Consider the following 202,224-nt stretch of genomic DNA (forward strand, 5'->3'; position numbering starts at 1 on the left):
TGAAAGAACAAGAAATGCCAGGCGCATCCCTGTCCTTAAAACAGAACCTAAAGAGGCTTTGGAGTTAAACGGCCTTGGTGGTAAGTCCTGACACTTACCAGTCCTGTAACTTGGGGCAAGTGACTTAACATTGGCAAAGTGTCATTTCCTCATTTGTTAAGTGGGTATAATAATTGCCTCTTCGTGGGGCTGTTGGGAAGACACAAAGACTCTCAGCACAGTGGCCGGTTCTGTGGATTCTCCATAAATGGCAGTTCTTAGCCAGTGTGATGGCGGATATTATTTTAGGTGATGGAAAAAATCTACATTGTCCAGAAGATGAGTGCAAAGTCACTTTTAAACAAAGGCGGTATTCTCTCCATCTCAACAGCATCTCACATGTGTTGGAGAAACAGCCACATGTGATGGCACAGGGCACAGGACAGCCTCCAGTAGTCCTGCTGCAGAGATGGGTTTTCCCAGGCCTCTCTCAGCGGCTCTGTGGCTCCAGGTGGGGAGGACTCCCAGAGCAGGAAACTGGACCAGATGACCACGATGTCTGTTCCCAGCCTGGTGCTAGCAGCAGCCCCGTGTTCAGCTGGGAATACCTCCTTCTCACACAAGGTAAAATGTACCAAGTCAGTAATTGCCAGGTTCTGGGGATTGGAGAAGGAAAAGGTGGCGTTCAAGGAACAGAGGAGCCAGGAGCACCATACTCACTTCCTGGTCTTTCTTTCTTCTTCTTCTTCTTCTTCTTTTTTTTTTTTTTTCTTTTGGTTTTTCCATTGAGTAGCAGCCAGGGAAGCCACACAGCCTGGGGAATCCCAGCTCAGCTCTTCCACTCACTCCCGTCTCCCTTTCTAAAACCCAAGTAATTATAGGAACCATTCTCTGGACACCTCTGGGTGTCTGGGTGTCTGTCTGGACACGCTCATGGACTACCAACTTTCATCCTCACCTCCCCACCCATACCCCACCCCCCAGGTAGATGTTACCATGTCCGGTTTTCAGATGAGGGGGCCAAGGCATCCTTGGTTAAGAGAGATGGTTAAGTAGCTCTCCCAAGTTCACACAAGTAACAACAAACACACCTGAGTCCTTGGTTTCTCTCCTTTGCTCAATGTCCGGTGTCATACGCTGCCACCTTTCCTGGCTTGGGGAACTCTACTCAGTCCTACTTTCCCTAAGAACTGAAGCAGGGTGCTCACCCCCAAAGAAAGGCTACACTCTCCCTCTGACATTCTCTGATTTTTCCAGAGGCTGCCTATGGCCCCTTGAGGGGGCCAGGAGGGAGAAAGGCAAAAAACACAGGATTCGGCTCTGAGCTCTTTGATTATAAAACCTGGCACACACATGCCCCAGATTTGCCTAGCGTATCATTTTCAACGCCAGCAGTTTCTCTCCGGCCAAGAAGGGTAAACCTCTGAATCTGTGTCTCCACTGAACTGGAGAATATCAGATTGAGATGAAGGGTATTTTAGAGAACATCTGGTCCAAGCCCTCACTAAAGAAATAGGGAAACTGAGGCCAACAGAGCACACGTTTGCACATATAACCCTCTAATTGCTCCACTTGGTACTGGAGAAGCACGTGAGCACAAGCTGCCCCCAGAAATAATGAGAAATTATGAGCATGATGCCAATGATGACAAGCAATACTTCAATTGGAGGGCCACACAGACGCCTAGTGCTTTGCTTGGCAGACATTCCCAGCTGGTCAGGATAGATCTTGGCCTCACCTTTTAGTCAGGCCAAGTTGGCCTTGCAATGATGCTAAGAAGTCCCTCTGCCTTGGTATCGTCTTTCTTAAAAGAAAAAAAAAATTTATTTGAGGGAGAGAGTGTGAGAGAGAGATAGCAGGAGAGGGGGTAGCGTCAGAGGGAGAAGCAGGCTCCCCGCTGAGCAGGGAGCCCAATGCAGGACTCGATCCTGGGACTCCGGATCATGACCTGAGCCAAAGGCACAAGCTTAAGCGACTGAGCCACCCAGGTGCCCCTCTGCCTTGGTATCTTATTCTCATTTCTTTCTAGACTCCTACTTGCACTCCTGTCCCCACTGGCTGTAGGCATCAGTGAGGCCTTTTTTGCTCTAGATTCTCACCTTCGGAGTGAAGACCTTCTTGTTTTGGATAATAGGGATCTCCTCTCACGGAAGAACTTTGAGGTATCCTTTTGCCAGAAGACTGCCTCCCCCATCCTCCAGGAGTGGGGATGGGGGAAACAAAGGCCACAACCCAGGCTGTACAGTGGATAATTTGGAGCTGTTGCTCCCCTTTGAGAGGGGGAATGCCTCTCCCCATCCACTGGAGTGGCCCTCACTTGACATCTACATTTATATACTATCCACCCCACACCAAACACAGTTGATAGTATTAGGAGTAGACACCAGAACCAAGCAGGATTATCAGAATTTGGAAATAAAGTTTGGGATAGGGTGATTATGGTTAATTAACTGGGCCTGTGAGGGCTAGCCATCTCTGAAGGCTAAGACCGCCATTTTGAGATGACCACCTTCCACAGAGAAAGCCACTGAGACCCACATGAAAAGGCAGGATGGATGTGGGTAAATCAGCGTGGAGAAACTCAGAGAGGAGAAGGCTGGATTGTTCAGGGAAGAATTTGGGATCCACTAAGGCTCTTTTGCAGACCTCTCCTGATGCTAGCCTCAGAAAAGTAAATTATTAGGACAAGCATTTATTGAGCACTGAATGCTTTCTAGCAGGTTCCTAGAAGGAGAGCACAAGATCAGGACTTTGTGCAAGCGACTGACTGAAGAAGGTGCTCTTCGGGGATCCTGCAGTCTCCCAAAAAGACCTTAGGGCACGATGCAGCTGGGCCTCAGGGTCAGCCCGAATGTTGGCCTGAGCACGCAGAATACCTGGAAAGTGCTTTGACTCCATCGCCCGTCTGCCCATCTGCTTCATTGTTCTGCCTCAAATTGGACGAGCATCTCTGCTTTCCACAAAATGGCTTTTACCAGCAGGGAGCTGGAATCTTTGTCTGTGGCCCACAGGCTAACCTGGGTCACATGCCTACCCTTTATCCAGTGACTCCAGCCAGAGAGAAAGGCTCATATTGCACAAACCTGGCTGCTCCCACTGTAACCTGCAGATGGAGAGAAAGGGGGAGGGAGAGCCAGGCAGAGAAGACAGGATCACTAGACAGAGGACCCAGCTGGGCTTGAAAGGCTGGAAAGAGTTAAGACTGGAGGTAAGGAATGGGACGGAATCTTCTGCTCCGGGCACAGAATAAGCAAAGGTATGGCGGATGGAGGAAGACAAGCCTGGAAGAAGGAGAGGAGCCTGGGTCCCTCCAGTAATGTTCTAGAGCTAGCTTCAATCAGTTCCCTGAGCTGGCTGTTAAGGCTCCAGGAATTCTGACAGCTGGTTGTTAAATGCAGCCTGTCCACAGCTGCACACAGCTGGTCCGGTGACGGTGTCATAATAAAAATTAAAACTATAACTACCAGGTTTGGGGTGCTTACTGGTCACATTATGCCAATTTATTATGTCAGTTAAGCCTTATAACTACCTCCAAGTTAGGTATGATCTTCAATTTTTCAAATACATTAAACAGGCTCAGAAAAGATAAGCAATTTGCTTATGTTTCTACCGCTGGGTGAGTAGGTCTGGAATCCGAGTCCAGGTGTGTCCCCAAAGCCCAGGTTCTTTCTATAGCCAAAGAGAAGGTGGTCAGGGGGAAGGTGAGGCTTCTTCCAGGCTTCCCATTCAGGATCAGGAATTATTTAATTTCATCTTGATAAGATGCGGGCCTGATATTGGGCCCCTCCCTACAACACTTGGTATAATGCTTTATAACAACTCACTATTTCTATGGATGGTATCTGGAGTTGTTTAAGAAATGTAGATCTAGAAGAAGGATTATAAATGGCTGTGCTTCAGAAATAAGAAGTAATTCATAAAACCCCATACACACATACACTCACCCATACCAAAAAAAATCTTTGAGGCAGTGCTATTTTTGTATTCTTTTATGTACCCACAGAAGAAGTTCATGTCCTGTGTTTTTTCCTTACTTATTATTTACTTATTGCTTTTTTGAGTACAAGTTATGTGCCAAGCCCTGAGTTTAGGGCTAAGGGCATAGAGATGAATCAGCCATAGACTCAACCCTTACAGGGCCTGTGGCCAAGGAAACAGACAATTACAATAGGGTGTTATAGGAACTGTGATAGAGGAAGCTCCAATAGGGTTGGAAGGAGGCTGGGGGATGCAGACAGGGTCCAAGAAGACTGCAAATAAGGAGATGAGCCAGGCAACGCCTGGGTGGCTCAGTTGGCTAAGCGGCTGCCTTCAACTCAGGTCATGATCCCAGCGTCCTGGGATTGAGTCCCACGTCGGGCTTCTTGTTCAGCAGGGAGCCTGCTTCTCCCTCTGCCTCTGCCTGCCACTCTGTCTGCCTGTGCTCACTCTCTCTCACAAATAAATAAAATCTTTAAAAAAAAAAAAAAAAAAAGGAGAAGAGCCAGGCCTTGTAGGACACCTCCCAGGGCCTCAGCTTCTTCATCTGATAACTGAGCCCACCTTCAAGAGTTGTTGGAAAATGAAATTACCCATGTCCACCATTTGCTGCATAGAAAAGGCTCTGTAAACAGTAACTGGTATCGTTAGGGGAACCCCATAGTAAAGGCACAGAGATGCTTAGGATGAGTGAGCGTGGGCTAGTGTGTCTGGAACACAGGGTACTTTCTCTGAGTTCTAGAAGATGGAACCAGGCAGCAAGAAGACAGCAGCACTCACAGGTGCCTGCCCCAGGCATTCCCTCCTTGGACATTATCTGCAAATTCCTCAGATTGAAACTATTCTCATTCCCAGTTCTGAGAGGGAGAGATCGAGGCTCAGAGAGGTGAAGTCACTTATTCACGTAGCACAGCTGGGAAACGGCAGTGGTGGGATGAGAACTGAGATTTCACTCCAAAGCCAGTCTCCTGTGTGGGACTGACAGCGTGCCAGGCAGAAGGGACGGGGCACTGGGAAGCTGTCCGAGACTCTCATGCAGGAGACTGACATCGTTGGAGCCAGCTCAAGAAGAAGTTTCCACGGAAGGGGACAGGGGCCCACTGGCCCCACAGCCCGGGCTGGCCAGGGATTTAGCAGAAGAGCTGGCTTTTGTTCTAGATGAATCAGCCCAGCTGTTTCTGAAAGCCCAGCCCCACTCTTCTGGGCCCAGCGGACCAGAAGGCATTCAGCTGTCCCCGCAGGTCACCAGTGGGGTGGGAGGGGGCAGTACTCTGTCCGCTGGACTGCACCATTTACAGAGAGTTATATTATCACAACACGAAACAATGGGCTTTTTTTTTTTTTTTTTAATCGTGTGCTGCATCTCCGGCCACAAGTTGTAGTGGAAACACAATCAGGCCAGCAAAGCATTACCTTCTTTGGAACATGGAGAAGCTAAAAAAAAACAAAATAAAAACCACCCATAACAGCTTATTGGATTAAGGTTTTAGTCAAAAGCTGGCCTGGGTCCTCCACTCTGTGCCTCCTCCTTTCCCTTCTCCCTATTCTGTTTGTCTTTTTCTTCCCGGGGCCCCCTCTTCCTCCCTCTCCTCTTCTTTCTCACCACGATTACTGCACTGGCAGCACTTTGCTAGAATCCAAAGAGCATTGCCTGGCGAATTCAGACACCTGAGTTCACTCCCTGTCCTGCCTTCTTCTTGCAGAATGATCCAGGGCAAGTCACTCACTCCTCTGGGCCTCCATGATCCCATCTGCAAACGGGGATGGTAGAAGTAACAACCCCCATCCCAGGAGGGGTTAGACTTGGCTCACAAACCCAGGGATTTTTCAGCCCCTCCTTCTGCTGCACTGGCCCCCAGGAGAGCCAGAGGGCCTCCTAAGATCTGGTAAACTGTCCTTCAACAACATTAGACTTTAGGTCCAATCACTCTAGCTTGTCTCATCTCACATCTGCCATTTCTAGACATTCACATCTGACATTCAGACACTCACAGTACAAATGCAATCATTTCACTTCTTTGTTTTTCAAATCAAAGCCACAGACTTGAGAAACCCAAGACCTGATTAACAAGAACCTCAGTGTTTCCCTAATGGAGGTTTTCGCTCCTCTCGAATGTTCCCAGACTCCAAAGCTGAAGCGCCCCAACAGGGACAGGGTCAGCCCACGTCCACAGCAAGCAGCAGTCTGGAGTTCTGCTTGCTCCCTGGTGCACCGTCTTGCTGTTTCACCCCAACCTCAGACAAATGACCCTGCAGATCCAGGTCCCTGGGCAGGTGCTAAGGACCTCCATGAGCTGTCCCACTGCCTCACTGCTTAGCCCAGACGCACACTCAAGTTACTCTACAGCCATCCTACAAGGTCCTGGCCTGCCAGTCTCCATACCACAATCTGTCTGCAGACTCGCCCTTAGGGACTTCCAATGTCCCTCTTTTTTGTCTCCAAATGCCCTGCATGTCCCCCCTTCAAGGATGAGGGAGCAACCTTCAGGCAACTAAAGGTGAATTACCCCAAGAGGACTTTTAAGTTCCTTTTTCTCTAGAAATGAAAAAAGAAAAGCAGTTACATCTTCAGCAAGCAACTTATGAACCTCTTTTAAAGTATACAATGGAATCATGACATGAAATACAATGGGTTTGGTTTTCTGGAACCCATGAAGAGCTACAGGAATCTTATGTGGCAAGGGCCGTGGCTTGGAGAGCTTTACATTTTGTCCCCATCCAGACAAATACCAGCTTCGGCAGTCTGGTACTAGCGGCCACACAGACCTGGCCTTGCCTTGTCTCTCCAGCTTCATCTCATCTCCTCCCACCTCTGCCACTGAATCGCCTGCTGATCTCCCAGTCTGAGTGGATCCTACCTTCCCTCAGTGAAATCCCAGTTCTCTCTCTTGGGACTGCCCATCTCCACATTCCCCTCTTTGACTCTTTCCTACACGTGCAGACTCGGTTTGGAGGCCCTGCCTTGGCAAAGCCTTCCCTGACTGCTCTGGGCTGTATCATCTTAGCTGACCCTCCTGGCTCCCACAGTCTCCTGTGATGTGTCCACCAGAGCACAAACTGGAAAATCTATCCTGTTAGTCTTCATTCCAGAGCACTGCTTAATCCCCTTATAAATGATGGTTATTTTTAATTGTTTAACTACCAGATTGTTTACTATCTCCCCCATTAGACTGTGAGCTCCCTGAGGACAGGGCCAGACAGTTCATTCTCTTCTTGCCTGTGAAAGTGCCCAGCACAGCAACCTGGACAGAGCAGACCCTCACTACACACTCACCGGATTGAAGTGGATTGGCACTCACGACTCTGTGTAAAATTTCTAGCCCTACCAACAAACTCCTCATGGGCAGGGACCAGGTCTGGCTGGCCATTTGCTCTTTGTGCCCAGCACAGAACTTGGCACATGACAGGTTAGTAAATGTGGCATGAATGAATGAATAAATGAGTGAAATGAGCGAAATTAGTTAAAAAGACTAACATAAAGGCAGGGTGAACAAAAGATCAAATAAAGGAATTCCAAATAACTTTTCTGAAACAACCAATTGATAGCTGTTACTTTCACTTTCTGACATAAATATGTTTCCCCTCTTGATTCTGTTCACTGGTATTGTTGGGGGAAAAAATCATAATGGAGTCGGTCAAGGCTAACCTTTAAAAAACAATCACCACAGAAATCCAATGACTGGAGCAGCCTCTTAATGAATAGGCAAGACACTGATATCAATTTACATTAATTAGTAAGGCTAAGATGCCCTCTTAAAATGTCTGCTTGCTTAACCTTCTAGATTGGTATCAAATGTCACCCCTTAGCTTTTCCAAGTTTCATATTTAAAAGAAAAAAATTATTCCCTATAACAACACTGATATGTGTGTGTGGGGGGGGGGGGGTACTACTGTTTCTTCTCTACTATTCCCACAGAACTTCACTTCTGAAACCAAATGGGAGGGGGTTTCCCCACACTGACCAATTCTGTGATGCCAGGTGGGTGTCCTACAATTCGGTTCAGGTCTGACACTGTCTGGAGATAGCATCAGAGCCCACCCACAGGTTAGGGTTCGTTTCCACAAAACTGTCCCCACCCCACTTTGGATGCCAATTGCTAGCATAGGTCTCCAGGCTGTAAACTAAAGGTTCCTACCACCCCATTCTCAGGTTCGATAACTTACTAGACTGGCTCACAGAACTCAGGAACACGGTTGACTTACTAGGTTACCAGTTCCTTATAAAGGAGACAACTCAGGAGCACCCAGATAAAGGCTTGCATAGAGCCAAGTGTGGAGGAAGGAGCAAGGAGCATCCATGCTGTCCGGAAGCACTAAGCTCTCAGCACCTCTGTGTATTCTGCAAACTGTAAGCACCCCGAACCCCACAGTGCAGGGATTTTTATGGAGGCTTTATCATGTGAGTATGATCAATTATTAACTCAGTCTCTAATCCTTCTCTGTCCTTCAGGGGCTGGTGGGATGGGAATGAAAATTCCAAGTTTCTACTCATGCCTTGGTCTTTCTGGTGACCAACCCCTACCTGAGGCTCTCTAGGAACCCACCAAGAATCTCCTCCTTAGAAAAATAGATGCTCCTATGGACTGGGAAATTCCCAGGGACTTAGGAGCCCTGCATCAGAAACTGGGGTCAAAGAACAAATATTAGAACAAAAGATGTTCTTAACACCTTTATCACTTAGGAAATTACAAAGGTTTTTAGATCCCTGGTCAGAAACCAGGAACAAAGACCAAAATATATGTTACTTGTTATGTCCCCATATCACAGTGTTTGTTCCATAACCTATGTATATTTAAATGCTCATGATATTAAAAATACAGCAACGACTTAAAATGTCTTCAATATAGTCTTTAGTTTTGGGGCATCTGGGTGGCTCAGTCAGTGAAGTGGCCTGCTCATGATTTTGGCTCAGGTCATGATCTCAGGGTGGTGGATCAGAATCTGAGCTTAGCAAGGAGTCTGTTTGTCCCTCTCCCTCCCCCTCTGCTCCCCACTGCGACCCCCTGCCCCTGGCATGCACACACTCTCTCTCTTCTTTCTAAAATAGATAAATAGGGGCACCTGGGTGGGTCAGTTGGTTAAGCATCTGCCTTGGGCTCAGGTCATGATCTCAGGGTCCTGGGATTGAGCCCCCTGTTGGGCTCGTTGCTCAGCAGGGAGCCTGCTTCTCCTTCTGCCCTTCCCTTCCACTTTCTCTCTCTCTCTCTCTCTCTCAAATAAATAAATAAAATCTTTAAAAACAAATAAATAAGTAAATAAATAAATAAAATCTTAAAATATACATATAGTCTTCAGTTTTAAGTAAAGTAGCCGTATTTCCTCAGCCTTCCTAAGGTCAGAACACGGCAACTGGTCAGGACTGACAATAATCAGAAACATAAACTCAGGATGTTCTAGAATTTTCTAGATGGGAAGTCAGCACACCCACAGTTATTTCTCTTTTTACATAGCTGTGACCACCATCTCTAAATGATCATACGCACTGCTTTCTTCCGTCTCATAGATTATTTAGCAAATGTTTTCCCCTATTGTGATGTATTCTTAATTTTTCCTCTGAAAAAAATCACCTAACCTCCTCACCCTCACCTGTAATCAGCTGTAATCACTTTCTCTCTTACCACATCTCGCCAGGGCTCTGGAGAGTTCAGTGGATGGGAGGAGGCTTTCTGGCAGGTGAGAGGGAACACTCTGGAGTCACACCTTCATGGAACCCCGGCTCTGCCACTTCCTTGTTGTGCCACCTTGGGCAGGCTCCTTGTCATCTAGGATCCTCAGTGTTCTCATCTGTAAATCGGAAATAATAGTGCCTTATGCAGAGGTGGCGTAAGGATTGACTGGGTTTTAAAAAATGCATGTGCGATTCGTCGTCCAGTGCCTGGCACACGGTGGCTCTGAATAAGCAAGAGCTGCTGTCATTATTGCTATCACACTTCCTCTACTTTGCTTTTCCACAGAATTCATACACCATCATTACGTAACTGTCACCAAACGGTTTCCTGTTCTTTTCTCTTAGAGGTAAGGCTATCAGTACATCCTCAGGTAGACCACCTTTTTCTCACCAGCCCCCTCCTGCCCCCAACCCCGCAAATGATCTCTTCAGATTACAGTGCCAGGAAGAGCCAGCATGGCCGCCCAGCTGCTTCCTCTCTCTGCCTGGTGAGCTCCTGATTCTGTTCAAGCCTCACCTTCGCGAAGACTTCTCTGACCCTCGGAGGGTGAATCTCCCTGGCCCCACTTCACCTCAAACATACCACTTCTTCACAGGGCCTCTCCCTCCAACCCAATTTCCACCCCGCCCCAGAGGACTTTCCCAGGAAGACATGTCCAGCACTGCGTAGGAAAATAGAGTCTCTTAGTGGCTAGTGAGAGTGGAAACTAGCACAAGCCCATAGATGGGCAAGTGGAATAGCTATCATTCTCTTTGAGCCAGTGGTTCCACAGCCAGGAATTTCTTTTAATAGGTGTGCTCCAAAAATGTGCAAAATGGTGTATGTACAGGGTTATCAGGGCAGTGCTCCCTACAGTAGCAGAAAAACTCGAAATCAGCTACCCGTCCATCAGTTGAGGATTATGTAAATAAATTATGTAATATGCAGTCACTGGAATATCATTCCCAAACTATACCTTTAAGTGAAAAAAAAAAAAAACCATGGTGCAAATCAACACGTATGGAATGCCAGCACGTATGTGTGAAGAATAATAAGGAAGAGAAAGAACAGACAGAAGTGTTTGCTTGAACTTATATAAAATACTTTGTAAGTATGCACAAGAACCTGCTGACGTGGGTCGCCTCTGGGGAGAGTTCTGGTGGCTGATGGATGGGGCTTAGAGATTTTCTGCATACACCTATTGTGGCCTTTGAATTTCTTTCTTTTTTTTTTTAAGATTTTATTTATTTATTTGATAGAGATCACAAGTAGGCAGAGCGGCAAGCAGAGAGAGGAAAGGAAGCAGGCTCCCTGCTGAGCAGAGAGCCCGATGCGGGGCTCGATCCCAGGACCCTGGGATCATGACCTGAGCTGAAGGCAGAGGCTTTAAACCACTGAGCCACCCAGGTGCCCCGGGCCTTTGAATTTCTAAACCATGTAAATCATCATTTATTCAAAATAATAACAATAACAGAAAGAAAACACAGGTTGTGAGACACAAAAGTATTGCTAGATGAGCTTGTTACTAAAGAGATAGTAGAAGAATTCACCTCCTGCAGAAAATTGCTCTTATGTTGAGTAAAAAGCCTTGTAAGGGCCTTCCTGTTGTGCCCAGAGCCCAGTCTGGAGGGGAAAGGTTAAAATCATTAGATAGTAAAGGATGACTTCTTCGGGTGAAGAGGTAGTTCTGGTTTGAAGCATACCTTGACCCAAGGAAACTGGAGTCTGGGGGCACTGGGAACTGGGGGAGAGAAAAGGAAAGAAAAAGGTCTAAATAAGAAAAGAAATAAGAATGGACCCTCCAGGCTGAGATGGCTCCCTGTCATGGTGTGAGGTTGAAAGGCTTTAGGGCTAGTGACTCTTGTTTTACGGGGAGCCAAATCTTTCTCTTGTGTGACTGGCAGGATGGGAAAGCTCAGGCTGGCTTAGAACCAAGCCAGCAGGTAGCTGCCTCCCTTTCTTTGTCTATAACTATTTTCTCTCCTGTTATGCAGCTTCTATGTTGAGTCCTCCCCACCCTTAAGAATAGAGAAATCTTTTCCCTTTTTGGTCTGTTTGTATCAATTGCTGATGACCCAGGTTGTAGACTTAATAGATCATCCACTCTTCTGTTAAAGGACTAGACAACAGGAACAAGAACAGAGAAAGAAGGAAGTACTGTGGAGGAGACCAAAGGGAGAATGCAAGATCTAGAGATCAGAGGATTGGAGGAAGGGAAGAAAGTGACGGGGGAGTTTGCCACAAGTTCCCCACTGGTCTGGTTGCTGATCCGGGCCAGTTTACTAAAAAGGAGGAAGACGCAAAGATCAGTTGAGGCAGGTGAATGGAACTAGGAAGGAAGGCTTCAAGGGACGTTGTTTGAGCATCAGGGAGCAAGGCGAGCGCAGAGGTGTTGTCACAGATCACTCAGCTATGACCAGAGAGAGGACCTCCTGTTGCCCACACCAAACTGGTCTATGCACATTGTTTCCGTGTGGACAGCCAGTGGATGGATCACTCCCTTAGCATCGGTAACTCACTGGATGCTTGCCTACCCATACCATATGATTTCGGCATAAACCTGCTCCCTTACTCCAGGTGACAGATACTTACATCATGCCCCAGGACAAAATCTATAAGCCCAAAGCAAATAATGAGACCCTGGACTCAGTGATGTGGTAACAAGAAAGCTTTGGACATCTGTCCTAGGTGGTAGAAGGAGAAAAAGAAAAGTGGGAGCTGAACTGAATGAGCTCAAACCCTTCTGAGATGAGACAGCGGTTAATGACACTGTGGGCTCTTCATGAATGGGGATGATCTGGACAGCACTCTGGCAGATCTCACAATGCTACTCACTAGCCTATCAACTTTTAAGGGCTACCCTCTACCTCTAGGGTAAATTCCAAATTTCTCAGCCTGGTGTATCAGGATAGGAAAACTTCTGCTGCAGTCACAAATGAACCCCCAAATCCTAATGGCTTCACACAACAAAAGTTCATTTCTTGGTCATGGTACATATCCCATGCATGTGCCCCACACAATCCCTCAAGACTGATGGAGAAGCCACCATCCTACAGCTGCCCACTTGGAACAAATGGCCTTCCAGTCACTGTGGCAAGGCACGAAGGCTAAGGGAGAACATGCCTTTTTTTTTTTTTTTTTCAGTTTTTTTTTTTTTTAAGATTTTATTTATTTATTTGACAGAGAGTGAGATCACAAGTAGGCAGAGAGGCAGGCAGAAAGAGGTGTAAGGAGGCTCCCTGGAGCCCAATGCAGGGCTCTATCCCAGGACCCTGAGATCATGACCTGAGTTGAAGGCAGACACTTAACTGACTAAACCACTCAGACACCCCAAGATTATATTTATTTATTTGACAGTGAAAGAGAGAGAGGGAGAGAGAGAGAGAATGCACACAAGTACACAGAGCAGCAGCCAGAGGGAGAAGGAGAAGCAGGCTCCCCGCTGAGCAAGGAGCCTGATGTGGGGCTCGATACCAGGACCCTGGGATCATGACCCAAACCCAAGGCAGCTGCTTAACTGGCTGAGCCACCCAGGCACCCCAGAACTTGCTTTTTAAAATACTTTAGCCCAGAACTGCCATGTATGACTTCCATTTACAGCCCGCTGGTAAACCTGGTCATGTGGTTCCCTCCAAGTGCAAGAAGACCTGGAGATGTTGGGGTGGAATTTTCTCTCAGCTTCTCAGCCCGTACTTGAAGCACGCACCCCCATACCTTTGCTTATTATGCAGGTTCCTGAATATAAAATGCCGCTTTCCCATCTTCCCCATCTGCCAGCATTCTACTTCTCCTTTTCAGCCCAGCTCAAATGCTACCTTCTTCATTCCTGATCCCTCAGGAATACAGTTAATTGACCCTTTTCAGTTCTGCCACATCTATTTTTATATACTTCCCTTAGCACTTAGGGTCTGTGGGACGGACTTCCTGGCATGTTTTGCAGCGCCTGGTACATTACGGGCACAAGACAAATATTGGTTGAATAAATGCTTTGCGTTTAGAACTTTTCAGACAATAATTTAATTGTCTTTCTCCACACCCATCCACCCACTCACAATAGGTTGTGAACTCTGGTTGATACAGACTAAACTTAACTTTTTAAAATTTTTTATGTATTTTTTAAAGATTTTATTTATTTCAGAGAGAGAGAGAGTGAACACTAGAGAGAAAGAGCAAACACGAGGGGGCAGGCAGAGGGAGAGGGAGAAGCACGCTCCCCACTGAGCAGGGAACCCACTGTGGGGCTCCATCCCAGGACTCTGGGATTGTGACCTGAGCTAGAGGCAGACATTTAACCGACTGAGCCACCCAGGCGCCACACAGACTAAATTTAATTTATCTCCACTCCCCGTTACCTACCAACACTGGGAACGTTTCCAGCAAATGTTTTGGAGAGAATCGACCAATTTGTCCTACACTTAATTTTGAATAATGAATTAAAAAATAATTGCAAATAGGTCTTTTAAAAATGGGCATCTGCTATGTGTATGCTATCCTCCAATTAAAAAGGTTACTGTAAAAGAACAGTGGGGGTGCCTGGGTAGCTCAGTCAGTTGGGGTCTGACTGACTCTTGGTTTCAACTCAGGTCATGATCTCATCATGGTTGTGGGATGAGCCCTGAGTCCGGCTCTGAGCTCAGTGCAGAGTCAACTTCAGATTCTTTCTCCCTCTCCCACCCCTCTGACCTCCCCGTGATCCCTCTTTCTCTCTCTTCCTCTAAAAGAAATAAACAAAATCTTTAAAAAATAAAAAACAAACAACAGTGATGAGCAAAAAAAGGAAGTATTTAGAGAGTAAATTGCACACACACTTCCAGACACTTCCAGAAGGTTCGATCATTGTAACAGCATCTGTAGACAACAGTACTGAAGTCCCTTTGGGGACAGTAACATTGCCTGGAGCCAGCTAAAGCAAGAGGGAACCCAAGTGTAGAAAGATGCTTGTCTCAGGATCAAGCGCAGTCAGGTACCTGAGTGCTGGGGGAGCATGCACATCCCTCTTTCCTTCTTTCGTCTCTGCTTCTCTTTAGCATATACATCATTATTCCCACTCCCTAAAAATCAGCTTTTTCTCCTTCTCAGAAAACAGGCACTTGAACCATCAACCAAGAGCTAGCTACCTACTGGCCAACTCCTCCCCAAAAGGCAGGGGCTCCACCCAATTTCAAGTCTCTGGGGAAGGGCTCTGATTGGCCAAGCGTGATCACGTGCCCAGCTGGCCCAATCGCGTCCACAGCAGGGTGGAGAGTTCCCCACCATCCCCCCCTCCATTCCCGGGTCTATTTCACCCTGACCTTCTTCATAGAGTTACCAGGTACCCGAAAACCGGGCCTGGGAAGAAAAAACCGCTGCTGCCCACCTAAAATCAGGGAAAGGGAGAAGCATTCTTGAGAAATTTGTTTCACAGAGAGATAACAAAATAAATATAAATGTATAATCTGAAAAGAACGAATGAGAAGGACACATGATTGAGGAAGGAACTAAAATGGCAGGAACCACTTAGCTTAGAGTTGCTGGCAACCCCCAAATCTCTTGTGAAATAGCTCTCCCTCCCCCAGCTCCGTTGCCTCAGGTCTTATCTTATCATCTTGGGTCTGAACTGTTGCAACAGCTTAACTGTGCTCGGTGCCTCCAATCCCACTTCATCCTGATCATTCACCACACCAGCTTCCAAATGATTTTTCTTTAAATGACTTGGGATCCTGTCATTTCCCTGCTTAAAACCCTTTGGTGGCCCCCATCACCTTCCAAACCTCCTAGCACAGACTTCAAGGCCTTCCTTGGTCTAACACCTGCTTCACCCCGCTCTCCTTCCCTAGACACCACACTTCTCCCCATCACTCCTCACCAGCTCAGTGCTTTCCTATCTTCTCAAGCATACTCTCTCTGGTCCCTCTGCTCAGGGTGCCCTTCTCCTCACCATTACTTCTGCCTGGTGATGCTACTTACCCTCAGGGTCCAGTTAAATGTCTTCCCTCCCTCTGTGATGGTTCCACATTGTGTCTGTTTTTAGCTCTGGAGACATCTGTCTCCTCCACTCTGTTCTTTCAAAGCGCTAACCATGTCTCATTTATCTTCAAATCCCCAGTTCCAAGCCTAGAGCCTGAGTCATAGTAGAAATCAACACATACACATAGAAAGATGTGAGGAGAGAGGGAGGGAGAAGGGAAGGGAAGAGAAGGAAGGGAAAGGAAGGGAAGAGAAAGGGCTAGAGGAAGGACAGAGGGAGGGAGGGTGGAACAGAAGGAGGAAGGGAGAGGGGAAGAAGGATGGATGGAAGAAAAGGAGGGAGGAAGGGAGGAAGAAAAGAAGGATGAAGGAAGGATTAAGACCTTTTTTTTCTCCTCTATGACCTTGTTTTCTCCTCTATGACCAACTTGGACAGGTTAGGGTACTTCTCTGAGACTCCATTTCCTCCTTTATAAAATCACATCTATCCTACCTAACTCATGGGCTTATTGGAGATCAAGTAAGAAAAGAATGAGGAAGCACCTTATTTCTATGCAAACATTCATTCATTATTATTAATTGACTGTTGTGTAGTATTTATTTCCTAACTACCTAAAGACTCTAGTCTTAGTGGACCACCTTTGTTGGTCAGGGCTCCCTCACAGGGGTAGGAGTCAGGGGCAGTGAGGTAGATTTGGTTATGTTTTAGCAGTGACCTATTGCCAGAATCTTGTGAATCAAGTGGTGCTGACATTGTGATTCACTAGGATCACAATGTAACAAGTGAGTTAATTTGATGCCAGTATTCTATTTAGGATCACTTTCATACTTATTAAATCTTGGGTCCCGATTTTAATGAAAAACAAGGAATAGTGATAGCCACTGACCATTACTAATGATTTTAACTCAAACAAATCTCTACTTACTTCTCACTCAAGGTTCTGGATCAGTTTAGTTGGAAAGTGGCTTGAGCTGGATGCTGCAATGGGAGATGACGAAAAACTGCTTCAGTTTGCAACTACTTATCCGTGGGAATCAGGATTTTCTCAATACTGTGCAATCAGAATAGAAGGCAGGAGGAAATTAGAAGCTGCACAGATGGAAGGCTCCAGCTGTCATGCTGCAGTTGTCTAGTAGACCAGGTGGGGCCCCATAGTGTGGTAGGAAATAGAACAATGTGGGACAAATGTTGGATGGTGGTGTGGCGAGGCTTCTCTTAGGTGGGAGTGAATAGATACTTGAGTGCTAGTACAGCCCCTTCCCACCCCTGCTGCCCCAAGGTCATGGCTTGAGCACCTGTGGCCTGGCTGGTTCCTAACTCCTTGGGGACTGTACTGGCCATTGAACTTGAGCTGGCCTCTGTGAGTACCCAGGAGCAGCAGAAAGCCAAGTCTCCTCACTTGTATTCTTGTCACATGCTGTCTTCTGCTTTGCTAATTTGCTTTAGTCAACTGAAGTAAAGCCTGTCCAAGTCATCATTCTCACCCATCTCTATACCCCCTCTAAACTTCATGATCTGGCCTGACTCAACTAGATACCTTTTGTCTGTCTGCCCAGTTACTTCCCACCTCCACATCTCTGGGAATTGTTCTTGCCACTCCCCCTCCATTCATGGGAACACCACGGAAAAAACAGGATCAGCCATTCTGCACACATCTTGGACTCTGGCCATGATTAACCTAGAATTAGGTCCTTCCTCTTGGATAGGACACCCTCAGCTTCTGGACCAGTCAATCCCTTCCTCCAGAATTTTTGGAACAGGGTCCGGCGGCGTGGGGGTAGGGGGATCAGCCTCTATCTGGATAACTGAACTTGGGTGTATAAAACCAGAAACTATGAATGTGCATGTGTTCTATGGTGTTGACTGGAAAATGAAGAAAGCTGTTCTGTGACGTGATAGAGCAGTGAGATTTGAGATGGAGACAGAATACTGCCAGACTTTAGATTCTGAACTATGTTTCTCCTGCATTTCAGTGGCATTTCTGTGCTAGAATTCCATGAGATTGCCCTGGATCCAAAATAAATTTCCAAATCTTGCCTAAGCTAAGCCAAGTTTTCTATTAGTTGCAGACAAAGAAGTCTCTTGTATGTACATTGAGAAACTCCAATTTCAGTTTTCTTCCCTCAAAACTTCCTCATTTTCTCACTAACTAGCTTTATAATTAGCCAGTTTAACAAATTTGAATTTATGCAAATGAAATATCTATCAGTCAATTTGGATGCTTCTGACTTCAGGCTTGCGTGCTTATGGTCACAAGGTGGTCCTTTTTTAGTACGAAAAAAATTTTTTAAATCATTTAAAAATAGAAAGAGTAGTATAATGACTCCAACCTACTCATCACCCAGCACTCACAGCTATCACTACATAGTCACTCTGAATCATCTACACATTCACATGCCTTTCCCCTCCCCTCAGATTATCCTGAGGCAAGTCCTAGACATGGCATTATTTTTTCTGTAAGTATTTCAGCATATATCTCTAAAAGATACAAACTCTTTTTTTAAAAAGTAGTCTCCTAGCTTTGCACAGTGGCAGTATTGTAGCCAATGAGGTTTATCTGAGGTGTGATTATTGCTAATTAAAAAGTAGTCTCCACAATATCACAATCACAGCTGAAAATACTGACAATCATTTCCTAGTGCCACCAAATCTGCAAAAAGGTCCCTTTCCTGATTGTCTTAAAAATGTGTCATTTTGCTAATTTATATTATTTTTAGGGATTATAGCAAGGAAATGTATATTATTCTCTAAAGATAAAAGGCATAACATATTCATACTGATAATTCCAATTGAAATGGAGAACTACAGTTTTCATTCAACCTCACCAATCCTAATCTGTATTCATATGTCAAATATCTCACTTCTCAAGGATACGAACATACTTATTTTTAATCCCATAACATGTATATCTTTCCATCTTTGGATATATCCCTTTAGGGATACAGAGTCAACTGACAGTGATTTATAGTCACCCAAGGTCATTCTGTGTGGTGACATCATCCACTGAATGCACAAGTAGAATCATTTTTATTTCATTTTACTTTAAATTTCTAAGGATTTTTAATTTAACTTTGTCATAATTATATAAAAACTTACATGGCTCCCGAGTTAAATCTACAAAACAAGGTATATTTTTTTAAAGTCTGGGTTCTACTTTATCCTTTCCTCTCTAATCACTCTCTCTGCTATAATAGTGTTATATTAAACTTTTATAGCTTCTTCTTTTATTTGTAGTTAAATGATTACATACTCTATACTTTATTTTCTTACATTTCTCTTTTTACTTAAAAATATATCCTGGACATTACACCATAGTCATAGAGAATTTTCTTATTCCTTGGTACAGCTCCATAACACTCCATTTGGGGATTGTACCATAGTTCATTCAATTAGTCCTTTATTTCTTTCTTTTAAAAAAAATATATATATATACTTTTTAATTCTTAAGTTATCTCTACACCCAACGTGGGGCTCAAACTCACAACCTTGAGATTGAGTCTAATGTTCCTCCAACTGAGCCAGCCAGGTGCCCTCAATTAGTCTTCTATTGATGGACATTTGGGTTGTTTCCGGTCTCTTGCAACTACAAACAGAGCTGCATGGATAGCCTTGTACAAACATCTTTCTGCATTTTTTGTCAGGGCATCTCTGTGATAGATTTCTAGAAGTGGGATTGTTATATCGCTGCTCACCTATCAGAATGATGAAAAGTAAGAGAGAAAAAAATGTCATACTGAATGCTGATGAGGATGGGAAGCAACTGGAACTTTCCTACATGACTAATAGGAGTACGAAATGGTAAGGCCACCTTGAAAAACAGTTTGGTAGTCCCTTTGGAAGTTTAATATATATTTTTAATATGACCTAGCAATCCCTTTCTTATATATTGACTTGAGAGAAATAAAAATTTATATTCACACAAAACCTGTCAGTACCTGAACATTTATAGGGTCTTTATTCATAATTCCCAAAGACTGGTAGCAACTCAAGTGTCTTTCACCTGGTGGGTAAATTGGGATACATCTCTACAGTCGAACGCCACCCAGCAATAAAAGGAATAGACTACTGGTTCACCACAACATCAACGAATTTCAAATGTATTATTTTAAGGCAAAGAAGCCAGATCTCAAAAGCTACAAACCCCATGATTCCATTTATATGACAGTCTCTAAAAGGCGATACTAGAGGGACAGAAAATAGATCAGCGATTGCCAGGGGCTGAGGTGAGGGGATCGTTCGACCACTACGGGGCACCACGAAGGAATTTCTGAGGTTGAAGGAACTGCTGTGCATGTTGTCTGTGGTGGCAGTCACACAACTGTACGTGTCTGCAAAACTCACAGAATTGTACACTATAAGGAGTTAATTTTATGTGTAAATTATACCTCAATAAACTGAGGTTAAAAAAAAATAAATACGTGCACAGGTAATTTTGCTAATTAGTGCCAAAATCCCCACTGCGGTAGAATGACTAATGGCTCCCACGCATATTTCGGTCCTAATTCCAGTAATCTGTGGATGTTACCTTATAAGGCAAACGGGATTCCACAGACGTATTAAGAATCTTGAGATAGAGTATCCTGGCTTAATCAGGTAAGCCCTAAATGCAATCCTAAGTGTCCCCACAAAAGACAGGCAGAGGGAGGTTTCACCATGGCGAAGGCCGTGTGAAGACAGAGCGGAGATGTGCTAGATTGCTGGCCTTGAGGATGGAGGAAGGAGCGATGTGCCAAGGAATTCAAGGAATGAAACTCTGGAAGGTGGAAAAGACACGGAAACAGAATCTCCGCTGGACCCTCCAGAGGGAGCGGATCTCTGCTAACATCTTGGTTTCAGCCAGTGAGATTTCTGACCCCCAGAACTTTAAGAGGATAGTCTTGTTGCTATAAGTCACCAAGTTTGTGATAATTTGTTACCATGATAGTTGAAGGCTAATACCCTCCATAGTGATTATACTATTTTTGTAGCCCCACCAAGAGAGCAGGGACGTCCTTTATTTAAGAATGAGGGAAATTTTGGGGGCACCTGGGTGGCTCAGTGGATTAAAGCCTCTGCCTTCAGCTCAGGTCATGATACCAGGGTCCTGGGATCAAGCCCATATCGGGCTCTCTGCTCCGCACAGAGCCTGCTTCCTCCTCTCTCTCTGCCTGCCTCTCTGCCTGCTTGTGATCTCTGTCTGCCAAATAAATAAATAAAAAAATCTTAATTTAAAAAAAAAAAAAAAGGAGGGAAATTTTCCCAGAAACCCCAGAGCAGCCATGCCCAGACATCTCATTGGCCAGAATTGTGTCACATGGTCATTCCTAAACCAATCACTGGCAAGAATGATCAAACTTCCTCCTACCCCTTGGCATAAGGCTGCAGCATTCTCTCCTGAGCCTCACAGTTGCCTACTTCTGACCAACATCAGGGTTCTGCCCTCAAGGAAGGAGAGGGCTATAGCTTTGGGTTGGCCACCAATGGTACCTACCTCAAAAATCATTTGCGGAAGGGCAGCTGGCTGGTTCAGTCAGTAGTGAATATGACTCTTGAGATCAGGACTGTGAGTTCCAGCCTAATGTTGGGTGTAGAGATTACTTAAAAATAAAATCTTTAAAAAAATTTTTTTGCAGAAAAAGAAAATCCCTCAGTTCAATATATATTTTATAGAAAAAATTTTTTAAGTTTTCATTTATTTATTTGAGAGAGAAAGAGCGTGCTCACACACAAGGTGGGGAAGGGCTGAGGGGGAGGGAGAGGGAGAGAATCTTGGGCAGAATCCACGTGGAGCACAAGCCCAATGTAGGGCTTGATCCCATGACCCTGAGATCACAACCTGAGCCGAAACCAAGAGTTGGATGCTTAACCAACTGAGCCACCCAAGCGCCCCCATTTTATAAGAATTAAAAAATCTAACTGGAGTAGATTCTCTGAGGGGTTATTAGCTGCACCTGATGCCCTGGCCCAACCAGGGTTTTCCTCTGTTTGACACCATATGGCTTTGCTTTCCTCTCTCCCCTTTTTTCAGAGGGGGCAGGGCCCAGCTGAACTCTGGTTGTGAGTCACCAAGGTTATATAAGGCCCTGTGAACACAGCCTGTCTTCCAGAAAAATGTCCTACTTGCAATATCAACTCAAGTCCTATTAAGGGAATCTTCTGTTTGCTTCCTGTTTTAGCTTTTCTCTGATATAGTATCCTAGACTTTCAGAGCTGCAAATGCCCTTAGAGGTAGTAGTAGTAGTAGTAGTAGTAGTAGTAGTAGTAGTAGTAATAACAATAATAAGAATAATAATTGCAATTACAACAGCTACCAGTTATCAAGCATTTATTATGTTTTAAGCACTTTGTATTTATGATCACATTTAATCCTCAAGTCTTCTTGGTGAAATAGATATTATCATCCCCATCTAATAGATTTTGGAACCCAGGAAAAGAAAGGGTGAATTATTCGAAGCTAATGCTGGCACCAGGGTTCAAACTGAGATCTGTAAAGACTCCAAAGTTTTTTCTCTCAAACTCACAAAGTCCAAAGCCATCCATTCTACAGATGGGAAACGGACACTTGGGGTGAAAGGGTAAAGAAGAGGGAGGCACTGGGAGGCAAAGGCATCTTGTTTAGTTAATATGACCCAGGCTCACATTACCTTTTCTCACACTACCACAGGAACCAGTATTTACAAATCATCATGTAACAGAGTTTAATAAGAGAAAAGGTGTTTGTGGGTTTTTTTGCAAAATGAGACTAACTGTGATTGTCACATTGATCCAACATCATTGGAGGGTAAAAACATTTTTTTTAATCACAGTTATAACATGAAGAGTGCCTTACAGTTTATAAAACATGTTCAAATACTTTGTCTCACGTGATCCTTGCTACAGGTCTGTGGAGGAGGAAAATCTGATTATTCCACTTCACAGAGGAGGAAACTAAGAGATATGACTTGCCTGAAGTCTCCAAGATCATTCAGTGTTAGAGCCAGAATCAAAATTTGGGGCCTGTTCCTTGGGAGGGAGCTTGCTGGCAATGAGGGGCTGACATTTTCCTACAAATTTTAGACTCTTATTTTCAAGCATAAAAAAATAAAGATTTTGATTGGCTGAGTTGATTTTTTTTTTTTAGCTGAGATTTTTACACTGCATAAATCAACTTGGTGAGAAATGACATCTTTAAAATTTCAAGTCTTCCCATCCTTCATTTTTTATATCTCCGAGTAGAATCTAATGTTTTGGGTTTTTTTCCTCTTATTAGAGACCATTTGCACTTTTGCTGAGTTTTTCCTTTACAAACTGCCTTGGTAGCTGATTTGAATAACATCTTCAGTTCTGTTACACTTTTTTTTTAATTAATTATTTTTATTAACATATAATGTATTATTTGCCCCAGGGGTACAAGTCTGCGAATCGTCAGGCTTACACACTTCACAGCACTCACCATTTCACATATCCTCCCCAATGTCCATAACCCAACCACCCTCTCCATAGCCCCCTCCCCCCAGCAACCCTCAGTTTGTTTTGTGAGATTAAGAGTCTCTTATGGCTTGTCTCCCTCCCGATCCCACCTTGTTTCATTTTTTCCTTCCCTGCCCTCCAAACCCCCCACTCTGCCTCTCAAATTCCTCATATCAGGGAGATCATATGATAATTGTCTTTCTCCGATTGACTTATTTCACTCAGCATAATACCCTCTAGTTTCGGGGTGCTTAGGTGGCTCAGTGGGTGAAAGCCTCTGCCTTTGGCTCAGGTCATAATCCCAGGGTCCTGGGATTGAGCCCCACATCGGGCTCTCTGCTCAGTGGGGAGACTGCTTTAATCCTCTTTCTCTTACTGCCTCTCTGCCTACTTGTGATCCCTGTCTGTCAAATAAATAAATAAAATCTTTTTAAAAATACCCTCTAGTTTCATCCATGTCATCGCAAATGGCAAGATTTCATTTCTTTTGATGGCTGCATAGTATCCCATTGCATATATATACCACATCTTCTTATCCATTCATCTTTTGATAGACATCTAGGTTCTTTCCATAGTTTGGCTACTGTGGACAGTGCTGCTATAAATATTCAGGTGCATGTGCCCCTTTAGATCACTACATTTGTATCTTTAGGGTAAATACCCAGTAGTGCTATTGCTGGGTCATAGAGTAGCTCTATTTTCAACTTTTTGAGGAACCTCCATGCTGTTTTCCGGAGTGGTTGCACCAGCTTGCATTCCCACCAACAGTGTAGGAGGGTTCCCCTTTCTCCGCATCCTCACCAGCATCTGTCATTTCCTGACTTGTTAATTTTAGCCATTCTGACTGGTGTGAGGTGGTATCTCATCGCGGTTTTGATTTGTATTTCCCCAATGCTGAGTGATGTGGAGCACTTTTTCATGTGTCTGTTGGTCATCTGGATGTCTTCTTTGCAGAAATGTCTGTTCATGTTCTCTGTCCATTTCTTGATTGGATTATTTGTTCTTTGGGTGTTGAGTTTGATCAGTTCTTTATAGATTTTGGATACTAGGCCTTTATCTGATATGTCATTTGCAAATATCTTCTCCCATTCTGTCAGTTGTCTTTTGGTTTTGTCGACTCTTTCCTTTGCTATGTAAAAACTTTTGATCTTGATGACGTCCCAATAGTTGATTTTTGCCCTTGCTTCCCTTGTCTTTGGTGAAGTTTCTAGGAAGAACTTGCTATGGCTGAGATTGAAGAGGTTGCTGCCTGTATTCTCAAGGATTTTGGTGGATTCCTGTCTCACATTGAGGTCTTTCATCCATTTTGAGTCTATTTTTGTGTGTGGTGTAAGGAAATGGTTAAGTTTCATTTTTCTGCATGTGGCTGTCCAATTTTCACAGCACCATTTATTGAAGAGACTGTCTTTTTTCCATTGGACATTCTTTCCTGCTTTGTTGAAGATTAGTTGACCATAGAGTTGAGGGTATATTTCTGGGCTCCCTATTTTGTTCCATTGATCTATATGTTTTTGTGCCAGTTGTTATGCTTCTTTTCTAACTGATTTTTATTACATGATTTTTTTTTCTCATTTTATTTATTTTTTCAGTGTAACAGTATTCATTCTTTTTGCACAACACCCAGTGCTCCATGCAAAACGTGCCCTCCCCATTACCCACCACCTGTTCCCCCAACCTCCCACCCCTGACCCTTCAAAACCCTCAGGTTGCCCCAACCTCCCACCCCTGACCCTTCAAAACCCTCAGGTTGTTTTTCAGAGTACATAGTCTCTTATGGTTCGCCTCCCCTCCCCAATGTCCATAGCCCGCTCCCCCTCTCCCAATCCCATGATTTTTATTTCCATTTAGTAACTTGATACTTGGTTGAACATTCTTGTTTCTAAGAGCTTTTCTTGATCTTCACTTCTAAGGATAGAATTATTCCATCTGCAAATTATTAAAAAAAAAAACCACCAAAAAACCCAAAACCTGTTCTCCTGATTCCACCATGAGCACTCCTTTTATCACATGACACTGCATTTTTCCACAGCCCTGCATTTTCCAGATGACTAAATGGCTCCTTTAAGTGCCAAAATATTTAGAGATATAACTGCCTGAGCTGAAAAATCTTTCTCAAATGAGTTACAATGTGTAGCAAACAGCTGTGGTTTTGCCTGCACAACACATCATTTCCCCCATTTTTTAGAAGCTGCTCCTCTCTTTCTTTTGGGGAACAGTCCCTCCTGTAATCCATGGGGTCCTGCCAAGACTATCCATCACTCAGTCTAATTCACATGGCCCTAAAGAGGCCCTGCTTCCACCACAGGCTGACCCAACTGACTCATCTAAGAACTGGTATCTTGAGAGAAGGAACACCTGGCCTGAAGGCCGTTGGAACAAAGTCATTGAGAAGGCAGACCCTAAAGAGATGTTCATGAGTTTTTCCCTGGAGTTGTCCAGATTTCCATCCTTCCCAAACCCTGTTTGTTCAAGTTCTCCTTTGGTTCCAGGAGCTACCCAATATCCTTCCTGTACATTCTCTTTGTTTGCTTAAGTTTGCTTCTATTACAAATGGTACAGGTATGGGTGCCCAAGAATCCATTGCAGACAATCCTCCTGTTGTAGGTTGAATTGTGTCTCCCTGCCCACGCCCACCAGAAAGAAAGAAAGAGAGAAAGAAAGAACAAACGACCGGACATCTTAACAACAGTGTCTCCAAATGTGATCTTATTTGGAAATAGGGTCTCTACAGAGGCAATTAAGCTCAAAATAAGTTCAAAGAGTAGGCCCCAATCCAACATGGCTGGTGTCTCTAATAAGAGAAAATTGGAACACAGAGATAGGCACATGTAAAAGGAAGACACTATGGAGACACACAGGGAGCAGGCCATATCAAGACAGAGAATTGGAGTGATGTATCTCTAAGGCAAAACAAACAAACAAAACAACCCTCCTGGCAATGACCAGAAGCTAGGAAAGAGACATAAAGAATAGCTCCTTCCTAGCACCTTTAGAGGAAGTATGGCCCTACTGACAGGGTTGACTGCAGAGTTCTGGCCTCCAGAATGTGAGACCGTATTTCTCAAGTTTCTGGTACTTTGTCCTGGCAGACCTAGAAAACTAAAACTGATCCTCAAGGAAATATAGACTATTTCAAATGATGTATGGCAGATTGCTAGTTTTCACCAAAACCCTTTTCCCCTTTTTTGCCTGCAAGTAGCCTTATAGCCAGGCATATCACTGCCTCACTGGATCATCTTCCTTGTGGTCAGAGTGTCCTTGTATCTAACTTCTCCCCAGTGGGATGTAAGTGACAGTGATATGTGCCATTGCTGGGTCTGAGCTCTAAGATATCTACCAAGACTCCTTCACTCTTTTTTTTTTTAAGATCTTATTTATTTATTTGAGAGGGAGAGAGCGTGTGCAAGCAGGAGCAGAGCAGGAGGAAAAGGAGAGGGAAAGAATCTCAAGCAGACCCTGAACTGAGCCCAGAGCCTGACCTGGGGCTCCATCTCACAACCCTGATCATGACCTGAGCCAAAACCAAGAGCTGGATGCTCAACCAACTGAGCCACCCAGGCAGATCAAGACACCTCCACTCTTATGTCCTTTCTCGCCAATTAGAACCCAGATGCGAGGGGTGCCTGGGTGGCTCAGTGGGTTAAAGCCTCTGCCTTCAGCTCAGGTCATGATCCCAGCGTCCTGGGATCGAGCCCCACATCGGGCTCTCTGTTCAGTGGGGAGACTGCTTCCCCCTCTCTCTCTCTCTCTGCCCGCATCTCTGCGTACCTGTGATCTCTCTCTCTGTGCCAAATAATTAAATAAAATCTTAAAAAAAAAAAGAAGAAAGAAAAAAGAAAAGAAAGAACCCAGATGCAAGGGCTTCATCTGTGCAGAAGAAAACCCTGCCAACATGGAAGAGTGCATGGCAAAGAGGGAAGACTCCCAGTTGCTCTGGACCACTCACGTCAAGGGGAAATAGGCCTGCTCTACTTTTTCTTTTTAGTGGGAGCTTAGCTTTAGCTCTGATGGATCCATGGTTATGGAGCTGAGCTGACATGCAACGCTTTGGGAATCCTGCTCGTATTCCAGAACAGGAACTAGTGGTAGCTCATGGAACAGTGACCAAGCAAATAATCTCTTTTGGTCTCTTGGGATTTTTTTTTTAAGCGTGTGAGTCCATTTATATAAAATATCCAGACTTTTTTCTCTTGGGACTTTTTACAAGCTGAAGCCAAACTCTCAGCAACCTAAAAGGGAGATGCATGATACTAAAACCGGCAGGGTGTCTGCTTCCAAAGGCATTAGGTATCTTCAACTGAGAAAATGACAAGCTCAAGTCTTGAGATGTATGCCACATGGCACAAACTGACATTCGGAGCGTTTCTGCAGTCAAGTGAAAAATCTTTCATCAGAGCCATGGGCTTAAGACAGCTGGAAGCCAAACTCAGATTTTGGGAGTTGCTCAGTGTCAGTGTCAGCTGACCACGTGATTTTGCCAGGTTTCTTTCATGAAAAGATGCAGTTATCTGGAGGTCTCAGAGGACCCAGAGAATCCAAACCTACTAACTGTCCTGTCTGCAGTCTTTCCTATGTACTCCTCTTCTCCTGGAGAAGGAAACTAACACTTTCCCTCATGCCCGATGCCTGCCTGTTGCTCAGCCAATAACTAAATCCATCTGGAGCAATTGAATTGTTCTTACAGGAATATTTTACATTTATTTTTTATTTGGATTTGCTTTCCCAGTACTTTTTGGCTCTGCCAGCACCATAGCCAATGGGCTTCTGGAAAGCTTTTCACCCAGTCATGGTATGACACTGTCTCTTATTAAGGAATTCACTTCACAGCAAAAGTGGGAATGGCCTAATGCCCACAGGATTCATTGTCTGCCTAATGGATCCTGTCCATGACCCAGGACAGCTGACCTTAAACAACACTAGGATGGCTCACAGGATCCACTGAGAGATAACTGCTTGCCCTTCTGTGGAAGTGATCCATGCTCCAAGTCCTTATCCCATATGTGAGGCTGTTTCCCTGTGTCTCTCTCTTTCCAGGACACAGAGGGTGGGCAGGTACTGTTAATAGTCTCCCAGTAGACTATCTAATGTAGTACAACTGATACCTGGCTGCATGACCACCCAAAGTTAAGACATCTGCCAGCCTTTTTGATCACTTTCCCTCCCCACATCAAGCTCTCAACTGAATTGACTGGATGTCTGATACCCACTGAAGTTATGGGTTTGGGTTTTGGGTTACCTCCTCTTCTTCCCTCTTAGAAATAGTCAAAATAAAAGGCTTCTGCATAGTGAAGGAAACAGTCAACAAAACTAAAAGAATGGGAGAAGGTATTTACAAATGACCTATCTGATAAAGGATTAGTAGCCATAATAGATAAAGAATTTATACAACTCAACACCAAAAAGCCTAAATAATCCAGTTAACAGATGGGCAGAAGGCATGAACAGACACTTCTCCAAGGAAGACATACAGATGGCCAACAGACACATGAAAAGATGCTCAACAGCACTCATCATCAGGGAAATGCAAATTAAAACCACAGTGAGATACCCTCTCACACCTGTCAGAATGGCTAAAATCAAAAACACAAGAAACAACGTCAGTAAGGATGTAGAGAAAAAGCGACCCTCTTGCACTGTGGGTGGGAATGAAAACTGGGGCAGCCACTGTGGAAAACAGTACGGAGGGTCCTCAAAAAATTAAAAATAGAACTCCTACGTAATTGCACTATGGGTTATTCACCCAAGGAATACAAAACCACTAATTCCAAAGGATATATGCACCCATTATGTTTATTGCAGCATTATTTATAATAGCAAACTATGGAAGCAGCCCAAGTGTCCATCAAGAGATGAATGGATAAAGAAGATACAGTGTATATATACACACTGGAATATTATTTGGCCAGAAAAAAAGAATGTAATCTTGCCATTTGCAGCAATATAAATGGAGTTAGAGAGTACAATGCGAAGTGAAATAAGTCAGTCAGAGAAAGACAAATACCATGATTTCACTCGTGTGGAATTTAAGAAACAAAACAAAGAAAGGGGAAAGAAGAGAGAGGGAGAGACAAACCAAGAAACAGACGCTTAACTATAGAGAACAAACTAATGGTTGCCGGAGGGAAGGTGGATGGGTGGATCAGTGAACTAGGTGAAGGGGGTTAAGAGTACACTGGTCATGATGAGCACTGAGCAATGTATAGAATTGTTGAATCACCACATTGGACACCTGAAATTAATATAACACTGTATGTTAACTACATTGGAATTAAAACAAAAAATTAATAACATTCTGAAAAATAATTAAAATAAAATAAACAAACCAAAAAAAAAAAAAAAAAAAAACCCAGTGTCCCAGATAGACTACAGTTTCAAAGAGCTTATCTTATCAGCATTCTCAGTTGAGGTATTTGCTTTTGGGCTGGCTTGGATCTTGGCTACCTTCACCTAGTTATTGTTTCAAGTGTAGAAGTCTATGGTAGATAATGTCAGCCTAATACTCATAAATTATCTTGAGGATAGAAAAAAAGGCAAAAAAAAAAACAAAACAAACCCAAAAACCAAAGCTTCCTGCCCTCCTCCCAATGACCTTCTCCGTGGAAGGAATGTTATTGTGCTGTTGATCATGTTCTTTTCCCTTCATAGGGTCCTGCGGCTTTGCAGAATACTGTCATATTCTCACTTGCTCTTCTAAAAATCTGTGACCTAAAGGAAAGAGGACAGGCCTGAAGGTCTGGGAGAGCTGGATGGAATCCCTGCTTTGCTGCTCAGTGGCTCTGAACTGCCAATTAATCACGTGTTAAAGGAGGGGTACAACAACGTTTACCCTTTGCTTTTTTTTTTTTTTTTTTAAGATTTTACTTCCTTATTTGACAGACAGAGATCACAGGTAGGCAGAGAGAGAAGAGGAAGCAGACTCCCTGCTAAGCAGAGAGCCCGATGCAGGGCTTGATCCCAGGACCCTGGGATCATGACCTGAGCCAAAGGCAGAGGCTTTAAACCACTCAGCCACCCAGGTGCCCTTACCCTTTGCTTTTAACGCTGAGATTGTGATTATGCATGGTAAGTGCTCATGAAATCTGGTGAGTGATGCTGTGAAGTTTGCAGGGGAGGGATTATGAGCCCTGATTTACAAGTGAGGAAAATGAAATTCATCGAGGACAAGAGTTGTCCAAGGTCATAGAGCTGGAGTAGGATCTCCAAAATCCAAATCCAGATCCAAATCTATTGCTTTTTCTATCACCTTAACCTACTGAATAATAGAATTTTCTCAGAATAATAATGACAGCATTGTTGGTGAAGCTAGCTTTCATTTATTTAACATTAAATGTGTCAGACACTAGACCAAGCCATTCCTATGAATGAACCTATTTTACAGATGGAAGAGTCTGGGATTCAACAAGGTGAAGTAACTTGCCTAAAGACAAACACAAGGGCAGAATCTGCCTGGGTCTTAAAGGAAAACTTTGTTCTTTCTGACTCCAAAATCTATGCTCTTATTCCCCAAATTAGAACTTCCTCAATAAATAAAATACCCTTGGAATGTGTTGCTAAGTGTCTAAGTTCAAACGTATGATGCAAATGTTTTCATTTCATTAGGCAAGCTCTGCATGACGTCTGCTAAAGATTTAACTGGCTTTGGGATCATTTACATGCCTTGATAAAGTCTTTTCTGTGTTATAGGAATGGCTGGCCTATCAGGTAGCTACTTTCCTAGAAATTTGGAATGGAAAGTCCTGAGCTTGATTAGGATCTCACAAAACTGTGAGAAGGCAAGCCACTTCAACTCTCTGGGCCTTCTTTTCTTCCTATTTAAAAAAGGGTAGGGGCACTTGGGTGGCTCAGTGGGTTAGGCCTCTGCCCTCGGCTGGGGTCATGATCCTGGGGTCCTGGGATCAAGCCCCACATTGGGCTCCCTGCTCTGTGGAGAGCCGGCTTCCCCCCCTCCCCCGCCTGCCTCTCTGCCTGCTTGTGGTATCTCTCTGTCAAATAAATAAGAAAATTAAAAATTAAAAAAAATTAAAAATAAAAAATAAAATAAAATTTTATTATAAAATAAAAATAAATAAATATAAATAAATAAAGTAAATAAATATAAAATAAATATAAAATAAAATAAATAAAATAAAATAAAATTTGTGGCTTTGCCACAAAGCAAAGAAGTGCTAAAAGCTATTGGGACCTATCACAGCACACAGGAGCTGCCTCCATGCAGTTCCCCCTGGTCAAATCCGGGACAATTTGAACATCAAAATGAATAATGGTGATAAAGGATTGCTACACATTAAATAAAAAAGTAATCCATAAGTGCGTAACAACACTCTAATTAAAAAAAAGACAAAAGAACTCTCTCCATTTGAAAGGAGAGAGTTCTACTATATAGAAGATTGTCAGCTAATAAGTGTAAAAGAAATTACGAAATCATCATTTTGTAATCACCATAGTAATAATCATCCAGGTAAGATCATTCATGGATGTGAAAAACCATTGGTGAAAAATTGTTGGGGAATGGAGGAGTAGTCACATAGTCTTAAAGTATCTCCCCAGAAATCACTTATTAATTCCAGAAAGAAAATGCACCTTTACAATGAAAACCATCTGGTGGACACCACATTAACCAAGTTGTGTAAGAACAACTCAGCTGAGTCCCGTGTGTCTCCTTTATGACTCACACTGAACACTTCTCACGTTTTTGGCCACCCAATGGCGGGGTGGGGGGGCGGGGGGGTGGTTTCACACCAGGAAGTCTCTGTAACACTGGTTGGGTATCCTACAATTTAACTAGGATGAACTTCTGTCTGGGATGTGAGAATTGGAATTCTCGAGCTGGGAATGCTTCGCCCAGGCTTCAGTCACACTGGCCTTCCTTTGGTTTCTCCAGGTAACTCTGGTCCACCTTGTTCAGGCTGCTCCAGCGTTTTCCTCAGCTCCAACGAATCTACTCCCCCCATCCTTCAGATCCCTTCCCCAGAGGCCTTTCCTGAACATCCCCAAGGCTCCTGCTGCATTCTGGGGTTCTTTTCTCCAAAGCTCTGCTTCTGCCATAAAGAACTCATTTTTGCAAAATTATCTGTTCCGTGTTCAGTGTCACCGTTAGACTATAAACTCCAAGAGGACAGAAACTGCTTCTCTCACATTCACACTGGTCTCCCCGGCACCTGCACAGTGTCCAGCACGCACAGGGATGAAATAAACACTGTTGAATGAATGAATTGATGAGTCCAGGAAATCTCTGTCGGTTCTCAGAGAAGGAAATGGGAAGGGAACACACTTTTTTTTTAAAAAATTGTCTACTAAGTGCCAGGCTCTGTGTCAGGTCATCCACATCCATCATCTTATTGATTCCTCAGAGATACTCGGAGACGTGGTTATCACTAGCCCCATTTTACAAATGAAGAGATAAGGGATGTCACGCATCCTGCCAATGGACTGGCAAATGCCAGCAGAGACAGGATTCAAATCTAGTGTGTTTATTTGCAAAGATGCCCCCATAGCGCCCTTCATACCCACACCCTTGCCTGATGCTTTTCCACAGATTTGGACCGCATCACTGGAAATCAGAAAGATCAAGGAGGCAGTCCTAACAACCATGCCTACAGTGAGGAGAAATGCCTTTGTGCAAGCCACATTCACAGGCATTATCTTTTTAATTCTTATAACTGGTCTAACAGTTGGTGAATGCTTAAGTGATTTCTGATGTGCATTCTTTGTTTGTTTAAAAAAGTGGGATCTTGGGGCGCCTGGGTGGCTCAGTGGGTTAAAGCCTCTGCGTTTGGCTCAGGTCATGATCCCAGGAGCCTGGGATCGAGCAGCACATGGGGCTCTCTGCTCAGCAGGGAGCCTGCTTCCCCTCTCTCTCTGCCTGCCTCTCTGCCTACTTGTGATCTATCTCTATCAAATCAATAAATAAAATCTTTTTTAAAAAGTGGGATCTTGTGTACATTCTCCTTTTGTCTTTCAAACTCATTTGTGGTGGTTTGTTGTTGATTTTTGCCACACGGATGTTTTAAAGCGCTTAGTAGTCAAATTTGTTATACCTTTCTTTAGGATTTGTTTTTATAAATAATAGAACTAAAAAAAAATAAGCCATAGAACTAATTTATTCATATTTTTCTTATAGTGTCCTTAATGATTTTACCTTTTTCTTAAAAGATTTTATTTACTTATTTGAGAGACAGAGTACACACACGAGCCAGGGGGAGGGGCAGAGGGAGAAGGAGAAGCAGGGAGCTAGACTTGGGGTTCAGTCCCAGGACTCTGGGATCATGACTTGAGCCAAAGGCAGAGGCTTAACCAACTGAGCTGCCCAGGCGCCCCAGCTTCTTTTTTTTTCTACATTTAAGTGTTTGGTCCATTTGTGGTGAGGTAGGAATTCAGGTTTTCTGGGGTTTTTTTCCAAATGGTCTACCTAATTATATCATCTCCATTGACTGACTAACCCAAAGGACGTACTTCCGATGGGTCCCCATAATTCCCACTCGTATTCAGACGAAAACCAACATTGGTGTCAGGGAGGCTCATAAGAAAGGCTTTATTTATTTCTGAAAGAAATCAGAAATCCTGAGGGAGTCCCAGGGCCACTCCTGACTCACAGGATGGCCTTGGACAGGTCCTTTCCTCACTCTGAGTTCAAAGCTGTATGCTGGGGGAGGGGGATTGTCAAAGAGAGAGAGAATGCCAAGTGATCTCTGACACTGATCATTATCCATCTAAAAGAGTCCTGAAGAATTCTTGCCTTAAAAAGAAATGTCAATTAAAATAACACTAAGAAACTTTTTTCCTCCTTTTTTTTTTCCTAAACATCTATCAGACAGGCAGATACTAAAAAGATTGATGTACTTACTCCTTGTTGGCAAAGATGTAGGAAAATGCACTCTCCCAAGCTGGCTGCTAATGGGAGTGTAAATTGATTCCCCTTTTGGGAGGGCAATTTGGCCACAAAATGCACATATTCTTGAACCCAGCTATTCCACTTGGAGGAATTCTGAAAAGTAGAAAATGAGATAAAGATATTCACTGAAATATTCATCATTGAGGAAAAAAAACAACAACTGGAAACAACCCAAATGTCCATCAATCAGAAGTTGGATAAATGATAAAATACTGTCATAGTTAAGGGTGTTAAAAAGAAAACTGCACACCCAAAATAGTCAGTGATGCTAGGACATGTCACCAAACCAGGGCTTAGTACCTAAGCTCATTGCGGTCTTGACCTCCCCCAGAGATAGTCCTAACTGGTCAGTCAAGAATCATATGGTCAGGGGCGCCTGGGTGACTCAGTGGGTTAAGCCTCTGCCTTTGGCTCTGGTCATGATCCCAGGGTCCTGGGATTGAGCCCCGCATCGGGCTCTCTGCTCAGCAGGGAGCCTGCTTCCTCCTCTCTCTCTGCCTGCCTCTCTGCCTACTTGTGATCTCTCTCTGTCAAATAAATAAATAAAATCTTAAAAAAAAAAATCTCATGGTCAGCACCAATAAGGTAATCTGTCACATGGGCCCCTCCATCGCCCAAAACAAGAGATGAAGTAATCCACCTAATAAGACCCTTTTGTCCTCAAAGGAAGGTGACCTCACCCAAAATAATCCTTTCCTCTGTTTATGACTTCCTTGCCCTGCCTTTAATAACCTTTCCCTTTCTGTGGTCCTTTGGAGAGCCCTTCTACTTGCTAGATGTGAAGCTGCCCAATTCATGAATCAATTCAAAAAGCTAATTCAATCTTTAAAATTTACTTGGTTGAACTTTTGTTCTTTTTTTTTTTTTCAAGATTATTTATTTACTTATTTGACAGAGAGATCACAAGTAGGCAGAGAGGCAGGCAGAGAGAGAGGGGGAGGCAGGCTCACCGCTGAGCAGAGAGCCCGATATGGGGCTCAATCCCAGGACCCTGAGATCATGACCTGAGCTGAAGGCAGAGGATTTAACCCACTGAGCCACCTACGCATCCCTGAACTTTTGTTCTTTAACAGGGGTTTGAATTCTGGCTTCCCCACTTCCTAGCTGTGTGACATTGTGCAAATGACTTAACCTGTCTGTATCCGAGTTTTCTCATTAGTCAAAATGGAGTGGCAATAGAGTCTACCTCACAGTCTTGTTGTGAGGGTTAAATGAGGTAATACTATAGAGCCCTTACAACAGTGTCTGGCACATAGTGAGCATCCCCAACATATGAGCTATTATAACCATAATATATGTTTAGGTGAAAATTTTGGAAGTTTTTTGAGTGTTGTTTCCATGATATGTTGGGTGTTATCTTTGGGGGTTCCCTGACTTTACAGGGGTCTGAATCTTTCATTGTGTTTAACCAGACTATTTCACAACCCTGTAAGTTACAGAAAAGTGATGGTAATACAAATTATTCTTGCCCATGGAAACGCAAATTGATTTTGTCCTGTAAATGTACAATTTGAGAGACAATTCCACATACCACTTTATTGCCCTAAAGACAATAACTTTATTGCCCTAAAGATAATAACTAATGCAAAGTTATTATCTAAATCTATATATAGGTCTAGATCTAGATATATATGATTCTCCTTTGAACTGGTTTTAGTTTACTACTGGTTCTTTTATTAATTATTGAGTTAAATAAAATCTTTGACAAGTACTCCTTTTATATTTGTATGAGTCATAATATTGCCTTTAAAAAAATTGTAACAGTATTTCTAGTCTGATCCTCTCCTCATTATAAAGATACATGTCTTTTTATTTTTAGAGAAAGCCTGGAAGGATGAACACAAAAATGTTTATGTAGAATATCTCAGGGAGGGGGGCACCTGGCTGGCTCAGTGGAATGTACAAATCTGGAACTCAGGGTTGTGAGTTTGAGCCCCACGTTGGATGTCGAGCTTATTTAAAAATAAAATATTGGAAAAAAAAAAAAGAATGTCTCATACAGAGGTAGGTAAATAATATTTCAGTTGATTCCGAGTCTCTTCTTTATACATTCCTATAATGTCCAAACATTTCTATATTGTCCAAACATTTTCATGCAAACATCTGTTTTACAGCATGTTAAAAAAAATTCTTTTTAAAAGGCAAAACAGATAATTCTCCTGCTGGAACCAGTCATTTGGGATGGGAGGAGAGTTATAAGAGGTCAAGTGAGAACAGCTTCCTCACTGTAGGAGTGGTTATTGAGGTAAGGAAACCCCTTGGCAAGAGGAGAGGCCAGCTTGGTCCCCAGCAGACCAGTTTTTCCTGAGGTAGAACACTGTGGCCCCAAACCATCTGAAGTGGCAAAGGCTCAAAGTCTTCGTGGCTGGCCTGGGGGTGGTCAAGTCTGAGTCTTGGACCTCACTGCTGGCTCTTTCAGCCTCTTTGATCTTGAGCTGGTCCATTAACTCAGCCTCAAGCCACAGCCAACAGAAAATCAGCCCTGGAAGAGACTCTGACCCCTTCTTAACACTGATAGGAAAACAAGCCTGGGGAAAGGAGGGAAACAGCAGAGGTCACAAAACAAATTAGGGATCATTCTAGCACTAGGACCCCAGAATCCCAAGTCCTGGCCCAGTGAGCTTCTACCTCACCAGACTGGACTGATGGTGAAGGGACTCCAATGTTAAGCCAAGAAGACTGGCCCATGAAGAGTGGGCATGTTGAACAGAACAAGCCAGGGCCAAGGTCACCGCAAGGGCTGGGCTTTAGGAGGAGTATTCATTTAGAATTGGAGTTGGGAGTGGGGTGGGGTGTTAGCATACCCCTCCCCATCTGGGGGCTGGGCCAGGCAAGGGAGGCTACTCTTGTGATCTAAGACTTTGCAGACTTTAATAAATTGCCATTGCAAAGCTGCCTGCCATTTTAATTGCAGTCAGAGGGGAAAATTGGCTGCACTTCTTTGTTTGAGGAAAACAGTGTTAGGAGACTTTTGTTATGTGAAGAGAGATGGGGATCCCCCTTGAAATGGAGCCCTTTAGGATAATAAGGCAGCATAAAGGAAGGGCTGAGCTCCTGGTGGGTCTGGAGTATTGTGATGTCAAGGGGCTTTTCTTGGGGCTGGAGCTGGACTGGGGTAAGGGGCCTCTCTTCATGGTCTCTGCCAAGAACTGGGGAGAGAGGTGTCACCCCCCTGCACACCCCCCCACCTCCGGGACCAAGGAGGCCAGGTCAGACAGTGGACTCTGGCATCCAATCTTAAGTTCCTCATTATTATGTGCAGTGTTCCCCAGCCTTGAGGCCATAAATTGCACAATTTTGTCATTTCAGTGAACTACTTACACTACTATTTACTTGGTATTATTCTGTAAGTCTATTCACTTTTAATAACAAGGACATTTATATGGCAACGTGGATGCGAAATCAACATCATTTCCACAAAAACGAATAGAAAGAAAACAAAACAGTGTGATTAAATTCTAGCTACATACCGTTGCCTGCTTTCTCTTTGTTAAAAAGGGAGATTGGCACATGTTAGAGAAGTTTTACAAGGAAATCAGACACTATGAGACGCTCTCCTGAATTTAATCAAAAGGAATGGAAGATAATGGAAAATAGAGTAACTGCCTGACAATGTGGTTTTTATTTTTTTCAAAGATTTCCTTATTTATTTGAGAGAGAGAGAAAGAGAGAGAGAGAGAGAGAGAGAGAGAGAGTGTGTGTGTGTGTGTGTGTGTGTGTGTGTGTGCCCGCGCATGCACGCAGCAAGCACGTTGGAGGAGAAGGGGCAGAGAGAGAGGGAGACAAAATTTCCAGCAGAGTCCCCACTGAGCACAGAGCCCAATGTGGGGCTCAATGCCAACACCCTGAGATCATGTATGGTTCAGTTACTTAATGCCTTTGTGTAAAACATCTTCAGTGAGGTGTGGTTCTCCCACTATACTAGCCCTACTTTAGAAAATGTTGTGGACAGGACCCTGCTCTCCCACCAACCAGCTGAGTGACCTTGGGAAAGCTCCTCTACCTCTCTGGACCCCCAATTCCTCACCTGCAAAATGGCTATGTTGGTAGAAATGAATCCAGAGGCTTCTCTAAGAGATAATAGCGGTGATAATGACGCTCTCCGGGAGGCATTGGTAAAACTCCTTAAGCTAGTGTTCAGTGTGTTTTGGGGAACTGAGTTAGTAGTCTGGGTCTCTGCTTGAGCAAAAAAGTGCAAAGAGAAAAGCTGCAGGCCACTGGGTCCGCAGAAATGAACTACCCAGCAGGATGGATTTGTGGAAAATGGAAGTGCTCCCTGGGTTCTCAGAAATGTCAAGGAAGTGAAACTGAATAAGGATATTGGACTTCTGGTGGTCATGCGGAGTGGATGTTCGGACAGTACCAGCGGAGTACTAAGGCAAACTGCTAAATGCCAACCAGTGAGGAGCTAAGTATGATGACTGTCCATTTGACATACAAGGAAAATGAGGCGCCTATAATATTAGGCGACCGCCAGAAAATTCACAGCAGACCTATGCTCCAGGCCTTCATTCTTTTCAATATTCAACAAATGTTCTGAGCATGCTTAAGCCCTGGGTCAGGGCAGAGATGAGATAGTACACACATTAAAAAATAAAAGGAAGGGGCGCCTGGGTGGCTCAGTCGTTAAGCGTCTGCCTTCAGCTCAGCTTGGGATCCCGGGGTCCTGGGATTGAGCCCTGTATTAGGCTCCCTGTTTGGCAGGAAGCCTGTTTCTCCCTCTCCCACACCCCCTGCTTGTGTTTCCTCTTGTGCGCGCTCTCTCTCTCTGTCAAACAAATAAATAAATAAAATCTTTAAAAAAAGATGAGGATTTGCAAAACAAAGCAGAAAATATGAACTTATTTATGTAAAATAAAAAACAGTGAAGCTATATCTTCGTGACTATGCACCCACATATAAAGGCTTAGAAATAGATCAGGTAGGGACACCTGGGTTGCTCAGTCAGTTGAGCATCTGCCTTTGGCTTGGGTCATGATCCAGGGGTCCTGGGATCGAGCCCCACATCAGGCTCCTTGTTCAGTGGGAAGCCTGCTTCTCCCTCTGCCTGTCTCTCTCTCTCTCTCTCTGACAAGTAAATAAAATCTTCAAACAAAACAAAACAAAACAAAAAACAAATAAGAAATAGATCTGGTAGCAGTGTTAACCATTGGGTGGAGGCAGGTAGGGAAACAGGGAGTTTAGCTTTACCTGTATTGTTTGAGGTAGTATTATTATTAGTAGTAGTAGTAGTAGTAATAAATTTCTATATTATTTGGGTTACTAAAATTTTTTTTAAATGACAGTCATGGGCTGAATTGCGTCCTAGCCCCAATTCATATGTTGGAAGTCCTAACGTCAGTACCTCAGAATGTGGCTGGTTTTGGAGATAAGGTGTTTAAGAGGTAATTAAGCCAAAATGAGGTTATTGGGAAGGGCTCTAATCCAACATGACTAGTTTTCTTACAGGCAGAGGAGATCTGGGACACAGACACACACAGGGAAGAACATGTAAAGACACAGGGAGAAAATGACCATCTACGAACCAAGGAAAGAGGCCTCAGAAGAAACCAACCCCCTCAAACCTTGACCTCGAACTTCCAGTCCCCAGAATTGTGAGAAAATACATTTCTGATGTTTAAGCTACCCAGTCTGTGATGTTTGTTATGGCATATGCTAATGAAAAAAAATTCAATGACACCTGTTCACAATGGTAAGGCAGGTTTTTTCTGGACTATAGCGTTAGGTACAGGGGCTGTGATGGGAGTGGGAAAGAGAGATGGGCTCAACTCCAAGCATAGCATTGGCTACTAGGAATTTGTTGCCAGGGAGTAGCGGGGGTCAGGGGATGGAAAATTACTAAGAGGAAACATCAGGGATGGGGTGAGGGGTAGGTAGTGGCTAAATTGACCTAAGAGGATTTTAACTGAAGACAGACCTGGTGTTTGGACATGACTTGATGCATGGTGGAGGATAAGGAATCTGGTCAGACAGTCAGGGTGATCAGGTCTCAAGAGATGGGGGTTCTTGCTAAAATCATTAAGCAGGGTTCTTGCTAAAACTGGATTTTGTAAGAGAATGCACAGGTGGGTCTAGGAGAAGGTTCAAGAGGCTGACTAAAGTTTGCTCAAGCAAAGAATTTTTGTCACTGCCCCAGCAAACTAATACAACTACCAAGGTAAGTTCCTGACTTCCAGGAATTCCTAGCCTTGTGGTAGAAGCAGCTAATAGTACAACCCCACTACGATACCAGAAAACTGGAGAAGGTGCTACAAATGCAGAAGTAAGGTAGCACAGAACCCCAGGGTGGGAGGACGCTACTGGATCTGCAGGCTTTTAAGCTGGGCCTTGAATGATGAGTAGCAGAGAGAAGCCAGGGGTGGGTTGTTGTGGGTGGGGAACAGGAAAGATGGGGACTGTTTCTGGAGGAAACACATAGGCGAAGACCTGGTAGGGAAGGTTTGTTCTGGGTCAGGTTAAGACAGGGGAGCTACACCTGAGCACAGGTTTTCCAAGAAGACCACGGAGAAGTAGCCGGAAGTATTCTCTAGAAGGTGCCATTGTTGGCTATTGGCCTTCATGGAGGGAGTAATACCATCATATTTGCTTTGTAGGAAGACCACCCTGACAATCCATGAGCCAGGGATTGAAAAGTGATGGTCCGAGCACCTTCTGTGGAACACTTTCAATCAGGTCCACAGAAAAGTTTTGTTTGACTAAAACTGTTCTAATAGTCAACAGATTATAAATAATTAATTTGAACAAGTCAATCAATAATTTCTTAATATAATTTGAATGTATATATTTAAAATAATTAATATTACATTAATTATATATGAATGAATGAAATAAAATCTCATAATCACATTAATACGTTTATACGTAAATTATAGACGTCAATAAGTTGGAAGAGCTCATAAAATTTCAAATTTTTTGAAAATCTTTTAATAAATCGTGGGTTGAACCATGTTTGCACACAAGGTATGTTGCAGTCCTAACCTTTGGTTACTTGTGAATTTGACCTAATTTGGAGATACAGTCTTTGCAGATGCCATTAAGATGAGGTCACGCTGGAGCAGGAGAGGCCTTTAATCCAGAATGAACTGTGTCTTTATAAAAGAATAAGGGACACGGACACATCAGAGGGAGAATGCCATGTAGATGATGACAGAGGCAGAGATCGGAACGATGCAGCTTCAAGCCAAGGAAGAGCAAGGATTCATGGCCACCACCAGAAGCTGGAAGAGGCAAAGAAGGATTCAGCCCACTATTAGGGGGTGCAAGGCCCTGCCAACATCTTCATTTCAGATTCCTAATGCCCAGAACTGTGGGAGAACACATTTCTGCTGTTTTAAACTCCCCAGTGTGTGGTAGTTTGTGACAGTAGCTGTAGGAAAGATACAATAAGGAACCTGTGTGCTCTCCTAGCAACAGTTGGCTGGAATCCCCTCCAAGGTGTCATCACCCATTCCTCCTAAGGTGCAGACTCTGTAGCAACAGCTCAGGAGAGAGAAGAGGAGGCCTCAACTGATGCACTAGCAATGGGGGGTGAAAAGGTTTGTTCTTAGAAATGGCCATTCTTGGCCACCTGGGTGGCTCAGTGGGTTAAAGCCTCTGCCTTCGGCTCAAGTCATGGTCTCAGGGTCCTGGGATCGAGCCCTGCATCGGGCTCTCTGCTCAGTGGGGAGCCTGCTTCCTCCTCTCTCCCTGCCTACCTCTCTGACTACTTGTGATCTCTGTCTATCAAATAAATAAATAAAATCTTAAAAAAAAAGAAATGGCCATTCTTTACTTTGTGAAGGGGATAAAGTAATATTTATTATTATTATTACATACAATAGATTCTCTTTTATATCATTACCATGAGTCTGGTCGTATGGTGAGGGCTTTTTTTTTTTCTTTTTTAAGATTTTATTTATTTGAGTGAGAGGGTGCACAAGAAAGAGCATGAGCAGGTGGGGAGGGGCAAACGGAGAGGGAGAGGGAGAAGCAGGCTCCCTACGAAGCAGGGAGCCCAGTGCAGGTTTCCATCCTATGCCCTTGGAATCATGACCTGAGCTGAAGGCAGACACTTAACCAGGCAGACACTTAACTGACTGAACCCCCTAGGTGCCCCGCTGAGGGCTTTTATATGTTGTACCACTTAATTCTCCCCACAATATTATATAAAATCTCCGCTCTACAGATGAAAACACCAAGGCTTGGAAAGGTTACACAGCTAGAACTAACATTGCCTACTAGGTGCCAGACCCTGAACTGAGTCTTTTATGTGGGAGCTCACTGAATCTTCACAACACCCTTGGAGGTAGGTACCATTAGTGACTCCAACTATTCCCCTCTCCCCTGTTGAGATGAGGAAAGTGAGGTACAACAGGTCCAGTAACTTGCCCCAGTTAGTCACCACTGCAGCTGGATGATGGAGACAGCACTCCATGTTTCTCTCTGATCCATAGCTCTTGCTCTATAAGGGTGCAGACTTCCTGGTTGTCTTTCATTCATTTGCTCACTGATGAATGCTTTTATGTCTTACCCGTATTTGAAGGGGGCAGCTGGGTGTAGCCGAGAGAGCACAGGCTCAAGGGCTCAGAGACCTGGGTCCCGGTCTAGCCTGAGCTTCAGGTTCCCCATCTGTGAGATATGGGGATTCTACTGGTCAATCTTGAAGGTCCTTCTTGCACAAAGAGTCTATATTTCTGTGATTCCCCAGCTTTGGGAAGAAGTTACCCATCGTTAGTACAATGGCTGAGGATGCGAACTCATTTGCCAATGTCTCAGCAAAATGGCAGAGCCAGGATTTTAATCCAAGTGCACCTGACTTCAAAAGCCTCTCCACTTCCTCCTGGGTTTGGAAAAGAGAGGAACTAAAACAGAGAGAGGGGGCATACCGCTGCCCAACCAGATCCGTGTGAGCAACAGAACTGGGACCAATGTCCAAAGCCCAGGAGTTTTGATGGGGGAGCTGGCGCTGGCCTGGAGTGGGCCTGTTACACCCTCTTGTGGAGCTCGTCTGCAATGCTCTGGCCCGCCAGCTTTTTCCTTTGGATACCAGAATAGACGTAGGAATCCAGGAAGCAGGAAGTAGTCGTCCCAAGAGATCTGAGAACAAGTGACCCCAGCTATTCTCCTAAAACAAAGACTGAAGGCATCTGTCATTTAGTGAAGCCCAGATGCCCTGTGTTCATTTATTGATGAAGCAGATTATTTGCTGTTTCTATTTTTACGTCTTGTACATACTTTTATCAGGTACAAACAGTAATCCAAGAGAAATGGTACCTTTCGTCCTTAGCTCGGGGTAATGGGTGATTTAATCAAGGTGATTAAACCTATCAAACCCAGAATACATATGAAGGCAAGAAAGAATTCTTCCTTCATACACCCTTTTCTCTGCTTTCTCTCCAATATCTGGATGGGAAAAGAATCTTGGGCAAGATCAGAGAATGAGATAAAGACTTTTAAGCATAATCATTAAAATTATGTCTATCTGCCCTCAACAGTTACACATGTGTCACAGATATTGTGTTCTGGCGATTTTTTTAAAAAGATTTTATTTATTTATTTGACTGACAAAGACCACAAGTGGGCAGAGAAGCAGGCAAAGAGAGAGGGGGAAGCAGGCTCCCCTGATGTGAGGCTTGATCCCAGAGCTCTGAGATCATGACCCGAGCCTAAGGTGGAGGCTTGAACCACCGAGCCATCCAGGTGCCCCAGTTCTGGGGATTCTAAAATAAGTAAATCCTCACCTATGCTGAGGTGCAATGAGGAAGGGAATAGTGCCTCTCCCCCCAGTGAAGCCAGAGGCAGCGCCCAGAATTAGGCTTGAAGGCTGCAGGGATGTCCTCCAGGAGCGATCTGACACCCTGGCCACCCAAGAAGGGTGAGAAGGAGGGGAGCGGCTTATGGTGGAGAGGAATTTTAGATATATTTCTAACCTTCTTTACAATCCAATAAACTAGAGGCTACCATACCTATCATACAGATGAGGAAACTAAGGCCCAGAGAAATTAAGAAGTTTGCCTAAATCTGAGAGCTAATCGGCTGTGGAGTTGGGATCTAAATCTTGGCAAAGCGACAGATTAGCAATCCAGAGTCTGGTTTCTAGTCCCAGGTCTGAACCTGCTTGCTGAGTGACTGTTGTGCAAGTCAGTTAACATCTCAGATCTCTGTTTTCTCCTCTGTGTAATGGAGGCTTGACTAAAAAGGTGTCCATAGACCCCTCCTGGTCTGCCAATATAAGAGTCCAAGCAGAAAAACAGCAATGGGGCCCCAAGGAGCTCCGATGGATGGGAGGAGAGAGCAGCTCAAATCCAAGTGCAAGTTTTCCTCACTGTATTTAGTATTAGTCACTGAAGAGTGAATCACTGGTGAGTGAATGCCTTGTTAATTGTGATGTGGGATCACTCCCGAATGAATCTCACAGCTTTCTCAGTAAGAGGACACAGAACTTCTGGGACCTCAGATTTCCTTATGCAGCAGATTTTAAAGTTTTAAACAGAAGTACCATCCAGAAAAACCTTCCAAAAACTAACTGCTATGTGAGGTTTTTTGGAAGGAGGGGTTACTTAAAGAGGGGATTGCCAGGGGATAGAGCCTACCTCCTTGGACCTCAGAGTAGGCCAGGGAGGCTCAAATAGGTGGGCTCCACCCTCCCTCCATCCCCTCCCAAAATATGTGTGTTTGGGGTGGTACAGCAGGTATAGGAAAGGGAAGGCCCAACCCAGTTTGCCCTGGGCCCTACTCCAGTCAGTCTTTTGGACCAGCTGAGCCAGCAGCTGCCTGGTTCCCATTCTTTCCCTCTTCTTTCTCTCTCCCAATTATTCCTTATTATTCAGCAGAAACCCTTCTGATCTCCGTTGAATGCTATGAGAGCAGATAAAGGTTTTTCCTTGCCCAGTTTACATGGAGAAACTGTTCGAGGAGTTCTTCATTGGCCCTCAGACATCATACTGGCAGCTACAGTTTCCCGTGGGTTTATTCATTACCAAGCACTTGGCAAAGAGCTTTGCACGCTTTACCTCATTTTCTCTTCACAACTATCAGAGGAATTAGACACTCCTGTTTCCTCCTTTTGGAGGCAAGGAAATGAAGAATTAGAGACTTTGCGGAACCTGTCCAAAGACACAGAGCTCCTCAGAGGCTAGGTTGGGGCTCAGATCCAATTACAGTGTTGGATAATTTCCGACCTGTCAGTGTGGGTCTTTCGTATGTTTTTTGGCTGTGTTATGGTTGCTTCCTCCGTTATTTCTAAGCCCTGCTCTGTGTTCACTGTGGATGGTAGAGGGGAACCCCTTCTTCTCCAGTATGGGTTTCGATGGGGAAGGGTTTTTTCTAAGCACATTTCCTGCTTTCTCTCCCTGCTTCATGCATTCCTGGGTAGATGAGGAAGTGCCCCCTTTGGTCAATCTGAGAACACCTGGTTGTGCTCAACTCAGCATTGCCATCCTTCTTACTGGGAGGGAGTTGTTCCTGGGGCTCTGTCCCCTGTCAGCTGTGGGAGCTGTCCTGGTCCTTGCAGCCGGGTTCTGGGATTTACGATTCGTGGGGCCCTTCAGCTACCAGCCCTGAAAGTTTCTTCATCAACCTGGTTTACTGTCACTAGCAAAGGTGATCTTTATTGGCTCCCCTCTGCTTTTGTTTAATGTCCCAACTTGTTCAGAATGCAGGAAAGCAAATGGGATGCCATTTCCTCAGAGTCCCTCAGAGAGCCCAAAAGGGGCATCCTGGGGGCACTAAACTGATGGCAAAATTTCATGGTCTGCGGCTGGTTCCAATCCTTACCTTGGTTGACTTCAGAGTGTAACTCCAACTTCTCCAGGCCTTCGAGCTCTCATGACTGCCCCCTCTTAAGCAAAAGGTGGTGTGGCCGAAATGGCTAGTTGTTTCTCTGTATCTGTTCTTTTCTCCCTCTATTAATGATAAATTGATTCTAATTAATTCTCTCCAGCATCCCTTGCAGGCGAGGGATGGCCATGTGACTCATCAATGCGATGTGAGGAGACGTGGTGAGCACAACTTCTGGGTCATATATTAAAGGGAAAGTCCTTACTAATCACTTCTTTTCTTCCCTTCCGCTGGCTGGATGGGACATGATGGTGGCAGCTGAAGGAAGTATTTTGAACCATGAGAACCTTCAAGCTGCCATATCTGCCCCTGACTACCTCGCCAGACTTCTTTGTGAAAGAGCAGTAAACCTCTAACTGGTGAAAGCCTCTGTCATCTGAACCCACATATCTTAACTAACACAGGCAGGAACCCAAGAATTTGCTTCCCAATTTTGGGAAGGGGTGGAGGGACCTGGCACCTGATTCCCACGTATGAGGGAATCAATGAATGTGGGGGAGGATGGAAGGACTGGACATTTGTTGAATGCTTAGCGTATTCCAGATACCGTGCCTGACACTTTCAGCCACTTTCTCAGTCGATCTGCATAACAATTCCTTTGGGTTACATTTATTATTCCATTATGTAGTTGAGGCTCAGAGACGTGAAGTAACTTGACTATGATCACATAGCTAATAAAATGTTTGCTAGAAATGGAGCTAAAGTCACTGCGGTTCTCAAAACCGTATTCTTTCATCTACGGTATGCCCCTCACCCACCCTCCAAATGTAGCACAACACAATGCAATCTCATCCCCGTTGGAGGACAACCCTCCGTGGGTCTCTTCCCTTTCTGCACCTCTTGTGAGTAGAGGCACCGACTGTCCTTTGCCCCACACTGTTTTTTCAAGGGTGTTTGTTTAGCAAACAGCCTTCGAAGTTATAGTTTCCCTCCAGAGCAAAGCACAGAAATGCTTCCTCTCCACTATGAAGAGTTGGTTTCCTTAAGCCCAGAGTTCCTTTACTGTTGTGTGTCCAGACAGCAAGAACGGAGGCAAAAGCGTTGATGTTCATGCTGCACGCAGTGCTGTGGAGAATATTGCCCCTTGTCTCTGACCCAGAAGTTTCACGTCTTCTGCTTCTATCCACGAAACTGCATTAGGTTAAATTTTTAGCTTGCAGCTCAGGTAAAATCCCAGTTCTTGACAGCACCTGCCAAAATTTGTGGCACGGTGACAGTCACCGTCAGTTTGATACACTTGTGTCACATCACACATAACTTATGTTATTTCAACTAAATGTCAAGGTCAACAAAGCAACAAAGAAAATTTAAATACTACTCTGTATGTGACAAAAGAGCTGAAACTGTTATTTTCTTAGTAGATCTCAGTTTTCATGTAGACCTCACGGTGTGCTCATTTGGCCACAGTGAGTATGATTCTAAAGTTCAAAGATGCACATTTTTCCATGTAACGTGGTCTCTAATCCAAACCACCCACTTCTTCTGGCCGTCAGCTGAAGAGATGGCTATCAGATCTGACACTAGAGGAAACTTTTGGTTTAAATAAACATAAGAGATAGGTCTGAAAATAACTTCAAATTTTTAGCCTTTGGAAAAAGCTAAAGATAGGAAAACATCTATTTTTACAAAAGAAATTATAAATATAAATACAGGTGAAAATGTAACAAGAATGAGTAGATACGACAAAGCATCAGTACCTGGAGTGATCTCTTTCATTTACCTAGTAATTGATGACCCCTCATACAGTTGCTTTATCTTCCAGCTGACTGCCAGCTTGTGTCATTTATGACATTATGGCATTATGTCATTTATACCACATCCCGAGGATGAATGTCCCTTTGCTGCACTCCAATCTAGGACTGAGAAATGAAGGTATGTGTGGATTGGTGGGGCAGTTTCAGGTTTTCCCCTTCTAGAGCCCTCCACCATGCCATCCAAAGCCCCCTGCCATGTGGTCTCTCTCATGTTTTCCTTTGCCAAGGATACAATGGGGCAGAGCATATCAGTTAGTCCAATGCCCAAACAGATATGGCGGTGGAGGGGGGGTTGTCAGTCTCCTCTTTCTATAGGCACACCCAATCTTCACTAGTGATTCTCCTGGAGCCTCCTTCCTTGCCTCTAGGAAGCGATACAATCCCCCATTGAGGGAGAGGACGGGACAGAGTCTTTCTATGACATTGTTCTTTCCTAAAGCCTGACTTCCTTCTCAACTATCCATTCTCTCCACTGATCAGTGGTGATGGTTTGTCTGTGGGGAGAGGGGGTGGGAATGGCGGAGTGGAGGTAGAGGTTGGTGGAAGGGCTGGTTTCTCGAACAATGACTCCTAAATGTTCTCCTGGAAGATAGCTAGTTCCAGTCACTGGCAGTGGGTTCCTTATGGACTTTTAGGGTTTCAGAGTTGGGCCTCAGCAGCAGTTTCAGGACAGTAGGAAAAATCCCCCTCAATGTCCATTTCCACAAATATATATATTCTACCCCCCCCACCTCCATTCATAGTTTAATAAATGTTGGCATACTATTCACTTTTCTTCTTGTTGTTGTTTTCATTTGAAATATTTTAGATATTGTTCCATACCAAAACACACTCACGTGCCTCGGTCTTTAATTGCTGCACACATCCTAGAGTACAGATGTATTAAAATGTATTACAACAGCTCTCTAGTGATAGTTTGTGTCCAGTCTTCTACAAATAGTGCTGCACTCGATATTTTGTGTATCCATCTCTTTTCATATAAGTAGTCTTAAAAAAAAGTTAACTAGAATCCTGATAGGCATCCAATGGACAGTTCTAATTCTGCTGCAGTTGGTCACACACAATCTCTCCTTCAAAAATTCTGTGACTTATTATAAGAAGTGACAATTTCTGTAGTCTTCAACTGTACTGCTTAGCATGAATAGGCACTTCTCATGCACAACAATGTTTCTCTTCAACGCTGCATTCCAGGGTAATGTCTTCCACATAGACTTCAGTAACAATCAGGGATCTACACCTAAACTGCTACAAGTGGAAATAATTTGCATCTAATCCTTTAGATTAGAATGGTGTTTATGAATGCGTACTCTGAAGTCACATGTGCCTGAATTCGAGTCCCAGCACTGCCAATTTTTATGTCTTTTATAAAGTCTTTGGCCTATATGACATTTTTTTCTTATTCATAAAATGGGGCAAATACAGCATTGACTTCATGGGGGATGATATAGAGATTAAATAAGAAAGTATTCATCATTCTTAGGCCAGCTCCTGTTTCACAGTAGGTGTTCCATAAGCATTAGCTAGGTTTCAATTCAGGTGACAACTGGATATACAGGAACTTCCTAGCCAGACCTAAACTCAAAGCTGGGCAAATAATGGCAATTGGTTCACATCTTTCTTCTTTACTTGGCATGGGCAAATTTCTTGATTTCAGAGATGTTAAATTATGACCATAAACAAACTATACTTATTGGAATTAAAGGATATAGGAATAGAAGTATAGACCTATAGGGCTGGAAGGGATTTCAATTTAACCTTATATTGGATTATTATGTAATAGCCATCCCCATGTATTAAAAACTTATATGTCAAGCATTTTGTATATATAATCTCATTTAACTTTCACAAGGACCCATGTGAGATAGGTATCATTATCCTTATTTTGCAGAAAAGACTGTGGATCTGAGAAATCAAGTGACATGCCCAATGGTGAATCATTAGTAAGTTGAAGATCAGGGATTCACACCCAATTCTTTCTGAAAATAAGAGATTTGTAAACTGCCATACACTTTTCAAAGAAATCTCACTTAAATAAGGCAAAGCTAGTTTATGAAAGCTCTTCAGTGCGGAGAGAACGAGACTGAACTTCATTTTGGTGCACTGAGGGAGGGCAGTCCTATTCATTAGACACAACAAACACAGTCCCTGGGGCCCTGCAATACTTTTAGGGACCCACAAAAATGTTTTAAGTGCTTTTAAAGTCGGAAAAGAAAGATGAACGTATAGGTTAAAGAAAATGTTTTGCTGTATGACATTAATATATTCATCTCTATGCCAATTTAGTTGTAAAATATGAACTCTATGTGTATCAATATAAATATTAGATATATATAATCTTCACAAACACAAGGTCAAAGTGTCGAGGTTCCACGAAAGTCAAAGCTGCCTTGTGCTGAGGTGCACTAAACTTTCTGGGAAAATGCAACAGCAGACTGAGTTGGAAGAGCAGAGGACTGGTGGGAGGTGGTCAAATTGGGAAAAACGCGTTCACAATTTTTTCCTCCTATCAAAGAGAGGTTATAAAGGACAGAAATGAAACACTGTAAGTGCCACGTTCTAGCTGCATGATCTTGGACCCGTGACTGGATCAACATAAGCCTCAGTTTCGCCATCGATAAAATGGGGATAAGCACCTCCTGGGGTTGTTGGACAGAGACAGCGAGCCTTGTTCACTGCTGTGTACAAATCGCTCAAAACATCTGTTGAGTGAACGCAGTAAATGTGTGCTTAGCATTGTGGCCAGTGTAGCACAAGCGTCCAGTAAGTAGTACTTGCTGGCATTAAAAATAGTAAAAAGTCCACAAAGTAACAAGCCCAGCCCTTCAAGACCCAGTCGTACTTCTGCAGGCTCCACGCAAACCTGCGCAGTAACTTCCCTAGGCGGCGAGAGCACGCGACTGCGCTTGCGCATAGGCGCTCTCTCCGCCTCTACAGGCGCCACCGCCAGTGGGGCGGGCCTCGGTGGCTGCAAGTCGAGTCCAGAGGGAAGGGCTGAGGAAGGGGCGTGGCTAGCGGGCCGGGGCCCGGCCACCCTCTTCCGGGCTCCGCCAGCTGCGCGCGCATTCTCCTCCCCCCGCTTCTTTTGTGGTCCGGCCCATTGCGAGGGTGACAGGAAACCCTGTGCAGGGAGCGCCGCCATCTTGGACCTGCCCGAGGAAGATCCTGAGGGAGCCGCAGGAGCAGTCGCCGCTGCCACCGCTACTACCGCCAGTGCGTCTGCACCTCCTCGGCCAGCCCGCTACCTGCCGGGGCCTCGGCCGACCGTCCCCGCCCTTCTTCCGCTGCGCCCGCACTCCTCTTCCTCGTCCTGACGCCCCCCTCCCGCCCGGAAAGCTGCCCAGCCACCAGCAACCCCCCAGGTAAGCCGGGCCCTCTGCAGTGTCCGTCCGGCCGAGGCCTCCTCGTCCGACTCTCCGGGGGCCGGCGTGCGAACGACGGCGAGCTGGGAGGCGGGCGGGTGGCGCCGCAGGGCAGGCCCTGCCAGGCCGCGGGTCGGCGGTGGGCGCCGGGGCGCCCGGCCTGACGGGACTCCCGGCCTGACGGGACTCCCGTGCGGGGGCGGGGGTGTCCCCGCGCTGCGTTCGCCCGGCGGAGAGCCACGGGGCGTGCGGGGAAGGGTGTGTTCGGCCTCGCCTTCCCCGCCTCCTCGGCCGGGCTGGGCGGACAGACACCTCCCGCAGGCCCCTCTCCTCACTGCCGTTCTGGCGGCTGCAGACCACCCCCGCGGTATTTATCCACGCGAGGCGCGACGCCTCGCAGCCCACGAGCCCAGACGTGGCACTCCCCGTCCCGTAGGCCGCGTCTGCCCGGAGTACAAAAGGCAGCCCCTCGCTGCCTCGCCGGCATCTTGGAGGAGCTCCGGTGTCCTTGTCGCTGTGGGTAGACTGTGGACTTGGGCTGGCGAAAGGGTCCCTGCTGGCGAGGTTCTCTGCTTTGGGTGAGGCCCTGAGAGGCCTGTGACATCCTATAAGGCGTCGAGCTTAGGTAGCATGGAGAAGCAGTGAAGAAGACGGAAAGTTTTTTGGCATTTCTGGAATTTAAGAAAAGAAGGCAAAACAGGCGTTTGTTTTGATGGTTCGCACCTTGCCATGAGCCAGGCGCAGATTTGGCTGCCCTCACCGCGGTGCTTCCTGCGAAGCCTAGCCCTTGGTGATACGTAAAGTCACCTGCACTTTACCAGTGAGGAAACTGAGGCTTGAAGTTGCGATGTGACTGGCTAATGATGGTACGGACACGCTGGCCTCTCCCACACTTGCCTGGTGTTTCTCTGCTGCACTCAAGTTAGGCTAGTGTCACAGGCGTGACCACTTACACTGTACTTACAGCTTCATTCCTCTTTCCCTGTGTTTCCATGGGATGACAACTGGCGACTCCTTTGTAACTCAGAGTCTGTGTGTCAGCTGCTCCACTGCCAGTCCTCATTCGCACAGCCCCCGAGGGGAGATGGCAAGATTTTAATTTCCTTTTGGAAGAAGAAACTGGGGTTCCCAGAAGGCAAAGTGCTTTTCTGGTGGTCCCACAAAAGTGTTAGAGCCTACTTGAACTCTTGCAAAGTTTACTGTCACGATTGTCTTTTCTTATACGTGGTAATTGAACACAGACTTGACCCTGCAGAAATCTAGCTCCCATTCTCTCTTCCCCCAGCACTTCCCATAATTTGTCTTCAGAGTTCTGCTTGGGTCCTTTTGTTCATGCCTTAAGTCATGTGTGGTTAAGAGTTTTGGAGGGTTCCTACTCCAGTACTGCCACTTTCTAGTTGAATGACCTTAAAGCAAGTTACTTAGCCTCTCCGAGTTGGTGTCCTTATCTATACAGGGAATAATTGTACCTACATTTTAGAGTTGTTTTGAGGATTAAATGGGATTAAAAAACCCTTACAACGTAGCTTGGCATTTAGTTAAGTACCCCATTGTCTGTAACAGTGCCAGGCATGTCGTGGATGTTTAATTTTTTTTGAATAAAGAGGAGCATGGCTTCAGAGCCTTGGACAGTTAGACCTGGGCCTTAATCTTTTTCCCCTTGGTAGTGTGTGACTGCGGATATCTCAAGTCACCGAGTTGGTTTTCTTACCTGTAAAATGAGTGTTTACTATTAGAGATTTTTTATAAAGTACCTGGCAAATATTAGGCACTCAATAAATGTTAGTTGTTGTAAAGATGGAAGACCCTTTTAGATTCTAATAACCTAAAAAATTCCTTGAAATTAAAGCTACATTTTAAAAAGTTTTTGCTTTTTATATTGCATGTTAAACTTTATTGTGGCATACTTGAACTGTGCAATAGAATTTGGAGTGTTCGTAAAGCTAATCTTTATCAGTATTAAATATCTTTGCATAATCTTATTAAGATTTTGTACAGTTGGAGTAAACTTTTGGTTAAGGCAAATATGTTAAAATAGGACTACTGAGAGAAGTTTGTTTCTTTCTTTTAAAGCTCGAAACAGTTTTGTGTGGTTAAAAATAACAGGCATGGTTGGAGACAGCAGGGTACAAATAGAGGTATCAAAGATAGGGTACTTTTAAAACATTTTATGTTCTAGATAGTTTTGAACATATACAAAGTAGAGTGGTATAATGAGCCTTCATATACTCGTCAGCCGGTATCAACAGTGATCAGTCTTGTTCATCAATATACACCTTAACCCTTTCCACCAAATTATTTTAAAGCAAACTTTAGACATGATACTTCATCAGGAAAATTTTGATATTACTAACCTTTCAACTCTAGGAGTAAGTACAGGGTTGTGGTGTTTTGTTTCTTCCTTTAAGTACTTTCATTCTGTGAACAGAGGTGAAGTATTGGAGTACTACTTTTTCATAACATAACCATCATAATAGGGAAATTTTGTGTTTTTCTTTACATAGTAAGGAATCCAGTTCTTTTTCTTATATTAATTTATGTTAAAGTGTGACATTGAATGTCTTGTCAAAAGTGAGTTTTTTAAAGTGGGTGTCAGAAATGGATGGGTTATTTTCAGAGGTTGCATTTCTGTTGAGGAAATTGACCATTCATTTAGATTAGATTAGATTATTAGAATAACTAAGTTTTGTGTCCACTTGACTGACAAATCAAGTAGCAGTCCATGTGAGAGAGCTTGTAAGCAAATCAAAACTTTCTGTTCTTAAGTTTCAGGAAGACAGGAATAATGTGTTTTTTTATTATTATTATTTTTGATCATTACTATATTGTCAACGCCTAACCCAAGAATTTGTGCTTAGTAAATGCTCAACAAATATTTTTGTACCGGAATCGCAAAAGCAGTCTATCTTGATTCTGGTGTTTATAGCAAAATGTCTTACATGTAACAAAAACAAAAACCAAACTTACTAATTTTAACAATGAAGATCAGATTTTATATCACCTGGAATATTTTGTGGGTTGTTTTTGTCTTGTGTTGCCTTGAATAAGTTATGTAAAAATTACATGGAAATGTCATATGTCCTAAGGAGAAGAATAAAATAGCTGTAAAACAGTTGTGAAAGGATTAGTCAGACATAGTGCATAAGTTAACACAGTAAAAAGCCAAGCTCTAAAAGAAAAGGAAAAAATACTGTCAATTATTAGAGTGGTTTCTTGTTTTTTGTTTTTTTGGGTGTTTTTTTCTTTTTTTAGGCTGATCATATGATTAACTTCATATGATGTTCCCTGTTATTGTAAATGTGGAAGTAATGTTGAAAGTATTATGAATGGCATGAGCTTTTGGATTATTTCTTATTCTTTTTTTCTTTAAGATTTATTTATCGTAGAGAGCGTGCACAAACGCGGTATGGGAAAGGGCCAGAGGAGAGAATTCTCAAGCAGATTCCCTGTTGAGTGTGGAGCCCCACTCAGTGTTCGATCCCAAGACCCTGAGGTGACCTGAGCCAAAATCCAGAGTGGATGCTTAACTGACTGAGCCCCCCAGGCACTGCTTGTTTTTGTTTTCTTAGATTTGTTTGTATTAGAATTATATATAAAAATGCTTTAAAAATATTTAAGTTATTTTCTCTCCTTTGACTACTTTAGAAAATTAGCAGTGAATATAGTATATGCTTATACTGTTAGTGCAGGGTTATATAAACCTATCCTTTTTCTGCTCACAGTCCATGTATTCATTTTTCACAGTTTGGTGTGTCTCCTTCCATATTATCTGTATACAAGATTGAGAGAGAGAGACTGTGTATGTGTGTGTGTGTGTGTGTGTGTGTGTATTTAAAAATGAGAGAAACTATTGTATAAAATTCTGTCAACTTTTTTTTTCACTTAAAATCATGGATATATTTTTAGGTTAATACATCTATATCTAAATGGTTTTGAACTAAATGCATATTATTTCATCATACTAATAATAACTACCCAGATCCCCCGGTTTCTTCAGTTTTTACATGGACTTGGTGATAATAACTGCAGAGTTGGGAGAACTAAGTAAGAATTGTATGTAGGGAAAGTAGTGCTGATCATCATTCCAGTTATTAGTATTGAAAGCTCAATTTCTTCAGTCATTTCCCTGTTAGAGTGTAGATTGTTTTCCAGTTTTTGTTTTTTTGTGGACTTTTTGTTTTGTTTTGTTTTGTTTGAAAAATGCTGTATTATTAGATCACTTGGACCCCATAAGGTTATGGATTGAAGATTTTGTATCTGTGTGCTACTTCCTCGTCAGAGGGTGATTTGGATTATCTTACAGATTTTAAAATATATTGTTTACCTCCTAAAAATGTGGCAGTTCATAAGCAGATTGTATGAAAGTTCCTTAGCCTTCACCTCTGTCTGCACATTTCAAATCCAGTCATTTATTTGTCTGTATCTGTTTAACTGTGTGGAGACCATGCAGTTTTATTTTTGGGGCAACAGTGATTAGTATTTAATATGCATTTAGTAACCATGTAGAGCTCTGTGTATGGGTCTGCAAATAGGCCCATCATTTTGTTAAGTGTAAAACACAGTGCAGAATTTTATGTAGTAGCACACCCCATTTTTTAATTTATTCCTAACCTTGATGGTGGTGTGTTTCTTGTGCTCAAGAGTTAATGTTAATCTTGAAAAATCCTTTGTTAAGGCAATATTAGGCATAGTTAATATTTAAAGGGGCCACACAACAATCATCAGTGTTCAGTGTGCATTTAGTAATCATTTCTCTTGACAGCCAGGAAGTTTAGAGCTAAGGTTTACACATGCACATGTAAAACTATAACCCTAAATATTTAGTGTAATTATTCTCCATTTTCCTTCGATTTTGATTTTTTGGTCCTATTAGTCCACGTGTGTGTATCTGTCATTCTACATATATATGCCTTTGATAAGCTACCTTAGATAGAGAAAATCATGTTCTTTGGAATTGGACCTGGGTTCAAGTTCCAGCTCTGCCATTTACTATTTTGTAACCCAGGCCAAATTAATTTCTCCAAGCCTCAATTTGTTCACTTTTTTTGGCTTTTTAAAAGATTTATTCATTCATTCATTCATTCAAGAGAGAACGAGTGGGAGAACCAAGGAGAGGGAGTAGCAGAGGGAGAAGCAGGCTCCCCACTGAGCAGGGAGCCCAGTGTGGGGTTTGATCCCAGGACCCTAGGATCATGATCTGAGCTCAAGGCAAATGCTTAACCGACTGAACCACCCAGGTGCCCCTGTTTCTTCAGTTTTTTACGTGGACTTAATGATAATAACTCTGCAGAGTTGTGAGAATTAAGTAAGAATTGTATGTAGGGAAAAGTAGTGCTGATCAGCACATGGTTTACTCTCAACAGTGTTACCTTCAAAAACTTTTTTGTAAGTAGATATAATTTGAATTAGTGTAATCTTTATCCATATCTGTAAATCCGGATTACAATATATCATCTGAATATAATTTTTTAATACTACTTAGAGTATTAAATTAGAACAAGGTGAATGAACTGAAAAGATTTGTGTCCCTAAGTACCATTAAAGGATTTCACGGTGCATCTCAAAATTATGGGGGAGGCTGGATGGTATAGTGGATAAGAGGGATTCTCTGTAGTTAAAAGTCTTAGGTCCATTATAGACTTGACCACTTAGCTATGTGACCTGGGCATGGTTACTTACCTGTTGAGTCTTCATCTGTAAAATGAGGATTATACTCAATGTTTTATAAAGCTATAGTAGTAAGAATTAATTGAAATTGCATATGAAGTGTTTATTAGTACATTGCCTAGAGTATATTAAGTGCCCAATAAATGGTAACTGTAACAACTGTAACAATTGTTTGTTACTAGTTTACAGGTTATTCATCTTGTATTTAACGAAGCTAACTCTCTGAAGGTGGTACTCATAAGGAAATCAGAGGCATTGAATCTTAGCTGCCTATGAATTTTATTGTCATGCTTTTGGAACACACGGAGAGCACATTTTAATCACACCAGCAGTTGTGCACAAGTTACAGAATATTATTAAGGTTTTTTAATTAGTGGAGATGGTAGTGTTAGAATGGACTCATGTTTTCAGAGTGTTTGAACTATACCAACAGTTTTTGCCCCTGTTCACCCTTTTTTTGACTTTTGAGTACAGCAAAAGCATCCTTAAGTAATAAGGATTCCCCTTCCAAAGCTAAAAAGTACATTCCTCGCTTCAACAGTGGTGTGTTTCATTCATGTTCAAGAAATGATGTTGAGAAATTCTTTTTAGAACAATATTAAGCTTAGTTAATATTTTTTTTTAAGATTTTATTTATTTACTTGACAGAAAGAGATCACAAGTAGGCAGAGAGGCAGGCAGAGAGAGAAAGGGAAGCAGGCCTCCTGCTGAGCAGAGAGCCCGATGCGGGACTCGATCCTAGGACCCTGAGATCATGACCTGAGCCAAAGGCAGCGGCTTAACCCACTGAGCCACCTAGGCGCCTCAAGCTTAGTTAATATTTAAAAGGGGCAACTTGAGGGGTGTCTGGGTGGCTCAGTTGGTTGAGCAACTGCCTTCGACCCGGGTCGTGATCCTGGAATCCTGGGATGGAGTCCCGCATCAGGCTCCCTGCTCAACAGAGTCTGCTTCTCCCTCTATCTCTACCCCTTCTCATGCTCTCTCTCTCTCAATCTCAAATAAATAAATAGAATCTTTAAAAAAAAAATGGGCCACTTGAATATAGTTTTACTGCAAATACATAATTTTGAGTGAATGTAACCAATAAAGTCTGGGAGTATATTTAAACCTAGCTTCTTTCTAAGCTTATAAAAAGAGAGGGAGGACCTGTTGTGTTATGGCTACAGAGCTGGACACTTCTGCCTTCACTGTCTACTGAAATTAAGTTTGAGTAGCTTTCCTTTTTTTTTTTTAATTTAAAGATTGTATTTATTAGAGAGCGTGCAGGCACGTGCACGAGAAGGGGGGAGGGGAGAGGGAGAAGCAGATTCCCTGCTGAGCAAGGAGCCAGACCTGGGGCTCAGGGCTTGATCCCACAGACTTTGGGATCATGACCTGAGCGGAAGGCAGATGCTTAACCAATTGAACCACCTAGGTATCCCAGTAGCTTTCCTTTTTAACTTTGCTTTTAGGGTTCATTTTAAAGAAACTTGAACCAGAAAATTGTGTGGTGAGGTGAAGACAAGGCACTGTATTTATTCTGAGAAAGTGATCATTCTCTTTTATTTGGGAGTAGTTTATGCTAATTAATGCTTGGTAATTTAAAAAAAATGTTTTAAACTTAGTCATCTTGTAGATATTTAATGAGTGCTGTGTGATAATTAGCAAGTACACAAATTAATACAACTGGAATTGGCTTTTAATTTCATGATTAGCCTTTAGAGCATTTCAGTGAGAAGTTAGGATTGTTAGAGGCCTTGGTTTTATTTTTTAAATTATTTTTAAAGATTTTATTTTAGAGAGAAAGAGCAAGAGAGAGTGAGCCCGAGTAAGGGGGAGGTGCAAAGGGAGAGGGAGAAGCAGGCTCCCTACTGAGCAGAGAGCCTGATGTGGGTTTCCATCCTAGGACCCTGGTATCAGGACCTGAGCCAAAGCAGACATTTAACCAACTAAGCCACCCACGTGCCCTGTGGTTTTGGTTTTAACATAATAAAATGGAAGGAAGCAAAGTGTATATAGCTACAACTTTGAGTAAGAAGAGAGAAAGGAGGGCACCTGGGTAGCTCAGTGGGTTAAGCCGCTGCCTTCGGCTCAGGTCATGATCTCAGGTTCCTGGGATCGAGTCCCGCATCGGGCTCTCTGCTCAGCAGCGAGCCTGCTTCCCTCTCTCTCTCTGCCTGCCTCTCTGTCTACTTGTGATCTCTCTCTGTCAAATAAATAAATTTAAAAAAAAAAAAAAAAAAGAAGAGAGAAAGGAATGGGAAAGTCAGAAGGGGAAGAGTATGAAAGCAACAGTAATTTCAAGGTGATCAAACGATTACTTTCCCCCAAGTTTGAATGGGAAAAGAGAAGCTTAGAAAAGGAGATAAAAATTAATTATAGGGTTCTGGGAAGAATGCAGGTGAAGAATTTAATAATTTTTAATTTTTTTTTTTTTTTTTTTTTGACAGAGAGAAATCACAACTAGGCAGAGAGGCAGGCAGAAAGAGAGGAGGAAGCAGGCTCCCCGCAGAGCAGAGAGCCTGATCCGGGGCTCGATCCCAGGACCCTGGGATCGTGACCTGAGCTGCAGGCAGAGGCTTTAACCCCACTGAGCCACCCAGGCGCCCCAACTTTTAAATATTTTTATTGTGAAAGATTATTCTTTTCCTTGTGTTTAGGATCTGGTTTAGAGATTTGGTGAATAATCTACACCAATTTTAGCCTCGGGACCAAGTTTATTCTTTTTTTTTTTTTTTTTTTTTAGACTTTATTTATTTGACAGAGAGAGATCACAAGTAGGCCAGGTAGAGAGAGAGAGGGGGAAGCAGGCTCCCTGCCAAGCAGAGAGCCTGATGTGGGACTCGATCCCAGAACCCTGGGATCATGACCTGAGCTGAAGGCAAAGGCTTTAACCCACTGAGCCACCCAGGCGCCCCCAAGTTTATTCTTAATAATAAGTTTTGAGTCCCCAGTATCTGCAAAAAGGGAAACAAGTTATTACGATGTTCAGAATCAGTTAACTAGAAAAACTCCCTTCCTGAACGAACTGGTTAAGGGAGTTTTCAGTGATGTTGATGACTGATTATCAAAGTGCTGTAACACGTCAAGCTGAAATGGGTAGCAGGGCATCCACTTCAGTTAAATGTAATCCTTACAGTTAAGTGAGAAGACTATATTGTGTGAACAATTTTCTTTTCCCTGATAACAATAATTCACTTACTTTAAATACATACATTTTCTGTAGGTTAAATTTTATTTTATAGTAATTTTGTTAGTTTTAGTAAACAAATTTCTGCCATTGTTATCATATCTGGTTTGTATAATGTGACAATTGCCCAAAACAGTAAAAATCATATTTTAAAAATTGGAAACCAATTTTTTAAAAAATAGGTCAAATCTTTGTGTGTGAGCATGTGCACATGCATAATTTTTATCTTTCCTTAAACTGAAAACTGGTTTGATTAGAATAAATGTTACTTGAAGTTACTACCATTATTACATTTTATCTCTTGTTTCTCCTGCACCTAGCACAGTGTCTGACACATTCACAGCATTCATTTGAATAAATTGGAGAGGTGGTTTTTTTTTTTAGTTGTTAAAAGTAGAGAGAAATAAGAATTATTTAGGTTAAGTATACCCAAGGGCAAAGAATAGGCTAGGATCTTTCTAAATATCTTCTAATATATAAACTTGAAGATTTGACAACCATAAGTAGTATTTTATGCCATTATTTCAGCTTTTTGAATAGTATATAGTAGGCATTTGATACATTGTCAGTCTTCAGATCCTGTATTAGGTTGAACCTAATTGAAATTGGAAATAATTGACTTTTTAAAAAGTCAGTAAGAACAACAGTTTCATGTGGTTTTATCTAATTCTGACAGTAATTTGGTTTGGAAATAATTGGACTGATCTTTTTTTGGATGCTGTGCTAACCATGATTTAAAGTGGAGTAAAAAAGTTACTTTTTATAACTTTTAAGAGTTTTATGTGTTTATAAGTTAGTGGTTACTTTTTATAACATTCTGTTGTAAAATCAGAGTTCTGAACAAGTTGGCCATCAGTAATTTACTGGATCAGTTGACAGGAGTGGGGACTTCAAAGGAGGAAGACTTTATAATGATGTTTAACTCAAATTTATAAAGATTTCATTGTTTGAAATTTTCCATAGTAACTTTTCTTACTGGATATTCCCTAAAGAGAAATAATGAAACTCTTCTGATATAGTGGTTTCTTGATATTTCTGTGGATAACACACGAGAATGTTAATGTTCACCCAAGAGAATTTATGCATTTGATCAGTTTGGAAAATGCAGTTTTACTCTGGCTTATTGTAATCAACATTTTGTTTATAATCAGTATGCTGTATTTTATATATCTTTAAAAGCTAGCAGTGACCAATTGGAGAACTTGTGTATATCCTTCTGAAGTAACACAGTTTTCTTTGTTTTTAGTGCCACCATGGCAACTGCACCATACAACTACTCTTACATCTTTAAATATATTATTATTGGTAAGTTTATTTAATTTATGCTCTTGCTCTACAAAGAAAGTTAATATACAAAATATTTATATACTAATACTTAACATACCATTCCAGAAAAGTGAGTGTTTTTTGTTGGTTTTTTTTTTTTAACTGCAAAATTAAAGGTCCTTTATTTTTGTGGTAATGATGTACTTTTTGTATTGTGGCCCTGGGTACTTCTGTAGTACACCGGTGGGTACTTTTGAAGTGATATTGATTGTTCTTGAGGTCTACCTGAAAGCTTGTTAATCCTGGAAATGGTACTAATTTCCTAGGAGTACTGATAACATTTCAAAAATATCACGAAAGCCCTTGGAGCCACCTGGATTCCAAAAATTGATAGCGAGCATCGAGTCAGAGTAGTTGTGTAATATACATAAAATATAATACTGGTGGTTTTTCTGCTAAGTTTCAAGATGTTGCTCAAATTAAAAGATAGGATTGTTTACCCAGGTGTAGTTGTAAGAGTTCGGTTGAAAGTACACATACTTTTCAGTTAATTCTTCATATTAGAACAGTTTGATGTAATGGTGGGCTCAATACTTCCTTCATGAAGGGTTAAATGCCTGTGTAGTACAGTTAGAGATAACATCTGTTATGGATTTCATATAATGCACATGCTTATCTTTTGTGGAATTTTATTTTTTTAAGATTTTATTTATTTATTTGACAGAGATCACAAGTAGGCAGAGAGGCAGGCAGAGAGAGAGAGAGAGGGAAGCAGGCTCCCTGCTGAGCAGAGAGCCTGATGCAGGGCTGATCCCAGGACCCTGAGATCATGACCTGAGGCAGAGGTTTAACCCACTGAGCCACCCAGGCTATAAGAAATAGTATAAGAAGAGGTAGATGCGATCTAGTCAATCAGACTTCCAAAACTTAATATTTTTGCTTGTTACATGCTGCCCTGTTTATTGCGTCCTGATGGCTTTTGCTTTTATGCATGGATTAAGGGGAAAAACCAGTAGAAAACTTTGAAACAGTTCAAAGTAAAAAATGCTTCTCTTACAACAGTTTCTTTGTTTAAAAGCACTTCCCAGCTGATAGTTACTTGTTAACATAAGTTATAACTTAATTTTGTCACTGCTGAAGATTGGGAATAATTAGTTTGTACATCACAGTGAAAAGTGACATGTAGAATTTTTCAAACTCATCTTTTCAGGTGTCCCAGAAATTTGTGATGTGATATAGTAGGGGGTATAGCAGTCATGACATATAATTATGAGTATAAAATTGAGAAATGTAATTGCCAATTGAAACTTTTCTTTCTTTTTAAACAGGAGATATGGGAGTAGGAAAATCTTGCTTACTTCATCAATTTACAGAAAAAAAATGTAAGTTCAAAATAAGGTTAAGCAATAAATAAATTTATACTCACTTTCCTAGCTTTTAAAAAGTCGTTTTCAGTATGCTCCATGCATTTGAATATAACTTTTCTGCATATATACATTTTTGGCTTTAGGGAGGGAATTTTTTTTTAAATAGATGCATATCAAATGAAATACACCTGAATGTATAGAGTGTTAATTTATATACCATATATAATTTGAGTTACTTGTTTAGGTTTTTTTGGTGGTAGAAAATTTTTAAGAATTATATTATAATGTCAAATTTAAATAATATTTTCTCTGACTCTCCATTTTAGAAATTTGCTGCATATATCACTGGTTAACTAAATAATAATAGATTGGAAATATTTAAATGAAATTCTTTTTATATCAAGACTGGTTGATTAATATTTGAAGTATAACTTGTCTTAAGGGAGGAGACCATGTTATTTTATGTAACTGATAGGCTAAATATAGTTGAAATTAATTTTATGGCTTTTTTTTCCCCTTAATGTAAATTTTATGACATCTCCAACAGTCTGTGTATTCTTGTACCAGAGAATAATAGGTTTAGGTTTTCAATGTCCTAATTATAAGGAAAGGACTAATAAACTTGTCCTGTTGGATTGGAATTACATAACTTGCCAATATGTAATTGTAAATATATATTAAATGTGGTTTTCTTTGCGATACTGGAAATATTTTTCAGGAGAAAAATTTGACAACTCCTAGAGTCTTAAAGCCATTGATTGTTTTGTTATATGTAGTAATGTCAGAAGCCTAAATAGCATAATGTTGGTGTTACAAAGAACTTACTAAAAATCTTTATTTTTAATTAGCAGAATCTTTTAGTCCAGGGGTCAGTAAACAATAACCTGTGGGTCAAATCCAGTTACTGCCTGTTTTTGTAAATAAAGTTTTATTACAATACAACCATGTTCATTTTACTTAAGAGTCTTTGGCTGCTTTTGTGCCTCAGCAGCAGAGTTGAGTAGTTGTGGTTTTGGCTACAAAACTTAAATATTTATTATTTGGTCCTTTACAAAAGTGTGCTGACTCCTGTTCTAGTGCAGTCAGATTTGACTTCTGTGTTTTTGCTAATATGTTTTCAGTGCTAGCTTTGTCCACATACAGCCTACAAGCATTAATATGTTATTTAACAATCCAGTGGATCTTCTCCCTGCAGGTCTTAATCTGAAGCTTTCTGGAAGTTAGAATATTATATTTCTTTTTTCTCTAACAGTTATGGCTGATTGTCCTCACACAATTGGTGTTGAATTTGGTACAAGAATAATTGAAGTTAGTGGCCAAAAAATCAAACTGCAGATTTGGGATACAGCAGGACAGGAGAGGTTTAGGGCTGTTACACGAAGCTACTACAGAGGAGCTGCGGGAGCACTTATGGTGTATGATATCACTAGGTAAGAGATTAATACTTTTCCAAACTTCATACTTGAAAAAAATCTGCTTTAGGCGGTGTGGTTTGTTGTGTGTGTGTGTGTGTGTGTGTGTGTGTTTTATTGATTTAGACATTCTTAGTTTGTGATTGTGTGACTATAAATGAGCTTACTTGGATCTTACGGTTATTTCTCTACACTGTTGTGTAAGACTTGATGTAACATGTTGATTTCCTTTTCTGAAAGTGAATATGACTGAAGAAAAGCTTTAGGAGATGCTGGTGGAGCTAATAGAAGAATACTATTCTGAAAAGCAGCATCAATTCAATTATATGAGGTGAAATAATATTTTATACCAAACTTTGTTCTTTTCACTTCATTAGAAAGCAAGCAAGTCTTGAGGAGTTAACTCTATTCAGTCTCTGGTGTTAAAGTTGACACCTTTTCGAAATAAGGTCAAGGAAGGAATTAAGTAGTTTTGCTAATCCAACATGGTAGATTGTAAAAAGTTCTTATGCTTGCATCTGAAGGTGTTTGAGGTATTTGTTCATTTACTTAAATTCTTTTTTGTTCTAAAATGAATTAAAATGGTTTATAGTACTTCATGCAGCAGGATTAAATTTATTTCAGCTTGGCTATTTTGGGGAACTGAAAGCACTTGATAAAAAGTAACAAAACTGGACCGTAAATATTTGGCTTCAGAAAACAGGGAAAATTGTGCCACTTCATTAAACTGTGCTAAGCTGGAAAATGAACTGGATCACTTTCCATATTAATGCAAAGTGCCAGCTTAACGCAGTGTGCCTTGTCTTACTTTTTTGGGTGAGGTAGGGATGGGTGCGTAGGACCAAAGGGACTTTAAAGCATATTTCCTTTTGAGAAATGCTTTATACTGTTTTCTCTTGAAGAGTCATGATACAGTGCACATTAACATATTAGCATCCTTAGAAGTTCTGCATTAATGAAATTCTTCAACTTAGTTTCGTGTTTCTTAAGCTTATTTTATTAACACACTTCGGGAAATGTGGACTTAGAATGAAGACAGTGGCTGATTATAATTAATAATTAGTGCTTGAAGTTCATTGAGTTCCAGAATTGGTTAATCTCACAGCAAAACAGAGCAAAAGAGCCTTAATGCTCTTCAGTATAGGCGGGCATCTGGTCACATGATTACTTGTAAATAGTTTTGTGGGAAGATTATTAAAGACCTGGCCTTCTGTGCAGGACATCCTAATAAGGGGTGCATTCCTGAAGACTTTGTATAATTAAAAACTCCATTGCTGATAAATTTAAATGTGGTGATGTGTCTTTAAGAGTATATCAGTCTAAAGTGTTGTAGTTTGTTTTGCTTTGTGCAGGTGTGCTTGTGTCCCCCCCTCCCCATGTTTACTGATAATACAGTTGACATGTAACATTGTGTAAGTTTAAGGTCCAGGGTGATGATTTGATACATGTGTATGATTTGCTTTTAAACATAACCTTTTAAGTATAGTAAGTACTTTTGGTAAAAGTTGTGTCTCTTTGAATCTTCAGAAGTACTTGTGGAAACACCCCAAATGTCCATTAACTAAGGGATAGATAAACAAATGGGTATATTCATACAGTGAAATATAATTCGATCATTAAAAGGAAAGACTCTCTGATACATGCTATACAGTGGATGAATCTTGAAGACATTTTGCTAAGTGAAGGAAGCCACATGTATGATTGCGTTTATGTGAAATATCCAGAATAGGCCAATTCAGAGACAGACAGTGGATTGCCGCGGTGTGGAGATTGAGTGCTAATGGGTGCAGTATTTCTTTTGGGGTTGATAAAAATGTTCTAGAATTAGATACGAGTGATCCTGCACAACTTTGGTATATATACCAAAAAACACTACATTGTACACTTTAAAAGGATGAGCTTTATGGTAAATTCATTATATCCCAATAAAATTTTATTGGGGAAAAAAGTACTGCAGGCTTTAGACAGGTGCTTTATTAATATTTTATAGTGACACTGATGTTGTATCCATAACACTGATTTTTTTCCTTTTTTTCTAGTCATCCGTCACATTTTAAAAACTTGAAAGTTCTACTTTAATAATACCTTTATTCCTGGCATTAACTGTAATTGTTACAGGATACTTCCTAAATTGACAGCATAGCTTATCATGGCAGTTTGTTTGGCTCTATCAGTTGTTTGATAAGTCATTTTACATGGAAAGTTAGGGATATTTTTTTACCTTTTTTTTTTTTTTCTTTAGCACTCTTGCCACTAATTAATGAATATTGGCCTGCTGCTATAGTTAAATAGATTTGAAATTACAGTGAATTTTAAGTTAATAACAGTTACATAAGAAATTAGTAGTAGAGGTTATGGGCATATCTAAGTAATAATAGTTTATATGGTCTTGATACTTAAAAAGGATGTATAGATTTTTCTGTTTACCAAAGTGGTGGCAGTTTGTAATTCATTCTTGCTGCCAGCTTTGACATTTTAAAATTTATCAAAATAAGTATTAATGTTTTTGGATTTTACTAAGTAAGTTTTTGTGCACAAAGTAGGATAAATCTGTTGTGTTAAAGCAAGGTATGCCAGTAACTACAAATTTGGAACAGTAAAATGATAAGACTTGTGCTTTTTAAAAATATTTGACCATTAGAAGATTTTAATTAGAAAATTTTAAAACATTGGGAAAATGTTGCTTTTTTCTGACCCTTTTTTTTTTAACGGTTAGGTGGTGATTTGTGTGTAACATAATTTAGCACAGTAAAAAGAAAGTCTTAAAACTTCTTTTTAGTCTCTACTGGGAAAGGATTAAATGTTTGGAAACTCCAACTTTATATGGGTACTGGCAGCTAGAGTTCATGGAATATATTCACAAGACTAAAATTTGAAACACTTTGAGGACACTATGTGCATAAAGAAAGAGTTCAAGGCCTGGCTCTGGAATGCATTTAAATCTTTGTGAGCTTCTGTTTTCTCACCTGTTAAATGAATAAGATGGATTAATGTTTTGTGAATGTATATAAATCAAACATTTTTAACTTTAAAAATTTTATTTGACCCCTTTGGTAAAGTCTGATAATTACTAATATTCTGTGTACTCTATATAATATAAATTATTTGGATTTGCTTGCCCTCTTTGGGCTCATTTGGCTAGTGCAAATGAGCCTATGAGTTTCTAAACTCTTGCTTGGAGAAATAGGGCAGTCTGAATCTCAAAATTATTTAGCTCCTAGTAAATAAGAATACAAAGTCAGAATAAACTCATTTTGTTATCTGGGGACTTGGATTTCCAGTCAGATACTTTAAGTGCCATTTTAAAGCCAGTTTTTATGTTGTCATAGTTAACTTTCTCTTGAAGAAAGGTGAGTTTTATATCAGTGTATTAGTAGTGTGACCATCTTGGTCTCTAATACCAGACAGATGATGTTTGTCATTGAACATATTTGCTAGACATTTTGATATTATTTCTCCCATTTTGTGATTGAAAATATGGATGATTTTAAAATAATCCTAGTTTTTACTTCAGATTAGAAATTCTGAGTTCAGAATTGTTCCATTAATTTTCTGTGTTTTTCCTTGCTCACTGTCTGTTTATGAATGTGCCTTTAAATGCAAACAGTTTACTTCTGTATGTAATTAGCAAAGTTGTTGGATACTGATTTATTTATTTAAAGTAATAGGTTTGGCTAGATTTCTGGAAAGTGTGGGTTTACATTCCACAGTCAGTTTTTGATGAAAGGGAATATTATAAATATTTATTTGAAATTTTTTTTTTTAAAATTGAAAGGCAATTGTATGTGGGAGTCACAAATGTAAACTTTAATTTTTGCAGAAGAAGTACATATAATCACTTAAGCAGCTGGTTGACAGATGCAAGGAATCTCACCAATCCAAATACTGTAAGTTGAATAACATCTGTTATACAGAAAATATAAGATCTCTGCTAACTCCAGAAGGAGAGTCGTTCGCTAGTAGGATTTTTGTATATGAGTACCAAGAATGAGAGAGTATTTTTCAATTAATTGAGGAGAAGATAGCATTTTTTTTTCAGTACTAACTGCCCCAGGTTTTACATCTTACACGTGGTGTTTGTTCATGTTTGTGGTTAAAAAAAAAAATGAAAGTTATGAATGGGGTGGTGTTCTCATGTCAGGTGGAGACAGTGAAATCTGAAACAATCAGTTTAAAAGTGATCTGTATTTGTTTCATTAAATGTTACCCTTGGAAGAAACTGGGCAAAGTATAAGGGATCTCTGTTATTTCTTAACAACTGCTTGTGTATCTGCAATTATCTCAGTAAAATTTCAGCTAAAAACAAAGAGTTCTGCATGCTTTAAAAAATTAGTTTAAAATTTTTTTCTTTTTACAAGAACATCTCAACTATACTTTAATAAATTTTAAAAAATTTAAAAAGTAACCATTGTGCTATATTTTCAAATTGAAAATTTTTAAAAAATTGTTTTTAAATGAAAATAAAGATTAGTTTCTTCAGGACTGAGAAGATATTTATTGAGATTTTATTTATTTTTTAAAGAGTTTATTTATTTGACAGACAGAGATCACAACTAGGCAGAGAGAGAGAGGGAAGCAGCCTCCCTGCTGAGCAGAGAGCCCCATGTGGGGCTTGATCCCAAGACCCTGGGATCATTACCTGAGCTGAAGGCAGAGGCTTAACCCACTGAGCCACCCAGTGCCCCAATTTATTGAGATTTTGAAGGCCAGCCACCATGCTAGATTCTACAGTATCCAAACATAAATGTGATCCTTGGCCCACAAAATGTTATGGTCTAGTAAGAGGATAGCTGTGTGTATACAAATAACTATGCTGAAAAGCAGAGTGAAATAGGAGGTACAAATAGAGCAGCTGGTATGCGCATTGCTGGAAGTACCCAGGATAAGCAGTGCCATCTGGAGAAACCAGCTTTACAGAGAAGGGTGTGTTTGCATTGGGACTATAGAGGTGAGTAAGGTTTTAATAAATGCTTAAGGGGGCATTCCAGGAACAAGCGAGGGAAGGTACTTAGGTATGACTGACTGAGCTTCTTCAGAGCAAGGCCTTTTTCTCACTTAGCTTTGTACTGCACCATAGAGCAGGGTCTGACTCAATAAGTAGGTAATCAGTGGTAAGATTGGCTTTTATCAGGAAACAGCAATAAATTGTACTGAAAGTTAACATGATTTGCCTTTTTTTTTTTTTTAAAGATTTATTTATTTTAGAGAGCATGAGCAGGGATGGGGGAGAGGGAGAGAGAATCCTCAAGCAGGCTCCCGGCTGAGTGTGGAGCCTGACTCCGGGGTCTCTATCCCATGACCCCAAGATCATGACCTGAGCCGAAATCCAGATCCAGCCACTTAACAGACCGAGCCAGCCAGGTGCTCCAATGTGGTTTGCCATTTATGCTAGGGACTGTGCCTGGAACTTTCATATCCATTATCACCTTAAACCCACTGTAGGTATATGTACAGGCCTATAGATGAACGTTCATAGTAGCTTTATTTACAATAGCCAAAAATTGGAAACAACCTAGATGGTCATTAGGAGGTGAATTGTTAAACAATCTAGTATATTCATACTGTAAAATACTCCTCAGCTACACAAAGAAATGAACGATTGATACATACAGCAATTTAGGTGGATCTCAGGGGCATTACACTGAGTGAAAAAAGTTAATCTCAAAAAATTACGTACTGTATGATTCCATTTATGAAACATTCTCAAAAAGACAAAATTGTGGAAGAGAACAGAGAAGAGATGTTGCCAGAGGTTAGCAGATCGGGGTGAAGGATATGAGTGCTGTGCACAGACTATAAAGGGCACAAAACAGTTCCTTTCTAGTGATGGAACAGTTCTGTATACTAATTGTGGTGACACAAATCTATATCTGCAGTAAATTTTGCATAGAACTGGACAAACACACACACACACACGAGTGTACAACTGGTGAAATCTGACTAAGGACATAGATTGCACCGATGTCAGTTTTCTGGTTTTGAGTCTGTAAGATGCTACTATTAAGGAAGCTTAGTGAAGGTCATATAGAAAAGCTCTATTCTGTAGTTATTTCAAGAAAAATGTTAAGAAGCAAACAAAACTCATTGTAGAAGGCCCTTAGAGGAGTATAATGACAAATTAGCCATGTCTTTCCTACCTCATTTATGCCTCTTCAAATTTTACCAGATCTTCAAAAGAAAGTGTCAGGGAGGAAGATCTTTACCCTTCAAGATTCTTCTGGCTTGTCTAAGAAATTAATTGACAGAGTTGTTATAAGTTTCTGGAGATTGAGTCCACCCCTCTTCCTCATACTTAGAGGGAAACACCATTACAAATGGAGATTTTTCTTACGGATGTAAAGGTCTCTTAAAGAGTAACTTCTGGGGGGGGGGGGTGCCTGGGTGGCTCAGTGGGTTAAGCCGCTGCCTTCGGCTCAGGTCATGATCTTAGGGTCCTGGGATCGAGTCCCGCATCGGGCTCTCTGCTCAACAGGGCCTGCTTCCTTCTCTCTCTCTCTGCCTGCCTCTCTGCCTACTTGTGATCTCTTTCTGTCAAGTAAATAAAATCTTTAAAAAAAAAAAAGAGTAACTTCTGGGTTTTCAGAACTTCACTTGTGTTTTCTGTTTCTTAAAAATAAGCCAGCTTAAGATAAATATTCCAAAGAGGATATTTTGGGATGGCAAAATTTGCTCCCCTACAGAAGAAAATCTCTTAACATCCAGCTCGAATGTTATGATTTCTGTAACATTGCCTTCAGTTTCTATGGAGAAATTACATATTTTCCCATTTTGTTAGTGGTGCATCTTGTACCTCTGTCTGGTTAGCATGCCACTTTTATGTCTCCTTTCAGGATGACGGGAAGCACAGCTTGGAAGTTCTTAAGGAATTGGGAGAGAAGACAGTGTTTCCATTCAGCAAAAGTCTAAAAATTTTTAAAATTATCTTTTAAAAACTGCTTTATTGAGATAATTAACATAATTTACCCATTTAAAGTGTGCAATTCAGTGTTATTTTTTAAAAATTTATTATTGAAGTATAGTTGACATATAAAACATTTGTTTTGAGTACCTGCCATATAATGGCCCTGGACTAGTAGGCCATTGTGATTTTACCAGCCTTGATTTAAAAAAACAAAACTGGGGGCACCTGGGTGGCTCAGTGGGTTAAAGCCTCTGCCTTCAGCTCAGGTCATGATCCCAGGGTCCTGGGATCAAGCCCCACATCGGGCTCTCTCCTCAGCGGGGAGCCTGCTTCCTCCCTCTCTCTCTGCCTGCCTCTCTGCCTACTTGTGATCTCTGTCTGTCAAATAAATAAATAAAATCTTTAAAAAAAAAAAACAAAAAACCAAAACTGATTCCCTTTTTCATGTGTTCTTACCATATTCTTTAAAGGACTAGCAGACTTCATGTGAAAATTCCTTTCCCTCCTCATTGGGCCTTCGTCCTGATTGAAGAATGCTCACGTTTGTTATACTGCTTAAGTGTTCTTGTTCAAGGTTTACATTCAGATTACAATGGTTCTTCAGTTCATTGGACATCATTTTTAAGGAATAGGAGGGTTAGGGCCTGCAGGTTCACATGAGGAAAAGTTAATGGTAGAAATTACTTTTGGTTGAAACCATCCATTCCTAAAGTATCCGCATCTGGATTACCACATCTGTTGGGAAGGGAAAGAAGGGGGAATCACCAATTGGTATCAGATAAGCTTATATCTAGACAGAGAGAGTTTATCCATAATGCCCCACCCCCAGCCCCCAGAAACCACCATAAAGATCAAAAAGCTCTATTTCCCTAAGGCTGCAAACTTTTTTCTTAGAACTTTGTAGAGCTGCCTTTAACTTTGGCCTAACTTCACTTATATAAATGATTCCAAAGTAGCTGTAGGTATGTATGACATTTTGCCTTGGATTTGAACTTGTTTGCATGTGTGTCCCCCCACCCCCTCCTCCCACCACCACTGTTCCCCATGGAACACAGACCTTTGTTTTCAGTTGCTACAAACTTAGTCCTTCTCTAGGGCTACTGTAAAGACAGTGTTTGAAGGTCATAGTTTGGGTTTTCTCCTTCAGTTCTAATGTCCTTCTAAACCACTGACTCCCTGAGTGCCCTTTGCCTTATTTGATCACTAATTTTCTTTTTTTTTTTTTTTTTTTTTTTTTTGGATCACTAATTTTCTTACCAATAGCCTGAAGGTGTTGAACTGGTAGTTAAACTTTTTGAGGGTCCCAGAGACTCTCAAAAATCAGATGAAAACCATGAGCCTTTTCTCCCAGCGAAATGTTCTTGTTTATAGCATTCTGTGCTTAATTTCAGTGTATTCACAGATTTCCTGGAGCTTGTGCATTGACCTTTTAGTAATCTTACGCAGATAAATCATAACCTTTGGCCTAGACCAGGTGTTCCTCATGGGCTGTATTGTTTTTTGAATGGCTTGCAAGCTAAGAATGAATTTTACATTTTTAAAAGGTTATTTAAAAGAAGAAGTATATGCAAAGAGACCATTTGAGCTCCACAGATGTGAAATATATACTCTTTGCCCTATACAGAAAGTTTGTCAGCCCAAGGCCTAGATAATTGCTGACCTCCCTCCTAATAGTACTGATTTCATGATTTTCCTGTCTGTTTGCTGGATGATTGCTGGTGCTTGGTTTCCTTTTTAGGCTTGTATGTTTTTTTCTGTCAAAATTTTTGGATTTCAGAATTTTCATAGTTGATTTTAAATGGTTGCTTTTGTTCTAAGATGTCTTTCTTTTGGTCACAAATTAGGTAATAATTCTCATAGGAAATAAAGCAGATTTGGAGGCACAAAGAGATGTTACATATGAAGAAGCCAAACAGTTTGCTGAAGAAAATGGTGGGTTTAAGACTTTCAGTGGCTTTTTGGGGATCACACATGGGAGGGGTGACATTTTGATACTGCAGACTATTTGACACTTTTCTTTTAATGCTAACTGCTTAAATCTCAAGAATGAAGAAGTAAAACATGTTTCTCTTTGACATTCATATTGGGGGTAGTGCAAGTATTTAATGACAAATGTTAAGACTCCCCTCATCTCAAACCTAACATACTGTTTCATAAAATACTATGGTAGGAGTATTGATAGCTGATGGGAAACCCTAATTCAAATGTTATTGGAGAAAATGTCCTTTTGAGTTCATTTGAAATGTCTTAATTATAGTCTGAATTTTAATTTTTAGGCTTATTGTTCCTTGAAGCAAGTGCAAAAACGTAAGTATGACTAAAAATAATCATTTTCAGTTACATTCAAACTTCTCAAAGTAGAACCATACATGGCGAAAATGTATAATTTGTTTACATATAAAAGTATGTGTATGTGTAATGTTTATTGTGGGAAGACAGTTAAGCAGGCATCCCTTTGCCTCCTGTTTCACATTTCAAAGATAATAGTTTTGGTATTTTACCTAAAAGATTGTACTGTGATTATGTCCCCTGGTAAACCAGGTTAATAAATGAAACTGTGTTAGCATTCCAAAAGTGCTTGACTTTCACAATGGAGGTTGAATTTTGCATCTTGGACTCAAGCTTGGGTAATCTGTGCATTTAGTACTTTCGATTACAAAGCATGGCTTAAGGAAACAATGTCTAAGAATAATCAGAAGCATAATTGATGTTTTCTAATCGTTATTCCATGTCCATTATCGAACCCCAGGACTTCTGTTAGAGTTCTTCATTTATTAAGTCAGAAATTCCTTGCTGTGGTGAGAAGCTAGCCCCTTTTGGTTTAGCTTCATCCATATTGTTAGTACTAAGAAAACTGAAGTGAGACCATGGTCGAGCACAAATATGTCACAATCACAAAATTAAAAAGTATAGTTGATGCTTAGCTAATCAGACCATTCAAATCCTGGAATCTCACTTGTTTGGAATACCTTCTTGCTATTGCAAAAATGGCCTATCTTCACTTTTCCTTATATATTAATATATGGCATTTTAATGATTAGAACACATCCAGTTATCCAAATAGGGTTTGTAGAAACAGCTCTTAGTACCTTGTTTATATGCTTTCCACAGAAAATATTTCCCCATGTTATTCTCTTAGCTCAGTCTTTTGGTAATCTCTTATTAGATGACAGTGGCTAAGTTGAAGACATCATGGCAGTTGACTAAAGCTTAGCAAAAGGTCAGTGTATAATGCCTTATGTTTTATAGAAAGCCGTGATTCTCCAATAAAGTTGTCAATTGCCTCTTAGGGGAGAGAATGTAGAAGATGCTTTCCTTGAGGCTGCCAAGAAAATCTATCAGAACATTCAGGATGGAAGCCTGGATCTGAATGCTGCCGAGTCTGGTGTACAGCACAAACCTTCAGCCCCACAGGGAGGCCGGCTAACCAGTGAACCCCAACCCCAGAGAGAAGGCTGTGGCTGCTAGTGACCTCTTTGCCGTAGCTCCCATTTGACCTTTCACCTCTGTCTGTTGGAAGCAGTACTTTTTACTGCCTCATTGTCTTCTGTACATCTTACTGGGTTTAATTAAAAAAAAAGAAAAAAGAAAAAACAACTCTGTTGTAAAAACAGTTTAACACAATACTAAACTGCTAAACAACTAGATGTAATCAGGTTATCAAAAGGCAAGTAGAGTAATAAATCTCTCCTGCATGGTAAATCTAGACTTTTTTTTCCCCTTGATTGTCCTCGTGATAGGTATATCACCAGTACATGATTTAAACTGAGCACTGATGCTGGACTTAAATGATTTTTATCCTTCCTTTTTTGGGGGCAAGGCTTTGTCTTACTGTATGGTTTAATTTGAGGATATCTTAAGCCTTTCTCCCATCTTTAACTGTTCAAGTATGTCTGTTGTAACCAATAAGTTTATTGCTGTGAAATGACTTCTGATAGAGAATGGGTTCTATAACTGCTTTTGTTTTCGTTGGATAAATTTCCTGTTGCGTGGGTGGCATTTTTCTCGTGGAGGTTTGCTTCTGTCTTAGCCTTGCACAGGGAAAATACCATTTATCTTTTCTCTTGTGCTTAATTAATAGCTTTATCTTTTTTTTTTACACCATTTTATCCTTTTCTCTTTAGCAGAAAGTAAATATGTATAAAATTTGAAGGAACCGAACTAACAATACATTCTGTGTATATTATTTTAATGAAGAAAATAAATTGATTACTGGCATTGGAACAGTATAAAATACCAGTTTGTACAGTATGACCTATATGTGACCATGTTACTCCCTTCCATTTCACACAAGGAAATACACAACTGCAGTTCACAAGTAATACTGGCTCCACCCTCTGGTGCTGGCAGCATTTGGGGACATTATGCTGGAAAGAGCTCCTGTAGCGTGAGAGGATTAACACTAGCAGACTCTGTTCCATCTTTGCACTGTGGCTTACCTGCTGATTTTCTTAACTGTTCTTGTGCAATCGACAATGTGCTAACCTGCTTTTCTCTTTGTAAACATTTTGCATTACAGGCTGCATTTCTTGCCTTACTGTATAGAAAAAGAAAAAAGGCTGGGTTTATTATTGCACATTTTAAGCTTTTATACCTTTATCTTCTTGGAATGGTGAGATTGTGTACCGGACAGTCAGAACCGCAGGTCTGCTGTTAAGGGATTTTAAATTGTGCATTTTTAACACTACAGTGAAGTAATTTAGGATACCCCTTGTGTTCTTAGTATGAGGGGCTATTTTATGTCATGTTGGCATAAGTTGTTTTGTAAAAGGGAAAGTGTTTCTGACGGTGTTTCAGTGTTTGTGCTGATACAAAGTAAGTTATTACTTTGCACTAGGTGGTTTGGCCACTGAAAGAATACTGTATTGCAAGGGAAACAATCTCTTTAGACAACAGACTTATGTTTTACCAAGTTCTTTACTTCTTTCGATTGATTTCTGATTCAGTTTATGGTCCAGATGGAGAATTGAAGCTATTTGAAGTAGGATAGGTAAACCTTATTATATTCTATAAAATCACTCAGCTCAACTGCTGTGTTTAAAATACACATTTTAAATCCCTCTTTACAGACACTAAAGTAAAAACAAAAAATATGGCTTTCTGGGTTGTAAACATGTGGTAGTACTGGAGTATTGTATAGTCAATGTTAAATAAAAGCCAAAACTGGAATGTGCAGAAAATAGGATTTGGTTAATTTGTGGACTCATCTTTATTTTTGTCTTTAACTTTTTTAAAAACAAGATTCCTGGAGTAGATTGGTACGTTCTGTTAAAGACTTTCAGTGACCCATTTTGCTTACCCTGTTGCTTCACAAGGGACTCGCCCAGGGACCATGACCTGCTGGTGTGTGTATATATTTACAAAAAAAAAAAAAAACCAACCAACCACCCATTGGGATATAAGGTAGCAATCACAAACTAAAGACTGCGGCTTGTTTAGGTGCAATACCCTGATTCCCAAAGTTAGTTACAGTGGGTCTTAATTGTTTTTGTGACAGGATTTATTCAGACTGCTGTACTCTTCATTTGATGTAACAAAATGCTATTAATCTAAATATTTGTAAATAAAGTACCTGTATCTAGATTAAATTAAAATGGTTTGCATTATTTTCTGAACTACAATAGGATTTCATATTTTTTTCAGGCAAACAATTATTTGGCAGAAGTTGCCAGTTTTTAATTGGAGAATTGTCCTTACTGTATAAAGATAAGTCTACATATATAGCATATAACTCCACATCACTCAGTAATTGACTTAGTTTTGTCCTTGTATTTGGATCACCCTTGCAGTGTTTTCAGTCAACCTCAGCACACTTGGTGCCTGATAGTGTTCTCCCTTGACTGTACGTGGGGCCAAATTCTGTTGTTTGCATGTGTAATCCCCTGTGATAAACTTGGGTGCTCAAAAATAGAAGAGCAAATTGTCCTATTGTAACATGCATGTGCCAGACACTGGGAAGTACACTTTGGAGAGAATGTGAAGTTCTTTTAATCTTTGATCCATGAGAGTTTACTACTGGGGTCACCTGCTTCTGTGGGTTACTTGTTAACTTTGCACCTGTGTGGAGGCCCTCTTGATTAGTAATTTGGTGCTTAGACATTCCAGTGCAATGTTCAAGTGTTTCATGGATAATAAAATGTTCAATGCAGTAACCTTGATTAAAAAAATTTTTTTGGGTGGTAATGTTCACGTAATACTAGATATAGTAAAGTTTCTTTGGAATGAGGTCTTTTGGAACCAGGTGTTTGGTTTCACATATTAATTACCTCCCCTAATTCCAGACTATAGTTTTGAGAACTTTTTTGCTCACATCCGTTTCAAGTGTGATCTTTCTATATAGATGTGTGGTTCAGGTCACTCCCTCTTACACAGAAGACCAAATGATTACCTTCCATTCCTGTCCACAGGGGAATGGAGTTCATGAGGCAGTTTAGAAAGAAGATATTTTACCCTCACTTAGCACATGGACAGAATGGGAAAAAGTGTCCCTAAAGGATTTCAATAATTGTGCAGAGGCCTGACTTTTCAGCATTTTGCTAAGGCCTGTGAAAATGAAATAAGAGAATGTTAAATACAAAAGATACACACCAAATCCAATTTTTATTTGGAAGTAGACACTTCTAGAACTTACTGTGTGTTAAATTTTATGCCACTTCCATTGCCTTTATTGTAATTGTTTATCCCATATCTTTTTTTTTTTTTAATCCCATATCTTAATGGTCCAAGTCTGACCAAAAAATTCTTGGGAATATAACCCTCCTTGGGTAGAGAAGGATGATTGCACTACACCATACTGTATGGTTATGGTTCATAAGCTGTCTGCGGGCCTAGAAAACAGGCCTTGGGAGTATTTTAAAACCTATAACATGTAGTTTCATACTTCCCCTTACCCATGAGAAGAAGTCTGTTGCCACATGGTCTTTTGTGACAGTTGCTATTGTTTTTAGAGATAATGTATTGTAGATCATGAAGCGGAGCCATTAATTACAGTAGTTCAAAGATTTAAAAGTCAAACACAATTTGAATTTACCACTGGGTCAGATTCTGCTAATTTTCCATCAAAGAATATTTTTGGTTGAGGAAAAGCACCTCAGGTATAGTTTTATAAACGATATTTCCATGTGGTGTATGTTCATTGACAGGTACAACAAACTTTAATCTCCGGGCCAAAGATGGAGCGCCATTTGGAAATTACTGTTTTCTTGGAACGAAGGTAAACGTTTGATGGCTTTACTGTAGATCTATGAAATGTAAAGTCAGATGACGGACTATTTTATCTTTTATTTTCATATGAAAATAGATTTTAAACAAAATCCAAAAATAAAATTTGACACTAAATGAAGGGCTTGAGTACATTCTTTTTCTTTGTAGCTATAGATTTTAACCAGTTTGTAGCCTCAAATTTACAATTACAATCACTGGTTTTATGGCAATATGTTTCAAAGCTAAAAAAAAAAAAAAACCCCCCCCAGCCATCCAGGTTTAAACTGTATACAACTCTTCCCATATGTACATGTGATTTACAGAAACCCCAGCGTTCACAGCATGTGAGCTAAGCTACTGTGGAGGTGCAGTGTTGGAGTTCCCCAAATCTGGAGCAAAACCAAGCGGCCTTCCAGTTCACAGTGAGGTAGTAGAGAAGGGATTTCCTCCGAGATTTCCTCATCCAGCTGAGCAGTTCTTTTCCTGCAGAAACACAAAGAGGATGCCTTCTTGGAACAGTAAAAACAAGTCTTCAGTGAACAGAACTAAGTGACAGCTCATGATGGCTAACAGGTAAAATACATATTTGAGTATCTCTTTGGAAAAATACTTTGAGATGAGCCACTGTACAAAATTATTCAAGAGTAAAATTAAGGGGTGCATGGGTGGCTCAGTGGGTTAAAGCCTCTGCCTTCCACTAGGGTCATGATCCCAGGGTCCTGGGATCGAGCCCCACATCAGGCTCTCTGCTCAGCGGGGAGCCTGCCTCCCTCCCACCCCCGCCTGCCTCTCTGCCTACTTGTGATCTCTGTCAAATAAATAAAATTGTAAAAAAAAAAAGTAAAATTAAAAAGCTACTGGACTATAGGATAAGCTAGAATCCAGGGTGTTCCAACTGAAAGTGGTAGTTAAGAGTACTCTAACATGTACCCTGTAAGCAGGAAGCTGGGGATGGCGTCAATGTCGGTAACTGTCTAGTAATTTTGACGGACCTTGTAGAACTTGGAAGGAGCTCTGAAAAGAAGGGAGATGAAAACACAGCTCAGAAGCCAGCCCCTAACCTAGTTTAGGCTTTCATCTTTTAAACCTGGATTATGACCCCAGACTCCAAAAGAATTCTAGCAGTCCTCCCCCTACCCACTGCGTCTCTAACACCACCATTACTCTCCTGCATCCGAGCACCTGAACTCTTCAGGCTGCTACCCCAAACTGATAACTGAACCTGGCACCCAAATCCCCATGTACTTTTCTTCCACGTCTCTGGGCTGTCTCAAATCTAAACCCACCTTCTTTGCAATACCGTGCCTCCTGATACTCTTAAGACCTGCCCTGAGGTCCATGATAGTTTTGGTCTGTGCCTGATTTGGTCCCACCATAGAAGGTTTTAAGGTAATCACATTCAAATCTTTGTTCTGCTGCTGCTGAGCTACGTGCCTACAAAAGAGGCAGCTCTTTCTCAGTGTTCCCTGTGGCTCAGCTATACGCTATACTGCTCTGTGGTACTGACAGATGAGCCCCGAAGTCCTGGTTTCATCTTCTGCTGTGACATTTTTCATTTTACACAATTTCTTTATCTAGTAAAGGCATACTTCCTACCTCCTAGGATACAAAAACTACGTGAGATAATACATGTAAAGTGCTTATTAGTACACACAGTAGACACTCAAAAATGGTAGCTATTATCTATCGCTGGGTCACTACTGACCGATTCCATGAGTCTATTTCATGCTCCTCCTAAACGTTAACTTTCTCAAGGTCTCACACAGAGAGGCTCTGTGAACTTTAGGGGTTGTAGAGACCCTGCACTACGAGGTCCGAGTTCAAACTTTTGCTGAGGAGAAACAGAAGTCACAGCCAGGCATCCTTTCCTGAGACACAGGGAGATGGACAGACTAAACTAGGACTTATGCCGGCCACAAAGCCTAAATGCTCTACGGATGGAGTAGAGAACAAGGAAATCCAGCAATGGAGATTATCAGGAGAATTCCCTATATCCCTGACGGCTCATCCAGTCTCCAATTTCAGGCCATTCCCTAAGCTATCACCTTGTCCTCCTCCTAGGTCTACCAACCAGCCCATTCCAGTTTTCCTAGGGACCAGCTTTGAAAGCAAATCTGTCTTAAGACAAGTTTTCCTGATGGTGACATTTGTGGCCTTCTGAGTCTCTATATAGATTAGGGACCCCAAAGCTTTCAGGGACTTCTCATGTCTACAACAGTACGTACTTTTACCTGGCTTGGTCCGGGTTGAGAGTCCTCGGCCAGGGAAGACTCCAACTGAGACAGACCAGGTGACGACGTGGAGTCTCTAGAAGTGCTGGTGACCAATTCCCCTAAAGCATCCACTTGTCTTCTCAAGCTGTGTAACGTGCCCTCTGTCTGCCGCTTCCCCTTAATTAGCACTTCTGCTTGCTTGGACATACAGTGTCGAAGCTGGGCCTGAAAGAATTACGGTAAAATTTAGGGTTTTACACAGAAGAAATGTACTCCATACCTTCCTCATGCTTAACACTTGATGGGCTGATCTGATTATCATAAAGTAGGAATGGCTGCTGAAAATGCTTTTGTCCTAAAAAAAAAATAAACGTAGAAGGTGCTGGTGGCTTCTCTGTGCGTAGAAATTGTACCATGCTGTGCTGTCATTAACTGGTTCTGCTCAGTTCTCTCCCTTACAGCAATGCTTAGGATTTCTGCTTCCCTGACCTCCCCATTAAATTATGATTCCTTCTCTCCCTTTCCTGCCCAGACTTAGCAGAAGACTGGTTTATACTTGGTATCTTCAGTGCCTCTCACAGTGCATTCAGTCTTCAACCCCACGCTACTTTTTAGCTTGCCCCCCTGCTGTTTCTTTTTTTTTTTTTAATATTTTATTTATTTATTTGACAGAGAGAGATCACTAGTAAATAGAGAGGCAGGCAGAGAGAGAGAGAGAGAGAGAGAGGGAAGCAGGCTCCCTGCCGAGCAGAGAGCCCGATGCGGGACTCGATCCCAGGACCCTGAGATCATGACCTGAGCCGAAGGCAGCGGCTTACTGAGCCACCCAGGCGCCCCATCCCCCTGCTGTTTCTTTCAAAGGATTCTCTCCAAGTCTACAGCAGTTCTGTCCAACAGAACTTTTTGTGATGATGGGAATGTTCTGTATCTGTGCTGTCTAATACAGCAGCCACTATTGAGTCACTAAAACTGTGGCGACTGAAGAACTTTTAACCGATAGAATTCGTTTACCTTTAAGTAGCCACATGTGGCTGGATGCTCTTGGACATCAAGGACCTCCACTCTCTCAACACAGCACATGGCTCCCTCCCGGTTCATGCTGTATATGGAGCCTTTCTCCAAACACATTTTGCTCTCTCATTCTATCTTCCTCTCATTTTCCAACTCCCACCTGTACTCTTAACCCCCAAATCTTTAGGTCAATGCTGATCGCTAAATCCTAGACTCTTCGAAAGCTGCCTATGGCGAGATCGGCCCTGGATGTCTCACAGGCCTCCAGACTCCACATGTTCTGAGCCAAACAACTTTCTGTCTGACACCCAAAGCCTATCTTTCCCCCCAGCCACTGGTCTATGAGCCTCTTGTTTATCACTGTATCTCTGTTTTCTGTCCCAGGTCCTTAGGTTCTGTCAGTTTTAGCTGAGGCAAAGAAGCATTACCCAGAACACTGGGCTTAACTCCACAATTCATGGTTTGGATGCTGACCACTGTCACTTACTGTGTGATGCCAACTTCTCTAAGCTTCCGCCATGTAATCTAGAAAGCTGCTCATGCCGTAACAGAGGGAATGGCAGCATTATGTGGTGATAAGCAATTTCCCACTGTCCTCAACATGCCAACCATCTCATACTGTACTGTTTAAAAGGGCAACCTTGAGTCGATCTTCACGGTGACGCAGTCTCTCTCGGAGCGCTTCTCCACGCCAGTGTTCATCCTTTTTCAGAGGGAGAGGGAAACATCAGAGTCCCCAAACGTTGCTAGCCTTTCCCTCCTGCCTTCCCCAAGTTCCACATGTATTTTTCAGCTTATCTGGGGGCAGGTGGGAACAAATTATCTTCTAACAAAGCCCAGAGAGCAGCAGGATATATACTTACCATTATGTGAGTCTGGGAAAAATTCAACTTTTCTTCAAAAGGTGATGGTCTCTCACTCACAGTGAATGGGAAGTTCTCTTTCAAGCTTTCTAACCCTCCTTCTAGGTTTTCATTCCTTTCCAAAATAGCTTCCAGATCTGCTGGTAGTTCTGGGAGAAACTGGTTGAGATTCTTCAGGCTTGTTCTGATTTCATCTTTTACCTCAGATTTAAGTGTTCGCATTGCGTCACTGATTTCCATCTGTCTTCTCTCCAGATCTTTCTGGTTTGTCATCTGAAGAGTGAGAGTCAGATATGAGTGGGTAACGTTTGGGACCTACTTGGAATTGAACTGCCTAATGTGTCATGTACTTATGGAACTTTCCACGTAGGATTAGACTCTCCCAGTCTAAGCGTGAACTGCTCTGAGCCTGGTTACACCACAGGGTATCAGAGGTTTCTGCTGGGTCATTTCTTCTTTCCTAGGCATTTGGGTCTTCTAGACTTGTTTCTGGCACAAAATCTAACATTTCAGCACAGCTCTTTGGAACATGATAAAATTTCATGCTGAAGAACTGCTATTTTTCTTTCAAAAACCTAAGATGCTGAACTTAAGGGGATTTTATTTTATTTTTATTGTTTTAAGGGGATTTTAATAGTACATTTTGAACAAATGCTTTTCTCTTATAGAGGTGCATTTCTAAATTTTAAGACTAGAGAAACAGATTTGATTTAAGGGACATTCTTATAATCAGCTTTCATAATTTCCACAAAGAAATAACTCCTATTAAAAGAGCTACTTAAGAAACAAAAACTGTGCCCAGTGGGGAGTGAGCACGCCTACCGGGCCTCCTCTGCTCCGGGCGGCCAGCAGGGGCTCCTGGGCACGCACCTGTTTCTTGAGCTCCGCGTACTCCTGCTGCATCTGGCTGAGCTCCTTCATCAGGCGCCTGGCCCGCTCGTGGTTGTCCTGGGCCACCTGCTCGATTGTCGCCATCTCCTTCTGCATGCAGCTGTTCTCCTGCTTTTGCTCCTGGTGCAGGAGGGAGGACATGGCTGGGCTCTGGCACGTGGAGCTGTGCCCTGCTGGCTTACACACTCACTAGCTCTGTAACTCCATTTCCCATTGGGGTTCTAGCTGTAACGTGGGGATAACACGACTGGCCTTCAGAGGCTGTGGTAGAGCTATAGTACATAGGTGGTCAGAGTCTGTTAGCCCAAAGTCTGAGTCCTAGCTCTGCAACACGACCTTTGATAATATGTTCCTTTCCTTTCCTGAGCCTCCATTACTGCAACAGGAACAATGACCATCCTCACAGAGTTACCCAGAGGATGAAAACCTAGACACCTCTATGTTATCTTTACAGTCATGCCGCTGATCACTAGTGGTAAGCGTGTCCCCCTCTGGGAAACACCCATTTCCCACCCTCTGGGAAACACACCCATTCACATCCATCAGCTCCTCCAGAGGGTGTTAGAAAATCCATTCCTGTGACAGTCTACCAACTGCCCATCTGCCTCGACCCAAAATAGACCACTGTGGACTTAGAGTATCCCCCCCCATTTCTTTAAAAAGACTTTTATTTATTTGACACAAAGAGAAAAACAGTGAGAGAAGGAACACAAGCAGGGGGAGTGGGAGAGGGAGCAGGCCTCCTGCCAAGTAGGGAGCTCAGTGCGGGGCTCAGTCCCAGAACCCTGCGATCATGACCAGAGCTGAAGGCAGCCACCTAACTACTGAGCCATTCGGGTGCCCCCTCACCTCCCCAGATTTTATCCCAAATAGATTTCAGGGATAAAAGCATGGTAGACTGAGCTCCTTGGTTTTAGGAAAATTAAAGCTAATCTGACTAAAAAGGGCAGGATGAGAAAAATCTGAGCAGTGACTGCAGCTGGGCAAACGTGTCAAGCCTTCCCCCCAGACTGCTGCAGCCCCTGTCAGTGGAGGTGTGAGCAGAGGCTCCTTGCTGAGAGTGCTCTCTGCTTTGTGCTGACACTGTCTGTTCAGCTCCTTGAGGGCTACAGCCCACTGTCAGCTTCAAGATCACACTGTGCATCAATACACAAAAAACAGTTGAGTTAGGAACTGGGCTGCCAGGTAATTTGTTTTCTCCACACTGAAGCAGCGTTTTAGACTAAAAACGTAAATGTGGTGCTTTCTCATGAGCCGCCAGGGCAGTGGGTACTCACCAGAAGGTTCTTCTCCAGCTGGCTCCGCTGGATCTTCAGTGCTTCCTTCAGGCTGGCAACCTGCTTCTCGGCTTTCTTTCTTTCTGTCAAGAACTGGTTGCGTAAGAGGCTGAAGTCTGCCCTCATAGAGTCTGTCTCTTTCTGGAGAGCCTGCAGCTCACTTGACTTTTCCAGTAACTGCTGTTCCCGTTCTGAAAGCTGCCGTTCTGAAATGAGCATTTTTAGTAGTTTAGCCGGAGGCCCTGGTCCAGCTATGGGCAGGTAGAGACATGCCACCCACTTGGGCATCACTGGATCTTCTGAATCCCCCCGACCCACATCAGAGACCCAGGTAAAAGCCCTAATAAAGGTGCCTCCTGACAAAACTGGGCCCTAGAGGGTGGGATTCCAAAGTGACAGACAGCTACTGTCTTCCCTTTATCAGGGACCAGTGAGAACAAACAGCAATCCTGAGGGGCAGGAGACATGGAAGCTGAAATGCTTCTTATAAACATGGGTTTTAATAAAGGGAGTGCACACATACTTTTCCTTCATGGGAGGCAGCGCAGTGGAAACAACACGGGATCTGGAGTGGCATGAGCCCTATTTTATACAGGAGGTGCCTACTTCCTGGTGTTCATGGGAATCTTATATGCAAATGCATAGTGCACACTAAGTACTCAATAAATAATGCTTACAAAGAACAATGACAGTTAAAACAGATTTTTCTAACCACACTCTGGAGTAACACCCTGTCCAGATTTCATTTTCACATGTCAGGTATGGTCAGACTCAGCATATATGTTAGTTAAGTTTCATTTTCACAATGAAATGGCTGGTTTAGGGCACCTGGGTGGCTCATTCGGTTAAGCGTCTGCCTTTAGTTCAGGTCATGATCCCAGAGTCCTGGGGGTCAAGTCCTGTATGGGACTGCCTGCTCAGTAGGGAGCCTGCTTCTCCCTCTGCTTGTGCTCTCTCTCTCTCAAATAAAATCTTTTTTTTTTTTTAATATTTTATTTATTTATTTGACAGAGAGATCACAAGTGGATAGAGAGGCAGGCAGAGAGAGAGAGAGAGGGAAGCAGGCCCCCTGCCGAGCAGAGAGCCCGATGCGGGACTCGATCCCAGGACCCCGAGATCACGACCCGAGCCGAAGGCAGCGGCTTAACCCACTGAGCCACCCAGGCGCCCCTCAAATAAAATCTTTAAAAGAAAAAAGAAAATAAAGAAGTGGTTGGTCTGGATGTAATCAAGAGTTGGGGAGGAAGGAGTAATAACCCTTTCACCAAGTTCACCAGAGAACATTTTCTGACCATTGTTAAACCCTGAAGCCTAAGAAAGAAAAAAATCACTTATTGCTGTGGGAACTATCATTTACTCTGGATTTCCATGTCATTGTCATTGATATATGGCTCAAGAGAGCGCAAACAGACCCAAAAGCAAATACCTGTATTTTGGCACCATTCATCATGACAAATTTGGACACGAGAAGAACTGTTGATAATTGTTTTTTGATTGGGTGAGATGAAATGGATCATCATTTCCAAAGCTCAAAACATGTACTTCATAGAAAGCCTTCAGAGTGCCTTCTGGAACTTCTTTGCCTTACCATCTCTCTGCCTTGAGGCACCATTCTTGAAGTAGGCAATATGGTCGAATAAAAAGACCACACAGTCTCAGGATCAACTCCCATCTCCATAAAGACAAATGCCCTGTGTCTCTGAGCCTGTTATCACCTCTCCTGGGGCTAGCAGGATCCAACAGGGCATCTCCTTGCCACTGTGCACCTCCTGACCCCTTCTGGGCCGTGGCCAGGCTCTGGGTCTCCTCTACATACCTGGCAAGACAACCAGTGCCACCCCCCTCGCAGAGCGCCATGTTTGGGAACACATACTGGTCTGGGAGAGCATTTTCTCCAGGGTCTCGCTCCTCCTCTCCTCTTCCTGCAAGGTCCTGACACGCTCCTCAGCCAAGAGCAGCTTTGAGAGCACCTGGTCCAGCTTGCCTTTCTGCTCGCCCAACTCCCTTTCCAGCTGCTGCTGCTGCTCCTTCAGAGCCACTTTACTGGCTTCTAACTTTTTTTCTTCACATTCTCGCTCTTTCTGGAGTCTCTGAAACATCTTAATAGAGAACAAACAGTCATAATGTAACACACTATATCCCCAGATGAGGGAACCTTTGTGGACACTAGCCAGGTTCCAGCTCCAGAGAAAGTAGGGAACAGCCCAGTGAGAGAGAGTGAGTTCCCTTTACAGAGGTGATCGTGCTGGGACTGGAAAACTATTTTGGCCACGACGTGAGGAGGGGATTCACGCAGCCGGTGGCATGGGGCCAGCAAGATTCTCTACAGGACCTGTGTTCTGTGGTCTTAATGGTCCAAATATTAATACCAAGAGAGCAAAATGCTAGTGTAAAATCCTCCTAGTTACATAGGGCGGTTAAGGGAACTAGTCCTATGGGCGATCCTTCAGAGCTTCGGCTGGGAAAAGCTCACCCAAGTGACAAAGTGTTTTGTTTTCTGTCAAATCATAAATGTGTAGTACCATTTCTTGCTGGGCTAGCTTAGCCTTGTTTTCTTCAATCTCGTTCCGAAGCTCTTGAAGCTGTTGCTGCTTTGTCTCCCCTTCTTTCTGGCAGTCTTCAGTCTTCTTCATCCATTCACCGATATCCTTCTCGAGCCTGGTCTGTTCACTGAGCAGCACGTCCTTATGCTGGGTGGTATGAAGCATGTCCTTTATGTGAAAGAACAAATGGAAACTACTAACAAAGCCATCTGCCTTAGGGCTGTCGAGTGCCCCTCCTGAGATCCAGCAAGTCTGACAAAATAAACATGAAAGTCCCACATCATTTATTATCTCAACAAACTTATTTAAGGCACCCAGGATGCAATTTAATCATCAGCTTTCCTCTTTTTAGTGTCTAAGAAGACGACAGAAGATGTCACAACCTAAGAGACCCAGTTCTTCTGAACTTTAGCTGCTTCATCACTGAGGTGGGAATAAACAACACCCACCTAGCAAGATTGCTAAGAAGATTAAGGAGAGCTGTGACTAAGGCTTAATTCTCATTGAAAATGAACCTAAAGTCATGGTTTTGTTACTATATGAAATATTTATGTGGGTTGAAAAACTCAGAAAATAATTTCTTATTTATGCAAGGAATCCAAATTAAACTTTTTTGAGAAATTTATTGTATTTTTTTTAGAAATTTATTTTATTTTTAACAACACAGAAAATACTCATTAGAGCCTTACTGTGTAAGAATTTTTTAAAAATGGAATACTTCAAGTTTTATACATCTTAGAAACACAGATTACTAAAGACAGATGGAAGAAATCAGACGTCCAATCCAACCCCTAGTTTACATAGTGGAAACTGAGGCCCGGAACTTGCTTGAGGTTCTTTGAAATTATTGCACTATTCTCATAGGATAACAATGATCTTTAAGATTATCCAAAGTAGAAGGCTCAAGAATCAGCTTTACTGAACATCTGACAAGATGGAGGCCCAGGTACTCTGAAATTGGCAGTTACCCTGCTGCTCAGAGTGACCAAATCTGAGCCGGGCTGTGCCGGCCTTGTCTATGCCATGAGTAAGAGATGATCCATCTGGTGCTTGAAGGCCCCAGAGGGGCTGGCTGAGGACTTTAGGCTCTGCTCTAGCCATCATCTTCCTTATTATCTTTTGAGTAAAACTTTGAAAATAAATGAGAAAACCACTGCTCTGCACCAAAAGTTTTGTGTATATATGTTTGTGTCTTAAAAATGGCCCTATGGGACCTGCTGGTATGAAAAGGAAGCAACCTACTTGATTTGTCTTTTATTTTAACCAATTGTCTGCATGCCTTCAGGATACTACTAGAAGATTACATTTGTTAAACTTACCTGTTTTGCTAGGTTCAAATGGTCTTGGACATTCGCTAGTTCCTTCTGTAGTGAGTTTACTGCTTCTCGTTTTTCTACAGAAATAACATTTACATAATATAAATATACTTGTATGCATTTCCCCAATTCCCATCAGCCCCCCAAAAAGTAGAGTGGAAGTGAATATACACTCATTTCTGTTAAGTGTATGGCTATGCATTTACTTATCAAAAGGTCAAAAGAATGAGTTAATACACACAACCTATATCTGGGCTTGGAGCTCAGGTTTTTAGATTTACATGTTCAAAACCTCATAATAAAAAAAATGTATAGTTAATACCTAGTGTTGACAATGTGCATGGTTTAAAAATGAATACCTTCTACATTGCTGGGAGAAACGTAAATTTGGTACAACCTTAAAGGGAGATAATTTGGGAATAGATTTTATATGTGTGCTGGCTTTGTCACTTGCTAGCTCTATGACCTTGAGGAAATCACAGAAAACTCAGCTTACATTTTCTCATCTGTAAATGGGTGAAAGAGTTTCTATCATAAAAATGTTACAAGGATTAAATGAAGGAATGCATATAAAATACTTGACTCATGTCTAAGACACAGTAAGTGCTTAACAAGTACAAGTACATTGTTAGCTAGACTTATTTAGTAACTTCTAATCATGGATGTTTAACAAAGTTTTGATAATAAAGGTATTATCTGCATCTTTCTTTTTTGTTTTAAAACTACACACACACACACACACACACACACACACACACACCCCAAGGAAAAATCTGGAAGGATATTTACCACACTGTTAATAGGAATTACCTCTGAGGGGTGAGGTCAATAGTCGTTTTTATTTCATCTTTTTGCTTGTTTTTAAATTGTTCTTTAAGGAACATGAACTATTTTTTTTTTTTAACAGCATTACTGAGATATAATTCACATACCAAGCATTTCACCCATTTTAAAGTATGCAATTCACTGGCTTTAAGTATATTCACAGAGTCACGCAAACATCACTACAATCTAATTGTAGAACATTTCTGTCACTTCTAAAATAAATCCCATGCCCATTAGCATGAATTATTTCTATAATAAGAAAAGGAAACAAAAGAAGAACCCTTGAGGTGGGACCAAGGGACCAAGATGGTTTCCATCTCGAATGGACAAGTGTTGGACAGCCAGGGTCAGTCCCCATGGAGATGATCTTTGGTAACAGATTCCTTCTGAGGAATAGCTGAGTTCTGGTTTTGTTTTTCAAGACTGCTTCAGCAAGAGATGAAAAAGAGAAGAGGCCATGGAAACCCCTCTGATTCCAGATATGCTGATGGAAGAGGGCAGCAGGAAACCCTCCCAGAAGAATGGGCCTCGTCCTCCCCCAATGGCTGGTGGATGAGGAAGGTCAATGTCTGCTCTAAGAAGCAGACAACTGAACAGACACAGTCATGGCAGAGGGCTGGCCATGCTGGACTGACTGTGTACGCCTCAACAAGAACAGCTCTGTGTCCTCACAGATGAGCGAGGACATGCTGGGAGTTCCCTGCCCAGGGATCCGGCATGGCTGACATGCAGCTCCCTAATTGCACAAGTATGTGTCCCTATCTTCTTTGCATAGTTTGCAAAAGTATTAATATAGTTTTAATAAGGAAATATTTTTAGGTTACAAAACCTGACTTCTCATCTTTGTATAATTAAACTCCAAATTTGAAGGAAAATAAAAGACTGTATATTCAGAGAAAAGAACCTAATCAAAGGGAAAGACACCCTCCCCACACCCCCAATGTGGAGCGACAGCTTCGTACCTTGTAGCTGCTGCTGCACTGCTCCCAGGTCTGTATGCAGTGAGAGCTTCTCTCTGTTAAGTCGGTCTAGCTCCTGCTGCAGCTTTCTGACATCCAATTCCAGCCTTTCTAAGTTTGCCTGCTCCATTTTGCTATCGTCTTCTGCAGCTGCTAAAACCCTACCACGCAAGCAGAGTGAGTGAGACTATCGAACATAAAGCGTCCAACCATGCAAAAGACACAGCCAAGGAACACTGTTATCCTTTCACTGGACGGTTATAGACTATGATTATAAACCTTGACACTCTTCAACTCATTTCCAAAAGACATCTTATTTTCAGCTTTCTAAAGATTTTTTTGAAAAGTGACTCACTAAACTGAAGTTTTATAAAAATCAGTATAACAACATGGACAGCACTCAGAATTCCCCTAATCTGGCAATTAAAATAGATGGCTAGCTTCTGATAAGTGAGAAAGCATGAAACACAACTGTGCAATAGGATTTGTCCAAAAAACAGATGTGCATGAGTCTGCTTGCTTTTACATGACCAGAGTCCTATAGTATGGGCTGGTTCCTGCCTGGCTTCTGTCACTGAGCAGAGTTGCTGTGAGGTTCACTCATGTTGCTGTGTGTATCAGTACTACATTCCCTTTTCTTTTTTCTTTCTTTCTTTCTTATTTATTTATTTATTTATTTATTTATTTAAGAGAGAGAGAATGAGAGGGGAGAAGGTCAGAGGGAGAAGCAAACTCCCCATGGAGCTGGAGCCCGATGTGGAACTCGATGCCACGACTCCGGGATCATGACCTGAGCCAAAGGCAGTTGCTTAACCAACTGAGCCACCCAGGTGGCCCCCTGCATTCCCTTCTTATTGCCAAACACCACTCCAGGATGTGGATACACAGTCATTTGTCTAGCCATTCAGCAGCAGATGGACATTTAGGTTGTTTCCAGGTTTTGGCTGTTTCAAATAGAGCTGCTATGAACATTGAAGTACATCATTCTTTGTATGTACACACTCTTTCACTTCTCATGAATAAGTATCTAGGAGTAGATGGTAGCTCTTCTGGCCAATATATGTAAGAGTTTTTAAGTAACTGCCAAATTATTCTCCAAAGTGGTCTAACATTTTTACACTCCCACCAATTGTGTATGAAAGTTCCATGTCATTTGGTATGATCAGTCTTTAATTTGAGCCCTTCTAATAGGTATGTAGTGTTAATCTCATCATGGTTTTGTGTCTTCCTAATGGTTAATGATGAGGAACATCTTTTTATGTATTTATTTGCCATCCATTCATCTTCCTAAGTGAAATGTCTGCTCAAATCTTTTGCCCATTTGAAAAACTGGATTGTTTGTTTTCTCATTATTGAGTTATGAGAGTTCTTTGTATATACATGCTCTGGGTACAAGGCCTTTATTGAAAATACATGGTTGCAAAGATTCTTCTCCCAATCTGTGACATGTCTTTTCATTATCTTGACAGTGTCTTGAGGAGAAGTTTTGATTTTGATGAAGTTCAATTTTACCAATTTATTCTTTTATGGACCATGCTTTGGGTGTCCTATCTAGGAAATTCTGCCTAACCCAAGGTCACAAAGGTTTTTTTCCTATGTTTTCTCCTAGAATTTTTATATATTTAGGTTTCACATTTATGTTTATGGTCCATTTTGAGGTAATTTTTATGAAGATGGGTGTGGGCTGAAGTTCATTTTTGGGGTTTCGAATATGCAATTGTTTCAGCAATATTTTTTGAAAAGACCATCTCTTCTCTACTAAAAAAGATGCCTTTGCATCTTTGTCAAAGCCATTTGTCCACACATCTGTGCACTTACTTCTGAACTTTCTATTCTGTCCCACTGACTGCTTTTTCTGTCTTTATACCAGTACCATAGTGTTTTGATCACCATGGCTGTATACTGAGTTTTGAAATCAGGTAGTGTTAGCCCTAAACTTTTGTTCTTCTTCAGGGTTGTTTTGGTGTCATAGCTAAGAAGTTTTAGATCCTATTCTATGTCCATCCTGTGCATTTCTACATGAATTTCAGAACCTGGTTGTCAATTTCTATTTTGAAAGCCTGTTGGGATTTTGACTGGGATTGTTCTGAATCTATAGATCGGTTTGAGGAGAACGAATCTTAATAATATTGCCTTTCCACCCACAAACAGGTGTCTCTCCACTCAGCTACATCTTCTAGCTTTTGTTATTTTACCTAAAAAAATCCACAACAAGCTATTTTAAAAAGTGCTTTGGAAAAAGAAAAGCCTAAAAGGAAATCCACCCAGAAATGCTATTGGTGAGCTGTACTGTGATACTGAGTTCGTGGAGTACTTTTTTTCTTTTCTCCATTTCCACTCCTTTTTATAGTGTGTTTAGTATGCTTTAGTCTTCAGGAAGGGATCTGGCAAGCTTATTGGGTATTGCTCTCACCGTTTAGTCTGTGCCAACTTCTTTTCCCAGCTATCCTGTTTTTCTTCGAGGTCTTCCTTTTCTTTGCACAGAGACTCAACACATGACTGTAATGCTCGGGTCTCAGCAGTCATCCGCTCTACTTCCCGTCTGTCCCTCTCAAGGAGCTGCTTCTGCCACTCTATCTCCCCTTTCTGTCGCAGGGAGGTCTGCTGCAGATTCTCTAACTCCAGTCTCTCCTAAAACAGATCAAAGGGGATGCACACATGCCCAAAGAGAAAGACCGCAGTTGGGTTAGGGTAAAACGGCTTTGTTTATTACCTGTAGCACTTCAACCCGAGTCTTCTCTAACTCAGACACCTTTTGGTCATGCTGTAGCTTCAAACCTTGCAGCTCATTGTTTTCAAGTTGCAACATGTCCAGAATATTCTTTAGTTCTAAGAGAAACAGAGCATGATCGTGCTATTAAATGTAGTTGAAAACATTTACAAAATGAAACAGAAAATAATGCTGTTGATACAAGAAACAATAAGTCATCAAAACATATCTATTATGCTGGATTAACGGAGCTAATTGTGTCTTTTAAAAGATTTTATTTATCTGAAAGAGAGAGAGAGGCGTGCGCACAAATGGGGGTAGGAGCAGAGGGAGAAGCAGACTCCTCACTGAGCAGGGAGTCTAGAAGCACTGACCCTGAGACTATGACCTGATCCAAAGTCAGAGGCTTATCCAACTGAGCCACTGAGGCACCCTGGAGCTAACTGTTTTAATGGGAAAAAAAAAATCCTTTTAAATATTGCTAAACATTAACTTGTTAAATTTTGTTAAAAACGTTTTAACAGAAACATTAACAAAGATCTAGTTTCAAGAGCAATTACCTCATCTAAATGAATTTTAGTCAAAATAAATGGGTAAAATGTTAAAATACGTACGCTCAGATTCAAATAAGAATTTTATCTTTTTTTTTTTTAAAGATTTTATTTATTTATTTGACAGACAAAGATCACAAGTAGGCAGAGTGGCAGGCAGAGAGAGAGGAAGGGAAGCAGGCTCCCTGCTGAGCAGAGAGCCTGATGCGGGGCTCGATCCCAGAACCCTGGGATCATGACCTGAGCTGAAGGCAGAGGCTTTAACCCAGTGAGCCACCCAGGCGCTCCAACAATTTTTTGTCTTTTAAAATATAGATTTTCAAAAAAAATATAGATTTTCAAGTATTAACTCTCTTTTCTGATTATTCAGATATTTGCTCACTATGGAAAATTTCAAGAAAAAAAAAGAAACAAATGAAAACCCATTATTGGGGCACCTGGGTGGCTCAGTGGGTTAAAGCCTCTGCCTTCGGCTCAGGTCATGATTCCAGGGTCCTGGGATCGAGTCCCGCATCAGGCTCTCTGCTCGACAGGGAGCCTGCTTCCCTCTCTCTCTCTGACTGCCTCTCTGCCTACTTGTGATCTCTCTCTGTCAAAATAAATAAGTAAAATCTTTAAAAAAAAAAAGAAAAAGAAAAAGAAAAAGAAAACCCATTATTATCCCACCATCCAAAGACAATCACTACAGCAATAGCAATTTGATGTATTCCTTCCAGGAGTGTGTGCACACACATGCGCGTATTTTCCAAATACACTGGACTTATGCTCTATATTCAGTTTTATGTCTATTTTTTCAGTCTTCCCATCAGCATTTTTTGCATGCCATTAAATGTTTAAAATGTGGCTTTTAGATTGGCCAAATTTCCAAATTTCATTATAAATTTTGCTGCAAGTAACCAACTCAGGCAGCTTAATTTGTGAAACAAGGAAATAAAGTCGTACTAAGTAAATACAATATTGCTGCAAGGTATACAAATGCTTCCTTTCTCTCAGTAACTAGAAATGGGCTAAATGGTTCAATAGGTTTGAATTTTCAGACTTGAAACATTGGGGGATTGGTCCAATTTTCTCTATCAAATAGCCTGTTAAGTGTTCTTCGTTCTCCACACCCTGGTCAGTAATTATCATGACTACTATGCTCTTAAATAAACTTTACCAGTAAACTTTTGAATGGCAGAAAATACTGTATTTCTTTTATAATACTGCTTTTCTTTGCTCATCTTTAACAAAGCTGAACTTTAAAAGAAGTTTATTCCACCATTTGTATTTTTTCTGTGATCTCAAATAGAGATATTTCCAAACTCCAACTTTATATGATTGCTTTCCTTTAAACTTACCGGTTTTATGTTTAGACATCTGTCCTAAAACTACCTGAAGATTTTCTTCCTCTTTTTCAATTTCCTGCTTTACGAATGCAAGTTGAGTTTTTTTTTCACTAATCTGGACATTCAGCTCTCCTTTCTGAAAACTGAGCTCTTCCAGAAGAGATTTTACTTCCTGTGCCAAAAAAAAAAAAAAGTCAACTCCGCTTTACAAAATTATGAATAGAAATTACACTGAAATCAATTTTGTTATTAACTATCTCATTTCACAAAAATTCTAATCTGGAAACAAGTTCAGTTTCGCCTTTCAAGTCAAGAAGAGCACTGTATTCTATTTTACACCAACATATTTCTGTATAATAGAGGTAAGAAAGTCACACATTACCTTCATTTAAAATGCATAAGCAATATTTACTCTGTGTAAGGCAATTTGTCATAGAAAGAAAAGGCTGACTCTGATATATCTCCTGCCCTCAAGAGTCTGAACACCTTGAGGAGATTTAGGCAAGGAGTACAAACACGATCATGAAAGGCCGAGATGCCCTAGGAAATGTGTAGAGTGCCCCCAAACTCAGGAGACAGAGAAACTCCTTCCAAGGTAAAGGAAAAGTCAGGGAAGTCTTCTCAGAGGCATCAAGCTGAACCAAGTAAAATGGGTAGGATCTGGACATTCACAAAAAGGAAATTCCTGGAGAAGAAATGGTATGAGAAAAGGCACAGTGGCGGAGAGAGCTACCCACGCAGCCAGAGCCCAGATACATAACACCACATCAAACTGATGCTACAGAAGGGTCAAGATTCAGGAATTTATATTTGCATTTGGAAGGGAAACCAATGAAAATATCTCAGAATAAATCTCCAACATCATCCTAGGACTCTTAAGAAAACCTAGTGAAAAACACACCCGAATGTGATTGCACTTCTCAGTTACTTCGGTTTCTCCCAGCCTCAGAGCTTCCTGGAGGTCAGCTTTGGCCTGGACCAGGCTTTCCTGGAGGAGATGCAGCTCTTCCTTTTTATGCCCTACCTGCCTGTCCAAGACGGCCATCTCCTGCTGCTGACCCGACACCTGCATTAAAGAAAAGGGAAGAATGCAAAGCTTGTCAAAGGTCATTCAACCTTCCGTGCTTGCTATGATGGAGAATATCCAGTCCAGCTAATGGTTGTGGGGGAAATCAGGTACTAGCCTAATTGTAATTATTCCAGCTGCATGAGTCAGGAGGGCCAGGCCAGGCCAGGGGTGCACGCACAAAATGCCTGATAAAGATCCTGAGCTCACCTACATAAAAAGCACTCAAAGCACAGCAAAAATAACAATATAATAATAATGATTATCCCTCTGCTTATGGTTTTCAAAACACGTATCTGTACCTTATTCCATTTAACAACTACCTTGGTAATGGAAGTCAGGCAGGGATTTTAAAAACTCATTTTGTAAATTTAGAAAAAATTACTTACAATTTTAAGGATGGTACACACGTATTTATATAAAAAGCAGAAAATGCAGACATGTGAAAGGAAGAAAAAAAGATATTCATAATGCCTCCTTATCAGATGACTGATCTGTACTTTGATATAGACTAAAAAGAGAAGCACAAGTGTTCATAAGCACATTTAGCATAAGTGATCTCAGGGTGCGTCCTGCTTTGGGCTTGCTTCCTTCACTCAATAACGCATTCTATTGATTCGGGATCCAAATGTGGATTGGACTCTACTCTTTTTTTTTTTTTTTTAAAGATTTTATTTATTTATTTGAAAGACAAGAGATCACAAGTAGGCAGAGAGGCAGGTAGAGAGAGAGGAAAGCAGGCTCCCCGTGAAGCAGAGAGCCCGATGTGGGGCTCGATCCCAGGACCCTGAGATCATAACCTGAGCTGAAGGCAGAGGCTTAACCCACTGAGCCACCCAGGCGCCCCTGGACTCTACTCTTAATCACTAGGAGATACAGCCTCATTTGTGCTTTATATCTTCTTTTGTATTTTCCAGTCCTTTCTACAATCGAACATGCATTACTTTTTTTATAATCATACATTATGACGTGGGTTTCAAAGCAGCGAGAGCTGGTTTTTCAAGGCATCTGTTTCCCTACCTGCCTCCTCAGCTTTTCCAGCTCAGCCTTCTTGGCCTGCAGGAGGCTCTCAGACTCTTGAAGGACCTGCAGGTGGTGATCCTCGTTGTGCTGTGCGGTCTCGATGTCCTTCTGCAGCTTCTGCAGCCTGCAAACACCGGCAGCAGCACTAGAGCGGGGCCGAAGGGAGGCTGGACCCCCAGCGCCGTCTTCCGGCTCGAGCCCCGTGTGCCCAACAGGGGCTGTACTTACTCTCCCGTCAGGACCTCCTTCTTCTTGTTGAGACACTGGAAGTCTGAATCTTTTGCTGCCACAACTTCATTTATTTCTTTCAAGATTTCCTCCTGCTCCATTTTGTGCTGCTCCAAATCCTTTGTGTCAGCCTGGAGCAACCTAAAACACACTGCCTTATTCTCCAAGGCCCCTTAGACTTAACCAGCCACAGTTATCATAAGGCGATTATTAGCGTGTCAGAACCAAACTTCTCATCTCACTGAACAGCTGAGGGACTCCACCTACCTGAGCTGCTGGTCGGCTTTGACAAGGTTAACAGCGGTTTCCTGGGCTCTCTTTTCTAACTCCTCAGCGTCTTTCTCAGTTTGCAGTAAATTTTTCTTGGCACCAGCGAACTTCTCAATGGCATTTTTTGTCTGAAAAAGACACGGTCACTGAAAGCAATTCAGTCACCATACTCCCTCACAGCTATTGTGGTATAAACTGGTACGACTCTTTTGGAAAACAACAAGGCAAGACAAGAAGACCGGTAAAGACGTTCATTCACGCTGATTGTCCTATTCTCAGAAAAGAATTCAGGAGTCAAAACTACTGCACAAAAACACTCACTGCAGATTGGCATACGACCTGACAAATAATAGATTTAGTAAATGATTACACATCAACACAACAGAGTACTGTGTCGCCTTTAAAATGACAACATAGAAAAATAAATAAATAAAATGACAACATAGCAACAAATGTTGATATTATTATGTTGGCTGAAAAAAAATTTTTTAAAAGGTACACTACTCTAAGAGCAGCCATATAAAACTCTATCTGTGCCCACAAAGACAAAAGGGCTACCCAAAAGAGAAACAGTCCCTTGAGGGTAGAGAGGCTGTGAATCTTTTTACATAAAGATAATCTGTACAGGGACGCCTGGGTGGCTCAGTTGGTTGAGTGTCTTCCATCGGCTCAGGTCATGATCCCAGGGTCCCGGGATTGAGCCCCGCATCGGGCTCCCTGCTCAGTGGGGAGTCTGCTTCTCTCTCTGACTGCTGCTCTCCCCTGCTTGTGCTCACTCTCTCTCTTTGACAAAGAAAATCTTAAAAAAAACAACAAAAAAACCTGATTATTATTAGACTATTTTTTTACTTAAAAATATCTCCCAATTAAGTGACAACAAACGGATTTTATCAATATTCCCTCCTCTTAGAGATTATTGCTCTACTATATTATCATGCTAAATAAAACCTCACTGACTTAAAGATAATATAATTATGGCTGAGAAACACAAATACTAAGTATTTTTATTGAAGTATTTAAAGATCTTCCTATACAAGATTTGGCAAAAACAGATTTTTAAAAAAAAAATCAACTTGGTTTCCTTTTTCTGTCTAAAATAAGAGCTTAAAACAATGTCACCAAAGGTCCAGAAATAGTGTTTGGTTTGCACTTGGTTGAGCAGTGACTCACCTTCAGGCAGAAAGCTCCAGTTCTGCAGCTGCATTAAACTCACAGGCGTATGTTAAACTAGTGTACTAAATAGCCCGTGTGGATGAAAAGGTCGGCAAGCTCCTAAACAGCTATACATATATATTTTTCATATAAAACCAATTAACATATAGTGCACTATTAGTCTCATCAGTCACATCACTGCCCTCCTTAATGCCCGTCACCCAGTTTCCCCATCCCTATCCCCCGTTCCCCTCCAGCAACCCTCAGTTTGTTTCCTAGAGCTAAGAGTCTCTTGTAGTTTGTCTCCCTCTTTGATTTCATCTTGTTTGATTTTTTACCCCCTTTGCTTATGTTCATCTGTTTGTTTCTTAAATTCCACACGAGTGAAATCATCTGATATTTGTCTTTTTCTGACTGACTTATTTCACTTAGTGCTCTAGTTCTAACCACGTCGTTGCAAATGGTTAAAAGATCTCATTTTTGATGGCTGAGTAATATTCCATTGTATCTGACAGCACATCTTTCCCATTCATAACAGCTAGATATTTTATCCTCCTTCCTTCCACGTCAGAGCTGGTTCCTGTCGGTTTCATCAGCAAAGCACTGGACAAAATGCACTACATGCTCCAGAAAGTCACATTTCTAAGTAGTTTTTGGTCCGTTTCTAGGTTAAGTTTTAACACATCTGGCATCTTTACAAAACACACCACCTGCCCCCTCCCTTAGCAAGCTGCCTCCCTGTGTCATTTTGGGAGGCTGAAGGAGAAAGAGCCTACCAGCCTCGGTTCACTTACTACCTGCCAACTACCAATAGCTTTAATATTCTTTTATATACCAGTGGAAAATTCTTCTCTAGTCCTGCTCACACCCATGTTCTCTCACGATCACATAACATGTGACAGAAGAAGGAACTGATCAACTGAAAAGACACCAGGATGTTTTCCCATTCTTATTAAAGCCATCACTCACAGAATTTCTTTAATAAATCCTTCGTTTCAGTTCCCGGGTATTAGATTTCTATTCACTTAAATCTGTCCGTGTTGAAATAACAACATACAAACAGTAGTTCCTGAAATGCTCCATGGGGGTCTGGGACTTCTACACTCTGGAATTCTCCTCACTAAGAAAGGTCTCTTGGTGAAGCAGAACTTCAGCTGTGTGCCCCTGGGCTGGCTGCCAGCCTCCCTGTGCTGCCTCGCTGAACTGAGCTAACCACCACCTTGCAGGATGCCAGGAAAGTTAAAGGAAGCGGTATTCATCCAACAGCCAGTGTGTGGCCAGGACAGAGCCCCAGTGACACGGAGCTCCCTTCCCTCCTTGATTTCCCTCTGTGTTGTAGTCTCAAGAACACTACCTCAGACCAAAAAATACTTGACTCTGTAACGTCCACTTGGAGAACAAAGTAATACTAGGAAGAAGTCTTCTGAGATAACACTGCTATTTTAGAATATAAGACTGACCTATTTAATACACAGAGCTAGCAGAGCCCAAACAATTTTAAAAGACACACACAGGATAAGGAAGTAGGGTGTGTTAGGAACTCAATGACTTTAGCAGCTTTCAATATGCTACTTCATTGAGGGGTGCCTGGGTGGCTCGGTCAGTTAAGCTGCCTTTGGCTGAAGTCACAACCCCAGGATCCTGGGATCGAGCCCCTCATCTGGCTCCCAGCTCAGTGGGGAATCTGCTTCTTTCTCCCTCTCGCTCTGTTGCCCCCTCCCCACCTTGCTTCCTCTCTCCCTCTCTCTCTAAAATAAATAAAATCTTTTAAAAAACATGCTACTTCATTTAACCCTTACTGAACAGCCTTGGTATCCTTGGCCTGACAGATGAGGAGAGCAAAGCTGGGGACTCGGGGCTGACGCACACTCTCGCAGCTTTAACTAGCAGAGCGCGGCCTGAAACCCAGCCGTCTGCCTGGGGGGACTGTGTTCTGGTCTGTTTTCTTCCTAGTCCTTCATGCTGCCAACAGTAAGCTGCCTCACCCCAGACCACAACAGAACATACTTTCTCTCTCATGCATGAAAGTTCCGTTTCGGCCTCTGCCAGCAGTCGGTCGGCTTCCCTGAGCTCTGCGCGGCGCTTCAGAAGGGTCCTCTCGAGGCACTCAATTTCATCGACAATATCTTCATGGTGTTGGAGTGACTTCTCTGTTTCCAGTTCATTCACAAGACTTTCAACATTCCCATCAATGAAGTCTCTAAAAAATCATATGCCCACACATTAAGACACTTTAAATGCGGATGATACAGACCCTTGTAGCCTGATAAGACGTATGATGATTTTCTAATTTCATATGAGAAGCAGTGGGAGAGACAGCTGCATCTGATTATGTTCAAGGCCTATGTTTACACTTTCATTCAGCATGGTATGCTGTTGGGGGCGCCTGGGTCGCCCAGTTGGGTAAGCGTCAGACACTTGATTTTGGCTCTGGTCGTGATCTCAGGGTGGTGAGATCAAGCCCCGTGTTGGGCTTCGTACTCAGCGTGGAGTCTCCTTGAGAGTCTCTTTCTTTCCCTCATCCTCCCTTATCCTCTGCCCCTCCCCCTGCTCTTGCATGCATTCACAATCTTTCTAAAATAAGTATCTTAAAAGAAAAACCCATGGTATACTGTTGACAATAAGTACACAATATGTATAAAGTATGATGTAGTTGTTTCATCTTCTGATTCGTCTTTTTTTTGGTCGGCACTTGTCAAGACAATGTTGATATTTCTATACTTCTGTGGTATAAAAATAAAACTATTATCATAATAGTCATCCATTCCCTTCAAACTGTCAAGTCACAGCTCATCAGCTGCCTCAAAGACAACCTAATTTTGTGATTTACTCTATTCTCCTAGAGTAAAATTATAGTGACGGTATTCGACAAATCAGAAAGCAAGACACAGGATTCACTAACTCAAGGCTAACATGTCAAAATTATTTGCAAATGGAAACCGTGAGAGAAAAACATGCAAATGAATTCATCAACACTAACAAATTCTTTCTCTTTAAATGAAGGCATACAGATGCTCTTTATTGTCTTCTTTGGACATTTTTGTGTTATCCAAATTCTTTGAAATGATCATTTATTATACTTTCAAAACTAGGAAAAAGGGTAGTTATCCCACTGTCTTATTATCCTTCCTCAAAAAACCTCACAATAAAAACCCTCTCCCCTACCACATACCTACAAAAGTAAGAGCATAATCATCTTTGAAACCTTCAAACATCTAGTCCCCATCCTCTCTTGGTGTGACCCTTGCTTCTCCCTGCCAGGTCTACTAGCCAGTCACGTGTGAGCTCCTAGAAGGCAGAGATCACAGCTCACTCACCTCTGCGACCTCCACAGATCTCTCCCAACCTTGGCACCTGGGCCAGTCTGGCTTACATGACAAAAAACTGGGGAACAATCATAACTCATGGACTACTGCAGAAGATGGGCTTCTCTACCTACCTGCTGCACTCAGCAGACAGTGCATCTGTTAACGGGCCCTGTGCCAGATGCCAGGGCACAAGGAGGGAAGCGCAGCCATTGCCCTCCTGGGCTCCTTACAACATGGCATCAACGGTACTATACCCAACGTTGCCAGCCCCAAACTGTGGGAGTCAGAGATGAGAAAGGCTTTGTGTGAGAGATGGAATCCCTGACCCTCACGTGGATGGTGGGGTTAGGCGCAGGTAGAGAAAGCATCTTAGGCAAGGACATATGGGAGGCAGGAGAAGATGTGGTGTCTGGGGAACCCACAGAAAAGCAGATAGGGTGTGTGGGAGAGAAGGGGAAGAGAGACAGGCAGGGTTCAGATCTGGAGGGTGGGGTGCATTGTGATGGGACTGCATCACATGGGAGATGGCATGCTCAGATTTTAGCTACATTGAGGGTAGAATGGAGAGGCTTGACACAGAAGGCCAATGTGGAAACTATTACAACAACCAAGGATGACATGATTAAAGGCCAAGGCAGAAGTGATTAAAGAAGGGGACCAGCTTGACAGCTCTTTGTGTATATCTGTAGGACCTGGACACCATCTGGAGGCTTGGGAAAGTGCAGAAAGAGGAGCTGCGACACCGGGCATGTTTTTAGCCAGAGTAACTGGGGAGGGTGGATGGCCGTGCCATTCCCCAAGAGGGCCTACAGGAAGAGCTGATTGGGATTACTGGCCAAGAGAACTCAGACTTGCACTGCACCCCCTGGGAGTCACCTCGAGGCTACTACTTTAATTGAAATTCAACTCTATTCCTCACTTCCATTAGCCACATTTCAAGGGCTCAACAGGCACATGTGGCTAGTGACCACTGTTTCAGACAGCATAGATCTGCAGCATTTCCACGATCACAGAAAGTTCTACCAGACAACACTGATTTAGGTTATCTTAATAAGCCAATATCACAGACATCAGAATCATAAAAATAAAATGGCTAATAATTACTTTCGCTGTTGATGTTGCTGGATGGTTCTATGTAATTCTTCTACTTCATACTCTAAGTCTTTCTTCTCTTGCAAAAGACCATCAATATTACGGTGCAGTTCTTCCAGTTCTTTCTCCGAATGCCGCTTAGATGCTCTCATGCACAGTTCCTGTTTCTCAGATTTTAAATGCTGCATTATGTCTTCTAATCTAGAAACTTCATTCTCCTAAACAAAGAAAAAAACGCAGTACTGAGAACATCACTTGATGTTTCTCTTCTTTCCTGCCAAAAGCTGCAATTAACTGTGCTCAAAATGCTACCTACAACATGAAAATGGTGGTAGCTTCTAGGACTTCAATGTGAGAAGAAACATTAAGTCAGGCCAACTTTCCACATACCACAGATAAAACTGATGAAGAGAGCTTTTAACTTTTCCATCAGCCCAACTATGGTTGATACACATTCCCCAAGCACCTCTTACGCATAATCTCTATCTCCAGAGGACAGCAAGTAGCAGAAGAGAGAGACACAGGTCTCTCCCTCCTCTGGGCCCGGGGAGGGGAGCTGTCTGGAACGCTGCCCAGAGGGAGAGGTGTTTTGCCTGGGTTTTGAAGAATAAAGGACATGGGGAAGACCTAAGCTGAAGAAAGAACACGCAAATGCACAGAGGTCTAGGAGGGCACGTGAGAAACTACAGGACAGCTGGGTACTGCTGGCGGTTAACAGAACCAGCTTAAGAGGGGATCGATCACATGCCAACGGCACTGCTGTAAACACATGTGCACTGAGACTCTGCAGGGCTACATGGGTGACTAATGTTTTAACCACGTGAGCACATGCAGGCCCCCGGCAACCAGCCTGACTGATTGTTTGTTCTGGTCCTTGTCTTCCTCTCAGTCCCTTGGGAGGAAAAGGAAAGTCTAAAGGGCTCTAGGTTTCTCGAGTTTGAAGGAGGAGTTTGTAGTGCATTTTACTTCTTTAGAACCACAGAGTTACAAAGCAAGCTAGTGATCAGCAAGTAATCTAGCCTAACAAAATGAAATACACTAAAAATTTATGCAGTTAGGTCAACTAGACTGTCTACAAATGTTAAGAAACGTTATGCAGTCATTAAAATGCTGCTTAAAAACATTTGTAAAACCATGGGGAGGGACACCTGGGTGGCTCGGTCCTTAAGCATCTGCCTTCGGCTCAGGTCATGATCCCAGGGTCCTGGGATGGAGCCCCACATCAGGCTCCCTACTTAGCGGGAAGCCTGCTTTTCCCTCTCCCACTCCCCCTGCTTGTGTTCCCTCTCTTGCTAGGTCTCTCTGTCAAATAAAATCTTTTAAAAACCACGGGGAAATGCCTGTAATGTTAAGTGGGGAAAACTGTGCAAAAAGCTAAGAATTATGAAAAGAAAAAAATAACCATGAATCTCACCACCCAGAGATAATCCCCACCACAACCTTGCTGCTCACACGTGTGAATACACAAGCACACACATGTGGATGCGTGTCCATGCGCGGGTACATGTGTGTACAAGCACAGGCACTACTATGTGAACACACTTCCACGCACACATCAGTACTTGTCCTAGAAAATAGAAAATCAGCTCTCCAAAAATGGTTAATTTCTGGACTGAAAGCATTTTTTTGTTGTAAGATGATTAAACAAAGCATTTGCAGACTGGCCTGGTATCCTAACTCTTGTCCAGAAGAGAATGTTAATAAGAGAATGCTTACTGCATTCTAAACACAAATCTTATGAACACACTTGGGACATAATCTGTTCATAAATAGGTCAAATCATTACATATATACCCTTATTCAGTCTCCCGTGGAAGCAGTGTGGACAGGGGTCCTGTGTCTTTCCACTTACCAAGTTATGGTGTTCCGGGACGTTGCAGTGCAGCACCCCCATGGGGATGAGAGGTATGGAGAAGTGAGGAGGTGGAGGCCCATACACGATGGGAGTCCCAGCGGGAGGTGGGCCATAAACAACAGTGCCGGGGTTGAGAGGTTGGCTACTGCTGGGCAAGGGAGGAGGGGGCGCATATAGGGCCATGCCCTGCGGTACAGGCGAACCATCGGGAAACACAGTGTACATCATGTATCCGTGAGGAGGTACAAATGGGTGGTCCTCTTGGTCCTCTAGCTCGCTCTCTTCCTGGCTATCTCCTCCGCTGTCTGCATCTTGAAAGAAATAAATGGAAGAGTGTTTTACCCCCATGGCTTATTCGGTAAACAAATTTAGCAGAGAACGGCAGCATTTAGGCCCAAATCCCCTAGATGTGAGAATGAAATTTTGCAAAAAAGATCAAAGTGGTTTTGAAAAGTTGACCAAAACAGGGATTCATATATTTTCAGTGGCTGATAATTGAGTTTTTCTTATGTCTATCTGTTAATTTCCTTTTTTTTTGGTCTTCATTCATTCATCTATTCAGCAACCATTCGGGTGCCTGCTTCAGGCTACAGAAGAGACCAACAGAGATGCAGAAAGGAGCAGTGAGACCCACAGCTCTCGATCACCACACACAGCCCTCTCTAAGCTGCTGGCTCCCCTGGTTATCTCCCTGAGAGGCAAGATCTACATTTATCACTGCTGACACACAGCCTAGCACACAGCAGGCACGCAATAAATAGCTCCTGAATAAACACATTCTCCGAAGGTGACATTCCTCTTTTACACTCAACGGTCTCAGAGGAGCGAAAACACTCTGCCTAGGATCACACAGCTCGCCACTGCAAGAGCGAGGACTGACTCTCAAGTCCCACTCTTCCTCTTGGAGCTTTACGAAGATGGACCTGTACCACTTCCTTTTAGCTGAGCGAACCACCACCATGACACAAGGATGGCGGCACCAGCCGTGGCCCAGGAGCACAGGCGAGGCAGGGTGGAGGAAGGCTCCATAGAGGAGTGTTGTTTGCGGGCCTGAATCTTATTGAAGGTTGAGCAGGAATAGATTTAGGAGAGGAAGGAAGGACATTCTTTATTATTTTTTTTTAATTTTATTTATTTATTTGATAGAGATAACAAGCACACAGAGAGGCAGGCAGAGAAAGGGGGAAGCAGGTTCCCTGCTGAGCAGAGAGCTCGATGTGTGCTCGATCCCAGGACTCAGAGATAATGACCTGAGCCTAAGGCAGAGGCTTACCCTACTGAGCCACCCAGGCACCCCAAGAAAGGACCTTCTAAACAAGAGTTTAAAACAGGGAGGTGAGTGGCACACGGCATGCCATGGGGATCTTAGGCAGCTGGGATGGCTGACTTCGGGACAGTAATGGGAAATGAGACAAGAGGTCACTGGCCAAGGCCCAGCACGGAAGGCCGTGCAGAGAGCAAGCTAAGGAGTCTGGCTTGTGTCTTATGGATTTCAGGGAACCAATACAAGAGACACGCAATTTCCCTTCTATGATTTAACTTACCTCTATTTGAAAACGATTTATGTAATCCACTCCTGATGGGAGAATACACCCAGTATCCCGAAGCAGGTGGAGGCCCACTGTCCTCTTTTCCATCCTGCTGTCCATGACGCGCTTTTCTAAGAGGAGTTGAGGCTGTACACTTTAGGCCGACACCAGAGTCCTTGGTGGCCTGGGAACTGTGGCTGGAAACCTAAAATAGATGATAGAAGAGCCCACTATTTATCAGAAATGAAAAGGCTGAGTTGGAGAAAGGCCTAAGTCTAGAACAAAGTTGAGAGGTGGCAAAGTTGAGAAAGAACTGGGTTTCTTTTCACAGGTTCTGATTCTCATTTTTCAGACAGAAGACGGACATGATTACCCAGTTAGTCAGGTAAACGGCCCGAGCGTGGCCTCTCTTCGCCAGTACTCATCTTTCCTGGGGGCTTCTCCCCTTTTGCTTTGTTCCTGATGGCCCACCAACAAAGACCAAGGAAACCAGTGAATTTTCATGGCCATCTGGGATATTAGTCTCCTGCTGTCTTGACGGCCCACCAACGAAGGCCAAGGAAACCAGTGAATTTTCAAGGCCATCTGGGATATTAGTCTCCTGCTGTTGTGGGAGCCTGGTGTGGGCCAAGAGGTTCTACTCCGCCACCCTCCCTCCCTCCTTTCCAGTCATAAACAGGTCTGCTTCCCAAACCCTCAGCCAGCTCAGCCTTACCACGTTACATCTAACCTACACAGCTTCCACCTCCAGCCCTGGTTGTCAAGGCTGTCTGGATTCTGGTTAGGTCGACACAGCCCTGGGATCCTAGTATGTCAGCCCCTTCTCCCTGACTGTTGCCTGTCAGCTGATCCTAGCAGGGTGTCACCCAGCCCCTTTGCTCTGGATGTGGGTCACTTACCGTCCTCTCCTTACTTCTCACCTTCAAGACCCAAACCTTGACCTTTCGTGCCATCTCTTCTCCTCCAGCTCCACTGCTCTAGCTCCGGCCTCTGTCCCTCATGGAATGAGTTCACATAGCGCCCCTGCACCGTCCACCCTGCCGCAAGTTCACCCACCGCAATTCGGGCCCCCACGCTCAGCCTGGTTACTCCTCCTAAACTACGCCTCTGATCACAGTACACACAGCCTTGGTCCCCAAGGTCTCCACAAGTCAGTGCAAGAGATTTGGAGGCCCTTTTCAAAAGCATAGGCCTAATCTACCTTTCTAGACTTACCTTTCACTGTTCCCATCCAACCGTCCAGCCCCACAAGGCTACTCACCACAGCTAACCAAACTCCTTCCTCCTAAAAGCCCACCCCTTGAGGGCTAAGTGCTGACTTCCTGACTGTGTGTGAAGCCTTCTTTCCTGAACTTCCCCACTGAGGGATCCCTAACACTTTTCTACACCAGAGCACACCAGTCAAGTCTGTTGTCTCGTGCATGCCACTGTGGTAATCACACAGGTGTACATGTCTCCCCACCAGTGCATAAACTCTTTGAGAGCAAGGGCTAGACCATTCCTCACGGCACCCCACCCCACCTAGCACCTGACCTAGATTTCAGTGAACACGGAATGAAACGTGGGCTAAAATCAAATGAAATCCAGGTACCCAGTTTTCTATCAGCCTCTGCACAATTTTATACCCATTTCCAACAGGGCGTCTGGGCTCGTCCCCTTATCCCCTTGCAGTATCTTCTATCAGGCAACCACAACATGCCACCTGAGCAGGAATGGGCAATGGCAATACTCTTGAGAAGGCTCTATTTTCACCTCAAATATTAAGGACCCTTAAGAACCTCAATTCATGGCTTAGCATAGACATACGGATTATTCTTGACACCTTCTTGACAAATTGGGAGAAGAGAACATTGTCACATTTCCTGCGAGAAAATTCAGTACACACTCCCAGCATCACAGACTTCCTACTTTTGATGATGGTGGTGGTGGCATAAAGTACCAGTAGCCTCGTCTTTTGAAAGGATCTGTCATGCTGCTGATGTAATCATTCTGATGAGAAACCTCACGTCGAAGTTTGGCAATTTCTTCCAGAACATTTTCAAAGCTTCCTTTGTTATCTGCGAAGGAATTTCGGTCTGTGAAACTGGGCATGAAATCATCTATTTCCCTCCTCTCTCCACGTACTCGAGTGATGCCATGGCAGCCAATGACTTTGATCAGCTCCTCAAAACTGACTGTTCGGTCTGTCCCATGGTAGTTTAAGTTTTTGCTAACACGTAAAGAGGACAGATAAATCCCTCTGTTGTTCATTTATAAACTGAACCAGAGAAAGAAAACAGATCTGTAAACATTCTTTTGAAAATTCAAAAATCTGTCTCATTGTAATCAAGTTTCTTAAAACTCCATTACATAAAGTGTTCTTTAAATTCTTTGCTTTTATTCATAAGCTACTTATCACAGCTCTGGAAAGCAAGCATGCAATTGATCTCTCACAGTTAAAATAAATTTGCTATGGTGAAAAACAAACAGGATGATTTTATTTTAACGTGATTTAACTTGATTTTAGAACAACTACCCAAATCAAAACCCAATACTTTACCAGCCCCGGTGAGGTCCAGTAAATTCCGCAGCCTTGCTATCTCTGACCTTTGTCTCTCCATTGTCTCATTTAGTTTCTCCATCTCCACCACCTGTGCGTTCGCTCCTCCAGTGCCGACATCTACTTTCTCCATCTGATTTCGATACTATTGAAAATATCACACACACAAAGTTGCCCACGAATACCCTTTCCCAGGTGCACTTATCCTTGCAACTTGATTTAATACTTCTAGAACTTTTACCCACGCTTTCCTCATGAGGATGCCACGTCACTCCTTGTATTGAAATCGCACTCTGCCCGGCACACTTCAAATTCTCTGAGCAGTCACCTCCGCTACTTGTGTCTTTTAGGAACCGATACACGCCTATACGGAGATCTCAGAGTCCCAGCACTGACCTGCTCCTCTTTATCTCTGAGAAGGTTCTGCAGGAGTTCGATCTCTGCTTCCGCTCGGGTCAGATCCCTGGCCGCTTGCGCTGCCTTTCTGCTGAACCTCTCCGCCTCCTGCAGCTCCTACTGGGACAGAGGTAGGAGAAAGGCAGACTGCTGTCATCGGCTGTCTTCTTCAAGTCTCCCCTCCTCTCAGACCGACTTCTTGGTTTTCGCCCGAATGCCAGCCTGGCTACCCCATGTGTGTGTGGTGCTGGGTCCCACCCTGTCCTGCACTGTTCCCATCACTTGGCAGCCTGCTCCACCCCTCCCCGGGGCCAGGTGGGCTGCATCAGAAAGAGCCAGAGCTAACTTCTTCTTCACTAATCTCCAGTCTTCCATGACTGGGGTCTCTCTGGACTCCCATCATTAACTTGTCTCTCCTATGATCTATCATTTTCATCTCAGGAGCATCTGTACCCTTCAAACTGTTAGAGACAGCATTTCAGTCAAAAGGCAGAACAGCCCGAGAGGTCACTGTTATCTGACTGCACAAGATGAAAAGTCTGGGGTTCCGAAGGATGACATGGCCAGCCTTTGAAACCTTGGTTCAGGTGTGTATGCACACCCATCTCCCTAGGCAGAGCTCTACACTCTGAGGTGGGGAGAGTATGTTTCATTTGATGGTTCCTGTCAGGGCTCAGGAAAGGGCAGGACCCAAGGCAGGGCTGCGATGGGAGAAATACAATCCTTAGGTCTGTAGGCAGACAGACAACTTTCCGGTGGTTTCTAAGATAACCGAAGTCTATAACAAAAGAGCAATAATACAAGTGGCTAGGTTTTGGGGCAGCAGTGCCTATGGAAGCTTGTTCTAGACACGTGGACTCACCTCTGCTCGTTCCTGGTTGATTTTCATCACAGTTCCATGAAGGGACTTGAGCTGGTCTTTGGCGACGGTGAGCTCAGCCGTGGCTAGCTTATCCGAGGCGGCCACGGCTTTCTTTAGTTTCTTCAATTCTCTGTCTAAACCAAGAAACCGTTCCTGAGACTTGGCATCTTCAAGTTTCTTCTAAAATAAAAGAAACATTAAACTTGTGAACTCATTAGACTCATGAACAGTGAGTCATTTGCAGCAGTGAATGAAGACACAAGCTCCATGAGGGCAGGGACTCTGGTCACTACTACCCGGCCCAGGCCTAGAATGATAATATCTGGCACAAAGGAGGTGCTCCATAAATAGTCATTGATTGAATGAATAAATAAAATCAACTAAAAATTGTATGGTAAACTTAGAATGAAATCAGTCTTCTTAGTCAAGAACCAAAGGCGATCACAGATTCATTCACTCATTGGAAAACCATTTCCCGGCACCATCACCAAGTGATGGACCAGACCCTTGTGACTGCTGAGTCAGGCCCTGGGAGATGGTGGTAAGTAAAGCAGACTGGGCTACTGCCCTCAAGGAGCTTATGAGAGACAGATAATAAACAAACACTCAGACAAATATATAAATGGTGGGTAGTAACTATCAAGGGACAGAACAGGGTACTTTTTGAGAGAACAGCAAGAGAGACGGAGATTGGTGGGGGAGGGGGCAGTCAGAGAGAAGGGTGGAGAAACGTGGTCCAGGAGAGGGAATGGCATAGGGAAGGCTAGGAGAACTTGGCATTTTTGAGGAACTGAAAGAAGGAACCTGGTGATAATAGGAGGGAGCTAGATAGAGGTAAAATCATGTCAGGCCTCATAGGCTTAAGAATTTAGGTCTTTTTTTTTTTTTAAATTTATGTATTTGACAGACAGAGATCACAAGTAGGCAGAGAGGCAGGCACAGAGGGGGAAGCAGGCTTCCCGCTGAGCAGAGCCTGATGCGGGGCTCGATCCCAGGACCCTGGAATCATGACCTGAGCCGAAGGCAGAGGCTTTAACGCACTGAGCCACCCAGGTGCCCCAGAATTTAGGTCTTTTTCAAAAAAACAACAGAAGTTCCTGGAGAGGAGGGAAATGGCTGGTAGGGCACAGGGACTAACAAGAGTCAATGACTGTTTCTGAAAGAGCCCGGCGGTGGCTCTGTGGAGCAGGCTCATCAGTGGGAGCGGGAGATCGGTCAGGTAGCCGTACCAGTTGTTCAGAAGAGAGATGATGGCTAGAAGGGTGGTGGTGGCATCGGAGAAGGAAAAAAGGAACTATATTCCAGATATATTTTGGGGGCAGATACAATAGGACTCGGGAACTGAGAGGTTCTTGGTCAAGTATGAAGCAAGTCACTCGCTGAGGCTGGGAGAAGGGAGACTGACAAGGTATGAAACGGTGGGGCACAGGAGAGTGAACTGACCAGAGAGAAGGGTAATGCTGCCCATTTGAGGCTGATGACCAAGAGATTATAATGATACTGTATGCCTGGGTGGGTGACATTTTTCTGCAGAAATGCTCAGCATGGGTATCAGCACAAAGAAAGCATACAGCTGCAGTTCTATTGGGCAAGTGACACAGGAAAAAAGGACAAGGGATTTGAGGATATTTGCAAAATTGGCTATAGTGGGGAGCCACAGAATTTAGGTCGGGCGATGAGGAGGAAGGTGGTCAGGAAAGCCTAACAGACAGAAAAGGTGGGGCTCATGCCCTGGAGTTGTCCATGACGTTGAAAAATTGTCAGTGTGGGGTCAGTGGATAGAGTTACGAGAGCAGCACGGGATTTCAGAGGTGGTGGGTGCAATTTCTGAACTGGACAAGGGGAAGGATGTGACGGTGGGAGAAGATGGTTGAGGTGGGTTGGAGAAGCAAAAAGAGAGGCCAGTGTATCAGAAAGGAAGATGAAAAGTTAAAAAGTAATTTCCCATGGATGTGTCCAGTTGGGCAAGGGGTTTCAGAGGAGACAAACCCAACCATCAGCACTCACGCTCTAAGGTTGCTCCTCACACACCAGCTCGCTTGTTTGCATCGACCATGTCACCTGTTTCAGGCCCTTGATTTGACCACATACATCCCGGCCTCCCCTGGGTCCAGTCTACCTCTGGGCCAGCAACCTGTGGACCAGGCCCTGCACAGAGGGCCTGCTCGTGGGGGGCAGGACCCAGGTGGGGACAGAGTGTCAGGCTTTCCGAGTCTTCCTACCTTTTTCTCTAACTCCCGGAGTTGGGCCAGAATTCTCTCCTTCTCTTCATCAGCTTCCTGAAGTTGGAGATCTGTAAGGCCTTGGATTTCCTCCATACTTTTTAGATTTTCTTGCAAATAGTGAATTTCATTCTCCAACTCCTGGATTCTTGCTTCGTGCTGCCTCTTATCAAAACTAATCTGTGAGGAAATCAAGTTTTGAAGAGGATTTTTAAACAAAATAAAATCTTTTTAAAGAATCACATTTCATTTTACTAAAAGAGGGTAATGAAATGTTGTACTAGGATCCACTTTTTTTTTTAAGATTTTATTTATTTATTTGACAGACAGAGATCACAAGTAGGCAGAGAGGCAGGCAGAGAGAGAGAGAGAGGAGGAAGCAGGCTCCCGCTGAGCAGAGAGCCCGATGCGGGGCTCAATCCCAGGACCCTGGGATCATGACCTGAGCCGAAGGCAGAGGCTTTAACTCACTGGGCCACCCAGGCGCCCCTCTAGGATCCATTTTAATGGTTGCATCATTGTTAAAAGAATGATAGCCAAAAAATCAGATTCTGGCACGATACCACACCCCAGCAATGTAGTATTGTTTGCCTGCATGCTCAGAAACATTTCTTTCTCACTTGCTTCCAAAACAAGGAAAACACAGCCACAAAGAAGCCTGACTGATATCAGTAACCACATTCACGGCTGAATTTCAGTCACAGGCAGTTTGACTGGTTAAGAGTGAAAATAACAGTAAGTATACTGTATTTACTTGAGAAGGAAGCATTGCAATTTGTTGAAAAACAGGAGTATTGGCCAAACACTTCCCTCCAGCTGCCTCTCGCCCGCTCCTTACCCGTACTTCCAGGGCCCTCTCGCAGGCGTGCCTGAACTCTTCTTGTCCGCTCGCCAGTTTCTCTTGCTGCAGGGCCATTTCTTCCTGGAGTTTTCTCTCTCTCACTTGTGCTTCCTGTCTTTCCCACTGGGAGCGTGCAAGGATTTCACTGAATTGTTTCTGCAAATCAGCAAGACTTTTCCCTAAGACATCTGAGGAAGTATGGATTCTGGTAAGGGGGAAGAAAAGATGGTGTGAATTTTATGACTCGTGTCAGATGCTGGGCGCAAACATGCTGGTAAGAGTGCAGGAGGAGAGAGAGCTGTCTGGAAGCCTGGAACCGGACTGTCAGTCACAGCAACTCAGCGCCTCCTAAGTGTAAATCATTGTTTGAGCTGATGACCGCTGTCACTCTGAAAGCACAGGCTCCTAGGGGGCCACCAATGCTTGCTCAAAGAATAAATGTCCATTTCATGTATTTAAATGAGACTTGCTTTTGATATTTATTTTCTACTTAAAATGCATAATGTGGCTCTACTTCCTGACCATATGCAATGAACTTTCAAGAAAGAGTTACTCTTAAAACTTCCTGCTTTTTAAATTAAATAATACCAAAAAGTATGAAAGATTTAAAATGCAGAAAAAATATCAGTGACAGGCAGTGTGAACGAAGGATTCTTGTGTCTCAATCACAGAAATAGGACACAGGAATGCTTACAAAAGAATTCAGCCATTAACAGAACTTGGGAAGGTGAGTCTCTATGCACCTCTTGTTCCTCACTCAGCAATCTCAACACCTGGAGGTCCTGATTTTTCATTACCTCATTTCCCCAGCTCCTGACTTCAGTTTTTTCCTGAGCTCATCCACACGAGCGGCCACTTCTTCTGGACGAATCAAACCATCAACCACATGGTTCAGGTGACTCTGGAAATCTTCAAGTTGCTGTTTTAAGAGGTTATTGTCATCCTAGGGATGGTGGTGAAACAGGGAGGCAAAAGTTACCAAAACAAAATTTAAAATACACACATATACCCATACACAGACTATAGTACTTGTCATATGATAGGTCTACTCAGTTCTTTAAAAAATGCTTTCTATTTGGGCTGACAGTATCCAAATTTACTGACCAATGTAGTCACAAAAGACAGAACCAGGCATTACAATGTTTCCTGAAGTGATACAAAAATAACTACCTATGAACACTACCTATGAATGTCTTCTTGCTGAGAAGTAACTAACTTGAATGTAAATAAACCTCTATATGCAACATAAGGACATATGAATCAATACCAGAAAAGATGCAACCGGTAAGATCTAGAATATAGGAAACTATAAGGACAAAGACCTGGTTTTCTTTAAAATATTACAAAGGGGGAAAGAAGGAAGAAACCTATAGACTAGAACAGACTGAAGAATCAAGTCAACCAAATGCAATGTGTGCACTTCATTTGGATCCTGATTCTAAACAACACTTGTAAAAACTGAGAGAGAGAAGGGTCATGGTACTGGATCCCGTGCTGGGCTCCACACTGAGTGTGGAACCTGCTTAAGATTCTCTCTCTCCCGGGGAGCCTGGGTGGCTCAGTGGGTTAAGCCGCTGCCTTCGGCTCAGGTCATGGTCTCAGGGTCCTGGGATCGAGCCCCACATCGGGCTCTCTGCTCTGCGGGGAGCCTGTTTCCCCCTCTCTCTCTGCCTGCTGCTCTACTTGTGATCTCTCTCTCTCTGTGTCAAATAAATAAATTAAAAAAAAAAAAAAAGATTCTCTCTCTCCCACATCATCACACTCAGGCTCTCTCTCTCTCTCTCTCTCTCTGGAATGAAACAAAACCAGTGTGTGGGACACCTGGGTGGTTCAGTTGGTTGGGCGGCTGCCTTCGGCTCAGGTCATGATCCCAGTGTCCTGGGATCGATCGAGTCCCACATTGGGTTCCTTGCTCGGCAGGGAGCCTGCTTCTCCCTCTGCCTCTGCCTGCCATTCTGTCTGCCTGTGCTCACTCTCTATCTCTGACAAATAAATAAATAAAATCTTAAAAAACCAAACTGTGTGAGATAATCTGAAAATCTGCATAGTATAAGGCATTTGATATTAGAAAATTACTATAATTTCAAGATATAATGTGGTATCAGTTCATGCTTTCTTAAAAAGCCTCTGTGTATTTACAGATAAAATAAGATTTTCAAGTTTTATTTATTAGAGAGAGAGAGAGAGCATGAGTTGGGGTAGGGGCAGAGGGAGAGGGAGAAGCAGACTCCCCACTGGGCAGGGAGCCCAATGCAATGCAGGGCTCAATCCCAGGAACCCAGGATTATGACTTGAGCCACTCAGGCTCCTCAAGATTTTCAGATTTATTTCACAATAATTCAGTGTGTGAACAGGTGTGAGGCGTGTGTTATGGCCGGCATTACAGAGGAGATGGCGCTGGCTGTGCACTGATAACTGGTGAAGACGGGTAATACGTGCGTGAGGATTCATTTTCGTATTCTACTTTTGTATGTGTTTGAAATGCCCATAATTCAAAGTTAAAAAAACAAAACCAAAAAACACTTTGCCGTGAGACTCTGTCTGCCAAGCAACTAAAAATGAAACGTCTAGTACTGAAACTTCTCTAATAGCTTATTAATTCTCTGTGGGAATATTTGTTATATGCCAGCATATTTTTATTATTAACAAACACAAATATCCCAAGAATTAAATTCACACAACACCTCTTTCAAGTAAAAAGAAACTGTTAAAATCACCTAAAATTGTAAAGAAAAATAGTTCTGCACCCTAAGGTGCTGACTGTATTCTCCGGAATACCTACACTCCACCTGAGTGATTAATTTACTTCAAACTAGTGAAATACTCTTAACCTAGGTGGAGAATTCAGAATTGCAATGAACAGGTTAACTGCCTCTCCCATCTGGAGCCTGTTATCTGTAAACTGCCCTGCCTACTGCCCTGAGGTGCCCAGATCTGTACCACTGTCTAATCTTGGCCACAGGTGATCTGACCCAAGGCCAGATAATCCACTGACTAGTCAGAAAACAAGTTCTCACGCTCTCCAAAAATTGGACCAAGATCCAGGACATCAAGTCCACAAGAGCAGGCCTTGTAAAGATATGTCAGCTAGGGCTGGAGTCCACAGGGCATATTCAATGCCCGCAGAGATAGGACAGGAGAAATGAGAGAGCCATGTAGCTCCTGAAAGACAGACTGACAGAGTAGCTCTGTCTCCTTTTCAGAGCTCGTGTCAGTAGGTTTTAGTTCATTGCAGCTAAATGATTTTCTGACAAAGATAAATGCAGAGTGAGTTTAACCTGAACTCTGTATCAGGAGGTTAGCAGGCTAAGGACCTAGTTCCACGTAAGGCAGTCTCATAGCATGGGCTAAGTGTTCTGGAAAGCTGACTTCAGTTCCTAACTTGGAGGAGAAGACTCCAGAAGACATTTCAGTCCCTTTCTTTGAGAGATGTATACTAAAGTATTTATGGGTGAAATAAAGATGTATGAGATTTTCTTTTGAAGTATTCCGGCAGAAAAAAAACACGTGGACTGACTGAACCAAGAATGGCAGTATGATGACTGGTCAAGCAGAGTAAACAAAAGGACATAAGACTATTCTGTTTTCGTGATGATTTGAAAATTTCCATAGTGTTCTACTGAACACCTGACACACAAGTCAAACAAGATACACCCTTTATGATATTCGCTTCAAATATTCAGCTGATAGCATTAAAAATTAAATTTTAGGTTATTACATTTCCTTAAACTTTGAGGAAAACATGTTCAAGGCAATGAAAGGAGAGAATCTGGATGAGCTTATTAGTCTTATTTATCACAAACCAGCCCTGCATGGAAGCCTTCCCTAACACCATAGCCGCTCTGCCCCTTTATTTCTGATGAAGTATGACACATGCCACCTCGGTCAGCCAAGTGGCCCTTGGCCTCACAGACCGAGACCTGAGTGTTGATCCAGGTACTTGTTTGCTCAGACATCTGTGCTCTCTGAGAGTTTAATTATCTGGAAAATCCTGTCCACCTGCTTCTCTGGCAGTTTGTTAGGCAGATTACTGTGACAGTGGCAGTAAAGATACTCTGCCAAAGCAAACCCCCATAGATGTAAAATGACTGCATCTTATTTTAGAAAGACTTATTTCATTTTAGAGAGAAAGAGAGAGACAGAGCATGCACGTGGCTGCGCACACACAAGCAGGGGAGAGGGGAAGCAGACTTCCCACTAAGCGGGGAGCCTGACATGACCCAGGGCTTGATCCCATACCCCCAGGGCTCAATCCCATGACCCTGAGATCATGACCTGAGCTGAAACCAAGAGTTGGATGCTCAACCAACTAAGCCCCTCAGGTGCCCCATGACTGCATTTTTAATAACATCCTTTCTGAGGAGAGGATTATGAAAACTGTTTACAGTTAAGAAGTTCTGCAACCCACTTTAGTTAAATTCCTGGATAATTACAAAGCTATTTCAGCAGAAGAAGAATGCATCAATCTGATCCTTTGAGCTCAGCCTGGTGACAAATCTGCTTCTCAGAGAAATGTCAGGTATTGCTTTCTCCTGTGAGCTTGCACAGTCCTCACTGTGCACTCCCGACTGGCTCCATCTCTTCACACCCCCAAAACAAGCCGAAGGACATGTGTGTCAATAATCTTACAGCCATGGGCTCACAAGGGACACAGTACCGCCTCATTCAGAATCTTTCTTTTCTAATAATTTGAGTTGCTCACTACAGGTTGGAGCAGGTTAAGCGTCTGAGGGTGTCCTACGTAAGAATATATCCTGAACAGACATGTCTGTACCTGCAGCTGTTTGAGCTGTGTGCGGAGCTCACTATTTTCTTGGTCCTTTCCTTCTGAGAGCTGGGCTTTTCTGACTGCATTCTTGAGGGCTTGCTTTTCCTTCTCAAGTTCCTCTTGAAGGGCCGACTGTTCTAACTATTGCCATGGGAAGAAACAATATGAAAACATAAACACAAAACATAACACTTTAATCTATAAAGGCATAAATATATTTATGTACACACACAATCCCTTGATAGCTATGGCTTTATAATAATGTGGTTTTATGTTTATATGTTCAAATTTCAAAGCCCAAGTTAGTCTTTTCCACATGCCTTCTTCAGCCATTAATAAGAAAGAGTAGACATCAGAATTGGCTCAGCCCAGATATACCAAACAGAATCTCAGGGGTGGGCCCAAGTACCTACTGTATTTAGAAGTTCTGTGAGTGAGTCAATAGTTACTGCTCTTCCTTCCCTCAGACCAATGTTTCTCAAACTGTGGTCCTCACACACCTGCATCAAAATCACCTGGTGTGCTTGTTAGTCATGGAGACGCCCAGATTACATCTCAGTCTCACAGACCAGAAGCTTGGGGGGAGGGAGCAGGGATCTGCATTTAATAAGCCTCCCCCCAAAAAAAACAATACTAAGTTTCCCAAGTGATTTCATACAGCGAAAGTAAACCAATTAGAGATCTGCAGATCAGAGAGACATCTGTTATGCTCCATACTCTCAATATACGGCTTGAAGACCAGGTCTGGTAGTGTTCCCACCAAGAAGGGGAATATCCCTCTTAATACCAAGTAAATCTGTAAAAAGCCTAGACTATTATAATATTTTTGTCAAGACTTATGAGGAAAAAAAAGGACAATGGAAATACAAAGGACAACAGATGTCAAGCTAGTAAAGGCTGGCTTGAAAACTTAAGACAATTAAAAAAAAAAGAAAACTTAAGAGAATTTATTTGACATGAGATGCCATCTAGAAATTTTTTTTATTATTATTTAGAAATCTGTATTTCCTGCTCCTTCGTTTCCCCCCAACTTCCCATTTTTTTGGTACTCTGATCTTGTCAACTATAGTTTCGTAAAACCTGATATTCTTGAGAAATATAATCCTGACAATTGTCAGATGGTCATTTGATATCTCATAAGGGATACAAATTAACATAATTACTATAATAAGCATGACCTATTTTTATTTCCTTTTCTAATCACGTGAATACTATTTTACATACATTCCTGGGATTCAAACTATCTTATTTTATTTCACTTTCATCTAATAAGTGCACGTTGACTCCTTTTTGTGCCAGGCCCTGAGAGAACAGAAACAGGCATACACAATCTGGGTAGTCACTGTGCTCCGAGTCTAGCGGGAGGGCTGGGCAATCTAAGCTTATCTAAAATTTTTAGATCTAAAAATCTAAAATGCTTTGAGCACAGGCTACAGGAATACTGAAGGAGGATCCTGAACCCAGATTTCCAGCAGGCACTAGAGGTGGGTCACGGTGGGCTTCCTGGAGAAAAAATGCAGCCTGTGTGAACAAGAGCTAAACAAAATTAACATTATGAATTTGACAAAGAATATGCCATAACTGGCTTCCATCTGCCTCTTTCTCTCTCTCCCTCTTCCCTACCCTCCTTGCTCCTGGCATCCAAGAGGCACACTTTCCACACTTCAGATGCGCTATGACCCTTTTCCTTACGTCAGCCTAGAACACTCATTCCTTACCCTTACCCTTTTCACACCCCCTCCCTCTGCGCAGCGAAGTCCAACTCATCCTTTGAGTCTGGGCTGTGAGACCTTTCTCTTCCGCAGTCTTCCCTAACGACCCCTCCCCTCCGACAGAATGCAATCCTGTTCTTTCTCCCACAGCGGTTTCACTACTGGACTGTCAGCTCCCCAAGGACAGTGACCACGTCTGTGCTCTTCACTGCAGCATCCACAGCAGCTGCCGTCACTGGCCAGTCAGTAAGTGGTTACTGGATGAATAATTATTCCTCTGATTTGCCGGTACAATTTAAACAAGTGGATACTTCATCCAACCGAAACAGAAAGTAGCAAAATGAAATATAACACTAACTTAAAAGAGGTCTCTCTTAACCTTGTTCTGAGAAAGAAAAACTAGAATTTATTGAATACCAACTGCCAGGTGCTTTCGAGCCCAATATTTCCCTTATCCTCACAATGACCCATTTTATAGACAAGGAGGCATTTTTCAGAGGCTCAAGAGCTATGAAGTGATTTGCATGCTCACACAAGGGCTCACAGGGGTACTATCTGAACTCAGGACATCTGACTCCAAAAATGTACTCTTCCCATCATTCCGCTTACATTATGTTAAAAAAATGTTTCATCTTACATTAAAGAAAGGCTGATACATTAACTGGATTCTAGATGGCTTTATGCCCCTACTTACCTGGCTGAACCTTCTAAGCTCTTCCAACTCCTCCTTGAGCTGGCTGGCTTCAGCATCCCGTATTTTCAGCTGAGCCTCTAGCTCAGCCTCATAGGCACTGAGATCTCCCTGGGTCTGCTGTAGGGTCACATTCACCTCATGCTGCTCCTGGAGGGCACTTTCTAGTTCTGCGAGCTCCTATAAGAATTCAGTACATTTATGGAACTCTCCCTGCTCTGCATAAGCACCTGCAAGTCATTATAAGTAACTGGAACACCGTGAACCAAATTGGCCAGCCAATGCTGGCCTGGCCCACAAAGTTTTCATTAGCAATACAATGAAACTGCAGGCTGTGCGTATCCAGGTTGGAAGACAAAATCCTGACTAAATGTAATCAGAAAAATCAGTAAGCCACCAACATGTTTTCCAAAGTAATCAGCTGTGTGACACTTTCAATGTGTCTGAATACATAAGAAGAAAAGAGAGGGGATAAAACGTAAGGCCTAGGGGCGCCTGGGTGGCTCAGTGGGTTAAGCCACTGCCTTTGGCTCGGGTCATGATCTCAGGGTCCTGAGATCGAGTCCCATGTCGGGCTCTTTGCTCAGTGGGAGCCTGCTTCCTTCTCTCTCTCTCTGCCTGCCTCTCTGTCTATTTGTGATCTCGCTCTGTCAAATAAATAAATAAAATCTTTAAAAAAAACAAAAAACAAAAAAAAAGTAAGGCCTATTTTCCATCAGACACTGGAACAAACATTTTCATATTTACTCTTTCATCGTATCTTCAAAGCTACTGTGTAAGGCACAGTCATATCTCCATTTTACAGAAGAGGAACTGGAGAATGAACATCTAAGTAAATTGCACAGGGCTGTGTAGCTTAAAGAAGATAGGATATGAACCCAGATGTCTGACTGCAAAAACCACATCCTTTCAATTAAACCACAGCATGTTCATTTATTAGAAGAACAAAATGGGATTAGCACTCTCTAATCTAATTAAGGATGATCGAATAATTTGAATGAATGCTGACAAGAATGTAAGTACATATTGATTAGTGTACTGTAGTTCTGATTCATTTTAGTCCATCGGTTTTGTTTTTTATCTCAGCTTTTATCTATTTATTTGGGATCTTGAATAACTAGATCAAACTATGCTAACTTAAAGAGGAGGATCTTGTGATGGGAACTTCTATAGAAGGATTTCTCAGGGGTGGTCCAAAAACCACTTGGCATCTTAATTATTTGGGTTGCTTGTACAAAATGCAAATTCTACTTATAACTAACAAAGGTCCAGAGTATATAAAGAATTCCTGCAAGTTATTAAGAAAAAGACAGACAATCCAATAGAAAAATGGGCACAAAGTATGAATAGGGAATTCACTGAAGAGGAAGTCTGAATAGCAAATAAACAAAGGGAAGGTGCCCAGTCTTTCAGAAATCAAAGGAAAATGCAGTTATAACAAGATATGAGTTTACATGGAACACAGAGGAACAAGTTAAACCATAGAAAACAACAGAACAGTTCAGCATGTGGGACACTCTACAGGACCACAAGCCTGGCTTCTACACACACATCTGTATGCACAGCTGCCAAAGACATTCTTGGCACGACTGGGAAAACTTGAATACAGTTCAGATATTAGATGACAGGGAATTATTATTAATTTTTCTAGGTATAAAAATGGCACTGTAGTGATGTAGGAAAATGTCCTAATTTTTAAGAGATGTGTACTTAAGAGATATGTCTTGATGTTTGCAACTTTCAAATAACTCAAGGGCAAAAAAAAAAAATACAGCAAAATATTTTTTGAATCTAGAAGAACACACAGATTTCACTGAACTATTCTTTTAAATTCTTATAAATTTAAATTTTTATAGATTCTTTGAAATTCCTGTAATATTCTTATAAATGTGAAATTTTCATTAAAAAAGATACCATTTCAAACTCAGCAGACTGGCAAACACTAAGACTGACAAAAAGTTAAATTTGCTGAATTTGATAATTATTCTGTGTTAGATACTCTATGGTAGAAAATGTCCCTGTTCCTAGGAAACACATGATGAAATATTTTGGAGCTAAGGAGGGTGATGTCCACAACTAATTCTCAAATGGTGAGAAAAATTTTTATACAAAAACATGTAAAAATTATGTATGAAAGAGAAAACAAGTGTAGCAAAATATTAATTGATGACTCTAAATGCAAGGTATAGTGTTATCTGTATTATTCTTCTAACTCTCCTAAAATTTAAAATTATTTCAAAATAAAAGCTTAACAAAAGTCGGATAACACTAAGGCGTTGGCAAGGATGTGCTATAGTGCCAGCGCTGGCATCGCTGGAGTAGAAACTGACTGAATCCCTGTGGGTGGTAATTTGACAACGTCTAGTAAAACTGAGGAGGGCACATACCCTCTGACTTATGTTCCAATCTTGAACATAGTCCCCCATGCTCAAGATGTGTGCAAGGATGTTACATTCAACATTATAATAGCAAAGACCAGAAACCACCTAAATATTCTCCAAGAGGAGAATGAATCAGCAATAAATTTGTGAGTACCTATAATGGAGTGCTATATACACTAATAAAAATAAACAAACTAGAGCTACATGCATCATTGTGTATAATTCCCCAAAACATAAACAGGAAGGAAGAAAAAAAGTGGGCCAAAGAATACGCACACATCTTTTATATAAATCTTAAAATTATGCAAAACAATGCCACATATTGCTTATGGATGGCTACATATATAATAAAAGAGATGCAGGGAAGTAAGTGTATTCAAGATTTTGTTACCTCTGTATGGAGGTACGCAGAGGGTTTCATATCTGCAATGTTTTATTTCTTAAGCTGAGTTTAGAGTACATGGTGTTAAATATAATTTTTGACATTTTTGTCTGCCTGAGAATTTTTGTAGTATTAAATATATGAACTCAAACTTCCAGAGCAAGTCCTACTAGGGACGAAATCTGGGAATCTGGGTTCTTATGCATAATGTCACACAACTGAAACAGATCATGTGAGATTTCTATAAATGAGTGGCAATAAACCAGGTACGGAAGGGTAGAGTTTAGAACACTGTGTCTTGTTTTGTAAAATAAAGCTAAAATTATGAATAATAATAAGAATCAGAAAATTATGTTGTGCTTAATTCTGGTGTACAAGTAACAAAATACGAACACTTAATGCAGCAACTGTAATAGCTATAATTTCCTATTTGTTATAGTTCTTTGATAACAACACGTTTCAGGGGGAGCGACTCAGCTGGAATAATCTTCCTTTTCTTGGTAAAGGAAAATAATGATTCCAAGTGTTTTACGAAAGGGAAAAACCTCATTAAATAATCATTAATACTTTTTGTCACTTCAAATTACACGGTTGCTAACTTCCAATCACCTACTTCTGAGGCTGAGGAAACAGGCAAAAAGAAATCATACCTTCCTCATATTTTCTGCATCTATGGCCACTATTTCCAGTTGGTCCCTCTCCTGCTCGACCTCACTCAGTCTCTGCAGCAATGTCTCCTTCTCATCCTGTAGCTTTCTGCACTCGTTCTGGGCCTGAGCGGCCTGGCCTTTGACAGTCTCCAGGTATTCTTGCAACCCACTGATGACACTTTCTAAATCCTTCTTCAGGGCTTCATTTGCTGCTATTTGACCTACACAAAATGGAAAAAGGCAAGGTGATAATGTATATAAGAAAATGCTTTCAAGATACAGAATTACTGCACTTCGTCTCCTTAGTTGTTACTGGCTAAGAAAGAAATTCTAAGCTTTCAATGATTTTGCACTATCTTGTTTTTCTTTTTTCTTTTTTTTTTTTTTAAAGATTGAGCCCGATGCAGGGCTCGATCCCAGGACCCTGAGATCATGACCTGGGCTGAAAGCAGAGGCTTTAACCCACTGAGCCACCCACGCACCCCACTTGTTTTTCTTTTTCAAGATAAAATGATCATTTTCCCTCTATTATCCACAGTACAGGAGTATTAACTAGCTATAGAATAAAAGCAATATAGTCAATGGGCATTGCTTATGAAATGCTCAATTCAGGCTGTTAGAAGTTTAAAATAAAATAATGAAGGGGCGCCTGCCTGGCTCAGTGGATTAAGCCTCTGCCTTTGGCTCAGGTCATGATCTCAGGGTCCTGGGATCGAGCCCCACATCGGGTTCTTAGCACACTGGGGAGCCTGCTTCCCCCCTCTCACTGCCTGCCTCTCTGCCTACTTGTGATCTCTCTCTCTCTCTCTGTTAAATAAATAAATAAAGTCTTAAAAAAAAACAAGACAAAACAAAAAAGGTTCCCAATATTTCAATTAAAAAAAAAGAAAAATAATGAAAATAAACTTTTCCTGGGTGGAAACTTTTCCTGGGTGGTTCTGTCATTAAGCATCTGCCTTCAGCTCAGGTCATGATCCCAGGGTCCTGATCAAGCCCTGCATCAGGCTCCCTGCTCAGCAAGAAGCCTGCTTCTTCCTCTCCCACTCCTTCTGCTTGTGTTCCCTCTCTCCCTGTCTCTCTCGGTCAAAAAAATTAAAAAGTTAAAAATATTAAATAAAACTTCCCAAGTAAACAATGAAAAATGTTCAACAAAACTGTGAGCCCTTGCTGCTAGATAAACAAAACAAAACCACTCAACATACAAGACTAATCCAAGATGGGCAGCATAAACATGTAACTTGGAGACTTACAAAAAACCCCAAACCACATATTGGGAACCATGTATTGGGAACCTACTGTGTGCCAGGCACTTTATGAACATGACCTCATTTAATCTTCCCAACAGTAACCGAGACAGAAATAACTTGTCCCAGGTCCCATGGCTGATAATGGCAAAATGGGAACTGGGCTCTTTTTACCCCATCCTGGGCCCTCACCACTACAACCTGTATTATCTTCCTCTTCCACGTCTCTTCCGAGTATGGCAATGTCACAATCTAAATCTGCACTGCAAATGTAGATCCTAAAATTCTTTCCACACTCTCCTTAGAACTAGACACTGAATGCCCTGGTGTCAACAGGCTCTTTGTTTCTGAAAGGATTATACGCTTTGGACAAAGACAATGACATGCCAGAGCTTATCGTGATCATGTACTGACTTCTGGCCTACCGAATGCAATGACCTGACTCACTAGGAAATCAATGCAACAAGACTAAAACCAAAAGATGTTTTACTTATAGTAAACATTTTTGGGTACTCTGCAAATATTTCCCATCAAACACTGGTATGAACAGCTGAAGCATATTCAGCTAATATCTGGATTAATGCCTGCCGTGGTGTCATCTGTCTTTTGTTAATACTGAAGCATCTTAAAGGTTTAAATTAAATACTGATTTACTGTAAATCATACTTAAATTCTCACCTTCAGTAAGCTGTTGTTCAAGGTCCTTAATCTCTTCAGTTTCTTTGGCAATTCTAGAAAGTATCTCATCCAGACGGCTTTCAAGTTGTTTGTACTGCTTATTCATAATGTCAAGCTGTTGTTCTTTACCTCTTTTCTGGGCCTTCATATGGCACTGAATTGAAAAGAAATCAGCAAAATCCTGAGTCCCTTAAACTCGTTTAAAAAGAATAATGCTTAACATTTCTAAAGGAAGAATGGAAAATAAAATGTAACAATTTGAGTCTGTGCCAGGCCCTTTGTTGTTTTCACACAGGTAGTTTTCATTTAAACCTCAGGATAACTTGATCTGGAAATCATCCCCATTACACAGATATGACAACTGAAGATCAAGGAGGTTAAATTTAAATGATTTTTCCAAGGGCATACCTATTAGGTAATTGTAGCCAAGTTCAATGTTCCTGGAACTGCACGCATCTTTTAACGAGGTTTCAAAAAAGTTAATTATATATACACATATATCCATAGAAAATTACTATATTCCAAAATGTTAACAAGAATATACATGGAAAGCGCCTGGGTGGCTCAGTCAGTTAAGCCTCTGCCTTTAGCTCAGGTCATGATCCCAGGGTCCTGGGCTGGAGCCCACCTCTCCCTCTCGCTTTGCCTGATGCTTCCCCACTTGCGCTTTCTCTGTCAAATAAATAAATAAAATCTTAAAAAAAAATTTTTTTTTATATTTTTATTTTATTTATCAGAGAGAAGGAGAGAGAGAGAGCACACAGGCAGGCAGAGGTGGAGAGAGAAGCAGGCTCCCTGCCGAGCAAGGAGACCATGCGGGACTCGATCCCAGGACCCTAGGATCATGACCCGAGCCGAAGGCAGCGGCTTAACCCACTGAACCACCCAGGCATCCCTAAAAAAAAAAAATTCTTTAAAAAAGAATGATATCTGGGTGGAGGAATAACACCCAGTTATCTTTTTTTCTTTTTTAGGAGTATGTTTAATATTTTAAAAATTTTATAATAGTCTTATCTTTTTAATCAAAATCACATTAAACATACTTTTAAAAAAGGTTTCTTAAGGAAAAATAAAGGGGGCGCCTGGGTGGCTCAGTGGGTTAAAGCCTCTGCCTTCGGCTCGGGTTATGATCTCAGGGTCCTGGGATCGAGCCCCGCATCGGGCTCTCTGCTCCACAGAGAGCCTGCTTCCTCCTCTCTCTCTGCCTGCCTCTCTGCCTACTTGTGATCTCTCTCTCTCTGTCAAATAAATAAAATCTTTAAAAAAAAAAAAAAAAGGAAAAATAAAGACATGGAAGAAATACTTACTAGGAATTGAGGTTTATTCTCAATTCCTTATACAAAGAAACACTTTATTTTTCAGTTTGATAAACAAGGGGATGAGAGAAACCTCCAAGACCATTCAGCCCAATGAGCCTCAAGATGGAGGGCCCTCCAGAGGCACACTCCTCTATTTTGACATATACCCATGGTAGAAAACAGAGCTTTCCTGTACTCACACAACTACTCACACTGTGACAGCCATGCATTTGGGAGCTACAGTAAACTCAAAAGACTAGATTTATTTTCAGGTGTGCTCAAGGGAAAAAACCTGAGAACCAAATGATCTAGTTTAACTCTTCCTTTTACATGTGAAAAAACTGATTCTCAGCTCTACCAGTGACCTGCCCAGGTCTGCTCAGAGACAACCGTTCCTATGGAGACAAAATAATTCCCTCACATTCACACCCTTGTGCCTCAGGATCAGAGGAACAGAACAATAAAACAAGAGAAAGTTATCAGGAGAAACAACTCCATCACAGTCAGAACCAACTCCAAGCTCTCAAGTCTAGTACTCATTTGATTATAAAAGAATTTTTTAGATGTTCTGCTGCCTCCAAAGACAAGAAAGAAAAGTCCCTTCATTTTTAAGGAACAATGAATGGCAGGCTGCTCAGAACGTTTCTGTTACACGATTGTAAAACTTGATGGGATTTTCAAAACTCTTCTTTCCCTGCCTTCCCCGAATACCCATCTGAAATCTTTCTGAGAAGGTAACTGCAGATACCTCCTCAAATTCTAAATAAGTTTAGGATTTTAAAAATTTTAAAAAACAAAAAACAACCCTGCCTTCATGTCTCCATCATTAAATCTTTAAAATTCACCATTAAAAATTCCACTGAAATCTCTTTACAGGCAGGACCAAAAAAAGGCTCAATGCCAATGATCTGCATTAAGCACATGGGATCAAAAGTACATTCTGCGATTTTTCATGACCATGGAGCTCACAAACCAGTTATAAAAACAGGAACTTACATCTCTGACTCCTCCTCCTTTCAAGTCTTTTGCACAAAGAGAGAGAAAATCGTCATACCTTAACTTAAAATGAGCCGTTGAGAACAGGGAAATTGTGGGCGGAGAGCTTTCTAAAGCTGTTTTCAAATTCACGTGCACTTCCCTCTCTGACAGCCACATTTTTGTAAGCGCCTTCCAACCTCACTTCCCAGAGCTTCAAACCACATTCCTGGCGGAGAGTGAGCGGCAGCCCAGCCCATCCAATCACGAGCAGCCTCTGCAGGCAGGCCCCACCCTCCATGCTTTAAATCACAACACAGGAAGCTCCCAAAGGCCAATCACACACAACCTTTGCAACAGATTACTACAGGCTGATTGCCCACAGAGAACAGTTAGTTACCTTTCGCTTCCACGGGGCATTACCAGGTAGGAAAGAACAGCACAAATCTTCTTTTATTGTTTGCTGCTGTGGTGTTTGTGCCTCTAGCTATGTACATTTTTTATAGCTAAAATAGGATTTGATTTTTAAATAGTACTTTTTCCTTCTGAAACCTAGTTAGATGCTTCTGTTTGTTGAAAACTTGACTGGTTTGGCTCTGAGCTAATTTTAAAAATAATTAATCTCTGTGGTCCTGTAATTCTCTTGTGGGGAAAGGATCACTGCTGGATCACAGCATGGGCTCAGCCTCTTCCTATAAGGTGAATTTAGGAAATCACTTAATCTTTTAAAACCACATTTTCATCTTCAAATTAAAAAAAAAAAAAAAGTCACCAATCCTGCAGATGCTGTGATGAAGTTCCTCACCAGTGTATGCAAAACCCCCAGCATCATGGAAGACTTCAATGGCACCTAATGTGTTTGTTCTTCATCATATCTCAGAGTCACATTATGTTTTCTAATCTCTCAAGCTTTTACTTTTAAATTTTATTTGCTATTCAGAGAAGCACTTTATCTGGTTAGATAGTAAAAGTTAACTGAATAAAAGTCTGTCTCCATCCATAGAAAAATATGAAGGGACCCCACACTTGATTCTTTCCCTTTTGCTAAAATGTTACATTCTGTAGAATGTGATGCCTAACAGGAGCCTAATACCAGCCAAGAAGGTGACTTTGCACAACCTAGAAAAAGATGCTCCCTCTGGGTGAACAAATTAAAGAGACACCCTCTGGTGCTTTGACTAAAGCTGTAACCTTAAAAACAAACCGTTAGTCATTTTAACCATACCAAAAAGGAACCTCAAATCAGATTTGTATGTTTCATCCCCACTAACAGAGATTGACTACCTTCAAAATGTGGATTCCATTCCTGTTTCTCATTTAACTCCTCTCTGTATGTAATTCTTTATAGAAATCCAGGAGGATTAGACACCCTGTCTGCCAAGAATGTCAAAGTCACTTGTTAAAAGCAAACATACAATCTAGGTTCTAAGTAGACTCATAGATCACAGAACTGGAGGAAGCAGCAAAGGCGCTTCAGGTAGTGCCTATAGGCTGGGTTCTTTCCTACCTTCCCAGATGCAAACACTCATAAGCACAGGGCTGGCCCCTGGGAATTCAGGTAATAGTACGATATAGTTCCTGTCCTTAGGAGCCTTACATAGGGTGGCAGACTTCCAAATAAATTAATGCAAGAAGGCAAGATATTATTGACCATATTTTACACATTACTAAAAATCTAATTTTTCATATAACAAAAATTCTTTAAAATAATCAAGTCCTCTTTTAGTTTCAATTTTAATACTTAGTTTTAAGCTTTTGTTAGAAAAGACCTTATTTCTGTGAATGATAAGGTTACCTTTTGTCAGAATTAGCTAACCTGCAAAAAAAATTTACCTATGATATTTTATTGTAATATTTAAAAGGATAATCAAATAACTTGACAAGCATTTAAAGTAATGATAGTGCATTGTCCTTACCATGTTAAATTCTCTGAAATCAGAGATTTTTAAAGTTCTTTGTAAAATAACCTTATTATTCAAAGTATAGCAGTGAAATATGCAGGAAGTATTTTTACTAATATTTTTACAAATACTGGGTAAAAAGTAAGCCATTAGTAAGACTTCTTAGAGACAGAGACAAGAACCTACTCCATCATGCAGCCACTGGACCACCTCTGGCCACATATTAGGAAGACACACTCTAGAGAAGTGTTTCCTTATTAAGAACAAAACAAAACAATATGAAACAACAAAGAGCTTTAATGTAATATTTGCATAAAGGATTAAAAAAGAGGTAGAGAAAGGACTCTAAATCCCTTTCAGCTCTCCCATATCACCACCTTGCTCTTAAGAAAACAAAGCAATAAAAGAGAAAGGGTAAGAGGTTTGGACAGCACCATGGAGCAGGCTTCTCTTGCTTTGAAATATAGTAATATTCAGTCACTTAAAAAAAATGCATCTACCATTCTACTGAAAGCCATCTCTTTCAAGTCTTAGGTTTTGTTTTCAACACAGAGATATATTTCTATATATAAGTATAAATGCACATATGTTATGTATATATAGACATACAGATATATATGATACATACACATAAACATATCACTCAAATTTGTGCATTAAACTGAAAGACTTTCAGAAAGAATTCTGAGGCTAAAAATGAGGAGATATAATTTCTAGATGGAATGATATTCTAGTCCCTATAGAACAAGCCAAAATCTCTTCATTTACTTACATGTTTTGGGTCTCTGGAATCCACGCTATCTATGGCTATTTGCAGTTCCTTGATCTCATTCTGCTTTTCAGCAATTTCTTGCCTTTGCTTTTCCATCTGCGTTTCTAGATCCACAGCTTCCTGGCGTAATTTATTGAGAAGCTGTATCCTACCACTCAACTGCTTGAGAAGAAGGTCTCTCTCCGATTCTGAAACCTAATTCCCCGATACCCCAACATACAATTAACAGAGGATAGCAACAGTGATTTACAACCTTAAAAAAAAACTTCTAAAATTTAGAAGGTATTCTGTGCTCCGCCAGTTTTTGAAATAAAGGTAAAATGTAGAAGCCATCTAGGCATTCCATTCATATCTTATACTTTTATCCTTATTACGTGCGGAAAATCTTATAGAAGTTTATGTATTCCATAAGAATAGGTAAAAATGAAGTTGTCATTCTAGTATAAGCAACTTGTAAATTATTAATAGAAATAGTAACCATAATATTAACGGTAGTTGACTTTATATAGCACTTACCCTTGTTATAAGCATGTCAAGCAAATCAATAGTGTAATGAAAAATTGAGGCTTACATGTACTCATTTAAAATAACTTTTTTCGGCCCTATGCTCAGAGGTTAGAGCACTGGTCTTGTAAAATAACTTTTATCAAGCACATTTTGTAAGCATCCATTTATTTAAAAATTATGTACATTATTTATAAAAACATTTTTTAAATTATTAAAATCATTCTTGATGGCTCCCTGTACTTCAACTCCCACTTTCAATCCATTTTCTTTTAAGCTTTTATTTACTGATGTAATCTCTATACCCCATGTGGGGCTTGAACTCATGACCCCAAGATTAAGAGTCCAATGCTCCTCCAGCTGAACCAGGTAGGCACCCCTTAATCCATTTGTAAGTCTGATCGGTTCACCTGCCAAATTTTGCTGACAGTTTATTTCCATCCACATCCACTGGCCCCCAGCCTAGGCCATTACCATCTCTTGCCTGTACTGAAGAACAGCCCCACAGAAGATTCACCCATCTCCCTCACCCCACTTCACTCTCAGGCAGTAGCTAGAGTGACCTTATAAAAATACATACAAGATCAGCCATTCCACTACCTCGTGTCCTTCAAAAGCTTCCCATTACCTTCAGACTAAAATTCAAATGCCTTACTCTCTACCATAGGACAGCCTATGAAGCCTGTCATAATCTTGGACCTCATCTTCCACACACTCTCCCCCCACCGTCAGCAGAGAAATCTTTTGTGTGAAGGTTTTTGCACCCGCTGTCACCTCTACCTGGAATACTCGGTCCCCTAATGCTGCCTTGCTGGCTCCTTCACCTTCTTTGGGTTTCAGCCCAAATGTCACCTCCTCAGAGAGGCCTTTGTGGCTCCACAATCTAAATTATATCCTTTTTATGGTGTCTCCTTTCTTTTTCCTACAACACACATGTTGTTTAACTATATTTCCTTTTTCCTTTTTTTTTTTTTTTTTTTTTTAAATTCCCTATTTCGAGGCGAACCATAAGAGACTATGGACTCTGAAAAACAACCTGAGGGTTTTGAAGGGTCAGGAGTGGGAGCTTGGGGAAACAGGTGGTGGGTAATAGGGAGGGCACGTATTGCATGGAACACTGGGTGTGGTGCAAAAACAATGAATACTGTTACGCTGAAAAAATAAATAAAATGGAAAAAAAAAAATTCCCTATTTTCATGTGGGAGGGAAACAGACCTGTTTCATTCATCACTCAGGGCCCAGCCCAGTCAGGGACAAGCATATAGTAAAATTCCAATAAACTCGAATCAATTTCTAGTTACTATATAATTTTAAAATTATAATATAGTATATCTTTTCAAAGAATCGACAATTTGGACTTCACATCCTTGTTTTACCTACTATGGTGTGAATGCAGTTATAAACATAATACTGATTTTAAAAGTTGCAAATAACTAAAACCTTTTACACACTTAAAAACTCTCAAGATACTTCTTTTTAAATACTCCCTGTGCAATTACATCATGGGTTTGAGCCGCTAATTTCTTCATGACATACTTTGGTAATTTCTGAGAGTAACATCTCCATCTTTTTGTTCACCATATTTTATATCACTTACACTTTCGCTGCTTGTGTTTGATAATGTTCATGTATCTTAAAGATGTCTTCTGACTCTTAATCTAGGTCCTGGATCTTAATGGTGGGTAGTACTTAATTAAATTTGAACAGACATAACAGGAAGCATCAACCTCCCTGGGTAAAATAGACACTTTCATAATAGAGCAGACTGAATATCTCTTTTTATATAACTTAAAAGTAATTTATTTCTGTATGCTTTATGAAATGTTAATAGACTGTCATCATGAATGGAAGGAAAATGTAACTGGAAAATACTAGAACCATAACTGACGCTGAAAATTGTTACTCTGTAGTTAATTAGGCAGCACTGATTTAAAATTTGCATAACATGGTTATGAAGGGAAAAAACACATTCCATTTTTTTCATTTCCTCCTGCATTGCTACTTGGTGTTTACGTACTTTTTTAAGTTGTATAGCTTCTTCCAGCTGTTTAAATTCTTCAGTAGCTTTTAAAATTTGTTGTTCCGCCTTTTCTATTTCATCATGTAGTTCTGATAGTCGAGTTTGTGCTGCAAATTCAAAAATCATGAACACTGACACACACAAGAAAAATCCTGAATTCCCAAATTTCTACCAGACTTTTTCCCTTCACAATAACCTCTTCCTCGCAATTAAATTGTCATTATAGATTACAGAAATTCTTTAAAAATTAATTTATGATAGTTTTCCACTCAGTTAATCTCTAGAATAGTTTTATGATATGCTAGAGAACTGATCATTTTATTTGTAAGCCTTAACATAAAGAGTTTTACTTGATACATCCAACACTAAAGAGCTCTTCTGAGAGAATAAGGATTTATTCGTAAATTGCATTTACATGTCACTAAGTTATAGTTAGATTCAAGCTATTACAAAAACTCTGTGGTTAGAGTAATTACTTTATATATGGCTTCATATCAAGAAATTCACCACTGAACATGTCTTCTAGCTGGAGGTGATCTCAAATCAATTACTCGCTATCTCAAATTTCCAATTTCTCTCCTTCCCTCCCTCCCTGCCTCCTATAAAACTACGAGCTAGTCTACACATATATCTGATTTATTTCTACTTTCCTTTTCCAGAACTTTGTATAGGGTGTATGAGATGGACAACTCAGTCTCTTTTCTCAACCTCTCTCCTGGCCTTCCATGTTTTCCATTTAGCTACCAACCAAGGGAAGATGAACTGCTTCACTGGATTGGTGAGAGCCCCACAATGTGCCACGATTACTTGAGGGATACATAAACTCAGATCTGCTTTCTCCTTCCATATCCATGCAGCTCAGTGGGTAAATGGATTTAGAGTATGCCACTGGCAGGGTCTCTAAGTGCCCTCTTGGATTGACTTCTTTATGACTTGCCAGGAAGTGGTTAGATCCTTTCAATTAGATGTTTTGGGATAGGTTGGAAAGAGTCAGAAGCGGTCTTGGGCCGAAGTCTAAGGAGGGTGCACTGATCCAGCTTATCCAAAGTGCTGTTCTAGGTTTTGGCTACATGCATGGTAATCAGTAAAGTGCTTGCTACAATTATAACCAATTATATCTTTGAATGTGCAGCTCTGACAGTGGGTAGGACTTGCTGGCAGGTCAAGATTTACGCATTCTTGGATCCCCTGGACATGCTGCCCCCAAATTACTGTCAAGACCCATTCTCAACCATAACAGAAACCATTAAAAAATCATTTACTCAGGATATCTGGGTGGCTCAGTGGGTTAAGGCCTCTGCCTTCAGCTCAGGTCATGATCCCAGGGTCCTGGGATTAAAACCCACATCGGGCTCTCTGCTCTGCAGGGAGCCTGTTTCCTCCTCTCTGCCTGCCTCTCTGCCTACTTATGATCTCTGTCTGTCAAATAAATAAATAAAATCTTAAAAAAAAAATCATTTGCTCAATGAATCACTACTTTTTCAAGGCTTTTTATGTAAATAACATAATAAATACCTTTAGCATGTTTAATGAAAAGAATTATAAAACAAAATTTGCCTATATATTCAATCTTTTTATATTTTTAAAAGAATTTAAAATAACTTTTGTTAACCTGCACTTATTTTTTTTTCTTTGTCTTCCAGTTGTATGTCCAGTGATGTATGGGCTCTCAAGTTCACATGTTCATTTCTGAGTTGTGCCCCTTCATCTGGCTCCATCTTCTCGATCTTTACTGTCTGGGCATTTGCAATAATATAACTCTCTGTAGCGAACATATTTCTCTTGTATCTGGATTTGCCAATGTAAGGGCTTTCATCTGGGGTTTTATCAATTTCGACATACTAAAAACAAAATAAGTAAATATTTATGGTTCAATAAGTAATTTCTAAGCAGCCAAGTGACAATAATATGAGATAATATGGTATCAGTTGGAATCACAGATTCTCTTGCAGCTTTTTACCTCTTCTGGACACTGCTTTAACTTAGTGAACCAAAAATTCACCAATTCAACCAAAATTTAAGAAAGTGGAATGGTTATTGATAAAAGTCTCTTAAACATTTTCACCATCCGCCTTCCCCCACTCTACTCTCTGTTGGCTTTAACTTTGGATTACTAAAACGTTAAACTTTAAATAAACAAAATAAATAAAAGTTAAACTTACCTCTGATGGGTAATAATTTAGTGGTTCAAATTTGGCATCAATTTTATAAAAGGCCAATTCCTGTTCCATCTCATACTGTTTCTGACATGCCCGCATTAGTTCCACAGTCTTCTGTTTTAGCTATAGGCCCAATTTGATATGAAACAACATACAGTGTCATTAAGTTAGTATAATGGTACAATGGCATGACAAGTTCTAATCCTAACTAATAATTAGATTGTTTTAAACCCCACAGCAAATAGCAGAACATTTACAGTATTTTATCTTCATTCTAAAGTATTATAAAGAATGCAATATAAAATTATCACTTCATAAAAGATCACATAAAAGACCTTTGAAGTTTATATGCTGTTTCAGGATACAATAAATAAATATTTGAAAAATCATTTAGATTTGCTTTACCCAAATATGAAAATAATTCTGTACCAATTATTTTTAAGTACTGTATTAAGGATTTGCTTCCTGATTTTTCAATAATTAACACTAATTTAACTTACTCTGCAATGTTACTGATAGCTTCAAATTATGGATAGAGATGATATTTGAGATTAATTACAAAGGAATCACAAGAAGGAGTGAGAAGGGTGGAAAAAAGAAATTGCCTTTAATTGTACTGTTGTTCCTGCTGTATCTCAGTGTTCTGAACATTATTCTTTGTATTAGAGGATAAAGGATATGAATAAGGTCAATCAGATCCCAATATATAGCCTTAAATTTTTAATAAAGTAATTCTACAACAATTACAACTTTTTATTTATTCTTAAAATTTTTGGTGCTAGAAGAAAATAGATCATCTGATTTAATTATTTGAATTACAAATAAAGAAACTGAGTCCTGTTGGTAATTGTCTTGTCAAAAGCTACATATTAGACTAGTGGCAGAAGCTAAATATTTTATTAACTACCACTATCAGCCCCCTTCCTACTAAACTAATCCTGTGAGTTCATTTCAAAGGTCCACTAAGTGATTTTTGCCTTTTTTTAAACTACAGCATCAGATAGTAGATACCAGACAAAAAACATGCAGAAATATTTCATCAATATGAAAATGCAAGCTGAAGAGAATAAAAAAATAAATAAACATGAACATTTTACAAGGCCCAGGAACTCAAAGTCGTGCACAATTTAGCTTACAGTCATCTCCTGATTATCCACCCAAGTAGAAGTAATGCTATCCTGGATGACAGGCAGTCTTGATCTCTAATCTCACTGAATCTTTACAACTACCCTATGAAATTATAAGAACCGCACCAGGAGGTTAAATGACTTGGCCAATTTCACAGCTCATAGTGAAGAGGCAGAGTTCAATTACAAGTCTCCTGATTTCAAAATTAATACTCCATCTATTATACGATGCTGCCTTTGATGTCTTGCTGCAGGGTGTCCAGCACATTACCCATTCTGATGCTTTTACTGACTGCTTTTAAGTCAACAATCTCAAGAAAACAACTCTTAACCAACAGCATAAACTCATCTCAGGTTTTTCTTCCCAAAGATCATTGGCAGTAGGACCAAACAAAGGCAAATGTGACTGGAACCATGGACGATGTATGGACTGGCCTCTGAGGGTGAATAATATATACTCTGTGCATTTTAAAATTACCTTTGTGTCTTTTATAGTGCGAGGCTTAGCATTTAGTAAGCATTTAATAAATGTCTGCTGAAGAAATGTATAAATGAGAGCACATTAGGAGTCAAAGGACCTGGAAAGTAGGCTCGTTGCATATTAGCTGTGGATGATCAAGAGTTGACTGCAGTTAACACATTTACCAATAAGAAAAATGATACAAATTCTTTCCCTTACATTCAAATCCACTGCCCTATGTATACATCCATTAAAAAAATTACACATACACACACAAGCACATTTCTTGAGAAGGCAAGCCAGTTTCCAAACTTAAGATGTACATAAACATATTAATACAAGTTATCATGCAAACTATGAAAAACATAGTGTGCAATTCAGCCCTGAAGGGACTACCTTTAAGGAAGAATAAAGAATCGGCAGAAAATGCTCTGCAAGAAACCAAGACAAGAGCTAAAAGGAGAAAAAAGCAAACAGAGACCATCACCTGGAGAACTTTGGAGAGTTAAGTTGTAGTAATAGAAGCTGCTCTTGATTCACAACTTACCTTCGAAAGATAATGTTATTAGAACATGCATCATTTTTATGTGGACATACATTTTATCATCAGTCTATGTTATAGATTTACCACCTTCCATTACTAAGCTTAATTCAATTCAAATTATTTCCATATTCATTACCTTATTTAGTCCTCACAACTCTGTGAGGCTGGCAGGACAGGTAAATCATCCTCATATTAAAAATAAGGAAATTGAAGAATAGGAGATAAGTAATTTGCAAAAAGACAAAGAGTAATATTAACATTAAAGTTAATTAATATTTGTTGGGGCAGGAAAGGGGGACTATAAAAGTTCAAACGGCACCAGAAGTTTTACTTTAAGGTTACTACATTTCTTTTATAGGTAAATGACCTACGATGTGAAGAGTTACTTTATGAAACTGGAAAGCATTATATAACTGGGGATGATATCACCAGATATTCTGCAGAAGATAATGGAAAATATTTTTCAAATGCAGGCTCTTAGAATAAGATCCAGAATTCTTTCTGAAACATAGTCTTTTGGAATACTGAAAAAACAGGTAAAACAACATCAATTTTAAAAATGAGGGGAGGGGGTTGGGGTGATGGGGTAACCGGGTGATGGACATTAAGGATGAGCACTGGGTGTTATACAAGACTGATGAATCCTTGAACTCTACCTCTGAAACTAATAATATACACTATGTTAATAGAATTTAAATTAAAAAATAGCCTGTGATTAAAAAAAGAAAAAAGAAATTTAAAGAAGAAATATAAAATAGCTAGTAAACACATATGCAATACTCAAATAGCTAGAAAATACATACAGAATATTCAACTCTCCAACAAATTTAAAAAAAGTGAAATTAAAGAAATGAGATTCCACTTTCTTCTTATCCTATTTATAAGTTCAAAATAATAATTTTCAGTGAGGAATTGGGCTCTTTCACTCACTGCTGTAGAAGTATAAAGCAGGTAAACACTTTTAATATTTGCCAAAATTTAAAATGCAAATTACCTAGTAATTCCACTTGTAGTGATTTCTTTAAAATTATTATTTTTTTTAGTAACCTCTATCCCCAATGTGGGGCCTGAACTCATGAACCTGATACTGAGAGTCACATGCTCTACTGACTGAGCCAGTGAGGCTCCCCAAATTGTAGCGATTTAAACCAGGGAATTACTGTTATGAATGCATAAGTACATATTTACAAAGATTTTCTCTGGGGGGCCTGGGTGGCTCAGTGGGTTAAAGCCTCTGCCTTTCGCTCAGGTCATGATCCCAGGGTCCTGGGATCGAGCCCCGCATCGGGCTCTCTGCTTGGCGGGGAGCCTGCTTCCTCCTCTCTCTGTCTCTGCCTGCCTCTCTCCCTACTTGTGATTTCTATCTGTCAAATAAATAAATAAAATCTTTAAAAACAAAAACAAAAACAAAACAAAAAAAAAAACAAAGATTTTCTCTGTAGTACTGTTTCTAATAAAAAAAAGTGGAGGTAACCTAAATATTCATCAGTTAGAGTGGGTTAAATAAATTATTACATATCCATATAATAAACACAATATAGACTTTGAAAAACATAAAAAATATGTATATGTGTGTGTATGTGTGTGTACATGTATGGGTATGTTTTTTAACTTGGAGAGCTATGATACATGATACCGTTTTGTAAAAAAATAACATGCAGCATTAAAAAATATAGTAAGGTTCTTTTTCATCACAAAATATTTAAAAGTACATATAGTTAATTACATATACATTATATAACTATAAGCATATATTTAAGCATAGAAAACAAAAAGGATATATATCAACAACCAGGGAAGAGGGAAAGGAAAGAAACCTTCATTTTCTACTATATACATTTGTGTTGTCTAAATTTGTTATGATAAATATATATTAACTTCGTATGTCAATGTTTTTAAATGGTTAATGATAAAAATAACAATGACATAACGAAGAGCAGTGTCTTCTAACCAAAAATAGTTACTGAAAATAAACCCAGCAAAAACAGTTTATAATCTATAAAACATTTATTCACAATAAAAACATAACATTATAAGTAGAAAAAAGAAAATTAATAGCTATAATAATCTATAATTTGGGGATAGCACAAAGTCAAAAGATGCGACATTTTGCCCAGGTTTTCTTTTTTTTTCTTTTTCTTTCTTTTTTAAAGTTTTTATTTATTTGACAGAGAGAGAGAGAGAGAGCACAAGCAGGGGGAGCAAGAGAGGGAGAAGCAGGCTCCCCGCTGAGCAGAGAGCCCCATGTAGGGTTCAATACTAGGACCCTGTAATCGCGTCCTGAGCCAAAGGCTCAGTGGACTGAGACATCTAGGCATCCCTTGCCCAGGTTTCAAGGAGTTAACTAACATGTACCAGGGAGTCTGCATATAGAAAATAAAATATTCTTTTATCTTAGCAATCAAAGATGATTCTGTATTATAAAAAAGGATCAGTAACTCAGGAAAATTTATTAAATGTTCACAAATATCAAGTAATACCATAGTAAGTATGTTTTTTATATTTGTATTTTATTCTTTTATTTTTTTAAGTTTTACTTATTTATTTTTAAGTAGGCACTACACCCAACACAGGTCTTGAACTCAAGAACAAGAGTTGTACACTCTACCCACTGAGCCAGGCAGGTGTCCCTATACTTGTACTTTACATACAAATGTTAAGTGGTGGCCCAAAGAGTTCACTGCTAAGTGAACTGATTGTCATTGTTACGTGACTGATTGTCATGTAAGTTTCCAGTGATTTAAGTAATCATCAATCCACTCCATTATGGAATAGAGAACAACAGATGTATAATATAAAACTACTGATAATTATTAGATTATTAATATCATATATAATATGTCTTCAGAATGTGGCTGACATATTTGAAAACTACCTTCAAATAAAAGGCATATGAAGAAAGCCACAAATGCTCTAAACAGTTAACTGACAGAGCTGCGAAAGCTGCCCGTTCATCATGTCCCCCTGATTATGTCACCTTTTTTCTCAGGCAAAGAAGAGCTCAAGAAAGAGGCAGTCAAGTATTCAGATTTCAAGTTAACAACTTCCATCTCTACAAAGAGAAGGAAACACTTTTCTCTTGCTAGAAAACATAAATGCTTAAGCAGAATTCTTGTCAACAAAGCAAGTCATTCAAACCAGAATGCCCATCTTGAAAGGGGTGCAAAAAGAACGACAACTATCTCAGATTTCATTAGTCATATGAGAAATCAAATTCTCTAAGTTATGCACAGATCGGAAAAAGAATTATTATAAGAAAAATAAAAGAGGAGAGTAGCAACAGCTATTTTTTCCTCCAAGGAAAGTAACCTAATTATTTTACGGAATCAGATTCTCTGGGTTGAAAAGGCCTTTTATTCATTTGATCCATCTGCCTAGCAAATGTCTTTTATCTTTTCTCTAAGCCCTGGTCACATATGCCTGTTTCAGTGACAGCAATCCCGTTCCAGAGTTATTACATTTTGTCTCAGGACAGTTATTAGAAATCTCTCTCTCTCTCTCTCTCTCTCTCTCTTTTTTAAGAGAGAGAGAGAGAGAGTGTCTGTGTGCGAGCTAGGGGAGAGGTGGGTTGCTAAGGGAGGAGGGGTCAGAGAGAGAATCCTAAGCAGGCCCCATGCTCGGCCTGGAGCTCTATCTCACGACCTTGAAATCGTGACCTGAACCGAAATCAAGAGTCAGATGCTCAACTAACAGAGTCACCCAAATGTCCCTAGAAATTCTTCGTTACTAAAGGAAAAATTGTTTTGTTATAATTCTATTTGCCATTTCTTAATTTTATCTCATGGCAACCTGGTCAGGAAATTTGGTCCCTCCTCCATGAAACAGACCTTTGATTCTCTGAAGATAACTGTCAGAACTCACTAGATCCCCTCTTCTCCAGCTGGACACCCCTGTTGCTTTGGCCACTCCTCACAGGGAGTGGTCTCAAGGCCTCTAAAGTCTCTTGGGCTGGCCGAGGCATATATATATATACACATATACACACATATACATATACATATATACATACATAATACACATGTATGTATGTGTATGTATGTACACATACTTATGTATGTATGTGTATTATATGTATTATATGTATATTATATACACATACACACACATATATATGTATGTATATTATATATACTACTATTATATATACTACCTATATAGCATCATACTTGATACGGTTCTACAGCTTGCTTTTCTCACATAGCAATATGGAGCAGACATACCTCCATATTAGGACATACAGCACTACCTCATTTTAATAGCAACACAATTATTCTACCAGATGGATATCCACTGAGGGACATTTCAGCTATTTTTCATTATTTTACTGATATAAAAAATACTGTAGTCAATGACCATGTATGTATGTATATATATGTGTAGATACATATCTTTATACAGTCTCGCTACAATTTCTATAAAATGCACTAGAAATGTGTATTATATACAACAATTGTATATTAAATAAGTATATATATCTAACATATATAGGGTATATATGTATATATATAACATAGGGTATATCCCTTTAATAAAATAAAATTTGGACAATTTTGCCAATTTGCCTTCTAAAAGTTTTTACCAATGTACAGTCTCACCAACAATGTTGTTAAAAATAAAATACAAACATCTAGGGGCAGTCTGACCAACTCTTCAGTGTGGGGCTCCACTGTCCTCCTTTATTTTGGATACCATATTTCACAATTTACTGCGGGCCAGGATAGTATTCATCCTTTGCGGATCCATGTCACACAGTGCATGGTCAACTACGATTTGTAGAAACTTCTGCACAAATTTCTGTTAAACCACATCTTCCCCATTCTACGATCAAGAATTTTTGTTTTTAGACCCAAGAAGAAAGAATTCTCTATTTCAAGAGAATATAGTCAAAGCAATGTAAAACATAGGCTTACCAATTCATTTTTTGTGTTTAGGTTACTCTCCATCTCCTCATAGCTCTGTTTTTGTAGCCTGGCTTCCTCTTTCAGTGATTTGTTCAATTTATCTTGACTTTTAATTTCCTCAAGGAACCTTGTCTGTTCACTCCTAAGCTCTTCAGTTTCCATTATCTTTTTCTCCAGGTCTCTTTCCAGTCTTTCTATCTCATCTGCCAACACAAATTTAAAAGTTTATTAATCGTTATATTTTTTACTTGAAGAAAGGTAAGAATACTTCTCAAATAATAGCAAAAGAAGTCTTAGAATAATAAAAGCACAATTCTACTTTGAAAATTATCCAGTATGGTTTTGGGGGAAAAAAGACAATCTTGAGCTAGCAAGTGATTTATATCAAAAAGTAAGAAGGCATTATCATCTGGATAACAATTTTAAAAAATAACACATCAGAGGGCACCTGGGTGGCTCAGTCGATTAAGCATCCAACTCTTGGTTTCAGCTTAGGTCGTGATTTCAGTGTTGTGAGATCTGGCCCAGTATCCGGCTCCACGTTCAGTGGGGAGTCTGCTTGAAGATTCTCTCCCTCTGCATCCCCCCCACCACCACTCTCTAGCTCTCTCAAATAAAATAAATAAATAAATAAATAAATAAATATTAAAAAAAAAAAAAGACAACACTTTACTTCCAAGTATTTCATTCAATTAGGATGTTGGTACATGAGGTTTTCCTCCAGGTCTCCCATTAAAAAATTTGCAATATTTTATCTTATCTGATTGTAATAATTACACTTTAAAGGATGCTGCAAGTAGGTTTGCAAAATACTATGTGATCTTAAAAATCCTTCAGAGGCTTCCTACTATGGATAGGATAGCTTCCAAAACTTACACAAAGAACTTAACAAAGATCTTCATGATTTGGTCCCAAACTCCCTTTCTGGCCTTATTTTTAATAATAATATTATTATATATATTTATTTATATTATATATATTATTTATATATAAACATATATTATATATAAATATTATATATAAAATATTTTTAATAATTTTAATTTTAATAACAAATCTTGAGATTTGTGATGTCTCTCTTCTTACCTGAAAGCTTTTTTTTTTTTTTTTTTTAAGATTTTATTTATTTGAGAGAGAGAGAAGGAAGGGCAGAGGGGAAGGGAAAAGGATTGGCAGACTCCCTGCTGAGCACAGAGCCAGTCATGGAGCTCGATCTCACAACCCTAGATCACCACCTGAGCCAAAGCCAAGAGTCAGATGCGGGCTTTTCTTCAACCTCTGTCTGGAACTTTCTTCCTCTATCTCTTACTAGTCTATTTCGTACTCTTCTGGTTTTTAGTTTTGAAAAATATTTCAAGAAGCCTGCCCTGACTTTATGCTCTCCGCAGGTGAGATACTTCCCAGGAATGCTCTCAGGTAACCCTGTACTTCTTCTTTTTTTTTTTTTTTTAAGATTTTATTTATTTATTTGACAGACAGAGATCACAAGTAGGCAGAGAGGCAGGCAGAGAGAGAGGAGGAAGCAGGCTCCCTGCTGGGCAGAGAGCCCGATATGGGACTCGATCCCTGGACCCTGGGATCATGACCTGAGCTGAAGGCAGAGGCTTAACCCACTGAGCCACCCAGGATTCTCTCACCCTGTACTTCTGCTGTGCCCTTTGTCACACAATGAGTTATAAAATGTGATCAAATGGCTAGGCATCTGCCTTTCCCACTAAAGCTTTGTAAAAGCAGAAACTGTATCTGTCTGGCTCACTGCTGGATCCCAAGAGCCTTAAAGGCTCCTAATAAATATTCAGTCATAAATAATCCTAAGTAATTGAAACATTTCCCCCAAAAGTGTATTTATATGAGGACTTTCCTTTGCATTATTTATATTTTTAAAGATTCCAAACATAAACCTTAGGGTAACAAATACTGAGTTGGGGGGATCCAAACTAATGAAAATTTACCATATTTCTCTTTTTTTTTTTTTTTTTTTTAAGATTTTATTTATTTATTTGACAGAGAGAGATCACAAGTAGACAGAGAGGCAGGCAGAGAGAGAGAGGGAAGCAGGCTCCCTGCGGAGCAGAGAGCCCGATGAGGGACTCGATCCCAGGACCCTGAGACCATGACCTGAGCCGAAGGCAGCGGCTTAACCCACTGAGCCACCCAGGCGCCCCCGAAAATTTACCATATTTCTCAAGGATTGTATCAAACTGTTTTTGTAAACCAAAGTGGACTAACATCAATTTCAAATGGTTGAACCTACAGACACATTTCCCAATGCTCTAAAATACCTATTTCATACTTTCTTTTCATTTTTCTCTTCAAATCTCCCATATTCCTTCCATTTTCTTTCTCAGCTGATGACCTCATTTTTCACTGAGAAAAGAGACCCCACCCATAGGAACTTTCTCATTTTCGCATCACCAAAGCAACAAAACTTAGCATCTTTGCAGAGATTCATATATCTTTGCTCCCTTCTGAATTAGTGTCCCTCTTATCAAGAGACAATCTTTCCTCTTTTTCTCTGATCTCATCTTGTCTTTTCAAGGACCATAAGAATTGAGCCATAATGGTCTCTCCACTCCACCCTCAAATATGCTCTTCCTTTCTCTGGTTACTAGCTTTGATGTAGTTTTACTATAAGTAATGGAATGTAGGTTTACTACATTTGCTTCTGTCCATTTCCTGGTTTGGAAGCTACTGGTGAATTTTTTTTTTTTTTAACTTAAACTCTTTTTAAAAATCCATTTATTAGGTACTAGGAGAGAGAAATTATGGGAAGAAATTTCAAACCTTCACCCAAATGTGTCCCTTCCATTCACTCTTGGATCATTTGTTCCAAACACTCCTTAACTGCGTTGGTTAAGACAATCATGTATTGCCTATCTAAAGCACTTCTCTGTCCTCATTTTACTTTTTCTTTACTCTCTGCAACATTCAACCTAGGTGACCACTTCCTCTCATGAAATCTTCTTGGGGCTTTTACAACCCACTGTTTCCTGGGTTTCCGCTTACTCGGCCTCTCTTTCTCAGTCTCCTCAGATGGCTCACCTTGCTCTTCTCAACCGGACTGAGTAAGCCAATCAATTCCAGTGGGATTAAAAATCCCTGTTATGCTGACAACCGCCACATTTATATCTCTTTGAAATCCAGACTCACATTTCTAACCCTCTTCTAGGTTGTCTCACAGACATCCAAACTCACCACTCTAAAGTCTCCCTTTTGTATACATAATATCACCAATCCAACCACTTAACTCAAGCCAGAAGCCTGGGAATTACCCAATTCATTAGAAAGTATTGCTGATTCTACCTCCAAAACTGATCTATTCCACATCCACCACCTAAATACAGGCCACCAACACTTCTAGCCTAGATTACCGCAATAGCCTGTGGACAGGTCCCTTTATCTCCATTTGTCCTGCTCCAAATCATTCTCCATCCTGCACTAAAAATAATCTTTAAAAAAATATTTTAATTCCAGTATACTTAACATGCAGTGTTATATTAGTTTCAGGTGTACAATATAGTGATTGAATTCCATGCATTACTCAGTGCTCATCGGGCTAAGTTATGTACCCAAAAATAATCTTCTTAATAAGTGATCGTGTCCCACTGCTGCCTAAAAATTCTTATTAGTTTCCTACTACACCTGAAATAAAACCCAAGCTCCAAGCCCCTGTGTCATCTCTCCCCTCCCCCATCTCTCTCAACTTTTTTTGAGCTATCATCCAGTCATACTGAACCTTTACTTCCTTAATTTACCAGCGGCTTTCCAGCCTGAAAGTGCAAGCTGGTCGTCTCTCGGAATGTCTTTCTTTACATGCTAATCTTCTCCTGCCTATGCTGTCAGCTTATATGTCATTTCTCAGAGTCATTTCTTTGCACCACCTTTGCCCAAAGGGGGTTCTGTCCTCTGCTACTTTATCTGGGTTTGCTTGCTTTTTGTCTTTCTTTTCCATTAAAATACAATCTACATTGAGGCCCATACCATACGTCTTGTTCACCATTGTGTCCTTAGTGCCAGATATAGTGCCTGGTTCACAGTACATGCTCAATAAATATTTAATTCTTAATGATATTCATGTATAATTGTTGTATAATGATGCTTATGTTAATTCATTTATGGGGCTTTTCCAAAAAAATTTTAATAGCATTATAAAGCTCATACTTCAATATATTTTTCTGGATAACTTCTGAACATAAATTCCTCCCTCACCCAAATTTAGTTTTTTTAAATGTCACTTTACCTAAACTGAATCTCTCAAATGCTTCTTGTCTGTCCCGGGTAGTTACCGGCTGACCTTCCAAACTTTCTAATGAGCGAAGGTGAAAAATAGTAAACTGCATGTAATGAGGAAGGGTCACAATTGGATTTTCAAGAAGGATCAGAGAAGTCAAATCTTGAAGTGGTTTCAGTTTGCTTACATCTTGGAGCTGAAATGATATATAACATCAGTATTAGTATAATTTAATTGTAAAATAATAAAACATACCTAAAGAAAATAATAATCAAGAAAATTGCTATCAACATGGCAAGGAACCTATTCATAGAAACTATTATCCAAAATTAGTGGTGTGAGGGGAGGAACAGAAAGTATTTGAGTATCTATAGTGTATCAGGGCAGTATTAGGCATTTTCTATATGCCATTTTATTTATGACTCCTCATAACAATCTATGATAGAATCAACATCTTAATTTTGTAGACAAAGATACTAAGGTTAGAAGAAGTTAAATAACTTCCCCAAAGCTCAGTGCTTACAAATGAACAAAACAGGATTTGAATTCATCTGTGTAACTTTAAACCTATTATTTTTGCATTATATTGACTGAACACATCAAAAATATAAATGGCTATAAGAAAGATTTGGTGAGGGGCACCTGGGTGGCTAAGTGGGTTAAGCCTCTGCCTTCAGCTCAGGTCATGATCTCAGGGTCCTGGGATCGAGCCCCTCATCGGGCTCTCTGCTTGGCAGGGAGCCTGCTTCCCCCCTCTCTCTGCCTGCCTCTCTGCCTACTTGTGATCTCTCTCTCTCTCTGTCAAATAAATAAATAAAATAAAATAAAATAAAAAACTAAAAGAAAGATTTTGGTGAATCTTCAGATAACAGTTACAATCGATAGTTAAAGGAAATTAGTAAGGATACAGGATACTCACATTTTTTTTAACGATTTTATTTTTTTATTTGGCAGACAGAGATCACAAGTAGGCAGAGAGGCAGGCGAGGGTGGGGGGAGCAGGCTCCCCGCTGTGCAGAGAGCCTGATGCAGGGCTTGATCCCAGGACTCTGAGATCATGACCTGAGCTGAAGGCAGAGGCTTAACCCACTGAGCCACCCAGGTGCCCCCAGAATACTCACATTTCTAAAAGATTTTTTGTTTATTCAAAGAGGGACTTTAAAAGGTTGAGAAATAGGGATGACTGGGTGGCTCAGTTGTTAAGCGTCTGCCCTCAGCTCAGGTTATGATCCTAGGGTCCTAAGACGGAGCTCCATACCAGGCTCCCTGCTCAGCGGGGAGTCTGCCTCTCTGTCTCCCCCTACTTGCGTTCCCTCTCTCGCTATCTCTATCAAATAAATAAATAAAAACTTTTAAAAAATAAATAAATAAAAATAAAAGGTTGAGAAATGCTATTCCTAATACCCAGTATAAATAAATCTCCTCTCACAAGTGAATGCGTATCACTCTTATTGATGCCAATGTCAAATATAAACTGGGATGAGAAAGTCATGAAAAATTAGAAATGATTAATAAATACTTTTGAATGATTTTCCTGTTAACATCAGTTGACACTAAGTAGTATCTAACAATCGACTACTTGGAGGACTAGTTACAGCAAATTTTAGATTCACGGCTACCTCTTTGCATCACAGCATATACCTCAAGAGCTCCAAGGTGATGCATAGCATCATAGGGTTTGGGCTCTGAGGCTCTTGGACTGTGGCAGTGAAATGGTACAGAGTCACCTTACCAGACCTCTATAAAGATAAAATAAGAGAGCACAGACTTTGCAACCTGCACAGTAATTAAACAAATGTTGTTCATCATTATTGGCTTCCACTGCTGAACGTTTAAGGAGTTATTTAGTGTTTTAAAGTTTTTAAAACATTTTCACATCTATCATTTTATTTGAGCCCATAATACCCTCGCAAAGAAGGCAGGGTTGGGTTTGTTTTTTCCAATTTAAACAATGTGTTTTGGAGAGATGAAGGGCTTCTCCAAGGTCACAGAAGGCAGGTCTAGACCCATATTAGACAGCACATCTTTTACTGTCTTTTCTATGACTGATGTTCTTTAAGCATGGTTGTTCCACTTTTAATACAGATTCAAGTAAATTAATGTTTTTACTTAACAAATACATATTAAACACCTAATACATAAATGTTAGAAGAAAATAATAAATTATACTCCAAAGGAAAGCCTACATGATTTTTTTTTTTTTTTTAATTTATGTATTTGACAGAGAGAGATCACAAGTAGGCAGAGAGGCAGGCAGAGAGAGAGTGAGAGGGAAGCAGGCTCCCTGTGGAGCAGAGAGCCCGATGCGGGACTTGATCCCAGGCCCCTGAGATCATGACCCGAGCCGAAGGCAGCGGCCTAAACCACTGAGCCACCCAGGCGCCAAGCCTACATGATTATTAAATTATGTGAGCCATGATAACAAAGTTGCTCCATGATAAAAGAGCTAGGGATTATACCTGACACTGACAATAACTCTTAAAACACTGACACTATAATTAATCTTAATTCATAAGTTTGAAAAAAAACAGCAAATAAAAAAAGAACTCGGTTCCTGGCATCCAGTGACCTGGACTCTGGCACAAGTTGTGTGACTTGTATAAGAGACTACACCTGAAAACGGGCAAAAGACAGTACTACATAACTGATAGTATTCAAAAAATAATCCCTTTACTGCCTCCCTAATAAAAGTTTTCTGAGGCTCAAATGAAATGATAGATGCAAAAATCCTAAGAGATCAACTCTCAGTTACGATGGAACCAGGCAAAACCAGAAATCCCTATATTTAATTACCCTAGAGTCCTAGGTTATGCCTAAATTTGATGTCCAGTCAAAGGACCAAGAAACTTCAAAGAAGAAATCTCTCTTGAGAAAAACAAAAAAAGACTATTTATTTATTTGACACAGAGAAAGAGAGAGCATAAGCAGGGTGAGCGGCAGAGGGAGAGGGAGACAGCAGCTCCCTGCTAAACAGAGAGCCCAATGTGGGGCTTGATCCTGGGATCAAGACCTGGGCCGAGACAGACACTTAACTGACTGAGCCACCCAGGCGCTCCAAGAAAATTAATTAATTAATTAATTAATTAATTAATTTGACAGACAGAGATCACAAGTAGGCAGAGAGGCAGGCAGAGAGAGAGGAAGGGAAGCAGGCTCCCCGCTGAGCAGAGAGCCAGATGCGGGGCTTGATCCCAGGACCCTGAGATCATGACCTGAGCCGAAGGCAGAGGCTTTAACCCACTGAGCCACCCAGGCACCCCAAGAAATCTCATTTTTTAAAAAACTTAGATTTTAATATTTTTTCAACAAGTCTAAAAATTTGGGAAAAAAAATTCTTGCTACTTTGAATAACTTACCGATGATATCTTGTTGCCTTTCAGATTGAGGACTCGCAAAGATTTTAACTTCTTCCCTAACCATACTGGGATATGTTCAATTTCATTTCCTGCAAGGTTTAGCTTTTGCAGATTATACATATTTTCTATGCCTTCAATTTTGCTGGAAACCAAAGGATAAAATCAAATTTAGTAAATACACTGATAGAGTTCCTCCACTGTATGTTTAAGAATAAATAGCCTTGGTTTTTACGTGGGGCTACTTTTCATAATTATAATTTGTTAACCATTTTTATAAATGAGAACCAAACAAAAGTGGCTAAAAAGAAATTGACCAGAACAGCTAAGCTGCCAACTTTTCATTACTGGGTGTAGGAATCCTACCTATCTTACTATCAGACTTTAGGATCCCACAACACAGAAAAGGAGAGTCTATTCATGGCATTACCACTACCCACAAGGAGCGGTATTAGTGGACAGCCAGGAGAGAAGTGAACCACTCAACAGCACACTTTCCTATGTTGTTCACAGCCCTATACAAGAGATATCCTTAATTATTACCCTAAGTCATCACCAAAAGATTAGCTATGACACTGCCATTTTGAACTGATGGACTCGCTAGAGAACACTATATTTATGAACATAAGTATTTTAATCAGAATATTTAAATCAATAAAACATTTATCATTCATATTGATGAATTTTCATTGATGAAATATTTTCCCAATTTAATTGTCAATTTAATTGATTACAATTTAGTTGTCATTTTAAGTCCTTGTAAATTTTCTATGGACAAATATTCCCAAACTTCTTTATTTTCATTTTTATTTTACTGAAATTATTTTTATCAGGATTAACTTTTTTATACAAATTTCAAATTAAGGATTTGATTCCGTTTTTTCCCCCCCCTTTCATTTTCTGCCATATTAGAGCTTCTGCCACTGTTAGCGGTTTTGTTTTGTTGGCCACAATATCTTCCAAGTCTAAGGTGGGGGAAGTATACAGGTATAAAGATTTTTAATATTTGGTAATTGCATCATTTTGTTTATAAGTGTTCTATGTGTGGCTTTTGCCACTGTCAGTTTTATTATGTTTATTTCTCAAGTAATATATATTATGAAGTGGAAGCACAACTGAGTGTATTATAGCAATAAAAAAAGAACATCAGGATAAACACATAGGATCAAAATACATTGAAATATCTTTAAGATCAAAATGACAGGGTTCAAACACTGCTTCATGTCAACTTTCTTAATGGAATAAGGCAGTGAGTGGATCAAAGACTCTATCTGTGAAAACTTCCTGTCAAAATGGAATTAAAATAAAACTTGGTGTTTGTGTATCTCCTTCTTTGATAATGCTAGAAAGATATTATACTGTACTTTAGTAATGCCAAAACATGAAAGCAGTTATCACATGCGAAGGGCTAGACTAGCACGGAATGAGGATCCAAGTGCCTGTGTTTCAAAGGACTCTTGCAATTCAGTAATGTGGGCAACATCAACCTACCTCTTCAAGAAAGACACCACTGCAATGCTACCTAAAGAACACTTACTTACCAGATTTTGTTATATGATAAGTTGAGTTCACGTAATTTTGACAGCTTGTCCAATTTCTCAATCTTCCCTATTAGATTATAGCTGAGATTCAGTACTTCAAGTTTGACGCATTTTTCCAAATTTTCGATATACTAATTGGAAACAAATGAATAAATACTTTATATGACAGGTGCCTTAACATCAAGTACATGTATGTATGTGCATCAAGGGCTGTTTTGATCAGTCACCAGAGAATAATAAATGCCTCCTTCTCTCCTGGACAATCCCTTGGTACAGCTTCCTTCAACCAGGAATAGCAGCTCTCCTCGCCCCTCAGTGGACAACGCTTCCTATGTATCAAGAAAATCAAGACGATCCAACAAGTCCACTCCAACTTTTCTATGCCTCTCCCTCTTCTCCTTGAAGTTGAGCTAGGCACTCATCCTCTTGTCCAACCTCATCTACCTTCTCCCTCCATGGTCTTGAATCTTTAATCTTTTTCACTCCTGGATCTTCCCCTCAAGTATAAAACGTCACTATTTCATGGATACCCGTCGTACTTACTACATACCACATGCACCACTGGGCAATGGATACCAGTGAGCTAGACCACGTTCTCACAAGAGTTGTGTACATTTGCTCATTCTGCCTTCCATTTATTCTATTGGGAAGGCAAAATGTCTTCTGCTTTTACTATGTATTCAAATAGTTCTCCACCCATTCCACAAATATTTATCAAACATGGATTATGTGCCGGGGCTGTTCTAGATACTAGAAATACACTGGTGAGTAAGGAAACCAAGGTTCTTGCTTTCATTCACAGAGAAAGCCCCTACATAAACAACATTTTCAGACACTCAAGTGTACTAACAAGAAAATAAAGATAATGTGACAGGACAGCATGCAAGGCACCAAGGGGGCAGATTTGTCTGCTGTGTTCACTGCATAGGCATAAATGCCTAGCATACAGTGGGCACTGAATAAATATTTGTTGGCGAAAAGAATGAAAGAGTCATGGAAAAGGTAGCTAATGGCAACTGGGTGGTAAGAGAAGGCCTCACAGAGGAAGTACACTGAACTGAGACCTTAATAACAAGAAACCAAGAAACCAGCTGTGTGAATATCTGGGGGCAGAGATTAACAGGCAGAGTAGAAAAATACAAAGGCCCTAAAAGACTGAATTTGGTTGGTTTGAGAAATAGAAGGGCTTTTTAACTGCCAAATCCAACTGGCTTTTTTTTTTTTCTGAATCATGTCTTTTAAAAAAAAATTTTTTTTAATTATTGTGTTCATTTAGCCAGCATAGAGTACATCATTAGTTTTTGATGTAATGTTCAAATGACTTCTAAGTTTTCATCCTATTTAATGATTCTGTGACATTTTATATCATCCATTCCTGTTTGAAATTCTCCCTCTTTGGCCTCCATTCATCATACCCTTAGATCTTCTGTTCTAATAGCCCCTTCAGACTTCTTCACTGGATATGCCTCTCCTGTGGGTGCTTTCTCTCTCTCTCTCTGATTCTCCTTCACTATTTCTCCTCTTAATCCCAGGCATTCCTGTAGGAAGTTCTAAGTTCCCAGAGATCAGAAACTAAGCTTATTTACCTGAGTACCTATTCCCATAGCCTAACATAATGCCTGTCATATAATAACCATTCAGTAAATATTTACTACTTTGATTTCATTTGCAACTTGTAAACTCCAAAATGTCTCCTTTTTCCTTTTTTTAGTTGTATTCCTTTTTCCTTTTTAATTACACAAGACATAAAATATATTCCAATAAAAATTTCAAACGAAACATAAGAAGCCCATCTTCATCAATAACCCAGGCCCCTGTAAAAAAAAATCCCACTGATCAAAAAAAAAAAAAAAATCCCACTGATCAAAGGTAACCATTGTTAAGAGGCTGACATATAAACATCTGTATCTTTCTATTCATTTATATCCATATATACACATATAGAAAAACAGAATTTTTAGACCTTACTATACAAAATGTTTTGGAATTTTTTTTTCATTAAATGCACTGTGGACATTGTCCCACATTAATACATATTAATTGTATGTATTTTTGAAAGCTCTAACTTATTTTTGAAAGAAACTTGATAGTACCTCATAGTCTATAGCACCATAATTTATTTAACCAATTCCCTATTGATAGAAATTTGGTTATTTCCAATTTTTTCTATTTTAAATAATGCTTAATAAACATGACTATATAGATACTTCTGGATACCTGTGTATGTAATATCGGTAGAATAGACATCAAGGAGTAGAACTACTGGGTTCGTGAGTATAAATTCAGTAAGTATAAACTCAATTAGTTAATCAAATACGCAGACTTGAAATTTGGATAAATACTATCAAACTGTCTTTCTAAAATGCAGGATCTTTGTGTATGTCTCACTAAGACAATATAATACTCACTTCCCACACCTTTCTGAACACTGAAGTAATCCTTTTAATTCTTGTCCATTGACATACAAGAATGAAAATGGTACCAAACAATTGTTTTCCTATTTTACGGTGTTAATAAAGTTGAACATATTTTCATATTATTATTAGTCATTTATAATACTTTTGTGAATGCCTTGTTCATATCCTTTGCACATTTTCCACTGAGTTGTCTCTCTTACTGAATTGTATAAGCTCTTTATATTATATGGTATTGTTATATATGTTGAAAACACTCCCTGAGAGTTAAACTTTTTAAAAGATATCTTTCATTAAACACTTTAATCTTTATGTACACTAAATCTGCCAATATTTTTCTTTGTGGCATTAGGGTTGGTGCTTGGTTAAAGGGCTTTCCCAACTCTAAGATTCTAAAATATACCCTCCTATATTCTTTCCTAATACTTCTATAAGCATTTTTGTGGGTTTTGTTCTGGTTTCATTAAATCTTCAATCTTCTGAAATTAATTTTTGTGACTAATGTAGCAGACATCTAAGTTTATATGTTTTCCAATTAAAAAGTTTAAGTTGTCTTTTACAATGTGTTCATGTTGTACAGTTAACAAATAAAGTAATAAACACTCCAGAGCAGGGATCAGCAAATTTTTTATTGAAAAAGCCACATAGTAAATATTTTTGGTTTTATGGGCCATAAAGTTCTTTTAACAACTATTTGTCCCTGCTATTGTACTGCAAAAACAGCCACAGACAATGTGTATACAATGAATGTGACTGTGTTCCAATAAAATTTTATTTACAAAAATAGGTGACAGGCCTGATTTGGCCTACAAGTTATAGTTTGCCAACCCATCTCTAGAAAGAATCCAGTAATGTATAGAATAATAAAAGCTTATGAATGTGAAGACGTCATACTTATGATTCAGAACTTTCACTGGAAACAATACAAGGCCTGCTACAAATTAGGTGACATTAGGATGAGATGATACTATAAACCTAATACAATCTTTTAATTTTCAGTTTTAAAATACAGAAAACTTTTTTAAAAATGCTGACAACCTACCCTAAATTTCTTGCCACCATCTTTAGCAAGTGAAAGGTTCAGAGACTTTACCAAAGCCAAATTGTCCTGTTTAGTAAGTTTTTTAACAAGGGCCTCTGTAATATATCGGACTCCTGCATGTGAATCAGCTTCTGAAATGACAGAAACAGATCATCATCAGAAGAACAGGACATCTCTGAAAAACAAATTATTTTGATGTTATATAACCAAAAAAAATTTTTTAAGCCATGCAAATATAAAAAGAGCTGGTTAGTTCTAATAACTGCAATGTTTTAATAATATTTTACTTTGCATAGCATTATAATAATTGCAAACATATACAGTAATGTCAGTAAGTTATACTTCATAAATATTAATTCTGTGCCAAGCTTGTATTATAGGCTTTACACTTACAATTTAATTTGTACATTTAAAATAAAAATTACTCAAACAACTACTGGACCACGAGGGGAGAATTTGAGAGATAACTAATACCATAAGATGAAATAATATTAGAATAATTGGGATTCCAGAAGAAGAAGAAAGAGAGAAGGGGGAAGAAGGTATATTGGAGAAAATTATAGTAGAGAATTTCCCTAATATAGCAAAGAGAACAAGCATCAAAATCCAGGAGGCATAGAGAACCCCCCTCAAAATCAATAAAAATAGGTCCACACCCCATCATCTAATAGCAAAACTTACAAGTCTTAGTGACAAAGAGAAAATCCTAAAAGCAGCTCAGGACAAGAAGTCTGTAACTTACAATGGTAAAAATATTATATTGGCAGCAGACTTATCCACAGATACCTGGCAGGCCAGAAAGAACTGGCATGATATATTCAGAGCACTAAATGAGAAAAACATGCAGCCAAGAATACTATATCCAGCTAGGCTATCATTGAAAATAGAAGGACAGATAAAAACCTTCCAGGACAAACAAAAACTAAAAGAATTTGTAAACACCAAACCAGCCTACAGGAAATACTGAAAATACCTTCAGGAAATATCTCTCTCTAAGCAAAGAGAGAGCCTAAAAGTAGTAGGCCAGAAAGGAACAGAGACAATATACAGTAATAGTCACCTTATGGGCAATACAGTGGCACTAAATTCCTACCTTTTAGTAGTTACTCTGAATGTAAATGGAATAAATGCCCCAACCAAAAGACAAAGGGTAGGGCGCCTGGGTGGCTCAGTGGATTGAGCCGCTGCCTTCGGCTCGGGTCGTGATCTCAGGGTCCTGGGATCGAGCCCCGCATCAGGCTCTCTGCTCGGCGGGGAGCCTGCTTGCTCCTCTCTCTCTGCCTGCCTCTCTGCCTACTTGTGATCTCTCTCTGTCAAATAAATAAATAAAATCTTTAAAAAAAAAAACAAAAAACAAAAAAACAAAATCCATCAATATACTATCTATAAGAAACTCGTTTTAGACCCAAAGATACCTCCAGATTTAAAGTGAGGGGGTGGAAAACAATTTACCATGCTAATGGAATCAAAAGAAAGCGGGGGTGGCAATCCTTATATCAGATCAATTAGATTTTAAGCTAAAGACTATAATAAGAGATGAGGAGGGACACTGTATCATATACAAAGGGTCTGTCCAACAAGAAGATCTAACAATTTTAAACATCTATGCCCCTAACATGGGAGCAGCCAACTATATAAACCAATTAATAACAAAATCAAAGAAACACATTGACAATAATACAGTAATAGTAGGGGACTTTAACACTCCCCTCACTGAAATGGACAGATCATCCAAGCAAAAGATCAACAAGGAAATAAAGGCCTTAAATGACACACTGGACCAGATAGACATCACAGATATATTCAGAACATCCCATCCCAAAGCAACAGAATACACATTCTTCTCTAGTGCACATGGAACCTTCTCCAGAATAGATCACATCCTGGGTCACAAATCAGGTCTCAACTGGTACCAAAAGATTGGGATCATTCCCTGCATATTTTCAGACCACAATGCTCTGAAGCTAGAACTCAATCACAAGAGGAAAGTTGGAAAGAACTCAAATGCATAGAGGCTAAAGAGCATCCTACTAAAGAATGAATGGGTCAGCCAGGAAATTAAAGAAGACTTGAAAAAAATCATGGAAACAAATGATAATGAAAACACAACTGTTCAAAATCTGTGGGACACAGCAAAGGCAGTCCTGAGAGAAAAGTATATAGTGATACAAGCCTTTCATAAGAAATAAGAAAGGTCTCAAATATACAACCTAACTCTACACCTAAAGGAGCTGGAGAAAGAACAGCAAAGAAAGCCTAAACCCAGCAGCAGAGAGAAATAATAAAGATCAGAGCAGATATCAATGAAATAGAACCAAAGAACAGAAGAACAGATCAATGAAACCAGGAGCTGGTGCTTTAAAGAATTAATAAGATTGATAAACCCCTGGCCAGACTTATCAAAAGGAAAAGAGAAAGGACCCAAATAAATAAAATCATGAATGAAAGAGGAGAGACCACAACCAACACCAAAGAAATACAAACAATTTTAAGAACACATTATGAGCAACTCTACGCCAGCAAATTTGACAATCTGGAAGAAATGGATGCATTCCTAGAGATGTATAAACTACCACAACTGAACCAGGAAGAAACAGAAAACCTGAATAGACCTGTAACTAGTAAGGAGATTGAAGCAGTCATCAAAAATCTCCCAACAAGAGCCCAGGGCCAGATGGCTTCCCAGGGGAATTCTATCAAACAGTTAAAGAACAATTAATATCTTATATCCTGAAACTGTTCCAAAAAATAGAAATGGAAGGAAAAATTCCAAACTCATTTTATGAGGCCAGCATTACCTTGATCCCCAAAACGGACAAAAACCCCATCAAAAAAGAAAATTACAGACCTTGATGAACACAGATGAGAAAATTCTCACCAAAATACTAGCCAATAGGATCCAACAGTACATTAAAAGGATTATTCACCAACACCAAGTGGGATTTATTCCAGGGCTGCAAGGTTGGTTCAACATCCGCAAATCAATCAATGTGATACAATACATTAATAAAAGAAAGAACAAGAACCATATGATACTCTCAGTAGATGCTGAAAAAGCATTTGACAAAGTACAGCATCCTTTCTTGATCAAAACTCTTCAAAGTGTAGGGATAGAGGGCACATACCTCAATATCATCAAAGCCATCTATGAAAAACCCACCATGAATATCATTCTCAATGTAGAGAAACTGAGAGCTTTTCTGCTAAGGTCAGGAACACGGCAGGGATGTCCATTATCACCACTGCTATTCAACATAATACTAGAAGTCCTAGCCTCAACAATCAGAAAAGAAATTAAAGGCATCCAAATTGGCAAAGAAGAAGTCAAACTATCACTCTTTGCAGATGATATGATACTACTTTATGTGGAAAACCCAAAAGACTCCATTCCAAATCTGTTAGAACTTGTACAGGAATACAGTAAAGTGTCAGGATATAAAATCAATGCACAGAAATCAGTTACATTTCCAAACACCAACAACAAGACAGAAAAAAGAGAAATTAAGGAGCCTATCCCATTTACAATTGCACCCAAAATCTGAAGATACCTAGGAATAAACCTAACCAAAGAAGCAAAGAATCTGTACTCAGAAAACTATAAAGTACTCATTAAAAAAATTGAGGAAGACAAAAAGAAATGGAAAAACATTCCATGCTCATGGACTGGAAGAACAAATATTGTGAAAATGTCTATGATACCTAAAGCAATCTACATGTTTAATGCAATCCCTATCAAAATGCCATCGCTTTTTTTTTTCAATTAATGGAACAAATAATCCTAAAATTTACATGGAACCAGAAAAGACCTTGAAAATCCAGAGGAATGTTGAAAAAGAAAGCCAAGGTTTGTGGCATCACAATCCCAGACTTCAAGTTCTATTACAAAGCTGTCATCATTAAGACAGTATGGTACTGGCACAAAAACAGACACATAGATCAATGGAACAGAATACAGAGCCCAGAAATAGACCCTCAACTATGGTCAACTAATCTTCGACAAAGCAGGAAAGAATGTCCAATGGAAAAAAGACAGTCTCTTCAATAAATGCTGTTGGGAAAATTGGACAGCCACATGCAGAAAAATGAAACTGGACCATTTCCTTACACCACACACAAAAATAGACTCAAAATGGAAAAGACCTCAATGTGAGATAGGAATCCATCAAAATCTTTGAGGAGAACACAGGCAGCAACCTCTTCAGCCTTAGCCAGAGCAACTTCTTCCTAGAAACATCTCCAAAGGCAAGGGAAGCAAGGGCAAAAATGAACTATTGGGACTTCATCAGGATCAAAAGCTTTTGCACAGCAAAGGAAATAGTCAACAAAACCAAAAGACAACTGACAGAATGGGAGAAGATATTTGCAAACAACATATCAGATAAAGGGCCAGTATCCAAAATCTATAAAGAACTTATCAAACTCAATACCCAAAGAAAAAATAATCCAATCAAGAAATGGGCAGAGGACATGAACAGACATTTCAGCAAAGAAGACATCTAGACGGCCAACAGACACATGAAAAAGTGCTCCACATCACTCAGCATCAGGGAAATACAAATCAAAACCGCAATGAGATACCACCTCACACTAGTCAGAATGGCTAAAAAAACAAGTCAGGAAATGACAGATGCTGGCGAGGATGTGGAGAAAGGGGAACCCTCCTACACATGGTGGGAATGGAAGCTGGTGCAGCCACTCTGGAAAACAGCATGGAGCTTCCTCAAAAAGTTGAAATTAGAGCTACCCTACGACCCAACAATAACACTACTGGATATTTACCCTAAAGATACAAATGTAGTGATCTAAAGGGGCTCATGTACCTGAATGTTTATAGCAGCAATATCCACAATAGCCAAACTATGGAAAAAGCCTAGCTGTCCATCAGCCTAAAGCTGATGAAAGGATAAAGAAGATGTGGCATATTTATATAACGAAATACTATGCAGCCATCAAAAGAAATGAAATCTTGCCATTTGCAATGATGTGGATGGAACTAGAGGGTATTATGCTAAGCGAAATAAGTCAATCAGAGAAAGACAATTATCCTATGATCTCCCTAATATGAGGAATTTGAGAGGCAAAGTAAGGGGTTTGGGGGGTAGGGAAGGAAAAAATAAAACAAGATGGGATTGGGAGGGAGATAAACCATTAGAGACTCTTAATCTCATAAAACAAACTGAGAGTTGCTCGGGGGAGGGGAGTATGGAGAGCGTGGTTGGGTTATGGACATTGTGGAGGGTATGTGCTATGGTGAGTGCCGTGAAGTGTGTAAACCTGACGATTCACATACGTGTACCCCTGGGCAAATAATACATTATATGTTAATTTAAAAAATTAAAATAAATAAATAACCATGTATTGAGCACATATTTTTTTAAAAAATAAAAAAATAAAAATTACTATTTCCATTTTTTTTTTAAAGATTTCATTTTTTCATTTGACAGAAAGAGATCACAAGTAGGCAGAGAGAGAGAGAGAGGTGAAAGCAGGCTCCACGCTGAGCAGAGAGCTCGATGTGGGGCTCGATCCCAGGACCCTGGGATCATGACCTGAGCCGAAAGCAGAGGCTTTAACCCACTGAGCCACCCAAGTGCCCCTATTTCCATTTATTTTAAAAAATTATAATAGTTTGCTGAATATCTTGTATCTAATGATGTGGAAATCCAGGACTTAAACCCAAGCAGAAGAATCCAAAATTTATACTTTTAATCATATGCAGCATTGAAGTTTTAGCAATATATTTTTTTTCTTAGAGAAGGAGAGAGAGAGAGGTAGAGAGAGAAAAGGGGTGCAGAAGGAAAGGGAGAGAGAGAATCTTAAGCAAACTCCACACCCAGAGCAGAGCCCAAAGCAGGGCTGGATCTCAGAGCCCTGAGATCATGACCTAAGCCAAAATTAAGAGTGGGATGCTTAACCAACTAAGTCACCCAGGTGCCCCTAGTTTTTCAGTTTTTTTTTTGTTTTTTAAAATAGTTATCCATTTTTTACAATGCTAAATTACATAGTTTTTTGTTTTAGTTTGTTTTAATAAACTGTCACTAATCTGCTTCTTTGGGGTTTTTTTAAAGATTTTATTTATTTATTTGACAGATAGAGATCACAAGTAGGGAGAGAGGTAGGCAGAGAGAGAGGAGGAAGCAGGCTCCCTGGAGCAGAGAGTCCGATGTAGGGCTCGATCCCAGGACCCTGATATCATGACCTGAGCCGAAGGCAGCGGCTTAATCCACTGAGCCACCCAGGCGCCCCTAGATTACATTTTTGTACTGAATTAAGGCACTTCACTCTGAAGTCAACAGATATGCTCTTCTTCTAACCAAGGATGATGGCTAATTTGGCATATGAGCTTTATGATACTCTCCCACCACAGGAAATAAAGCTTCCTCTTTCTGGAAACTCCCCTCTCCTAACCCTTTCAGACAGCTTCACCCTCACCCAGAGGCCTTCATCCTCCACTGTCCCTATACGCTTTCTGTCGGTATCAACAATAGGTCATGTCAGAACAAAGATATATATTTCACTTGGACCAAAAATGTAAGTTTGGTAATTTTCCATCTCTACTCTAGAATGTGTGTTCAAATTCTTAGATTAAAAAACATTACTTTTGGGGCACCTGGATGGCTAAGTTTGTTAAGAAACTGCCTTCGGCCCAGGTCATGATTCTGAAGTCCCGGGATAGAGTCCCACATTAGGCTCCCTGCTCGGAGGGAGCCTGTTTCTCCCTCTGACCTGTCTCCTCTCATGCTCTCTCCCTCTCATTCTCTCTCTCTCTCTCTCTCTCTCTCAAATAAATAAATAAATAAATCTTAAAAAAAAAGGAAAAAAAGAAAAATGTTACCTTTATGGTCTTGGTAGTCCGAAAGGACCGTGTTTTCATCTGTAATCTCAACTTGATCATTCCATTGTCCTCCAAAATGAAGAGTCTCAGATCCACTTAAAGGTGAAAGTGACCTAGATCTCATACTGGACATAAGGGATGGTGGACTAGGAGAGTGGGGTGATGGTGGCATCTTTGCATTGGAAAATTTTTGCTGAGAACCTTTCTTCATTGCAAGAATAAAGCCAGATGTCCATCAAAACCTGTAAGAGTTTTCAGCATATTTAACAAGGTCATTTTTTTAGAGCTCTCAAAACTATCATCTGCTTCTAGAATTTTTTTTACATTCTGCACCCAAAGTGGGACTTGAACTCATGACCCTGAGATGAAGAGTCACACATTCTACCAACTAAGCCAGTCAAGGACCCTTATTTCTTGAGTTCTGAAGATGACAAACTTATAAACTCAGAGGCTGTAGATGCTAGGACCCATACTACTCCCAAGCTGATGGAAGCAGACACTGCTTCAAACACTGCTAATCACGTTGCCAGAGGGAAAAGAGACCTCCAGAGGCTCTTGTTCTGACACATGCTTCAGCCAGAAGTCTTCCCTTTCTCTTCTCTATTGGACCAAACTAGTCACAGTATCCCTCATACCCAAAAAGGTCCCAGAATATAGGCAGCTGGAAATGTTTGACAACTAGCAGTATTTAATACTGACAACTACTCTCTCCTTCCTGATAAAGTTTCTTCTTTCACTTCTGGGACACCACATTCTCCTGGTATCCCCTTACCTTTGTGGCCACTCCTCAGCTCCCTTTGCTCACTCACAGTCCTGTATCCAATCTTCAAATGTCAGAACTCAAGTCTCTTTGACTCTCTCTGCAATCTCACTTTAGATGATCTAATCCATACCCATGGCTCCCAGTGTCACCTGTATATTGATGTTTATATCTGCAATCCAACCTCTGAGTTCCAGACTCCTGTTCCCAACTGTCTACTTGATATTTCATTGCCATCCTACACTTAACATGTCCAAACTGAATTTATCACTTCGCCCATTCCTCCCATATAGAACAACACATGAATCGTAAGTGCACAGCTCCATGGATTGTTATACAATGAACAACCAGTATCCAGATCAAGAAACAGAATATTACCAGAACCCCAGAGGCCACTTTGTACCCCCTTCCAATCATTAGCCAACATACATGGGTAATCACTAACCCTGATTTCCAATACCAGAGATTTTTTTTTAACTATTTAAGATTTTTATTTTTAAGTACTTCTACATCCAACTTGGGGCTCGAACTCACAAACTCTGAGATCAAGAATCGCATGCTCTTCTGACTGAGCCAGCCAGGTATTCCATAATCTATTTTTGAACTATGTGTAAATGAAATCATAGAATAGTTTTTATATCTGCCTCCTCTGTTAAACATTTGGTTTCTGACATTCATTCATATTTGTCTCATGCTATTAGAACAACATCTGATTGCTTCAAACCCATGTGCCTACTATTGCTTGTCCACAAAATCAATTTTGTTGAAGTTCAGGTCTTCCAGAAGGAACGAAAGCACTTATTAGGAAAGGGATCTTAGTCAAGTCCCTTTACTTTTCAAAAGAAAATTAAAGTCCGGAATGGTAAATGACTAGGTGAGACACTATAGTAATGATGAGAATCAGTTCTCCTCTCAAACTAATTTGTAAGTCAAATCACGTAACTAATCTAGTAAAATGTAAGTTCCATGAAAGTAGGCATGTTGTTCACTGATTTATTCCAGGCCTACCGCAGAACTTAGCAGAAAGTAGATAATTAATTTTATCTAATGGAGTACTCTGAAGAACTGATAAAAGGCACTTATTTAGTACCTCAACAAAAGGATATCTCCTGTGCTGTATTAGTCCTCAACACCGAGAGCCCTAATGCACAAGGTCAGGTTTATGCAAAAAAGATTTTCATGATATACAATTACTTTTGTAAGTACAACCATTGCAAAAATTATAAGTTTGACAAAATTTAGACAAAAAAATCTTATAAAATGGGATAGGTCTTCAGCAAGGCTGTATTAACAAATCTTATTTTTGCTCAACATCTATAATCTCCCCAACTCTCCCGTCTTAAAATGTGAAGACAAAACACAAATTAAGTTTTAGAAAAGTCGGGGCACCCAGATGGCTCAGTCAGTTGACTGTCTACCTTCGGCTCAGGTCATGATCCCAGGGTCCTAGGACTGAGTACCGCATTGGGCTCCCTGCTCAGCAAGAGTCTGCTTCTCCCCTTCCCTCTGCCTCTTACCCCCACTCGTGGTCTCTCTCTTGCTTACTCTCTCTCTCTCTCTCTCTCAAATGAATAAATAAAATCTTTAACTTTTTAAAAAGATTTACATTTATTTATTTGACAGAGATCATGAGTAGGCAGAGAGGTAGAAGGCGGGGGGTGGGGAAGCAGACTTCCCACCGAGCAGAGACCCCAATGTGGGGCTCGATCCCAGGACTCCGAGATCACCACCCAAGCCGAAGGCAAAGGCCCAACCCACTAAGCCACCCAGGCGCCCCCTAAAATCTTTAACTTTTAGAGAAGTTTTCAGTTCAAAGATTTTGGGCAGCTCCAATGTTAATGCTATATAAATTGGTATTAGAATGAGATATTATAATAGTTTGATGTGTGAACACCTTCACAAGTATATAGGTATTGTTATACAGGCTGGGATTATGAAGAAACTTATTTGTTAAATGGTTGGAACATATATAATATATGGAAAAGAGAGGTACCATTAATATAGTCAGTCAATTAACCAATAATTAAGAGATATAATATCTTTTCTTGATGATACAGTTATTCTAGGAATGCTGATCTTACCCAAAACATGTCTGGAATTCCTCTCTGGGTCTTGCTTTGAGAATTATTAATACATCTCACCAGAAAAGCAGACCCCTTTCTTCAGCTACACTTTGTTTTAATTTTCCCAGGTTGAACATTAACTTTACCATCTGTCAAATATTGTGATAAGCTCTTACACGTATCATCACATTAGGAGGATTAAGTATAACAATTGTACAGAATAGGTATTATCATCTCTAAAAAGCTTAAGTAATTTGTTCAAAGTCCCATAACTAATTGGTTAATCCATGGCTTGAATCCTGATCTGATTTCAAAGCCCACATCTTCATTACCGTGCCATATTGCTGAGTTTTCGGGAGTCCAGATCATGTTTGATTTGCTCTCTAAAGCTTAGCATGGTGCCTCACACAAACTAGACCAGAATAAATAACACTAAATGACCTTGATCAACAGATAGCACATAAGACAATTCCTGAAGGAAAAACAAAAAATTTAATATAATAGCATCACTGAACTCATGATCTAGCTTCTTACGGTGACGAGTTTGAAGAGAACAAAAATCTGCTACATTTGTTTTTAAAAAGTGATTATTATTTCACTTATACATTATTTCACTTATACATTACAGTATGGCCAACTACCCTGTGCCAAAAGTCCAGTCCACTTTAAACTGCAAACTTCTATGTGTCCTTACTTTCTCTTAAATTTTTTTCATGATAAACTATTCATATAGATCAGAAAGCCACCTCCAATTCACGTAACTGCTCTTTATGCCAGTGACAAAGCTTTTGGTCCTAATTTTCCTAGCGTGGCAAAAACTTCTATCGCTATTATCACACCACTCTGCCATGGAAACAAATCTCTTAGTAATACTGATTCTGTACTGACTTGTACAGGTGTCTCTTTCTAAATAAGAATAATATACTCGGGGTGCCTGGGTAGCTCAGTGGGTTAAAGCTTCTGCCTTTGGCTCAGGTCATGATGCCAGGGTCCTGAGCTCTCTGCTCAGCAGGGACCCTGCTTCCCCCTCTCTCTCTGCCTGCCTCTCTGCCTACTTGTGATCTCTGTCAAATAAATAAATAAATAAAATCTTTTAAAAAAAAAGAATAATATACTCAAACCTGAGGATAGCTAAGAGGCACTGTTTTAAAAATAAAATTGTGTAAATAAATAAACAAATAAAATTAAATATATTTATTCCTGAGTTATATGTAGGTTTCATGAAAGCAGGAGATTATAAAAATAAAAGAGGGGAGTGACAGGGACCAACTCTCACTTCTGTGTATGTATCTTTCCCTACCCTGTGACAGGATAGAAAATTATATAACTAGAATAATAGGATGTTGCCACATACTACAAAGACATGCTTTATATATATATATATTATATATATATATATAATTCTTTAGTTTCTTGGCTTAAAAAAAGCACATGTTATATTTTTAGGCAATGCAATTATTCTGTATCCCACATCTTAGTCCTCTCTAAATTCTTACAATACTGAACCATCCTGAAACCTCTTCATAACATTGTAATGACTAAGACCTTTCAGGCTTCACTAGACTGTTATGAGGAACTCTGTTACCTCTCTTGATCCGAAAATATCTGCTTTAGATTTATAGATTTTAAAAAACATATTAGAATGGATTTCTGAAATCTAGGTCAGTTCCTTTCTTTTATGAATTGTAACATGAAAGATTAAGTGATAGTTTCAAAGTCAAAATGCATTCCCAGATCCCGTCCCTGGATTGCCATAGCTCCTGTAAGGCCTGGACGGTGAAACAACAGATACATATGACAATCTCATAAATAGCTAACTCAGTAATAGTGAACTGGACTGTGTTTGAGAATGGCTAGAATTTTCAGAGACTAGCACCTAGATGAAACAAATGGTCAACTACAATTTTAAGGGAGAGATGGGGAGATTGTCTGACCCTAGATGTCATTTGTAATCACATTAAAACCAAGCAATTAAAAAAAAGAAGAAGATGATGATGATGATGATGATGATGATGATGACAGTTGAGAGGTAAGGCTAGAGTGTATGAAGGGGTAGAATAAAGAGAAAACAAAACAAGCAAAAGAGTCCGGATCTGGAGACATATTCTGAAGGCCCAGAAGGAGGTCTGCAGTATAAGAGAAAGTTACTGGAATAATGGGATTATCAGAGTCATATGACTGATGGGTCAGAAAACACCATCCATCCTGTCACTCCCCTGCCCTGACACGTAGCTTCTTACAGACCATACCTCCTCTATTAGGTCTTTCCTCACACTTCTGATCGTCCATCTTCTTTGATCTTCTCCAAATAAGACAGACCACCATTATCCCCAAACCCTCCCTCTCTTCCCAGTCCACTTCAACATGCAAAAATCCATCCCGATTTCTTGACCTCCATATCCTTCTTTCCATCCTGTAGCCTTTTAATCACATCTCAGTATTTTCCCTACAATTCTACTTCATCCCATACCCTCTGACCCGTTAAATACCTTGCTCTTTAACTTTCTCTAGTCCTTTCAAATATGATGACTCCCATTCCTCACAAAAGGCAATCCTCCCATCCTGCGCTTGTCAACCTCTGTCTCCTATCCTTCATCTCGTTCTCATTGCCAAGTTTCCCCACAAATTCTGTCCCAATTTCCCAACATTGTATTAGCCTCCATTTATCTGTAATTCTTTCCAGTATCCTACCTTAACACTTCTATATCCGTCCTGATTCCCCAAACTACTCATCTTAGCAAATATCTTGACATCCTAATCCATTCCAATACTCTTACTTCAAATTGTTCTCCTCCTCCAACAAAATAATCAAACCTCGACACATGCCTCTTTATCCCAATATGATTGCTTAACTACTAGTCTTTCCCTTCTAATGCCCTGACCTCCCTCTTCATTCTATTAACATCCTGGGTTCTCCTCTCATGTCTCTCTCCATTCTGCTAAATGGAAAAGCCCATGTTGCCCATCTCTTCCCATTAATTTATTTATTCAGTAATTCAATTTTATTGAGTAACTTTTATGCACGGAGAACTGTGTGAGGCTTTAAAAACAGAACTGAGAAAGTAGTGTTTCTACACTCAAGATGCACAAAAGGATTATATCTCCCTCTTATACATGATCTTTGCACCAAGTAATCTCCTTATAACATCTTACAATTAGAATTATATAATCATTTGCACAACAACTTGGTTATTGCTTATTTCTAAGCTACAAGAAAGCAGAGATTCTATTGTTTGATGTACAATAAATATTTGTTGAATGAATGAAAAGAGGACAGTACTAAGCACTCTAAAGATATTAGCAAATTTAAATTCTCACAGATGACGTATAAGGTCAGAATTAGTAACCTCTTTTACAAGCGACAGTGTTTCACTGAGAATTAAGAGCTTGGATTCTAAGACTAAACAGCCCGAGTTCAGATCCTGCTTCTCCATTCACTGTGTGACATTAGGCAAATTACTTAACCTCTCTGATCCTCAGTTTCATCACTTTTAAACTGAAGATGGCTTCCTCATGTATGTGAAGGACTTAGAATTGAATTTGACACATAGCGTAGACTCAAAGGTAACCAGAAATTACCTTTACAAATGAGAAAAGGTGCTCAGGAAGATTAGGGAACATACCCAAAGTCAAGAGCAGGTTAAGTAACACACAAGGTAGCAGATCAAGACTTGAACCCAAGTTTTGACATGAAAATTCACTCATCCTTTAACCATTACACAACAAAATATTTATTTTTCCATTTAACATTTTCCCCAACACCCTAACTCATCATTGTCCATGTACTGTACTCCGTACGATACCAACACGACACGACACGACACTCAAACCGTCCTTTATCCCTGTCATTCCCCACAGACACCTGGCACACCCCAGTCCCTCCCCCCCTCCTCTGGGTGGCGGGACCCCCACCCTTCTCGGCGCCGCACCCCGACGTCCACACTTCCCCACACTCCGGTTCTCTATGCCCACGCGCCCCCGCCATCCCCACCCGTGACCTTCTCAATATTCATCCGAACCTCCCTCTTTCATCCTCCTCTCCACGCCCGTTCCGGGCCCTCCCCTCCTTCTCATCCAATCCCAATTCCCAGGAACACGCCCCCGCCCCCGAATCCATCCCCAGCCGGCCCACCCCACGCTCGGTCCAGGCCTTCCCGCCTTCGCCACCGGCCCCCATGGCTCCGCCCGGTGCCGGACAACGGCCTCGACCAGGCCTGGCACTCACCGCCAGGGAGCCGAGCGGAGCAGACCCGCGGGACGAGGCGGAGCTGGAGACGCGCAGCTTCTTCCCTCTAGGCGTCCAGCGACGCAGCGGCCATTTTATTGTGTTATGCCGGTTGCCCAGGGGCCGGCGCGCGGCGTGGGCGGGGCCTGATGAGGCCACGCCCCTCCCGGGGCTGTTGGGAGGGCGGGGCCCAGCTTCCCGCCGCTTTTGCCGCCTCTGCCTCCGGTGCTCAGGGTCGCGAGGCTTCCTAAAGGTTTGCAGCCTGTGCGGGGTGAGGGGGCGAGATTTCCTGCTGCAGCCGCCGAATAGCCCACCTCCCTTCCTTGAGGCGAAGTCGCCGCTGCCTCACTCCGAGGCTCCGACACGCTCCTGCGGGGCGGCTGGGCCGGAGGCGGACCTGACGGACAGACTTCGTGCTGCCGCCAAGCTCCCGCCCTTCCAATGCTGGCAGCAGCTTCTCCTTGCGCGGCCTCCTCCTTCTCAGGCGAATCCTCGCCTCCAGGGACCAGTGACGCCAGACGTGGATGAAACGCCGGGCTTGGACTCAGCTGCCACCTGAGATTAAGGGAGCGAGACAAGCCTGGGAATCTGGGCAGCGAATGTTCCCGTGGGCTGTGGAAAATGTTCCTCTGCTTGGGGACAGAAGTAAAAGCGAGAAGCCTCTGAGGAAACTTCAGTTAGGGCTTGCCTGAAAATGCTGCATTTCACCGCATCCATCCAGCAGTTATTTAAAGAGAATTTAGCAGAAACTGTGCACTTAAGAAAAAAAAAATATCGTCAGGGCGCCCAGGTGGCTCTGCGGGTTGAGCTCAGAGACTTGATTTCAGCTGAGGTCATGATCTTAGTGGTGAGATGGAGCCCCAAGTGGGGCTGCTTAGCGGGGAGTCTGCTTGGGATTCTCTCGCTTCCTGTCCCTCTGCCTCCCACACTCGCTCTCTAAATAAACATAACATCTTTAAGAAAAACTAAAAACATCGTCAAGGACACCTTCCTCCACTCCAGCCTCCCATTTCCCGGCTTGTAGATTGAACCATGTCCCCATCAAAGGCTGCACCATCTCCAGAAATCTCCATGCAGTTACTACCTCTCTTCAAATCTTAAGTCATTTGTTCAAAAGACGCCCATCCCAGCACAATGCTTAACCTCATTAGGATACCCAATCCCTCATTCTTTTTTTTTTAAGATTCTATTTATTTATTTGACAGATCACAAGTAGGCAGAGAGGCAGGCAGAGAGAGAGGAGGAAGCAGGCTCCCCGCTGAGCAGAGAGCCCGATGCGGGGCTTGATTCCAGGGCCCTGAGATCAGGACCCAGCCGAAGGCAGAGGCTTAACCCACTGAGCCACCCAGGCACCCCCAATCCCTCATTCTTAACCATTTGCTCACCATCAGTTTCTGAATTCATGGTCCCATCTTTGTAACAATGTTTTGGAAATTCCCTCTATCTGTGCCTCAGTTTCCTCATCCATGAAATGGGGTAATCATACCTATTTCTGACAGTTTTTCTGATAATTATGAAAGTTAAGGCCTGTGAAAGAACTTAGAGAAGTGCCTGACCCATAGTAAATTCTCAATATGTTTTAGTTATCATTAGGCAAAGTTTTCCATTGTGATATTTCATCCTAAGACTGAAAGAGGAAAAGAAGTTAGTCAAGGTGTAGGACAGTGTGGGGAGAATTTGCTTGGCAAAGGGAACAACTTGTGCAAACCTCAGGAAAAGGGGAAGAAAGAACATGACAATCAGCTGGTTGTTGAGTAGATCATTATAGTCGGTGCAAAAATCTGGAAGGAAGCTAAAAAGAAGGTGGGAAGAGGAGCCATATATAAGCCACATTGGGCACTTCTAGTTTTTCCTCAAGTCAGAAGTGGATTCACCTCAATATGAAGTTTGGGTGATTCCAACAGGGGGCACTATTCACATTCACATGAATGAAGCTCCCCACCTGTCTCTTACTATTTATGCAACATAGAAGGAAGCTGTTGGAGTTGTAGAAAAGCCAAAATTCCTAAAAAGCTTCAGATTTTAAATTTAAAAGGAAGATATATTCATTTTTTATTGAAGTTAAATGATATTTGTTAGTTTAGAATGTATACATCGATGAAGTTCAGTTCTCTCATTTTTTGTTTGTTTTGACATTCATTTCTTTTTCTCTTTTCCACCAGAGAACTGGATTTATTGCATAACCTCAGTGCTCTGCCTCGCAGTCTGTAATGATATTCAGGTGGGTTCCGTTATCAAATCATGGTGTGCTGTTTCGTTGTAATGTTATAAAAAATATACACAAAACATACAAAATGCAAAACATACAAAAATATTAAAATCCATCAAAAACATACACAAAATCCAGAAGATAGTGGAAAACACTTTTCCTGTGGCTAGTCCATATCGAGTTAACCTTGATGGGTACTCTCTAGTCCCTTATTGCCAAATTTTCCTCCTTTATCCAGATACAGTACCCTCTACTAGTGTCTAGCATGAGGGTGTTGGACAGACCTCAGGCCTTAGAGATGTCAGAGGGGAGACCTTTCTCTAGGTAACTAGAATATTAACTGCCTCTTTTTGCATGCTAAAAGAACCTCCCTCCCAAAGCAAGAATGAGAATAGGAAAGGAGTGAGTGTACCTCATTCTTTCCACGCTAATTTGTATTTAACTTAAAATATGAAGTTGTTTCTCTTCTGTTGCATTTATTATACAAATATAGTAGAGTTGCTTAGCTGTCCCTTTGTTCTTTCCTAATGATAGCAAAGTTATTTTGTTTGTTTGAACTTGCCTCATTTCGAAACCCAGTTTAATGATTTTGCAAATTTGCTTTAGAGGAGAATCAGCCTAGCTGATTCTAGGGAAGAACCTTCTGTTATTGTCATTGCTTTCTATGACTTTAAAATTTAACTAAATTACAGATGTATTTTACAATAAATTCTCGTGAAATCTTACATTTACATTGACATGGATGGAACTAGAAGGTATTATGCTAAGTGAAATATGTCAATCAGAAAATTATCATATGGTTTCGCTCATATGTGGAATTTGAGAAACAAAACAGAGGATCATAGAGAAAGGGAGGGAAAATAAAATAAGATGAAATCAGACAGGGAAACAAACCATAAGAGACTTTTAACTATAGGAAACAAACTGAGGGTTGTGGAAAGGGAAGGGGGTTGGGAGATGGGGTAACTGGGTGATGAGCAATAAGGAGGGCATGTGATATAATGAGCACTGGGTGTTATATACAATGAATTAATAACTGAACTCTACATTAGAAACTAATGATACATGATATGTTAACTAATTGAATTTAAATAAAATAAATTAAAAAAAAATTTTTTTAGGTCACATAGTAAGGTAATTTGCAATATAAAATCACGTACTATGTCTAGATGCAAATTTTACATTAGATACTTATGACTATTGATGTGTGAAAATAACCTAACTTTATATAATAACATAGCATGACTTGTCTGCAAAATACCAAATACCTTGTCCTTGATTTGCAAAACCATTGATAATCTCTTCTCAGTATACTGGGTTCTTTTGTTTTTATTGTTGTTCATCTCTGCTTGCTTGCCTCTCTATGTGTTTTGTCTATATGTATTAAAACCCTATTATGTACCAGATTTGTGGGGATGCAGTGGTGAATGATATAGACACAGTTTTAACCCTGAAAGAGATTGCAATCTAGTGGGAAATACAGAAAAGTAAGATGCTCTGATAATGAAATAGAATTTTAGACTTGGTGGTGTTCCATGTGAATCCATGTGTGGGCTGGGTCCAGATGGGAAGGCCTATACTTTCCAGTGATTTACAACAACCCTATCCACGTTAACCTTGGTCTATTTCTAGTGCCAATGTTTGTAATGACACTGAGACTTGAAGAATTTGAGGCCTGCCCTGTGAGTTCAGATCTAAAGGCCTAGACAGGCCTTTGTGCTCAGGTCTAAACCAGACCCCACTCAGGCAAACCTTGAACCCCTCTGTCTCTGAACCATACCATCTTAATCAAGGCTGTTATCTATTATTCACCTCTTTAGGGTTGGAGTGGCTCTCCCATGTGACCAGAGAATATTTAGAACAGCTTCCAAATGCTACTGGCTTATATGTAGCTTTGAAATATTTTAATCTTAGGAGATGGTCCCATAGAAGAGAATCTACTTCTAGTACAGTGGTTTAGCCTTGGCTGTATATTTAATTATCAGAGGAGCTTAAAAATACTCATGCCTGCCCACCCCCCCTGCTCAGAGGTCTTGGTTTAATTGGTCCAAGGTATGGCCTAGGACTTTTAATGTACAGATAAGACTCAGAACCATTACCCTAGTTCGTGGTGGAAACAAAAGAAAGAAGCATCATTTGACAAAATCAACATGTGAGTTCTTCAATTTGTTCAGTTCCTTTGTTCAGTAAATATGGCAAATATGACTCGGCCCTGCCTGCCAGACATGACTACATTTCATTAAGGGAATCCAGACAAGTAGAATGTAAAAAGGAATGGATAGAACTGTGTAGGAAGTGTTGAAACTCAGTAAGAATATGGTCTTCAAGGCACACACAGAAAGAGGCATTTATCCTCTTCAAAGTAAATCAAGGAAGATATCTTAGGGGAAAAAAGGGATTGTAAGCTGAGACCTGAGGACGACCAATGGGAATTACTCACATAAGGAAGTTGGGAAGAGCATCTAAGGCAAAGGGAATAGATAGCCTGTCAAAAACCAAAGATACTTGAGAGAGCCACTTCAGGAAACCAGAAAATCATCAGCAGGGCTAGAGCACAGTTGGAACAATAAAACCATAAATTAAGTGCCACCGCCGAAGGGGCTAGATGAACCATGTTAGGTGTTAAATCTGTAGATCAGTTTGGGGCATATTGCAATATTAACAATATTAAGTCTTCTGACTCGTAAACTTGGGATGTCTTTCTACATAAGTTTTCTTTAAATTCTTCCCACATGTTTTGTCGTTTTCAAAATACAACTTTTATACTTCTTTTTAATTTTTTCCTAAGTATTTTCTTTCATGCTGTTATAAACGGAAGTATTTTCTTAATTTCACTTCAGTTTAATCATTACTGCTGTATGGAAATACAATTGGTTTTTGTGTATGGATCCAGTATCCTGCAACCTGACTGAACTTATTTCTTAATGTTAATTTTTTTAAGTGAATTCCTTTACATTTTCTATGTACAAGATTACATCATTTGCAAATAGAGATAGTGTCCCTTCTTCCTTTCCTTCCTTTTATGTATTTTTCTCACCTAACTGTCTTGGCTAGAACTTCCAGTATAATGTTGACTAGAAGTGGGAAGAGTAGGCATCCTTGTTTTTTCCTGATCTTAGGAGGAAAGCATTCAATCTTTTACCATTTAAGTATGATGTTAATTGTGGATTTTTCTTAGATGCTGTTATCAGGTTGAAGAAGTTCTCTTCTATTTCTAGTACATAGAGTATTTGTTGTTCTGTTTTGTCTTAAATCATGAAAGCATATTGAATTTGTTTGGTAAAATGCTTTTTCTGAATCTATTGAGATGACCATGTGGGTTTTGTTCTTCATTCTGTTGTTATGGTATTTTACATTAATTAATTTTGGGGTGTTAAACCAACCTTACATTCCTGTGGGATTTATCCCACTTCCTCATGGTGTATAATCTTTTTATATCCTGGATTTGGTTTGGTGGTATATTGTTGAGGATTTTTGCATGTATTTTCATAAGTGATATTGGTCTGTAAGACGTCTTATGATGTCTTTGGTTTTGGTATCAGGGTAATACTGGTCTGATAGAATGAACTGAAAATTGTTCCCTCTTCTTCTATTTTTTGTAAGTTTGAAAAGAATTGGCATTAATTCTTCTTTATATGTTCGATCTAAACTCTCCTGTGAAGCCATTGGACTTGGGTTTCTTTTTGTGGGTAGTTTTTAAATTGCTAATCGAATGTCTTTACTTATTAGAGGTCTTTTCTGATTGTCTCTTCTTCAGTCAGTTTTAGTAGTTTATGTATTTCTAGGAACTTTTCTATTTCATCTGTTGTTTTTTTTTTTTAATTTCATCTGTTGGCATACAATTTTTCATAGCATTCCCTTATATTCCTTTCCATTTGTGGAATATTGGGAATAATGTTTTCTCTTTCATTAGTTGTTTTAGTAATTTGAGTCTTTTTTCTTGGAGAGCTTAGCTAAAGATTTGCTAATTTTGTTGATCTTTTTAAAGAACCAACTTTTGGTTAGGTTGATTTTCTCTATTGTTTTTCTATCATTATTTCCTTTCTTCTGCTTGCTTTGTATTTAGTTTCCTCTTCTCTTCCTACTATCTTAAGGTGAAGGTTAGGTTGTGATTTGAGACCTCTCTTCTTCTTTTTTTTTAAGATTTTATTTATTTGAGAGAAAGAGTGTGCTGCATGCACACAAGCTGGAGGGGGGGGGGGGCGGGGGGGGGCGGCAGAGGAAGAAGCAGGATCCCTGTTGAGCAGGAAGCCTGACAGGCTGGAATCCAACATCCTGGGATCTTGACCTGAGCCCAAGGCAGATGCTTAACCAACTGAATCACCCAGGTGCCCTGAGATCTTCTTTTTTAATGTAGGTGTTAATAGCTACAGAATTTCCTCTAAGCACTGCTTTCATTGCATCCCATATATTTTGGTATGTTGTGTCTTCATTTTCACTCATCTCAAAGTATTTTCCAATTTCCTTTGTGATTTTTTTCTTTGACCCATTGGATGGGTATTAAGTTTAAGATGCAAATTGGATATCCAAGTGGAGATAATGAATAAGGCAGTTAGATATACAACTCTAGGGCTTAGAAGAATGGTCCAGGGAATGAAATTTAGGTGTGTTGATGTATATAGGCAATATTCAAATTCATGTGATTACATGAGATTGCTTAGTGAATGAATGCGCATTAAAAAATAGAAAAAAGCTGGAACCTTGGGGCACTCCCAACATTCAGATATCAATTGGATATATAAATTTAGAAGTCATCAGTAGAGAGATGGTCTTTGAAATAATGACTTTCTTATTTGTGAACTAAGGGAATTACAGTTAGCCATGGTAATTTAAAGTAGCCAAATAGCTCAAGTGAAGAGCCTGCTGAATTCTGTATCTTTGATAGGAACACAAGTAAGTACTTTCCTCATTCTCCCCTTGAATGTTAAACCATGCAGCAATCCAGTGATTCTCAACCAGGGACCATTTTGCCCTGCTCCCCACCAGGGTACATTTGGTAGTGTCGGGGACGTTTTGTTGTCGTGGCTGGAAACATTCTGCTCACATCTCGTGGGTGGAGGCCAGCCATACTGCTAAACAGCTTATAATGTACAGGACAGCTGCCTATTGCAGTCATTCTGCCCAAAATGTCAATAGTGCTGTGGTTGAGAAACCTTGAGATAACTCCACTTGTATAATTTTTCTTCCCATTTGTTTGTCACAAAGTTGAGGGAGAAAACTCTAAAAATTTCAGTATTAGGGAATATCAAATGTTTGTGGCCTGTTTGAGAAGAACTGATATAGTGTAAAATTTGAGCAGACCCTTTTTTTGGCTCCAAATCTTTGTCATTGTGTTTGTTTCTTCTTGGTGATAATGTGAGTCTGTGCATGGGACTGAGTACAAAACGAGTAACACACATTGTTCTTTTGAGCCCCAAATATTGACGCCTATGTGAAAAAAAGACATAATTAAATATGCCCTTGAAATAAAGTGGTTGTTTTTTTTTTCATTTGGATGGCTTTAGTTACTGAAACAGTTGGTCAAAAATTAAAACAGCTAAAATCATTCTCATTTCTGATACTATTTTTCTGAAAATGTGCTGGACTGGATCTATGCAGCTACAATCTTAAGGTCCTTTTACATTAAATCATTCTTTTCAGTACATTGTTGCTTCCTAATTTTCCTATCATTGCTCCTGCTTGAAATGGTTCAGAATTCAGTCAATGGTTTAAATATTAGCTCACTGGTGCTTTTCAGAAGAATATGTTGCAATAGTGCATGTGTCAGCAACATTACTTTTATGAGAATGTTCATGAACTACCCACACAAGTCCATCAGTCCCAACAAAATTATAAAGTCAAGCATTACATTTGTAAAGCTCCTGCTTAATACGCTATCAAAATCTAAAACTTTTGTGGTATATCAGTTTTTAAAGTTGCTATTATGAATGTATGTTTGACATTTCAGGATTTCGTGTATTTCTACTTGCATTTTACCTTAGAGAACAATTTCATTAATGCTTTGCATTAAATGTACTACCTCTATTCTTTTCATGGAAAAAAGAACATTAGTAGGTCATAAAGAGATGGCCAAATATCCCCAGAGTCAGAGCAGTAAGGTCAAAATATCCTTGTTTGTTTCCCGTTGCATACAATATGAAGTCCAGACTCATTAACATAGCATTCGGGGCCATATACAATCTCACTTAACCTACCTTCAATATTATCTTCCTTGGCCCACCTGCAAATTGTTCATTCATTTCATTTGGCAACAACTTTTTGAGTGTCTAACTGCTCTTAGGTACCCTAATAAGCTCTGGGGTGTGTCCCTATTGTATATGTTAGACCCATTACCTGTCCTCATTGGAACTTACAGCCTAGACAGAAGAACAGTCAAGTGAAGAGGCGATTACAAAACCCAATAATCTAACCCCTAGCCATCCCAACTATACCTAAAGACTTGCAGTTCAGGATGGGACCGGGCATGCAATTGAACGCAAATTTGAGAAAGCCCAAGAAAACAATAGCTTCATATCTCCCTTGGCCATGTCCTAGTCATTGACATTGGTGAATCATTTCTAGTCCTAGAGTTCCTGGGAATATCTCAGCATTTGGGAAGCTGCCGTGGGATTTCAGACCTGCACTAAAGTGGATCAGTACAGGCCTTATGGTCCCCAATTCAAAACAGGCCCATTCCAGGGAAGCTTCAGAACTACTTCCATATTTTAGACATTCTTCTGAGGTCTAGGATGATAGTCCCTTCCCAGGCTTCATAAATTTATAACGTAGAGTTTGAGATGGGGAGGCAGTCTCATGCAAATGGCTTCATTGGAAGACTTCTCTTGAGAAAAACCTGTGAGCTCTGAGGGAAGCTGCACAGAGCACAGAAGGAGTTAAGCAAAGATGTGGTGTCAACTGAGTTCTAGTTTTAGTCTTATCCCACGGGGGCTCTCTAGCATGCATGGTACCACCAAGTGGTCGCACCTTGAAGCAAGGGAGCTAGGCAGTTGTGCCCCTGAATCGGTTACTGACTATGGGCCAATCCTTGAGAGAGGATGTAACTACCCAAGCATTTCTGGGCAAGCTGTCTGCCATGGCTGAGGGAAATTACCTGGAGAAGGGGGAAATTTTAGCAGCCAACACTCACAGCTGTAGGATGGGTGCACCAAGCCCAGGAAGGGTTATCTGGTCACGGGATCAACTGCATATTCTACACCCAGAAAATGGGCCAGAACAGCTTCCAAGTGTTTGTCTGTCTCCAGCTTTGAAACATTTTTCTAGATACTCCCATTTGGGTGTCTTTTCTGGTTTACTCATCACAACCTGCTTTATACTTCAAATTCCAAAATTACTTATGGACATTAAAAGGTTGTGATTTAAATTCTTAGGTTTTCAGGGCACCTGGGTGGCTCAGTGGGTTAAAACCTCTGCCTTTGGCTCAGGGCATGATCCCAGGATCCTGGGATCAAGTCCCATGTCCAGCTCTCTGCTCGGCGGGGAGCCTGCTTCCTCCTCTCTCTCTCTGCCTGCCTCTTTGCCTACTTGTCATCTCTGTCAAATAAATAAAATTTAAAAAGATCTTTAAAAAAAAATAAATTCTTAGGTTTCCTTCTCGGTGATCCCACTATCTAATGTTAATAATTAACCTGAAGACAAATTCAACCAAATTCTTCACGCTGAGTTTAGGAAAAGGAGGGCAATTTCAGGAAGGGTCCTGTCAACAGTTTAATGCTACCCCAGCCATGAACATTTTTAGTCTATATTTTTTTCTACTCGGGAAAAAGTTGGGTACTGGAGCAAACGTACTTGAAAGATCCCATTTTCATTTGCAATGTATTTTGGTTATAACTTTATAGAAAACAGAACTCAATCACTGCCACATGAAATTTTCTATTTCTGAAAACTGCAGTTGAATTTTTTCTTTTATCTATTGTCCTATGCCAGTACTCTGTTTTCTACATGAGTACTTTGTGAGTAATGTGTGACTTGTATTCTAAAACTTTGTGTTTTTCCCAAGCATTAGCCTTCCCCAGGGAAGAGTAACTTACTGATTGATATTTTGATTAAAAATGGATTCTTTGAGGGGTGCCTGGGTGGCTCAGTGGGTTAAACCTCTGCCTTCGGCTCAGGTCATGATCCCAGGGTCATGGGATCGAGCCCTACATCGGACTCTCTGCTCAGCAGAGAGCCTGCTTCCCCCCTTTCTCTCCCCGACTCTGCCTGCTTGTGCTCTCTCTCTCTCTCTCTCTGTCAAATAAATAAAATTTTTTTAAAAAAATAGATTCTTTGAAAGACTGATACATAATCCCTATTTGCATTTCTTAAGAGGACTCTATTAAACATATCCAGGCTGCAACTGATCAAAACTACTTCCGTGGGAGCCCTGAAATCTCATTTTTGGGATGCTATCAGGAAGCTATCCTGGCCTTATCATAGGTAATAAAATTTTGAGAAATAAAAAATATGTTGTTTGGTATAAGAAGCATTGCTAATTTCAATTAATTCTAAGTGAAAAATGTTTTGAAAATTGTTTTATTTTTTATTAATTTTTTATTATTTTTATTATTTATTTTATTGTTTCAAAAGGTATGTTGTCTCAGCACCTATTGTATTCTATGTTGGAACCTCTGAAAATGTAGTAATTCAAGTTCATGGATACACAAACTCATTTGCTGTGACCATGGCTATTAAAAGTTATCCTGATAATAGTTTTACATATTCTTTTGGCCAGAGTAATTTAGCTCCAGAAAATAAACTCCAAAGTTCTGCAAACTTAACTGTATGTATTCTTATAATAGTTTCTTTTATATGTCAAATGTTTCTTGATATAACACACATTGATCCTTTTTACATATGTAGGTGTAAAATTGTGTTACGTCATCCTATTAAGTGCATTTACTAGTTGATAAGAGATAAATGCCATATATTTTATAAAGGTAAGTAAGTGGGAAAGGTTAAATAGGGAATCCACTTTTGATTTAAGGGCAAGGTAAAGAAATGCAAAATGAAATAAATATGAAGCAGATAAAGGTTATTAAAGTAAAAGGATTCGATGACATGACGTATGTGACCAACACATATACCTGTTTAAACATTGCAAGATGAATACAGTAGTCTGCTCTTACCAGCTGTTTCAGTCTCCGTGGTTTCGGTTAACCGTGGTCAGCTGTGGTCCAGAAGCAGAGGATCCTCCTCCTGACGTGGCATCAGAAAGTCAGTTGTAGCCTCCCACTATGTCACAACACCTGCGTCATTCACCTCACACCCTCTCATCACATAGGTGTTCTACCATCTCCCATCATCACAAGAAGAGTAAAGACAGTAAAGATATTTGAAAGAGAAAAACAGACCACATGCACCTAACTTTTATTATAACATACTGTTATAAATTGTCCTATTTTATAATTAGTTATTGTTAATTTCTTGTTGTGCCTTATTTATAAATTAAACTTTATCATAGATACTATGTATAGAAAAAAATTGTATTTATACATAAGGCTTGGTACTATCCCTGGTTTCAGGCATTCACTGGGGGTCTTGGAAGTTACCCCTCTTTCATAAAAGGGAACTGTATACTAGAAAGAGATTATTTATATGCTTAAATTTTATATATTCAGAGGAAAAGTAGGGGAAGAGAAAGACATAGACGTAGGTTTGATTCTGTTGATGTAAAAACTTCCAAGAGGTGAATAGAGAAAAATTTGAAGATTTGTCTTCCTAAATCACATACAACATTCTAACCTCTTTGTTTCCTACAAAAATTAGTTTTTTCCTAAAGTATGTACTTATATTTTTTATAGGCTTTTATTATTTTCTGTTTGGACTTGAATCAAACAAATTTTCTTTCAAACGAATTTGTGAACAATGTTCAAGGAAAATTAGAGACATGTCCTTAATTACTATAAAACTTAGTGACCATATGTAAAATATTTGAAGAGGACTACATACTAATTATATAATGACCAATGGACATGAAAAACATTAGCAAAAGAAAGGTCTCAAAGTATAAGTCCATACAGAACTATAAATATAAGATGTTTTGTTCATTTATACTATCATGTGGTAAGTCATTTAATCCGTCCATTCTCTCACCCCTCCATTACTGATAAGCTGTTGATCTTTCTTAATGACTTGGTTATTTTATCTTTTAAAAATTGAATTTTTTAGTGATTGTCATATTTTTAATAGACATCAAATTGGGATGAATTTCTGAAGTAATTATTCCAAACTAAATTTGATAAGAAAAATATATTTACTGTTTTATTTTACAAAATTTTCACATTTGTTGTGTATAAATAATTCAGATCACTTTCATAGCTCACTAAAAGACAAATGCCTTTGCTATTTTAAGGTTATCATATAAGATTTTCTCTTTTAACGTTTCTTTTTTAACAGATACAACCAAGATTTATCTGGAGTAACAAATGCAGTTTTATACATATATTTAGAAGTTGTATCTGATCATTTTTCAAAAGCAACAAAAATTCCACCATGCTATGACAATGGATTTCTTTTCATTCAGACAGACAGATGTGTTTACAATTCAGACAAGTCAGGTATAATAAAAAGGGAATTTTAATTTCTGGGGAAAAGGAAGATGACTGATTAATGATATTGAGACCAGTGGCTTATCTTTGGGGGAAAATGAAGTTAATTCCCAACTTTATACCATCAACAAAAATAGAAGAGTTGATGAACTAAAGCTTAAATTGTACATTATAAAAACAAAGAATCAGCAAAATATGAGCATAATTTAGAGGTAGAGAGGGACCTTCCTTAAAATGATGCCAAGTTTTCTATCAAAACGGTTTTTTAAAAAACTTGAACTTAAAATTAATACAAGAAGATGAATTTTAACTTGAAAAAATCCCACTTATTCTCAATATCATATTTTACAAATAATATTTCAATTTCATATTAACATAGAAAATTATGAACTGGGTTGCAAAATCCACCTAGCAATGTTTTTCTCCCATGTTTCCGTTGGAAACGGTTTCAGTCGTCTTCCAGTAAATTTCCTCTTACAAATTATTTCAAGGGAAGGAAGGCAGGTTAGGCTCTAATGGGTAAACCGAATGCAGCAGCACTTTACAAATTGTCATTAAAGATGATGGCAATGGTGATGACGTTAATAAGGTGACCAAAGAGAGAGGTCACCTCCATAATTTTAGCAATGGGAAAAGTTCCCTGCCAGTACACATTAACTGCTCCTTAGACACTCAGAACTGTTTCTTGGATGCCTGATAAGAAAATCACTACCTAAGTAGAGATGCCCTGCCTGTGAGACTCTCACCTTCTATGCTTCAAGTACTTAATGATTTTTGCCTGCATCTTATCTGTTAGAGAATGCTTCATTGAATCTGTTGACACAATTTACTGCTTCCTTTTTTCTTACTCTATTCTGTAATAATTTCAGATACCAGGGAACTGCAGTCTTTCTTATCTACCAGTGGTTTAAAAATATAAAAGGTCTAATAAAAATAATGAGTTGAATCATATTTTAAATGCATAAAGAGAAATATTTAAAAGAACCCATTCAGGAAATTTTTGGTGAAAAGAACATTTTTTTCACTTTAATATAAAGTTCACATCCAATATTCTAATTCATCCTATTTTTTTTTTCTTTTTAAAAGTAACCTTTATTATATCCAATGTGGGGCTTGAACCCATGTCCACAAGATCAAGAGCCACATGCTTTCCCAACTGAGCCAGCCAGGAGTCCCTAATTCATATTTCCCTTTAAACTTGGATTTTACGTTTGGACTTTTTACATTTTTATTTTTTTATTTTAAATTGCATGACCCTTGTGTTATAAGGTTATTAATAATATTGCCAGATCATTTAAAGTTGAACAGAGTTTCTAATAATGACAATTTTTTCGTACAGTAGAAGTTTGAATTAGTCATTGGATAATGACCTAAAACTATCACAAAGGAAAGTTACCTTAACTCTTATCATGAGTATGCCTTTAACTTAAATCAAAACTTAACCTTGGCATTTTCATTATATGAATAGTTTTCATCAACATAACACAATCAAAAGTGACATTAATTTATTCAATTTTAAATAACAGCAGACATTTATTTAGCATGTATTATGGGAATAACTTGGTAATTTTATACTTATTTTATCCCAAATGATAATTTTTGTGTGTAAATTAAATGTTAGTTAAAAATATATTCATATAGCTCCATTAAAGAACACCCTTTATTGTTTTAAATAAACATAAATCATTTATTTATTTATTTGTTTATTTTTATAAGTAATTATTTTTTATTATTAACATACAATGTATTATTTGTTTCAGGAGTATAGGTCTGTGATTCATTAGTCTTACACAATATACTGTGCTCCCCACAACATAGACCCTCCCCAATGTCTATCGCCCAGCCTGTCCATCACCCAGCCACTCCATCCCTCCCAGCCCCCCTCCACTCCAGCAACCCTCAGTTTGTTTCCTGAGATTGACTATCTCTTACAGTTTGTCTTCCTTGCTGGTTTTGTCTTGTTTCATTTTTTCCTCTCTTCCCCTATGACCCTCTACCTTGTTTCGCAAATTCCACATATCAGTGAGATCATATGATAATCGTCTTTCTCTAATTGATTTATTTTGCTTAACATAATACCCTCTAGTTCCGCCCATGTTGTTGCAAATGGCAAGATTTCATTTTTTGATGGCTGCACAATATTCTGGTGTGCGTGTGAACATGCGTGCACACAACATCATCTTTATTCATTCGTCAGTGGACATCCGGGCTCTTTCCACAGTTTGGCTATTGTGATCATTGCTGCTATAAATATTGAGGTGCAGGTGCCCCTTTGGATTACCACATTTGTATCCTTAGGGTAAATACCCAGTAGTGCAATTGCTGGGTCATAGGGTAGTTCCTTTTTCAACTTTCTGAGGAAACTCCATACTGTTTTCCAGAGTGGCTGCACCAGCTTGTATTCCCACCAACAAGATAGAGGATCATAGGGGAAGGGAGGGCAAAATGAAACAAGAGGAAGCCAGAGAGGGAGACAAACCATAAGAGACTCATAATCTCGGGAAACAAACTGAGGGTTGCTGGAGGGGAGTAGGATGGGAAGGTTGGGGTGGCTGGGTGTTGGACACTGGGGAGGGTATGTGCTATGGTGAGTGCTGTGAATTGTGTAAGACTGATGAATCACAGATCTGTACCCCTGAAACAAATAATACATTATATGTTAATTAAAAAATATTTTATAATTTGGGGTTTAACATTAAAAAATTGAAAAAGAAAGAAAGATAAGAAATGCAACTGATTTCTGTGCATTGATTTTATATCCTGCCATTTTACTGAATTCTTATATGAGTTCTAGCAGTTTTGGAGTGAAGTCTTTTGGGTTTTCCACATAAAGTATCATATCATCCACAAAGAGTGAGAGTTTGACTTCTTTTTCTGACTGACAGACTGACAGAAGACTGACTTGTTCCAAAAGATATTCTAAGATTTATTTTTCTTTTCCTTAGGAATTTTTAAGAATATCCAGATATGATAAATAAGTGGTCTGTCACTCTTCCCAGGGTTTCTTTGATTACTAAAGGTAGCACTGACATTTGATCAAGGTTAATTTGGTTGACTATTGGATTGGTTTTCCCTTAGTAGGAGGATTAACTGCAGCACTGATGATCTTTGTAGAAGAATGCCATTTCACTTACGTTAGACTTACACTGAACATGTAGTTTGGGGTGATATCTGAGCTTTATGCTTCTATGTAATTATTTCAGTCTTTTCTTTTTAAAGATTTTATTTACTTATTTGACACACAGAGAGAGATCACAAGTAGGCAGAGAGGCAGGCGGGGGGTGGGGGGGAGGCAGGCTCCCCGCCAAGCAGAGAGCCCGATGTGGGGCTCGATTCCAGGACCCCGAGACCATGACCTGAGCCGAAGGCAGAGGCTTAACCCTGTGAGCCACCCAGGCGCCTCTATTTCAGTCTTTCTAAACAAAGCTTTGTAACAAACACACCAACAACGTATATCATCCATTTAGATAAGTATTTCCAATGCTATTAATCTATATAACAAATAAAAGAAGGCAACATTTTCCTCATATAATAAACACACACAGCAAATAACTGATTACCCATAAGGTTTGAGAACTGATCAGTTGTTGTTCAGCTATCATGACTTGACTGATGCCCAACAAACAGCCTCCTTTACTCTCTCTGACTCCAGCTTGTCCACTTCTCTAATTCACTCTCCAAGCTCTGCTGCTCACGTGATTATGTTAACATCCAAATCTGATCATGCCACTTCACCACCTAAAACCACTTCTCCCTGACCTATCAGGCAAAATCTATGTAGATTAAAACACTCTCATCCACTACTCTTGCCAACAGCTCCAGCTCATCTCCCAGCAGCCCTCGCCACTACCCTTCATTGTGCCCTCTCAGCTCCGGCACTACTTGCTCTTTTCAGTTTTCTTACCTTTTCCTGGAAATTCTCCTGTAAAAAATTTTTTTCTTTAAATCCAATTTAGTTGGCATATATTGTATTACTAGTTTCAGAGGTAGAATTTAGTGATTCATCCATTGCATACAACACCCAGTGCGCATTACATCAGGTGGCCTGCTTAATGCCCATCACCCCTTCTTTTTTTTTTTTTAAAGATTTTATTTATTTATTTGACAGAGAGAGAGAGATCACAAGTAGGCAGAGAGGCAGGCAGAGAGAGAGGAGGAAGCAGGCTCCCTGCAGAGCAGAGAGCCCGATGCGGGGCTCGATCCCAGGACCCTGAGATCATGACCTGAGCCGAAGGCAGTGGCTTAATCCACTGAGCCACCCAGGCGCCCCCCATCACCCCTTCTTAATCCCCCATTCCTGACGAAAGGTATTTCACATTGGACAACCCAACTCAGATACTGGGTTCTCCAAAAAGTGTCCCCGAAGAATTAAATACTTCTTTGTATTCTTACTGTAGTTTGTACACACTTTTATTGAAGGACTTATTACCTTCTGTGATCATGTATTTGTTTATATATTTCCTCTTCTAGAATGAATTCTTTGAAGGCAGACAATTTGTTATTTATCCCCATATTTATTCTTAGGACTGTGCCATGTATGTGATAGACACTTAGGAAATAGACTGTTTGGACTAATGGATTTTAGTATTCTGGAAATTCCTTATGTTTGAACATTTTTTAAATTACTTTTCTTAATAGGGTTCACTGAGTATAATTTAATTTTTATTTGACAACTTACCACAGCCCTTTCAGTTTATAAAAGTAAGGCAATGAAAACAAACATGGGAGTATATATTAGGTTGAACTATGTCTTTGTCTGTTCGGGCTTCTAAAACAGAATAACGCAGATTGGGTGGCTCATAAACAACAGACATTTATTTCCGACAGTTCTGGAGGCCAAGAAGTCCAAGATCAAGGCACTGGCAGATTTAGTGCTTAGCAAGAGCCCATTTTCTGTTCACAGATAGCTCTTTCACTGTAACCCCTCATGGCAGAAGGGATGAGGGAATTCCCTGGGCCTCTTTTGTAAGGACACTAATGCCATTCATGAGGACTCCATCCTCCTGACCTAAGCACCTCTCAAAGATCTCACCTCTAAATGCCATCTCACTGAGGATTAGATTTCAGTGCATGAATTGTTGGGGTGGGGGGTGGGGAAACAAACATTCAATCAATGGCAAATAACATGGATGCGCCTATATCCAAATATTCTTGACCTACACAAACCGCTATTTCATATTGTTCAACTTAATCAATGTATAACCTTTGTTCTGAGAATGGAGGATTCCCTTATATTCCTTTGCTCTTTTCTTAACCTTCTCCTCACCCAAGGCCACTGATTTAATTTTGTTTTCTTTCAATTTGCTTCAAGAACTTAAATGGGAAAATCATAAACGTTTCTGATTAATAGATCATGTTAAATTGGTTCCAGGTTAATTAAGGCTCACCTGTGTGTGACAGCTATGCAATATTTTACTTTCCAGGCATCAGCTGGAGTTGACGCTGATTCTCTGGCTACCTGGGAAATTCAAGGTCTTGGCATTTCAGATAAAGGTAAACAACTAGTATGATATATTGAATTAGGGAATAGTTTTCATTGTAATATGTTTATCTTTTTATTGACAGTTTCCCCAGAACTTTGGCAGTGGCATATTTTAGACTCTAATTGTAACCTAGTATATAAAAAGAAACATCTATGTCTTTGAACATTTTGTTCACTAAATGTTTTTATAAGCCATCATTTTGTGAGCAACATTTCAAGTTCCTACTTTCCTAAAACGTTTCTGATTTGCTGGGAGGTTCAGGTGGGGGATAAGAACAGGATTCATTACTGAGTTCTCCCTCAAATTATGGGTAACCATGCAAATCCGTACCATTTGTAAATTATTTTTAAGAATCTTTGATTTTTTTACAACTCAATACTTCATCCATTAAATGGTTTCCAAAATTAATTAATGACCTTTCTGCTACACTGAAAAATAAGAGGGAGACAGACTGCTAAAAAAAAAAAAAAAATCAATGCAACATTGTAACCAGAGCACTAACAACAGCAAGGAAAGAACTGCAATCTGATAAAGTTACAAAGATACTAAATTCTAGCAAAAAAACATTATAGTGTCTATAGTACTTTATCTTCAAAATAACTACTTTGACAGAAAGCTGTGTGAAGGAGGGCTGTGGCAGCTGAGTTATGGAAACAGTGAAATGTGTGGATCTGGGGAGGCTGATGGCCACATGGAGCCAAGATGGAAGTATGTGGGTGAATGGACATTATGTCATGGTACTCTGTTACTCATTTGCTGGGTGCATTCAGCGGAGTAATGTACTTTGTGTTCCAATCCTATTAACATGGTGGCAAAAAAGGTTAAAGTGTTGGGGGAAAAGTGCATATGAATCGGCAGGATGTGTTGCTATCATTCTCTTACTTTGCTGTCATTATGAGCTAAGTAATATGCAGGCTTATACCTGTAGCAGAACAGTCGATAGCTAAAAAAAAGTTGTGTGTATGTACTTAATACTTTATCCAGGGCCCTAAATGAAATTATTCCAGGGCCACTGGAAGTTTTTGATGTTTTGTTGTGATGGTGGTGGTGGTGGTCATTGAAATTCATGAACTGCTGGTGGAAATGTGAACACTGACTAGATATTTGATGATATTAAGAAATTATTGTATTTCGAGTGTGAGGTTTAAAAAAGGGAAGTTATTTTCTTTGGGAGATACATACTGAAATATTTACAGATTAAATAAAGTGATGCTGGGACTCGCTTCAAAATATTCCAGGGAGTGCAGGAGAGATCCGCACAGAGGGAAGAGCACTGGCCAGAAGCCGACTAAATGACCCTAAATGACAACTAAATGAGTTGATGTCAGACCTACAACTGGGACTTTGGTCTTTTGACTTCTAGGCCTGTGTTCTTTTACTTTAGAAAAAACTGGTTCCATATGCTCCAGATCAATAACATTGGTCTTGGATAAATTGTGCTAATAAATAATAATAATAAAATAAAATAATAAAATGAGTGTGTAATCCAAGAATTAAAACCCCTCATCCCAGTCTGGAGTGCCCATATAGTTAATACCATTTTATCTTTCAGCGTTCAGGTTAGAGCCATTTTCTTGGGGAAACTTCGTTTAGCCCCAAGCCTAAGCTCTGATAGAACTGTTACTTTCCAGTTTATTATAGTTAATGTCTGTCTCTTCTACTAAAAATAACATTTACTGAAGACTTACTCAAGGTCTGATTCTGTCCTAAGCTTTTTTACAAGAATTAATGTGCCTAATTCTCACCACAACCCTATGAAATACATATTTTACTTGTTCTCCCTTTACAGATAGGGAAACTGAGGCACAGAGCGATTAAGTAATTTGTGCAAGGTCCAACAGTGAGTAGCAGAGGCAGGGCCCAAGCCCAACTGTCTGATTCACGAGTCCACACACTGGAGCTCCCTGAGAGCAGCAGCTGTCTCTGTATGCATCCTTTGTGCTCGCCTGGCAAGAGTGTGTGCACACAACAGAACTGTGAAATAAATGCCCAGTCTGACTGCCAGGTTAGGAATGGCTCATACTTGGCTGTGCAGCCTTGAGCAAGTCACTTGACTTCTCTGAATTCAGCATTTACCCTCACCACAATGCTTAGAGTTGTAAAACCCATTAAGACCATGGAGGTGAAAATGATTTGGATAAGAATGAATGCTTAAATAAATACAGATGTAAAGGATGACACAGTAAGGATGCTTCATAAATTGTGTTCTTCTAAGTACTTTAATATTTGAGAGTATCATAGAATTGGATTCAATTTTGATTTAAAAAGCATTTTAAGAAAGTTTAAGGCAGTTAGAAGTCCTTTTCCACAGCATTATTTACCTTGGTCAAACACATTATTTGGTAACCATTCTCACGGGCTTGAGTAACTTGCCAGTGATGATGGCTAGTTTTCTTTTAGATTGAGGCCTCACATAGATCTTAAATTCTTCCTTAATCTTTTAGAATATGCTCTATTTCGTTCCTTCCAAGGTGCAGTTTTCACAAGATTTATGTATATTATTTATGCTTTAAATTAAGGCCTCAAGTAGAATAAAAGCACACTTAACATTACTTGGGAATTGATTTCCATTTTTTAAAAAAGATTTTATTTATTTATTTGACAGACAGAGAGATCACAAGTAGGCAGAGAGGTAGGCGGTGGGGGGGTGGGAGGAAGCAGGCTCCCCACCAAGCAGAGAGCCTGATGCGGGGCTCGATCCCAGGACCCTGGGATCCTGACCTGAACTGAAGGCAGAAGCTTAACCCACTGAGCCACTCAGGCGCCCCTGATTTCCATTTTTTAAACAGTAATGGGGTCACTCAGTTTTGATTGGCTGTCCTATTTATAAACCCATTAAATAAATGGTTATCTAAAAAAAGAAAGGTTGTGAAACAGATAGTCAGAAGCAGTGAAATGTGCTTACTTCTTGTGCCCTCATGCTTTCATTTGCAGTGAGGGCCCTGAAGTAAGCTCTGTAGTAGATAGAGGTCCAATCCCAGGCATCAGCCCCAAATTCTGGCATTGTAACCAAACCTTCAGGTTTCAGCTCCTTGACTCCTCTGAACTTGAAGTTATGGATTCCAAGTCATTCTATATTAAAAGCAAGTAAAAAGAGGAAATCTTTTGAGAGACAAGTTCACTGGCAGTTTTTGTTCCACCCATATTAATTACCATTGACTCAGGTGTAAGGCACTGAGATGGGATATTCAGAAGTGATTCCTGAAGCACAAAAGCCACAGAAATATTCCCAAATACCCTTTAACTTTGTTAACAATATGTAAATTTCTTTTTTGCTGCAACTGGGATAATTTTGTAATAGCAAGATCTTCTTGACCAAACTTGGCCTGATGTCCTGATTCGTGTTGGCTGGCCCCTGGTCCTTGCTTTTCTCTTGCCTATCTTCATGGTTGTCTGTTCAGCCCTGGCTACTGATGGCCAGAGAAAAAGACTCCTTTGTTGAACACATGCTGGCAGAAAAATTCACCTTTTCCCCTCTAAGAACAAGGTTTTAAAATGAAATATTTAAATATTTTTTATGAACTCTGCCTTCTATTATAAGAGAATACTCTGTATTGCCAAAAATAATAATCTTTGGTAGTTCTACTAGAATTCAATATCACATTTCAATATCCATGAATATGGAATGCAAAAGATGAAATACTTATGTCAGAGAGACTGCTAACTAACCCAGAATTAGTTCTTTCTTTCCTATTATCAAAACCTGAATTCCAGCTGGCCATATTGCTGCTCAGTTTCCCTGAAAGTTGGGTACAGCTTATTCCCAAGTTTCCTGATGAAATGTATTTATGGGACTTCAAGGAAGATTGTTCAAAGAAAGTTGATTCAACAGGACATTCTCTTTTCTGCCTTTTTTTTGCAGCCCTCGACTCAGAAACAATGGTTGGAGCTCCAACAGCCATCTCAGACCATAAGATAACACTGAAGATGAAAGCCAGATGATAGCATGGTGGGATGAAAAGGTAATGGCCCCTGCCTCTGATGACATTTGGAAATGCCATCACAGCCTTGGACTTCTTTTATGTGAGAGAGAAATAAACATTTATCTCATTTAGCCAAAAGTCATTCTGGTTGTCTGCTATATGCAGCAGAATCTAATTCTAATGATTGTAAACTCATTTTCTTTCCCTGGCCCTATGTAGTTCTCCCATCATAATGCTCATCACTGTTTGGTCTATTTGCTTGGTGGTCTGTTTTCAACACTAGACCTCAAGCTCCTTGAGCGTCCTATCTAGTTTCCTACTGCCGCCTCAGCACTAGCTCGGTATCTGGCACATTTTAGATGCCCCCCCAAAATTTGTTGACTGAATGACTGACTGCAGGCACACCTAAATCTCAATTCTCTCTCTTCTTTTCCTCTCCTCTGTCCTATATATAATCCCAACTGCCAAACTTCTCCAACTGATTAAGCCATCCTTCATGTCTTTACATCCCTAGTGATAACCCAGCCATCTGTCATTCTCATCCCAACACCTCAACCCCTGATCATTCCCAGCCCTCTCTACCACATTCTTCATTCCCAAGTCAAGAATGCCTTGGAGGCATGACATCAATTTCCATAAGGGTCAAGGACCTGATTTTTAACAGGGAGAACTAGGATGCGAATATGGGTGTTCTCTCCAAGTTCACTTGAAGCTGGATCCCATGTGGCACCTGGGCCTGAGATTCCAGGGACCCCAAGGGAATTCTGAGAGGTAATTCCAAACCTAAATCATGGTCTTAACAGTTCTCAAGGTCCCTTAGTCATGGCCGAGTCAGGACTTGATGCAAGGCCCCCTCTCTTATAAGACAAAATTAGTGCTCCCTCTTTCCCAAATCCCTGTGGTCTCAGGCCCAGTTTCTGTCCCCAAGGCTGGGCACAGTAGCTGCTCAGATGAGGAAACCTGCTCATGCAAGTGAAGCGGCTGCCAGTGATGTCCACAGGGAGCTGTTTTGTTTGTTCCCCCACAAAGGAGGAGAAAAGCCTTTAAGAGGCCCCACCCTCAAGCCAGCCAGATCGAATCAGTCATTTCTCAAGATTTTATTTTCCTAAGGGAAAAGTGCAGAGCTCCCAGAAGTGATTCTATGTGGTCTAGAGGCAGTATGTTATTAAGATGCTGAGTGCATATGGTATGGGATTTAGCATCTACTTCTCCTTCCTAGTATCACTAATCTTTGAACCTCTACCTACTCCCTAATCCAGTAAACATAATACCTAGTCTCTTTCTTTCTTTTTTCTTACAGCTTTAAAAAAATTATAGTAAAGTATATATAACATAACGTTTGTTATTTTAACCATTCAGAAGTGTATAATTCAGTGGCATTAAATAAATTCACAATGTCATGTAACCATTAACATCATTTATAGCTAAAACTTTTTCATCATTTGCTACAAAAATTCTGTACACATTAAATGATGACTGCTCCTCCTGGTCTGTTTCTTGATCAGGGATCCTGCCTCCATCTTGGCCATCCCCTGGGCGTAGCCATATAGTTAGGTAGGTCCTACCTATTTGCCAACAATCCTCCTTAATGTGATTTTCTGCCTGGCCTCTTGAGTAATACACCAGGATGACCTATCTGTTATGATATCACTTTGCTGGACTACAATACTGTCTGTCTTTCTGGTCTTGTCACTTTTTGAAAGTGCCCTATAGGCACTGGCTGTCAAAATGAATGCTCTCTAAGCATCTACAGACTAGAACACAGTCTGTCCCACCATTGGGAAACTGGCTTACTTTTATTTATTTTTTTAAATTTAATTTTATTTTTTCTGTGTTCCAAGATTCATTGTTTATGCACCACACCCAGTGCTCCATGCAGTATGTGCTTTCCTTAATACCCACCACCAGGTCCTCCCAACCCCCCACCCACTCCCCTCCAAAACCCTCAGTTTGTTTCTCAGAGTCCATAGTCTCTCATGGTTTGTCTCCCCCTCTGATTTCCCCCAACTCACTTCTCCTCTCCTTTACCCAATGTCCTCTGTGTTATTCCCTATGCTCCACAAGTAAGTGAAACCATATGATAATTGACTATCTCTGCTTGACTTATTTCACTCAGCATAATCTCCTCCAGTCCCATCCATGTTGATACAGAAGTTGGGTATTCATCCTTTCTGATGGAGGCATAATACTCTATTGTAAGTATGGACCATATCTTCTTTATCCATTCGTCTGTTGAAGGGCATCTTGGCTCTTTCCACTGTTTAGCGACTGTGGACATTGATGCTATGAACATTGGGGTACAGATGGCCCTTCTGTTCTCTACGTCTATGTTGTTGGGGTAAATATCCAGTAGTGCAATTGCAGGGTCATAGGGTAGCTCTATTTTTAATTTCTTAAGGAATCTCTACACTGTTTTCCAAAGTGGCTGCACCAACTTGCATTCCCACCAGCAGTGTAAGAGAGTTCCCCTTTCTCCACATCCTCTCCAACACATGTTGTTTCCTGTCTTGTTGATTTCGGCCATTCTAACTGGTGTAAGGTGATATCTCAATGTGGTTTTAATTTGAATCTCCCTGATGGCTAGTGATGATGAACATGTTTTCATGTGTCTGTTAGCCATTTGTATGTCTTCTTTGGAGAAGTGTCTGTTCATGTATTCTGCCCATTTTTTGACGTGATTATCTGTTTTGTGTGTGTGGAGTTTGAGGAGTTCTTCATAGATCTTGGATATCAGCTCTTTGTCTGTAGTGTCATTTGCAAATATCTTCTCCCATTCTGTGGGTTGCCTCTTTGTTTTGTTGACTTTTTCCTTTGCTGTGCAGAGGCTTTTGATCTTGATGAAGTCCCAAAAATTCACTTTCACTTTTGTTTCCTTTGCTTTTGGAGACATATCTTGAAAGAAGTTGCTGTGGCTAATACTGAAGAGGTTACTGCCTATGTTCTCCTAGGATTTTGATAAATTCCTGCGTCACATTGAGGTCTTTTATCCATTTTGAGTTTATCTTTATGTATGGTGTAAGAGAATGGTCAAGTTTCATTCTTCTATACATAGCTGTCCAATTTTCCTTGCACCATTTATTGAAGAGACTGTCTTTTTTCCACTGAATATTTTTTTCTACTTTGTCAAAGATTAGTTGACCATAGACTTGCGGGTCCGTATCTGGGCTCTCTACTCTGTTCCACTGGTCTGTGTGTCTGTTTTTGTGCCAGTACCGTGCTGTCTTGGTGATCACAGCTTTGTAGTAAGGCTTGAAATCAGGCAATGTGATGCCCGCAGAAACTGGCTTACTTTTAGATCTTAAGTCCTAACTCATGCCAGTCTGTGAGTCTGCTAAAAGTGACTGGGCTATTGTGTCCTTCTGACAACCATCTCCTTCCCAAGCACTTCAGCCTCCTGTCATTCTCCTCCCAGATTGCAATCCCTTTGCCACTTCTCATTTGCCTAGTCCCCTGTCCTTCTATAGCTTCAGTAACTTCTAGAAGTATCCTAGAGCCAAGATCAGCAGTTTGATGTTGTCTCTTACAGCCTCTAAAAAGTTTCTCATCTCCTTGACATTTTTTGATCACTCTGCCAATGCCCTGCCCTGAGTTATTTGAAGAGACTCCACGAGACGTGTTAAGAGAATTACCTTTGGAGGGAGATGTGAGTCCACTCCTGGCTTAGCTACTCCAGAGCTGGCTTTGTAGGCATGCAATTTGTGCAGTCACATGGGGCCCAGCATTCAGAAGGGCCCTACTTGCTGCTGAAATTATTAATAACTTTGTCTTTGAACTCGTGTCTTGTATGTCTGACAGGGAAATGGAGCATGCATGTGAACAGAGGATATAAGTGTAATACATGTGCCCAGTATTCCTCACTGCCTCATTCACACAGAAAATTCACAATACTGCACGAACACAGAATTCCAATGGGCCCACAGTGTGCAGAAGTTTAGTGAGACTCAAGGTGAGTAAAAGTATGCATGCTATGTCTATGACTGAGCAAGCAGGAGTGCTGATAGCCCCTGGAAGCCACATATTCCTTTGGGACCAGGACTTGGTTTGAAGGCAGAAAAGCACTGGCATTCTAAGAAACATGCATGATGGAGGAACTTCATCATATTCTTTCTTGTTCGTGTTATTAGCCAACAACTTGCATTAAATATGACACAGAAGGAAGAGGAAGGGCAGAGTAACCGATAACTCCTTTTCCTTTCAGACCTTTCCTGTTCTTTAATAAGCAAAGATAGAGAGTGTTGGTAGAACACACACACATATTGAAAAGTAAAATAACAGTTGAGTCTGTTTTGTGCTGCATTTCAAATGTCGTGGTAAGGTCGAAGGATATATACATGTATGGAGTATGAAAAATGAACTAATTCTGATGATTCTACAAATGAATTAATTGCATTAAAAGCTGACATTGCACAAAATAAATGTGAATGGTAAAAATCATGCCATTAATTTAAACCTCGAAGTTTCCTTGACTTAGAATGACATTAAATAGCAAATTAAAAAAACACCATGGCAAGTTGAGGGAGAGACCACAGAAGAAAGGAAAAGGCTTTTTATGTTTTAATACCTTTAACAGCACTTTTTTTTTTTTACTTTTTGAACAAAGAAATCTACATTTTCACCTTGCAATGGGACCCTCATATTGTACAAGTGGCCTTTACTATTTCTTTCTATGTGATTCTGGGTTTCTTTCCTTCTTTTAAACCCTTTCTGATCATGTTTCTTTGTCTATAAAATGGGAATAATGCCAAATCATGTCAACCAACATCAAGTGGCCTCTGCTCCTGGGCAATCATTTTATTCATTTCCTATTTTCTTTCTGCTAATTTCCATGAAGATATCTATGAGGCATTCTGATGAGGGGGAATTGATGGATAAATGAAGGAAAAGAAAATTACATAAAAGAGAAGCGGGAGCAGACTAAGCTTTTGAGAGGTTTAGCAGTGATTTTTAGAGAAAAATCCATAAAAAGGTTCTGTGACATTTGGCTCCCACCCAATTAGTGGAGACTTTTGCATGTTTGCAGGCAGAAAGAAAGGAGTTGATAAAGCAGGAGAAATAAGATGCTTAAAAAGTAATTGTAAGAACTCCTTACATGTTTATATGATTTTCAGTGCTCAGAGATTTCATATTTCAGCATTCTTATAAGGAGGCAAGGTAGGTATTGCTCTCTCCAGGAACTGAAGAAGCTAGTTCTCAGAAGAGACAAGAAATGAGAAGCTGGAGTCTACCCTGGAAAGGCATTATGTGTTAGCCGGGACGGTCAACCCTAATTGTTCCAGCCCACTTTGGGACCCTGTTAAGTTACTACCAGCAGGTGGCGCTCTCAGGTAGGCCTCTGAGCCCTGCTGTTCTTAAGAACTTAAAAGTATGCCTGTAAATTAGAATACTGGTGATTGATAAGCAAGTGCCCATTACTGGTGGCAGCGAGTTTAAGGAGCTTTTTACCAGTGTTGCATCTTTAGAAAAACAGCTATTCTAGTATACAAATTTACTATTGCTACGTAATAATTTACCTCCAACTTTTGGTTTGGGTTCTTTCCAGAACCTAAATACAAGATCATTCACTGTTGGATTTGATCACCGTGTTCCCTTGGATGTGGGAGTTATTCTCTGGCTGGTTATTCTCTGACTCTTTCCACTTGTATCCTTGTCAGGTAATCTTCCCAATCTACCATCTGCTTGGTCGTCTCATTAGCTAGTCTTACATCAGCACTCTACGAGGAAGGGAGAACCAGACATAAGTCAGACTAGTCCTCCACTTAATGTTATACATATTCCCTTTTACCCTTGAGCCCTTGCCTAGAATACACAATGGCATATAAATAAGAATCAAGGGGTGCCTGGGTGGCTCAGTGGGTTAAAGCCTCTGCCTTCGGCTCGGGTCGTGATCCCAGGGTCCTGGAATCGAGCCCCACATCGGGCTCTCTGCTCCGCGGGGAGCCTGCTTCCTCCTCTCTCTCTGCCTGCCTCTGTCTGTCAAATAAATAAAATATTTTTTTAAAAAAGTAAGAATCAAGATGTGTGGATCAGGCTCTATAAAGTATTATAGAGTTTATGAAGTGGAGAATCAGTTACAAATAGTTGTAGAAGATATCAAAGAGAAGGTAAGACTTCAGCCTAGTTTGGTATGTCTCTTTTCTTCTTCTTCCTACCCCAACACAATCAAATCCCCATCTCTGTAAGTTGTTAGATGAGTTTCCTGAGGCAAACCTCTATATTTCTCTAAGCCTCAGTTTCTTCGTTGGTAACCTGAGCATTATAGCACCCTTCAGAGTGGTTGCTCATATTAGAGACAATTTACACAAGTTCATTATTGCAATAATTGATGCACGTTAATAGCTAGTAACTGGTAGCTGTTGTGTTGTCATTATTTGTATAAGTTCTTTACAAGCTGGGAACACGTCCTCTATGCCTGACTCTCATAAAGCACCTGTCAAAAGGCACAGGAGTTTAATAGGCCTTGTTGAGATGGTGAATTAACATTCTTGACTTTCTTTCTTTTTTTTAAATTTTATTTATTTATTTGACAGAGATTATAAGTAGTCAGAGAGGCAGGCTGTGGCGGGGGATGAGGGGAAGCAGGTTCCCAGCTGAGCAGGGAACTCTATGCAGGGCTTGATCCCAGGACCCTGGGATCATGACCTGAGCCGAAGGCAGAGGCTTCAACCCACTGAGCCACCCAGGCGCCCCTTGACTTTCCTCCTTAATTATTAGACCTACTCCTAGGAAGTAAGAAAATGCTTCAAACAGTATCTTTCATTAGGGCCAGAATGAGGATGATCTTTTTGAGGAAAGACCTCTCACAGCTGATGAGGTAAAGTGGTAGGGGCACATAATCTGCTAGTGGAAATCAGTGTCATAAATAAGAGAAAAATTTATTTGAATACCTTCTGAAAAGTTTCTGGTCTGTGGGGACCTTTTTGTGCTCCTTTGCTAAGTTAGAATATCAGACTCTCAAGATGTAGCAATTAGATGGAATCCCAAGAGGTCAGTCATCTAATCCCATACCTTTAATTGACAGTAAACAAACCAAAGAAGTAGGGGCAAAGTTCTTCTGGGTGTTCAACGATAAAGATACTCTTTCATCCTGAGAGTCATGTGACCATCGGTGTGCTGGTCTACCTGGCAGCAGCCAGGAAATAAAACTATATCAAATACAGATTGCTACAATGCTGTGCAATATTTCCAAAAAGAGTGGAAGGCCACAAATCTGTCTTAGCCAAAAATCATAATTTTTAGGTAATAATTTTCAGATGGTCCATTTTCAGACAACCATTTTTCGTGCTATTTGTCAAGAACTATATATACATGTCTCATTTCATTCTCCCATACGCTCTATGAGGCATTATCATTTGATCTCATAGACAATGCAAGTGAGGCTCTAAGGGTTCATTAATTTGCCCGAAGTCACATACCGACTTAGGTAGAGGCAGGATTTGAATTCAAGCCTGCTTCACTTCAAACCGTCTTTTGTCCCCCCAGTCAAATATTCCAAACTTTTAGGAAAGTACAGCAACTGATCTATCAAATGCCACTATAACTGCCACTAAATTTCACTGAGTTGTTTGTAAAATATTGTCATGCTGACTTCAGATCTTCCTTTAAAACAAAAGAGAATGGATACTGTAGAAGCTCTCTATAAATCCTTTTCCTACCCCTTCCCCATTTCTCCTTCTCTTTCCAGATACAGCTAATATCCTGGTATAGTATTTATAATCATATGTTTATGTTATTACTACTGATGTAAATGTCTCGAGACAATAGCATTGCTTTGATTTTTTAAACTTTCTTTTTATTGTGTTATGTTAGTCTCCCTATATATATCATTAGTTTTTGATGTAGTGTTTCATGATTCATTTGTGTTTGTGTAGAACACCCAGTGCTCCATGCAATATGTGCCCTCCTTAACACCCATCACCAGGCTCATCCATTCTCCCCATCCTCCTCCCTTCCAAAACTCTCTGTTTATTTTCTGGAACCCATAGCTTCTTGTGGTTCATCTCCCACTCTGATTTCTCCCCCTTCATTTTTCCCTTCCTTCTCCTAATGTCCTCCATGCTATTCCTTATGTATATAAGTGAAAACATATGATAATTGACTTTCTCTGTTTGACTTACTTCACTTTGCATAATTTTCTCCAGTCCCATACAAGTTGATGCAAAAGTTGGGTAATCATTCTTTCTGGTGGCTGAGTAATATTCCATTGTGTATATGGACCATATCTTATTTATCCATTTTTCTGTTTAAGGGCATCTGGGCTCTTTCTACATTTTGGCTATTGTGGACATTGCTGAATGAACATTGGGGTATATATAGCTCTTCTTTTCACTTCTTTGTATCTTTGGGATAAATACCCAGTAGTGAAATTGCTGGGTCATAGGGTAGCTCTATTTTTTAATTTTTTGAGGAACTTCTGCACTGTTTTCCAAAGTGGCTGTACTGACTTGCATTCCTGTGCTGGTATCTTTAGCCAGATGTGTGAAAGTTTTCTGAAGTAAACACCTAGAGTTTTCACTTTTCCATTATCCTCTCCCAGGCCTTTTGCAGTCTGTGGTGAATTCTGAGCAATGTTGGGATACCAGAGTCTCAGATGTGGGATACAAGTACAATATTGTGAAGGAACAAGGGACTTATAGAGGATTTGGTGTTGACAGCCCAAATCATGTGGGAGAGAACTTTAATTTGCAGCTAAAGCAGTGGCTCTTGGGCACAAGGAGAAATGAGATTATTTTCTCCTCCTATAATCTGTATAAATAAATATCTGTATAAATATTAATAATAATAGTAATAGTAGTAGTAGTAGTAGTAGTATTTGACTGTTAATTCCCCTGCTAGGAACACCTTCATGCCATTGTGACTTTGGGGAATAATAAGTAATTAAGCTACTTGGCTGGAGAACCAAGTAAGACCCAAATCAGGAAGGGCCTTATGAAACCTAGTGAAGTCATTTGGGCTCTGTCCTGAGAGCAGAACTGATGTGGCATTAGCAGGAAGATCGGGTGACCACCAAAGTTTGTGCTTGTACCCCAAGTTTGGCTTGATCAACTGAAAAACTAATTTCAAGCTGGATTTGAAATGAACCAAGTGAAACAAGAACATGGTTGTTTGGTGCTTTAGGTCAACAGTTTTTGGTTTTGGGGGTTTTTTAAGATTTTTTATTTGAGAGATTTTTAAAATATTTTAAGATTTTTTATTTGAGAGAGAGAGAGAAAGAGAGCATGAGAGAGGGGAGAGTCAGAGGGAGAAGCAGGGAGCCTGATGTAGTATTTGATTCTGGGACTCCAGGATCATGACCTGAGTAGAAGGCAGTCACTTAACCAACTGAGCCACCCAGGTACCCCAAGTCAATAGTTTTTAAACCACATATCCTGGAAGCCCAGAGTTCCCATTGAGCTGCCTCAAGGGCCACCTGGGGATGCACGTGGGGAAGACAGGCAAACAGCAGGGTCACTGACTGTGCTTCACTTGGAACACCTCTATACTATTTTACACATTGGAATTTTTTTAAGACTTTGTTTCAGTAAACCATTGTAGCTTAATGTTTTTGTAATCCATTTAAATATATAGGAAGACAAGTGACTAATGAGAGATATTTATTTAGGAGGTTCCCAATTAGATGTATTTGTGCCCCAATATTCCCTCTCACACTGATGTGATGGCCGAGCACTTAAATAGACAGAGTAGGCTGCTTTCTGCAGAACTGGTAGCAGTAACCCATATATAGCCTGTATTTCTGATAACATACCAAATTGAGGGTATAAATAGGTTAATAATAATAATAATAATCATAGTATTTGACTGTTTATTCCCCTGCTAGGAACACCTTCATGCCATTGTGACTTTGGGGAATAATAAATAATTAAGCTACTTGGCTGGAGAATCAATTAGCACCCAGATCAGGAAGGGCCTTATGAACTAAGTGAAGTCATTTGGGCTCTGTCCTGAGGGCAGAACTGATGTGGCATTAGCAGGAAGATTGGGTGACCACCAAAGTTTGTGCTAGACCTGGATTCTTTTCTTTTAAAGATTCCTATTTGTATAAAAGCCAAAGACTCCCTAAAAAATTTCAAAATGTGAGGAAGAATCCACCTCTGAGTCATGTTTAAAGGACAGATGAAAAGTTTAAACACACTTGAAAATCTGTGAATTGAATTTTGGTTTTTTTGAGGACCTTTGAGATCCATTATTTTATTTTTATTTTTATTTTTATTTTTTTAGAGAGACAGAGCGCATGGGTTGGGGACAGAGAGGCAGCGGGAAAGGGAGGGAAAGAACCCTAAGCAGGCACCACACTCACTGCAGGCTCCAGGCAGGGCTCTATCTCATGACCCTGAGATCATGATCTGAGCCAAAGTCAAAGGTCAGAAGCTTAACTGACTGAGCCACCCAGGTGCCCCAAGATCCTTTATTTAACCTGAGGATCTTGAAGGGGCAGGGGGTGGGAGGTTGGAGGAACAAGGTGGTGGGTATTAGGGAGGGCACATATTGCATGGAGCACTGGGTGTGGTGCAAAAACAATGAATACTGTTACGCTGAAAAGAAATTTAAAAAATAATAATAATAATAAAAACTGTAAAAAAATATTTTCTACAAGGAAAGCATGCCAATGGTTTTCAAATATCATTTATCAGTATTGACTCTATAATACAAACAAACTTTCTTGCACTTAAAATGCAAATATTATTCATGATGACTTGAGTATTCTTGCTTTCTCCAAAGTATCTTTTCCCGAAAATGATGACAGAAGGACTTTGTTTGTTTTAACTTGGTCCATCTTTCGCAACCCAGTTTAATCATTATACAGATTCCCTTTTGAAACAAATGGGCTAGATTGCCAGACAGTTGTGGCAGATTTTTATCATTTCAATAACATTTTCAAGAAATATCACTAGTGAAATTTGTGTATCAAATTTTCCTTTTTGGGACTTTTTTCTAATAAGTTTAATACTGAAGTGTTGGTAAAGTAAAGCCTTATTAATTCAAAGCAAGGAATGCCATGCAACCATAAAACATCTGACTTACAGAAAAATGTTAGAGAATCTGTTTTGTTACTTTTAAAATAGAGTGCTTAATCATGATCTCAGGGGCCTGGGATTGAACCCCGAGTCAGGCTCTGTGCTCAGGGCAGTGTCTGCTGGAGTTCTCTCTCTCCCTCTTGCTCACTATCAAGTAAATCTTTAAAAATAATAAAATAAAATAGAATACCTATTATATAGCAAGGTAGAAGTGAGTACAAATAAAAGGAAGGTTGTGTATAAAAATTTTTCTAGTGAACATAAAACATAAAAATCTCAAAGATAAAATTTTATTTCATCCAAAATGAAATAAGATGGGATCAGGAGGGAGACAAACCATAAGAGACTCTTAATCTCAGGAAACAAACTGAGGGTTGCTGGGGGGTGGGACGGTAGAGATAGGGTGGGGGGTTATGGACATTGGGGAGGGTATGTGCTATGGTGAGTGCTGTGAAATGTGTAAGCCTGATGATTCACAGACCTGTACCCCTGGGGGCAAATAATACATTATATGTTAATTTTAAAAAATTTTATTTCATCCTGTAGTAACTAGATTCATTTGTTATAGGAAGCTTTGTTTTTATTTGTTTCTTATATTACAATTATTAAAATCTTCACAGAAAAGTATAAACGTGAATTTATTTATTTTTTTTAAGATTTTTATTTATTTATTTGTCAGAGAGAGAGAGAGAGAGCGAGAGCGAGCACAGGCAGACAGAGTGGCAGGCAGAGACAGAGAGAGAAGCAGGCTCCCCGCCGAGCACGGAGCCCGATGTGGGACTCGATC

General features: G+C 40.5%; 2 protein-coding genes and 1 pseudogene across 10 annotated transcripts; 2 read left to right on the top strand and 1 right to left on the bottom strand.

Moving 5' to 3' along the window:
• Positions 1-18,069: 18,069 nt before the first annotated feature.
• On the top strand, positions 18,070-18,193 carry LOC123953629 (annotated as a pseudogene).
• Positions 18,194-50,516: 32,323 nt separating this feature from the next.
• Positions 50,517-76,171, top strand: RAB14 (RAB14, member RAS oncogene family). Its single transcript, XM_046023363.1, has 8 exons — positions 50,517-50,801; positions 60,884-60,942; positions 62,232-62,285; positions 63,523-63,700; positions 67,503-67,569; positions 72,428-72,515; positions 72,860-72,890; positions 73,874-76,171. Exons 2-8 carry the CDS (start codon positions 60,891-60,893, stop codon positions 74,049-74,051), a joined length of 648 nt encoding a protein of 215 aa, XP_045879319.1. The 5' UTR covers positions 50,517-50,801; positions 60,884-60,890; the 3' UTR covers positions 74,052-76,171.
• A 1,352-nt stretch (positions 76,172-77,523) lies between these two features.
• CNTRL (centriolin) lies at positions 77,524-168,810 on the bottom strand. Of its 9 annotated transcripts, none has more exons than XM_046023354.1 (45): positions 168,285-168,809; positions 161,237-161,478; positions 154,402-154,532; positions 150,946-151,076; positions 149,408-149,549; positions 146,061-146,247; positions 141,830-142,023; positions 136,772-136,828; positions 134,792-134,911; positions 134,242-134,470; positions 132,627-132,736; positions 130,106-130,300; positions 125,160-125,313; positions 123,238-123,458; positions 119,828-120,004; positions 117,428-117,562; positions 113,451-113,596; positions 112,651-112,858; positions 111,813-111,992; positions 109,591-109,770; positions 108,729-108,845; positions 108,333-108,477; positions 107,702-107,850; positions 105,809-105,998; positions 104,262-104,575; positions 102,422-102,627; positions 100,017-100,209; positions 96,855-96,985; positions 96,588-96,728; positions 96,357-96,483; positions 95,172-95,336; positions 94,283-94,442; positions 92,398-92,513; positions 92,098-92,315; positions 89,688-89,845; positions 87,904-87,977; positions 86,564-86,752; positions 85,915-86,140; positions 84,042-84,247; positions 82,744-82,884; positions 81,874-82,146; positions 81,651-81,713; positions 80,018-80,224; positions 78,717-78,800; positions 77,524-78,269 (listed from the first exon to the last, which is right to left on the bottom strand). In XM_046023354.1, the coding sequence occupies exons 2-44, from the start codon at positions 161,445-161,447 to the stop codon at positions 78,744-78,746; spliced, it is 7,074 nt and encodes a 2,357-aa protein (XP_045879310.1). In that variant the 5' UTR covers positions 161,448-161,478; positions 168,285-168,809; the 3' UTR covers positions 77,524-78,269; positions 78,717-78,743. The 9 variants fall into 9 exon arrangements, with proteins under 9 accessions (XP_045879310.1, XP_045879309.1, XP_045879314.1 ...); XM_046023353.1 differs by having other exon boundaries at positions 80,012-80,224; XM_046023358.1 differs by lacking the exon at positions 81,651-81,713 and having other exon boundaries at positions 80,012-80,224; positions 168,285-168,810.
• Between the last annotated feature and the right edge of the window lie 33,414 nt (positions 168,811-202,224).

This window comes from Meles meles, chromosome 11 (genome assembly GCF_922984935.1).
Source record: "Meles meles chromosome 11, mMelMel3.1 paternal haplotype, whole genome shotgun sequence".
Lineage (NCBI taxonomy): Eukaryota > Metazoa > Chordata > Mammalia > Carnivora > Mustelidae > Meles > Meles meles.

Coding starts and splice junctions, on each gene's coding strand:
- RAB14 (XM_046023363.1), top strand. CDS start 60,891: ATGGCAACTGCACCATACAACTACTCTTACATCTTTAAATATATTATT. Junction 62,286..63,522: donor TCAATTTACAGAAAAAAAAT/GTAAGTTCAAAA, acceptor TTTCTCTAACAG/TTATGGCTGATTGTCCTCAC. Junction 72,516..72,859: donor ACAGTTTGCTGAAGAAAATG/GTGGGTTTAAGA, acceptor TTTAATTTTTAG/GCTTATTGTTCCTTGAAGCA.
- CNTRL (XM_046023353.1), bottom strand. CDS start 161,447: ATGAAGAAAGGTTCTCAGCAAAAATTTTCCAATGCAAAGATGCCACCA. Junction 87,978..89,687: donor AGTGCAGCAGCAGCTACAAG/GTACGAAGCTGT, acceptor TTATTTCTGTAG/AAAAACGAGAAGCAGTAAAC. Junction 82,147..82,743: donor ACGCGGAGCTCAAGAAACAG/GTGCGTGCCCAG, acceptor CTCACTCTTCAG/ATGACAAACCAGAAAGATCT.